We start from the raw sequence: 213,764 nt of genomic DNA on the forward strand, positions 1-213,764 counted from the left end.
TTATTCCATTTCTGCCAATAGATCCACCTAAATGTTACACACTACAAGGAAAGTTTGGTCAAAATTTCAACAAAGAGTTCACTAAGAGCTTCAATTACAGTTTTTACCTGAAAGGGTTCCTGTGTTCATCTGGCTTCAGTCTGTTGTTATGTTACTATCAGTGACAGCTGTGTATCACTGTATCTTTATGACGACTGTGCTTTAAGTCATTATGAAGAAATATGTTACAAGGCCGTACCATGTGTGTGTTTGCAAATTTTAGCGACTTAACTTCAACTTGTGTACAATTGACACTTTAGTTGACTACTTTTAAAAACACGTTATACAGTTTTTACTCCTTTCCAGCAGCCACTGGCTTCCATTCATTGCATCACAGTCAACATCAAGTCTATGTAAAGTTACGTGCAGATAGATTTCTTTTAAGTGTGTACTACATTACGTCATACCGTAATGTAGAGATGTCCTAATTGATGATCATATTGACTATGGGCGATTGAATAGATGAATGCCAGTTGCTGAGGCCCCTGAGCATTTATTTTTGGGAACCTGTATTCATAAATTGTATACAGAAATTTTCTAAAACACAGAAGCCTGATTTAAGTGTTTAGTTGTGATTCAAATTAAACAGAATTTGTTGCATATGTGCTAAAACTTGCAAAACCACTGCTGAGGTCAACGCCCCCTTTTATGTTTGCTTTGTGTATCAGATTATGTTTTTGTTTTTTATCTGAATGGCTGCTGATGTGACTGGGCCATTGACGGACAGGTATGAATGTTTGCTATGACAAGAAAATTGCTGTACTATATTTTTGTATTGATGATGAGCCTCTTCTGTAAATCTGGTCCAGTTGGACGACCAGCGGTGAGTGAATAGTGAACACCAACTTTGAACAAAGCCACCTAATCAACCTTTTTGTTTTCTAGACGAACCACTGCCATTTTTGTAAATAAAGCGAAGGGATGGTTTGAGGATCTGTGTGGGTTTGCAGCAGGCGGAGTCTGTCTGATAAACATGTGAGCGGATGCTCATTTAGCTCCTGATCATTACAGCTAGATCACCGTGCAAACAGTAAAGGGTTGAATAAACCGCCACCTCGCACGATACTCAAAGACTGCTGTCACTTTGATCATGTGATTCTCCACCACTTTGTCTGTACTCAACACTGTCTGTTTTCTCTGTGTGTGTATATGTATGATGTTGTTGTACATAAAAAATCCTGAAGGTACATGTTCCTATGTAATGTCAAATCAACTTTGTCGGTGTAATAAAGCTATACTATCAGAGTTAACTGCTTTTTTTTATTTTTTATTTTTTGTGATCAAATTGTATGGGTTTTAAAGATATGCATTGGAAATTATTACATGGCATTTCATAATATTTATTAAAAAAAAAAGATTTAAAATTTGAACAAAATGTACATAATTTAAAACTAAACATTAATTGAAAAAATATAATAATAATAATAATAATAATAATAATAATAATAACATTTAAAATATTATAATAATTCTAAAAGATTTAAAAAATATTAGATGATTAAAAAATAATAAATATACTAATATTTAAATAATTATTTTTTATTTTTTTAATTAGTAATCATAATTAAAATGATAATAACATTTAAAATATAATAGTAGTTTAATTATTTTTAACAAAAAATATATGATAAAAAAATAAATATAATAACATTTAAATTATTATTTATTTATTTAATAATCACAAATTATTATTGTTATTCATAATAATAATAATAATAATAATAATAATAGTACCCCCCACAGACCCCGCAACTGCTTCTTTTTTTAACGTTCGAGACAAACAGCTCTAACCTGTCCTTGAGGCAAACGTAAAGCACGGCTGTATAGAACTTTAATTACATGTACCAGTAGTGTAATTTACTATGTACTCACATAGTTTATTCCAACATCATACTTTCCATATGGTGGGTATTGTGAAATTGACGTGCAGCAGCCACTTAGTCCAAAATGCCTCCTTGTCGCAATGAACAATAAGATTAAATGCTGTAGATGAAATCACACGCTGATGTAGATTTTGGAAAACCTCAAAGTTTTAAAGGTCTAAAATAAAAACGGTCATCATTTAGACAAAGAGAGATGATTATTTGTCCTCACACCGGGTCAACACACTCCATGCTTGTGCAACATTTTGAGCACACAGTCCTTGCCCTTTGTTTCTGCCTTTTGTTAACAAAAAGTCACTCTTTTTTGTTCCCACTGGCTGGTGGTGACCTCTGACCCTTCACCTCTAGTTCCCCTCTCTTCTTGTGATCCCTATAAGTACTGCGGTCTAGACTTTCCCCCCTCCCTCTGTCGAACTGAGCCATGACCGTGGCTTTTTGGACAGGTTGTCCTTTCACAGTTGCTTGGCGACCCGGGAGTTTTGTAAAGTCGCACAATAAAGAAGTGAGAGAAGTCAGGCTTTTGGGTTATATTTGAATACATTTCTACTCTTGAAAGACTGAACTCTGAGGCCTCTCTGTGGCCACTGATCCTCCTAAACTGTTTTGAAAAAGAGATTTTAAAGGTGATCACTACAACATAAAGAGAAGGTTGGTCACCTAACTTTCGTACTTGAGTAACACCACCTCCAGAGTTATTTTAAGCCAAACTAAGTAGTTTTTTTTGCCTAAACCTAAGGAAGTTGTTTCCTGTGAAGACGGAAGTTTAATTTGAAAAGACTGTACACATGTAACGAGTGGAAATTGACATGTGTTGCTGGACATTTGTAGGAAAACGAACAAAAAAGGAGGAATAACTTTTTTGTAAGATATCATAAGAAACGTGGTATGAGAATACTTTGAATCAGTAGCCTTTACAATCCATTTTTGTGTGCCAGCAAGCTGTATAATTCCTTTATGGCACAAAGTCTAATGCTTTATGGCACAAATACAAATTCTATTGTTCCAGAAAAACATGATTAAAGGCTGAAAATGTTTGAATTGATTGGATATTGATGTTTTGAATATATGTTTTGATGCTTTTAGCTGAAGTTTGTATCTTAAAGAGCAATAATTGTGAGCCCCCGGGGCTTTCGAATCTTCCACTGTACACAATCAAAACTATGTGGGTATGACTAAGAGGATTTGAATTATTTTCTTAATTCCAGAGAAACATACTGTTTAAAGTACGTGGGTTTTACTGCCTGCAGCAATACACAGCAGAAGGTGTGGACTGCATTGTCTGCTTTGAGAGGTGAGTCAAGGAATCTACTGTAGTAATGTCTGTGATTCCCAAAAACAAAGAGACCAAAAACAGCTAAGAATCACCTCCTTTATGATCTTTAGTATGAATTTTATTTACAATCAACAGGCTGACTAAACCTGCTGAGGTGAAGCCTTCATCAGAGCGCATATAACAGCTGTCAGCTCTCTTTTTAAAGGACACCTCGTGTAATTACCAACCAACAGAAAGCAACTGCACCCACAGCGAGATGATCCTCCACTATACAAACTATGCCTCAATTTTTCTAAACACAGACCCTTTTTTTGTTTTATACCAGGCGGCGATCTCCAGGTCTGAAAAGTGAAGCCAACACTGAAGTGTCTTAAACCTGCATTCTTTCTAATAGCCAGCAGGGGGCGACTCCTCTGGTTGCAAAAAGAAGTCTGATGGGCGGCTGGTTAGCTCAGTCGGTAGAGCGAGCGCCCATGTATCGCCAAGGCTCTGTCCCTTGCAGCGGTGGACCCGGGTTCGAATCCGGCCTGTGGTCCTTTCCGCATGTCAATTCTCTCTCTCCCCCTTTCAACACTGTCCTATCAATAAAATGCTTAAAAAATGCCCCCAAAAAAATAACATTAAAAAAAAAAAAGAAGTCTGATTATATAGAAGTCTATGAGAAAATGAGATGGCGACGGCCAAAACGCAACAGCCAAAATTTGATACTTAAAGTCTGAATAAGGATTTTGTTGTTGTTAGTTGTCATTGTCTTATACTTGCCTTAATGTGATTCTAGGGGGAATTAAAACGTCCTGAAAACTTTTAAATTTGTTTCCTCACACCTGAAGGTCCTGTAAGTAGTTAGGTTGAGAGAAACAGACATACTGGTAAGAAGTCTGTGGTGGAATTTTCCAGGCCGTAAGGACAACACGGATGATCAGATGAAGTTATCTCCCACCTCGCTGATGTATCACTGCCCAGAGGCTTAAATCATCCCAGTGAAATCCATGTTAAGCCTCAGCTAACACGAGCATGAGGCATGTCTGTCTTTGCATCTCACTCTGAGCATCCATCTCGCTGCGACACCAGGCTTGTCTCGTCTTTCATCCCCCTTCACTCCCAGTCCTTCACTCACTAGAGCTACTGATCTCCTCTGATCGGAGTTTAATATTGTGTTTTGACACAGTAAAGCCTTATGTATGCATGTAACACAAAAGACATTTTACATTACTTAACAAAGTCACGAATGCAGTAACTTTAGTATATTGTGTTTCTACTGGGGCTGTCAAAGTTAACGCGATATGAAAAAAAAATGTTTCTGTGTTAAATACGCAAGTAAGAATGACTGACATTGTTTTAAATCACATGAGACCATTATGAAAAATGACTAATATTATTATAAATATGCATAAAGTTAATGCAATCTGAGTATTCATTAGATAATAACCTCTCCACTCCCTGTTTCTAGCCCCCTCTAAAGTCAACACCAGCAGCCTTTATGTTCTCTACCTGTGTCAGTTTGGGCATTTGTGTCTGTGTGTGTTTGCCTGTCTCCTGTTGTAAGTGATACATGCTAAAAACACAGCCACACGCGTGATCAAAGAGAGGACAGGTGCGGCCGTTGATAGGATCACAGTTAAAAGTTAAACGGGATGCAGGTTTTTGAACGGGAGTCATCGGTGATTCAGCAGCATTGGTATGTGTGTCAGTCAGAGGGACCGCTGAAACCAAACATACACACACACACACACACACACACACACACACACGTACACTCACATTACACACTTGCATGTACGCACACACACATATCTGCAAGCATGTACATGCACGTAAGGTGATAGTCCAACTAAAAATGTGTGTTTTTTAGTATCAAACACTGACCCCCTGAAGGTTTGAAAGGTGGCTAAACGTTTCCTCACTGATGGAGAACAGTTTGAATTCAGTCAGTTACTTTTAGTTAGTTTTTCTGCACTTTTATGTTTTTGTATAATTCTATTTATCATTAATCATTGTATGATTTTGAATGCAGGACCTTTACTTGTAATGAAGCAGTTTTACATTGTGGTATTGACACTTTTACTTAAAGGCACAATGAGTATGATTAAATATGTTTTCGGTTTGTAAACACAACATTCAATGTTGGCCCCTCCTCCCCGGCTCAAAAAAGAGACACTAATCGCCGTGCAGTCACTTGCTGTTAACGGGCCATTAATTAGTGACTCTCCCACACCGCCACACAACCCTGCGCTAATCGCTGCAACACCTGATTTGGTGTGAATGCAGCCTTAGGGTGCTCGCCAGCAGAAGAAAGCCAACCCCAGATTCACTCTTGTTTTAGAACGAGCTTTGTCCCTTTGCTATATTTTTGGCGCTGTTTCCACCATTTTTCGTAGCTTCCTCTTGGATGCGCTCTTACGATCTGGCACCTTGTAGCTACATTTTTATTAAGGTTGACGTCCAGAAACGTCCCGAGCACAGCAACATATCCAGGCAGAGGACATGTTCCATGTTCTCTGTGATGGAGGAAACTGCAAACTTCAATGTTTCAAGCCAACTGGGGGGATGATACCTGAAAGACCTTGAGTGAGTATCATCACACACACAACCTTATCATCTGATAAAACAACCAAAGCCTGTCGGTACCATTCTGACCTGCTGAGTCAACCCATACTCATTAAACTATTAATGAGTTTTGGCCAATGAGTAAGCAGGGAGGTAGATGACAGCGGGTGGTAAAGTATGCCCACCACCCCCCAAACACACAGACACACACACACACACACACGCACGCACGCACGCACGCACACACACACACACACACACACACACACACACACACCTCAGATACCTTGGCTGCCTCCATTAAGAATTCTCATCAGATAATTCATGATTTAGATACCATTGGGCTTTTTCTGGATTGTTGGCGCCCCCTATTGTTTCTGCACCTTTAATGGACGCATCATCCAGCATATTAGTGCTGGACAAAATAATGGGAACACCACATGAAAGAGAAGCACTTTAACTTTGAAGTATTGTTGCACTGCAGCTGCAGCAGTGAGTCATAGATTGGCTGCCAACTCGCGGAACTTATCAGTTATTAAAGATTACAATTAGTCCTTCAGTTGATATGTGAGTTCATAAAAAAACAATTATAGAGTTCCAAAGAAGCAAAACGTCAGTGCCCAGCATCTTCCAGATTTTGTTCATTTCAGGAGCACCTGCTTGTTTATTTTGCTCTCAGATCCGAGTACTGTTTGGCCAAAGGAAGTCTGAACTGCTGGTGCAGCGATCAAAATGTGAAAGTCTGAAAAAAGCCATATCTATATTCATATGAACTGCAAAATGATTAAATATACAAGAGGAAAATGCTTTAAATTAGGACACAACGAGCCACATAAACAGCATCAGTAAAAAGGAATATAAAAAACAAAGTAGTAATAAAAAAGTAGTTGTAAATCAAAGCTGACTGACAGGGATAGACAGCTAACAAGATCATTTCTAAATGCCACAGCAGCCTCAGTAATCATGATTCATGACAGAATTGAATCAGTTCCTTTGTGAACCATAAAAGCTCCATAAAAACGTGGCAACGTGAACTTCACAGAGCCTGAATTTATGGCAGCGCTGCCATTTGGAAACCACTTCTATCCAACTAAAACACACAGAAACACATAAACTGGTGTAAAGAGGACAAAATAACTGGAGCCTTGGAGAAAAGGAGTCTGATGATTCATCCTTCACCCATTTTATGAGCAGGTTTACACTGGGATAAAGCCAATGGATGCTCGCAGCCCATAACGTCTGTTGTCAACTCATTATGTTTCCATATTCCTGGCTGATATTACCCCTCATAAACACAATGGCTAAACCATTTAAGATTTGTTGCACTGACACTAGATGCTTTCAATTATCAGATCTGAACATCACTGACCTATTATGGAAAAAACAAGTGTAAATTCCAACCTACTGTATCCCCACAAAAACTGGAAACATTTTTGAAGATCTGTGCAGCACCCAAAGTGACACATTTTATAAATGGCATGATAACATTTGAGGAAAAATGTATGTTTTTCTTAAGGCTTAGTGTAGATATTTTCCTTTTTACATCCTTTGAGTGTAGAAAAAGAAAAAGAAGAGGGCCCAGCTGTGACCCTTGAACCTTTGACCCAGACATTTTTTTCCCACGTGATCTGGATGTCCTCTGGTACATGCACACATGGAGTTTTATTTCACAAATTTTGTTTAAAAATATCAAGTTTACGTTAATATTTCTAAAATAAGAAACATCAAGCTGATTTAAAAGTGCTAAATGTGGAGGCTTGTCTCATACACTGTTCGTAGCTATACCTACGAAAAGTAATGCAATCAATTTGTGTGTAATTAACGTGAACCAGGAATGCCACAGTCGGGGGGGACGTCGGGGTGGATGGGTGGGACGAAAAAATACCGGACTTTTGTCCAGGAGACCGGCGTTCGTACCCCGTGTGAAACCAGAAGTCAACGTTGGTTTATTTGTCACATAAGTTATGTACCTATGTAGTTTTATTGCTTAAACCTAAGGAAATTGTTTCCTGTGAAGACGGAAGTTTATTCTGAAAAGACTGTATGCATGTAACGAGCAGAAATTGACACATGTTGCTGGACATTCGTAGGAAAACGAATGAAAAAGGAGGAACAACTTTTTTGTAAGACATCATACGAATCGTTATATAAGAATACGTTGAAATGTGAGATTGGGAGCATTTCTATTGCCAGCGCACGGCTCTCAACATGGCGACGGCTGAGCCAGTGAATCGCAGCTAATGATGCTAACAGCGCTAACAGTGAAAACAAAGGCAACACTGCTGACAGAGCTAACAGTGTTAACTTGGGGGGAACCAGTCGCCAACCGCCATATGAAAGCAGTGCAGAGCGGCGGCCGTGAGCTAGCCAGTGGAGCATGCTCACAGGCATTAACATAAACTAAAAGCATGCACAGCCGGCCCTGCAAATCAACAAAGCACAGAGAAACTCAGATTACAACACACACAGAGGGAAAGAGACTTCATTCTCTGCTCAGGTAGACATTACTCCTCTATATCTTTACATAGACAATAGATGTTTGCTGCTTTATTAATGCTCTGAATAGGGAACCTTTAAGTGCTACAACCAAAAGCTAGAGTCTCCCATTCTGTTAAAACACAAGATGATTCCTGCATTTTCCTTCACAATGATTCATCACAATGTGTTCCAGTTCCAGTCTGAACATCTCACTTTGGCTCACATTTCTTCTTTCCTCGCTAGACACTATTTATCACACACCGACCTGTTTCTACTTTCAACAAATCAAATGTGAGCTATATTCTCACATGTTTCACCTTCAGCTGCAACATGTGTGTGTGTGTGAGTGAGGCCTAAATCCATAATTCAACATGGTACTTCATGGTGAGCACCTCTTAAATTCGGGCCTACGGGCTTGTTGGCTGAGGATGTTCATTCCAGCATCCAATCTCCTCCGAGGTCTGCAGGTCTTACTGTTTGACCCTGGAGACGAGTTGAGAAAAGTTTTCTTGGCTTTTTCAATGTCACATTCTTATAGGTGAGAGGAGAAACATGATACATACAGTGTTTAACGCGGGAGAAATTCAGCATCAAACAGTCATTTCATCGTCCCTTGCAAGTATCTGAGAGCTTAATCTAGAAATGTAAACTTGAATTCTCAAATTTCCCGTTGACTAACCAGTCTGGTGTGTAGCTTCCTCACCAGAATAACTCGGCAATCACTCAGACAAAAATGTAATCGCTGTGAAAGGAGCGATAATCAGGACTGGGAGTGCTGGCGTACCCAGGAATTCCAGGGGAGTGTGATCACAGCCAGACTGGCGTTGAAAGCCCATATCTGTGGCTTAGTGGGGCACCAAAGTCCCACAAGGCCATGTGGTTGGCTGGAGGTGGCCGTGGTATTTTTACTAAACCAGTGGGTCTTAACATTTTCAGCCAGAAGGAAGTTAAAATCCTTTTGTATCAACATATGACAGGTGATAACAGCATCATCAAATGCAAACCAATAACATGCAAAGAAATCAGCCCATAAGTTGTCATGATTCATCCTGAAGGGGGATGCAAGATGCTAAATGTCTGAACCAAATTTAATAGTAAGCCATACAATTATTGTCACGATTTCATTTCCAGCCACAAATTATTTCAACCTTGTGATGATGCTAGAGTGGCTTTGTCCAGGGGCCACTTATGCAAAAGGGTGGCCAGTGGTCAGTTAATAAACAAAACATTATACTATTTATCATATAAAATAAATAAACATTAGAAGGTCCATAACTCATCTCTTTGAGGACATTCGGGTCTTAGTCTGGACCTCTGTCAGTTGATCCTCTCCTGGCAATTAAAAAGTATACAATTTAAAAAAGCTCCATTAGTCTATTTGGATGCTTTTTAAGCACCCTGGCACCTTATTTATATTCAAAGTACAAAAAAATAATAAATAAATACATCTTATCAGGAACTCAGTATCCTTAGAAAATGTCTAATTATTTATTCTTGATATATTTCTTGGTGTATGTGTATATGTATATACAGTATATGGGTTTATGTGTCTGTATTTATATATATATATATATATATATATTTCTCTTCTTTGTTTTTTTCTCTGTTCTTTTTCATGTAGTTATTTGTTGTTGTTTTTATTGGATTGTTGTCTACTGATTGTTCAGTTTTTCAGTTTATTTTGTGTACTTTTTGTCGTATTTTTCTAACTTATGTAAGCTTAGTTTTCTTATGTTTTCGCTTTTTTTTGTTATTGTTTGGTTTTTTTCCTTATGTTGAGGGGAGGTCCGTTGTATAAGCCTGTGGTTGCTTGACCTCTCCTGACACATATCTTTTTTTTTGTTTTCATAATCTGGATTTTATGACGTTTTATGTGTGTGCAAAATAAATAAATAATCAATTTATTTTCATTATGAATTAGAAAGTGGTCGGCAGGCCACCTGCCGTTGTGGGCCAGATTTGCCCCAATTGAGTATCACTGTGCTCGAGGAAACGTCAGGGGACCACCAAAGTCAGTAGGATTCGTTGTCTGGGAACCATGAATGACAAACTTTGTGCCAATCCATTGAAGAAGTGAAGAATTTGATCCACTGTTGGATGAATGTCTGCACAAAACTCCATGACAAGTCTTTTTGTCTATTTGTTGAGATATTTTAGTCTGCACCAAAGTGGTGAACCAACTGACCGACTTGCCTACAGAGCAACACCTCTGGGCGTGGCTCAGCTTGTATATTCTCACCAACAACCACATCCTGACTTCACCCGGAGTTTGCTACCTGCAGGTTTACTCCCCGGCTTTGGCTCAGCTATACAAACCCTCATCCATCTGCATTGCTGCTGCCCACATTTCAACACGGCAGCTATTGAACTGGCACAAAGCAGATACACCAGATACTGTCAGGAGGTGTGGAAATACAGTCTCACTCGTCCCCGTGACGCTGCCTCCTTCCACTTTCATGCACTGCCAAGAAGACATTTCTCACACTGATACTCAGATGGCTGGAGAACGATCACTCAGCGTGGTGTAACCAAAATGATACTCACACACAAAAGTTGTGCTGCTTTTTTTTATCTTAACACTTCATCATTCTGAACTTTAATACCTCAACGTTTTAGTGTCTTTTGAGTCTGCCGGGTGATTATTGTCTAAGTGGGAACAGTGTAATGAGTATCCGAGGTGACTAACCAGGGGCTGGGGGTGAGTCATGGAGCGGCCTTCTTTTCAGATGCAGAGATACTTGGGAGTTCTCAATGGCCCCCTTTGGTCCCCAGAGGTGATGAGTGGCTCCAGTGTCGACACAATGGCCATTCAAGTTCTGGGCAGATTATAGGGCTTTTAAAATCCCTCCAGCATGCTTCGTCATCCCAAATCTGAAGCAGCGCAATTATTCAGCTACTTGTGCTGCTGGTGGTGGGGCCTCACTAGGGAGGGACATAAAGACTCAATGATATTTATGGGCTTCATCAATCATAATTTTAGTTTCTATGTGAAATGTACAAGATATGTTAAGCATACCAAAGTTCAAAAACCAGACAAGGCACTGAAGAGATTGGAAACGTGTCAGATCTGTAGTGATAGATAAAGTAATAATGACACATGGATTCAAAAGAAGGTGAAGGATGAACAGAGTCAGGCTTGTTGTAAGACATGGGTTACCGTTTCACTGCTGTCACCACTGTAGGAGTGGTATAATACCGTGGCAACATGAGTACTGAGGTGACCCCATCTAAACAAACACAGTGTTGGCATCACATGAAGACATAGTCTTTACAAAGGAGGTATAAATTACCGTCTTGGAGGGAGAGGGGAAATGGGCAGAGCATCGGGGAAGAACGTAGCCGTCAGGCAGCAGTTTAGGGTTCATTTTGCAGCTCAATGGGGGTTTAACCTAACATTACCTCACCAATCTACCTGTGAATAACAACCTTGCTATAAAAACAGAGAACAAAGGGTTGTTGTGATGACCTGGAGGCATTTTAGTAATGTTACAGTAGAGGCGGAGAGTCTGACATAGTCTTGTTTTTATCTTTTACAGTCTCTACTCCTAGAAAAGTGCATTACTCAATTTCTATATAAGATATTTCCATTTTATACGACTTCATAATTCTATTTCACTACATTACTCCTCCTCCTTTGAAACAAAGAAAACAAAGAGATCAAAAACAACCAAGAATCACCTCATATACTGATGTTTTCGGTGTATTTTATTTACAATCAACAGGCTGACTAAACCTGCTGAGGTGAAATCTTCATCAGAGTTTGTATGTCAGCTGTCAGCTCTCTTTTAAAAGGACACATCATGCGATTACCAACCAACAGAAAGCAACCGCACCCTGCGAGAAGATCCTCCATTATGCAAAATGTGCATCCGTTTTTGTAAACACAGCCTGTTTTTTTGTTTAATTTTTAATTTTTTTATTTAATCCATTTATACACATTTGTTTCAGAACATTTGCTACTTAAAGGTGCAGTGTGTAGGATTTAGGCGACATTTAGTGGTGAGGTTGCAGATTGCAACCAACGGAAACTTTTATCGTGTGCCAAGTGTGTTGGAGTACTTGACTCGTTTTGGTGTGACTACTTTTATCTTAGTATAGGATCTCAAAAGTTCCTTCACGGCTGAAGGCAACAAATACTGATGTAAACATTGGAACTGCACATGCAGACGTGTCATACTTCATGGATCAGGAAGATGCAATGAACAAGACTTCACTAACTAAAGGAATCCTCTCAGACTTCCTCCTCTTTAAACTGAATTCTTTGAACCTCCTAAAGCCAACAATCATCTCACCATCTGTGATAATATTTAACAAACCTCCCTCTGTCTCATTGTGGCTATAGCCCTTTTTTATTCAGTATTAAGTTACATGTTATCTTTTTTTGTTATTTGCTGGCAATGTGAAAGGGGATGAGTCAGACAGTGAAACTGATCTCATTCCTCTTCCAAGCAGAAAAGTTAAAGAAATATTTAAAGAAATAGTCTTAGATCGCCATCTAGTGGTGAACAACATGGCATACACAATATGACAGCACCTCTGGGTAATCACAGGGCTTCCCCAGACTTTGTGATGATGAAGAAGACATACTTATACCATAAGACATCACATTTTCTTCATGGAAGGAAGAGGAATGCTTTCTTTCGATTACTCTATTTCATCTAATGCCAAGGTGTCCTTGAGCAAGGCACTTGAGCTCAGGTGTAAATGTTAGGGACCACATTAACATAAAAAAAGATATTGGTGTGAAAGAACATGCTTAGTCAGATTGCATTTGACAAGCATAATACTGATATATTTAATACAAAATTAAAAGCACATAAATGTACTTATTTGTGCTGACAGATGATAACAGGTGCCATGTGTAGAAATAAGAAGACTTTTCTGACTTGACACACAATAACATTAAAGCCAATTTACCCCCGCTGAAGGACATCAATGATGAAATCATGAAAGAAAGCGACATGACAACTCACTAAATGCTGCAAATGAGAGAGAAACAGAATAAAAATGTTCCTTGTTTTATATCCAAAAGCTGCAAATAAAATTTGCCCTCAGGAGTAAATGAAACAATTCTTAAAATTAACCTCAGATTTGCTCACTGTATATTAAAGTTGTATTTATTTATTTACTTATTTATTTATTCATTTATTTATTTTATTTACTTTATTTTTTTATATGACCATTTGTACATCCCTTGGACAATATTTTGCACATCCCTGAACAAATCTGTGCATATCTTCATTTTTAATATTTGTATAATGTTTTTTTCCATATTTTTATTGTAATTTTTCTATTTTATTTATTTTTCTTAAGTGTTGCTGTACTTGCTTTTATCTGTTTATTTTCTCTCCTATTTTTATTGCTATGCACCAAAACACCAAACCAAATTCCTTGTATGTGAAGACTTTGCAATAAACATGACCTTGATTGGGATTTATAGGAACATTTTGAATTACAGCAGCATAAGGAAAGGAAGATAGATAAGAAACTTATCTACTAATAACTAAGTTGGGATGACCCCTCGACCCAGTGGAGGTGGTGGGAGAGAGGAGGATGATGGTTAAGCTGTCACCCATGATGGAGAATGACTCCCACCCCATGCAGGACACCATCTCAGCACTGGAGAGCTCCTTCAGCGACAGGCTGCTCCATCCAAAGTGTGTAAAGGAGCGCTATCAGCAGGTCCTTCCTTCCTGCAGCTGTCAGACTCCACAACCAGCAGTGCTCCCAGTAAACCACTTGGACACCAAAAACTGACAATAACCTGATATTTTCAGGTGGAATTTCATTAATTCATTCATTCTCACTGTGCAATATCATTTCCCACTTGTTAATAGTCTGTTTATTGTCAATACTGTATATACTGCTCCTATTTTTATACTTCCTTCTATTTAAATGGTTCATATTTTGTTACACTTTGTTAAGCTCTTTTTTGTTTACTGTGTTAGCTGATGCATCTTGTTTTTTGCACTATCCCCTTTGCTGCTGTATACTGCAAATTTCCCCACTGCGGGACTAATAAAGGAATATCTTATCTTATCTTATCTTAATGAATAAGTTAGACTAGCTGTATGGTACATTACCTTAGATCAGTGTGCATAAATCAAATGCATGTGCAAAAACCAATATTGCATTTATTCATTTTTCAATATACACATTATTGAATTAATTATTGAATAATGCAAATGCATGTAGCTTCTACCCAGAACTTCCACTACTACCACTGCTCCATAGACACAGACAGTGCAGACTGAGCATCAATCAAAACACTGAGCTTGAACCAAGAATTGTATACATGTATATATGTATGTTTTTATTTTTATTTTGTTATTTTGTTATTTTTTATTTGTTATTGAATTGACACTTTGGCAATATTGTTCACCTGACAGTCGTGCCAATAAGGCAAATTTAATTGAATTGACTGAGCATCAATCAAAACTTGTGTTGTTGTTTTTTTGTTTAGTACTTTGTTATTTGTCTTTCTCTGTATAATATATTGTGGCCTTTTTTTATATTATGTCCCTGCACATGTCTTCACTTGTTTACAGTACATTACCTTAGATCAGTGTGCATAAATCAAAAGCATGTGCAAAACCAATATTATTAATTTTTCAATACACACATTAATGAATTAATTATTGAATAATGCAAATGCATGTAGCTTCTACCCAGAACTTCTACTACTACCACTGCTCCACATAGACACAGACAGACAGTGACTGAGAGCATCAATCAAAACGCTGAGCTTGAATCAAGAATTGTATACATGTATATATGTATGTTTTTGTTTTTATTTTGTTATTTTTTTTATTTGTTTATTTATTATTGAATTGACGCTTTGGCAATATTGTTCACCTGACAGTCATGCCAATAAATCAAATTGAATTGAATTGAATTGACTGAGCATCAATCAAAACTTGTGTTGTTTTTGTTTTTGTTTTGTTTTGTTTTTGTACTTTTTTATTTGTCTTTCTCTGTATAATATATTGTGGCCTTTTTTTATATTATGTCCCTGCACATGTCTTCACTTGTTTACAGTACATTACCTTAGATCAGTGTGCATAAATCAAAAGCATGTGCAAAAACCAAAATTATTAATTTTTCAATACACACATTATTGAATTCATTATTGAATAATGCAAATGCATGTAGCTTCTACCCAGAACTCCCACTACTACCACTGCTCCACATAGACACACAGACAGACAGACAGTGACTGACTGAGAGCATCAATCAAGCTTGAACCCAAGAGCTGGGAATCCACCCATGCGATGACGTCACGGGGCTCTGACAAGCTGGTGGTGCCGGAAGAAAAGATGGCGGATCATGAGGAGCAGCTATCCGACGAGGAGAAGGTAAAGATGCCGATTTAATCACTAGATAAACTCAAGCTGGGGGGGATGTTTAACGCTCAAAACCTCGACTTGCATTCAGGCTCCGTGTCCAGGTGCATCCTTGTCGTGTAGCAGCTTTATTAAACGTGTATTTAAAGCCTGAACGGCCTCATCAGAACCAACCGCTGCTGCTGCTCTTTATTATTTTTAGCTCAACTTCCGGCTCATTTGGAGGCTCCTTGTACGGTCCTGACTCAAAAATAGGAGCCGTGTACATATTATAAATTCACCTGAGATTACCCCCCTACACCCTGCTCGTCCTGTGGACATGTTTGTATCCTCTCTGTGTCTCTAGTTGTGGATGTTATGGAAGTTTTCACTCACCTAACATCGCTAGCTTGTTAGTTTAGCATATAGCATGCTAACACACATAGCTAGACTTACACTAACACGCCCTTTTCTCTGTTTGATTACCGCTTTACTGTCTGTTACACAACAATTATAATGGAAGTGGTGGCTTGTCAGATTGTCAGGATTTCATTCACAGTGTGACAGCAACCCTAGGTTAGTGTACAAGCTTGCTTACAACTGTTATCTCTATTAAGTTGCATTTAAGATAGTTAAAAGATGTGGGAACTCTGAGCTCCAGTTGATCAGCGAGATGATGGAAACATCATCTGTATTCATATATGCTTTCATTTAAAAGTCTATATCTACAACTATAAAGGTCTCACACCAATTTATTCTTTTAAAAACTGTTTAACTGATAACTGTTATGCAAATTAGGTAGTGAAACTGGTACTGTTAGCAGGGTTTGTGCCCCATTACACCCCTGCTAGTTCATTTTCTCATTTCCTAAAAAGAGCACAGCCAATGCCCTGAGACAACATGAGTGTTCAACTGCATGTGTCTGAGCTGTCTGCACGAATCCTACTTGCATTTTTAAGATAGGATAAAATAATCCTAAAATGTACAGGATTACAGCAGCAAAGGGGCACAGTGCAAACAACAAGAGGCATTACTGTAGTAAAAAAAACAACAATAGGATCTAATAAACAAGCAAGTAAATAATAAATATATAGTAAGTAATCTGTAAAAATGTATTGATTGGTTGATTTTGTATTTTGCAACCTTAGCATCATTGCACATTGTAGTTTCTGTTAAGATTTGTTTGCCTTTTGGTTAGGCACATTGACAGTTAAAAGATGTGGGAACTATGAGCTCCGGTTGATCAGCGAGATGATGGAAACATGTAATGTTTAGAGTCCCATTTAAAGGTCTATATCTACAGCTATACAGGTCTCACACCAATTTATTCTTCTCAAAACTGTTTAACTGATAACTGTTATGCAAATTAGGTAGTGAAACTGGTACTGTTAGCAGGGTTTGTGCCCCATTACACCCCTGCTAGTTCATTTTCTCATTTCCTTAAAAGAGCACAGCCAATGCCCTGAGACAACATGAGTGTTCAACTGCATGTGTCTGAGCTGTCAGCACGAATCCTACTTGCATTTTAAGATAGGATAAGATAATGCTTTATTAGTCCCACAGTGGGGAAATTTACAGGATTACAGCAGCAAAGGGGGACAGTGCAAACAATAAAAGACATTACTGTAGTAAAAAACAACAACAAGATCTAATAAACAAGCAAGTAAATAATAAATATATAGTAAGTAATCAGTAAAAATTGATTGATTGGTTGATTTTGTATTTTGCAACCTAAGCATCATTGCACATTTTAGTTTCTGTTAAGCTTTGTTTGCCTTTCAAGATGTGGGAACTATGAGCTCCAGTTGATCAGCGAGATGATGGAAACATCATCTGTATTCATATATGCTTGCATTTAAAAGTCTATATCTACAACTATAAAGGTCTCACACCAATTTATTCTTTTAAAAACTGTGTAACTGATAACGCTTATGCAAATTAGGTAGTGAAACTGGTACTGTTAGCAGGGTTTGTGCCCCATTTCACCCCTGCTAGTTCATTTTCTCATTTCCTTAAAAGAGCACAGCCAATGCCCTGAGACAACATGAGTGTTCAACTGCATGTGTCTGAGCTGTCTGCACGAATCCTACTTGCATTTTAAGATAGGATAAGATAATGCTTTTTTTAGTCCCACAGTGGAGAAATTTACAGGATTACAGCAACAAAGGGGGACAGTGCAAACAATAAAAGACATTACTGTAGTAAAAACAACAAGATCTAATAAACAAGCAAGTAAATAATAAATATATAGTAAGTGATCAGTAAAAATGTATTGATTGGTTGATTTTATATTTTGCAACCTAAGCATCATTGCACATTTTAGTTTCTGTTAAGCTTTGTTTGCCTTTCAAGATGTGGGAACTATGAGCTCCAGTTGATCATGCGAGATGATGGAAACATGCAACGTTTAGAGTCCCATTTAAAAGTCTATATCTACAGCTATAAAGGTCTCACACCAATTTATGCTTTTAAAAACTGTGTAACCTATAACTGTTGTGCAAATTAGGTAGTGAAACTCGTACTGTTAAGCTTGGTTTGTGCCCCAATACACCCCTGTTAGTCTCATATTTTCTCATTTCCTTAAAAGAGCACACATACACACAGCCAATGCCCTGAGACAACATGAGTGTTCAACTGCATGTGTCTGAGCTGTCTGCACGAATCCTACTTGCATTTTAAGATAGGATAAGATAATGCTTTATTAGTCCCACAGTGGGGAAATTTACAGGATTACAGCAGCAAAGGGGGACAGTGCAAACAACAAGAGGCATTACTGTAGTAAAACGACAAAAAAGAATAAACAAGCAAGTAAATAATAAAGGTATAGTAGGTAATCAGTAAAAATTGGTTGATTTTGTATTTTGCAACCTAAGCATCATTGCACATTTTAATTTTTTGTTAAGCTTTGTTTGCCTTTTGGTTAGGCACATTGACAGCAGCTTCGAGAGAGGAATATCAATGTGATAACTGCTGATTGGAGCACTATTACTGAAACTATTTATCAATGAATTGACAATTGGATAATTGTTTCAGTCAGTTGGTTAAAACAAAATAGGGCTGTCATCGACTAAAGAAATACTTAGTCGACTAACACTCATAAGATTTTGTCGACTAATTCATGGGGATGCACCAATAAGACTTTTTCAGTCCTGATACCGGCCGATACCGAATACCGAGCCGATAGCCCTAAAAAATGCCAAGAATGTATTGGTTACAGTTGCTGTCATTGTAAATTTATTACTTGTTTTTTTCACTGTTGGTCAGACATCTACATGAGCTCTGATTGCTTGTGATGTGTATTTAACAAGTGAGTGGTGAAGCGAGAGAGAGAGCGGCAGCAAAGGGAGCGAGTAACGTTATCGACTCCGGCCCAAGCAGGAAAAGTTAAGTGTTTGGTTTGTCCGTTCTGGGCTACTGTAGAAATATGACGGTGCATTATGGTGGACTCTGTGAAGAAGACACGCTCCCTATGTAGCTATAAATGGCTCATTCTAAGCTAACGAAAACACAAACATTCTTATTATCAGGTCAAACGGCTGCAGCCTTTCTATCATTCTTAATGTGTGTCTATCCTGACCTTGCAGCCAAACTTCCTACTAAGCTTGTTAATAACGTAGTAAACTATTATGAGCTTTCTTCTTGATAAATGGTTGTGAACTCTTCAGTTGCCACTCTGCGGGTTATGTAATAGGCTACACCATTCAGAGTTAGAACAAGGCTCTGTTTTATGTCGTTCTGTTCCACATCAGCCTGATTCAGAAGTAATTCAGAATTCAGGCAGCTCATTGACCCGCGGGTGTGACCGCGTCATACATTTCATTACAGGGCGAGGGTGTGTGTGGTGTGGATGACTGTGGCCACCTTGTGATTGTGTAATATACTAGCTCCACCATATATGATTGTTTCAGGTTTGTGCTTATGGTGTGAAGCTGTGGTTAAACTATTAATAACTTAAGGTGTTGGAACTGTTAAGAGGGTGGGAGCTTTTATCACCTCTTAACCACATTGGTTTTCACTTTTTGACCAGACAGTCTGATTGTGTAGAGCTGAAACTAAGGCTACATCCACAGTAATACATTTTCGTTTAAAAGCGCATAACTTTTGCTGCATTTATGCCTAGTGTCCACACTACTCCGGCGTTTTCGAACCCCTAAAACGGATAAGTTTGAAAATGCTGCTGACCCCGTTTAAGTTCAGTTCAGTTTTAGACTGGACAGACAGAAACTGAGAATTTTGAAAACGATGACACTTCTTGATTAGGTGTTATCAGTCATGACGTGTCCTTCCCTGATTCGTAATACCGCATCACGTGAACCTTTTCCAGAAGACAACAAATGACATCAGCCTCGACCACCAGTGGTTAATTTCAACATGGACAACGAGTTACAAGTGTTTATTGACCTTGCTGTCTTTGCCAGTAGCTGTTATGCAGTTAAATTCTGCATTTTATAATGCAACTACTGTCTACATGCGCAGGAGGGAAGCTATTATTCGACATGCACACTTTATTATACTCACATGTTGTTTTAACCAAAAAAAATGCAGTTTTTTGCATGCAGTACAAATGTGGTGCTGTGTGTTATTTTTACCTATTCTAAAATTGTTTATTTCTGGTGTGTTCTTTATATAATGACAGTGTTCCTAAAATTAGGTTTAAAAAAAAAAAAGCGATATATATCGCCTTGCTTACAATATTGCAATATATTAAATTGTTACCCCTGTATCATGATATGTATCGTATCGCCAGATCCTTACCAATACACAGCCCTAATGCCCAGTGTCCGTGAATAGTCTTGTGATATGCGTTTTGTAGGCGTGGTGGTATGGACGCAGATTAATTCTGAAACAGCTTTAAAACGCTCATCTGGACGGAGATCATTTTGTTATAAAATGAAAACGTAATAGTGTTGATGTAGCCTAAGAGTGATGGGTGGCGACCCGCCAGGCTGACTGGTAGAGAAACGGGCGCTGCCAGTAGGCAGTATTTAGCTGGTGGAAGCTGTTTATTTCCGTCTCTGAATATGATTGGCGTGGGACCAAGTGGATTACATTATGCATCCATTCACTGTACTGTATGTTGTGCTGTTAAAAGCAGAGCATTTCCATGCAAACACTGCGGTTGCATTTTGTACTTTGAAGGCCGTCTCTCGGTGCATTAGCTCAGAGCAATCAGCCATCTGCTCTGGCCCCTCAGCTTCTTTTGAGCAGCTCAGAGGGAAAACTGCAAAGGGAAGACATTTATCATCTGCCTAACACTGTCAGCGGGTAATAGTTTCCAAATTTGAATAACTCTTTCACTGGCTTCGTAGAATAAAAAGAAAACTCCAAATGATGTTTGCTGTCGAGCCAGTGATGGTAGAGTGGATACAAACGATCGACAACAGCCAGAATCTGTTGGTACTTTCCCACATTGAATGACAAATCTACAAACTTGCTTTTGTGGGAATCCTTGTTATGATCTGACACATTACTGTGATAATCTATTTTGGAAGAAGCAGCTTGGAGACACTCTTTTGATAAGTAGCCTTAGAAAAGTTAACCCCGGTCATTTGTTTTTGGCTGCGACTTTGTCGAATACAATCAATAGCTTCGAGTTTGTCTCTGTGAACAACTTCCTGAATGGTTCCCATGAGAAATTTCAGTCATGTTGCTGTTGTGGCTGTCAGTGTCACTTTGCTCTTCCAGAAAAAAAAACCTGAAAACTCCCTGATGGGGAATTGCTAAAGAGTCTCCTTCATTTGTAAATGATTAAACAGTAAGAAGAGTCTCGTCTTTTTGAGTCATTCGGCCTGCCAGCTTCCTGATTACAGCAAAGAAACCACACAAGGGTATTACAGGAAACTGACATTACTCAATGTGTGTCAGTTCCTTTGTCTGTACTTAAGTGTCTGGGCAGGTACCAGAACCAGAAAATGAGCACTTTTTTATTATTTTACCTGTCAAATTAATTGTTTTTTACCTGTCAAATTAATTGTTTCTTACTGTAAGAAAACACCTGAAACAATGATCTAGTACAGGGCAAATTGATTGACACAATAGACAAACCAACAACCTAGATTTATAAGCAAGTGGCTGCTCCCCACCTTGTTTCGCTGTAGTTTACACTTCTACTTCCACTTCGTATTCTAATTTTTGTCTTTACACAAGAGGTACATTTTTAGCTAGACTTTTTGACGTTGCTATAAGTTCAAAGAAACACTAATGTGTCTGTGATGTGGTTCCTGTTTCAGAAAGGAGAAGACATTTCTGTCAGCAGAAAGTGGTTTGGTGAGAATCCATTGCTTACTTGGTTTTGACACTGTTGATCAGACTTTGTAATCATATTTTAGACATCTCTATGAGCTCTGATTGCTTGTGATGTGTATTTAACATTTTAAAAAATGTTTTGTAAATGAAATGATTCAATGATTAACTACAAAAATAGCCAGTAAATTAATAAATACTAAGAACAAGCCATGGTTGCAGCCAGTGGGCGACCTCCGGGTCTGAAAAGTGAAGCCCATGTGGAAGTGCCTTAAACTTGCATTCTTTCTAATAGCCGGCAGGGGGCGACTCCTCTGGTTGTCTGATTGTATAGAAGTCCTTGAGAAAATGAGCCTACTTCTCACTTGATTTATTCCCTCAGTAAACATTGTAAACATGAGTTTATGGTCTCAATCGCTAGTTTCAAGTCTTCTTCAATACAGCATGATGTTCATTTAGTAAATTATGGCCCCATTTAGAGTCAAATAGACCATAAAGCAGGTTATACTTTAGGGCGTGGCTACCTGATTGACAGGTTGCTACCTTTAACCCTTTCACATAGGATACACCGATCCGACTTTTTCAGTCACGATACCAATATTAATGCATCAACAAACTAGTCAAAACTTAAACAGGAATTCAAATTTCAGTATATGATTTGTATAGTATATAAAGATAGATTTGAATTGAATAAATCGGCCCCATTGTCACGATATCCGATCAGATATGCAAAAAAACAAGATGGCTACAGCCAAAATGCTGAACTCAAGGCTTCAAAACCGTAGTCCACAAACCAACGGGTGACGTCACGGTGACTACGTCCACTTCTCTTATACAGTCTACGGTACATTCGAGAGTGGAAGTAAGATGGTATATTTATTGCCTTAGTTCTTACTCCCAATCTTTATTGATGTGATGCTGCTGAGGCGAGTTAATGATATCCTTACATACTCATGCTGATGTGATCAATTGTAGATTGGTTAAATTCACAACAGAGGTATCAGCATGTTTCAGAGTTTGTTTGTAACTCTAGTTTGTTGGTAAAAGAGACATTGTGAGATGGTGCCTGGTGGAGTTTTCTAAAAGTGCTAGATTATTGACTAAGAATACGTAGTGATTTTTGTGCTGAAGTGGCAGTTGTCAGGAGAACAGAGCAAACATGGGTCTCTGTTGATGAGCAGAGATAAATGAGGAAGCTAAATAAATGTTACAGCTCCTCTTTAGGTCAATCACATTCCATGAAGAGATATAACACACAGCACTAGCTTTTGAGAAAATGTAATCAACAATGTCTGAGATAATGTGTGGTATTCAGCCCAAACCTCTCTTTACCTGAGTGTGTATAAGTATGTAGGGCTCCAGACTATAATAATTAAGTTCAATTTTTTAACCATTTTCTGAGAGAGAGCAACTAAAATGTTCAGTTAGTAATCACAAACACACCCTTGATTTATTAATGTCTTTGTTAGGAGATTGATTGATTGATTGATTGATTGATTGACATCAGACCTTTCTCACTTGTTGATCACCAGCACTGGGAGGGTGCAATAATTAGCTTGTACTGTTTGTGTGCATGTTGCTAAAGAGAGAGTAAAGACAACTCTTTGAAGTAAGCAGCACACAAATTCCATAAAGTATTTGAATGTGTGTTGCAAACATTTAAAGGGGCTAGATGTAAGAATCAATGATTGCTTGTTAACAGCGACACCTGAGGGTTGTTTGACCACCCTGGGCCACCATCCTTGCAAACGTCATCATCCAAAATGGCATGATAAATATTCACTTCGCCTCCAGCACTTTATGATAAAGAAATCTTGATTTGTACAAAGATCTGGATGTCTATGTCAAATATATCAACCTCTAGATATATAGCCTATTACCCTTTCTGCAAAATTGCAATACAAAGGGATTTACGTAGTACAATAAATAAAAAAAATAGCGATAAAATACGCTCTTGTGATGGGAGATAGGAAAACATATATTCTAGTATAGACCAACTTGCTTAATGACTCAGACGGTTACGCTTGAGACCACAGTACCTCTTTTTTTCCTCAAATGTCCCAGTTTGAAGGTTTTATTGCTGTCTGGGCAAGAAGGGTAATAAAGAAACCCTCAGACAAAGTATAATCCTTTTTAAAATTAAATAATGGTGAAATGAAATCATCTCTCATTTAAGTGGAGATCGCAAACTCCCAACAGCCCCCTATGTGTCCCTGAGCTTGGCTTGTGAACGGTTGTGTTGGACCATAGGGATATAGCCTAGTTGAATGCTGAAAACTCAGTGGCATCTCCCTTTAACTGAAGAATGCACAGACAGGGAAGCGCTGTCTGTACGTGCCTTCAGCAGTGAAAGAGAGATGAGGGAATAAATGAGCATGTTTTTCTGTCTAAACACTCGGGTCGAGTACCGTGCCAACCTGAGAAGAGTTAACAGCCTGGCTGACCCAGGAGTTCACTATAAAATGCTGAATGTTGATGTGTAAAGAGCAGTGGCTTTACACTGTGGTGTGTGTCCGCATACTGGAGGAGGTAATGCAAGCCAGTGATATTCCATGTATTGCAAAGCTGGCTGCTTCGGGTAATATGACACTACTTTTTCCAGCACAGTGTAAGGATAAGTCACAGGCTGAAGGTGACAGATGGTCTCATCTATGGTAGACAAGGCAGCATTATTCAGGTTCAGTATTTATGCAGCACAATGAGAGTCCGTCCAGTAACTGCAAGGTCACAAGTTTGATCCATGCTGAAATATACAGCATGTGTGTGTCATTTTCAACAGTTAAAGGGGCTCTGTACGACATTCAGAGCATTAATAGAGCAGCAAACTACTATTGTCTATGTAAAGATATACTGTAGAGGAGTAATGTCTACCTGAGCAGAGAATGAGGTCACTCTCCCTCTGTGTGTGTTGTAATCAGAGCTTCTCCTTGCTTTGTTGACATTGCCGGGCCGGCTGCACATGCTTTTAGTGCAGGTTCGTGCCATGTGAGCGTGCCCCACTGGCTAGCTTACGGCGGTTACAGCTGATAACGCTGTCCCAACCCACGACATCGTCGCGGAAGCGTAGCACCCACCCTCCGATTCCCCCCTCAGGTTAACACTGTTCTCTCAACCGGTAGCGGCATGGAGGGAAACTGGCGCCAGTCTGCATATGTGCCGCTGAGCCGGTTGAAGATCGGCAAAGTTTCACTTTGGGGGTATAAGACCAGGCGTTATCATTCCACTTGACGAGGGCGGCTTCAACCACAGGTGCTGTCCCTGTGTGCATTCGTTTTTTATTCAGAAAATGACTTTCTTTTTCCCGTTATGATATCAATGTATCAATGCCTCAGGTAACCAGTCAGAAAGCAGACAGTCCATGAGGCAAAGTATCAAGGGAGTTAAGTAAAAAATCAAAACAAAAAAATCAACAAATGTTAGTCTAACATAGATTTAAAATGTTTTTTCATATGTTGTCTTGTATGAAAAAGACCAAAAATGAACACTGTCAGCGGACTGCTTGATTACTATAAGCAAATTATTTAAACACCATTTGTATAGGAATGATTCTGTCCCAAGCTTTTTGATCACTATAAGTGGTTGATCACTGTAACCACGATCACCATAAGTCGTTTCCACTGTATTAATCATTTGCCATCAAGTGAGCAATTTTAAGACCTCCTTTTTTGGTGCTTATAATGTGCGATGGGCATCTGTCAATATGTTACATATAACAATATATTACATGTAGCAATATAGGCTAGGCCTATATTTATTTCCCTTTTCTCTATAATTTCACGGAAAACCATTCATTTTGCACTCAGGTTCTTAAAACGAGAAAAAACTCAGTACTTTTCATTTGTCAAATATTTAATTCACACAGGAGTATACAAAAATAGGCTTTACCATGTGATTATTTCATATAGACTATTTATTTATTTTTTAAAACATAACTGAAGAATGAAAACGCAGGCAACAAAGTGGTGCAGTTGAAGGCACCAGTCAAGAAAGTCTGCCACAGCTGCATTACCTCAAAACGTTCACCTACATTTGACAGGAAAATAAAGATTATAAAATGTTCACTATGACTAGTTACCGAGCAAGATTGAAGTCTAGATAAGTTAACATAAACGCTTGACTTGGCAGAACTGAAACTGGCGGCTGCCTGGAAGGAAGGAAATCAATCTGAAAACTTGCTCATAATGCTATTTATGGTTTGCAGTCTGCGTGATTTGTAGTTAGTGGGCTGAAACTTGCAAAAATCACTGGTATGATATGTGAACCCTCAGTAGAGCAGGTGGCGTTGTGTCAACCTGAGTGAATGTATGAAGCACGGTGCTGCTGCCGTAAAAAAGAACGAAGTGCCCCAGAAAGTCATTACTCTCTAACATGGTGTCACATTTATTAAAAAAGTCTTGATCTTTCCTGTTAGGAAACCCCCTCCAATAAAATGTCTGCTTCTGACTGTATTTATACCCAACATCACAGCCCTTATTTCATCAATTTAATCTGGAGCCGACCAGCCGCAAACCTCCTCATTTTGATTAGCAGAGGAACATTTCTAGTTAGCCTACGGCTGTCTGACGGTCCTCCTCCTCTCTCCGCCATCACGCTGTCGACTTATTATTCATGAATTATTGCATCCAGCCCATCACCCAATCCCCCAAATATTCACCCACATCAGACAGGTTTTCCTCTAAACTTGGCCCCGTCTCTGCTGTAGCATTTCAAGGCGTCTTTTTCTTTCTATCTAGGATATTGAAATGGAGGCCTGCCAGAGAAGGGGATCAAACTCTGGGAGATGATGCAGCTTAAAATGCCCGCGGGCCAAAATACTGCTTCAGTTTACTCCTGCTGTGTTTTTTGTAGTATTATTATTTCCATGGCTCTGGATTGGCGTGATAAGGCGATTTTGATGCCAGGATTAGTTTAAGTGTGGTTTCAGTGACAGTGGGTGTCGTTTGGGATTCAGAAAGGGTGCTCCGTAGGAGGGTAGGTCGTGAGGTTGGTGTTAGTGGGAGTGTCTGTTGCAAGGAAAGGAGGGGTTGCTGGGTAATATGAGGATGAATATACATTGAGCAAGTTGAAAGGAAAGAGACCAGCTGGTGTCTAGGCCAAGAGAGCACAAAGACACGAGGATCTCACACTACAGGGGGTGTTTATGTCCCATGGTCTTTGTGTGTGTCTGTTATCTCCAGTATTATTATTCCAGCTCACGACTGCGTGCCAGCTCCTCAGAGTCCACCCCCTATGAATCCTTAGAAAGATAAGGGGATTGACTATGGGAGATAAAAAAGCCTGTATTTGCAGCAAAAAGACTGTCCGAGATCATGATGACGATGACTGTGATCGAGTCATATTTAGATAACTCTCACTCACACTCAAAAACGCACACAGCAGCAATTGTCGGACTCTCTCTGTTCCTGTGAAATGACCGGATTACAGTCAGTCCTTCTGTTTCCATCAGCTGCACAAAGCTGTGTGGATGTTCACATGTGTTTATGCAAAGAGGTCTCAATTGTCGCATGGGATAACATACAATATATATATAATAACAAAACAAACAATATTTGTATCTAGCCTCACTGTAAAAATAGAGGGATAAAGTTTAATATGAAAATAACCTGCAAGAGAAGGTAGAAAAGTGAATGTATTTGTTTTTATTGACTGTTTCATTCCTCTATTTTATTTTATTTATACAAAGTGAATTTTTATTTATTTTTAAAATAATAAATCGTACACCAGTAACTTGGTTAAAAATCTTAAAAATTAACAGAATTTGTATTTATTATTAAAATAATAAATCGTACATCAGTAACTTGGTAAAAAATCCTCAAAATTAACAGAATTTATATTTATTATTAAAATAATAAATCATTCACAAGCAACTTGGTAAAAAATCTTAAAAATGAACAGAATTTGTATTTATTATTAAAATAATAAATCGTACATCAGTAACTTTGTAAAAAAAATCTTAAAAATTAACAGAATTTATATTTGTTATTAAAATAATAAATCATTCACGAGCAACTTGGTAAAAAATCTTCAAAATTAACAGAATTTGTATTTATTAATAAATCATTCATCAGCAACTTGGTAAAAAATCTTCAAAATTACAATTCAAGTGTTAACTTTTTTAATGCAGCAAAAACTTTGTCCAGGTGTAAACAGGAATTTAAATTCCAGCATATAATGTATATAGTATATAAACATAGAGTAGAATTGAATAGATCGGATACATTGCCACCGATACCCGATCCAGCTATTGGAGTCAGTATCAGATCGATATCCGATCCAGTATCGGTATCGCGGTGCATCCCTACTATTGCCATAGGAGGATGTAGGCTGTTGTTTAAGTGCAATAGTAGAACTGGTTTGAGGTACTTAGAGGAAGAGGAAGTATTACCCTGTTCTTAACTAGCTTTTAACAGTCAATGCCTTACTCATAATCCACTAATGGAGTGTCCATCTCCGCCTCCTCCTGTCAGTGATTCATTTTAAACCACATCACTCCCTTGGCCTTATCTCGTCTCCTCTCCATGCACCCTAAAACAGTGAGCTGTCAGATGGGATTGTAAAACCATCCCTGTCCATTCTTTACTGGTCTCTCCCTCGCTGTAGGCGCTACGCAATTAATTCTGCAAGCACGATTAAAATATCTGTGGTCAGCACTATCTAAACCAATGTATTCATTGACTTGAAATCTATTTTCAGGCCAAACACTCAAACTGGTTATAGGCATTCACTCAGCATGTTATTCACACCTTTATTCTTGTCAGGGTGGAAAAAAATATAACAGTGGCCTGCTCAGATTTCTACGATTAGGGCCACAGAAAAAAAGTCGTAATATTATGAGAATAAAGTCAGAAGTTTACGAGAAAATAAGTCGTAATATTATGAGAATAAAGTTAAGTTTAAGAGAAGAAGTCGTATTATTATGAGAATAAAGTCAAGTTTAAGAGAAGAAGTCGTATTATTATGAGAATGAAGTCATACTATTATAAAGTAGTAATTTTACGTGTTATTTAGGAGGGGAAGTAGAGCAGTGTGCCGCCTGTGTGAAAATGAGGAACGTGGAGCATCTTGTGAAGTTATACTTTAGTTTATGTTTCACAAATAACAAAATACTTCATATTTTGGCACATCAGCACCACATTATCATAAGTATGAGGACCTTGAAAAGATTGTGCAAGAAACTGCGTTTATTCCGAAGAAAGAACCACACGGACCTGGGGGAAATTGCCTCTGTTTTGTGGAGGAGGAAATTACTTTTTTTCTTGAAATAGTATGACTTTATTCTCATTAAATTACAACTTTCTTCTTTTATTATTATGACTTTATTCTCAAAATCTCAGATTTGTTCCTCCCTCAATGTGTGCCTAATACTCCGTCGTAGATTTCTGTCTGTCTTGATGCAGGTGAATTGGGAACTGAATTTCCTGTAGGTGTGACTGTATTTGTCATAATGTGTGTGTCAGCTTAGCTCCCTAATAGACCGGCTACCTGTAAAGTACCCTACGGGGTAAAACTCCAGCCCCCCGCCACCCTGAATAGAATAAGAGGTTCAGAAAATGGATTTATGGATATCATTATAATATTACGTTACATTGAAACAGCAAGACAACACACAGAAAAAACGTAGAGTAATGTTATTATTTCTGACTATGAGACTGTACACCCAAAGTCCAGCCGGAGTTACAGTGGTCCTGCTGACCTTAAACTCTATTAATAGACTTTATTGAAACCAGATCTGGGTATGCCAGATGATAGAGTTCAATTTTCTGTCAGATAGTTGAGCTGCTCTTAGTTTTAGTCTTGAGGAGTAAAGAAACCAGAAAATATTCACATTTATGAAGCTGGATACAGATACAAATAATCCAAGAGATAACATGTAAAATGTAAACACTTATTTCCAACAGCTATAGACAGGTTGATAGAGATCACGACGTATTTACTGTTCTGAATCAGTTCAGTTCAGATCATGAGGAAGCCGGGATTCCTACTGTGATGAAGACAAAACTAGACTTTACCTCAACAGTTGTATCTCTCTCTCTGCCCGCAGAGCAGCAGATGTGCAGCCTTCATTCTTCAGAGGCAGACTATTAAATTAGCTAAATGAAATGACAAACATCGCCACATTGCCCCCCAAAAAAAACAACCAGCAAACCGCAGATCGCCAACATATTCGTCCAATCGCCCAACCCTGTTGGTTGGACACATCTCACATACCTTAAGTTCACATGAGCTACAGATAGACAGTGGCGTTGTTTTTGTCATCGGGGCCTCTTCCAGGAAGCAGCTGAATAAAACCCAGAACAGGGACTGATGTAAACTGATCAGATAACCAATCTGGATAACTTTAGTTTGCCAAATAATACGTAAACTTGCTCCCTGTAACAGGCCCCTGGAGTGTCTGGGAGATGCTCTCTGCATACGGAAAGTCTGTTTACACTGCCGTCCAGTGTAATGAGGGAGACCCGATGCAAATTAGTCTTCCCCTCGGGGATGTCGAGTCACAAACAAACACACTTTTTTCCACCAGCTGTTTAACAAAGTGTGTACTGTGTTATATTACGCACACACCTCCATTGTGTTAAGATTTTTAAGATCGTTCAACATAAGTGGGTCATGATGATCTTATGACAGAGGATGCAAGATACACTTTGATCTCAACATCACACTCTCTCTCACACACACACGCTCCTGTTCCTCCCCGAGTGGCTTCCTTTCTCTCAGCATCGCTCATTAGCAAGAATCAATCTGCAGCTCTGCGCGAGTGCCACAGCACTTGTATACACACACTGCTAATAAGGGCCCGTGGGACACACACACACACACACACACAAACGCCCTGTCACACACACACACATACACATACATACGTATACAGTAAATGAACACCTTCCCTGTTACACCAGCTTGTGGTACTGGGGGGACCTGGCCGAGCCACGTTACCCTGCCAGTGATCGAGAGGGGTAGCGAGATATAGAGGTAGGGCGAGAGAAAATGTGTACTGGAGTCCTCAGCACATTTTTATGTCCTTATATGGCTGTAAACCATGCGGGGGAGGGAGGGGCCGTCGTCTCGCTGTCAGTTTGACATGTGACCTGGAAACAGGAAGTGTTGTGGTTCAGCAGAAGAGAAGTGAGGAAGGGGAAAAATGACTGCTGCTCAGATGAGCCGTAGACAGAACCGCCTCCAAAACCAGTGACTCAGTAACATCACACCCTCTGTTGGCCACAGGGCATACATATAGGCAGTGTTTACATTGTGAATTTTAGGCATTACATGAGTGGACTTGCATTCAGTGCAGCACCAGAGTGAGATAAAAGTTCAGGAGACTTTAAAAGCAGTCAGAACTTCATTTAATGACTAAAAACCTCTGTCTTTCTCAGTGGGAATTGTGGCAAATTGTCAAGAAATAAAAAAAAAAAAATACATAATAAACAAACAGTTTTAAATTAGGGCTGTTGATTAAAATAATCGCAATTAATCGCATGATTGTCCATAGTTAACTGCAAATTAATCACACATTTTTTATCTGTTCAAAATGTACCTTAAAGGGAGATTTGTCAAGAATTTAATACTCTTATCAACAAGGGAGTGGACAAATATGCTGCTTTATGCAAATGTATGTATATATTTATTATTGTAAATCAATTAACAACACAAAACAATGACGCATATTGTCCAGAAACCCTCACAGGTACTGCATTTAGCATAACAAATATGCTCAAATCATAACATTGCAAATTGCAGCCCAACAGGCAACAACAGCTGTCAGTGTGTCAGTGTGCTGACTTGACTATGACTTGCCCCAAACTGCATGTGATTATCATAAAGTGGGCATGTCTGTAAAGGGGAGACTCGTGTGTACCCATAGAACCCATTTTCATTCACATATCTTGAAGTCTTGTTTTGTGTCTGACCTGTATCTTGTTTTTTGTCTGCAGGTGCGCATAGCAGCTAACTTCGTCATCCACGCCCCACCAGGAGAGTTCAACGAAGTTTTCAATGGTGAGTACTCCGTTTCTCCTCCTCTATATAATGTGTTTTTGTTTTTTTTTGACACGTGAAAAATGACTGGCATGTCAAACATGATGTGATTTAGAGCTGCTTAGAACTAATTGCCAACTATTTTGATAATCTATTAATTGGTTTGAGTCATTTTTTAAGAAATCAATCAAAAATCTAAATTCTCTGATTCCAACTTCTTAAATGTGAATATTTTCTGGTTTCTGTACTCTTCTATGACAGTAAACTGAATATCTTTGAGTTGTGGACAAAACAAGACATTTGAGGACGTCATCTTGGGCTTTGGGGAACACTGATCGATATTTTTCTCCATTTTCTGACACTTTATAGACCAAACAACTAATTGATAAATCAAGAAAAAATTCTACAGATTAACCAACAATGAAAATAGTCATTAGTTGCAGCCCCAATGCATTGTGGGATATTTATGCTGCTATTGTGTCCACCATATATTATATATATATATATATTAAATATGATATTGTCTCATATCGATTGCAGGCCCCTGAATTTGATCGGATCTAAATTGTATCGTTGCAGACTTTGTGATATCAGCAAATATCGTATCGTTGTCCAAAGAATCAGTGAAATATTGTATCGTGATGAAACTGGTGATTTACACCACCAGTAGTAATTTTACATCCTACTGCAATATTACAACATGCATTGATCTTATTTGATACTGGTGCCAAAATTGAACATGTTCAAAGTGGTTTTAAGTAACAAGTATACATTTTTTCATCTTAAAATTGCGCGTTAGATGTTAGTTTATTGTTGTGAAACTGGGCCTATTTTCACAATGCTCTCTCTAAAATAATTTTTGTAGTTGCTAAACGGGAGCTGAAATTGAAAATCGCTTCTGTTCACGTGTTTTCTTATCATCCCACTGTGGCCACCAAGAAAGCAAACTGTGATGTTTTGGCCAAATCGCAGCTCACCCTGCAGCGTCAGTGTTGACACCACGCTGTCAAAGTAGAGCCCCTTTGAGAGTGTGTGTATGTGTTTTGGCATCGTTAAAACCTCGTCCGGCCTCGATAAATGTCGTCACCTCAGAGGAGCGCCGGCGGGCTGTCTGTCTGCCTCTTATCACAGCCTGACAGCCACACACACTCTAAAACACTTTGTCCTCTTTCATCTCTGTGTGATTTTACAGCCGTTTCCACTGAGCTAATTCACCACGTCGGCTTCACTCCGCCGGCAGACTGACTGCAGGCAGCTCTGTCTTTGTGTTGGTGTGTGTGTGTCACGGTGCTAATCTGCTGTACCTGTCTTCTTCCTATCCTCTCCATCTTCCTCTCCTCTACGTCTTCTTGTCCACTCCATCCTCCTCTCCTCTCCTCTCCTCTCCTCTCCTCTACGTCTTCCTCCCCTCTCCTTCTTCCTCCCCTCTTCTCTCCTTCTTCCTCTCCTCTACGTCTTCCTCCCCTCTCCTCTCCTTCTTCCTCTCCTCTACCTCTTCCTGTCTTCTCTGTCTTCCTCTACTCTACGTCTTCCTCCCCTCTCCTCTTCTTCCTCTCCTCTCCTCTCCTCTCCTGTCCTCTCCTCTTCTTCCTCTCCTCTCCTCTCCTCTCCTCTCCTCTCCTATCCATTCCTTTACTCTCCTCTCCTTTCCTCTCATCTTTTCTCCTCTCCTCTCTTTTCTCCTCCCCTCTCCGTCTTCCTCTCCTCTCCTTCTTCCTCTCCTCTCCTTCCTCTCCTCTTCTTCCTCTCATCTCCTCCTTCTTGTCCTCTACTCTCCTTCCTCTAATTCTTCCTCTCCTCTCTATCTTCCTCTCCTCTCCTCTCATCTCCTCTCCTTCTTCCTCTCCTCCTTCTTCTCCTCTACTCTCCTTCTTCCTCTCATCTCCTCCTTCTCCTTTACTCTCCTTCCTCTCATTCTTCCTCTCCTCTCTATCTTCCTCTCCTCTCCTTCTTCCTCTCCTCTCCTCCTTCTTCTCCTCTACTCTCCTTCTTCCTCTCATCTCCTCCTTCTCCTCTACTCTCCTTCTTCCTCTCATTCTTCCTCTCCTCTCTATCTTCCTCTCCTCTCCTTCTTCCTCTCCTCTCCTCCTTCTTCTCATCTACTCTCCTTCTTCCTCTCATTCTTCCTCTCCTCCCCTTCTTCCTCTCATCTCTTCCTTCTGCACCTCTACTCTCATTCTTCTTCTCTTCTCCTCTCCTTCCTCTCCTCTCCTCTACTTCTTCCTCTCATTCTTTCTCTCCTCTCATAATCTCACCATTTTTCTCCTCAGATGTGCGATTGCTGCTCAACAATGACAATCTTCTCAGGGAAGGTGCAGCGCAGTAAGTCTCCCCTCGTCAACTACTTCCAGGCCTTAAAAATGTTTTTTTGAATTTGTAAAAAGTCTTAAAAGTCTGAAGGGAAACACGAGTCACAGTTCAACAACCAGCAGTCCCACTGTTGCTCTCCATATTGTATTTTTTTTTTTTTTTTTTACAATGAATAGGGCAGTATTTCATCTCTCAACACAGCTGGTTGTCAGTTGGACTTTATGTTTGTGCAGCTTTCTTTACTTTTTTTAATTAAAGAGAAAATTACTTTTAGTTGTAGATTTATTTTGGCTTTAGTCTACATCCATATTGATTAAACACCGCATATGTCATATAGACAAACATCTTTAAATCCAGCCTAGAATAGTCAATGTACTGAGTTTGGGGTATATGAAATAACTTTTTCTTCTCTCTCTCTCTGCAGTGCATTTGCACAATACAACTTGGACCAGTTTACCCCGGTGAAAGTCGAGGGCTACGAAGAACAGGTGAGATTATGCTTCACTTTTGACCTAAAGAGACGGCGGCAGCTTAGAGGTTAAATACAATAGGATTACATAATGATCCGACTCTGATGACTGTTTAAAGGAATACTTCACCCACCAATGACCATTTGTGTATCAATTACTCACTGCGTCTTACTTTGAATTCTCGAAGAAAACTGTTTTTCTCGCTTGCCTCCACGGCGATCGGAGAATCCAAAAAGTCTTGATGAATTAAAGTGAATGGGGGGCGTGTTCAACAACAGCAAAACCACATCGAAACATCCTTTTACAAACTGTCACACAACTCGTGCAGTATAATCCTCTATAGTTTAATTTATCCAGTCTTAAGGTCTTTGCACACCAATTCCGTATTTTTCGTCCGAAATTGTCGCACATTTAAAAATAATTACGACCTCACGTTGTGTCAATCACGTTAACACACCAACTCTCAAACTATTTTCCGTCATTAAAGTTTTCGGAATGGGTTCGATTTCTGCGTTTTTTCGCATCCGTCAAAAGGCAAAAGATGAGGGTTTGACCACGCGGAGCCACCGTCCGTGCAAACGTCATTATCCAAGATGGCTTTTGATAAACATTCACTGTCTCCCAGCACAAAGCGCTTTACAATAGAGAAATACAAGAATACAGAGATGTAGAATTTAAAGATAGATTGCGGCAGGTGATTGCAGAGCAGCTTGGAATCAGGGAAGGTCACAAAACAAAGGATGTACAAGTATTAGACAGTAGTGATTGTCCTCTAGGCTGCTAAACGATCGCTTCCTGCTAATGTCATGTAAAGTCAAGATTGTAACACCATTGCAGCTAATCTGAAATTCAACAACAGATTTTTTTTATTTTTGTTATCCAGTGTATAACACATTTCATATAATAGTGCTTTACAAATGTTAAAACAGTGGGAAGAAGAGCCAATAACAGAAACAAGATAATCAGCATCCTAAACAGACAGGGAAAAAGCAACAAGCTTATTCAGTCTTAATTATTATTATTACTATTATTATCGCACTAATATTATGGTCTCATGTGCTGTAAAACAGTGAAGGGGGGGGGAGATTGGATTAAAGGACCAGTGTTCTCCTCTGCATCCGCAGGAAACCAGATCACAAACACGTCTTTATTTAAATGTCATTGCTGCCCGTGAGTGTCTGAAGGTTGAACATGCTGCTGAATGAGTGTGTCTGTGTGTTGGCTTCAGTAATGATTGCAGCGTCTTATGCAAAGATGTCATCATGTCCCTCTGTTCCCGCATCACGGGTTGAAATTCCCCCGTCTGATACCCAGCAGGCTGAGTGTTGAGGTGGAAGACAGTCAATGGAAAGTTCCTTTGTCTTCATCCCTCCTTATACTTTCCGCTAAATCTCCTGCGCTCTGCCATCTGGTCTTGTTGTTCCTGTCTTTTCCACTGCTCTTTTTCTGTTGTTCATCCGTGTCCTTGTCTATTTCTTCACTTTTTCCTTTCTGTCCGCTTTCTCCTGATACATCTCCTCTCGCTCTTTCACTCAATCTCCTTTTTTCTTTCTCTTTATTTCCCCCCAGGTCTTAATCACAGAGCATGGCGACCTGGGGAACGGCCGGGTCCTGGACCCCAAGAACAAGATCTCCTTCAAGTTCGACCACCTGAGGAAGGAGGCCAGCGACCCGCGGCCCCATGACGTCGACGGCTCCCTGGAGGGCTGGAGGAGCGCCGTGGACTCGGCCGTCAGGGCCTACGTCAAGGAGCACTATCCCAGTGGAGTCTGCACCGTACGTCCAAGCCTACCCCACAACCACACTGATGTACCCACAGTCACTTAAAAGGAGCAGTTCACTCCAAATGTGCCGACACCTCAACATACAAGTCCTCATTATTTCTATTTATTCATATAATGTGATTGTCACAGTGAGCAAAGACAACAAGAACAAGTAGTTTTTTCAACCCACCCAGTACAGTACAGTACATGATGTACAGTATTTTGAAATGGTTGCTTTATAAAGCTTCTGTTGTGCTTCTTCTTTATTAATGCAAAGTGAGCAGCACGGCTCTGCTGCTGACACGAACGAGCTGCACTGCGAATTAGTTGTGTGTGGTCTGCCAAATTGCGTCTGAACATGTATTACCGTCTCTCGGCTGCACGTCAGCATGAACTTTATTCTGTAACCACAAACCACATTCAATCGCTTCACATGTTGAACAGTAATGAGGAACTTCGAGGTGGTCGTTAGCTGTGAGAAGATAAGCTAGTGTGAAATCATAGAATATTTTTGTATTTCTTCTCAGATTTACGGGAAAACCATCGACGGACATCAAACCATCATCGTGTGCATCGAGTGCCATCAGTTTCAACCAAAAAACTTCTGGTATGTTTAAGACAGTTACTTAATATTCAATGTGACTTTTTTTTTTCAAAGAGAAACACATTATACACACAAAGCAGCACACTGTTTGATTCCAGAAGAGCCTCTCTTGGGCTTGTCCCAGCGATGGTTTCCAAATCAAACTTAGAAAAGCCTGAACTGTTGTTTGATATGTACAAGACGCTTCAAAGGCATTACTTTAATGGCCAGTTAACTCTGGAGACTGTTGGGCCTCATAAGCGTTGCTGATCTGTTTCTGATCGGGTTAATCTAATTGGATAAGAAGTGCACCAATCCTCTTTGCTGCTGGGTTTTACTGGGCTTACGGGTTGTTGGGTGTAATGATCCCACAGCTCCTGTATGTGACTGCCACCGTTTACCGCCATGTTCCTGTAATGAGGAACCTACGGGGCCAGATATGGGAGGAGATTAGGATATGAAACTGAAATTGACAGAGGCACCGTGTTTGATTCAAGGTCTATAATGTGGTCGTAAAAACAAGAATAAACAGCTGGAATTGTCTTTATGGTACTCGGATTCAACCATTTTATGTGATTAGATTTGGTTTCATATAATGACATTATCATAAAGAAAACAGCTTTTCTTGAAACCACATTAATACCTTATTATTGCTTTCAAAGAGCAGGGTTAATAAAATGGCTCTTTTATATCAGATGATGCAAACAGGCATTTAATAGCCTTGATGCTAATTTATTAGCATGTGTACAGGACAGGGATATCCTCAGTTATCTAAAGGTCTGAATTTATACTAACACTGCCTTTGTGCTACACTAATATTATTAGTATTATACTATTTGTAGAATAGTAGTTGTGGTTTCATAGAATTGTTTCTGATTTGTGTGATCAAAACAATTCCAATAACTCCAGCGCTTTGGAAAGTCCAAAAGTCTAAATGTATTAAAAAAAAGATGGATCTAATCCTTTCCAAAATTCACAAGATGTTTTTATTAGCGCTGTCAATCGATTAGTTTGATCCCTCGTTTCTTCTATGGATGCTTCTGCTTCTGTTGTTTTATTCAGGTGTTTCCTTTAATTTGTCAGCTGTCTGTATGTTAGAATAGCTATGTCTAAAAATCTAATCCTGAGTTAGCTTATTTACTGGTAGCTGATAATGTTGAATATATCATGATATATGATGTGACATAATGCAGCTCAAATGAGAACACACTGTTTCTTATCTCTCTTTGGCTCATTATAAAACTCAAGATAACGTCTATCGTCTAGAAGATCATCTCAACTGACAAAGTGTGGTGAATATTTCTGTTTCCTGAAGCAGACGTGTGTTTTTTTTTTTAGCAAGACATGCGGTCCACTTGCAGCTTCAGATGGGGGACATTATTGCCAACTCTTCTAATTTTTGTGTGACATTGTTGTAAGTTATGTTATGAAAAGTGTGATTCAAAGTCTGGTTTTCGTCTTCCTCTCTGCTCAGGAATGGACGCTGGAGGTCAGAATGGAAATTCACCGTCTCCCCCTCCACCACTCAAGTGGCAGGAATCATGAAAATCCAGGTAATTTGTTATATATTGTATCATATTTTTATTTTATTTATTTAACCAGGAAAAGCCTCTGTGAGATTAAAAATGTCTTTTTCAAGAGTGACCTAGCAAAGACAGCAGCAGCACATTGAACAAAGTTTCAGACGTACAACTAATAACAGTTACAGACAATAAAACTTCAGGTCACAGCATGAATATACAAAAATAAGACTCAGGTCACATAGGGGGGCAAATAGCTCAGCCAAAGCATCTACAAGCTGAGTTACCTTCTTACAACTGCTTCAATCTATTTTTAAAAACACATAAAGAGACCAGCTCCCCTAGACCCTAATCAGTCTGCAGTAAATACCAAGCAGCAGGAGCAGCATACCTGAAAGCCCTTTTTCTAATACATGCTTTAGTATCACGTGTTTTTAACACCTAGTCTCTACACAACTAGATGAATAAAATCTGTTTTGTCATCTTGATATTATTGCCTTATTATCCTTTAGAGTGTTTTTTTTAGACCCCACACAGCTTTTTATTGTTGCTTTTCTACATGTTTTATTGTTTTGAGTTGCAGAATGAATTTTATGTGCTCAATGTAGAGAAACGAAACCTTTCATTGTTCCAGGTTCATTACTATGAAGATGGAAACGTTCAGCTGGTGAGCCACAAAGAGGTGCAGGAGTCCATGTCAATTTCTGTGAGTATAACTGAACATGTTTTTTATGTGTACGCAGCAACAGATGAAAAAAAGTAATGTGCTGTGACCAGAGCTCAAACCACAAAGACATAGACCTCAAATATAGGCTACAGCAGTCAGCAAATTCCATTCAAGTCATCTCATATATGACTGTGACATCTCATATATTGAATACATTATTCTCACTATTAGTTTTATTTATTGATGGAAATTGTACCTCAATAATCCATCCCATTTCTGGTTTTACCTCAAAATGCTGTTTTGATTTGCCGAACAGCTCCCTGCCTGGGGATGTTTTTCCTAATTATTTGCAGTGTGGAGGAGTTATTAGCTTGTGTATTCTCTGAAGTCTTTTGTTTATGACACCTGTTCCCTTTACTCTTTTTAATAATGTGTGTGTTGTTGTCTTTCAGAATGAGGCTTCAACTGCAAAGGAGTTTGTTAAGATCATGGAGGCTGCAGAGAACGACTATCAGGTTTGTAAAAGTGTAAAACGGATATTCTGTGTTATGCAATATGCGGATAACAAGCTTTCATCTCAGCTTGTGGTTTTTAACCAACATGAACATGAAGAGGATTGTTGGTCCCACACTTTATTTTACTGATTAATTTACTGATGGTGTGAGATATGCAGTTGGCTAAAAATGAGACATCATGAAGAGCTCATGTTTTGCAGTTGTCAGGATGAAATGATGAAATCCTTCACTTTCACACTGCAAACCTCCATCACAGGATTTTCCTCATGATGTCAAGTTTTTAGGCTACGACAGAACGAAAGCTGAGTCATAGTGGGGAATTCATTTAAAGGAACTAAAGACTTTATTTGACTTCCCAGAACTGTCATACATAAACTGAAAATATTTTTGAATCTTAACTATTTAAACATATTATCTGAAAATCAAATCAAAGGGCAGGTCCATATGCGTTCTGTTCTGTTTTTTTCTAATGGAAAAGCAGTGACGTAGGTCATCAAAGTAAGCTAATCAAGAATGTTATGAATAATGTGAACGCCAGCACTAGCTGAGTCAACGTTAGCTGTGCTAGGTTTGGAAATAACTGAAAGGGTTAGTTCAGATTTTTTGAAGAGGGGTTGTATATATACTCCTAAATTCTGGGAGGCGAAATTACTGTTTTTGTGAATGGAGTCTGGTGGCTTTTAAGAGAACGATATAACGGCTTCAGTTCCCCGTTGTAAAGGGCTGTCTGACGGAGAGGTAAAGATGCCACCTAAAAAAAATCTATATCAGTTTAAGTGTATGTTATATTTAGAATATTTTCTCCACTTTACCTCGCCGTCAGACAGCCCTTACTGGTGGGGAACTGAAGCCGCTATATCACTCTCTTTAAAGCCACCAGACTCCATTGACAAAAACAGTAATTTTACCTCTCAGAACACAGGAGTTGCTGGTCTACCGCTGCATCGATCAGTTAGTTTGTTGGTGTTATTGTGTGACTTTATGATCTGAACTAATGTGGCGTCTACAGCAGTACGTTGCTTAGCTTCCTGCCGGTACTCCTGTCTGCTTTTCCAAACTGGGAGCACGCCGACCGCCATCTAAGTTACTGTATGAAACATTAATGCACTGACCATAAGGATGTTTATATACTGTACATGTAGCGGCGTCATCTTGCGGAAACCTACGTCAGATCACGTGGGAAAATAGCTTTTTGACGCTAAAACATACGTACTTTGACCAAAATTTGAATATTTGGATATGAATACATAATACGCTACAGAATGATATAAAAAAGTATAATTCTTGAAACAAACAAACAAAAAAGTTAATGATTTAGTTAATCATCGAAAAGGTTTCCATAATGATCACACAACACCCAGACCCATGCATTTAAATACATTTGACTTATTTATAATTCTCCACCTTCCTCTCTCCATCTTTCTCCTTCCAGACGGCCATCAACGAGAATTACCAGACCATGTCGGACACTACCTTCAAAGCCTTACGCCGCCAGCTTCCTGTGACACGCACCAAGATCGATTGGAACAAGATCCTGAGCTACAAGATAGGCAAGGAGATGCAGAACGCTTAAAAAAACGACGGAGAACATAACAGACAACTCCCCTCCACCCCCACCCCACCCGACCCCCACCTCCTCCCAAACAACGTTGCATGACTGGATAGTTGTATCGTCTTTGTACAGAAATTAGAGAAAACTGGGACAAAGAGAGGTTTTGGTCTCACAGCCAGATGTCACATTACACATTGGATGTCTACTTTTATTGATGTTATTTTGTTTTTATACAGACACTGTTAACTCCTCTGTATATTGAATCTATGAAGGTAAAGATAAGTGTATTTGGGGAAATATAACTTGAGGAAATAGTACAAGTCGACATAGGAAAGGGGGGGCGAACACTTGTATGCAAAATCATCCTTATAAAATACAATATCACGTGTGCAATATTTATTGTGTCAGTGAGACCACGCCTTATATTTGACCTGCTGAAAAAACGGTTTGAATTTGATGGTGAAACAAATCAATTTTGGGAGAATTGTTGCTCAAAGAATGACTCCCTTCACTTCAGCGAAAACAAAAAAATACCTTCTTTGTGTTCATTGAATGGTATCTTTGGCACAAGCAGTCACCACTGTCAGCCACTCAATGTTCTTGTTCCCTCATCTCGGTACTTCCCTCACCGTTCGTCCTGTATGTGAGATCTAAAGCTCGCGGCGCTCCCGGCTAAATTGCCTTTTTTGACTTGACACCGTCTGAACTCTCGCTCGGCGCGGGGGAGTTCTGTGACCACTTAACAAGCTTAATTAACAAGTCATCAGTCGCTAAGTAATGTGCATAATGTCCAATTTACAATAAAATCAAAACGTATCACATTCTCCTCCAGTGCTTATTTTTATTAAAAAAAAAAAAACAGAACCTGACTGTATTATATAACAAGGCACATTGTAATATATACCTGTATGAAACATCCTGTCTGTCAGTTTGGTGATTTATTTCCATGAGATTAATTGTAATTCAGTCACAATTATGTTGCATTAAATGACAAATTTTCTATTTACTGACTCACTCATAATTTGTGATGCTCTTTATTGTGTAAAAATAATAATCAAACTCAAGGTGTAATATGAAAAACTTTAAGCCAGGGTTGTTTGAGGTCCTAAACCTTCTCATACAAGCATCATTTGACTGCACTTTGTCCTAAAAAACAGATTCATTTTAGTTGGATATGACTGCACATACGTCTTTAGTTTACTCTACAATCTTTAGATGTTGTCTCTCATTGTGGTTTATATTGATAGATGGCATCATCAACAGTGAAATTGAAATATCTCCTTAATCGAGGAGACTCTGAAAGGACTTGAACCACACGTTTGGGAACAAATGGATGATTACATTTTACACTTACATTCATCCATAATTACGAAGTAGAACATGCTTAAAATACCTAAATAAGAAATGGTAGAAAACAAGACTTTCCCTGTGTGGTTTTATGTTTTCATTCATGGGCTGATTTTATGGAGTCAAAGGAGGATGAGAACAATGTTCATGTAAGTTGGTGCCTAGTTTTTGAAGGTATGAACATGAACTGCAGATTTGGGGTTTTATTAAAGTTTAAGGATTTTTTTTATATTATATCATAGTGCCATTGCTTTTAAATTAAGTGATGGCATTAGTGTTATTTCATGAATCCCAGGGATGGAAAAAAATTGTTATTTGACACTTACCTATGCATCAGATTTGAGGAGTAACTACTGCTTTACTAAACTGCTTGTATTATTTACTGCTTTTTAGGTCAGTCAGGCGATTTGACTGACTTAAACTCGTCCAGATAACCTTACAGTTCATTTTTTTAATCTATGAGGAGACATTTGATCATGACTGCAGAGGAAGAACCAGATAGACCAAAGTGTAATATAAATATATATCATTTTACATTAGTGAACCACTCTTCATGTGGCTGAGAAAAATCAGTGACCTCAAAGTGTTGCTGCCATTCATTTGCCTGTCTGGAAATAACTGTGGCATCATGACATGATATGACACGACATGGCAATCAAAAAAATAAGTTCTCCAAAGCCCTCTTTTTCTGCAACATCAAACATTTTTTACATTCACCATTGAGGTTTATATCAAATCTTCCACAAATCAAATCTTCCACCAGTGTTTCAAGACCTCAAGACAGTAAAAGTGGACGCAATGGAAACAATAACAGCAAAAATCCATGTAAAGACATGTTTTTAAACCAATGGGCTCCTGTAATTATTATATTATATAAGATATTACTTATTTTAGAATACCAATGTGATAAGGTGCGGTACTGATTTAATTGTGAATTTAGCCAAAACTAACATCAGTTTCTTTTAAGGCATTTTTATTTATTATTATTATTATTTATTTTTTATCTTTATTTTTGGAGACTCTTCTTGATGTGGATGCATATCATTTTTATATTTTTTTACGTTTGTTTGCCGAACTATGAATTTTTTATTATTATTATTATTTCCTGATAAAGCAGCTGTGTATAATCCAAATGTACATAGGTGTGAATAAGAAAAATATTTAAAGAAAAGAAAAAATGGAAATAATAACAGCGAAAATCGATGTAAAGACAGACATGTTTTTAAACCAATGGGCTCCTGTAATTATTATATTATATAAAATATTACTTATTTAAAATACCAATGTGATAAAGTGCTGTACTGATTTAATTGTGAATTTAGCCAAAACTAACATCTGTTTCTTTTAAGGCATTTTTATTTATTTATTTATTATTATTTATTTTGTATCTTTATTTATGGAGACTATCATTTTTATATTTTTTTATATTTGTTTGCCAAACTATGAATTGTTTTTATTATTATTATTATTATTATTATTATTATTATTATTATTATTATTATTATTTCCTGATAAAGCAGCTATGTATAATCCAAATGTACATAAGTGTGAATAAAAAAAAAAAAAAAAATATATATATATATATATATATAAAAAAGAAAAACATAAATCTTATATAGAAATTTTACAGGAAAAAGGTTATTGTCAGTTTTTGGTGTGTATGTGGTCTACTGGGAGCAGTGCTTTTTTTATTCTATTATTAATATTTCCTGATAAAGCAGCTGTGTATAATCCAAATATACATAAGTGTGAATAAATAAAAAATAAAATAAAAAAAAAGTATATTTATAAAAATATATACATAGAGAAAAACATAAATCTTATATAGAAATTTAGCAACATAAGCAGAAGTCCAGCAGATATTATTATGAAATTTAGTCTGTGCCTGAAAAAAACCGCGCATGCGCAGTAGGATGACATTTTGACAGTTAACTTCACATTTGACAGACAGTTAGCCGCTAACATGCTAACGCTCGTCTCATCGTGGGTTAATCTTAACCGGCGTATTTATATATCTTTCGTTTATTATATAGCTTAAAAAAAGATGATATTCTGTTATATGATCCGTGTTGAGTGTCTGCTGGTTGAACAGGTAGCGGTAGATCAGTGACAGCGACATCTTGAGGCGGTGGAGCTAACTAACTGTTACAGGTTAGCTAACTGGTGGCTAACTGTTAGCTAACTGTTAGCTATCCAGACACGTCTACACACACAGTCTGCTGCTGCTGCTGCTGCTGGATACCAGACACATGTTGACCTGCTGCTGCTGCTGGAAGACATGCTCGCTACGAATAATACGGATTTAACCGGCTTTCACACGCACACAACCTGAGGTAAGCTCCCACACACACACAGGCTGCCATTCACACTTTAATACAAAGTTATTAATACAAATGTTTTGGAGACTTTAGTTAGACAGCGCTTGTTAGCAGTGAGCTAGCAGCAGGATGAGTGGCTAACACAAGTTTAAATGGGAAATCCTCATGCTTTTGGAAAACGTGCGTCTCTAATGTTAAATGCATTAGTTGAGAAATCAATAAGATGTTCAGAGCCCAATATGTGATTATTGTTCCTTTCCATGCACCTTAAGAGTGTAAACTACCAGATAAGAGACATTGACTCATGATGGAGACCATTAAAAACACTCTTAAGGTGCTTGGAAAGGAACAATAATCACATGTTGGGCTCTGAAACATCGTATTGATTCTCAACTAATGCATTTAACATTAGAGACGCACGTTTTCCAAAAGCATGAGGATTTCCCATTTAAACTTGATATTACACCTTGAGTTTGTTATTATTTTTACACTGTAAACTACCAGATAAGAGACATTGACTCATGATGGAGACCATTAAAAACAGTGTAAAAATAATAACAAACTCAAGGTGTAATATCAAGTTTTAATGGGAAATCCTCATGCTTTTGGAAAACGTGCGTCTCTAATGTTAAATGCATTAGTTGAGAATCAATAAGATGTTCAGAGCCCAACATGTGATTATTGTTCCTTTCCATGCACCTTAAGAGTGTTTTTAATGGTCTCCATCATGAGTCTCTTATCTGGTAGTTTACAGTGTCAATAATAACAAACTCAAGGTGTAATATCAAGTTTTAATGGGAAATCCTCATGCTTTTGGAAAACGTGGGTCCCTAATGTTAAAATGCATTAGTTGAGAATCAATAAGATGTTCAGAGCCAATATGTGATTATTGTTCCTTTCCATGCACCTTAAAAGTGTTTTGAATGGTCTCCATCATGAGTCTCTTATCTGGTAGTTTACAGTGTCAATAATAATCAAACTCAAGGTGTAATATCAAGTTTAAATGGGAAATCCTCATGCTTTTGGAAAACGTGCGTCAGTAATGTTAAATGCATTAGTTGAGAATCAATAAGATGTTTCAGAGCCCAACATGTGATTATTGTTCCTTTCCATGCACCTTAAGAGTGTTTTTAATGGGCCATCATGAGTCTCTTATCTGGTAGTTTACTCTGTCAATAATAATCAAACTCAAGGTGTAATATGAAAAACTTTAAGCCAGGGTTGTTTGAGGTCCTAAACCTTCTTATACAAGCGTCATTTGACTGCACTTTGTCCTAAAAAACAGATTCATTTTAGTTGGATATGACTGCACATACGTCTTTAGTTTACTCTACAATCTTTAGATGTTGTCTCTCATTGTGGTTTATATTGATAGATGGCATCATCAACAGTGAAATTGAAATATCTCCTTAATCGAGGAGACTCTGAAAGGACTTGAACCACACGTTTGGGAACAAATGGATGATTACATTTTACACTTACATTCACCCATAATTACAAAGTAGAACATGCTTAAAATACCTAAATGAGGAATGGTAGAAAACAAGACTTTCTCTGTGTGGTTTTATGTTTTCATTCATGGACTGATTTTATGGAGTCAAAGGAGGATGAGAACACTGTTCATGTAAGTTGGTGCCTAGTTTTTGAAGGTATGAACATGAACTGCAGATTTGGGTTTTTATTAAAGATTAAGGATTTTTTAGTAAAGTAAAAGTACTGCTTTAATAAACTGCTTGTACTATTTACTGCTCTTTAGGTCAGTCAGGCTATTTGACTGACTTAAACTCGTCCAGATAGCCTTACAGTTCATTTTTTAATCTATGAGGACACATTTGGTCATTACTGCAGAAGAAGAACCAGATAGACCAAAGTAAAATAACATCTTTTTACAGTAGTCTCTTATCTGGTAGTTTACATTGTCAATCGTGGGTGACTTCATGCCGTCTGTTTGCCAAGTTTTCAGGTCTAACAGAGGGGTAACCCCCCTGTCAGGGATGCATTTTAAGCAAACTTTAACAGAAATGTAAACCCCTGACTTAGATCCCAAGTTTACCTCTGCTTGTTAGCCTTGTGGACCTCAAGTGTTTACCTCAGCTGGACATTCAATGTCGGCTCAGTGGTCTAGTTGGCATTATGTGTCGCCCTGCTCTCTCAGCAGCAAAGTGATGAGTCTCCTGTGACTGTGTGGCTGAGCAGCAGATGGAAGAATGTGCTCTTTCAGAAAGCCAGCTGGCTCCCACTAGAGAGGACAGGAGAGCCTTTAGGCAACACATAGGATGGTTGAGTGCATGTATGTATGTGTTGGGGAAACTGAGCAGTCATAACCAAAAAGCATGGGCGTTTTGAGGTTTATGTGTCAGGTTTAATGTGGCATTCGTGCTGCTGTCTCTCAACCTTGTCACGTCTTGCACAGGAAAGGTGTTAAAGTTCAGTGTGTACACTGCTGGTGATTTCTGAATCGGCAGTCTGACAAACAAAACCCCAGACTTCCTACATAAGTCTAGAAATGTCTTCAAAAGTTACTAGAAATTGCTCTAAACCAGGGGGTGGCCAAACTTTTTCCCTTGGAGGGCCAAAACCGTAGCTTAAACCTGCAGTAGGCAGAATGTTTTCAGCATCTTTGGGAAAAGAATCCGTAATAACCTTTCAGCATATTGTACTTTAAGTGTTCTGAGAGAAAACTAGACGTCTGCACCTCCTCATGGCTGTTTTCAGGCTTCATAGCCCGTGATGGGAGACTTTGGCCTTATCATTTTATGGATATAATATTTCACTAAGATATCAATCAAATTAATAATGTACATTTCATCTGCCAGTTTTTCCTCACCAAAATTACAAAGGTTGGAACGTTTTTGAGGCAGTTATATGTAAATGTCTTGATTTAAATATAGTCTTTCACAGTTTAATAGTGTCATCAAACCTTTCAAATACTTACTAAAATGATTTATTCTCCAGTGTGTGGTGAATTGCAAACTTCATCCAGTGTAGTAGTAAGTGTTAAATGAATAGAGAGGTATTTTAGCAGGTAGAAATGTCTCTTGATTTGACAAAATGTAAATTTGTGACACTATGTACAACAACAGCAGATTTTCATAATCAAATGAACCCTTTGGTACTGCAGATGACATGCCACATTTTGCACGTCTGAGCTGCGTGTGTAATGTGTATGCAAATTAGGTCGGATAAATACGCATTATTAGATGTACTTGGTTATTTCCATGCTGCCATGAGGTTAAAGCAAAATGGAGTTCTTGACCTTGGTTGTTAATAGTTTCAGCGTTTTCCTCTCTTACCGGATTTGACTAATAACATGCAGGTAATCGCTCTCTTCTGCAAATGTTATTACAGGTAACTTCATAGTGAGATGTTGGAGGGAACTGAAAGCCACAGCTGCTCTGTACCCTGACTGACCTTATATTACAGATCTTAAAAGTGAGAGTAACATGTAACATTCATAACATACTTTCTCTTCCTGTTCCTCATTAACACCAGTGAGACGTTTGTTTGTTTTCTTTGTTCCCCTTTTATAAAAATGATCGTTAACCTGCGGGATTCCCCCTCGAAACTTTATTAGTTTATTACATCAGCCACTTTCTCTCAACTTGACTCTTCTAATTTTAATTTAGCTAGTGGTTTCTTGCATTTCTCAGAATGACTTTTGGCATCCCCCTAGTGAACTTGCCTGGTCCTGTTGCAGGCATACACCTTAACACCTTAAGGTGGCAACAGCAGTAGCTTAACAGCAGGAGAGAGACAGATCCCCCTTAGGAAATAACGCAAGACGTGTCCTTTGCTTACTTACTTGTTATGTGGCGTCCTTGTGTCGATAAAATATTGAGGCTACCATTGATGGTTTTCCTCTTTCAATTGATATCGTTCTGTGTGGTTATTAACATTTTTATGAGCTTGCCTAGAAACTGAGGACAAAATGTGACATTTTTCATTGATGTTTTACTTGAGACCTTCAATGTGACTGCCAAAAAAGTTATAGTTATAATCTTCTGTTGATGATTAGTCAAGTGGGACACAGGAAATTTTTGTTCTTAGATGAGATGGAATAAATATAAAAGGTGAATATGATCTATTTATTGAGTTCGTTGCTTATTTTGGTAGACAGGATTGCCACAGTACCAGCAGCTCATAGGACACAGATGCCCTGTTCAGACCTGGCATTAACATGCATCCTGAGTGATATGATCACAAGTGGATGTCTCTAAGTACATCTGTTCACACCCGTCTTCACATGCGTCTCAAGTGACGACTTGTGATCGGATCTCACTTCCCCACTCTACATGCAAATTAGGGATGTCCATAATTAACTGTTTAACTGTTTAACCGTTAACCGACATTGAACATTTTAACCGATTAATGCTATCTGTTAAAACGGTTAAAAGAAATGTTAATAATTAACTCAAAAGCTGAGCGGCTCAGAGGAGCGGCTCGTCACTTTAAGGAGAAAAGCTGGTCCACCTTAACGGCCCACCTTAAGAGGCGGAGCCGGAGTTGCAGGATACAGGAAGTCGGCACGGGTCTCTCCAGCTCACTTGAGCGGAGCGGAGTTGTAGTTTCATAGCATTTATTCACAGACAAATAAACTGTACACACACACTGCTACACCTATATTCACAGCTATAACGCCACCAACAACCTCACACTCACGGCCAACACACACACACACGGTCTGTTGGAAAACTCGCTAAAGTTACGCAGACTACGTGTGCGGCGGCGAGCCTCCGGCAATGCTAGAGCTGCTAACGTAGCACAAATACACACTGTTTTTTGGCCACTCACTAAAGTTATGCTGGGCAGACACACAACTGACAACCTGCTTAACTAAACCAAATGTGTGGTGGAGACTTTTACTGGGAAAGTGGCTGCATGTCTGCGACACTGCACTCAGCATTGTGGCTGCTAAGTTAACGCTCCCGGACGGGTGACTCCCGTCAACGAATATCTGTTGTGCTCCTGCAGCTGGTACGAGGCACAAATCTTGTAGGTTAACGGTTAATAATCGGTTAACGAGGGTCGGTTATTGGTTAAGAACATTTTTCTAAATGAGCATCCCTAATGCAATTTAAACATGTAGTAAACACAGGGCTAATACAGCAGACGAAATATATGATGAATGTCAGTAGTAATATCCTACATATTCTAGAATTTGGGTACATTTTATCAACATCAAAATTAAAGTTTATTGTACCGGCGGTCCCCGGGGACCTCCATGCTGCAGACAGCGCTGCCTTTACCAGGAAACAGCGGGGTACCGAGCTTCAGAGAGCCGGGGATAAGAGCAAGCGGGCGGGTGTCAGCTCCGTGCAAAGCACCGGAACAAAAACACAGACACATCTCCGACAGTATGATAAGTAAGGGATAATGTACAGCAAGCCGATCATTGTTGTGAAAGAAACCCCGACAGGGCGATGTAAGGCATCATATTCCCCAGAGAATTAACTTATGCATCAGAAATAAAATCTCTTTTTTCCTACAGACTTTTTACTGGAAAAAGATTGACTACAACATTGCTAGTCTGGGATGGGTTCTGGAAACAAGGAATGGTCTTTGAAAATACAAAAATAAGCCTGGAAAAGACAAACATTTCCATACATCACACTGACCTAAGTGTTACAATCTGATCCAAAATCAAAATTCAGTACAAAAGTATAAAAATTACAGAATATAAAGAAACCCTCTGAGTTAGCTGAATGACGTGACACACTCAGACGCAGCACATATTCGCCCAAAGCCAGATCCGACTGGTTAGGAACCTTTATTTAGAACCTGTGCACTGCTTTCGTAACATGATCTCAGCCAGAAATGTTTGCCCTACCTTTGACGGGGCAGGCTGCCCTGCCCTGCCCTGCCCTGCCTCGGAAAAACTCCACAATCGGAGCCTGTTTTTCATCCACTCTCTGTCTGTGTTCAATCAGCTGTACCCAAGCCTGGATCACCCTTTAGACTTTTGCACCTTGAAGCACCCAAAGTGGTAATTCAAGGCAAACACTCCAAAGCCCTCACAGCTGGCTCTCTAATATCTGACCTGCCATGCCAGCGAGGGCTCTGGCCAAGTGAGGGAAAGGTCGCGGCTGCTACGTAGGCATGATGTCAAAGTCACTCTGCTAGTGAAGTACAGTGATGGGGTGAATCCAGGTAAAAGCATGTTTAAATGTATTCCCCTCACTAAATCTAAAGCAGTCGTGACGGATGGCAGCTAGATAAAGATAAGCTTCAAGAGAAACTTAAAAGGATTTTTTTAAAGCTTGGCCAAAGTTGAGATGTGAACTGTGCAAAAGGGGCTAAGTAAGAGGAAGATTTGTAATATTTTTTCCATTCCTGCCATCTGTGTTGTGTTTTTAGTAAATGGAAACAGACCAGCTAATTTGATTTCCATAAACAGGACCTATTATGCTTATTTTCAGGTCAGAAACCAATATAGCGACGGCCAAAATGCCGAACTTGAGGCTTCAAAATGGCAGTCTACAAACCAATGTATGACGTCACGGTTACTACGTCCACTTTTTATATACAGTCTATGGCTCCGCTCTAACTAGCTTTGTTTGAGGGCGTGCCAAACTGGCTGCTAAACAGGTTTTATGCAAATGTTTTACTTGGTGACATCACCACTTTAAGGAAGAAAAGGCAGGACTTCAAGTGAGGCGTTTCAGGCAGTTTAGGAGCAGTGTTTCTGTTGGCGTGGACTTTGGGCTTTGTAACTTTGCAGACCTTTTACATGCACTAAAACTATACAACACAAAAGAAAGGAAATGGAAAAAGCACAAACGCATATAAGGTCCTCTTTAAAATTGAATGCCTTGTGAAATACACCAACTCCTCAACCATGGCCATATTGCAGACGTGTTTCACAATGTTTGTGTGCAGTAGATTTTGGTCTTATCAGTAGTTGAAGAAACTAGCCTCTCTATCTGCACGACATAGTGGTTTTTGGAGCAGATAAGACTCAAAGGAGATGATGGCTTGCTACCAAATTGTGCAGCAACGTACATCTTATACTTATCGCTCACAGAAACATTTGTGGTTGTGGCAATTTCTTTTTCCATTTCTAAGTTATTATGGGACTTTTGACAAAGGAACCGGTGATCGGCTGGAGGAGGAGGACGATGAATGCAGTAAATAATGAAAGCATAACCTTCGTAGTCCCACCGCAGCAGAGCGCTGAGTTCAGGTGCTGGCCCCAGTAACAAATAGGAAAATAAACTCTGTTAAACACTGTTAAGTGGTTTGTTAAATACCAAAGAGATTAGTTAATCAGACAAGGTTAACAGCCACAGCCAGGTGGTTGTTATTTCACCACCCTCTGTTCCTCATCCTGACTCTCTACTTTGCATTCAGAGACAGTTTGATGAATGATCTGTGCAATGGCCTGTATTTATATGCACTGTAGATTCTCCAGATTTGACTGACAAAATGAACCTGCCTAATTCCAGACTCAGTCTGCCTGAAGCACTCCTCAGGTCTGTTCTGTTGCATTTATCTTAATTAGGACAGATTATGTTTTATAATAGCACTAGATTACATCTTTGACTTGAAGTTGTTTTTCCTGTGCGGTAGCTGGTGCTTTACATTCTTTGTTTGCTGCTGGTACTGTGTCAATCCTCTTTCAAATTTAGACTTGTAGTCACAATATGGGGAAAGCCTTTTCGTGTGTGAGATTTCATGTCCATCTGTAGGGAAATTTTACCACACTTCTAGTCCAGAGTGGTTGGCATTCTCTCAGGCTCTATGGATTTGGTCCAGAGTGCTGGATCAGTACATCTCAAGTCTGTTGGTTCAAAAGTGGTTGCTCTTAGTACAATACGTTGTTCATAGTGGGACAGAGGGAATATACAGAGTCAGAAAAATATAAAAAATAGAGAGTATTATGATATTATGTTTTGTGATATTGCATCGATTCAAAAACACTATCGATTTTTAATAATAGTTTACATGCAAAAATGAACTCAGTCAGTACTTTATTTCCTTTGCAAAGATATGTGCCCTCTCAAAGTAGTGCTATGATGTTGATGTTACAGGGACTGTGATAAATGCAAATGCAGATCCCGCAATTCTGATTGCATAAAAAAGAATTAAACTTTACTATATATTTTATGCATATGGTGGTGTGCTTTTTATACTATGAGAGTTTTCCTAAACATTGGATTTAAAGAATCGCAATATATTGAATTGTAACCTCTGTATCATGATACGTATCGTATCGCCAGATTCTTGCCAATGCGCAGCCCTAATATCAAAGTATCGCAGCGGGTAGAGAAAAGTCTTTTTGACTTCTTTATTTAATGTGTCATGTGTTGCACAGGGGAGAGTGTGTGTGCAAAGCATCAAACCCTAGTTGTGCAAGAGGAACTACTTGGTTGCAGCAGGGAAGTACTGGTTACTGGACACTCCCAGGTGTGAATGGGTGTGAGGACAGTTGTTACAAAATCAAATTTGACATGTTGTCAGAGGCTGTTGAATTTGGTGCAAATGTCCTTATGTGCACTGCTACTGGAGGCTGGACCTTCTCTACCATAAGGTGGAGTTTGGGCATTTGGGCGAAAGAACACAATACAAGCTCTGATTTACAGCTAATAAACCAGGAGGAAGAGGATTTATGAATGGAGAGATTACTCTTTCCCATCAACACATTCAGTGTAGATTTACTAGCATCGTAACTGTGTGAGTATGAAACGGGACACTGCTGGAAAAAGAGAATAAGTGCTTAGCAAATATATCCTGGAATCCATCCTTCCTGCATCATCCAGCCTGACTGAGCTCAGCTTCTCCGAACCTATTCACATTCGTGTCCATTGAAAGGAACTGCTGAAGAAGAAGTGACAGCCCACTGCCCCTGTCTCTTATCAAGCTGTGCATTCACTTCAGCGGGTTTCTGTCTTTGGAGCCATTTATTGATGGTCCAACATACAATAATGCAGTTCTATTGCCGTTGAAGCACGTCTTTTTATAAAGGAAATTTAGTCTTAATAGGTAAATTTGATCCAGTTTTGCTTTATTGTTTTAACATCCATGTTAAAATGTGTCTGTATCAGACCAGTAGACTGTAATTAATTTGATTTCATTGGTTGTCCATGCTTCAGTGGATTAGTAATAGCAGCTCTGGGTGGCTGGAGAGACACAGTTCCCCATTTTGACCAGTTGGTGTCAGCAGTGGCAGTCACAGCGTTCCTGACCCAGTTAGCTGAATGATGCCGCTGCGTTTAAATTGTGACCCAGTGGAGGTAATCAAAGCCTCGCCGACCTTCCTTTTGTGGTAGAGTCTGGTTCCTCTGACAGGCAAACAGAGGGGGTCATGATTGTCTGCTTATCAAAAAGACTGCCTGTTGCTGTCTGCTTGGTGGATGTGGTGGGCACAATCCATATTTTCTCACCAGCTGGCTTTGAGTGCTGTAAATTCATCCTCATCAGATCAGGAAATGACCGCCAGTTAGATGCTAAACTGACCACCAGCAAATATGCTTCTGGCTGGGTGGTTTGTCAACTCTAACAAGGGGAAACCAGCCATGATTTTGACATCCTGGCCTTTTCCTAAAATATATTAAAGCTGGGGAAATGTTGAAACAGGCTGGTGATATTTAGGAGGTGCAAGACACAATCGTCTAAGGGCAAAAGGGCTTTTCTTCCTTGATGCTTCCTTAGAACATGTTGGCATACACACCCAATTGTTATCTTTTCTAATTGTTAGCTTTTCTTTAGAACATCTGATGCTAAACAGTGTTTAGTCTTAAAGCAGCAGTAGGCAAGATTGGAGCAAATATGATTAAAAAAAGTCACTATATCCTGACAGTAGAGCTTGAGGCAGGTAATCTGAAAAATAAATCATGGTCCTCTGTGTCTTCCGGTGTCCTCCGGTGCTCCTAAAGGCCCTGACACACCAAGCCAACGGTCGGCCGTCAGACAATTTGGGGCCATCTGGAATGAATCTAAGTGGTGAGTGAGAGAGATGTGAAAATGGTCAACAAACGCCGCTTTTTTCATGTACGTCTCATAACAACGGCTTGTATATCCGCCGTCCTCGGCCTTGTGGTTTATCTTTTTTAATGACGAATACAGACTACCGCCGCCTGCTGGTGTGGAGAGTTATTTCATCTCACGCAGGCGCAGAACGTACGTGCTAACTGGCCGTCGGCTGTAGTCTTTGCGGTGTGTTCGGGTGCAACTTGTCGGCCAAAACAAAGGCGACGTGAGGCAGCTCGAGGCGGGCTTCGTCGCCGCTAGTTCTCTGATGTCGGATTGGTGTGTCCCCAGCTTAATGAATCAATGTTCTGTTCCTGTAATACCTATTTTTCTCCTCAAATGTTTTCAGAAACATCTTGTAGTGTACTGTTTAGCTGTAAAATGAGAAAGTTTGTGACCCGGTAGCCAACGTTGAGATCAGTTGAGGAAACCAAGCAACGCCCACCAGCCGGAGCAAACTCTAACTTTACAGCTAAACAGTACACTACAAGATGTTTCTGAGAACATTTTACGTTACAAATAGGCATTACAGTTACAGAATATGATTGCTATTTGATCAACGCTGCCTAGTTTGACCGTTTGATCGGAGTTTGCGAGTGATTGACAGCTGCCTCCGTTGAATGAACAGCCAATAGGAAAGCTCTCTCTCTCTCTCTCTGAAATGACCTGTGATTGGTCAAAGCCTCCTATCATGGGCTACATTTTTTAAAAAGCCATGAGGAGGTGCAGAATTGTAGTTTTCTCTCAGAACACTTGTATTACAATATGATGAAAGGTTATTTTGATATTATTATGATGCCAAAAACATTCTGCCTACTGCTACTTTAACATGAGTCAAGAACGGGATGAAATGTAGCTGATGACACACCGACCAGATAGCAAATGTGAATATTGAAGCGTTTGGTTCTTTCTGCTTTTATGGCTCGCACCTCTTCTCACCTCATTATCAACACACTTGTGCCAACATCAAGTCTTGCTTCTATAATAGACTCTCCTCCTCCTCCTCCTCCTTTTTTTCTCCTTCTCCTCATTTTTCCTCTTGCCGAAGGATGGCCACGCTCCCTCTCACGCTTATTTTCAGTTGCCTAGCAACCAGGAGGAGATGCTTTTTCGGGGGGGTACTTAGCGATGGAAGCGGGGGCGGGGTGAGGTGTGCATTGTTCAGGAATAAATGGCTCATGAATGCAGTTGCACTGAAGAGAGGAAGGTGAAGAGCGCTGTTTTAAGTAGAGCATTCATTGAACGACGGCGTTGTTCCATTACTCGGTGTCTGACTCAATTAGCACCCCCGTTCACCTGGGCTTCACCGCTGTTATGGCAATGGGTTTGCATCCTAATTATCAGCGTGGCGGTGAGAGCAGGGCCCGGTCCCAGGGTGTGTAACTATAGGTCATGTGTGACTCAAACACACTTTGAGCGAAGAGAAAGAGGCTGAAGGTGACAGCGAGGAGCTCCTCACTCTCAGTCACTCTTTGGCAAGATGCTCTCTCTTCCTTCAGTGGCATTTCATGACAGATCTCATTATAGTTTTATGGAACAAATATAATAAACATTTTGGATGACATTGATGCAGGATACTTGATTCCTCCTTCAAAAAGAACTGCCAAAAGTATGTGGTTGCCTCGCATGTGCTGAATTGGGAAGCACACTCTGTACTGCCAGATGTCCAATGAGTTTATTCAATTACTAAATTAGCTTAGATCAGAAAAAATACTTCTATCGAAATGTGCTGTGTGGGCGCTTGTTCAGGCTCCAAATTTCTGAATTAGATTAAGTAATTTGAACAGTTCTGAGCTGAGATTGTTACTGCACGTGTCTCCTCAGTGAAGCATGTGACGTTTTGGCAGAAGATGCATTGACAGGTAGTGTAGCGGCAGTATAAATAGAGAGTAACAAAGTTTGGTGACTTTTTCAGTGTATTTATCCAGTTGCTAGTAGTTAGAAAACTGGGTGGGCGCATAGCTGAATTTTGCAAACCATTGGGAGTAGAGATGGATCATATTAAGGTTGTCAAAATTGGCCAAAAATTACGTTTGAATATTCGTTCTAAAAAAACACATAGCCAGCCACCAGCGACGCAGCACTGCGCATGAACAGCTGATTCGTGAAGATGAAATGAGGAGTCGAGGATGTCGAGGGTTTGTGTGCTCTCTGCAAAGCGGTATCTGTTCTTTGCCATAGATTGTTTATTAGGTAGAAGAAGCTTCACTCTGTAACACCACACAACAGCGAGTAAACTGAGTGTTACGTCACAACAGAGTGATACGTCATTTAGGTATCATTTGGATCGGGTTTGGGGCCAAAATAAGTCTGACCGGGACATCAGTAATTGGGAGAAATGAATGCTGCTCCTGTGATTATCACCCTCCCTCCTGAGCTGTTGATCCTCATTCAGATCAGACCAATCAGGGGCAGAAATTGTGAAAAGCTGACGTGAGAGCAGATCACACTGAATGAGATTACAGATGGCAATGTGTCGCTCCGATCCCAGCCCACCTCCCAACGGAGTGTTTGAAGGAGCGAGAGAGAGAGCCCCCTTGTGTAATTAACATGACCTCAGGAGACGTCTTTAGGAAGGATGAAGGCAAAGCACGGTAAAGAACATCTCAACAAGTCTAAAAATCTTAAAAACTGCCAGCTAAATGAGATACCGTAAAACTTCAATTAAAAGCCGAGCCCCAGTTAGACGCCGAGTCCCTTTACCTCGCTGGGTGTGGCTACACGATTTGACAAATAAACGCAGGTCTCAATTAAACGCTGGGTAACTTTTGTCAATATGGACATGTTACACATCGTTAGATCAGTTAGATTCTCCACAATTCAATCGTCCTGTTTATTTTAGGGAATATTTTACCATAAAAGCACGCACTTGTCGTTAAGTGCGTGCCTCCCTTTGTATTGTTTTTGAAAGGATAAACGCCAACAAATATGAATTGAAGCAGAAAATACAGGTGTCCCCACCTTTCTGTTTAGTTTTCACCCCTTTTCCTTTTCGGTAGGCCGGCTCGTCGCCGACGGGCAGCTGGGTTTTAACAGGATAAAGAGGTATTGTGTCGGTATGCCGTGCCGTAAAACAAGCATCATTAACTGTCTCGGCGATAGCTTCATACTGTTTTAAATAATCAATTTGATAGTATTTCCAATATTTGCTGAGCATGATTTTTGTGCGAAAGGAATTAAAGGCCCGCCCCATATAGACGCCCTTCCCAAATATACGTTGTTTGTGTTCAGTGATTGAAGCAAATAAAAGCCCAGGCCATTAATTGCAGTTTTACGGTAGTTGCACTTGCTTCCAATTCAGTTTCACTTACAGAGCACTTTTTTTAGGCCTACTTTTAGCCGGCGCAGATCGTCACTCTCACCAGTTAAAATGACAAACGTCGCTGACGGCAGATCGTATCAGCTGTCACTAATTAATGTTAGGTAACTTGATGGCAGGTCAAAGTTAAACTTGTCTGTTGTATGGTTAAAGTGCTCTCCTAAGTTCTCCCCAAACATCATTTGTGAGGGAAGACCCTCCACTCTGTAACAACACTGTACAATCGTGAGTGTTTCTGTAGTTCCCACAACTCCAACAGAGTGATGCGTCTCCTCTCTATCTGATCCTGCCACGTCAATTTCAGGACTCGCACTCTCTCAGTTAATCTTTCATATCAATAATTTATAAATTTAAGATTTTTGAACCAGGACCTTCAGTATTTTGATCAAGTAACTCATGGAAAATATGTCAGATTAAGTAGGCCACAGCTTTTATTTCAATGTTTACAGTAAATACATATTTAATCAACATTTAAGTAAATATAAATACTGTCAGATAACCAGTATTAAAGGGCTCAGATCAGGGCCAAAAAAACTTGATGGGGACATCCCTAATTTATATATTTGAAATATTCTGCAAGACGAACATTTCTTGCAGTGTAGGAGTAGAGAAGGGGTCTCTTGCCTGTGCATTGAGGGACAAAGACGTGGAGAGGAGGAGGAGGAGGAGGAGGAGGGCGACTGGGTACGAGACACAAAAGAACAGAGGCCTCCGTCGGTACACGCTCCTCTATTCAGCAGCTGAGCTAATCCACATGCTAGCTAGCTTCACCCCATTCACAGTGGGGGCCACAAGGACGTCCGGCTGACCTCCCATCTATTTGGGTTAGCAGGCTGTTGGAAAGACTCACCACTGTACCCATTCACATGCTCAAATGTGCTGCACAGATACTGGGTTATGTGTGCACTCAACGGCATTGAAAGGCTCCATACTCCGGTCTTCATCAAAGTTTTACAGTATGCGTCAGGAATGAGACTTATCACTTGCAGCATGTTCACTACGTGCACATCAGGGTGCCCATGCATCCTGAAAGAGTCAGAAAAGGTTGAATCATTTAGATTTAGAGCTCTAAAAACAATTCAGATGTCTTAAATACTGCGACCATACAACATACTATGATTTGTTCATTCCCCGACAATGCTACAATGTGAACAACAAATCCATGGTGAAGTCGGCAGAAGGAGAGCTAGTACCGTTGGCTGTTAGCAGCCAGTGGGCAGCACAGTCCTCCTCGGCTAAATAGAAGGGGTCCCTTGACCTCTGACCTCAACATATGTGAATGAAAATGGGTTCTATGGGTACCCACGAGTCTCCCCTTTACAGACATGCCCACTTTATGATAATCACATGCAGTTTGGGGCAAGTCATAGTCAAGTCAGCACACTGACACACTGACAGCTGTTGTTGCCTGTTGGGCTGCAGTTTGCCATGTTATAATTTGAGCATATCGTTTTATGCTAAATGCAGTACCTGTGAGGGTTTCTGGACAATATTTGTCATTATTTTGTGTTGTTAACTGATTTCCAATGATAAATATATACGTACATTTGCATAAAGCAGCATATTTATCCACTCCCATGTTGATAAGAGTATTAAATACGTGACAAATCTCCCTTTAAGGTACATTTTGAACAGATAAAAATGTGTGATTAATTTTGTGAATAGTCTCGATTAAATATTTAAATCGATTGACAGCCCTAATATTTATTTGAAATTTCACATCTTACTTCCACACAACATGCAGTTTCTTTGTGTTTTCTCTGTTCCTACTTCAACGTTAATTAGCTGTGCTTGGTCAGAAATAGCTTTCTTCATTATTTTGGTTTAATATTTAGTTTTTTGGTGGAAAAGGGGTCATTGATATAAATGATGGAAAGAAGTCCTGAATTTTGCTCAGTCTGGAAGCTGCAGATACAAGAGCATCTAGATCCAGAAAGGAAATAGTCCCTTACTGTTTTAATTCTGTTATGCATCACGTGGATGGAAACATATTTACAAATAAACCACAGGACATGTGATGCATTTTGTTTTGGCATGTGATGTGGTATCAAAAAAATTTGAATGTTGCCATCTGGGACACATTTTTATTTATATATATATATATATCAATTCAGTCATTTTAAAACAATGATTTTTCAATTATATTTGCAATTGTTCTCTAATCTAATAAGTGCCTAGAGGTTATCTGTTGAACGAAATGACATATGTGATTTGATGTTATTCTATATTTTTCTAACAGGCTATACAGGTTATGTTTATGCAGGTTTGATTGATGATGTTGTGATTACAACAGTAGCTTGGCTCCCTGATGGCCAGGTGTGTATATATATGTGTGTGTGTGTGTGCGTGTTGTGTTAACAGCAGGTAAACACACAGCAGTCCCAGCGCTCTGCTTCATACTCTTTTCAATTTGTCGACCTGACAGACTCCCTGCAGCCCCCTGCCCCCCCTCGTTGCTCCCGTTGTATCTCGGTTGTCTTTTTTTTTTGCTCCGAAGTAGACAAACCATTTTGATTGGCCTGCTTCCCACTCTTTTTCTCCAGTGCCCCCATCAGCCCCAGCTGCCTTCTTCCTCCTCCCCCTCTGTATCTCTTTATCTGCCCCCCCCCTCTTCTCCATCTTGCCCTCCCTCTTTCTCTTTTTCATTCATTCCCTCACCTTTGCTTCCACATCCTTGTCCCTTACCTTACATCTCTCTTTCGTTCTCACATCTTCCACCTTTCTTGCCCTGCTTCCTTTATTTGCTGCTGCCCTTCCATCTCTCCTTCTCTACTCTTGCACCCTCCCGTTTTCTCCCTGTTTCTTTCCCCTTCTCCCTCCCCTCCTTCCCTCTCTCTCTCTCTCTCTCTCTCTCTCTCTCCATCTGGCAGCAGTAGTCAGTCAGTCTTTATACAGCTCTCTCTCTCCCCCTCTGTTCTGACGTCACTCTCTGTTTGCATAGCTATTGTCTTACAGCGGCTGCAGCAGCAGCGGCAGCAGCTCTTCACCAGATTTTTAGTTTTTCACCCCCTCCTTCTCTCTCCCTTCTCCCCGGGAAACCCTCTCTCTCCTCTCTCCTCTCCATTAGTAAATACTACGGTGGAATGAGAAGTGAGAGAGTGACGGAGAGGAGAGGATGAGAAGGAGGACATAGACTGCAGAAAGAGGAGGGATGCGATAGCTAGCCACGACCGCATCTCTGTGTCTGGATTGGACCACAGTTTGCCTTGGCTGTGAAGGATTTCTGCTTGTTTTTATTTTATATTTAGTGATTTAATTCTCCACAAGGCCTTTTTTTTTTTTTTTTTTGCGGCCGGACTAACTGAGCGTGTGTGGACTGGAGGAGGGCTTTTAAAGCCGCGGCGGATAGCGGTGCTGGGGCATCTGGCCGTCTGGGAGGCAGCGACGGCCGGCTGGCTGCATTGTGTTGCTTTGATGACCCCCGCTGTGTAGCTGCCTGCTCATCAACCTCCCCCCCCTCCCCTCTCTCTCTCTCTCTCGCTCTCTCCTTCTCTCTCACCCTCCCCTTGCTCTCTCCTCTCTTTCCTCCTTCTCCTCCTCCTCCTCCTCTCTCCATCACAGCTCCCGGCCCAGCCATGTTCGGCACAGAGTCCTCATGTAAGTACCACCAACATCCTCCCGCCTCATCTGTGTTTGTCCTTGTTTATGTGTCTTTTCATGTTTTATCAGAGGCAGAGGAGGAAAAGGAAATGGCTAGGTCCCCTCTATCCCTGCATCCCTCCTCTCCTCTCTTCTTCCTGTTTTGCCTCCATGGTTGCTGGTGGCAGATTGCATGGGGAGAAATCTGGGATCTACCATTTTAGCACGGAGGGTCGACACTACAAGCTAGCTGGTCACGCTGAGCTCAACGCCTGCCCTGCATTCTCTCACTCTTAGCCTTGCTGTGTGTCGGCGTGTGTATATGTGCAATCATCTCCTGTCCGTATGTATTTCAGTCCTCTCGAGTGTAATGGCGTGCCGGTTGAAAGTGTGTCTTTGTGCATGTTTGCGAGTGACCAGTGCCAGAAGATGGATGCTTTCACCGGAGTTGCATCGTTTTTCAGAAGCATCAGCCTCCTCTTGTCTTCTTTCTCCGGCTCAGTCAGATTGCTGTAAGGTGTAAGCGTAGCATTTCCAGCCACAGATGCTACCAAAGCTAACATAGCATACTGCTGTTGACTGTATCTGTGCACGTGTGTGTCTGTGGGCAATGTGCAGCTCCTAACCTCCCTCAGAAGAGTTGTAGTGTTGATCTCTAGGTGGGCCGACGTCTCCAGGCAAATCACTTCCCCCCCCCCCTCTACCCCACCCTCTCAAGAAAACCTTTCACTTTGATCAATACCACGATGCCTCGCTCCACTACCTGCTCAAAGCTTCAAGGAAGTCTGAGCTGAGCTAATTGATTCTGTCATGGCCGCACAGTCTGAGCCTAAAGTAACTTATTTCTTTGACGTCAGATCCAAGCTAGCATGCACACAGGACTGTGGTGCGTTAGCATCCTGGCTGTTCCAGTGATGGGAAGCTGTCATGCACCACTCCTCCTCTGAGCAGTAATCTTTGTTTATGAAACGTACAGCTGAGTGGATGACACCGTGGAGTATTCTGGAAGTACAGCCCTCCTGGTACTGCTCACATCTTTCATTTCACCAAAGCCTGGTTGGGGTTGTCCTTGTGGTCTGAGATTCTGAGTTCTTGCCAAAGTCTGAGGTCATTTGAGGGTCAAACGTAATGATTTCACTAAGTCAGTTTGTCCTCAGTGTTTTCAGCTTGCTGGATCTGTTTTTAGCTTCTGAAAGATTATCAAGCAGACATTTTAATGCCAACTTATGGAAAGATCCTTACTTTTGATGTTGTTTTATAATTGTAGGGATTATTTTATGTAATAATTAGGGCTATAATAACGCGTTAATGCAAGTTCGTTTTAGCGTCACTAATTTCTTTAACGCATTAAATACGCAACTTGCGATTATTAGGTTGTAGCGGACTGTAGAAAACCTGAGGAATCCATTGGTACCAACCATGTCATACTAGCTTTTTCGAAGCAGGTTATATAACGCTCCGAGTTTACGCTAAATTTTGGCGAGGAAAAACTGGCGTGGCGATTTTCAAAGGTGTCCCTTGACCTCTCACCTCAAGATATGTGAATGAAAATGGATTCTATGGGTACCCACGAGTCTCCCCTTTACAGACACTTTATGATAATCACATGCAGTTTGGGGCAAGTCATATTATGTTATGATGTTTGAGCATATATATTTTTTCAAATGATAGCAAATTAGATAGGAAGTGTGTAGTGTGAGCTCTCCCAGATGTCTGTTCATGCTTATATTTTAAAGTTTGCTTAGATGATCAAAACATCTGTTTTAGCCACACTTGCATCTGGGTTGCTCCTCTTAGTCGATTGTTTTGGTTTTAGTCCACTAAAGATTTTTTAGTCGATTAGTAATTTTTTTAATGTTTTTTTCATGCTGAATGACTTATTTCCAAGAAACTCATGAGCACATTTTTGGTAAACACAAGATTTGAAGTTTTGGTTTTGTGTGATTCTTCAGATCTGTCGATTAAATCAACTAATCGGTTTGTCGACAAAAGTGTATGAGTGTTAGACGACTGAGAATATCTTTGGTCGAGGACAGCCCTACTTGCATTTGATATTAAATATAGAAGAAGATGGAATGCCATCATAATAGATTTAATAGAAGATACAAATAAGTAGAAATTTACTTATAAATTCATGTCATTATGCTCCTGAAGCATTCAAAGACATCTAACATAAATAATTTAAGTGGGAGGGTAGAGTCCATTCTCTTTACGTTTCACCTACAAATTGAACAGTAATTTTTACTGATGTGTTCAGTATTTTTTTCAAAGATGTGAAGTTTATATACAGATGTATAGTTGTTAATGGTCACATCTGCTGTAGCAGCAGATGGAACCTGTTATTTGGCATTATGTAGCCTATAGGACAGTCTGCTGTTGTTAAAATCCTCTCCCATGTTGGCATAGGGCTGCAAGTTTCTCCATTTAGTCATGTGTGCAGTTTGATACAGGTATGCTAGAAAATCATAATTTAATACAAAACTAAATGGTAGTGGTGCTGTTCCGAGGCCACAGTGCATACAAAACATACAGAGAAGATGAATGAATGGGAACCACTGAGTAACAGGTCATAGCAATTGATTTGAAAGAGTGCACGTTTTTGTATTGCCTTTCATAATCCTACATTGAAGAAATAGAGAAAATGTAATTAACTGCTCAGGGAACATGATCACAAGCTATTATCAACTATTGACAACTAAGCTTGTCGCCATTATTAATCAGCTCCGTAGTAAACTTCCTTGCTGGTTGTGATGCTTTCAGTGTGACCACAACAATATACTCAACCACATGAATTAGAGTATGGTATATATACATTACACGTCACAGCTTCAGTACACTATTATGTGGAACTCGGGTTGTTTTCGTAATCGCATACTGTTATACTATTCATACTATTAAGTGTGACGTACATTTGAGTATGTAGTGCGTTCACACTGCAGAGTATGTGGTTTTTGTGTATGCGAGAAATGCAGGCCTATACTACATTAGCAGGAATTTCTATGAGACGTGAGCTTACTGCACCTACTCAACTGCCCCCAATGCATTGCTTCTTGGTGCCTTGACACTGAACATCAGTCTTGTGAGATTTTGAGCCAGGCTAAAAGCTGTTAATATGTCACCTTATTAAGTTTCAACAGATGTGATCTGAAGGTCGCGCTAATGCTTTCTAGGGATGTTAATAATTAATGGTTCAACCGTTAACCGACATTAAGCATTTTTTAACCGATTAACACTATCGGTTAAAATGGTTAAAAGAAATGTTAATAATTAATTAAAAAGCTGAGAAAATCTTGTCCCTTGAAGGAGAAAAGCTGGTCCACTTTAAGAGCCCACTTTAAGAGAGTCTGAGCCGGCGTTACAGATACAGGAAGTTGGCTCCCGTCTATAGCTCGCTTGAGCGGAGGAGTTGTAGCCGCGTAGCCGTCTGCTACAGCTACGTTTTGATTTACAGTATGATACGTTCAGGCTATTTCAGTCAAAACTAGTATTGAGCTAAGGTAAATTATATCATCATGATGTGTTCAAAACTATTCTTGTAAAATGTTGTTTTTGGTCAAGAAACTTGGAATAAATCCAGTTGTTTGAAGAAGATGTTTTCAAAGCAATACAAAAAATAGAAATTAGAGAGGGAATTACGACCTGTTTAACTTCCTAACACTAGCTCTAAGCTGCTGTCAGGGTGCTTTGAGACCAGCCCGGCCGTCGCCTGAGCACACTTCAGGAAAAATCCTACTTAATCGCTCATTTAGTAGGCAGTATGCAGAAAGTACTGATTGAGTATGTAGTGTGCAGTATGTTAGTATGCAATTTTGAACACAGCCATCAGTCAATCCCACAGTTGCTTGTTTCAGCTAGATCTCACCTAGTGTGTGCTGCCACTAGTGCTACCACCAACCAAGCGTGTTAATATATGCCTGTGAAATGTTGATTTTTCATGGGAAATTAGCAGTTTCTTGTTTCCACACAGCTTTGTGCAAATTTATTTATAGCATTTTGAGATTTCCCTGGCAATAGACACACAGACAGACTGGGGGCAAAAACACAAAGCCCATTCAACTCTGTAGGTTTAGGTAATAGACTCACCAGCATTTGTTGAAACACTCAGAGGTAAGTGGAGCCCCCTTTTATAGGCTATTTCATTGGAATTGCTTTGCTAGGAAACAGCTTGGGTCCAAGTTTATTTCCAAGCAGCAAACACTGCAACAGGAAATGAACTTGGACCCATTTAGGACTTTTTTTTTTATTTGAGACAGTGAAATTGTCTCGAAAAATGAAGCCCTTGTTAAAGATTCTTGAATGTGAAAATGTCTTTTGTATGAGCTGCTGATCTCCTGCAATCTTCTGACTTATACCATATCTGCTTTCTTTTCATGGTTTATGATACTTTTATCCGTTTGTGATGAACCTCTCTAGTCAGGTGGTCCACATTAAGATATTTTGCTGTTGTCACAATCACCTTGGTCAAGCTGGTCACCTGGCTTTGACAGAGCCTCTTGTAACTGGATTGTCACCTACCACAGCAGACTGTTTCACTGAGGAAGGCACTGCACCTGTACATCAGGGGTGTCAGCTTTGTGTATTTAATAAACCAACTCTGGTCTCAAGTACTGTATATGCAGATCGAGAGTAACAAAACCCTGGCAAGCGCTCACATCCTTGGCTGGAGTTCCCTTCTGCTCAGCCTCACTCTGCAGCGCTTTAGATAATAGAACCATCTAAACAGATGAAATTGTAAAAGCTTTTATGTATTTGCTTGTGTCATAGTGGCTTGAAATGAGCCTTAACCACATTAATTTTTGACATTAACGTAATTACTGTGAACGGTCAACTGCCAAACTGTTGCTGGAGAAAAAGAGCTGCCTCTATCAACCTCTGTGATGCATTTGACATTGAGGGTCAGTGTTCAATTTTGTGGGAAATGTGCCAAATTGCTCTCTGGAACCCAAACCGGCAGGACTCATTATGGCAGATGGCAGAGGCAGTGAAAAGCCAGAAAAAATCACTTCCAACTCAGGATGTCATGATACCAGAAATTTAGTAGTCGTTACCAATACCAGTGAAATTCCACCATTCTCGATACCCAATTCGATACCACGGCGAAAAACAAAAACAAAACATACACTCCTTTATTACCATTTGCATATTGTTTTTTGCAAATATATTATTAATCCCTGAAGATCCGCCTCAAGTGTCTTGCCAAAAACAAAATATTACAAGATTACTTTGAACACATCATGATAACGTGATGATTTACCTTTGCCCAATACTCATTTTTACTGAATAGAGCCTGAAAGCATCATGGCATCGCATAATGTAACTCAATGCAACCTCCGTACGTTAGCGGTTAGCTCTGTTATTTAGGCAAGCAGGACTGTGCTGCCCACCGGCTGCTAACGTTACTAGCTCTCCTCCTGCCGATTTCAACGCAGATTCGTTGTTCACAATGTAGCATTATCAGGGAAACTGTCTATTGTTCCTGGGACACCGGGACGCTGTTATTCTCGAGCCCTGATCCCCGGTACCTAAGGTACTGTAGAAAAACGAGTACCCTCACATTTTCAGAATTTTAGCAACAACTTGGTATTGAGTTGGGCCCTCGTCAGCCCAACAATCGCCGATTGCCGATATATTAGCGCAGGTGTGTGTGCGCGGCGTGCAGCCCCCCCTCCCCCGCCGCTGAAGTTTCTGGGAGATCAGCTGGGAGATCAGCTGTTCCAGCGGCAAAGCATCGTAAAACATACTTCATTCAAACTCAACAGAAACAAAATAAAACTTACCAATACCATCTTGGTTTGTCTTTCCCACAATCACCAGCTCTGGTTTGGTTGAAATAAACCCTTATTTCAAGTTTAAAGCTTCAGTAGGCAACGATTTTTTGCCATCATTGGGCAAAAATTCCATAACAACCTTTCAGCATATTGTAATACAACTGCTCGGCCAATCGCCTATGGCCGATATATTTGTCCAATCTCCCAACCCTAACTTGGTACCGCAGTATCGGTTCTCGTGACATCCCTACATCCAACGTGTTTATCCTCTTTAGTGCAGGGAATGCAAATCCTATTTGTTTCCTCTTATTATATCAAGTTATAGAAATGTATTCGAAAATACACATAGGAAAGTTAAACATACACTTCAGCTACAATTACCCTTACATATCTGCTGATTATCCTCATTCATCAGACTCCTCCTTGTGTTTTTTTGTACCATTTTAACAAATGAAACCTCACTTTAAAACAGTAGAACAAATGTAAAGAAATATGTGGTAAATTGCAGCAGAAGCCAAAAAAACGCATCTTACTAGCACCCAGTGTGAGCAGAAACATCATCCACTCCATACACTTCTGGGTAAATGCAATTACCTTGTCACGCACGCACACACACACACACACACACACACACACACACACACACACACACACACACACACACACACACACACACACACACACACACACACACAGACGGGGCTCATTTCTAGACATTTGACCTCATCAGCTGTCACCTCCCTGCCCCCATCTCTCTCTTCAACAAACCAATCCAACACAGGAGTGGGTAAGTGGAGACTGCATTCTATCCTGCTTTGTCTTCTTTGGCCCTGTGTGATAGAGGGTGTTACGAGGAAGAAATGTACGTTTCAGTAGCTGTACAATAAGTCTACACTTTATCAAAACGGAGGTCAGTACTTGCAATTTCCTGGGTGGCACAAGACTTTATTCCTGCCTGAAGCGGTATTGATTTTTTCTTTCAAAGTCATTTAAACTTCATCATTAGTACACAACGAACAGTGACAGAAAGTGAGCAAGAGTGGAAGTGAATAACTTATTATAAAAACTTCAGGTTGGATTCAAAACAGTGACTTGTAGTTAAATGAAATGCACCTCAGCCCATTCAATCAGCACTGCAGCCTCGGGGCTATTGATTATCTGATGTCAAATTGTCTTAGAGGAACTGAGATCTTATTATCATTGATGTGAACTGAAGGGACCACCAGTGACAAAGGACACTTTTGCTGGAGCATATTTACAGATTAGACCCTCAATAATCTGTAATATGCACTGTTACATGTGTGAAGCAGGCTTGGATGTCCCCAGCCAAAAATAGAGTGACACTTGTTGTCCACATACTCTGGTGGAAACCTGAACACTACACTAACAGCATACTGGGCTATTTCTGTGTAAGATTAATGTTAGATTGACAACAGTATGCCTGCTGATAAGGATGAACTCGGGGAAATGCAATTGGCAAATGGATGTACTTTTTTATTGTGGGAGGATTGCTTTAGGCCGTACCTTATATCACTTCTATCGCTCATATCTCTCCAACGTTGTATAAGTGCTATTTCATCAGTGGCCATTATGTTGTTTTTTTAAGACGGGTATTATTTTGTCTGTTGCCCGACAAGATCACATCATCTTTCAATGCAGGGATAAGCCACTAATGGGCTTTGAACTGTCTTGCTGAGGAAGCTCCAGGTTCTGTGTCGTATTTGTTTGTTGCACTGTCGGTGCCCATGAGCAGAATAAGGTGCTTACTAAAAATGGCCATTTGATGAATGCCAAACAGCAGTCTGACGGCAACCAGTTGTCTCTGTTGCTGTGGTAACCCCCGTAAGAATGGCAAAACGGCAGAGTGATCGGGTTTCTGTGGTAACTGCTGATTCTGCTATTTTTGTCTCCTGAGCTCATAGTGGCTGGAACTTATGCGAGCCAAAAAGGAGGCTTATTTTAGATAAAGGATCTTCAGTAAGGACTTAAGCTCATATCCCATGGAAGAGTCACTAATGCATTCTCATGGATTATGACCTCTGACCCTAAATCCTCACCCAACAGATGTACGATCTGGAAACATCTCTTTAATATAAACCCTTTACACTCTGTTAGGGCTCCAATATTGAATTTTAAGAGAGGAAACTTAAACCTGGTTGTGAGGCTGTTTTTGTTTACATGCAAGTTGTTCAGTCACCTCCACTGCTGGGATTACAGTTTCATTCTGATTGGAGACATCCATACCAAAGAACGTATATTGCCAAAAAGTGAAAGTCGATTGGTCGTTCCATTGCAACTTCAGCGCCCAGCAGCAAAGCTTCCACCATTTTGGACTGAAAGCAACTACCGGACGCCAGTAAAACGTCCGCCTACAAAGTGCCTTACAAAAGTAAACCAAAATTATTTCTATTCTATTGTCATATTCTACCAAAATGGCCTGTGTTAAACAATAAAATATTATAAATATAATAAACATTTTCAGTCCAAAATGGTGGCATCGGCTGTTGTCAAAAAACACCGGGGTATCGTCCCTTTGTTTCTTTACTTTTTGTCCATACTAGGGACTTAAAAGACTGTGCGTTGGTGCGTTTACTCACACAAATTGATTAAACGGACAAAGAACCAGATGAACCTGAACGAAAAACTAAAAGAAATTTGTGCAATCTACACAAAACCAAAAATTAAAATATACCGGAGTTATTATTACTTGAGTTGACCACCTGGTTTTCAGCTTTCGTTTGTCACTGTAAAAACAGTGGAACATAATAGAGCTTCATTTGTATTTTTTCATGAATTTACTTGTTTAAATTTTTTGTCAGTAAATTTTGATGGTCTGTTGCCTCGATCATTCATAGCTGTTCAGTGCTGTAATATTACGTAAACCACAGGGTGTTCAGACAAGATCTCAGCTATTCAACAGAAAAACGTTTTACATCATCGAAAGTCATTTTACTGGCACTCAAGATCTCCATATATGGATCTGAGGCTGGTTGAGAAACTATTCAGCAAACAGGACCAGCTCCCAGGCCATTTGCCGCTGCCATCCATAACTTCAGCGGTCCACAGCCCGTGCCAACAGAAACAGAGCTCAGACTCTTGAGGTTTAATGATCATAGACTTGGCCAGAACCAGGGGAGGTGAGGTCATTCTGCTGCTCTTGAATTCAAGCTCAGCACGCTCACCCCACTTCCTATGGATATTGTTAAATTACTTTGAGCGTATTAACCATTGGACAACCAATTCTGGGAATGCAGTAGGGTCGATTCCCACCAGGGCCACAAATACCAAACACTCGCTCATGTTCTGTGTGCCACTTTGGCTCAAACGTCATAATGTGCATCATCTTTAAAGTTCGGGATCCTTTTGAATAATACTGCCATCAAATGGAACTTGTGAGCTCGTGGTTACGACATGGGAAGTCGTGTACGTGATATGCTTGGGGTTCAAGTGTTTAGGATATGAGAACACTGCTGCCAGGCAACTTCAACTTGGATGCTGCGGTTGGCGTCTAGAATCCACCAAGGCTAACAATTTAGCAAGCTAGCGAATGGATAACATTATGCAGGAAATGCAAAGGCACTCAGACATTATAAAATTACACTGAATACAACAAGAGGGGGGCGTTCATAAGGACTGTTCTATCGAACATGGTAAACACTAGAAAATGTCGATACACATGAGTATCGTGATATTATGTTGTGTGATTCTCCAAAGCACTGTATCGATATTTAATTAACCTCTTAAAAATCCGACGGCCCACAGTCGGACCCGGACGCTATTCGATCTTTCGGAGGTTGTAGTGGGCGGAAGTTACTGGCATCCTAGAAAACTAGAAAACTATCTATAGGAATCTATTGATACCATGCATGTCATAGTAGCTTGTTGAGAAGGAGGCTAAGTAACGCTCCAAATTTACACTAAACTTTGGCGAGGAAAAATTGGCATGGCCATTTTCAAAGGGGTCCCTTGACCGCTGACCTCAAGATATGTGAATGAAAATGGGTTCTATGGGTACCCAAGAGTCTCACCTTTACAGACATGCCCACTTTATGATAATCACATGTAGTTTAAGGGCAAAAAACATTCACGTTTTTGGCATGCAGTATAAATGTGTTATTTTTGCCTATTCTAAAATGGTTAATTTCTGGCGTGTTCTTTATACTATGACAGTTTTCCTAAAATTACATTTTAAAAATTGCAAAATATCTTCTTGCTTACAGTATCGCAATATATTGAATCGTTACCCCTGTATCATGATGGGTTTCGTATCGCCAGATTCTTGCCAATACACAGCCCTAGTACACACGACCCCATTTGGAGACCATACGATATGTTCTTCCGTTCACCTTCTGTGCACTTGTTTGGTATAAAAATGTTCAAATTTAAGAATTTAAAACATTTGAAAATGTGAAAATTGTTTTTTGGCAGGATCAGAATATTGGCATTCAAAAGCACAGAGTACTTGAATATCTTATTGAGTTGAGGTTCATGCCTGGTAGCTGTAAAATCCCTGCTTCTCTGGATGATAATATTCCCTCATAACACAGTAAGTAAAAGGCCTGATGGTAGCATTGATAAAAGATTAGAGCGCTCGATGCCACCAACACCATAAACCAACAGAGTGCAGTGGACTGGTGTCAATTAGTCGGATAAGTTGGACCCTCTGCTGTGGATGGGCGAGGTGAGGAATGAAAACATCACTGTTCTTGGCATACTCCCTCAGCCATAATCATTATGTGTGCTTGGCTACTGATGAAAAGGGACTTTTTGGGTAGCTTGCAGAAGGAGCTTGAATATGATTAACACCCGGGGCTGCATGGTACGGACAGAATATTATTTGGCTGATACGGTTCTGTCTGCTTGGAGAGTATTTAACTGTGGATTTAAGGGGCAGGCCGCTGTGGTGGAGTTGCAACGAAAGGAAAGCTTGTGATGTGGAAACCTCTTCCTCCTTGACGAAACACAGAAAACGTCTCATTTGTCTGTTGCGTGATTGTATTCAAATTATAGGTCTTCTAGAAAAGGAGGAATAAATTATGGAGACCATAATTTGACAAGCCTTTACTGTTCTGTCATCATGTTGGTGTTTGCTCTCTCAAAGCACCACCGTTCAGCTGTTCACGTAGCAGCTGTGTGTTTGATTTCAAGTAGTTTTAAGTGTAAACACCTGGATTTCAACACACTTCAATGGCACATGCTGGGATAATCTCACATTTGACACCGTCACGACCAGCCCCTCTCTTATGTAGTATTTCTGAGCTCTGAGGTGATCCCAAAACATTTCATTCTCACTCCTTTGATTCCTGATTGTGCTGACAAATTTAGGTTAAAATTAGAATTTGCATCCTCTTCATTATCAGGGCTGCCTTGTAGAAAAGGGGCCGTTGGTGGAGACGGTCGCATGATAATTCTTCTCGGTGGATCTTCAAGGAAGCGTAGTGATAATTGAATCAGTTCAGTGGCATCTCGTAGAGGAAATCGCTGCATTTGTCATCATCATGTTCAAACGCTCACATGGAACTGCAGCTAACATTGTCAGCCATTTAATTTCACCGGGCTCTCTTCCATCCTTCGTCTCTAGCATCCCCGCAAGCTGAAGAAAGAAAGAAAGAAAGAAAGAAAGAGCCTCGTGACCAGAAGGTCACTGCCTCTAATCAATGGGTTGAGAGGGAAATCCTGTGTCTGGGTGAAAGCAAATGATAATGTTTCACCCTCCCCTAACAACTGCTGCTGAGGGGCTCTAGAGCAAGGCACTTAACCCCTACTTAACTACTCCATTAAAGCTGGTCAGTGGCCATCTGGAAGACTGGAGTGATACAGGGCTGATGCTTGGAGTAAATGTGTGTCAAACAAGCTGAAAAACCAAATGGATTCTTATGAAGGTCTCTGTAGATGAATAAAAATCCATATTTCAATTACAATAATCACAGGGTTGAACCTTGACTATCTGTAAATCTGCACAGAGGAAGCTCCTTCATCCATCGTGCTGTAGGGTCATTTAGGGGTTGTCATGGTTACCTCTGCAGGAGCAGGCTAAGGAGCACCTGCCCCGCCCCCCTTCATTAAAATCCATGTTATTGATTGGCTGGACTGCTATCTACAGACCCGCCCCACCCCCTTCCCGTATTTATTCTGCTGGGTTACTAGAGGGAAAGCAGGACAGAGCTGGCTTACAATTGCGTCGGGCTGCTGTCACTCACAGACGGCAGCCAATCAAGAACCACACCAGGGGCCCCCACTAATAAATGTGCTCTATGAAAGACGGCTAGCTGCTGCTTAGCGTGTTGTATGGATGTGGACAGCCAGTGGAGAAACACTCTCTTGATTTCTGGTGGAAGAAGGACACAGTCTCACTTTCACTGACTGTGTCTTAGCCTAAGTTTTATATTTATATTTAAAAGGAGAAAATGTCTTATTAGTGTGCTGGTGGCTCTAGTTTCAGAGGTTTCAGTGGAATGGAGGGTAAGTAATGTGGTGCTGCTTCTTTTGGTCTGCTGATGACACGCTGTGTGTAGTCAGGAACTGTACGGTAGCTGTGTCCCTGATCTTTTCCCTTGCAAATGGCCTTTGAATTGTGTACAGCAGGTGGCCCTGTACATTTTGTATTGATATTCATGAAGTGGACGGTTTGCTCAGCGCGTGGGCGAAGTCCTGCTGGCTGTGTGTGTGTGTGTGTGTGTGTGTGTGTGTGTGTGTGTGTGTGTGTGTGTGTGTGTGTGTGTGTGTGTGTGTGTGTGTGTGTGTGTGTGTGTGTGTGTGTGTGTGTGTGTGTGTGTGTGTGTGTGTGTGTGTGTGTTGCTGTGTTGCTGTGTTGCTTGCCTCCTTTATGTCTTAGTTGTATATCTGCGTGTGTGTGTGTGGAATACACTAGCTGAAGCAGATATCTGTGTTTACATAGCGGCTTGTTGAGCAGAGCTAGATTAAAAGCCCGCGGTAGGGAGAGGGAAAGCCATTCAATCTTTGTATTCACTTTCTGTTGATGTCCCATATGTTTGTTTTCTTTATTTACTTTTATTCTCTGCGGTTGTGGAAAATAATTAAGAATGAAAGGTTGTTTGACGGATTGTGTCAGCCTTTGCAGCCTCCCGCACAACATCCTAGTTGTTTGAAACTGCCTTACCCATCAGCCAGCAAGTAAAGCAAAGAAAAATAATAAATGAATCTCTCTCCCGTTCTCATTTTTCCAGTTGCTTTATTGACATAAAATTAAAATGATAATAATGCCAAAGCATTTCAGGGCTTGACAAAGCAATTTGCCTGTTGTATTTAGAGGTGTAACGGTAAACAAAAGTCACGATTTGGTTCAGGTAGGTGAGAGGAAAAAAAAAATACTGTGAAAATCTCTGATCCTGCTTTTGATTTTCCAACTTTTTTTTAATTTTTGATGGTCAAAATCGGTGGCTAATTTCGATCAATTTCCGATTTAGAATCTATATTCCCTTATATATTATAAGGGAAAAAGTACCAGTTCGGCACTACATCCGTTGTTTGGAAGTACTTCTACTGACATGAAACATCTACTGAAATGTTTTTGTTAGTAAATGGAAGAAATTGATGATTTATGACAGTGGAAAATGCTTATGGGCTAACTGATGTATACATTACAAGAAAAAAAGTTCTAAGTTAACATACACAGTACTTTTGGTTGCATGTACAAACAAAAACTCTAAAAACTAAAACTTTGATCTTGGCTTGGGTCTTGAGGAGTTGTAGCATTTATTCACCGACAAATAAACTGTGCACACACTGCACTGCTACGTTCAGCTAAAACGTTAACAACACATACCGTTACTGCTAACTTCATACTCACCATCACGCGCAAGCTCTCTCTACCTCTCTCTCTCGACCGCACACAGACTAACGTTATGGGCCGCCGGGCTTGCAATACACTGGCTGGCGGAAACTCATCTTGTTTCGTCACCCCAAAAATGTGAACTTTCCGGTAAACAAGCACAACGTGCGCCTCGTTTATGGACAAAATATTATGTAACCACGTTGTCATATTGCTTATTAATGCAATACAAGCTGGATTTAGCGCCATGAAGCGCAGATTGTCGGCAACTTCTTAATTTGCCAGAACGTGTCATGATGACAAATGCCGGTTCAGTCGCTTTGCATAAAATCAAACCAGTGAATGCTCTTACATCGGACCGGACCAGACTAGCAAACCCCGGGAAGCGACCCAACTGTATACACATGTGACACACAGAAGGACTAATACCAGCTACTGCTGCTGTGACAGATGCTGGCTACACTCCGCTTTGCTCAAAGGTCAAAGGAGGTAGTTGGACCCAGACAGGCTCTGCTAGCAGCCCCATCAGTCAGGGTCAGGCACACGAGCCAGGCTATGAGGCGCTCCCTAATCGGCCCTGCCAGCAAACATTTCAGGGATGAGCAGCCGAGCAGGAGTGACTTACAACTCAGGTTAGGATGCAGGCGGCCTGCAGAAGTCTTGTGTTACTCACACGTTGCTTCTTTCATTTCCCATAACAATCAAACGCTCATTTATCCATCTTAACATCTACTAAGCTGTTGAGAAACCATTCACATGCACTTAAAACAACATGATTAGTGAATAAATACATAGTTTACAGCATGACTCAGTTTTACAAGACAGCAGCGCCCTGTAGTGACACTTGGTAATGAAAAACTGAAGGACACACATTCGAGCTCCATATGTGAGCTGTAAAACTCACCACCGCATGCATCACTGTTTTCAAAGCAGGAATTCAAAATTAATTCAGTAAGTTGCTTGAACAGATGTAGTACAGCTGTTGATGGGCATGATGAGATGAGCTATTTTCAAGTCCTACCACTAATGCTGCAGGAGTGAGCTACTGCTACTGTAGTGTATTAACATTGATGCTCTTAAGCCATTTCTGCACATCTTTGGTTTTATGTTTTCAGACATTGTCTTTCACGGCACACTGAATGAGACGATCACTATTAAATGTTTCAGGGTGGTTGAGAGTGTTCACATCCAAAATGGATGAACAGTGTAGGACTCAAAGACTTTTAAAAGCCATCAAAACGAGCAAGAAGTGAAACTGCAGTACAGGCCTGTCAGAGCTTCACTATCAACTGCTGATGGCTGTGGGTTGGAGACTTCACACAGCCAGTGACTGCAAAGGATTTGTAAATATTAAAATTGAGTTACATTTCTGTGAAAAACAGTGGATGTAGGCAGTATATTTTTTGCATCATTTGGTAAAAATTCCATAATAACCTTTCAGCAAATTGTAATTCAAGTGTTCTGAGAGAAAACTAGACTTCTGCACCTCCTCATGGCTCTGTTTTCAGGCTTTAAGAAAATCTAGCCCGTTACGGGAGACTTTGGCCAATCACAGGTCATTTCAGAGAGAACATATTGAGCGTTCCTATTGGCTGTGCTCCGGCTGGTGGGCGGTGCTTGGTATTTCCTCAGCTGATCTCCACATGGCTGCCGGGTCACAAACTTTCTCATTTTACAACTAAACAGTACACTACAAGATGTTTCTGGAAACATTTGAGGAGAGAAATAGGCATTACAGTAACAGAATATTGATTCATATTTGATCAGCGCTGCCTAGTTTGAACGTTTGATCGGAGTTCTTGAGTGATTGACAGCTGCTCAGAGACGGTGTGGCTCCAGATCAGCTCTGATTCGTTGTTTTCCTCTGGTCTGTGAAATCTCATAGATGCCATTAGAAGCACCGGAGGACACCGAAGGACACAGAGGCACATGATTTTTTTCAGATTACCGGTCTCATGTACTATTGTCAGGAAATAGCGACCTTTTTAAAAAAAAAACATTTTTAATCATATTTGCTCCATTTCTACTTTAACTTTAACTGATCAGATGTATTCGTAGTTTCCCATAAAATTGGACATCTCTGTATAAAAATGGCCGCCGTTCCTTAAAGGTTCCTCTAATGTGGATGTAAACACTCTCAAATTAAGTCTGAATGTCAGCACCAGGATCTCATATTCAGTGTTTCATATTCAGCTTACAGGAGCAAACAAAATGCAAAACAAAATTCTTTGGGATTATAGAGTTGCCACCCCATTTTGTACCGCTCGTAACGTAACATAATGGTGTTATCATGAGCATACAATGTGGTGATGCGAAAGACCAAGACCTTGGCTTTCCGCTGCAAAAAGAATGAATGCTCTAGCTGTTATGATTTTTATTTTAGATTGATATAAACAGGATCATAAAAACAACTGTGGTACCTGTGGCATGTCTGTTTTTAAAGGGTTAAATACTTTTATTTCAACAATATTTTGGCCTCTATTGGAGATAAATGTTACTTTAAGTAATCTCTACCTACCAAAGGCTGTTGTAGGGCAGAAAATGTGTCGACCTTTTCAGATATATAGTGGTAGTAACATTAAAAGCACAAGAGGTCTTCATGAATACATAATGAAATCGACTTCTCATTTGTTCTCTTTTGTAGTTAAAGGACATAGATCTATGTGTATGTGTGTGTGTGACTGTGCATTTATGAGAGTAATTGTATGTTTGAATGTGTGCGGCTTCACGTGTGTCTCAGTGTGTGTCCTTTATCATTTCGGTCAGGCCAGCATGTCTGCCGACCGTCCCCCTCTTCAGTAAAGGTCACATCTCCTGTTGTCTCCGGTGACATTTAGTCCTCAGTCTGTCTGTTAGGATTTTGTCCCTTCAATTCATCACGTTATCCTCCCAACATGCTCGCTGGCTGCTTCCTCAATATAAACTCACAGGAGTTGTATTATGTGCCATAAACAGGGTCACCAGTTTGAATATGGGCCAAGCAATGAAAATTTGTGAATGAGAAATAGTTTCCTCCCGTTAGAAAATAAAAAAATGGTGTCGAACCAGGTAGCAACCTCTGGTTCTGAAAAGTGAAGCCAATGTGGAAGTGTTTTAAACTTACATTCTTTCTAATAGCCAGCAGGGGGCGACTCCTCTGGTTGCAAAAAGAAGTCTAATCGTATAGAAGTCTATGAGAAAATGAGCCTACTTCTCACTTGATTTATTACCTCAGTAAACATTGTAAACATGAGTTTATGGTCTCAATTGCTAGTTTCAAGTCTTCTTCAATACAGTATGATGTTCATTTAGTAAATTATGGTCCCATTTAGAATCAAATAGACCATAAAGCAGGGGATGCTTTAGGGCATTGCCTACCTTGTGATTCACAGAAACCCTGTCTGATCATTTTTGTAACTTTTTGCGACCGACTATCCAAAATTCACACCCACTTCACACTGTGATTGGCCAGCTGTACAGATGTGAGAAAGTGAGCTGTGTTTTAATTCCTCTTTTTCTCTTTATTTCTGTCACTTTTGGTGTGAATAACAAAGTGCAACACTATGAATGCCTTCCAGGAGAGAAGACTGGAAAATATGTGCCGTTATCCCCATATTTAAGTTATATCACATCTCCCCGTCTCTATGACAGCCAGCTCAGGTTATTCTTCTTCTTTGTTGTGCAGAACCAAATAGATGAAGGTTAAAAAGGAGTCGACTTGAGCCTGGCTAGCTGCAATCAGTGGGCTGATTTTGAAACACACAAAAAAAACACATTTGCTGCGAAATGTCAAGAGGAACAATTCCCTCTCCTCCCCTGTAGTTAAAGTGTTCAAAGGTGCATACATTTCCTGGTGGTTTTGAGTCTGTTTTTCTTTTCAGCGGCTCAGTTGACGATTGCTTCATTCGCTGCACACAAAGAGGGAACAGGACCGTGTCTCGGTGACCTTGTTATTTATATACACGGCAGAAGTACAGCAGAATCACTTAGTCTATGTAGTGTAAAGTGCATGACAGGTTTTGGGCAAAACAAACCATCACAACACCATATACATCAGTTGTTATTCCTTGTGTCCATTTACCTTTTCCAGCTATCTACATCCTGTAAAAACATTCTGCTTCACGGTCGTCTCTCTGATCCACGTCGCCATGAGACCTGAGCATCTTCTCATTCTGAGTCTAAAGTTAATTGTGTGACATTGAGGCTTGATTACATTTTAGTTTAATTTACTTTGAGACTCAGCTGATCTCCAAATGGGAAATTGGTGTTATAACTCCACCCGAGGATTATGTAATTAAATTACACAAGGAGGATAAATGATTTCTGTCTGTGGGGCTGCTTGATTCCAGGACATCCAGTCAAGAGAGGATCTCTTTTCTAATCAAGCAGCCATGCTAACGGCGTTTTGCCCAAAGACAAATCAAATAGGGCTGCAACTTACCATTGTTTTATTGTAAATTCACTAGGTGATATTTTTAATTGTTTAGTTTGTAAAATGTCTCCAGATGGGGGATATGCCCATCACATGTTTGCAGAGCTCAAGGTGATATTTTCAAATGGCTGTTTTTTGTTCTTTGTCCATAGGTTCAAATCCCTAAGGTATTCAATTTAAAATGATATAAAAGCAGGTACTAGGGATGTCACAAGAACTGATACTTGCCAATTTCTGAAAACGTGGCATATTCGTTTTTCTACTGTACTGTAGGTACTGTAGGTACGGGGGATCAGGGCTTGAGACTAACGTCCCAGGAATTATAGAAAATTTCCCTGATAATATTGCATTGTGAACAACAAATCCGTGCTGAAATCGGGCCATTGTAGGTAAAAAAAAATGTTGTTGCTCCTTTTGTTGTGTTATTCTGATAAAGATGGCCTCTGAGGGAGGCAAAGGTCCTGAAAGATACATATACGCGTTTCTTTCATGTTCTTTCTGTGTTCTTTTATGAACGTAATGCTGACATTGTGTATGTAATGTTCTTTATCCTCATGTTAGACCTGTTGTACGTTTTATTTCGCCAGTGGGTTATCAGATAAATCCTAAAGATTGCTGTTTGCGATGTCCTCTCTGACGGACGACCTCTGAGCGTGGCAAAAGGTCCTTAAAATTTATGACTTTATAATCTCGCAAATTGACTTATCGTTTCATCACTAAAAGCAACTAGCCTATTTGATGCAGATTTTTAAAGCTGTGATTGTTTTGGAAATTAAATCTGTGACTTTTGGATTATGTCCAGCCTGCTATATTGTATTATGTGAATAGGCCGTATGTCAATTATGGCTTTCGGCTTGATGAAGATGAGCGAGTCCTTTGCCAGTCAGACAGCAGCATCCTCTCATCAGGGCAGGCTGACGGCAGCTGTTAGCTGTTTGACCACAGGCCAATCTGAAAGACCCTTTTCTGCTCGGACGAGAGCCTCCACTTCACAGCAATGAATAGCTGTCCAGCTGCACTGCGTTCATGCATGTGTGTGCTGGGGTTCATCTGAGTAGGGTCTTTGTCCCACCATCCCTATCCTTATATATGACTCTGAGGGACAACCCAGGACCCCCACCCAGATGCAAAAGGTCTATCAGTCTAGCTTCATTTACTGGAGCTAGAATCTCTGAACTTTGAGCCAAATGTAGGAGGGGAAGGTAACCTGCAGCCACCAGCAGCAGAAATGATGGTGCGTTTTGGCAGGCCACCAAAAATCAATGGAATGTCACACTTTATTATTTATAGCTACACTTTATACACTTTCTTTTTTCTTTTTGGTTACTATTCCTGTCGGTTATGATAACTGTGCTAGAGAATGGCTACTCACAAAATGCAGGTCAACTATACAAGCCATTACACTGGCTTTAAACTGTTTAATCATATTATCTAAATAGCAAGCTGACAATAACAAGCTGAACTTTACTCCTCCAGGTTTGCTGCTCTGAGCTGCTAATCTCTCTAAACAGATCTTTACTTATATTAGGGCCGGGACGATAAACCCATTTCCCAATTCGATACTTTCACGATACTTGGGTGCTGATTCGATATGTATTGCGATTTTTAAGTATTGCGATTCTACAAGAATTGTGATTCGACATTACAATTTATTGTGATTTTTGTTAACTTTTTTAACACTAGACCACGGGCAAAAGTTGAATCATACACTTCTAGGGACTTTTACTTTTGGAAAATATCTAAATTAATACAGTAAAAAAAAAAAAATTCAGCATGTATGTAGTCAGAGATGTCCTGAAGTCAAATATATCAGTTATTGTCAGGAATTATTTATTACATTTCTGCCAGCAACCCAAAAATCAAAGAATAAAGACATTTCCCTCACAAATTAGTGGTATTTTCTTTTTAATTTATACGGGACATGTAATGTTTTTTACTTTTAATGTACGGTTAATATAATCCAATTATTCATATTTCCATATATGCATTTTGTATATACAGTTCCCTTTTTTAACACCTTATTTTGAAAACCAGACGTAGTCAAACGTGTCTACTTCCTCTAACTTCTCCAAGTCCGTCTCTAGCTCTCATGTCAGCTCCATTCTCTTTATACATCCATGGTCAGCTCCATCGGGGCCGTTTGAATGCAGAGAACATAAATGTCAGTATATGGGTGCTCTACAGTTGTAGCGTCGGCCCATTTGACCACGGAGATGATGCTCTGCTTTTCCTGACAATGTGTGAAACCCAAAATGTTTTCATACTTTACTGTATGTGTAGTGTTTACCACTTTGGATTTAACATGTGGTGGTGCACGTTTTATCCACGCCGACCGTCCGCCGTCGTATTTCTCGTTTCGGCTCGCTGCAGTTTGTTTTGGTTGACGGATACGGAGCGGATATGACGTCACGTTACTCAGACTACAACAATAAAAGCGGTAACTTCCTTTGACCTCTGCATAGACTCAAATGAAGCAAATACATTGATTCTGGTATTAAAAAAAACTATTTCAAAATCATAAAAAAGAAATTGCGATACATAAGTGAATCAATTTTTCCCCCACCCCTAACTAATGTACTGCCCCCTTTAGTCACGTAAGCCTGCTTTTTTTCCCCTTCAAGCTCAATTTGCTGCGGCTAATCAGTCTATCAAAGGAGGCACTGCCTTCTTATCTGCATCCATCTTAACATTAACCATTAATAAAGCATAAACGCAGAATCAAAATCATAAGACATAATTCCAGTCTGAACAATCACTCCAGTGTTGTATTTGAAACTAAAAACATTTCTCAGATAATGAATAGAAAGGTCACAGCTCCAAATATCATCTGCCGCTTTGTAATCAGTGATTTTTTTTTTTTTCTTTTCTCAAAGAGATGTTTGTGAAATTGAAAACAAATAAATTGAAAACAGATGGCAGAGGAGGACTCCATGACACTGTTTTGTTGCTTCATCCTTCAAGCATAATAATATCACAAGTATTAAAGCTAAAACAACTTAGTCACGCTCATTCCTTCCAACGCTGCAGGGCAGGAGACTAACTCGCGACATTAACTCTAGATGCAGTCCACAGAAGCGCATGAAAATCTCCAAATAATCTGTTACATAAAGTATGAATACATTACCTTCAAACACTGCTGGTAGAATAGAAATACAATCGGCCGAAATGTATCATAATTATGGTGGAGGCTGGTGTGTTTCAAGAGAGGAGCATAGATCAGCACCGTACTGTAAAACTTGACTGATACAGATCATTGACTCTGAGTTGTAATTTTCCAGTTCACATAACTGGATATAACTGGTACTAGGAAATAAATTGTATAGAAACCTGATTCAAATGTCAAGGGATTGAAGGTTGGTGAGAGCTGGTATGGCATTTGGAATGTAATGTTTTTGTTTTGTTAAGTTAAACCTACAATACTTCATTGTTTTTTTGTAGTACATTCTGATTGTACTTACTGATCTGTCCCATTTTATAGTCACTGATTGTACTAATGAGACTTGCTTGTACTGATGAGAGTTTAGTTTATTAGGATCCCCATTAGCTGATGCCACGACAGATCTGGGTAAATACTGAAAGTAACCATTACTGTGTGTAAAATTTGTTTTAATGCCACTAATTTCTTTAACGCAACTTGCAATATTTAGGTTGTAGCAGGCTCAGTTTTAAAGCTAGAATGAAGATACTGGCATCATATGAGACGAGACAAACCTAAAGAATCCGTTGGTACCAACCATGTCATACTAGCTTGTCATAACATGTAACGTCATAACATGGCAAACTGCAGCCCAACAGGCAACAACAGCTGTCAGTGTGTCAGTGTGCTGTCTTGACTATGACTTGCCCCAAACTGCATGTGATTATTATAAAGTGGGCATGTCTGTAAAGGGGAGACTCGTGGGTGGTTGTTACCAATGGATTCGTTAGGTTTTCTAGTTTCATATGACACCAGTATATCCACTCTAGCTTTAAAACTGAGCCCGCTACAATCTAAAAATCACAAGTTTCGTTAATGCGTTAAAGAAATTAGTGTCAAAACAAGTTAATTTCAGACCCTGGTTGATATGAATGTAACTGATTGTGTTGAATGGACATATGACATCATAGTATCATTGTAGTAGTAGTGGTGAATCTATAATTTCTCGCTCGCTGCAGCAGCCAGAGTTCAAGGCTGTTTTCAAAGCTAACGATGATAGCTAGACTCAGAAAATGAACTAGCTACACATTAAGTCAAATGCTGGTAAACTGACTTCTATTTCTACTCTTATCAGCCCCATTGCAGCCATTTAGACACCATCTAGAGGATGTTTTTCCACGCTAAAAGTCGCATTTCCATGGCAGCATTTTACAACTTGCTTGTGAATACTATGTTTTCGCTGCTAGTCAAGCTCAATTTCCTCCCTGGTTTTCTACCCACAGTGTGTCTGCTCTCTGTAGTAAGGCTTACCCCGGTCCCCTGGCGTTGTGTAATGTCACGTCTGAGCAGCAGGGCTCTCTGGGAAATGCCAAATGCACTGCATGCGGATGCCGTGTTTTAGCATGAAACGTTTTATGTCTTGAAATCACAAATGTCCTCGAATCTTTTTGATGTTTTTCCATGCAGTCGTTACTTGTCTTCTGTGTAGACGTTACCTAGTTTCATATGGACAGCATTTGATTTTTACAAATATCTTTTCTGAAATATTCTCTTTCGGTGTAGACGAGAGATTTTCTGGTATCTAATAGTCAGCTCTAACCCATCTGTCTTCTTTTCTTGTCTCTACAGTAAGCATGTTTCTCAACACCCTGACACCCAAGTTTTACGTGGCTCTGACGGGCACTTCCTCCCTCATATCAGGACTCATATTGGTAAGTTTTCTTGTCTTTATCTGATTTTATTAACAGTACTGATTTTAAAGTTTGGAGAAACAGACAGAAGTACCAGCACGGAAGCAAAGCAATGTACTGCTGTGGACAGGGGGCAGCTAAACAGATTTTAGACACCTGAAAAAGTCAATATCAGTTTAAATATACGCTATATTTAGAATATTTTAGCTAGTTTGCCTTGCCGTGAGACAGCTATACAGTCTATGTTTCCAACAGGGAACTGAAGCCGATATCTATGCTCTCGCCAAAGCAACCAGACTCTATAGAAAAAAATGTTTACCTCACAGAACACAGGAGTTGCTGGTCTACCGCTTAGTTTGTTTGTGTTATTGTGTGACTTTGGTTAGTTCGGATTCACCAAAGTAACAATAACACAAACAAACTTGTTACGGCCTCTCAAACAAACGAAGGCTCTGGAGAGACCGAAGCATGTGAAAGGACGCCGTGAGACCAGTTATGTGACAGTCGCTTTGTTGTCAGTCAGGAAAAAAAATAACGGTCAAAATGCAACTGAGCAAACAAAGTGTTGGAGATCCCGGTTAAATGAACAAAAGAAGGGGAAGTCGCTGGTCCACCCACCAAATGGGCTGTCGCATCCAGCTCAAACTCTAATAGATGGTAACTTAAACAAAAGCAGAAAAATTAAACTATCAGGGATCTCCAGCCCCAAAACAAAGTAACAAACTGAATGCTGAGAAAAACCATCTAAGATCGGAAAAAAATGAAATGACAGACACTAAAGTCTCCGAGTGTCAGTGACTGTGCACCTCAGCTCACTGTTCCTCCGCCCTTTTCATGCATCTTAATCAGTGTCCCATTTCAGGTACGCTCCTCCTGGAAAAAAAAGAAAGTCAGAAGGGAGGGGTTGACCCCAGAGAGAGAGAAACAACAAAACACACCCACAAAACCGTGTGCCCTGCGGTACATGCAGGCCCACACGTAACAAACTAACCAAGCAGTAGACCAGCAACTCCTGTGTTCTACGAGGTAAAAACTGTTTCTTTCAATGGAGTCTGGTGGCTTTTGCGAGAGCATAGATGGATACAACGGCTTCAGTTCCCCATCGGAAAGGGCTGTCTGATGGCAAGGGTAAAGCGGAGAAAATATTCGGAACATAGCGTACACTTAAACTGATATAGACGTTTAGCTGCTGCCCCCATCCACAGCAGTCCATTACTTTGCCTCCATGCGGTATCTCCTGTCTGTTCTCCAAACTGAGGGTGTGCCGACCGTCATCTATTGTTGGTAATACACTGACTTGATAAGTACCTCATTCAACCATACTTCAAAATACCTGAACTATCCCTTTAAGCCTGCTGCTGTTATACCCATCGCACATTGTTCTGGTGCATCAGCTTAATGTAAAAATCACACTTTAAGGTTGATGACTGTGCACTCTTACTTGACATTCTCATTCATAATGTTAAAAAGAGAAAATTAATTTTCAGACGTGGCTCCCTAGGTGACTTTATGAGCCCGGGATGTAATTTGTTAGGACTATAATCACAGGTTCAGAGGCCGCGAGGAGCTGAAGAGAGAGGAAATCTATACTCATTTGGTCCTTCCTAAGATGAGCTGCAAAAAAAAGTCAGTCTCTGGCACTGTCACTCTATATCCTCCTGGCGTATCGCACCATGCAACACCCTTTCTATGCTTTTAGTGCTGAGAAGAACACATGTTGGGGTGTTTCTGTGTGGGATGGTGGATGGAGATATTAATAAAGCTCTCCATCTCTGTGCATTAAACACTCAGTTAATTTGATTGCAGCACCAACTGGTGACTAGTGGTTCCAAGTTGTTGGCCTGCATGCTGAGCTGCCACTTATCCCTCAGCTGCTCTAGAGGAGGCAAATGGTGCAAAAAAATGTTTACGTCAGTATTCAAATATAAATAGAATAAAGATGTGACAAATGTCTTCAAAGCAGGGAAGCGATATAATGAAACTGTTGTCCAGGCTTTTCCTACTTATGCAGGTATTTTATCTCCCTTTCAAGTTCCTCACAGAGACAGCCAACTGTGCAACAGTGGTCGGTCTGTATTTTAAAATAGCTCCTCTCTTAATTAACTCACTCTCTCTCTCTCTCTTCCCTGCGGGCTATTGGCCAATATGCGTAGGCTGCTTAGAAAAGGTGTTGAGCTCTGCACATGCTCTGTGAGACGATTAAGAAAATGTGGAAGCCAATTGGTTTCGTAGGAGCGATACTGGTCATTTCTCTGTAATTGGAATAGATGTTTATGTCCCAATTAGTTAGGTTTCCACTGAAGAGTTCTAGATGAGCCCCATCAAATATCACTTCCTCCCTCAAGCAGAGGCTGACAGTGTAACAGCTCTGCCAGATGGCAGTCAGTAAAACACTGTAGCTCCCTTCAGTATTCTGGATGTTTTCACACATTCAGTCATTAAAACTGTTACCATGAATGGTTCTTAATATATTAGTACTTTTTCTTTTTTTCCCTTTACTCTTTATTTATAATCACAGTCTTTTGCTGTTTGCCACTAAACAGCTCCACCAGAGCAGCTGGGTGTGCCTCGCTAAAAGGCAACTTGATGGTAATTGTTAAGAAAAGTATTCGTTGATATTTGTGTTTCAGCTGGCCTGGAATCAAACCAGCAACCTTCACATATTGTTGAAGTGGTTGTATTTGCAGTAAAAGGGGATAGGGCGGATGTTGTTTGAAAGTAGTGTGAGAGTGATGCTCAAACCCAGTATGGGGGCAAGACATAAAGGGAAATGGACTGCACTTTCAGTATACAGTGCTTTTAAAAGGATAATTCAGATTTTTTTGAAGTGGGGTTGTTTGAGGTACTTATCCATAGTCAGTGTATTACCTACAGTAGATGATGGTCGGCGCGCCCCCAGTTTGGAGAAACAGACTGAAGTAGCGCCACGGAGAAAAGCAATGTACTGCTGTGGACGGGGGCAGCAGCAAAACTTATTTAGTAGGGCTGTCAATTGATTAAAATATTTAAGTAAATTAATAGCACATTTTTTATCTGTTCAGAATGTACCATAAAGTGAGATTTGTCATATTTGTATCAACATGGGAGTGGACAAATATGCTGCTTTATGCAAATGTATATATATATTTATTATTGTAAATCAGTTAACAACACAAAACAATGACAAATATTGTCCAGAAACCCTCACAGGTACTGCATTTAGCATAAGAAATATACTCAAATCATAACATGGCAAACTGCAGCCCAACAGGCAACAACAGCTATCAGTGTGTCAGTGTGCTGACTTGACTATGACTTGCCCCAAACTGCATGTGATTATCATAAAGTGGGCATGTCTGTAAAGGGGAGACTCGTGGGTACCCATAGCACCCATTTTCATTCACATATCTTGAGGTCAGAGGTAAAGGGACCCCTTTTGAAAATGGCCAAATAAAGTCTACATAATGGCCATGCCAGTCTTTCCTCACCAAAATTTAGCACAAGTTTGGAGCGTTAATATGACATGGTTGGTACCAATGGATTCCTTAGGTATTCTGGTTTCATATGATACCAGTATCTTCACTCTAGCTTTAAAAGTGAACCCAATACAACCTTAAAAAAACACAGGTTGCATTAATTCGGTAAAGAAATTAGTGGCATTATAATCGCGTTAACTTTGACAGCCTTAGTATTTAGACACCTAAAAAAGGCCAACCTAAAGAAAATCAGTTTAAGTGTACGCTCTATTTAGACTATTTTTCCTGCTTCACCTCGCTGTCAGACTGCCCTTTCCGACGTGTTCCCTTCAAAGCCACCAGACTCATTTTGAGAAAAACAGTAATTTTACCTCGCAGAACATGGAAATTACTCATCTACCGCTGCCTTGATCGGTTGTCTGTTGGCATGGTAACACAGTGAAAATATTCTAAATGTAGCGTACAATTAAACTGATATTGTTTTTTTAGGTGTCTATAATACATTTTGCTGCTGTCCCCGTCCACAGCAGTACATTGCTTTTCGTCTGTCATCTACTGTAGGTAATAAACTGACTATAGATAAGTAGCTCATACAACCCCACTTCAAAAAAATCCCAACTACCCCTTTAACATGTGAGCACAACAAGGCGTTTTGCTTCTCATTCATCCAAACGCACACATGCTGTTTATAGTGTCGTCTTGCTCAGGGACATTTTAACATGCAGATTAATGGACGACCCACTCGGCCATCTGAGTGGTTCTCAGCAATGTTTCCATCATGACCCAACAATCTGCAGACTTTCAGTCCAACCAAACAGCAGGTTTCACTGATTATTTCCTCTCCGCTCCTCTCTGGCTGAAGGTGGTAATTGATAAAACTCCGTAGAAGTACACTCTTGGGCCTTTTGTAGCACAAGGCTGAGACCCACTGATGCAGACAGTGTTAATTACAGGAGTAGTTTAGTCCACATTCTGATTAAAATCATAAAGATGGTGTTAGAAAGCAGATGGGGAATAGCCTCTAGCTGAGCACGGCTGAAGTTATTCAGCCGACAAGGTATTTTCTCAACTGTCTACTAGCCAGTACTTCTCTTTATATGTACCTCCTGTTTTATCTGGAACATCTGACTGACTCGATCTTGTAGATTTACTAGGGTTGTCAAAAACACAATAATAACGTGTTAATGCAAATGCGTTTTAGCGCCACTAATTCTTTTAACGCATTAAAGCAACTTGCGATTTTTTGGTTGTAGTGGGCTCACTTTTAAAGCTAGAGTGAAGATACTGGCATCACATGAAACTAGAAAACCTAAGGAATCGTGTCATACTAGCTTGTCGTGTAGGAGGGTAAATAACGCTCCACACGTAAGCTACATTCTGGCGAGGAAAAACTTGCATGACAATTTTCAAAGGGGTCCCTTGACCTCTGACCTCAAGATATGTGAATGAAAATGGGTATGGCAAGTCATAGTCAAGTCAGCACACTGATACACTGACAGCTGTTGTTGCCTATTGGGCTTCAGTTTGCAATGTTATGATTTGAGCATATATTTTATGCTAAATGCAGTACCTGTGAGGGTTTCTGGACAATATTTGTCATTGTTTTGTGTTATTAATTGATTCCCAATAATAAATATATACATTAATTTGCATAAAGCAGCATATTTATCCACTCCCATGTTGATAAGAGTATTAAATACTTGACAAATCTCCCTTTAAGGTACATTTTGAACAGATAAAAAAATGTGCGATTAATTTGCGATTAATATTTGAATTGACAGCCCTAAGATTTACTACTTCTATGTTTAGTGGACTTGAATTACTTTAGTGAAGAATGAGAGTAGATGCTTGTGTTTTTTATCTATAATACTCAAACAACCAACAATGTAGTCTTCATTGAATGAAAATCAAATGAACAGTTCAATTAAAGATTCTCTCTCTCTCTCTCTCTCTCTCTCTCTCTCTCTCTCTCTCTCTCTCTCTCTCTCTCTCCCCCTCTCTCTCTCAGATATTTGAGTGGTGGTATTTCAGGAAATATGGGACCTCCTTCATAGAGCAGGTGTCTGTGAGCCACCTGCGCCCCCTGCTGGGCGGAGTGGACAGCAGCTCCCCCAGCAACTCCAACACCAGTAATGGAGAGGCCGACTCCAATCGACAAAGTGTGTCCGGTAAGAGCTGATAGATTGGATATCCACTACAGACATATAAGATACGATAAGAGCACGTCATAGTGTTGTGTGCAGCATCAGCACAAAAAGAAAGACAGGATCTTTTAAGTTTAACTGCAGTATTTCTGGCAGTGCATTAGAGATACAGCTCTGTTTTATCATTTGACATCACAGTGAACATTTCCCATCACTCACACCAGGGTACCTTTTAAAAACATGTTAATATGCACCTACGTTTTCCTCACATTCTACCAGCAAGTGATCACAGAGTATGCCCCCTATGAAACCAAGAAAATGTGGAGAGAGTTTTGTACTATGAAAACTGTTTTGTTGCTTGACACAAACACAAGAACAACATGAACAGAAAAATGGATGCCTGAAATGTTTGGTGGTCATCGTCATCATATATTTATCTAACTGCTCCAAAGGGCTGGCCCGGAGTCCCTGCTCACTCTAGCTTCTCCTCTCCAGTTGCAGTAATACAGAGCCCTTCAGTTTGGTTCTGCTGTGTTAACTTCCAAAAGGAGAACTAAGCAGCCAAAATAGTGTAAAATGTCAGTGCAACAAACCCCACTGGCCTGCTGGAGGCAATGAAAGCATTGATTTTAATGTGTAGTTTTGGGAGAGGCTTGTTGTTGTTTTTTGCTGCTACATATATAGACATCTGGTAACATTGAATTATATATTATTATTATATTATATATATTATATATTTTCACATTTAAAAAGCTGAAATCAGAGACTTTTGACTCACACAAAACGATTAATCAGTTATCAAAAATAGTTGCCGATTGATTTAATAGTTGACAACTAATCGATTAATCGTTGCAGCCCTCCTATTTTCTGACATTTTATACAAACAACAAGACAAATCGATTAATCTAGAAAGTAGTCGGCATATTAATAATGAAATAATTGTTAGTTTCAGCCCTAGTTTGCCTCTAAAGTAAGAAAATGTGGAGGGAGTTTTTTTTTTCTTACTGATAACAACAAAAATGAGACAAACACAAGAACAACATGAACAGAAAAACAGATGCTTGAATTGTTATGGTGTTCATCATCATCATCTATTTATCTAACTGCTCCAAAGGGCTGGCCCGGAGTCACTTTAGCTTCTCCTTTCTAGTTGCAGTAAAACAGAGCCCTTCAGTTCGGTTCTGCTGTGTTAACTTCAAAAAGGAAAACTAAGCAGCCAAAATGTTGTAAAATGTCAAAGCAATTTTCCAGCTGCAGTGCAACAAACCCCACTGGCCTGCTGGAGGCAATGAAAGCATTGATTTTAATGTGGAGTTTTGGGAGGTGCTTTCACACTAGGTTTTTTTTTTTTTTACCTATTATTGTATTCTTAATAGAATTGCTATCAAAGTCATTTTGCTGCTGCAGATATAGACAGCTGTTAACACTGAAACACAATACCTGTCATCCTGCGACGCCTTTTTGGAGTTGATGCATCGACTTTTAATTAGAGACTGCCTGTCTGGGCTCATATTTGAGTTACTCCAGCCAGATATGTTTGAATGTGTTGCTTTCAACTGTGAGTCAGAAAATAGACCCGTATCTTAGTAATGGTTGCGTTAGAGCTGCTCGATTATGGCAAAAAATCATAGCCTAATCATGAATATCTTGGTCAATATTGAAATTGTGTTTATTTAACACGATAACTGATTGACTTTATACAACAACATCATGCATTTAGAATGAAAACTTTGTACATTTTAAAGTTAAATGCATCAATCTGGTGCACTTTGAGAGCAAAACTAAGAGGCTAGATCTATGAAAAAAATTGTGCTCTTGTAAAGAATTTAATAATAAACACATCGGTTGTAAAGATAAAAATGGGGATCACAGCCAAAAAGACAGACGCGCCGAGAGCAGGATGCCCCGTGCCTCTCCGCAGGGAGAGAGGGCACAGCGGTCAAAAATTCCATGACAACTATGTGATTAATCATTTTAATATCAAACCTGATGTTTTTTTTCCACCCACTAAAACAAAAGGAACGTAAAGACAAGTAAGATCAAGTAAAGAAACATGACGTAGGAAAACAGGATAAACTTTCTGGTTCTGTCTACAGTCGAGGAGATCTTAGAAGTTCAAGTCCGTCTAGCGACAGTCACTCAGAGTGAGCTCTGCTTAGCGACGTCTCGGCTTCCGTTCTACATCAGTGACGCTTTGATCGCGGTTAATCTGTTACATGTGAATTTCATATTCATTCATTTCAAAAGAGGAAGTGCTGAATAATTCCTTTGGTTGATAAGTCATTTATCCTACACATGTACCCATAATGCAGCATAAATTAAGTGGCTCAGTCTGCTTCTTCTTCTTCTTTTTTTTTTTTTTACAGCAATTTATGTAATAAAAAAGAAAAGTTGCAATGAAAGTTCAGATGTTAATATCGTCCTCTGATCGGTATAATCTCTACAGGTTTCCTCCGAAGGCTTCCTGTTGTCGAACTGTTTATGGAGGCGCGACGCAGCCTGCCTTTGTTTACAGCCAAACAACTTTGAATTAAATAGGATTACGTGTGCCGTGTTAAATCAGCAAGCCGTGATTGAGAGAAGAAAGGCAGTCTAATTATTTCGACTGTACTAATCCTACATTTTCTGGCTAATAATCTGCTCTGTGTAAATCCCTCCATTGAAATCAGAGTCGCACGGTGTAGCATGTTATCCTCCTTTGTTACAGCACAAGTCTGAGTCGGACAGTTTAAGTGAAGTCACTTGATTGATTAGCTATAGGTCTGCACTTGAAATGAGAGAATGTAGCATGAATTCAATAGGTGTGGGGGGACTGAAACCATGAAATCTTTCTTCATTTTTACTGATGGGCTTTAGTATTTCTCTTGAGAGTGAGTTTAGTGGCTTTTCTACTCTTTATAGGGTAAAAGAATTGTGTCTCCTTGGTGTGTTTTACGCAGGACGGTGGTTAGATTTAAAGAAAGTGGTTGATAAGTTGATCATTTAAAGTCATTTATCAAGGCAAAATACCAAATATCAACTGCCTCCAGCGTCTCAAATGTGAGGATTTGCTGCATTTCTCTGTTTCGTATCATTGTAAATAAAATATTTATGAGAAACAAGCAATATGAAGATGTCACCGAGGGCTCTTCATGGGCATTTTTCACTATTTTATGAGATTTTATAGATGAAACAATGAATAAATAGCCCTAAAGCAGCCCTAATAGTCACTATAAATGGTATCCATTAAGTTTGAGGACTTGCGATAGATAAATCCTAAAAACGAAAGATCAGAATCGATGTAGCAGAGCATATTCTGACCTTTAGTTCTTCCAAGTCAAGCTCAAAAAACGCTGGATCCTACAATTCCCATTAAGCATCTGTATAACTTCAAATCCTTCCTTCCCAGTAAACATTCTGGGGCCTCATTATAGACAAATATCCTGGTAGAATTGCCGCAGTTTTCCCGTCTGTTAGGAAGTCCAAAAGTATATTTTGGTATCAACATTTTAAAACCCCATATTTTGACATCCCGTATGCTACATTCATCTGTTCACTGCTGGCCCGTGACGGTTCTCTGACAGCAGTGAGAGTTTGTGTAGAAGCCTGTTTGGTCACTGAGGACTTTTCAGGCCTTTTGCCTGTCAGCTGTGCCTCTCACAGAGGGTCGATTGCCAGTCAGGCAGCAGCAGGCCGGATGGCAGAAAGCGCAGCGGAGCCCTTTTGAAGTGTGCCGAGGAGGCTCAGTGTCGACTTTACCCTTGACACTCATCACCAGTGTTGTTCTCTCTCTCTCTCTCCGTCTCCCTCCTGCAGAATGTAAAGTATGGAGAAATCCGCTGAATTTATTTCGTGGAGCCGAATATAATCGGTGAGTGACGGCAGCTGAGTTACCTGCATGTGAAAGCCCTCTGGAGCTCTGGCCTTTGCTGTCTTTCTTTTTTCCTCCCTCTCTCTGATCTGTTTGGCTCCTCTATTGCTTGTTCTCATATCATCAGTCTGTCTCGTGTTCCTGCCTTTGTTTTTGTTTTCCTAATCTGTCTTTGATATACTATTTCTTTTCCTTCGCCGTCATCAGTTTGCCGTTTTCGCCTCGGTTGCCGTAAATTTCTCTCACGCCTCTTTAATTTTTCTCTTTTGATCATCCTGTCTTTCATTCCGTATCAACTTCTCACTCCTCCTTTTTGTCATTGCAAATTAATCGCACGTTTTTTATCTGTTCAAAATGTACTTTAAAGGGAGATTTAGCAAGTATTTAATACTCTTATCAACATGGGAGTGGACAAATATGATGCTTTATGTAAATGAATGTATATATTTATTATTGTAAATCAATTAACAACACAACAATGACAAATATTGTCCAGAAACCCTCACAGGTATCTGTAGAGGGGAGACTCGTGGGTACCCATAGAACCCATTTTCATTCACATATCTTGAGGTCAGACGTCAAGGGAGCCCTTTTGAAAATGGACATGACAGTTTTTCCTCGCTTTAGCGTACTGTAACTTTGGAGCGTTATTTAACCTCCTTCCCGACAAGCTAGTATAACATGGATTCCTTAGGTTTTCTAGTTTCATATGATGCCTCTAGCTTTAATCTAGCTGTAATACTAACGCATTAAAGAAGTTAGTGGCGTTAAAACGAATTTGTGTTAACGTGTTATTATGACACCAGCCCTTAGTCTTTGTGCTTCCTCTATTCTTCTTCTCTCCCATTTCTTTTTCTTTTCACCCGTTTTGATTTGTTCTCATCAGTTTGGGTTCTCTGTCACTCTCCCTTTTATTCTCTCTCTGACGTGTCTGCCTCCCGTTCCTCCTGTTGAGTCATCCTCCACTTTTCTATTTCTCACGTTGTAATTATCTTGTCATTTTTCTCCACCTATCACCCCGCATGCTGAGCTCCAGCTCTTAACTTTGGTCCATCTCAGTCTCAGTACAATACCCATTAGGTCAGCACAGTCTGAGTCATTTACAGTCAAACTAAACAAACATCTAACATTAGCTCAGGTCTTTTATTCTCTCTCTCTTGATAATCACGAACGTGTCTCTGTGCTTGTCTTCAGATATACGTGGGTAACGGGTCGAGAGCCGCTGACATACTACGATATGAATCTGTCGGCACAAGACCATCAGACCTTCTTTACTTGTGACTCCGACCACCTCCGGCCTGCTGATGCCAGTAAGCAAACACATGCATATACAGTACTTGTATCTTTTGTATGATTTGTGTGCACACACACACACAGAGGTGATAATGTGACCGCTCTGACATCTTTAAATGTGTTTGTTTGGTGTCAGTTATGCAGAAGGCGTGGAGAGAGAGGAACCCACAAGCTCGCATCTCCGCAGCACATGAAGCTCTGGAGCTGGAAGAGTGAGTTCACTTCCTTTATCGTCCTCTCTTTGTCTCTCTAGTAGAACTGTCTGTTGTTTTACGACTCTCTCCTTTGAGACCAGCTGTTAGGGGTGTTGGTTGTCATCTAAATTAGTGAAGGTGTTAATGTAAGAAAGCAAAAGAACAATTAAAATGATTCTGTTTGTTAACCTTTATGCATCACTAGGGACATTTTTGGCTTTTTCATTTTTCGATAATTTTTGCAAGATTGCGATTTTTTTCCTAAAATTTTGGAAGTTCAACCTCCGCTATAATAAACTATGTAGCCAAATACACTCAGACCCTTGAGGACAAAGATGTCCCCATTAAAACTCAGAGAAAAGCCAGACAAGATAAACATTTCTTCGTCCTTTTAATTATTTGGTAACCTCTTAGATTTATGTTTGGACCTGTTTGGGGGGATTTTATCCCTAAATCCAAAATGATAATAAACACTGTTTCTTCTCGGTCAATAGACTTCAATGTGGTATAAATTGAAAGATTGGAAACTGCGGGTTGTGTCGGTGGGAGGGATGATGCATCTCCTCACAGATTGGCCCTCTGGGTGACCGCCTGCATCATTCATAGGGGGAAGACAACTTGTTTTCATGGCAGTGTAGGTTTATTTTTAGGAGCGTCTGCGACTACAAAGGCAGCGCAGAGGAATTGTGTCAGTGTTGTATGTTGCTTTCAGCTCATATCAAGGCCGTGACAGCAGGTTGACTCAGAGGAAAACTTCTTTGATCAGTGCGCTATCAGATGCTGCCTACAAATCGTAAAAAGCAGTTTTTATAGCACAGAGGACGCCGCGCTGTGTAGACAAAACTGACTCCATAAGGATGTGAGAATAAGTAAGTTTGTAATTTCCTGGTTAACAGATCCTGGTCCTCTCCTCCTCTCCTCTCCTCCTGTAGTTGCGCGACAGCGTACATCCTGCTGGCGGAGGAAGAAGCGACAACCATCATGGAGGCTGAACGTTTGTTTAAACAGGCTCTAAAAGCTGGAGAGGGCTGCTACCGCCGCAGCCAACAGCTCCAACATCACGGTACACAGTACGAAGCCCAGCACAGTGAGTATCAGCCCGGGTTAAAAAACTGATCCCATCATGCTCACAATTTTCTGTGTGTGTATGTATGTGTGTTACATCGTGTCTTTGTGTGCTTCCTCCACCAGGAAGAGACACCAACGTATTGGTGTACATAAAGAGAAGACTGGCCATGTGCTCCAGAAAGCTTGGTCGAACACGAGAAGCAGTTAAAATGATGAGAGATGTAAGTACATAAACACAGACACACACACAAACACACACACACACACACACACACACTAGGGCTGTCAATCGATTAAAATATTGAATCGCTTGTCCATAGTTAATCACAATTAATCACACATTTTTTATCTGTTCAAAATGCTCATTAAAGGGAGATTTGTCAACTATTTATTATTCTTATCAACATGGAAGTGGGCAAATATGCTGCTTTATGCAAATGTATGTAATTATTTATTATTGGAAAATCAATTAATAACACAAAACAATGACAAATATTGTCCAGAAACCCTCACAGGTACTGCATTTAGCATAAAAAAATATGTGTCAGTGTGCTGACTTGACTATGACTTGCCCAAAACGGCATGTGATTATCATAAAGTGGGCATGTCTGTAAAGGGGAGACTCGTGGGTACCCATAGAACCCATTTTCATTCACATATCTGGAGGTCGGAGGTCAAGGGACCCCTTTGAAAAGGACCACGCCAGTTTTTCCTCGCCAAAAATTTGTGTTAGTTTTAGAGCGTTATTTAGCCTCCTTCCCTCTAGATTTAAAACTGAGCCTGCGACAACCTAAAAATCACAAGTTGCGTTAATGTGTAAAAGAAATTAGTGGCGTTAAAACGAATTTGCATTAACGTGGGAACTTTGTCAGCCCTAACACACACACACACACACACACACATGTTATTCATTGATTCCTCTCTGTCAGGTGACAACACATGTACAACATTCACTCAGATACACTGATGGTACGTGTCCACAGGCTCCGTGCTTTCCACACCCCCCATTCATTGTCTATGTAAGCAGCCGCGCAATGCATTCTGGTAGCGTGGCGTCGCGATTTCAAGAGACTAGGCGTCACGACGCCCGCTCCTCATTTGCATAAAGTTGAGGGCTCGTCTACTTTATGCAAATCACAGGCGTCCGACGCGACTCGCCGCCTCTCGAAACTCCTGAGGATCTTTTAAAATAAACGTTGTTGATCCAAATTAAAGACAGATTCAGCAACTACATGGATTATTTCTCGCCTTAAATGTTTTCAGAAACACATTTCAGTGACCTATTTACGTGAAATAAGAGAAGAAAGTTTCTAAACGAGCCTCCATACTGGTTCCGGTTTGAAAGCTGGGAGCAGCAGCCAACGGCGGGAAAGCGTTCGTCCAATCAGGAGCCGAGTGCCTTGTTTCTAGGGACAGCACACCAAGCGTCCAATGTTGGGAAGCGTCGCGTCCCCTCGCGATAAAAAACGCCCCTGTGGACACGTACCATCAGACTTTAACTACAACAGTATTCTGTAACTGCATTAATGATGACCCAAAAGCTCTTTGTCTGCTGACTGTGCATGTGTCGCCCCCTGTCCGGTATTACATGTAACAACAGTTGTGTGTTTTCCAGTTAATGAAGGAGTTCCCTCTCCTCAGTATGTTCAACATCCACGAGAACCTGCTGGAGTCGCTACTAGAGCTCCAGAACTACGCCGACGTCCAGGCCGTTCTGGCCAAGTACGACGGTGAGGGACTCAAACACACACACACACACACACACACACACACACAGATATTCAGATTCACATAGAAATAAAAAAAAAAGTGATCATAGTGGAATATTAGTGTGCATGTAAACATAGTCGCTGGTCTTTCAGGGTTGCATTGTCATAAAACAGGTGTTGCAATATCTTTTATTCATCTGCTGCATAGAGTATCTCAGCTTTAGTGTTGGAGTCAGAGAGAAAAAAGGCAGATCACACTTAACTGTTGAATAAGTAAAAAATAAGATATAAGATAACAAAACACCCCCGGAGCTCTGAAACCTGAACTCATTATCCACATTCAGAACCCCCTCTGGGCAGCTGACCTTGCCTCTCTTAACTATCACCTGTAATTCCAACCTTTATGCTATGTTCACTAAACACCTCCCTCCCTCTCTGTCTGCTTTGTGTCTCCACAGATATTAGTTTACCCAAATCTGCAACAATATGTTACACAGCAGCATTGCTCAAAGCCAGGGCGGTATCGGACAAGTGAGTATCGCTTTTCATCGTCTACAATGCTCATACGGGGTTGTGGGGTGGGGTGGGGGGGGGAGGGGCTCTACATACCTGCTCTGCTATCTAAGAGTTGTAGAATAGAGCTGAACATGGCCCGGGGAGCTGCTCAGTGTGAATGGGAGAATAGAGCTTAGCTGAGCGCTTAGCGGTTACTCTGCTCTTTGGTTCAGGGCTGATCAGCGTTATTATGAGTGTTTGTGTCTCGCCAGAGCGCTCCGGTCACCCAGAGGCACAAGGTCATTTATGACTGTAAAACAGATAATGGTGGTGCACAGATAAAACCATAGAAACTGCCTTTTGTAAGGGATAACACCCACCCGACAAGGTGTCCATAATCAGGAATTAATATACGATGAGGCCAGAACCGTGCGTCCTCGGATGCGTGTTGGGTCGTTGCCTACGCAAAGTCCACTCATTCCTGATAATGGACACCTTGTCAGGCATATTACCGCCTATACCGTGGTCACCTGACAAAGAAAAAAGACCTTTAATTTATATTTTCACGCGTTTTAGTACCAAAATCTTAAGTATTTTGCAATGCATTCACTCCGTTTCCCTGGTAACCCTGAGGTTTTGCTAATACCTGGAACAATCATTATTATCCCATAAGGTTCTTATGCAATGGAAACATTGTTCACTGCTCCAGTAAATAGGACGGACCTAATTAATGGACACCCTGCAGCCAATCAGAATCATGTATTCACCCAGACCATGGTATAAATACATATGTACACACACGGAGTATTAATATTTGCTGTTTATCTTTTATGTTAATTCTAGTGTCAAAATTGCTCAAAATAAGCGTTAAATCTGTAATCTCACACCCTGAATGTACTATTGGTGATGCACTGGAGTATTCTCCTGCTCTGGTCCTCACATGTATGTTAATACAAGCGTACTCAAAACACTCAGTACATTTTTTTTTGAGAAACAGACGGTCTTTTACACGTCAGGGATCAATGTGATGTTCGTACACGGAGCAGCTAGTTAGTGACAAGCGAGCCGCCTGGATTTCAGCGTCTTTATTCGTCACCCTGGGAGTTATTTTCAGAATCACTTTGATCATATAGTGATGTGTAATCCCAAGTGAGATCACTGACAGGAGTGTGTGTGTTGTGTGTGTTGTGTGTGTGTGTGCAGATTCTCTCCAGAGGCAGCATCCAGGCGAGGGCTGAGCACAGCAGAGATGAACGCAGTAGAAGCCATCCACAGAGCGGTGGAGTTCAACCCTCACGTCCCCAAAGTGAGACTCATATACACACACACACACACACACACACGCACACACACACACACACACACCTGCTGAGGTCGTACTGTGATCATATTCTCGCCATGTAACAGAGGCTACCTGTCAGTGAAGGTGTTGAACTGTTGACATGAAACACATCAGATAATCAATCCTATTTAAGAAGAAGAAGAACTTTATTGTCATTATGCAAGCACAGGGAAGTTGCAGTTGCGTCAACCTCAAATGGTGCATTGTAGGTTGACACACTGCAATTTCGTTATGCTTTCATAACAGACAGAATAGACCTCTTTATTGTCCACTTCACAGAGACGCACATATCCATACATACACTTAAAAGCTTCCTTTGCCATCGGTTAAATTACAAGAGATTAGGGGGGGGGGGGGGAAAGCCTAAGTGAGCCAAACGGTTGGGATGAGAGTGCTAAAATATTAAGTTAATACATATCTTAAATAGACATCATAAAAGAAACAGCAGCCGTCTCTAATATCTCGTGAAATCATTTGTTAAGTAAAATGAGAGCGGATGGAATAAAAGATCTCTTGAAGAAGTTTCTCTTTGCTGTGGGTATCGTCGTCCCGAGGGGAGTTTTTTAAATTCATTAAATAGAGGATGTAAAGAGTCCTGAACTATTAATGTTGCAATAAAGTTCTTCTTCTTCTTCTTACAAAAAAAAGATAATTTTTTAAAAGATAACTACGATTATCAAGCAAATAGTTGGAAGCTTCATTCATACCGTTGACAATTTGAATTATAAATCAACATTCAAATGCTGCTCAGCTTTTTTTTTGCATATCTGAAAGTTCAAGCTACACTAATATTAATAATATAATATTATTTGTAGAATTAAATTCCAGTGGTGGCTGTGTAGAATTGTTTCAGACTTGTGTGATCCAAACATTTCCAATAACTCCAGAGCGTTGTGAAGTCCAAATTTATTGAAAAAAAAGAAAGATATAGTCATTTCCAAAATTCACGTTTTTAATCTAACAAAATATTCTGCTACAATTCATATTTGTTGGCGTTTTGTGAGTTATATTCATTAAAGAAAGTTGATTTGATAAAAAAAAAGACTAGGAATCACTTTATTCAAATTGAGGATTTTGTTTTATTTTTATTTTTAGGGTGATGACATCATAAAATATGATGACAGACATTCAAAGCTTTATTCGAAAACCTCAATAGAAGCTTCAAAAGTAAAAAAAAAAAATACTTTTGTTACAGCCCTAAAACCAAGATAGAGTATGTATACTGAACAGGCCATTTTATGTAACAGAGACAGTGTTTCTAAATAATCTCAAACAAACATTCCTTTATTGATATCTCTTGTTCATCCTGTTGATCATCTGCCTTTGTTCTCTTCTCCTCCTCCTCCTCCTCCTCCTCCTCCTCCTCCTCCTCAGTATCTGCTGGAGATGAAGAGTCTGATTCTTCCTCCAGAACACATCCTGAAGAGAGGAGACAGCGAGGCCATCGCCTACGCCTTCTTCCACCTGCAGCACTGGAAAAGGGTAGAGGGGGCGCTCAACCTGCTGCACTGCACCTGGGAGGGCAGTGAGTACACAAACGGTTACCAAACACACACTCCACTGGCCACATGGAAATTCACTGTTAATTATTAAAGAAGTGATCAGCCGTCTGCAACTAAAACTCTCTCTGTGTGTGTTTGTAGCGTTCAGAATGATCCCGTATCCTCTGGAGAAGGGTCACCTGTTCTATCCCTACCCCATCTGCACAGAGACGGCCGACAGAGAGCTGCTACCCAGTAAGAGACGCCCTGACACACATTTATACGTGCACACGATGTCTATTTACACAGTACAAGCACCAAAATATATGATCTTACATACTACTGGAAATCCGTCTGTTTTCTCTCTTTAAACGCTTTAAAGAAAAGTCAAAACAGCGAGGAATACTGTTTGGATTTTAGTCTTAAACAGTAGTAATAATAGTAATACTTGTAGTCGCAGCAGCATCATTCAAAAAGACAGCAGTGGAGAAAGTACTCAGATCTTTTACTTAAGTAAAAGTACTAACACACTGTAAGAATACTCTGTTACAAATAAAAGTCCTGCACTGAAAATGTTACTTAAAGTTACTGTAGGGAACTTTTAACTGGTTATGAAACCGTCTCAATTTAATATCGATGCCTCTATATGACCTACATAAGTAAACAAGACCATCAGCGAATGGACTGGAAATTTCGATATAGTTATTCTTAATGCTTGATGATGATGAGACAAATTCCTTAACAGAGCGCTGAGCGTCGTCGTGCTGTCTGCTCAGCAGCTCGTCTGTCTTCACACACAAACCTTCACTTGATTAAGTTGGCTTCCAGCCACCAGCAGCAACACACTGTGCTGTGGTTGTGTGTGTGTGTGTAGCAGGATGGATGGATATATACATATATTACATCACATTACTGCTGCTCACCAAAACACATTTTTAATTTTTTTATTTAACATAAAAGGTGAAGGGCAGAAAGTTTGATCGCGACAACTTACAATTACAACACTTAAATCTGTGGAGTGCTCCCGCCATGGTTTGGGATTGTTCCAGCTGTGTGTCGCACCTTTTTTTTATACTTCACGGGTGCCGGAAAGGATACACCGATGTATCTTCACTTATGTCACATTCACACCAAGAGCGAAATCAATATTTTGCCGCGCTTTACTCGCACTGAGTTGGGCCGCCAGTTTCATTTGTGTTAATTCGCGCTAGACGCACCGAAGAGAAGAAGGCGCTACTGTGGTATGAACCCAAAATAAACAGATTGTGCTGTAATTTAATTGCAATAAACAGATCAAAAGGATGCTGAAATAACAACACAATGATGCTGATTTGTAAAAAGTCGTAATTCATGTTTTGTCAGGTCTGTCCACAAGACGACAAACAAACAACTTTTAAAATGCTTGTTTTCTGAATGGAGTTTGGATCACTTAGTGCCAGGCTACGCAGCTGCTCCATCAACACTCAAGATAAATTCATATGGGCATAAATACTGGAGCAGCGTTGTTATTTCTACCATAGACAGTCTTAAATAATTGGTAAAAAAAACCCGAACTAACCTGAGGTATGTGATGTAAATGTCTAAACTAACATTGAATTTATGTGTGTTTGTGTTTGTGTTTGTGTGTGTGTTTGTCCCGCGTGGAAGCAGTGTTTCACGAGGTGTCAGTCTACCCTAAGAAGGAGCTGCCCTTCTTCATCCTCTTCACAGCCGGCCTCTGCTCCTTCACCGCCATGCTGGCTCTGCTCACACACCAGTTCCCCGAACTCATGGGAGTGTTTGCTAAAGCTGTGAGTACACACACGCACACACACACACACACACACACACACACACACACACAGTAACTTGTTCTCCGTTGTTTGGAAAGTTTTAAGCGAAGACAAAATACAGAACTTGGATTTTTGCTGCAGAAAAATCCATCAAAGCTAAACTGTTGCTGTGGATGTCTCTATGATTTCGCTGACCTTTTCTCCGGCACGAAACTCTCCTCTTAAGCTGCACTCCGGTTGACGACGAGCGATCTTAAAAAGTTAATAGCCTCATTTCCATAAAACGTGCCGGATGGAATAATATATCTAGTGACCGTCTGACCTTTCTTCATGTGCCACCTTCAGGTCAAAATGTCTTGTTTTGCACACAGTGTCATAACCTGAACAGCAGATTGCTATGAAATATGCTCCACGGAGATAACCTCGTTCAATTTCAATGTCGCTGTGACCTTTTTCTCCACCGCCACATTCAGGATAAACTTTTAGTTTTGAACCTCCCAGTGTCGGAGATCTACAGCTACAAAATCGTGTTCACGTGAGTGACGATGAAGAAACCTGGAGGGGTGATTGGGAGGAACCAGAGTGGTGCTTTGTTGTTGGACTTCTGTGCTCGTCATGGATTGGCCATAACAAACACCATGTCCGAGCATAGGGCGGTTCATAAGTGTACTTGGTACCAGAATACCAGAGGCCAAAGATCGATGATCAACCTTAAAGAGTCTTAACATCAGATCTGCAGCCACATGTCTTGGACACTCGCCTGCTGGTGAGTTAATGCCATCCTGGAAAGCCCGCTTTAATCCAGCTGTGCTGCAGCAAGCCGTGAACACATGCGTTTCCACTGCGGCCTCACACCAACGGATAACCGTGCTAGAGAGGGATGTTTATTAAAATTCAGAAGCTGTTAGATCAATAATTTCTACAGCACCTGCTGAGGTTAAAAGTCCTCTCCCAGCTCTCGGTACTAAACACAGAGCCACCTTCAGCCTTCCCTCCTGTATCATAGCAGCCAGTGGAGGGCGCTGCCTCCCCCGCCTCCCCTCCCTGCAGCCTTTAGCCTGCAGCGCCGTGCTGCTCACCTGGAATGCAGGTGAGCTCATCTCTCCCCCCTGATGTGACACTATCAGCAGATACCATCTACACTACCTGCTGAGAGCTGAAGTGCTACACACACACACAGGCCTGCTGCTCTCTAACTACATTCTGACTGTAGGTGTTAACTACAATGTATAACTTTAATATTTATTTAAATGCATTAAAAGCAAAGAAAGAGTTGCCAGTTTACGTAGCAAAGACCATAATATTTAATACGTAGCTGTTGTTTCGGTTGTCATCTAAACTAACTAAGTTGATCACAAGACAGACTCAGGTTTGAAAAAGACCCCACACATCCTCTGCACATATTGTTATTATTGACACATAGAGTTAGGTGACATAATGTCATGTATGAGGTAATCGGCGTGAAGAGGACGGAGCGGTCACAGACTGTGTGCGCGGCGCAGCGGTGCCAGGTAACGTTAGACCCCCTGAGGCCCCGCAGCGAAAGCTGGACCAGAGAGGACTGACACACAGTCATCCGACGGTAAAGATCAAATGAAGCGCTCTACACATATATTGAGTGTCATCTTTTCTTGTAAAATGTCCGGTGTAATCTGTAACACCGGTGTTGTCACAAGTTTATCAACCGGTGGGAAAATGTCCTCACCGTGACATCCCTAACGGCCAACACCCTGATCCACTTCATCGGGTGTATCGGAGGGTTGCGTCTCTACTTTTTGGATTACAGGACGCCGACCTCTCCTCCGCCGCCCAACCAGTTCAAACACACGGGACACACAAGCTTTACTCTGAAGTGCTCTTTGAAGCTGGAACAGAGATGTACGATACAGCGTTGTGTGAGGCCGACATCAGCGCCGGTCGCAGCTTTTCAAAGCACGCAAACCGCCGACTACCAGGCAGATACATGCAGGTGAAGAGGAGACTCTTCTTCACAAAAACCCTGTCGGGGCTTTTATCTGCCATCTGACAAAGTGGGAACCTCTATGACCCGCCGTTGCTCTGGTGGAGCCCCTATCACCCCCACCCCTCCCACCACCACCTCCTCTTCACTGGTTGTTGCCAAAACACCAACCGGAGGACGAGCTGACAGCCAGCTGCTCTGAACTCACAGAGTGGAAATGTAGATTTAAAACGCTGAAACGATTAGTTGATTAATCACTTATAGGATTGTTGCTTCAGGGTTCTACTAAGGACGGCTCCAGTGCGTCATCGAGCCAGGATTTCAGGCCCACCAAAAACAGTTTAACAGTCTAACTCCACAGTTCAGTACTACATAGTTCAGTCTTTTCATGTTTCCAGCGCTCATTTTCTAACATGTATAATGTGTTTAGAAACAAACCTCTGATTTGACTTTACCTGGACTTTAAAGTTTCGTGTGACTGTTCTTTGTCTCGCTGTAGTTCCTCAGCACGCTGTTCGCTCCTCTGAACTTCATCATGGAGAAGGTGGAGAGCATCCTGCCGTCCAGCCTCTGGCACCAACTCACCCGCATCTGACCCCGACCCACCGGACCGGACCAGAATCAGACCCCCCAGGACCAGGACCAGGAGCCGACCTCCATCCAGACAGAAACAGCTGAACTGAAACCCAGAACGCTGCGTTGGACCGGACTGACGCACCTTTGTGCCAAGATTATAGCGAGTTCAAACCAAACTGAGGACGACGGGAGGAGGCATGAAACAAAAAGGCAAAACAATGGAATCCAGAATTGGTTTTGACTTTATTTGATATGTTTGCATTTTTGGGGTTTTCAATCATTTAAAGCTGTTCTTTTGTTGTACAAAAAAAGAGGTGATCAATTGCCATCATTAAAAAAAAAAGTGAAAAGACAAAAAAATACAATAAAGGACTTTTTGTGTATTGCTGCAAGCCGGCTTCTTCCCACCATTTTCATTCACCCCTGTGTTTAACCGCCTCGACCGGTCTGAATACAGCCGGCATCATCTCACTCCACAAGCAGAAGACGAGTTTTACCAGCGTCCACCAGGTGCTTCCGTTTAAAGTGATGCTGAGGGAAGCAGTGATCTTAACTTTGATTTAAAACGTTCTGTCTGTATTTGAGACACAATCATGATATATTCTTAAAGGGATAGTTTGGGTGTTTTGAAGTGGGATTTTATGAGGTTCTTTATCCGTATTCATTGTATTACCTACCGTGGAGAAGCAGACAGGAGTACCAGCATGGGAGCAAAGCAATGTACTGCTGTTGACAGGGGGCAGCAGCTAAACGGGTTTTAGACACCTCAAAAAAATCAATCAATAAGTGTACGCTATATTTAGAATATTTTCGCAGCTTTATCTTGCTGTCAGACGACCCTTTCTGGGAACTGAAGCCATTGGATCCATCTATGCTCTCGCCAAAGCGACCAGACTCCATCGAGAAAAAAAACTAATTTTACCCCGCAGCGTTTGGTTAGTCCGGACTAATCAAAGCAGCAATAGACCAACAACTCCTGTGTTCTGTGAGGTTAAATTACTGTTTTTAATCAATGGAGTCTGGTGGCTTTGGTAAGAGCATACCTGTAGCTGGGTACGACGGCTTCACTTCCCCGTCGGAAACCTAGATTGTATAGCTGCCTGACAGCAAGGTAAACCGGCGAAAATATTCTGAATATAGCTTACACTTAGACAGATTTTTTAGGTGTCTAAGGACGATTTTAAAGCCATAGTCCGTTTGGTTAGTCCGAAACAGAGTGAAATTGATACAAATGTCTTTTTCGTCTCAACAGCTGTCACTTCTATGCAGGGAATCACAGACTTTGAAATATTGCTGTCAAAGTTTTGCCACCTTGACTCGGCACTGATCTACTGTGCTCAAGAATCCCTTCTCCTTCAGTTTATCTGGAATGACTTTATAAAAGACACTATTTTTGTGGACTTTATTTTGCGATGTCAAGCAAACATCAGACTTCTGCAGAAGGTCATTTACATGTGTTCATCTCAACAAATGCCGCACAGGCAGCCTGCGATTTGGTTCGCATGGAAAAAGCACAAGACCTCTCTCATGTGGTTTCGGACCAGTTGTTTTGGTCCGCACTAGAGTACGATTACTGCACCAGAGTTCGATTTGAACGGACTAAATGTTGGCTTGTGAAAGCGCCCTAAAATCTGTTTTGCTGCTGCCTCCGTCCACAGCATCCCGTGTCTGGTACTCCGGTCTGTTTCTCAAAACCGGGGACCGTCATCTACTGTAGGTAACACACTGATGATTATGGACCTCATACAACCCACTTCAAAACACCAAAACTATCCCTCTAAGGACCAGTGGTTTTAGATTTTTATCCCCATTTACTACACCACATGTATACTTTTCATAGCAGATGATAACTTTTGGAAAACAAGTTTTGTTTTAGAAACTTGAACATAGTTTTTCTAAAGTTACATTTCATTAAGACATGAAAACCTCTTGAAACTTGTTTGAAATGTGTAATCCATCACAGAGAACATACAGTCTGTGTTAATTTGTGTCAAAGGTATTCAATCAATTTGATCTTTAACTGCATTACCAGGGAATGATAATGTCATTTTGACAAATTAATGCAGACTAGATGTCCACTAAATACGATTACGCAACTCAAACATGTTTCAACGGCTTGCTAAGTGATTTTCATGACACACAGAAACTAATAGAAAACAGTGTGTAACATTTCATTGATCTATTAGCAGAAATGGAATATAATATTCATAATGATGTTGTCTTTAGTGTATAATCACCTGAAATCAAGAATTGTGTTTTCGTTAGCTTAGAATGAGACGTTTCTATCTACATAGGGAGCGGGTCTTCTTCACGTAGTCCGCCATGTTTCACCACCACGTTTCTACAGGCTCTAGAGAGACTTTCATGTTGCCTTAAGGCCATCGTAGTTCTCCGACACGCTTGTGAAACTGCGTTAACGTGAGCCGCAGAGTGTTAAACCGTGGTACCGCCAGCCGCCGTCTGACTTCTGTTGCTCCTAAAGTAGTTCATGTCCCGTGTCAAACTAAAAGTAACGTTGACTTATTTTGTCACGTGACTCGTTGGTATCAGTCCTGTGAGTCGCTAGTCAGTGAAGTTAACGTCAACCATGACTGTTTCCTAACCCTAATCAAGGAGGGTGGAAAGAGGAGATGTCGCGTGTCTCTCTCTAGAGCCAGTGTTTGGTTTCTCCATTCTGGGCTACTGTAGAAACATGAACCCGCTCCCTATGTAGATATAAACGGCTCATTACCAGGTAACGAAAAAACAACGATTCTTATTTTCAGTTGATTATACACTAATGAAAACATACTTATTAATATTATATTCCATTTGTGTTACACACTGTTCATTTGCAGCTTTTGAAAACGATCGGCAAACACGTTACAGCAAGTATACATGACTTGTAACTAAAGAGCTAAAACTTGCGCTTTTTACAGTAATAATATCTCCCCAGTTTATTTGCTGAGATCTGGGAACACGGCATCAACACAAAAAAATGTCAGTTTCTGTAATGTGGCCACGTTTCCTGTGTCCTGTGATTGGCTCGCACGGCCAGAGGAAGTGAAGTGTGTTATCTAGTTAAATGTGCTTATTGGTTACAGATAATGTTTCATACACTATACATCTGATTTTAATTTACACAACCACATATTTACATAAACAAACAAACAAACAAACAAACAAACAAACAAAGGCCGGACCGGTTTAACTGTGGGACGCACATTTTAGACACTAAAAGAGCGTTGGAACAAGCAGGAAGTCTGTTAAGCAAAACTAATGTAGAGCTTTTGTGTTTAAATGGGGAGTGCAGCTGTGCAGGTAACCAGTTAGTTACTGACTCTTGTGTCAGTAATCTTTTCAGGACTTGACAGATACTGGAGAGTTAATAAAACCAGTGAAATAAGAGAAGAAAGATGGATGTTTGCAGGTTGTGATGGTGACAAGCTGGTGTTTTACTGAATGTGTTTTCAGGCTGCAGTCTTCTTATCTATCTCAGGATTAACTAATGATTGTGTGCTGGATTTGGGAAGCTACAATTAACAGTGAGTGAGTGTTTTTACATGCACAGAATATTATCCTGCAGCATTTTTTTTTTTTATCAGACATGGAACTTGAAATGTAAGTACGACTTGAAATGCATCCTTAACTGTGTTCATTAATCTAGAGGCCTTTAACAGCAACAATGAAAAAATTTGAATGGATTAACGCCGAGGTCGAGACGATGTCATCCAGACTGCAGAGCCACGATTTCACCCACAGCTATGAAAGACCAGCCCGTTCTCAGTCCCAGGGCGTAAAGTACCTACACATTATCAAAAAAGCTTGAAACTCTCTGACTGCACAGGGAACAACGTAACTCTTCCTACAATAGATTATATAACTTAAGATATATTTTCAGTGTATTTTTTCTCAGTCCTCAGGGCGGTAGTTTACCTCCAAACCATTTAAAGAGTGGGTCCATTATTTTTGAGTTTTTGGAAGTTTTTATATCATTCTGTATCTTCCCAGTGCTGTTCCTTATGTATTCAAACATTAACATTTTGGTCAAAGTACGTATGTGTTGAAAATTCTATTTTCCCAAGTCCTCCTAAAAACTTTTTTCCCACGTGACCTGACGTAGGTTTCTGCATGATGACGCTGCTACATATACAGTATATATACATCCTTATAGTATTAACGTTACATACAGTAACTTAGATGGCGGTCGGCATGCTCCCAGTTTGGAGAAGCAGACAGGGGAGTACCGGCAGGAAGCTGAGCAACATACTGCTGCGGACGCCAACTTTATTCAGCTCCGAAAGTCACACAATAACACGAACAAACTAACCGATCGATGCAGCGGTAGACCAGAAACTCCTGTGTTCTGCGAAGTAAAATTACTGTTTTTGTGAATGTAGTCTGGTGGCTTTGAAGAGGGCAATATAATACGACAGCCGCTTTAACCTCGCTGTCAGACAGCCCTTTCCTGTTCCCCTATCGCTCTCTTCAAAGCCACCAGACTTCATTCACAAAAACAGTAATTTTAACTGGCAGAACACAGGAGTATACAATCAACCCCACTTCAAAAACATCCAAACTAACCCTTTCAGTTGTTTCAAACTTAGCACAGCTAACGTTGACTCAGCTAGTGCTAGCGTTCACATTGATCAGCTTAACCTACGTTTGAATCAAACAGAACAGAATGTGGATGGACCCTTGTTATGTTTGGAATAAACAGCATGAGCAGCAAAAAGACATCATGGAAGAGCGCCACCTACAGATACTCAAACCCAACTAGCTACGGTTTGATTGACGGGTGATCTCGGGGGGGGAATGAAGGCTGAGTGGCATTCATGGAGTCAGAATATCCTTTTTGATTGTCACTTACAGTTTGATGACAGCAGCCCAGTACAGAAGCAGTGGTTTTTACCACAGGTAGAACTGCTGGTTTAACACGGTCAGTAGTGTTCAGTCACGTCTGGCCCTTACAGGTGTGCACGTCTACCTGCTGGTGGCAGTCGCGGCAGTGCACGGCGCAGCACCAGTGGAACTTGCACTCGCACTTGGTGGTCCGGCTGACCCGCGACGTGTCGTAGCCTCGACCGCAGCACATCACCTCGCAGCCGTCCACGCCGCGAGACGTCCGGTTACAGACCCGCCCTCCCGTCCCCGTCGACCCTGCAGAGAGAGAGAGAGAGAGAGAGAGAGAAGGTCAGGGAGGATTTAAGGGTTTTATCTGTTCTGTCTTTATAATAATTTATCTATAATCATTGACCTGCTAAAAACCTCAAAATCAAATGTGTAGGGGCATCTCAAAAACTCAAACCCAATGTTATTTTCTTTTTATCTAATAGTGTCACCAGCGGCATCACGGTCTGGTTTGTGAACGCTACCCAGGCTGAGAGGAAATCGCTGCAGCGAGTCATAAAAATTGGAGAAAGAATCATTGGCTCTAATCTCCCCCTCCATGGACACGATATACACCCAGCGCTGCAGGAGGAGGGCACAGAGCATCCTGAGGGACAGACACCACCCAGCTCACCCTCTGTTCAGGTGGAGGGAATCAGGACACAACCTGAGGCACCACAGGCCAGAGAGCATCTCCACTCACAGAGCACCTCTGCTTTCACAACAGCTTCTTCCCAGCTACAATCAGACTGGTGGCAAAGGACGTTAAAGAGGGACACAAATACCCCACACCTCACCTCACCTCCATACCATTACTGACACACAGCACACCTGAACTGAATGGACTGTAATGCTGTGCAACATGCTGCCTTCCACTGTGGAATTATATATTAATTATTTCTTTTTTTAAATATTTTTGAGAGTGGTCATGGAGCATATATATATATACTGTATATTTGTATTCTGGGGTATCGTTCCTATGCAGAGGGTAGTTTAGTTTATTTATTGACTACACAGAGCGTTTTGTATTTTAATAATTTATTTATTTATTGTGTTGAGTTGAATGTGCTAATTATTTTGTACTATAATTACCTTGTGCCTTTTCTACCTTTTTTTTCCTTTCTTAAATTTGACTCGGTGTAAACTGCTCAGAGTTCCAATGTACTTAGGTGCAAATTGCAAATATAACTCTTGAATCTTGAATCTTGAGTGTTGAGTTGATTTCCAGTTTGAGGTGTTTAACGATGAGGCGGCTAATGTAGATCTTTACAGGTGCCACAGCAGCTGCTGGCGTGGATATAATTTAGGCACTGCCCCTAAAATTTGGCAAATTATTATAAATAAATGCTAGTTAATAAATTCAAACTTTGCCATACTGCTTTTTTTTTGTGTTTTTTTTAAAACAACTTATTTCATTCCAGAAGTCAAATAAAAGTCCTTATTTATCCAAAAGAAAAAGTCGTTAAACGGTCACGCACAAATCAATGGTAAAAAAATATATATGAATGCTCTGAAGATGGTATAGAGAACCATTAAACCTTTTCTTCCTAAACATGGTGCCCCCACTAAAGTTTGAGATCAGAGGAACTTAAATGCTTCTTGAATCATTTCCTGCAGCAGCAGCAGGATATTTAACTTCCCACTGAATGAACATCACATTTATTCACTAAATGCAAAAAACACATTTCAGAAGTTTCCTTCCAAAATGAGATTTACTGGTGGAGCCGTTCCGACACCCACACGGACAATTACTCCAGGCTGCAAAAGGTGAGAAGCATCCTGGGAAATTTACTCAGGATTTAAGACATAAGTTCGCTCCAACGTGGAATGAGGATGTGACTTGGGCGGTACGTAAAAACCACAACGTGGCCAATCGGAATATTTCTATTGGTTATCGGGAGCCAATGGGAGCGCAGCATAATGCTGGCGGTGCAGTAGAGATGAGACAGAGGAGGGGGAGAGGAAGATGAAGGAGAGATGAGAGATTGATGATAGGAGCCGTCAGCCTGCACTCCCACTCTTCATCAGCTGTTCATTTTACAGGAGACATCCAGCGCTGACACACACACACACACACACACACACACACACACACACACACTGATAGTGTTCACTGTCTCCTAAATCTCCAGCCGCCCACACACACACACACACACACTGTATCTACAGTATGTTTTCAGGTGTGTATCTGCGCTGAGCTACACCTTCAAGAGTCAATCATTTATTACCACATCAACCTCCTCAATACAGCAACAATACAATAAATACAGAAGTGCACCCAGATGGCTCATGTCCTTATAGTGACAAGTTAAAGTGCTTGTTGATGCAACCAGTGAAGCATTTAGGATGCAGATTACTTCAGCATAACAGGTGCTATTGTGGAAGCGAGATCTTAAAAGGTAACTTTGGTATTTTTCAATCTGGACCTGATTTCGTGTGACTAATGGGGACAACACTTTTTTGAAATCAGTCCAGTATTGAAGGAGAGTGCTGCAGACGCCAGCCGCTTAACGGGCTGAAAATAGGATCCAGGTTGAAAAATGCAGCAGTTATCCTTTAATACTGCAGAGTAGTGATGTGTGGATCGGCTCCGACGTTATCCGAATCTGCGTGTACGCATAAATCCTCCGCCAGAATGAGTTATTTACTCCAATTTAGAGACCCGCACCCCGCAAAGACATTTCACTCCCCCTCTACCAGTCCCTGTAGGCTTTTTAAATGATGTACAGTATTGATGTATGAGTGTTTTCTTTAATGATTATAGAGGCTGCTTTCAGTAACAGTAAATTGTAGTAATGTCACTGCAGTAAATATCGTGGGATATTTAAGCAGCAAAACTAAAAACTAAGGCCTCAACTATTAATAACGATTAATCTGCCGACTGTTTTCTAGATTAATGGATTAATCATTTTGTCTATAAAATATATCAGGAAATAGTGAAAGATGTCCATCCCAGTTTCTCAAAGTCCAAGGTGATGTCTTTAAATGTCTTGATTTGTTGGTCCAAAACCCAAAGATATTCAGTTTAATGTTATATAAAAACAGAAATGCTATTTTTGCATGTGAAATTACTTTAACGATTAAACAACTATCAAAATAGTTGGCGATTATTTTTCAATCGATCAACTAATCGATTAGTCGTTGCAGGTCTACTGAAAACTGGAGTTGCAAACAGAAATAAACTTTTAGCTTCTGAAATAATCATGAATCTCTTAATGAGGACGCACGCCTGACCAACTAGAATTAGCTAATAGTTTAGTTCTGTTTATGACGTTTCAAGATATTAAATACGAGCAACATCGCGGCAAGCTGAGAACGTCTGCTGATAATCTTTAGATCATAACAACATCAGAATCTCATGTTTTTTATCTAAAGATCATGACAAGACAGTTTTGGTTATCATGTCCAGATAATTATTCTTTTATCACAAGAAATCAAAGCTTGTTATGTCGAGTTAAACTACAATAAAACACCTTTCAGACAAATAGTGACTCTTTATATTATATCATAAACAACACTGACATGATCCTGGAGGCCAGAGGCCGCCCTTATCTCTGTGTGATTATAATTATGACGTGTCATTGTTTTGATGAGCGACCCCCGGGCTGGCAAAAAGCCAATTTATTAAAAGCCGAGAAAAAAGTAAATAAGATAAATAGTTTGGATTCTACAGAGCCCGGCGTGTGCCGCTGCGGAGAAGAAAAACTCATTACTGCTGTTGAATTATTAAACTGTGTTGTCACATTAATAATTCATGGGCACAAATTATCAGAACGCAACATTAAACAATAACATTTGTTTAGGGGGCGTCGAGGATAACAACATTTTTCAACAGGCAAAATGTGATCGTTAAGATGATTATTTGACGCCCGTAAACATGTGTTCATATTGTTTAGTTATTTGAGAACATTAGTTATTCAACTGTGCACACTCATGTTGTTTTGTTTTTTCCCTCTTTTACTGTAGGATTCAATTATTATCGTGAATATTACAGTGAACGTATCGATTTCCATTGCATTGATTCAGATGCATTGATTGCTGATTTCTGTGGTGTTTTAGATGACAGCTGTTCGGTACGACGGAGTATAAGGGCCACATTGAGGAAAAATAAATAAATCTGAGATTTTGAGAATAAAGTCATAACATTACGAGAATAAAGTCATAGGTTTACGAGGGAAAAAGTCGTAATATTATGAGAATAAAGTCAGAATATTATAATGTTTACGTGTTATTTTAGAGGGGAAATAGAGCAGCGTGTGTGAAAATGAGGAACGTGGAGCATCTTGGGAAGTTATACTTTAGTTTAGGTTTCACAAATAACAAAATACTTCATCTTTTGGCACATCAGCACCACATTATCATAAGTATCAGGACCATGAAATGATTGTGCAAGAAACTGCGTTTGTTCCGAAGAAAGAATCACACAGACCTGATGGGGAAATTGCCTCTTTAGTGGAGGAGGAAATTACTTTTTTTTCTCGTAAAGTTATGACTTCATTCTCATAATATTACAACTTTTTTTCTGGTAAAGATTTTTTAATATGTCCGAAACCTTAGTATGGAACCAATAGTGCGCGAATTGCATACTATTTCAGGTGAAATATTACAGTATGGAAACACTGGACGCCGGCATCGACACAAAGGTGTACCGCTCTGTAACGTGGATAACGCTTCAATTTAAGTGTGAGATTTAACTTTGCTATAGGCGTAATATATTTTTAAAATTAGTTCAGACTTCATGATTCTCACAAATCATTTGTTTGGTCACATGAGGCTGGTAAGGGTTACCGTGGTTACGCGTCTGCAACCGGCAAGGAGGCTCTCAGGAAGTGACGTGGTAATTACAGTTCAGTGCGTCACAAAAAGATCCATACTACTGTTTACTCACACAAAAGTATGTTCTAAAAACGTGATTAAACGTCTGAGCCGTTGAGCCAGCGGAGGACTGTTACTATCTGTTACTGTCTGACTGTGAAGCAGCAGCAGCAGAAGTGTGACTGAAGAAGAACATGTGTGTGTTCAGCTGACTCCTCCTGTATAAATAAAGGTTTAGAAAAAATGATGCGCTGGCTTCAAGTACCATCTCGAACATTGTTCTGGAATTTGCTCATGTTTACATTCTGCTTTGCTCTCTCTCTCTCTCTCTCTCTGTGTGTGTCTCTGCACCATTCCCTCGCCAGGTAATATGTCTGGGCATGACTTGAAGCACCCCCCCCCCAACCCCTCTCCACCCCCGCCCGTCATCCGCCGGTATGCCGCCCTGCGAGGGATGACATCATGGCCGTAGTCTTCCTCATAGCCTTCGCTCACTCTCCCTGCGTCTGCTTATTGAATTAAGATGAGGGGGCGCCGAGAGATGAGTTTAGCACCTGAGCCTCGCCGGGGCCGAGGGAAATTGATTTCACACTTTAAGGAGGCACAGAGGGGCCGTCTCGCTATCTCTGTGTGTGTGTGTGTGTGTGTGTGTGTGTGTGTGTGTGTGTATATATATATGTGTGTGTGTGTGTGTGTGTGTGTGTGTTATTCAGAATGATTGAGGGTGAGTTTGCATGTCTTTGAGAGGTTTTTCAGTGTGTGTGACGGGAGAGAGACGTGAATAACTCAAAGTGTATGTTTCAAAAAATGATTGCGCTTCATGTTTGGGTGTCTAAAAGAGAGAGAGAGGCTGTTTCAGTGTACAGTACAGTGAGTTTACATGCCTGTCTCTCTCTCTGTGTGTCCCAGAGGACTCGGTCTTTAGAGAGGCAGCGAGTTAAGTTCTCATGAGAGGCCCATGGCGAACACTGTGTGTGTGTGTGTGTGTGTGTGTGTGTTACCTCACCCTGCTTACATGTACACACCACAGAAAGCCTTCATGTCTGCTGTGAAGCCTCTACTCGTCCTCTAAAGGGGGCCCTGAGACCTCCAGGGGTCCATCAGGAGGTTAACACGATTTCAGTAGGATTTAGAGATTCAGACTGTCAGTAGAGAGGATGAAGCTAATGATCGCAAATTATTTTGTCAGTTAAATGATTAATTGCTCGGTCTATAAAATTCCCGAAAATAGAAAACGAATGCCCATCTAAAACAGCTTAAGGCAAGTTAGACTTAAGACTTTTTTAATGCCACTAAAGACCAACTTTACAATAACCAAAACTGAAGAAAAAAGTGACGTCAATTACTTTGGGTTAGGGACAATTTTGCTTAATGTTGCATAAACTTAGTATTGACTTGTCTTAGATTGTCAGGTTAGACTAATCAAATTAAGCCTGCTCTGTTGCATAAATATTAAGACTGATTTCATTTTAGGCAGGAAAGCTAGCTAACTATTTCAAGTGTTTATCCATTACGTATAGCTAACTTTAAAACTGGGCATACACTGTACGGTTTTAGCTTGTTTCTGGCCTGAATTTGGAGCCGAACGACTCACTTTAGAGTCGGACCGAATGTCAGCTTCGTCGGGCGTCGTTTGACGTGCAGTGTACGGGGGGGACCGAGGACCCATTAACTCCTACCAACCGGCCATCAGAAATTTTGGTTGGCCGTCCACGAGGCTCTCGCACAGTTGAAGCAGAGCCACGAGCCGATTCCCCAACATCAGTCAATCAGGGCGTAGCTATCAAGATATCAAAGTATAATAGATATAGTAGAACGTGTCTAGCTTACCTCCAAGTCTCTCTGCAAAATGGACAAGACATACTGTCCACGTCTTCCTAGCCACCTGCCAGTCCATATACACTAGCGCCTCTTTGTTTTTTAGACGTATCAACTAGGGATGCTAATTTTGAAAAGAAAAATGTAACCGATAACCAACCCTCGTTAACTGATTATCCACCGTTAACCGACAAGATTAGAGGGTCGCATGCAGCGGTGCGCCAGCTGCAGTGTAGGAGCACAACAGACAACCGAGTCCCCAGTTCACCCGTCCAAGAGGGTTATTGTAGCAGCCACTGTGCTGCGTGTGGTGTCGCTTCAGAATTTAAGTTGATTGAAACTACTAAATAACGCACTTTTTTTCTGCATTGTATTCCTCCAGCAGACAGGTTGTATCAGCGGGTGTAAAGTGTCTTGATCTTCCGTCGCTATGTGTCGCTGTTGCATCCGCTATTATTCTCTTATGTGAAGTAAAGTACGACTTTAACGAAAATAAATTATGAAAATAGTTACAGATTAATTTTCTGTCTATCTACTAATCGACTGTTTCAACTCACGAGTTTATCAATGTCTTACATTAAAGTAAAACATTCCACAAATTGAATTATTCTTCAGCTAATAGACCCGGCGTAGGTAACTTCAGCGGGCGTCCTGGTGGTCTAATGGTTATATATCTATCCAGCTAGGGATCTTTGCTGCATGTTGTAACCCTCTCCCTCTCTCTCCATATTTCCTGTCTGTACCTAAACTGTCACAACCCAAAAGATACACATAACTAAAATATATAGAAATAAAACACCTGAGCAGCCGAAAGCTCCCAAAGATCAAGAATTAACTTCCAGACTCAAAGACTAGAAAACGCTCTCGTAGCTTTTATCTCCAGACATGAAACATGAAACAGTTCTGCGCTCTAAATTAAAACCATGCGTCAGGTTAAACAGCAGGTTAAAGTTAAGACTCTTTTAAGGTCATAAAACTCTCTCAGCACCTAAAAAAACCATGACGGTGCCTGATAACTTATACTGCACACACGGAGTACATGACACCGTCCCATGACAGACAAATCCCAGGTTTGATTCGCTGCAACATCCAACATTTCCTTTGACTCCTAAGTGTCCTTGAGCAAGAAAAATAACGCTACGTGCAGCAAAGTGCAAGACAAAGTGTTTAACCATCACTTCAACTTCAAAAACACCCCGTTTTGTTTCAGGTTGCACCATGAAATCAAAGAAAATAGGACATTGTTTAAGCATTTAATGCAGACTTTCTCTCATCAACCTGCACTTTCAACTGCATTTCCAAGCAGACTTTGAAAAGAAAACATAAAAAAATAAAAGCATAAATATTTTTTGAGTGAGGGTAATCTACTCTCTTTGGTGAGCTGCCCAAATTTAATATAGTTTCTGTGGTTCAACGTCACCAGAGTTGACGGAAATTCATGCCGTCTCCTTTTTTTTTTCCGGTAACGATATATTAGAGCTAAAAGAAAACTGAAATTAAATTAGATTTTCAGTTTAGTTTTTCTTAAAAGGGACTGTATGTAAGTTTTTACATGTATAAATGTTTTCTAATCGTGTGAACAGGTTGTAACCTAACCTAAAAAATGATACCTTCCGCGACTTTCTGGGTTTCCTCTATCAGCCTGTAGACTGCTTTTAATGGGAAGAATGTGGGTCGTTTTTTCCGGGAAAATCTAACGGATGTGAAGTCATGCGCGCTCGTGAGTGCCTTTATTTTTAGCTCCTCTACAGGGCTAACAGTGTGCAATGATAGCTAATGTTTGGTTAGAAATGGAGTCCGCTAACGCCAACAAATGACCAGCCCCCACCACAACTCAGATTCCACACAAACTCCACGGTAGAACAAAAAAAACAACAAAGTAAAAATCTAGTGAAGCCCGTCTTGCAAAACAGGAATGTGATGTCGGGGGGAAAACTAGGATCAACATCGGCCGGGCCGTCGATTCATGGTGGGACCTTTGTTTGGTAAGCTAAAATTACTGCCAAGCATGTGAAATATATAGTAATATTGTGGTTTTAGCTGTCAATCACGTTTAGTCTCGTGTCTGTTGCCTCACTGTTTTGACCAATGCTCGCTCGCATCTATGTAGTGCGAGCACAAGCGCGAGCAACAGGACGCTGACTGTCGTTGACTTAACGGCCACAGGTGTCGCTGTTAACAAGCAATTTCTGATTCCTATATATAGCCCCTTTTAAAGGATATTGTTTTTATTTAGTTTCAGTTTACTAACAATATTTTTCACTGCTTATTTTTGTTTTAGTTTACGATAATAACCCTGGGAAGGAGAAGTCTTCGACACTTTGACACACTGTAAACTAGGGCTGCCCCCTCTTAGTCGATTAGTTGAAAATAAGATTTCTTTTGTCGCTTCAGTAGTTTTTTATGCTTTTTTCTTGTTGGATGACTTATTTCGAAGAAACTTTCTGAGCATATCTCTGGTAAACAAAGATTTAAAGCGGTGCTTTTGTGCGATTCTTTGTGGAGAATCGCAGTTTTACAGAATAAAACGAATCGATTAGTCATATATTAATCGTATGAGGGCTAGACGACTAAGAATTTCTTTGGTCGAGGACAGCGCTACTGTAAACTATTGTATTGTGTTGTGTGATCCAACCTGCCCCTGAAATATGCCTCTCTCTGCTGTCCAATCGTGCCCTCAGGCGTGTGTGTGTGTGTGTGTGTGTGTTTCCAGGTGATTTATAGTGATCTGTGGTGCTCTAAGGTTTCAGCCCACAGAAGTGTGTAATGGGTCTTAAACTGGCCGACACCCGATCGCCACGGATCATCTGCTGCCTGACAGGCATCCACCTCGTCTGAAACACACACACACACACACTTCTCTTACTCTCACACAGTTTTCAAACACAAACATTTTCCTTCTCACACTCACCGTCCTGTTCACACTCAAACACACTCAGTCAGATATATTTAACTGCTTATCTGTGTTGACACGGCAGCATCTGGGCTCCGATATTTGACTTTCTTCTGGCCTTACAAATGAAACCTCAGGTTGGGTTTCCTGTTTCATTTAATCAGTCAACAGAAAAAATAACCCTACTGAATTATCCTCAGAGAGATCACAATCTGATGTTTAATTCTTAGCAAGAACGTGCAGCCCTCAAGCTGTAACGATTCTGTCACTCCTGATGAGAGACTGTAAGACAGCGTGAAGGGCAGGCTGACACTGGAGCTGCAGAGTCACGTCAAGATCGACTTTCTCTACTCAGGAGTTTAATCACTTTCAAATACAGGAAGCTATCAAAAACATCAGGAAGAACCAGACGATTACGATCCAGTTGTTGAACAGCTGCTGGAATTTTGATTGACACAAACACAGCTCAACCAAAAAAGGATAATATTTTCACAGTAGCTTCCTAAACTCTGCAGAACACAGAAAGCCCAGACTGTAGCAGGAATGCTGTCAATACAAGCTGAACCCACTGCCTCCGTGATTACTATGCAAAACATATTCATCATTTAGAGAAATCTGCTGATATGAATCCCTGTTTACACACTAGAAACATGACAGCACGCCATTCAATGTGAACTGAACCTAAAAAGACATGCTGGCACCGACCAGAAATGTTCAATTTTATGCAAACATGCTCTGACGTACAGGAGTAACAACCAATTACTTCAAGTCCCCTCGAATTATGAATAACTGGCCAACCTGTGCTGAGTATGTAAAACACCAGCTACACTCTGAACTACCAACTTCAGGCTCCCACTGAACCGATATGGTACAAGACAAACACTGGAAGATGATTAAAAAAAACATATTGGAACCAGTTCTGTTACTGAAAGCAAGAGTAGACATTTGACAGGTTTGAGACGCCGACAACATTTAACCTGCTGGAGATTTTGTTAGTGCATTCGTGATCAAGCATAACCCTCACACCCCTCCTCTCCTTTAAAGGGATAGTTCGGGGTGTTTTGTAGTGGGGTTGTATGAGGTACTTATCCATAATCAAAGTATTACCTACAGTAGACGACGGTCAGGATTACCAGCACGGAAGCAAAGCAACGTACTGCTGTGGGTAGGGGGTAGCAGCTAAACGTATTTTAGACACCTAAAAAAACAGTTTAAGTGTACGCTATATTTTGAATATTTTCAAAGCTTTACCTCGCCGTCAGACAGCCCTCAAGGCACCGGTAGACCAGCAACTCCTGTGTTCTGTTAGGTAAAATTACTGTTTTTTTCAACGGAGTCTGGTGGCTTTGAAGAGAGCATAGACAACGGCTTCAGTTCCCTGTCGGAAAGGGCTGTGAAAATACTCTAAATATAGCGTATTCTTAAACTGATTTTGTTTTTTTTAGGTGGCTAGATTACGTTTTGCTGCTGCCCCCCGTCCACAGCAGTACATTGCTTTGCTCCCGTGCTGGTACTCCTGACCGTCGTCTACTGTAGGATGGATAAGTAGCTCATAACACCTTTACAAAGAGAACAAAAGCCACTTAAGATCTCAGAAGTTAAAACGAGATAAATTTGAATGGAAATTGAAAAAAAATTGTATGGGGCTTGGTTACGTAAAAGCATTTGAAGAGCATTTAAATTATAAATATTTCAACATGTAGTTTGGACCTACTTAAAATAACTTTTCAACCAAATGTTGCCTGACTAGCTTACTGTAAAGTTGAGTGCATCTAAAGTTACAACTGTACTCAGTGACTGTCTCTGTTCTGTGAAGGTCGGGGGGAGTGTCTGACCTGACTCGTGGTCCCGTATGCAGTAGTCCGGCGAGTCCTCGAAGTACACCAGGTCATTCTTGCTGGGTCGTTTGAAGTGTGCGTGCGCGGCGGTGAACCCAGTGCCGTACTGGTTGACGGCCACCTGAACGGCGCCGTTGTACCTCTTGCGAAGGTGGTCGCCGGTGCGTCTGAAGTCGGCCATGGCGAGCCAGCAGGTGCGGACGCTGCATGACCCGCTGACGCCGTGACATTTACACTCCAGAGTCATGAAGCGCCTCACCGCCTGGCGAGGAGAGAACAGGAGGTAAGTTTCAGATAAGATTGTTATTATATTATACATTATACAGTATATATTAAACTGTAGTGAGGAACTGTAACATAAAATAGACCAAAAGGAACAACAGCAGTCACTCATGCTGACTATATAATGAAAATTAGGGCCGTTATTAACGATTATTTTCATTGTCGATAAATCTGTTGATTATTTTCTGGATTGATTTATTAGTTGTTTGGTCTATAAAATGTCAGAAAATGGTGAAAAAATGACGATCAGTGTTTCTCAAAGCCCAAGATGACGTCCTCAAATGTCTTGTTTTGTCCACAACTCAAAAATATTCAGTTTACTGTCATAGAGGAGGAAAGAAACCAGAAAATATTCACATTTAAGAAGCTGGAATCAGAGAATTTTGACTTTTGCCCGACTAACAAAATCGTTGACGAAAAATGAAAAATGTAATATAGTGGCTTAGTTTTTTGTATAAAGATTGGTTTATAAGGGTGATACCAATACTTAATATTTAAATCTGACCTTTTTATTACCAAATTTCCAGTGTTTCTCCCAGAATCCAATCAGGATGTACATCTTTAAATCTGTCATCTCCCAGCCTGGTTAAGAGTTGAATTATGTTAGGTGAGAAGACGTAATATTTAACATTTTTATTATTCTGTAATAACAACACATCTGCAAAGAATGTGTTGTTTAGAAATAAAGACTGCAGATTAATTTTTTATTTGTGCTCTAAAGAGTGAATATTTTGGGTTCTAACAGCTCTTGAACTGCACACGTACGTACAGTATGTATACGGATTGGAGAGAGTTTTAAATTAATATTAATGTAAATGAGACTAAAGGATTTCTCTTTTTTCCCTCCCAATATGCAGATTTAAAGATACATTTGACGATGACATCTGAAGATCATCTGCAGGTAAGAATACATTTTGAATACAGAAAAAGCAACTGATTGTTTCAAGGGTTTTCATACTTTTGTTTTCTACTTTTGTGTCTGTTTTAGGTTCTAGCAAAAATCCTACAGTCGTTAAACTATTGGAAAACATACTGCCGTACTTTTAACCTTTTTTTTCCCTGTGAACATTCTTGTACAACTCAGGATTTTAACAGTTAATAATCAGCAATAAAAGCAATAAAATCTCCAAAACAAATTTGGTCGATTGAATCCTTTAAAGGTGCAGTGTGTAGGATCTGGCAGCATCTAGCTGTGAGGTTGCAGATTGCCACCAAGTGAAACTTCTGCCGTGTGCCAAGCGTGTAGGAAAACTACGGTGGCCGACGCAAAAATGTGAATGTCCCTCTCTAGAGCTGGTGTTTGGTTTGTACGTTCTGGGCTACTGTAGAAACATGGCGGCCAGCTCCATGAAGAGGACCCGCTCCCTATGTAGATATAAACGGCTCATTCTAAGGTAGCGAAAACACAACGATTCTTATTTTCAAACATACTTATTAATATTATATCCCCCTCAACGTTACACACTGTTCCTTTAAGTAATTCCTACAGATGATCAGTGCCTCCTCACCTTCCTGCCGGCTCGGTTGTTGTGCAAGTTCATGAGCGCCCGGGCGTCCCTCTCCTTCCTCTCCTTGGCGTCCACAAAGCCCTGGCTGAAGCGCATGGCGTGCTCCACGTGGTCACTGCAGCCGCCCCAGTCAAAAGAGCCCTTGGCGTCCTGCGACGAGCCCTTCTTTGTGGGATCGCAGGAGCAGGAGTCCAGCTCGCCTTGGCTGCAGGCGCGCGCCAACGTGTAGACCACGCCGGCCGAGGAGATGGCGTACATGAAGGCGACCTCGCGGCTGCCTGGAGGGGGAGAGGATGAAACGTCTTAAAGAAGGAAGCACACATCTGGTACAAAAGGCAAGTCTACTCTAGATTTTCATGTCATGTGTCGTTTCATGCTAATTTAATCTAGTCCAAGTCAGAGCTCGAGTCTTGAGTTTTGGCAGAAGACAAACTCTAGTCCAAGTCTCAAGTGTAAAAACACAGATCGGCACCAGAGCCATGCTGCTAGCGTGGCTAAAAAATACAGAGCTACACACAATATTCTTTGTCCAAATACTGAAAGTTCAGGATAAAATCAAAGATACGCTTCTCTACATCATTGAACTCCACTGATGTGAGATGCAAATCAAACACAAGAGTTTGATCTTTTTTTTTTATCTGTTATAGATCTGGCATTTCCCAATACAGGCTGGCTGACAACAGCAACATTAATCTGTGATGACAAACAGAGAGAACCTTCAACATGTTTGGCCACCGCCACTGCTGCTACCTGTATGACCCGTGTTTGTTGTTGCCTGCTGGAAGCTTTTATTTCCTGTGAGGCATGACATAAAAACGCTTCATCTACCTCCAAGATGGATAAACAGCGAACGTTTACCAGCAATACCCTGACGGGGAAATCTTATCTCCCTTCACATGTAACTGATGAGAGATCTGAGAGAGATCAAAGGCTGAGGCAGAGAAAGTGTGTCTAACCTCTGCTACAACATCATGACATGCAAGTGGATTTATGATGATGTTTAGAGCTGCAACTAATGATTATTGATTTTCATTGGCGATAAAGGGATCTTTCTTTAATTCATAAATTGTTTTAGCTATACAAAAAAAAAGATGTTGAAACTCAAGGTATCGTATCAGCACTAGTATTAAAAAAAACACAACACACACATATACAGTGATCTCAGTGTCCAGTCCAGCAACTAAGTTGAGCGTGTCTAACGAGGTTAATGAGGAGAACGCTGAGAGAACACGACACCACAGAGGAAAAAACTCCTGTGTAATTGTTTGAAATTAGCCCACTGACATTGACAATAAGGAGCTTCTGACGGGGCCTCGATGTGCCGTGATAATGCTGTGTGACACGGCCGGGGCCCGGCTGGGAGGTCCGAATACCACACGGCTGATTAGAGGCCCCCGGACATGAAACGGACTAAGTCGAAGGATCCGCCTCGCGGGTTAAATCTCAGGGCATGGGAGAGGAACATCAGACCGCCGCGTCCTGATGATCCTCCACCGGCAATAAAAAAAAGATTATGACTTGTTATAACACGTCCTCACAGGAGATACAGACCGACTCTCTCGCTGCTGAGACGCACAGTGACGCGTCTGATTTGATGGGATGCTTCTGTCCAGATCTGTCACAGGCTTAATACTCGTTAATCATTTTAAATCCTTGACGCTACTAACTCATTACTGCCTGGGAGGAGTCATTTGTCACACTCTTCATAACATTTATTTTCCACTACACCCTGTGTCTTCTCCTGACTTTGAAAAAAACCTAAATAAATCAAGTGTCTTCTTCTGCAAGTGATCAGAGAAGATAAACAGTGCTAATGACCCAACGTGGATCTTGAAAGTGGTGGGATTACTGTTATTTGGAAAAAAGTCTAAATGTCCACCATTTCTCATCTGAACGAGCTGAGTGGAGAGTGATCAGCTAACTGAGACGGTAGCTGAAGTGGATCTAACGTAAACATCATTATGATGAATCTGAATCAGACTGATACGAATATAAACTTTTTTTAAATTAGTTATTGATGCCACTGACACTGAAATAATCAAGTGTGTAAACCTGCAACTAATTATTGTCATTATCTAAAAAAATATGTGGATTATTTTTTTTTCATTTATAAAATAATGAAAAATGACCCTGACAGTTTCCCAAAGTGCGACCAACAATCCAAAACCTAAAAGACATTAAATACAAATAAAGAAACATTCAAGGAGTTGGAACCGGCAAGTGTTTTTAATGGTATTTCAGCTCACCGAATTGCGTATGAATGACACGGTAATTTGTAAGTAATTTTGCGTGCAATAATAACGCCTTCGTTGCTTTCGGCGTGTCATGTGTACGCCATGTAGTCTACTGACTGCAATGCAAACGCATCCGTGTGTATATGCTACGCTCAGAGCTAGTGACGTAGAATAAATCGTGGTGGGATGGGAGGTGGATAGGTCCAACAAACACAGGACTTTTAACCAGGAGACCGATGTGTTATTATGTTGACGTGATGTTTGTGACGTGTTTTCCGTACTTATGTTACATTGTTTTATGTATGTATTTTACTTAGTTTAAGTACTTATTTTAAGCTCAACCATGTTTTTTACTAAACCTAACTGAGTGGTTTTGTTGCCTAAACCTAACTGCGACTGTCTCACGGTAACAACCTGGCATTAAATGACACGCAAAGAGACTAAAATGCGTTATCATGTCCTTAAAATGTTGTGCTATTTAAACATCTTCCAAGAGATCATGTTGGGTATTTATAGTTTTGCTTGATAAATGTCTTGCTTGCACGATAAATCAATTATCAAAACTGTTGCAGATTCTGATAAATCAGGTAAATAATAATTAAAAAAAATTAAAGAAAGAAATGATATAGTACTTTATATAGTAAAATATATATAGTACAAGCTTTGATAGTTCGACTGCAACTGCAAATCTGTTTCCTTTGTTTCAGATGAGCGCTCTTCAACTGCAGCTGCTATTAAATCTGACAATATCCCATCTGTAATATCTATAATCTATAATATCTGACAAGTCAGTTTAGCATTTAATAAAAATGAATCCAGTATTTCACTGGACGTTTAACCAAATAGAGAAATACTGTATGTTTTGCTTGATGTACTATTATGAGATACAAATACTTCAAAAGTGTTGCACTCGGTGGCTATTCTGCTCAAAATTAGTAACATAAGTCACAATTGTGGAACATAACTAAGAAGAACAAAAGATAAAAAAGGATTCTTCCATTGGTAAATCTTTTCTGCATTCCAGAAGTCATAATATTACTACAACACTAAGTACTGAGTCGCATGTTAGCCCCCAACACAAGAACAGACTGACGGAGAAACCAGTCGGCTGCACTGACGACGTGATAAATGTACAATTGTAAAGTGAGACGAGTGCTGGAATGCGATCCAACCTCTGTGGAGAAAAAAAAAAGAAGAACATATCTGCAAGGGAACTATCAGTTTCCCAGAAAGCCTCAGTGTTGCTGTAAATCAATACTTTGAAAAACCAACCGATTGTTTAGATTTGTCAGTGTTAAGTTTAAAAGGCAACAAGTTTGTTACTGCAAACAGATCGGTGGGCTGTAACACGCATGGTCACGCAGGGATTCAATTCCAAAAAGGTGCCAGCAGCCCACAATGACCTGGAAACACAAACCAGCAGATACTGTTGCAGGAAATCCAGTCACTGACTTTCTACTCTTAGTCGTGCAGCGTTTAAGGCACCTGACGGCCCCTGAAGTCATCAGATCAGGAATATGATGCTTTATGTACGTACTGAAGGGGTGCAGGAGTGAGCATAATAAAGCTAAAATTATACTGATAGATACTGATTATACTGATGCGATAATCACATGTTAAGAATAGAGCTGTCCTCAACCAAAGAAAGTCTTAAGGCTGGCCCGCACTAAACGATTTTTCAAATCTTAACAGATGTTGAAGATGTGAGAGACGCCACACATAACGACATGTTATGTTCAATTTAACAGTTTTGTTCCTATAGTGTGTGGAGAGCAATTATTTGGCCAAAACAGCACATCATACACTAACAGATTCATTCATGAACAACAAGAGGCCCGACTCAGAAATATCGCAAAAACTCAAACATGACAGTAGAGTAAACAAACATGGCAGACGACGGGCAGGAAGAATTAGCGATGAGAGTCTTTACTTTGTACTGAAATTCACAAAGGATGAATGGATAAAGTCATGGAGACACAGTAAATAAACACTTGTGTTGTTGCCACAAATCAACAAGTTGCTCCTCCATTTCGGAGCTCCATCTTACTACTACTTTATGCTTCACGTTTAGCATTAGCTCATGCATTAGCCACGGCCGCCATGACGGCAGTGGTTGTCCTTCCTTCTTCAGTCAGCTTGGTTCTCAGTTTGTTATCGTTCTTTCCCACGTGACTGAGTCATCGGCTGTCCTCGGGGTTCACCACACACAACAGGATATCCAACCGTAAATATTGAACATGTTTAATATTTACGCAGCCAGGATGGACTTCCGAGCGATTCTCGTGTAGTGTGTACCCAGCGTTAGTCGACTAATCGATTAGTTGATTTAATCAACAGATCTGTAAACTGAGTTTTTCCACGAAGAATCTCACAAAAGCACCACTTTAAATCTTGTGTTTACCAGAATTGCACTCATAAGTTTCTTGGAAATAAGTCATTCAGCATGAAAAAAGCATAACAAATTACAAATCAACTAAAGAAATCAAAATGGGCGATTAGTCGACTAATCGACTAGGAAGTGGCAGCCCTAGTTAAGAAGTTATGCTCATGACACTGAGCCAAATGATTGTTAGTGTTTTCCTACAACAACATCTTATAATCTTCAAATAAAGCTTCAGTTTTGACAAAATTTTATCATACATTTAGAGATGAATTTTCCAACAATAAGACTAGATGAGCGACAAGAACGGATCATTTTATAGACTTAATTTACTGTAACTTTCATCTGATGTCTTCAGACGTAATTCATGGATACATGAGGCAGGTATTTAAGATGGACATGAAGTAAACTATAACAGCTTACAGGAAAAATAAATCTTGGATGATGTGAATCCCTATTTAAATCCCTCCAACCTGTTTAAACGTTTATTTCTCTCTAGCCTGTCCCACTGAGGCTCAGTGATTTGCTCAAGGACACTTCAGCAGGCAGGACATGGAGGTTCAATTTCAGATCCTCTAGATTAACAACACAACAGTCTCTCCCTGCAGCCCAAAATTTTCCATAATAATTATTTTTTTTAATTTGACTTTTTTAGGCTAAAGTAATTTAAGTGTCGTCCTCCACTCACTGCGTAGCAGCAGGCGTCCAAACAGGTTGTGGTCCCTGGCTGTGGTGTTGCAGTTCCAGCGGTGGTTGCGGAATTGGTGCTGGCACTCGGAGATCCAGTCCTTCATCCCGGCCCCGATGGCCTGCATCACTTTGGGGTGCTGGCGGCACAGCTGGCGCTGCTTGTTCACCAGACCGGGGATGTTGTCGCACATCACCTGGGAGCCCAGGGTGCCCATGTACCTGCACAGCAGAGGAGCAGACAGATGAGAGAGCCAGAACAGTACATTGTGGAAGGGAAAGGTGTAAAATGAAAAAAAAAAATTGTGCAAAAACATCTGGACAGAGGGATGAAAGACTAGTAAAAAAAAATGTGGACACTGAGTTCTCTCAATTATCTAAAAGACAGTTGAACCTTTTCCATCAACACAAGTGCAAATAACTCTATATGTGTGCACATCCAGGTATAGCTGCAGGATAGAAGAGACATTAATTAAAGCTTTGTAGGGAAGTCAGACAGTTTATTTCTGCAGAAATAGAAAAGGAGAGAACAAGATAATGAAATAAAGCAAGTGTCTTTCTTGAGCAACTTGTGTTGAAATCACTCCCGAACAAGTCCACACTCCCATGTACCTGCAGAACAAGGTGATGAAAGACGTGCAGGGAATTTGAACACTTGCAGGCTGCATGCAGGGATTTCCCCTCAACCATTAAAGAAAAGAGACCAGAACAGCAAGAGGAAAATGAAATTAAGGGAAAATTATCTGTCAAAACAGCCTCTCAGTATCACCGACGGTGTCAAGTTTGGACTTTTGGAAACAGAACCTTTGCCAGAAAGCGAAAGACAGCAAATAAAGAGAAATTAAATTATATCAAATCACTTTATCCTGTAAACTTATCTGTCAAAATATTCAGTCTTCAACTTCAGTATTTGAAAAAAAAAAAAATGTTATGAAAACCATTTTAGTAACTCAATCTCTCACTCAATTAAGACATTTAGACCTACATATTTAAAAAAGATATATATAATCAAACAGAGGAGGGAAACAATTATGGAGATGATTACACACAAATCACAAATTTACTGAAGACAGATTCATTAGTTAAAACGTGCACAGTAAAACAAGTTTGCTTTTGCAATTGCATTTAAATGAAGATGTAAAAACACAATGCTCTGTACGTACCACCAGGATGCATCGACCTCGGCCGTCAGCCAGCAGATTGCTACAGATAAATAAAAACATATTCCACTTGGCAATAAGTTCATATTAACCAAACTTCGGTCCTTTATGGATCTGGACGGAGCATTTCCTCAGGTGAAAGAAAAACTATTAAGAGAACTTGTTGAATCTCAAAAAAAATCAAGCTTGGATTAAAGAATATATCATCACAGGACAGTCGGAGGAGGAGGACGGAGACGGAGACGCAGGTTTGCGCGTAAAAGCCATGACCGGCTCGGGTTGTGCGCGGTGGCCAAAGAGCTTCTGAGGAGGAGGGAAAAAAAAAAAAAAAAAAGTAAAGAGCGACTGTCTGATAGTCCAGCAAATATTTTCAGTGGCGATGATGAGCTATCAGGTTTAAATTGCTTTACACAAAGGGGTGGGCAGAGTCCCGTCTCAGGAATGAGGTGAAGAAATGAGATGTCTGAGAGTATCTGTTCAGGCTGGTTTGACACCAGACAGGTTTGGCCCGCGTCCAGACCTGGAGCTCTGCAGCTCGGAGATGAGATGTGGTCCACCAGGCTGATGGGCTCTTCACTCAGACTGCACCGACGCGTTCAGGGACGGAGAGGAGGGGTGGTGGTGGTGGTGGGAGGGGGGGGGGGGGAGGATTCATCCAGCACACTCAGACAATGTCAGTCAGCAGAAAAGCGCACAAACCAGCTTAGATGGTGACAGAATGGAGCAGATAATAGAGATAGATCGGGGGTTTTTGTGGTGCATGGAAATCCGGGAAAAATGACTTTTACGCATGAATTATGTCCTGGGTTCCATATATTTTGCGCACAAGACTTTTAAAGGGACTGTTTGTAACTTTCAGAAATGCTTGTTAACAGCGACACCTTTGGCCGTTAAAGGGACTGTTTGTAACTTTTTACACGTATAAATCTACCGGGTCGGGATCCCATGCGCTCGCGTGTGGCTGGAGTCTGTTCTCCGCTGCCTGCTTGCCTTCACTCACACACCGCGCGCGTTCTCGCTGTCTCGCTCCACCTCTACACGTGCATGCGCGCACACTACACACTGCAGAAGACTTCGTAGCTCTGAGAATATCTAGTGAATGCACAGTGGAAGTTTGTGCAGAAATAACTGCTCCAGACCAACAGAGGTTTTCCGTGTCTGGTGAAGTGACGGGGCTCCGCAGCGAGTAACGAGTCGTGCGCGAAAATGCGAGCGGTGTCTGAGTGAAGGCAAGCAGGCAGCGGAGCAGAGTACAGCAGAGACTCCGGTCCTGGAGACCAAAGCTACGGTCTCCCTTGTGTCTTCTGGCCGTGGTCGGGGGGCTGGAGCAGGAAGCGTTGACACTGTTTTGCAAGACAAGCTTCACTAGATATAACTTTGTGGTTTTGGTGCTTCCGTGTAGTTTGTGTTGGAATGGTCTGAACAGCGTAGCCAGCGTAGCCAGCGTAGCGCATGGGAAACCGACCCGGTAGATTTATACGTGTAAAAAGTTACAAACAGTCCCTTTAATTTTCAGGAGTTATGGTGGTATTTTATTTCGTGATATGATGAATAATTAGACATCAAACTATACACCCGCGTTACATAACGACCCAAATACAGTTTGTGTGCATTCATTTATCCTATTTCTTATATATTCGGTCACTTTTCTGCTCATTAAGGCCTAAAAAGAAACTCCCCATTGCCATGCACAACTGACGCACATGTGCCAAATATTTCTGATCCCCAAAACATGACGCATAGTTATTTTACAGCCTTATACAAACCATCACTCAGTTCAACTAATAACTCAGGAATGATGGTTTGAAAAAAGAAAAAAAGAAAAAAGGGAGAAGAGAAATTACGCACCGATTCTCCCAAAGCAGCACCTAAAGGTGATGTGTCCATTTCAATTGGATTATCTATCACAGTCTTTTTGAAGTCTCTTGGGGAAATCTGTACCACTGTCACACGGTATTTCCTCCATCTTTGATCTGGCCCGGGTGGATCTGGAGAGTCCAGGAGACCCTGACCAGATGAGATTAATGGCCAAATTGGATTTTTTCCCCCCATGATCCCCGTGGAAGAAAACCATAAAACAACAAGGAGATTTAGAGCACGCTCTCTCTCTCTGCTCTTCTCAGCCCGTTGAACTTTGTTGTTGCAGCAGCGTTAGCTGTAATAAGTCTGTAATAGGAATCAAACTTAATTGGAGTAATTTGATCTGCACCAAATCGTATTATGGCTGGTCACTGGTTTCATGAAGAGAAAGACAATTTAACATCACCAATAGCCTGAAGAGACAAACTCTAATTTACCTGGATAAAGTTTGTGAAAGATGCAAAATAAAGTATGAAACACCTGAGCTAAATCCACTCAAAGGGTTGAGCTGACAACTCACAAATAAGACTAACAATTATCTGAGTTTCTATTTCTGGATTTAAAAACGTTCCCCCAACTGAATTTGAACTTTTTTGGGTGGTAGCTAAAATGATTATTGGTAGGGGTCACAGCACTCAGATTTCAAAATTTGGATTAAAAAGGAGGAAAAAACAATTCAGTTCAACATTTTTGGAAATACACTTATTGGATTCCTTTTCCAGAGTTAGATGAGCAGATCGATGTCACTCTTATGGAGGACGGAACCTGCCAAAATAAAAAATAAATAAATAAATTGCTCAATAAATAAATGTCATTAAATGTAGCAAGAATGAAGAAATAAAAAAATACAAAAACAAATAAAAAAAAGTAAAATACAATAATAAATCAATACATTAAAAATAAATAAAAAAGGGAAAATTAAACAGACGTACTAATTAAATAAATAAGGGAAGAGAAAGAAGCAAATTAAAACAGAAATATAAATTTGTGTCATATTTTATAAATTAGTTAAGGCCTACATTTATTTATTTATCGAGTTAATTATTTATTCATTCATTCATTTTATGATTTATTTTTTTTAATTTTGGCAGGTTCCATCCTCCATACACTCTCATGTCTGTGACTTTGAAGGGACAGTGTGTAGGATTTAGTGGCATCTAGTTGTGAGGTTGCAGATTGCAACCAACTGAATACTCCTCCGCTCACCCTCCCTTTCCACAACTAGGCGATCAAATGTGATTAATGAAAACATGTGGTCTCTCTCTCAAAGACAGTTGTCCACATGAAACTAACATGACATGAGATATGAATTCCCCCCTTCCCTCTGACAGACTTCGTAGCTCTCTTACAGTCCAACAGCTTGCTAGGTAGCTAGCCCTACCACATTTACTGGCATCAAAACAGGAAGGAAGTGGTAAAGTAGTAAAGCTGTGCTAACAGTGAAAACAACGGCAAAAGTGCTGACAAAGATAACGGTGTTAACACTGGGGGGAACTGAAGGGTGGGTGCTACGCTTCCGCGAAGGTGCCATCGGTCGGGACGGCATTCTCAGCTGTAAACGCCGTATGAGAGCAGTGCAGAGTGGCGGCTGTGAGCTAGCCAGTGGGGCAAGCTCACATTCACGAACATGCACTAGACTTCATTCTCTGCTCAGGTAGACATTACTCCTCTATATCTTTACATAGACAATAGTAGTTTGCTGCTACATTAATAACAAATGTATTTTTAAAATGCTTCATAATTAGATCAGGATCAGAGTTTACATTTTAGTTCTTTTTTCTTTTTTTCAGGCACTGAAAACAAAAACAACATCCTGATTTTGATCTTAATTTATGCAAGAAATTGTTCCTCATAAGAAACTTTAATTTTCACTGAAACGCTTAAAACATAAAAGAATTCAGAACTAAACTCAACGACAAGACAGAACAAAGTGTAAAACAAAAAGTGTTCTAGCAGCAAAAATAAAAAAAAGTCTTGTCAAACACTGTCCTAAAACATATCAATCCTTCTATAATCCAATTTATCACCTACCGTCATCAAAAAAACAAAATATTCTGATGAGCTCATTAACTAACTGATTAACACAACTGTTGTTTAACACACATCCCTGTTCATCTGCAGGGAAACCTTCCCACTGGCAGCTTTGTAGAGGAGCAAGAGGAAGGTGGCTCCGAGCGTGCAACTCAGTGCAACTCTGGTCAGGAACCGCATCCTCCGGTTACCGTGGGAACCAGGTTGAGGAAGCTGACAGCAATCTCCGGCCTCGTCCATCTGGAGGGATGAGGAGGAGAGGTTTGCATGAGAAACCCACCAAATTCTGTGGTTAGAGCAACGTGACCTCATGCAGGAAGTAGCAGGGTCATTTAACCTAATCCAGTCTGGATTATGACAAGTTTACTGGTCAGTTAAACCTCGACTGGGTGGGAAATATCAGCACAGTGAATACTAGACGGGAATCAAACAGAGAGACCAACTCATTTTGAGGGTGAGGGCATGTCTGGCCCCATCGCACCACCACCACCACCACAGCGTGACTCGCAAAACCTGACTCACCAAAACTTCCTGTGCCAAATCCTCAAGGATTCATCAACCAAGTGGAGAGGTCAGGTCTTGGTCACGGTCAAGTCACGGAGGAATAATGCTGTTCATAAACTCCCAAGTCAGCGGGTAACACAGTGTCGCACCGAGTCTCTGTCATGTGAGAAAGTTTGAAGATAAAACAAAAACGTTCAGCTTTCTTCCAGTAAATAGGAAATGGGTACTCGCGGTTTGGCAATCAACCCAGATTTCTATCACCGATCACCAACAAGGATATTCTTGTAGTAAATGCTGGGAACGTGTTATTCCCACACGACATGAATGAAAAAAAATGCATGCACTAAACATTCAAAGCACCCAAACATTTATCGTACCGATGATCGGCTCATCTGTGTGATGCTGTCAAATGTGCATTAGCATGTTGGATGTGTTTCCATTCACATATTCTACAGTGGTGGGGCAACACCGACACACCGTCCTCGTCTTATACACAACTTTCTCTCTGTTACTGTTGTGGCTTACCGGGAACCCGCAGCAGTGGTTGCGTTAGACTTTCTCATTGTAAAAATTCTGTCATAACCTATTATTGCCCTATTATTTGCTTTGGTCCCTCAGCGAAAACTCAACCAGAGAGGCCAGACACACAGCGATCGACCGTTAAAGATCAAAGTAAGCGCTCTACAGATATTGACCGTCATCTTTTCTTGTAATCGGTAACGCCGGCGTGATCACAAGTTTATTAACCGATGGGAAAATTCCCTCACCGTGACATCCCTACTCGGTATCACTCATTTATCAAAATCAACACTAGATGGCAGTAACAAGCAGCATCCCCATTCACACGACTGGTTCTGGTTTAGATGTCACTCGTTAACTTGTTTCTCTTTAGTGCAAGAAGAAATAGTCTTCACAGCGGTACCAAAATCCACCACAGTGAGTGTCACAGCTTATGTAGTGAGAGCTCCAGTGAGTGTGCGTGTGTGTGTGTGTGTGTGTGTGTGTGTGTGTGTGTGTGTGTGTGTGTGTGTGTTCCATAGATAAGATTGGATTGTGTGTGTGTTTATGGTCCCGGGCTGTGAGCCAGTGTGTCCAAATGGGCTCCACTGGCCGTCAGATTCTTGTCTGACACAACCGAGGAACCCCCCCCCTCCCCAACTAACGCTATCACCACACACACACACACACACACACACACACACACACACACACAAATATCTACCTACACTATCAACACACTCACACACCTCCATCTGCTGCTAACCCACCTCCTTTGCTCACCCAGTACGTACCCCCGCCTCTCCGTTTCTCCCCTCTTAAACTCCCTCACCCCGCCAACCTGCGTCCTCTCCTCGCTTCCCTCCGCCCCCCCCCCCCCCCCCCCCACCCTCGCCTTCCCATCGGCCCCCTCATCCCTCCGCCTCATCGTCTGTGTGCTGACAGGTCGATGTCACAGCGGTGCTGACTTATGGGCTGTGAGGATTCTGCCCTGTCAGGAACGACTCTCTCCTCTTGGAATACAAATGCAAACACACACTGACACACACACACACACACACACACACACACACACACACACACAGACACACACACACACACACACACTGACACACACACACACACACACACACACACACACACACACACACACACACACACACACACAGTCAGGTGCACACATGCAAGCACTCCCGCACATACCTGTTGGAGCTCGCCAGAATTCATATAGAGCAACATCTAACACACACACTATGTTCTGTTCCTGTTGCTTTTAATCCTCAGTCGTAAGAGGAAAGCTGTCAGACTAACCGAGTGAGAAAAGAATTTAGATTGACTCGCATTAAGTATGAATGAATTTGAGCCCGAATTATATTATCAGCAGGGAAAATACGATCAGTTTATCACAGATATATCAGTATCAATGTTGACAGATTAGGGCTGAACGAAAAAATATAATTGCGATTATTTTGACTGATATTGCTATAGCGATATGATTTGTGATATTAGAGGGAATTATTTTTTACATAATTATTCTCATTTTCATTGAAAAACAAAAACATGTTTTCTTAAGTCTGTAGAATATGATGTGTAGGCCAGGACGTCTCTGCAGCACCACAATATTTAATTTAAAATGGTATTTTGATACATTTGGCCTTTAACAAATATTGCGACTCCTGAGATTTGTAAATTGCAGTAGACCATATGGTGATTTCGATAACATTTCGATTAGTTGTGCAGCCCTATAACAGATGCAAAAATGTGCTAGCAATATAAATATTTTACAAGCTGTATTGTATTGTACAGAACGAGCGGTGTTGCTGCTTGCAGCTTTCTCGAGAACCCCTCATCCAAACAAACTTCACACTCAACAGCACTGTGCCCTCATTGGGTACTTAGCGACACACCTGCCATGACATAGTCACATCCCCTAGCAATGCTAGAGTATATGCGTCATTTGTTATCAGATAGCTATTTGGGACCAGGCTATTTCCAGGAACGAAAGCGTTAATTCCAAAAGTTAAATCGCTAATGTTTGAGTTTGCTTCAATGTAACATCTCCGATCTAGTTTAGAATATTTTCACCACTTCATCTTGCCGTCAGACAGCCCTTTTCTTCTCCTTTCCGACAGGGAACTGAACTTAAAGTGAAACTTATCTATGCTCTCTCCAAAGCCATCAGACTTTGTTGACAATAATTGATAGATAAGTTTCACTTTCAGTTCTGTCACCTGTTGGAAAATATTCTAAATATAGCGTACACTTGAACTGAAATTGATTTTTTTTAGGTGGCTAGAATACGTTTAGCTGCTAACTCCGTTCACAGCAGTACATTGCTTTCCTCCCGTGCTGGTACTCCTGTCTGTTTCTCTAAACTGGGGGCGTGCCGACCGTCATCTACTGTAGGTAATACACTGACTATGGATAGGTACCTCATACAACCCCACTTTAAAACACCCAAACTATCCCTTTAAGTACAATAAAATTACAGATATTAGTTTAAAAATTAAGAAAAGTAGCATTAGTATGAGCTCAGCAATGTATGTACAGTATATGTGTGTGTGTGTGTGTATGTGTGTGTGTGTGTTGACCTGGCATAGCAGATTGCGAAGGCAGGTGACTTCCTTCTGCAGGTCTTTGGTCTGGACCACCAGCTGGTTGCAGACGGCCTGGGCCTCCCTCTTCGGGTCCAGTGAGAAGACCAGCTACATGGAGGACCAGAGAGACGGAGACCGAGTACTAGTTTATAAATATAGCTGGATGGCAGGCGACATAGATGGAGGAAGTAACAAAGACACCAGCTGACAGATGATGCACTCATATATAAGGCACCTGGCCTCATCCCACTCAGGTGACAGGAAGGGACACTGGACAGCCTTAAATGAGCAGAAAATATGCAATTGAATATGGTTTATTTTAGATTATCAGTTATGGTTTTTATTCCTACTTTACACATTACGTGCCCCCTGAAACAGTATAGCTGTATTACATCGACATGCCTTCATTGTAAGCTCCTTAATTCAAGATTTTATATAAAGTAACACATATTTCTTCTTTTCTTTCTTTTGCCAAAATGTCAGCAAGCCAGCACGAACTGGCAGCCAGTGCGTCGACACCTGACTGGAAACCCCTAAACGAGTGCACCACTACAGACAGACGACACGTACCTGAGAGGCTTGGCGGGGAAAACGGCCGATGACGTCCTGAATCGTCTCCGTCAGGTAACAGCACTGCTGCCTCACACTTAACAGGAAGTTATGCAGATCCTCACTCCTGCAAAACATCAGCAACTTAGAGAAGGTCCGATTAAAACATACAAGAACAAATTAAATACATTTATATATATATATATATGTTTTTAAGAAAATATTTGCACGCCTACAATTTTCCTGTATCATCATATACTCTATGTAAATGTGCATTTATGTAGTGCTGACGATTAATCGCTTAGCTGCTCAACAGAAAATGAATCAACCAGTTTGATAATTGATTAATCATTTAAGGCATTTTAAGGGGGAAAAAAAGCCAAACCTTTTCTTGGTACAGCTTTTCAAATGAAAAGATTTGCAGCTTTTTATGATTTATATCACTGTAAACAGAGCATCTCTGGGTTTTAAGACTGATGGTTTGGGCAAAACAATTCATTTGAAGGTGTCACCTTGGGCTCTGAGGACTAGTGGTGGGTATTTTTCACAATTTCCTGACATCTTAATACTAAACCACTGACAGATTAATCATAAAAGACACAGATTAAATGACAATGGATATCATCATTAGTTGCAGCACAAAATGTCTGTTAAAGGACCAGTGTGTAACATCTGGCGGCATCTAGCGGTGAAGTTGCAGATTGCGAGTGCCAAGCATGTAGAACAATTACGGTGGCCAACGTGAAAACGCAAATGGCCCTCTCCAGAGCTGTTGTAAGAGTAGCGTAGGTCATTCGGAGAATAGAAGTGCCAGTGTGTAGAGTGAGTGTGTATGTGGGAAGTGAGTGGTGACGCAAGAGAGAGAGAGAGAGCGGTGGCAAATGTGTGATGTGAGCGAACAAGTGAGCAGAAGACCGAGTTAGTTTAATTTTGAGAATATCAAGTGGACAGTTGCTGCAGCTCCTCAAGACCAACAGAGGTCTCCTGTGTCTTTGTTTCCCGGCGGCTGATTGGAGTGACGAGGGTTAACTCCGCGAGTAACGTTATCGACTCTGGCCCAAGCAGGCGAGCCCGTTCTGGACTACTATAGAAAAATGGCAGCCAGCTCTGTGAGGAGGACCCGCTTCCTATGTAGATATAAACGGCTCATTCTAAAGTAACAAAAACAAAAACGATTCTTATTTTCAGGCGATTATACACAAAAAAAAACATAAACTAAACTAAACTTAAACTTTCTCATGAATGCTTGAATGCAACTGCAATTCAGTAATTAGTTTTTCAAATTATGCTTCAAATGCCCAATCTCAGTCTGCTGAATACACTGTAATTTACTTAACTGACTAAAGGTGACGAGGCACATGAATGCGATGCATTGCTCATCACAAGTCAGATAAGCTGTTTCAGGCATACAGATAATACTGTTGTTAAAGCTGAGGTCAGTAGGTTTACCCTCTTTTAGTTAGCGCTAAGAAGATGTCCACATACAAAAACAAGGCAAGGCCTGCTGAAGATGCCCAACAATGACAGGGCAGACAGATTGATAGTTTGGACCAAACTTGATGTTAACATTCTCCATGCATTTTCCTAGAGACCACCTCACCAAACTATAGAAAGCTGAGCAGGTGGCCAAGCCCTCTCCCCACCTCCTCCCCATGCTGTCATCCCTCCCTGAAAACATCCACCCTAAATGATAGTTATTTATATTCATCAACCTCTCTTCCCATCCCCTGGTCCTGTGGGATATTGATAGCTCTTATCTTAATGGTACATTTCCCTTGGTGAAGGGACTGGGCAGCCAGCCGTCCCGGCCCTCCTCACACTCTGTCAGAGGGGCGAGTAAACACTGTCAGTCAGCCTGAGCTGCACCCTCACCTCCCTTCTCCCTGCTGTTAGTTTATCTAGGCAGCAGAGAGTGATGATGGGCCCCTGGTGGGAAGATTGTTGAAGGGATTGTAGATGCAAAGGACGTTATGTTATATGTGAGAATGCTGATAGAAGATGTGCCACTTTTATCCAGAGAAATACCTGCTCTTTCCCAGCAGCAAGTGCCTTGCTCAATGGTAGCTGCTGAGAGGAGAGTGATGCACATTTACTTTCACTGCACACATTTTCTCTGGCAGATTCAGACCAGCGATATTTCAGTCATGTCACTTCTCCAACTTCCTTTGGAGGTGGCAGTGTGTGGTATGTTCTAGCGCTAGGCCTATCTCAGCCTATCTTGTCTCAGTCAGAATAACTCCATGGCCTTGGAGGTGCCGACTCATCCAAATCGCTTCACACTCCGCTACAAGGCCCCATATTACGTACACGTATGCTCGAAGTCACAGTCCAATGAAGTCAGAAGAGCAACATTACAGAAACAAAGCAAACTGCCTTGAGATTTTGTCAATGAGAGATGGGCAAAGCATCCTCTGAGCCTCTGACTACTGGCTCTGCCACATGTAGCCTGTCAGTTGGATTCAGGTGCCCCTAATTGTGCTCCTTCCACTGCCCACAATACCCCCAGTCAAGGCACTGTCTCCCTTTCCTGACTTCTCTGATGGTTTGCCAGAATGTTTTTTAGATCAACCAGCAGTCATTCTTCATGACCAAACTCCCCAAACTCTTCCAGCACCCAGGTTTCTGCTTTTGCAACCCTGCAAAGCTGCAATCCATTTGTCTGTTGATTCAGAAGTCCCCTTGGATAACCAACCCGCAAAGTCTTTCGCTTTAGCTTCACCAGCAGGCTCTTGGGTTTCTGCCCTGACAAGCAGCTGCCTGTGCAATGGAGCCTTTGGCCATGGCACGTTAGAATTACCAACCGACCTGCCCAGAGATTCAGAAAAAATGCTGCGTTGAATTGCTGCAAAGTGGCATTTTAACTATGAATGGACAGATGCCTATTTTTTTCCACAGGTCCCTGACATGTCAAGAAAATGTTTCTAAGACTAATTTTTCTACTGTTTTCCATGTTTAAATGTGAAATACGGATCCTGAAGGAGTTCTTGAGGAGGTCCTGATGACGCCATCCATCCCTCTCATTAACCTTCCGCTCTCTCTATTGGACTGTCTCTCATCCGGCAGGCGAGGGCGGGTGCAGCTAGCGAGCCCAGCTCTGCTGAGGATTCATTAAGTGATGGGGTGTGGTGCGATGGCTTTGTTTGGTCCCTGCCACTGGCTCTCCTTTGCTCATTGCAACCTCCCATCGCCTCTCACCTTACAAATCATTACAGCTTCGCTTAAACCATTAGGGCCCGGATCGGGGCTCGGCTACAGAGATGGGGGGAGGGGGCTACGGAGCTGGGACAGTGAGATGCTCATGGGTTCTGATGGACGACTTCCAGTGGAGGAGGACAGACGGAGCATTACGGGGAGATGGAGGAGGGCTAGATGTGGGGGAGGGTTTAAAGTGTGTGGCTGACAAGTGTTTAAATTTTTGCTACTATAGTCAACTTTGTTTTTGAGTGTTTGTGGAATACTTTTCTTTCGCAACCGACAGCTTATCAGACATTTCTAGCAGACTGAAACAGAGATTTTCAAATACTGTAAAGACTCTCAAACACCCTTTGACAAATTGTCTGTGAGACACCACAATCTACAATGATTTTTTGTGATGTTTGGACTGTACTGTAGATAGTGCAACGAATGAAGCCTCCGATAAGATTAGTATTAGTCATTAGTCATTCTAATCTCATAATACTGCCTTACTGAAAAAGTAAAGTAATGCTCAAACTAACATTAATGCTCTGAGAGCCTTCTGAAGGTCTTTAGTCCTTAAAGGGCGGGTCCATCTGCGTTCTTTTCCGTTTTTTTTCAATGGAAACTCTCACTCAGCTGTTAGCAAACAGGAGTGACAGGTTACCAAAGTAACGTTAATCTAATCATGAAGCATATAATAAGGTTATGAATAATCTGAACACTAGCACTAGCTGAGTCAAAGTTAGCTTTGGAAATAACTGAAAGGGTTAGTATGGATTTTCTGAAGCGGAGTAGTATGTATACTCCTGTGTTCTCTGAGGTGAAATTACCGTTTTTGTGAATGGAGTCTGGTGACTTTGAAGAGAGCAATATAACATCTTCACTTCCCCGTCGGAAAGGGCTGTCTAATGGCGAGGTAAAGCGGCTGTGGACAGGAGCAGCAGAAAAACGTTTTTTTAGCCACCTAAAAAGAAAATCAGTTTAAGTGTACGCTATATTTAGATTATTTTTACCGATTTACTTTGCCATCAGACAGCCCTTTCCGACGTGGAACTGAAGCCGTTAAATTGCTCTCTTCGAAGCGACCAGACTACATTCACAAACACAGTAATTTTACCTCGCAGAACACGGGAGTTGCTGGTCTACCGCTGCGTCGATCGGTTAGATTGTTTGTCTTATTGTGTTACTTTCAGATCTGAACTACCGTGGCGTCCACACAGCAGTACATTGCTTAGCTGTGCCGGTACTCTCCTGTCTGCTTCTCCAAACTGGGAGAACGCCGACCGCTGTCGTTACTGTATGTAACGTTAATACACTAACTATATACTGTACATGTAGCAGCATCATCATGCAGAAACCTACGTCAGGTCATGTGGGAAAATGTTTTTTGAAGGACTTGGGAAAATAGCATTTTGAAGCTAAAACATACGTACGTTGACCAAAATTTGAAAGTACGGAACTGAATACATAAGCAACATCGCTGGGAAGCTAAAGAATGATACAAAATCCGCCCTCTAATTTGGGATATTCTTCTGTTGAGTGCCACAGGCCTGCTGGGCATTAAGATGTGGTACCGTACCCACTGTCTGCAGGTCCCGGAAGGCTGAGTGTGTCCAAGTCCACTTTGTCCAGGTGCATCTGCTGCACGGCACTCAGCACCTTCTTCTGGACCCCCGGGTCTGTAATACCAACCTGACAAATGGAAAAAAAAAGATATTTGTCTTTTCTCTTGATTCAAACCTCTTCTCTTGTTATACATTCAGAAAAATCAGCACACTGTATGATTATGATATAAATACCTGTATTCTTCAGCTGCTTGCTCCAGGAAGCTACAGTATATCATACTTTATTGAGTTTGAGATTAAACCCAACACATTTTTGTCACTGCACCACTATATCAAAAGAAAATTTCTTCATGTAGATATATAATTTTGTTGACAAACTTGACTGCACTGGAATTTAACATTAAGCTCTGTCAGTCTTTATAAATGGATCATGCCTTTGTAATATTGACCCAGGGCTCCAGAGTTTTACCAAATATCTGTCGAGCGCGACTAAACATTTTTATTGGTCACACTGGAGCGCCTGACATTTAGCCGGTCTGTCTCTGTGTGTGTATGTGTGAACTACGTGCCCTGTACTCCTCGTGGAGCAACATCACAACCATAAAACATACGAGTAATTCAAAATTAAAAGAACTATTGTTTTGGTTTTTTTTGGCAAGAAAAATGCTGCGGTGCCCGTTACACCTGCCGAACGGTCCAGCTTAGACCGACATCATCGGCGGACCACTGCTCAACCGACTGTCTCCCCGGTCCCAGGTAAAATGCCTAATCCTGAACACAAGCGCCGGATTCATTTCAGAAGTAGAGAGGGCCAAAAGTGTGTGTGTGTGTTTGACACCGTGCATTTAATAACACAAGACAACTTTACTGCTAATTTCTTCTCCGCTGATCTGCCCTGAGCCCATCCACCGTCACTCTCTTGCCATGCACGCATTAAGCTTCTCTTAAGGCCTTTACAAACCAGGGACGTTTTTTTGTGTGTGATTAATTCGCACGTCAATATCTTTTTTCGAACTGTTGTTTTTTGGCATGAATACTTTCACATAAAAACGTGAATATTATGCAGTGAAAAAGCGACGTTGATTTTTCTGAGCCTTTGCACCTGCGTCAACAAATTTTGCCTATATTTATGAAATAACAACACTGAGGCGCCGTAGTCCGAACCAAGACATCAAACTTTATTACTCCTTTCAACCTTGACACGCAGACCAGATCCACTCCTTCCGTTCTTACCTTTCATAATAAAAGCCCTGAACATATAATATTCACAGGCGAGTATTTATCATTTTCATGTGTTTATTCGTCACGCCCCCGGTCTGTAAAGGCCTTAATACCATGTGGATTGCACTTAAACCCGGCCATGGCCATTTTCACAAGGTAGTACTGCGAGCATCACAGCTTGCGCGTGGCATTTTACAAGTTGTTTTCTTCATATACTCTCGTTGGCAAAGCAGGACAGGGGTTTAAAGTGTGTGTTTGGGGGGGGGTGCAATTTTGGGTGCACCTAAATGAAAAGGTTCAGGGCACCAGTGTAACCAACGTAAATAGTTAGTTTGGAGCCCTGCAATAACCCAAATGCGGATCACCAGACGCACACATTTTACATTTATTTAAAGCTTTAGACAGATTTGAGGTCAATCCAAGTTTACAGAAATCGAAAGAATGACCCTAGACTACACTGCAAACGACACAGCGTATCAGTTTAATCTCTCACCACCTTCCTTCTTCTGAACTCATCAGCGGCTAACCTCGTCTCTTTCTGGGTCACCCTGAAGGCTGGCAGTGAGCAACAGAGCTGACAGACAAACAGATGTTACAGTCATCCTCTACCTTCTCCAGGTCCTCCTTCTCCATGGTCAACAGGTAGCTCCAGGTGATGTCATTCTCCTGTGCATGTGTGTGTATGTGAGTAAGAAAGAGAGAAAACTTCACTCAGCATTTACCGAATCAAAACTTCTGCAGCTGAAACAGATGCACCTGCATGAGGCAACAATCTACCTGCACCCATCAGACCCAGTCCTCATATATCAGATAGGGCCGAAAACTTGAGCCAAGCCAGTCCGGCACACTAGATCCATTATGAAGCACCCAGTAAAATATGTAAACTACTCATCTCATGACATGTTCCAAAGCATGTAAATGTCATTCTGCCAATAATGCAGCTGTGCTCAACACATGTGGGATCGCTGTATCTCACCCATAGATATAATACTGTATTGTACTGAGTGTGACAGCAGTGTGTTATCTCTGCTCACCATCTATGCATCAGTGAGATGAGAGAACAGAAATCTCTCACATTGGGAAAAAGAAAAAGAAAAAATGTCTACACAAATATACATATTTGATAAAAAAAAAAAAATACATCAAAATTTTATTCCAGCATGCATACGGTACTTACAGTCATGATGTCAGTGAGGTAGCCAAGATCGAGGCCGTGTAGGAGAAGCTCAAGGTCATCAAGCTTGGTTACACTGAAGGGCAGAGAGTTCAACTTGGACAAAAGGAAACATCTCTTTCTCCTTTTGGGATCAAGTGGGTGCAACCAAAGTGCCATTGAGTTCAGACACATCAGAGCAACCGCAGTGTACGCGCAGCTCCAGTTGACATGACGAGTTTTACGTACGAGCCTCTCTTCTCCTACGTCGTATATGAGAGAAAGCGCTAAAATGCTTACAGGCTGTGATTCCTGGTGCCAGACGTGCTCGACTACAATGCTGTTGGCTGATGATAATTGCCCCGCTGTGCCTGAACGGACTAAACACTCATGCAGGAGGTTTATTGTTGTTTATGTCTGGTTGAACAGTGGTTCAACAACACCTGCTGCACAGGCGCTGGTTCACAGAAAATCCAACAGGGGGCGACAAACACACACAGACTGCAGTGACTGGTGGGATGACAACAGAGGAGCAGATGTGGTGTAGAGCAGAAGGGATGCTTTACAATTTACTCTCAAGATAATCTTCATAAAGAAATGTGATCTGTATTTATGCAGAAGATCCACACTTGAGCTCTTTCCTCTCTGAAGCCCAATTCGCACGAGACTAGTATTACCAGGGGATGTCATGTGATTTCGAAATTACTCCCCCCATGTCTGTTTGGTAGGCCACATTCGCACAGGATAAGCAAAGTCTGTATTTTACTCAAAATTACTGACGATATCTCCCAGATATGATGTCAAGGCTCTTGATGGCAAGACATTTCTCTGTCCTCGGCTGAGATGGACGGCATAACACGTATCTTTCGGTTTAATTAAAGGCAATCATTTTTAGGGATTCTGTTATTCTACAGTAGGCGTTGTTTGTATTATTATTATTTTTTAAAAATGTTTGGTATGTTTTGTGCATGTAATCCCGAGGGGTTGAAAAAAAGAAGAAGAAAAAAGACCTACACAACGAGCGAATAATCGAATAGTTGAATATTCGGGTCCCGCCCTAATAAAACCTAAAAGAAGAATTAAAAATAGTAGTGTGAGATAGTATTGAGCGAGTTCTATGTCAAACATGGAGCCCTGAAGACGCTGAATGTAAGTCTCAGGTCGTCTTACCTTTCCTTGGAAGGTGGTAGCTCAGAGTTGGTCTTGAAGAACTTTGAGAGGGTCTCCTCCATGGAGCTGAAGGCCTGGACAGTTGAGGTGTGGGACGAAGAGGCCAGAATCCTACCTATCTGTGAACAGACACTTTCGTTACATGATTTAGCAGTGGAAATGTAAAACCAGGACAGCACAACTATTTAAAGTAAAAGACTCATTGATCATTACTCGAGCTTTATTATTATTTCCATGTGATAACCAGACATTAACAAGATTATAATTCACTTTTTATTGAATAAATGTAATGGAAAATACCAAATTGCAGATATCTAGTATCTGAAATGCCTAATAAAAGAACTTCATGTACCTGTGGGTGTTTGAAGATCACAGCCAGGTCGGCAGGGGTCTTCCCAACCTTGTTCTTTAATGTTTTGTCCGCTCCCAGCTGGAGGAGCTTCAGCACCGCCTCCTCTTTGCCATACTGCACCGCTACAGACAAAGCCTGACAGAAAGTATTAGTATGACTTATCATACAAAGTATAAAAAAGTGTTTTTGTAATGAAATGGATCTGACAAATTATTTCTTTTTCACTTCAGAGCTACACTGTGATCTGAAGAGACCTGCTAAGGCAATAAAAACTGTGACGCACCGTGTATCCATTTCCATCCTTGACATTGATGTCCGCTCCATGTGAGACCAGCAGGTTGATGACCTTACTGTAGCCGTCCCTGGCTGTCAGCATCAGGCAGGTCATTTGAGACCTGAAAAGGAGAAGGGACAAGAAAGCAAAGAGAGGCAATGAAGATAAAAGACAACGAAGGAAATGAGGAAAAAGACAAAGAAAATGGAGACATGACTGAACAGGAGTGATGATGAAGTTACAGAGAAACCAGCAGGGGGCAGCACAAACCACATTATAGGCAAGTAACAACTCACTTTAATTCACTGCTTCAACTCTAACAACCACAATATATAGAATCACAACTTCAAGGAATAATCACAAAAATAAATTAAATTTTGAGTATCTAAAAACATCTATCAGCTTGAAATGTTGCTCTAAAAGGTTCAAGAGGAGCTTAAACAATTCCTTGATTAATCAAGTAGTTGATTGAGGAAAAAGTAATCGACTATTTTGATAATTTAATGATTATTTAAGTAATTTTTTAAGCTAAATGACAATCATTCTGGAGCTGCAATGATTAATCGATTAGTTGTCAACTATTAAATTAATTGGCAACTATTTTGATAATCGATTATTCGGTTTAAGTAATTTTTTAAGAAAAGAAAAAGTACAAATTCTCTGATTCCAGCTTCTTAAATGTGAATATTTTCTGGTTTCTTTATTCCTCTATGACAGTAAAAAGGATATCTTTTAGTTGTAGACAAAACAAGACATTTGAGGACATCATCTTGGGCTTTGGGAAACACTGATCGACATACTGTCATTTTATAGACCAAACAACTAATCAAGGAAATAATCGACAGATTAATCGACAATGAAACTAATCGTTAGTTGCAGCCCTAAATCATCCTCTGTTTTTAGCTTGTCCAGTTGTTGCTTTTCTTTGTCTTATCTCATAGTAAACTGAATATCTTTGGGTTTTGGACTGTTGGTTGGACAAAACAAGCAGTGTGATGACATCAATTTGAGCTTCAGGGAATTGTGAAATTAGGCATTTTTATCCATTTTCTGATCACTATATCCAATTATAAAATAGTTAGTTCCTAGCTCTATTATTTGCACAAGACTAGTATTAACAGGGGACTGTGTTTCATGTTTTATGAGCGAATTCTGTATTTTACTCAAATTTACTGACATTATCCCCGGATATGAAAAAAAACTAAAAACGTTTTCTACTGGTGTGTTCTTTATACTATGACAGTTTTCCTAAGATTATATAATATATCGCCTTTCTTACAGTATCACAATGTATCGCAAAATATTGTATCATGATGCATATCGTATCGCCAGATTCTTGCCAATACACAACCCTAGTCTCCGTGCTGTGTAGCGAGATGAGCCTCCTGAATTTGCACCCAAAATGCTGTTAAACCTTTCATTTATTGCCAACACAGTCTCCATAATTCTCGACCAGGAAAGATGCAGAAAGAGGGGAGAAAACTAAAAATCTAGGGGAAAAAAAGAAAGAAATACAACCCCAAATTACAGAGATGCCGATCTGCACGGGACTAATATTTAAAGCTGTCCTGAATACCATTTTTTTTTTGGGCTTCGAAGCTTCAGTGAGAAAGATATTCGAAACTTTGCGGCTGACATGTTGTTCTGTCTGTCTGTATCCATCTCCCCTGTTTCAGTGCCGCTGCCGCACTACTGAACACACGAACACACCTCTACACACAACCAACAGCCATATTCGTCTGAGAATAACTAATAATAATTAATGTTGAATATGAATATTGTTGTGGACTTATTCCTTCTTTCCTGGGCTATTTTGGGATTTATACATTATTAATGCACACTATATATATATATATATATATATATATATATATATATATAAAATAAAACACCGACATATTTGAATGCTGAATTTAGCTATTTATTCGCAAAGCGACAATTGTTTGGAACATACTGAAGAGGTGGGATTATGCTGCAGGACTACTTTGAAAAGTTTCTATTGCCATTTTAATTGTTTTTTTCTGCCTTGACTCTGGATCTCTGCTGTCATCTGGGAAAGAGCAAGCTACAAACTTCAAGGCCATGTTTCAAGTCTATAGAGGCAGAACATTTTATAAATAGATGTTCATTGGACTATTCCTTCAAGCACAACAATAAAGACATAGGCAGGGTAATCTAATGTAGTGGGTACAAACACACACAAATGTTTAACACGTCCTTCAACAGCCAACAACTGTTAAAGACCCGGCTTTAACAACTTTGACCTTCCTTACCAATAGTCATTCCTCTGTTGCCTTCATGTGTTTGCTTCCATCTGAACAAGGGCCGTATATAAATAAGCTCTGCTACAGTTCTTCTGTATCTTATCACCTCTGACTCAAACACAGCGGGTGAGAAAAATACACTTGTCTACTGTAGAGAGGGGTGGGAAAGTCCGGGGGCAATTCATCACCTCACTTAATGCTTTAACAGGAAACTGTTTATGTGTGTGAGAGAGCAACACAGTATGAGGGAAGAGGAGGCATATAAAGGGACAATCCATAATTCACACGTTTCTTTTGCTTTGTCACTCTGAGTTGAGATGTATTGGTACGTCTGTGTTAATGTGTTGGCAACAGAAGTGTTGACTTTTGTACCAATAAATTATCTTGAACTGAAAATGCTCCTAGACAGAGGTGATGTTTGTCAAACAGGTGTGAATCTGTGCAGAACGTCAGAGTGATCGGAACACCATCTACGAACAGCTACATCATCCTTTAATAAATTACAAGACATCCAAGGTTAATGTTTTACGTGAACTCAAACAAACGGACCAATGGTTATGACGTGTATGACAATTTCTTTATTCACGTTCGACTGCGTCCACTAATGAGTCAGTTCCTCTTTGACCCAGGAGAATGGGATAGGTGTCATTTATGCTTTCACGTCCTGCACTACTGCATTTTCCCAACGGTGGTGTTCTGCTGTACCAAGGTGACTCACATACTGTTTCATTGTGTCTGTGTGTGTCCTTCAGATGGTGAGATATGGCCAGTTCCCAAACAGACTGATAGCTGATCGATAGGCAGACAATTCAGAGTAAACACCATTCATGGCGTCAGGACAGCGAGAGGAACGACTTCCAGAAACACCAGACTCACAGTGACAAGGCAAACACACTACAGTGGAAATCGCTTATAGTGATCGTGGTTACAGTGATCAACCGCTTATATGGATCAAAAAGCTTTGGACCGAATCATTCCTATACAAATGCCGTTCAAATAATTTGCTTGTAGTAATCAAGTAGTCTGCTTACAGTTTTGATTTTGGGTCTTTTCATACATGACAACATATGGAAAAACATTTAAAAACTATGTTAGACTAACGTTAATTGAATTTTTGTTTGATTTTTACTTTACTCCCTTGATACTTTGCCTCGCGGACCGTCTGCTTTCCGGCTGGATACCTGAGAACGAAGAGCCTTGGCAAAGCGGCGCCACTCATCTGCAGGCATGCTTGCGCTGCAGAGCCCGACAAAAATGGCAGAAGAATTGGCAGCGAGCGAGCAAAAAACAGTCCATTTCATTACTTTGTATTCATGTAATAAATATACAAATGTCTATTAGATTGTAATCTGCATGAGAAATGATGCACAACAACAAAACTTTGGTTAAAATAATCATACACTTATAGTGAACAAATTGACCCAGACAGACGTGATCACTAAAAGCGCTTTCCACTGTACATCTAAAAATGGCTTCCACAAAGTGAATCCTAAGAAACTCACAATGACTACATTTATGTGCAGGCTTGAAAGGATTATCTTGAGTGACAAAATAATAATAATGAGCATAGTATGCATGGACAGCATGTTACCGGCTTGTTTCATGCTGGTGATGATCTTGTTTTTTTCTTGTGCAGTGACAACTTTTCTACAACTACTAACTAATGTCCAATAAATTATAATCTACCTGAACATTGTAGACTAATGAATAGCACAGTGGCTATTTTGCACATGGATTCTGTTGCCAAAATTAGTAGAACTATAGACCCTTTTACAGCCGACGTCATCAAAAATATGCGCGTGCATGTTGGCAACTGAAGTGGCATTTAGCCCCAGCCATCCAGATGAGCTTGCTAGTTCTAAATATTAAATTATAACTGTTACCAACGTCCGAATGTCTGGTTCTTGCGTGTTCTGTTGTCATAATTGATATTCCGACAGCAGACTCAAGTTCTTAAAAATTCCGACAGGATCACGACCATTTCAGAGCAACCGGTGTATCGGTTTAACGAGTGACCGTGTTAACTGGTGACTTTCAGCCGAATGCGTCCGTTTGCTTGTCATTACTTACTTAATGGTTGGCGTAGATAAAAACACAGATGAGTATTTTTTTTAAATTGATTGGAGGCTTTTACGAGCACACCTACATGTCCTGTTCGTGTTTTCAACAGCTGTTGTCACTACGAGCAACCACAACACATTCGTCTGAGAGTCACGTGCCGTGTTTCAACCAACCACCATAGTCAGGGCCTCATCCCAACCGGAAACATTTTACATTTTGCTGAGAGACATAGAAATGCACAGCTGCTGTAACAGCTGTATCGATGGTTATTGATAGCCTTATTATCAAAAGGGTAGGGCCTTTTCCAGCAGCGAAGGGTAATATGAGTAACCATAGGTCGCAGAGATTCATCCAACTCCTGTTGGAAGTCAACTTTGAAGCTGAGAGGAAAAGTAATGTAAATGTATTCTGTACAAAAGCCACGCAAACGTCTTGGAACAACCCCGCGCACATTCATCTACTGTATGCGCACAATGCAACTATGGTCGACACACATCAGTTCAGTGAAGGTGAAAAACATGGGACACATGGAGGCAATGGACCCCACATCGTGCTCCTGCAGGACTTTGAGAGATGACAGAGAATGCCTGTTTACACTACAACGGTGGGATGAGCAGCTGGTGTTGATCACTGGTTTGATATTCAGACGTAAGAGGGGATGAGGAGGAGGCGGAGGTTTATCCTCTGCACCCACATGAACCTCATATTCTTCTTTTTCTCTGGATGTTTAGGGGCTGTTGGCCCCTCCTCCTCACCACCTCCCCTCATCTGCATCCTCCTGCATCTTGTTACCTTGCTTCAAATATTTTGTCTGGGAAGGAACCAATCAATTTCCCAACGCTACAGCGTGTCCATGTGTGTCATTTCAGGCCGTGTGGCGTGCATGTAATGGCATACTGGCAGTGACAGAATGGCAGGGGATTAGGGGAAGCTAAACAAGAAAGCCACTGGGGGGCTGCATCCTCCCTTTGATACGGCAAAAATCCACAGATGGTAACAGTAAAAGTGCTTCAAGAATGACCTCCTTTCATTCTTTTCACGAGATGGAATTTTTCATGTTCCTCATCGGAACAGGGAAACAGATTTTATAAAATCGCTGGCTGCAATGGCTCATGGATCCCAAACTCGCAAGTCCCTATTTATATAGTCAAATGATATTCGACCTCTAGCTTAGGTAACCTAACTATAGCGATGCCACGGTGAGGAAATTTTCCCATCGGTTAAAGGTGCAGTGTGTAGGATCTGGCGGCATCTAGCGTTGAGGTTGCAGATTGCAACCAACTGAAACTTCTCCTGTGTGCGAAGCGTGTAGGAGAACTACAGTGATCGACGTGAAAATGTGAAAGTCCCTCTCTAGAGCCAGTGTTTGGTATGCTCAAATCATAACATGGCAAACTGCAGCCCAACAGGCAACAACAGCTGTCATTGTGTCAGTGTGCTGACTTGACTATGACTTGCCCCAAAACTGCTTGTGATTATCATAAAGTGGGCATGTCTGTAAAGGGGAGACTCGTGGGTACCCATAGAACCCATTTACATTTACATATCTTGAGGTCAGAGGTCGATGGACAGTTTGGAGCGTAATTTAGCCTCCTCCTCCACGACAAGCTAGTATGACAAACAACAACAAACAATGTTCGTGTATAGTAGTAGGACATGGTTGGCCAATGGATTCCTTAGGTTTTCTAGTTTCATATGACACCAGTATCTTCACTCTAGCTTTAAAACTGAGCCGGCTACAATCTAAAAATCGTAAATTGCGTTAATGCATTAAAGAAATTAGTGGCGTTAAAACAAATTTACGTGTTGACTTTGATAGCCCTGATGTATGCCTAAGAAATTTGAACAAAATTTTGCCTGGCTCTGTAACCTCGACACCTGGGTCACTTTTGACCTACAAATTACCAAAACCATGCTTATTGGATTGCATCCAAGCTTGTACAAAAACAATCCTGCTGCCCGCCCGCCCCCCCGTGTTTGTTTGTCTGCCTGTCTGATACCCGTCTGTACATGCACATGCCATAACAGGACATTCCAAACAAAACACCCAAATATACACACTGTATGGAGCGCTGCGGTGCATAATGCTACCACATGGCAGCTAAACATAACGAGAACCATCAAAGGAAATTTGATCCAGTGGCTCTGTTCTTTTTTCTCCACTGTTCTGTTATTTGGCCTACATCAATAGGGGTGTGATAGTGCGCACTGTGCTGAAAATCCTATAAACATTTTGACGTGAAACATATCTGTAACCCCCCACCCCCTCACCTGTCCACCATGTTGGGATCAGCATTTCTGGATAGCAGGATCTCCACACAGCGAGCAATTTTGTCTTCACTGGCAGATGCTGTGCAGCTGGCCATGAGCACCGTCCAATGATCTGTGGACAAGAACGCATTAGTGTGGAAATGCATCATCACAATTTTAAGATTCAATTTTATTTAAACAAACATTTAGCTTAGCACCGATTATAAAAGAAAATCCATTTAAAAATACGTCACGAAAAAAGCTAACAAGCCAGCACCAACTCAAGATGCTATGAAGAGTTTTAAAGAAAGAAGAACAGTTTGGCCTTTGGACAGGAATAACTACAGACACAGACATTGAGGCTGCCATCCAAATCCACCTGTAAGTGAAGTTACGTTATTGTTTATTCAGGCTGACGCATCCTCATCCTTTTGATGGTGCAGTTACGTACAGTATATGTCCGGTTATGGCGAAGAGGGCAGCTATTTTTGTAGCTGGTAAGAATCTATAAGAATCTTTATGAAGAGTCAGACAATGTGAGGTTGAAAAAGGATGTTTTTATGTTTGAATGTAGCTTGTACGTCTTTGTAGCGGCCATGTAGCAGAGGCAGTATGTGACTACAGGTTACAGTACAAGATACATTTTTAAGAGTTTGATGTCAAAAAGTAGTAGCCACTCTTATCTTGAAGGTTTGTGTTCAGTCTTACTGACTTGGGTCACGATTTTATGAGCTGTTTTTAAAGCTAAAATGTTTAGCCCTACTGTTTAGCATATCCTTAATGGGAGGAAAGAGGAGTACTTTTTTTTTCATCACAATGAAGTCATACATCATGCTGTAATAAGGAAAAGACGATGGCGATGGGCGATGACCCGGTGATGGAGATGGATAGCGGTTTATCTGGCATCAGGAAGTGTGGCGTCCTTTATGGGACCGGGTGACTTCAGGAGTTGTTTCCTTATCTTATCCTGATAAAGCCGGTCTGAGACCCATGGCAATGCACTCAATTCCTGTTTTGTTCCGCCGAGTCGCCAACCTGTGTGTATCACAGTATCTAAGTGTGTTTTCCTGTATGTGTGTCATTGTGCATGCATACCTGGTGCCTCTACATCTGTATGTGGGTTCCTGTGTCTTTGTGGCTGTGCATGTTTGGCTCTATGTGCAAGTGTGTTTGTGTGTTTATACTGTGTGTGTGTGTGTGTGTGTGTGTGTGTGTGTGTGTGTGTGTGTGTGGTTGTAAACCAGACTGCCTGGTTTGCGTCTACAGAGAACTGGAGTAAATAAATCTGAGGCCTGAGAATTGGTGGGGGGTTATGACAGCAGCACGGTGACCGTTATCAATCACTCGTGCATTCCTCCGCTCGGCCTCGCTGCTTAGACAGACGCCATCAGGATGTGACCGCACGTCATCCCTCTGTTTAATTATTTCCTTCACCTGCCTCAAGCAGCAGATGCCGAGACCATGTGAAATCAGTCACACGCAGTTTAACGACATTCTGTACTGAGAATTAATTGACATCAGATATCAACAGCATGACCGGTGCTGTGGTTCCAAACTTGGGTCTGGGGACGTCCAGGGGCTACAGGAGGCTTTTTCTGGTGGATCCCCAGGGAAATTAAAAATGCAGCGGTTTCAAATAACGTTTTGTAACTACGGCAGGAACAGTGACAGGAATGCAGATAAAAAGACTTAATTGATCAGAAGTTTACTTTCACCACTGTTATCTAAACTTTACTAAACTAAAACTTATATTAGACAAGTTAAGAGTCTTCACTTCACTTTCAGTTTGTAGCGTCCGTCATCCGACTATCTATTAATAAAACGGCGCTGATGCGCAAAAATAAACTAAATGGGTTTTATTCCTGTAAAAAAAAAGCAAGACAACGGTGGGGGCGGTGGGTACGTAATGTAATCGGTGTGTGCCCGACTACCGTTTAAGAGCGGTAACACCGACTACCGCAGCAAGCCTTCTGCCCAACAATCTCCGGTTATAGAATCAGTGACATTACTTCTCCAGACTACCAGCCATTTAATCTCTTGTTGTCACTGCTGATTTGAATAGACAGTAACTGTAACAGTAGAATGAGCTTCAATTGCAATATTAACATCAGGATTAGAAAAAATCTGAATTACAGTTTTCTGACAATATTCCTTTGAATGTAGAGTGACCATTGATCAGATTAAACTTGTTCTTGTTGTCGGCCCTCTACAGATTAAACGTTGTGCATTACTGAACGAACTCTTATCCAACGACAAAACATTCAAAGTTTCCGGGGATCTGCAACTGTATTTTCCCTACAGAATTTGTGGTTTTATGTGTATATAACCTCAGACTTCTTAACATGGAAGAGTTCTTCCCCCATGCTTATTTTACCCGGTCTGACCTCGATCCAACAGATGCCTTCAATTTCTCTTGCTTTGGGATGACGGTGCAGTGTGCATGAACTGAAAACAACTCAAAGGATCAGCCGTGTGTTTCTGCAAGAGTTCCTCTTTGGCGTCATCGCCATTAAGTAATGTCAGATGAAGCGTATTGGTGCAAAGGCCCGATTGGTCCCCTGATCTTTGGCTGTAGCAGGTGAGGAAATTGAAAAAAGGTGCCGCAGGGAAGGATAGCTCAACACCAACGCAACAGGGACCGTCAGGAGAATTAAGTATGGCTGTTTGACATCCAGACCTGGAGGGCAGCAATGTAATGCTGTTGCCTAATCAAACTATCTGCACTGAAAAGTGGTGGGTGAGGGATTACAGAGAGATCAGTGAAGTCTACACATATATCATGATATCAACCAACAATCCAAAATAAAATGAGTTTGAGTCACTTCTGTGCAGTCTATTTACTTTTGTAGTGATATATGGTGCCTTTCCTGTGAGCTAAGTTGAGTTACACATGCAGCTATTAAGACAGCCTTACAGATTTACTGTAAACACTGTATTTTCACAGCCAATAAATTATAATATGGAGAAGCATTGTTCAAGTATCAAATGTACAAGTAATACAAGAATTTCCTTAAATGCTTTAAAGACATTGTGTTTGAGGAAAGTACCAAGAAAAGCCTGGAAGTAGTGTGGGAAGCCATTAAACTACAAAGTAAGCCAACAAATAAAAGCAATGGAGATCTTGTCTTTACTTAAACAAAAGTCAACCGTTTCTGGAGGAAGTCATTTTTAATCTCAGGATTTCCAGGTGTCATTTTCCACATTTTTAGACAAGATTTTTCTCCATGAGCTTAGTGAGAATGAGGTCTGGTTAGAGAAGATAACTCCCCTCCCCGTCAAACACAGTGATCCGTATTGGTCTGACCTTTGCTGAAGTTGGCACTGGCCCCTCTGTCCAGCAGCAGTTTAGCCAGGTCGTAATTAGCCACACTGACGGCACACATTAGAGGAGTCCATTCAAAGCCAAGCCTGGTCTCCACGTCCATGCCTGTCCACACCAAACGGATCAGATTAAGTGAGGCAATGAAATGAAAAAAATATATATCTGTGCCTAATGCCCTCCAGCACACACACATGCATACACAAAATAAGATACTGTTTTTTTAACTTCCTTGCTTGAATTTTCGTTTTTCCTTTCCCACTTGATTTCTGCAAATCACTTTCTGGCAAAACTGTTAACGTTGGGGTGAGAAATTACCACCAGCCGCTTGACAAATGTTGGTAAATTTCAAGTGTGGCTAGAAAGTCTGTCCCCTCCACCAGTTCAACTATCCAGACATCTATGGCGTTACTTTTGTTTCTTTACTATACAATCAAACAGAATACTGTAGGTTTGAGAACAAAACTTTACACAATGCAATCAAGAGAAAGTAAGACAGTGTGTGACCACTTGTACAGTACATGCCAGAAAAGAACAAATCTGTTTGTGAGAGTGGTTCTTGCATGAGTCACAATATATTTTGATTGCTATTTAAAGCTTAATATGATGGATAAAGCGATAAAAACACTGATCAGACGTGAATACATTCCCATACATTCTTAAAAAATTAAGTGGTAAAGTGTCACACAGAAAATGAAGAGAGTACTTGCCATTGTCCAACAGCTGTTGAACAGTCCCAGTGTCTCCTTTACTGATAGCTCTTTTCAACAGCGACACATCGTCTTGTGTATGTGGTACAACAGCATCCTGATCCTGTGACAGTGGGGAAGGATGAAAATTAAGTCACAAAAAACAAATAACTTCTAGAGAGAAAAGACAGAGAGAAAATAATAAAGAAATAAAATAACTCCAAAATAAGATATCTAAATATTATAGTAAGGAGCAAAATTTTCCCATAATAGATAGGGCTGTATATCGGCAAGAATCTGGCGATATGATTTGTATTATAATAAAGGAGTTACAATTCAATAATATATTGCAATTTATTATAATATTGTAAGCAATGCGATATATATTGCCTATTTTGTCATCTAATTTTAGGAAGAAATATCATAGTATAAAAAACACATCACCATATGCATAAAATGTGATTTTCAATTAATGTATTGTAGTTCAGGGCTGCAACTAACAATCATTTTCAGTTTTACTTAATCTGTTGATTATTTTCTTAATTAATCCATTAATAATTTATTGTATAAAAATGCAAGAAAATAGTGAAATATGTTGTTTATACTTTTGCAGAACTCAATGTCATGTCTTCAAATTGCTTGTTTTGCCCAATAAAACCTTCCAAAACCCAGAGATATTGACTTTACAACCATATATGACAAAAGAAAAGCTGCAAATAGGCTATTCACATCTGAGAAGCTGAAAGCAGAGAATTTAGGGTATCACTGATCATGACTAATGGTTTATCAAATTAGTTGTAGCTTGTTTCTGTCAATCAAATAATAATACATATACATTTTTTATTTGGTAGCGCCTTTCAGGACGCCCAAGGACACTTTACAAAGATTAAATAAATACTTGAACAGATAAAAACACTACGAAAACACCAGCAGAGCAAAACATAACAAGAGACATTTAGGCAGACACCCATGAGGGGAATAAAACAATAACAATGTTAAGGGAAGGACACAGAATAAATAATAAATAAATAATCAATTAATCGTTTCTAAAAGTTACTTTAGTAGTGGAAGTTTAAAAAGGAATCCATGGATACCAATTAAACTGCATATGCTTTTCTAAAGGTACTTTATTTTTTTGTTTTCCAAGATCTTCCTGAGGCTGTCTCATCACTTGCACATCACAGTTTTAATTATTTCCAGCTGTGAAGCTGTGATGATCAGCTCCTCTATTTCTGTTGTGCATTGCTTTCTGCAACAATGGTTGGTGCCTCCATACACTTATTGACTTACAATTAGTATGTAGAATGAAATAAGGACATTAGACTTAGAAAATAAGTCACATAAGCATGGAAATAAATGTCAATGCCCACATGAGTAGACGACCTTGAAGGGTGAGAAATAGCAGCAGAGTATAATGTTAGCACAAAATCTACCTTTCTCACCATTTACACTACACATGTATGTATATAAATTACACTACTTGATCATAACTAATCTGACTCTTTCTCCCATTTTTGTTTAATGTAGTTTGTAGAGTGCTTCTTAGAGTCTTGTATACTTCCATACAGTTTTGAAAACAACTTTTTATTTCTGTCTTTTGTATATACATCAGAGAATATAGTAATCAAATTGTAATCGTTTGTTTTTATGCTTATCACTTGCAGTTTTAATTATTTCCAGCTGTGAAGTTGATCAGCTCCTCCATTTCTAAAATAGGAGCAGTATATACAGCATTGACAATAAACAGACTATTAACAAAATTGCTCAAGTAGAAAATGATATTGCACAGTGAGAATGAATGAATGAATGAATGAAATTCCACCTGAAAACATCAGGTTATTGTCCGTGTTTTGGTGTGTGAGTGGTCTACTAGCTTAGCTTATGTTAGCTACTAGCTAGCTAGCAATACTGTTGCTGTTAGCTTCTAGTAGCAGTTAGAAAAAGATGAAGGTGAAGTCACCTTGTTGTTGTGAGGAGACTTTTTATCCAAACAACAGCCGATATCCCACTCGTCATTGCTGGCGTCGCTTTCATCCCCAGCTGGGAAGGCGTTATCCATGAAGCTACCCATAACTGATATGTAGCAACTAGCTAACTGCTAACGGAGCGTTAGAGAACAGAACAGACCCCGCCCGCCGCTACAGGTGCATCAAGGGGTGGTTCAAGATGCACCCCGCTACAGCCCGGCGGGTGGGCGGAGTTTGACATCCCGCCACGACAACCAAACTACGGCTGTATTCGAAACCGCATACTATACTAGTAGTACGTACTACAGTATGCCAAAAATACCCGGATGACGTACTGATTTGGAAAAATTCTCCAGTATGCATTAGACCAGTCTATCTCGCCTACTATATCCCACAATGCAAAGCGCCGGAACAGCACAGGCTAAAGGTAAAAAAACAGCAGCCAAAAGCTGCTCGCTTTTTACGTTTTTTGTAGCCATTTCATCACTAAATTCACTTCTGAAAGTTTTTGAGGCGAGAAATCAACTGTGTAGATTATTAATATCGACAGTTTTACGAAGTTAGATGGCGAATCGAACATTTGTTCCACCGTTGTCGGGAGTTTAGAAGCTCCACAATCGCCCGCGGGCGTAGCTCGCTGGAGAGCCGGCCAGTGACGCTCACAGAGCGGATACAGAGCAGCAGAGTGGCGAGGGAAAGAGCAGCTTCTGACGGGGCAGAGAGATTCCTGCTGAGACAACATGACACTTTTTTAACATTTCTCTAATATCTGGAGGGAGATCAGTCCTTTTGCTGTACCTGAAAAAGCAGTTTGAGTAAATGTTGTGGATGAATGTTTTATATTTCGTCTCTCCTCGTTGATGATCCTGTTTGTCGGACTTCTTTATGAGCTGTCAGAATAAATAGTTTAAACCTGCAGTATCTTATAAAGTAAACAAGCATAACATAAACAACAAAATCAAAGTTGTATTTTTTGATAATATTGTAATAGTGGTACAAGTTAGTTTTTTTTGTCCTGTGCTTCAAGAGCTGGTTTGAAGGCTTAAGCCTCGTCTAGCTTACTGCTAAATACATCACTTTAACTGTCACATATGTACTGCATACTGCATACTGCATACTGCGCTCCTGAGTAGTATGCAGTATGTACTGCATACTGCATACTGCATACTGCGCTCCTGAGTAGTATGCAGTATGCGGTTTCGAATACAGCCGACCAAACCTCCAAAACACAGGAAGCTGGTATGCTGAAGTTCACACTACGCGGTAAGTGTTCACTGTGCTTGATTGACGTCACATGTCCCTCTCTGCGGTGTTAGTTTTGCTGAAGATTGTTCCTTATTGTTCATGGGGTTTGGTGCCAGCATAGCCCTGCCCAACTTTAAACTGAGCTGGGCTGCAGACCAATATTTTGTTTTTGCTCAGGAAGGTTCCTAATGGAGTGAAATGACCCGGAAGTATGTAAGTGGCAACCTAAGTTCCAAACTCTTAATTCCTCAAATGCATTTGAACTTTTTTTACTCATGTGCTGTGCTCAAGAGCTGTTTGAATTCTCTAAATGCTAAGGAAAGGTGCTTCAATGCTTCCTTTCTTATCTCCTTTGGCATAGGATACACTGGAGCATCCTTTACCAAAGGAAAAGGAGATAATGCAGTTCCACAATTCCTTGCGGCTGCAACATTTAAAGCGAGGCACCATTCTGCCATTCTTGCATATTATTTTCATACAATCATATACTAATTGGATTCATGTTGATAAATATGAGTAGACAGTGAAAACCATTTCGTTTTGCTTTATTTTTATTTATTTATTTTGCACATGTAACAAATAAGTAAAAAAAACTAAACAGTAAACATATAGCAAACTGCCAATAAACAAATAATCAACATAAATAAATATTACATGTCCGAAAAGGAGTAGGAAAAACATTTGGTCCAACCCCTTCTCTATAACTCAAACATTTGACTCAATATTTATCATATATTCCTTTTTTTATTTCAATTTCAACCTTGGTAATGAAGTAATGTTTTTCTCCGGTTGTCCATATTAGGTTAGATAATCCTTTATCATATGTTGATAAAGCGTTCCAGCAGCAGAAGGACCTGTGGTATCTCTCTTTCACACACCGTGGAAGAAGCAGTCTGTCACTGAAGAGCGTGCACCTTTTGTAGTCCATCTTCAGAACAATGTAGTTTCACCACGGCAGACTGACGTCACTAACATCAGCCACCGTCTCATCATAATTACAGAGCCTAGTTTTAAGTGCAGTCAGATTCTCCTCACACCACGGTTGTCTTTTTCTAAGTCCTTCTGAATTCTCCTTCTCATCTCTCCTTGACCTCATGATGTTTTCCATCGAGGTTGAGGAAAAGTGGTTAGGAAAAGACATTATGACGTCATTTCTTTTTAACTTTTCGAACGCTCCCTGGTCTCTAATCATCCAGAAAGAGTGAAAACACACCTGTGAGGATGTGCAGGTGCATACTTGGCAGGCTGTCATTATACAGCAAATATCTAATGTAACTGATGACTCAATTGTCTCAATCATTGAGTTTGTTTTTTACTGAGGCTCAAAATAGAAGGTACTTTGATTATAAACCACCATTATCTATAATTGTATATGCATAACTGTCAGATTTTCCTGCCTACAACGGACAGTAAATGTCCAGCAGAGGTCACTCTTTCCTCTAGGCAAAGGCAAGCTACCTTTGTGTCCCTCAGCAATAATAACTCTTTCAGCATTGCAAGCAACCAACAGTCTGATTTCATGTGATTCTCCTCATCTCTCAAAAAAAAAAGCTCAGACTCAGCTTTATCCTGTCTCACACACACACAGATAATCACAAGGTCCAAATAACCTTTTTAAGAAAAGACACAATTCTCTGCTAAATTCATGCAATCCCTCACTGACCCAGCCTCTTATTAGATCTGAGAACAGGAGAACATGTCCCATTCAGTGTTAGGATAGAGAAGAATCGTCCCTGTTCATTATATTGACTCAATTGGATATTCTGTATAATCAGATTTTTTTTTTATTAGGTACTGTTAAGTGTTATTGAAGCACAGTCTGCTGGTTGGTTTTGTATCACACACACATGTCAGAGCCTTCTTTCTACACATTTAACAACAACTTTTACTGCTTTCAAATGCATTTCAACAACAAATTGGACTTTCACATTTAATATTCTGTTTTATGTTTGCTCTAAAGATCAGTTGAGCAATAGTGTGTGCATTTTGGAGTTGCAGTTAGGGAAGTTCAATGTCACACAGTGTAGTAGTGTCACTTTCTGTACAGAGTTTGATCACGTGTCCACCTGAAACTTGAAATGAAACCTGCACTCTTGGCCTGTGCTGTACTAAACTGGGGATGCACGATCCAACTTTTTCAGTCCCGATACCGATACTGATACCTGGGCTTTGGATATCGGCCGATACCGAGTACCGATCCGATACCAGTGTTTGATTAATAAGCTGTGTGCCTCACTGTGTGGGAATGACTGGGATCATTCTTTTATATGTAAGACAACATCAGGCTTGACTTAAACATTGCTTTCCTAACTTTGTAAAACAAAATGTAAAAAATAAATACATAGAAATAAATTTACTGAATTGATATTTATTGTTTATAATAATAAAAAAATAATTAATAATAAATCACACACCAGCAACTTGGTAAAAAAAATATTAAAAATTTACAAGAATTACAATTCAAGTGTAAACCTTTTCAATGCAGCAACAAATTAGTCAAAACTTAAACAGGAATTAAAATGCCACTATAAAATGTATATGGTATACAAACATAGAATTGAATTGAATAGATGGGCCCCAATTGTCACTGATATCCGATCAACCTATTTGAGTCAGTATCGGCCCGATATCCTATCCGGTATCGGTGCTTCTCTACTAAAAACCCATTGACTTCCAGACGTGGGAACCGGAAGTGCTAAAATGCTAACTCATTTCTGGGTTTTATGACTCATTCCTGTTGAACTCTATTATGTCATGATTATTCATCAAACAAAAACCTGATTTGGATTATTACGTTAGCTGTCAGCAGTATATTTATCTTGTCGTATCTTGGGTACAAGAGACAGCAAGAGAGAGAGAGAGTCAATCCCATGATGACTGTGGAACTACAGCAAGAAAGGCTGCTCTGCTGCTTCACAGTCAAACAGTAATGGGGATCAATATGAGCTTAATATTTATTTCTCACAGCCGATTTACCCAGCCCGTGTCTCACTCTAGAAGTAACTATACAGCTGAAGTGCTGACAGTTTGTGGGCTTAACCGCATCTTCACGTGTTATCTCTGTTCCCTTATGGAATGTCTGGAGGTTTTGATCCTCCCTCTCCTGAAACTGTGCGTAACCTGCAACTGATAACAACAGTAAAGTTTCAAGTTCGTTTTAGAAGTCCCGGAACTGTTTCTGCTATTTTGTGAATGATAGTGAAGCGGCTAAGTGGACTGAAATAACAAAAACCACAGCCCGGCAGTCACCAGAAGTTCAGTGGACCCGCAGCAGCTTCTGGGATGAGTGTCAACTGTAAAGCTTTTAGGTTGCGTCACGTTTATCTGGTTATTTATACTGATATAAGAAGCTAGAGGACACTTCACACGCTGTACGGGAGACATAGAAACATTGCACTGATTTGGGCTGTATTTGCTTTCTTATTCATCCATGTTGGGATTTGTTTTAATCATGTATATAAGTCATATAAATGATAGTCCATGATTATTTATCTCCTTGTTTGGGAACACTTAGCCGTTGTTTTTAGCCAGATATTAAGGTTTTTTAAAGGCCCAGTGTGGGAAATGTTAGTTTTTTACCCGTAGTGGTGATTGGAGGGGTTGTAATGTGAGATAAACTTGGTTTGGAAATATTCTTTAGGCAGGACATATTTATCATGTAGCACAATTGGTTTCAAAGAGCTTTGCATAAATTTAAGGCTGCAACTAACGATTATTTTCATTGTTGATTAATCTGTCGATTATTTTCTCGATTAATTCAATGGTTGACAACTAAGCAATTAATCGTTGCAGCTCTTCTGTCTTGTAAATGAAAGATCATTTCATGTTTCACTTTACAAATAAGGCTCATGATTATTTTCATCTTTGTTTGGGACCACTTGGCAGTTGTTTTAGACATATATTAAGGTTTTTTCAAATGCCACGGACCCCTAAAAGCTCCATAGACCCTCACCCAGTGTGAGTAGTAGCGGTGATTTAAAAAAATGTAGTCGATACATGAAGGGGTTGTAATGTGAGATAAACCTATGAAAATGGTTAGGAAATATTCTTTAGGCAAGACATATTTATCGTATAGCACAATTAGTTTCAAAGAGCTTTACATACATGGACCGTAACTAAAGATTATTTTCATTGTCGATTTTTATTTAACTATTTTTTATTTAAAAATTACTCAAACCGATTAATCGATTATCAAATTAATTGGTGATTGATTTAATAGCTGACAACTAATCGATTAATCGTTGCAGCTATCGTGTTTCTCTTTACAAATAAGGCTCATGATTACTTTACTCTTTGTTTGGGACCACTTGGCAGTTGTTTTAGTCATATATTAAGATTTTTTAAATGCCACTGACAGATCATCTCCCAGTGATTTAAAATTTGTGTGGTTGTAATGTGAGATAAACTAATGAAAAGTTTTAGGAAACATTCTGTAGTCAAGACATATTTATCATATAGCACAATTAGTTTCAAAGAGTTTTAAGTACATTTTTACAAAGACAATCCTACAAAAAGAGAGTTACAGAAACTGGATTTCCTTTGAATTAACGTGGAAGAAATATTCCTTATTGACCTCTGGGACCTCCATTGTTCCCTTGCTCTGTGTATGGATCAATATCTGCCTGCTGAAGTGGCCTCATTTGGATCAGCTGGGCTGCACCTCTGCTTGTTGCCACAATATGCGACCCGAGGCGTGGAAGTGACGCGCGTCTCCAGGAGGTTTTTTGGCGAGTCCATAAAGGATGGACTGTCCTCTCACTGTCTGTCACACTGAAGGAGACGCACAGAGGAGAGAGATCACCAGAGGAGGAAGATAACTAAACCGTGACATCATATTTATCGGTGGACAAACTGTACTTCTGGGAATTGAGCCACTCAGGAGAAACACAGATGTGAGCGACGCGCACAGGACAGACTCAGGTGCAGAGAAACCAAAACTGGCGGCGCACTTAGGATGCAGAAGTCACCAGTGGAAGATGCAAACTTCCTCTCCAAATACTTCTTCTGGTAAGACACGTTTTCGTCCTTTTTTTTTATTATCTGAAGGTTTTTCTCTGGAAGGCAAGGTGCAGCTGCTCATTTGGCGACTCGAGTGAGAAATTAAACAGGGAATCAGTTAATAGTGTCAGTAATTTAGAAATGCTTCACTTGCTCCAGTTGGAAATCATTCTGTCTGAGCGCGTTTTGGAGGTTTGATGGTGATTTAATAGTGGACATAACTTGGTGAATGTTTCAAAAGTCGCTTAAAGGGTCATTTAATTGAATTGCGGTCTTGTAATTGCTTTTCCCAATTTTGTCCATGTATCTGTTTTTATGTTTTTTAATTTTTCCCTCAAACAATGTTGTTTGGTTGTGATTTCCCAGAAGTCTTTATAGATATTTAAATCAATATCCTCCTCACAAACACTAACCATACACTGTTTTCCAGTAAAATAACAGTAAAGAACTGGCAGCAGGGTTGCCTTTATGTTACTTTAAAATTAACATTATTATACTGTCGCTGAAATTTACATGAAAAATACAGTTTGAACTTTATTCATTTCACAGTATTTTACAGCTAATTTACTGTTTAAAGATACATTATATAGCTGTTTTTCACCTTTCTTTTACATTACCTTACAAGGAGATTACAACAATATATGTCACTTAAAAAGTACCAGCGAGAGAGAGAGATTGTTCGCACGAGTAACGCGAGTTATGCTCTTGATGTGGTATGTTCTAGAAAACGCTGTGAGGTGTGGGTAGACGCTCCTGGATGTTTTCTAAGTCCTCGATATTTGTGTGGCGTTAAGTAAAACATTATTATTATTATTAACGATAGTAACATTACATTTGGGATTTAAAAAAAGTGAGACTATGTCAACCTTTAATGACTTTTGAGTGACGTTTTTATTATTTTTTCTAAGAATATTCACCACTTTATCTGAATGTCTATGGTTCAATCATTTTATGAGTGGTGGAAGAAGTATTCAGATCCTAAAAGGTGAAAATACTAATACCACACTGTGAAAATACTCCACTATAGAAGTAAAATCCCTGCATTCAAACATTACTTAATTAAAAGTATGTATCAGCAAAATGTACTCAAAATAGCAAAGTAAAAGTACTGATTGTGCTGTAAAATGTTCCCTGTCAGTGTTTTACTATAATATTCGATGTCTCTAGATTAATATTACTGCTGCATTACTGTGTATGTTGCATTATAACTCCTTTATATACTGTTGGCTAGTTTAATCCAGTGGTGGAAGAAGTACTCAGATATTTTACTTGAGTAAAAGTACTAATACTACAGTGTAGAAATATCAGTTACAAGTAAAATCCCTTTATTCAAAACCTTACTTAAGTAAAAAGTATGTAAATATTATCAGCAAAATGTACTCAAAGTATCAAAGTAAGTACTGATTGTGCTGTAAAATGTTCCCTGTCAGTGTTTTACTATAATATCTGATGTTTCTGGATTAATATTACTGCTGCATTACTGTGTATGTTGCATTTTAACTCCTTTATATACTGTTGGCTAGTTTAATCCAGTTGTGGAAGAAGTACTCAGATCTTTTACTTGAGTAAAAATACTAATACTACAGTGTAGAAATACTCTGGTGCATTCAAAATCTTACTTGAGTAAAAGTACAAAAGCATTAGCATCAAAATATACTTAAAGTAAAAGTACTTGTTGGGCAGAATTGTCCCTTTCAGAGAGTTCATATTATTATATATCAGATTATTGGAATATTATTATTGATTCTTTCACACGTTTAAATGTGACAGCTACTTTATCTACTGTCAGATAGTTAAATCTGTAGCGTAGTAGCATATTTAAACTGATTACATGTTTTTTCTGTCAAGTAATTAGTAACTAAATCTGTCATATAAATGCGGTGGTATAAAAAGTACAATATTTCCCTCTTGAGATGTAGTGGAGTAGAAATATAAAGTAGCATTAAATGGAAATACTCAAATAAAGTAAAGTACCTCAAAATTGTACTTGACTACAGTACTTGAGTAAATGTACTTAGTTACTTTCCACCATGGTTAGCAATGCGTCATGGTCTATAAGATCATCATATGTTTGTTGCGTCGCTGTCCTGTGAGAACCACGTATCTCTAAAAAGTCAGAAAAACAGCCTATTTTCAGCTTTGTGACGATGCATTTTCCAGCTGATCCAAGAGGCTTTTTAAAGAATTTATTTAGTTTAAGAAGAATTTTCTCAACACATAAAGGAACACTTCATCCCTCAGTTGATCACAAACATTCAACACATCTGGAGATACGTGTTTTTCACTGGACAGGAAGGAGATGAAAATCTGTAATCTGAAAAGTAACTAAAGCTGTCAGACAAATGTAGTGGAGTAAAAAGTAAAGTAAAGCATTTTACAGCTAAACAGTACACTACAAGATGTTTCTGAAAACATTTGAAGTGAGAAATAGGCATTACAGGAACAGAATAGTGATTCATATTTGATCAGTGCTGCCTAGTTTGACCGTCTGGTTGGAATTTGTGAGTGATCGACAGCTGCCTCCGTTAAATGAACAGCCAATAAGAATGTTCTTTCTCTCTCTGAAATGACCTGTGATTGGTCAAAGTCTCCCGTCATGGGCTAAATTTTTTAAAGCCTGAAAACAGAGCCATGAGGAGGTGCAGAATAAACACTTGAATTACAATATGCTCAAAGGTTATTACGGAATTTTTGCCCGATGATGCTGAAAACAGTCTGCATAGCCTCGCTTTAAGTACAGTACTTAGTTACATTCCTCCACTGATTATAATACACTACGAGTTCTGTTTAAGGATGCACTGATGTGTCCTTTGTCCTCACACTAATGAAAGGTTCCAAAGAAAGAAGCAGGCTTAAAAAGTCAGATGATGCAAACTTCACTATGTCACCTGGCTGGGAGGATTTAGTCATACTGGGGACGAGTAGCAAACATCTGACTTTATCTCCCTTCTCTGTCATTAGTCTGACTGTGAAACCTCAGGGATTACTTCTATTACAACTGACACCAGTTTACATTAAAGATTCCAGACACTCCAAAAGGGTTATCCTCTAACCACACACAAACAAATACATTCAATATAATCTTTCAAATAGAGTGCTGCAGGGATGACGTCTTTTTGTAGGCCAACCCGAACGTTAGCATCACTCTGATTCCCTCGATAAAAAGCCAATAGGATTTTTTCCATTGACTTTTGGATTATTGCAGGAAATAAACTCTGTGTCAAATAAACATTTACTATACTTGCACGTTTTGTTCATCAAGATAATCTCCACAAATGACCACCAGTTTTATCAATTTTGAAGCGTAAATGCTATCGGCAGATGCTAACGTTAGACTATGAATGAACTACACCATGGTCACATGACTTCACATCGCCACCACTGAGCTAAATGCAGACTAGTGTTTAGAGTGATGATGTTTAGTAGTCACATTTAGCCACTTGTTAGCAACCGCCTTTTTTAAGACACATAAAGCTTCAAAATTCTGTGGGATATTTACTGACATATTTTATATCCTAGAGCAAAATGTTAAATTCTCATTAGGTTGTGATAACCACAGACATATTTCAGACATCTAACCAAAAACCCATTAAAAAAAAACCATTGACTTCCAGACGAAGGATCCGGCAGTGCAGAAATGCTAACTCATTTCCGTGTTTTAGGAGTCATTCCTGCAGCACTCTATATCTTCACCTAATTATAAAAAGTATTGTACATGTGTTTGATATACTATACGTACACAGTGTCTTTCAGCAGTGAATAGTAAGATAATGCATCCATAAGTGTTCCAGTGGATTTGAATACAAATACAATTTATAGTAATTTTTTCTACATATTGAGACTATATCTGTTAGCATACTGTATACATAAAGTTTAGCCATAGGCATCTTAGCTTCAAACAGCTAATACCAACGATCTGTCTAACCTGTGGTTTTCCTGCAGGTGGACGACACCGCTGCTGAGGAAGGGCTTCAGGAAGAAGTTGGAGCTGACCGACGTTTATAAGGCTCCGTCTTTTGATCTGGCAGACAACCTCTCTGAGAGACTCGAAAGGTTTGTGCAGTTAAAGTTTGTTTACCCGACCCGTGTTCTCAGTGTTTACATCCCAGCACGCTGACTGAGAATTGTCATGCTGTAGCTCATAAAGACATCTGTGTTATTGGAGAATAGATCAGAAGTAGTCTTCTCCCATACGTCCACCCAAGGCCCCCCCAAGGGAAGAAAGTTTGGGCACCCCTAATCTTATTGATATGTAAATCAAATTCAGCCCTAATATCAGAACTGACTCTGACATAAACATGAGACTGTCTCCTGTTTGCTAGTTGGAGATAATGTTAAAGTGAAGAGTTTAAATGCAGTTCGTGTCATTTGGGGGAACAATATACGTACCCTAAAGTTACTAAAGTGATCAATTTAAAGGGGAAAAAATCCATCCTTCCTCAACACGTTAAATAACCATTTATGGGTCCATTTTATTGTTTGGTGTGCCACTTTTCACATTGAGTGCTGCGATGTCCAAACATATTTTTTGCATTTTCAATGGAGAAACATCAATAGTAAACATAAAATTTTGGCGTGTGTCCCTCAGAATAATAGATCAAAGGCTTCTTTGGAGAGCTGCCATTTCGCACCAATGTTCTCACACATGGCAGAAGTTTGCCTTCAGGGCTTTCTACTGGAAAGGGTTTGTTTTAACCCAAACCATGATCTTTTCCTAAACCTAACCAAGTAGATTTGTTGCCTAAACCTGCGGAGATTTATGCCAGAAAGCCCTGAAGGCATGCTTTATCGCACACAGGGGCAGAAAACAGACCAAAATGCAACACGGCAACAAGTCGGCTCACCCTGTAAACCCTTTTCATAGCAGACATTTTGACTCAATGCAGCTCAATGTAGTAATTTCAAGCCCATTTTGAGAGCTGGTTGTAAGGCATTCTGGGCATCTGAAAATTATGAAAACATGCACAGAAATAGTCTAGGTATGTAACTATTCACTGTATCAACTACACCCATCCATAAACCCAGATGTAGGCAGCATGTTCCCTGCACTATGCGTATCTGATTACCAGCTTTTACTTGAAGTAAAATCTTGAAATCTTTTTTTCGAGGATGATTTCGTAGAAAAATGACAACCTAGAAGTGTGCACCCTTGATGCTTTTTCATACGTGCCCTTTACTGTGCATGTGTTTACAGTAGCCATCCTGTCCTCAGAGTCAATTGAAAATACGGGCTGGCATTTAAATGGAGCTAGACATAAACCAAACCTGTGTGTGCCAAACAAACAACCAGGCAGCAGATGATGGACAAGGTTAACTCTTCTCTCTTTCTGCTTTCGATTTGTATTTCTCCCTTGGTTCATCTGTCTCTCTTGTTATTCACCCTTTCCCACCATGCTGCTCTTTTTTTCCTCTCACTGCCTCTCTTCCTCTCCTTCACTCTCTTTTCTCAAATTAAATGAACCTTAATTGCTTTACTTTTTTCTCTCTTTCTCATCTCAGTGACTGTCAAGTCTTTTTTCTCTCTGCCACCTTAACCACTAGGCCACTGTACGCCCCCTTTCCCTCTCATTAAATCATTGGCTGGTCATTCAAAATCTTGAAATAAGTCATGTAAATTTAAGGCTTTAAAATAATGTTGTTTCTTAAAGGTATAATATGTAACATAGGGATGTCACGAGAAGTGGTACCAAGCCGATGCCAAAATTTCTTAAAACGTGACGGTACTCGTTTTTCTACAGTACCGTGAGTACTGAAATTTGTCGTCTGTGAGATAGATTTTTAATAGTTAAATTTTTCGCAATGGTGGTTGTTTAACAATGAAGACAAAAACTCCCATGATCCCACGCTACTTTACGACGTCATCAAAATCCGTCTTTTGTTATTGTTTTTATTGAAAGACCCCTAGCAGCAGAAATTGAATACTGTACATTAAAACCCAGTCATGGCTGTGCAATGACATAATACGTGCGCATAATTTCATAGTTTTGTTAAACACAAGTAATTATAATGTATTAGTGTTTTTTTCTACCCCTTTTCTCTCTCTACCTACTTCAAATAGCACATTTAAAATTCTAAATATTTCTTCTTGGTCATCTTTTTTTCCATCATTATGTTGTTCTCTTCCATTTATCCCTTTCTCTGCTTTCTCCTCTCAATCCTTTCTTTTACTGTTCTTATAGCACTGAGCAAATGCCACATCTTAGACACATTTGTATTTTCTAAGATTAAATACTCATGTCTTCTTTCTTTCTTTTCTTTCATTTTTACATTGCCTAACAAAGTAAACAGCAGTGTCCCGCGCTGGCCTTGCCTCTTGGTTACCCAGGGCGCTGCGTCACGCTGAATGGTGCCAACAAGCCGGTTAATGTACACGGGTGTTAAAAAGTCGACCTTTAAGAAAGGGCCCGGTGCCCACCGGGTGATGAATGAGCAGCGGTGGGTGATTTTGCTTTCATTATTCCGATCAGGCAAACAGTGAAGGCTTCTGGGAATGTGAACTTTACCGTCCATTAAAGCATGCTGTGTACCGTCAGCCCCTTCATCACCCCCTTAGTTCAGTTCAGTTCAATGAGCATGGAGAGGATTTCATTACGCTGCAAAAAGCTGATATTGTATAGACCTAGAGCTATAAATAAATATAAGTAAAGAAATTGTGTTTTAAATTTAAATGCAACCATGTAAAAAAAAGGATATAACCTACAAATGTAGTGAAGTGCTACATTGCCATCAGTCCAAGATCGTGTGCGGAAATTATTTACAAATAAAGTTACAAGTATGTGAAAAACAACTTGCATTTTTTAGGTAGCGGGCTCAGTTTTAAAGCTAGTGAAGATACCGGCATCATATGAAACTATAAAAACCTAAGGAATCCATTAGTACCAACCATGCCATACTAGCTTGTTGTGAAGGAGGCTAAATAACGCTCCAAACGTACGCTAAATGTTGGCAAGGAAAAACTGTCATGGCCATTTTCAAAGGGGTCTCTTGACCTCTGACCTCCAGATATGTGAATGTAAATGGGTTCTATGGGTACCCACGAGTCTCCCCTTTACAGACATGCCCACTTTATGATAATCACATGCAGTTTGGGACAAGTCATAGTCAAGTCAGCACACTGACACACTGACAGCTGTTGTTGCCTGTTGGGGCTTCAGTTTGTCATGTTATGATTTGTGCATATTTTTTATGCTAAATGCAGTACCTGTGAGGGTTTCTGGACAATATTTGTTATTGTTTTGTGTTGTTAATTGATTTCCAATAATAAATATATACATATATTTGTATAAAGCAAGCATATTTGCCCACTTCCATGTTGATAAGAGTATTAAATACTTGACAAATCTCCCTTTTAGGTACATTTTGAGCAGATAAAAAATGTGATTAATTTGGGATTAATCACAATTAACTATGAACAATCATGCGATTAATCATGATTAAATATTTCAATTGATTGACAACCCTAGAATAAACAAGAGCATGAACAAGATTAAATAATCGCCACAGCATGGTTCTGAAAACTGAGTTGGCAGCCGGCCATCACTAAGTATAACAGAAAATGGAAACACTGAATTGTAATGGCATTGTTGAAGAAACTGTATTTAATGTGGATTCATGATCACTTGATAGGGTCCGTATCGGTGCTGATATCGATTTGGTGGATCAAATCAGTGCATTCTTACCTTGGTTAGTCTACAAATTAAGATAAATATACTCTACAAAGCTGGCAGCAGTATTTGTTTACATCTCAGTCAGCCTCAGTTTTTAGGGCTTGGTAGAGTCCATTGTTATTTCACTTCAGGATATCAATACCTGCGATAGGGAAACACTTACGACTTTGTCCTCTTACTCTGTTTTTATCACTCTGGTCTCCTTCTTCTCTCATCACTCACCGCTGAACTGTTGAGCCAAATCACCCCGGTTATAAATGACCCTCAGAGAACAATGCTGCTACTTACCGCCGCTGTAACTGCCTGCCAGGGCAGTTTGTGGGAAGTTAATCCAACTGTGTTGTAACAAGGGAAACAAACGTAAAGCTACAATAGGCTCAAATATTTTCAGAAAAATCTTTAAAAAGTGTGAAATGCACATCACAAAGTATAAATTATAATAATAAAAATAATAATACTGATAAAAATTAAAATTAGTTGAGAAATAAACAAGTCATTAGACATTTTACTCCTATATTTTTGTGCATTTGTTTCCAGATGACTCTCCCATTAATGGCCAAAGGATTTCTAACAAGGTGAAAAAATAGTTAATAAATGCACTACTAGCTTCTTGTTCTGAATCACCAGCCAAAGTTAAGAAAGGACAGCTGGTTTGTTGCCAGAGTAGTAGTGGACTAATAGAACAGCCAAACTTTGCTGGCATTTGGCTGGTGAATGTGGTCTTCTCTTCACCCTGCCTGCACTGCTGTTTAACTGTGTTGTAACTCTGTCCTCCCTGCAGAGAATGGGACAGAGAGGTGGTGTCAGCCAAGAACAACAAGCCCAAGCTGATGAGAGCGCTGGCCCGATGCTTCATCGGCCCTTTCGCCTTCTTTGGTGTCCTCCTCTACCTCGGGGTGAGTCTGTCCTGTCGGTCTGTTGTCTTTGGACGAAGCAGATCTGACTTAAGGAAGTAATTAACGCTGCCATAATGGATCACACCAATGAGTTAGAGATATAAACTCCTCATTCTTATGCTCTGTTCAAAATTATGTCAGGTTTATTCTGATAAAATCAATCTCTTAAGCCCGACGGACCCGGTACCTGGTTGAAACAGGTCATACCCTGTGGCGTAGTTACAAAAAAGTTGCGATGTAAGATGATCTATTTATAGAAGATATGCATGCCATAAAGTTTTGAAAACCTGGTATTCAGCTTTCAAAATCTGTAACCAACTGTATGTTGTCCAAACTCTGTCTTATTACGAAGTATTTTAACAATATAGTCGTACAGAAATAAACTTAGTAAATATAAGAACAAGTTGTGATAAAAATAATATAAGATCATTTTCTCATATGTCTACAATATCATGCTTGGTATCGTTGGAAACTACACATTCTGAGCGTTCCAATGCACCTAAAACGCCTAGTCAATATAGTCAATATAGTCTATATTGTGCTCCTCCCTGTGAAGTGGGAAATGGAGAAGGTTTTAGTAAGTAAAATGTAACTGATATTTAGAATCATCATTACCTCCTAGAGCCTAAATTGTTGTCTTCATATTGCTTACTAGACCAACAGTAAAAACACAAAAGCATTCAATGTATAGTAAACAAGAAAAGTCAATAAATCATCCAATTTGTAAACAGAAAATGTTTGGTATTTTACTTTTACACAGGTTTTTCCCACCTATTATTGATTAGAAAGTTTAATATCCCACTGTATAAATGCTGCCTGAGACAGGTATCCATCCTGCTAACAATAAGTAAGGGATAGCCGGTCAAGAAACCCCGACAGGGCGATGCCTTCTCGTATCACCCTGAAGGGGTTTCTATCACAACAATGACCCGCTAGCTGCACATTATCCCGCTTATTACACGGCTACTTACTTAAGAAATCAATAATTTGACACAATAACGGTCCTCCAGAGTCCGACATCAGAACCGCGCCCATAGCAACAGTCTGTTATACATAGCAACGGTCTGCTATAAAGAAATAACAGAACGCCGTGATTAACCAATCAGAATCAAGTATTCAAGAATGCCAGGTTATAAGATTATATAAAATATTGTAATCACAGAATAACTAGTTTCTTCACATTAAAAAATGCTCAAATATAATGATAGTTGATGTGTTAGTTTTAAAAATTCCCACAGTTACCACCAGTCCTCGTCACACACGCTGTTGTTTCACTGCCAGCTCCACCTGTATGTGTGAGTGTGTGTTAACAGTGTTAACAGTGTTGGGGTGGTGAGGGCCTATAGAGCCACAGTGCCATGATGACGCACACAAATCACAAGCATGTCGCACCATAGTGTCGCAAACCCATCTCACTGTCCCGGACTCATGGGGAAGGAGGTGGCGACAGCAGCCGGTGCGTCAGTTAATACAGTTGGTTAGGTGGTTGTCATGACGACAAGAATGCCTGTTAGATGTTAAAGAGGTTGTGTGGGAAAAAACAGAAAAGCTCTGAGGAAGTTTTCTCAGTAGAAGCCGAAGGAGTTTCTTAGAACAGTATATTAGGGCCATTTAATATTCAGAGAAAAAAACTCAAATCAGTATGTTGTTTTCTTCTGAATAGGCCCAATTCACAACAATGTCTCTTCAAATTCCGGATGATTATGATAATATGGTGATTCCGAGCTAAAATCAGAGTTTTTCCTTATTTCTGAAGCTGATTGCAAAGTATGATTTGGTCAGATCATCCATTGCATGTACACGGCATAATACAGAGCAAGCAGCGGCGTCTGTTGTGTGATGAGGTTGATCCAACTTTGCAAAGTGAAGCGATGCGGTTCCTTGACAAAAAACAAAAAAATCTCATAAATTTATGACATTAATCTCAGAGTTTCTACATTTTTCTCGCAAATTTATGAGTTTATAATCTCAAAAATTCAGTATTTTTCTCTGAATATTACCCCCTCCCCCAGCTCCGTAATTACTTTTTTTTTTTCAACATACAGTGTACCTAATATACTGTCGTAGTTTCTGATTGTTTTTATGTTCTAACATATTTAGTAGAATCTCAGTTATGTTACGGTTAAATTATAAATTGTGATATTGACTTATGTCAAATCAATCATCATCATCTCTTGTCTTCTTGTCCTATCTCTTGGTTGTAGGAGGCTTCCAAGACTGTGCAGCCTCAGCTTCTGGGTCGGATCATCGCCTCCTTCGACCCGTTCCACGCTCCGGAGCGGAACCAGGGATATTTCCTGGCCCTGGGCCTCTGCCTCCTCTTCACCGCCCGCTTCCTCCTGCTGCAACCTGCCATCTTTGGCCTGCATCACCTGGGCATGCAGATCCGCATCGCCCTTTTCAGTCTTATATACAAGAAGGTAAGGGGTGGACAGAGTTGTTTCTGTAAAATATATTCACGGGTTGAGACAATTTTGCAACCTCAGTTCCTTTTGTCAGCTTTATGTCTTAAGTTATGCCGAAAATGTATTGTCGCCTAGCAAAAATAAGGTGTTTTTCATTGATTCTAGATTCAGAGATTACGACAACAGTGATATTTAATAATCATATTTCATTAAATCTTATTTGCAACATAATAATGAGTGTAAACAGTAGAATATTTGCCTCTGAAATGTTGTGGAGTGTAAAGTCTACCAAACCTTGTAGCCAGAGACACTGTGGGCCTTTTTCTCCGACACAGCGGCTATAAGTCACTGCTGTAACAAGCATTTGTTGGAACAAAACAAAACAACCCAGCTGTAAGACACTTGTGTGTGTGTGAGCATTTGTCAGCTTTTTTTCATGCTATTGTTTTTAAGATCAGACTGAATGCGTCCAGCTTGTTCAGCATGCCTGACTGAACGTTCCCAGAAAGCTCCTCACATTTGGAAGTCCAGCGGTGGCGATCCACAGGCAGCTGTGAGGCGGCGAGGCAGGCTGGTGTCAAAACGTGGCCACTTGTCAGCGGCTTTCTCTCGACCAATTCACGTTCTACCTTCTGTGCTTCAACTAACTGCTGACCTTTGACCTTTTCAGACACTGAAGCTGTCCAGCCGAGTCTTGGATAAGATCAGCACTGGTCAGCTGGTCAGTCTGATGTCCGCCCACCTCAACAAGCTGGATGAGGTGAGAAAAAAACATTTTTATTATCTGATATATATAATGAAGCAGGTTTTGCTTTTGAATTTTACTGTCCCACAAATTGCTAATCTCATCTCTGGCAATTAACCCTCTGAACCCCAAGCAGTTTTTGTTCCTGTCAGATTTTACTCACTGTGGCCTCGTTTTTCACTTCAATATAAAAGTCCTGCCCCTCTATAGAAACTGCACAATCATGGCTGGAAATAGAGAGAACACAAGTGTTACCAATATTGGGAAAAAATGGGGGCTCCACATACTATACATTTTTAACTATTTACATTTTTACAACTTCTCTTGTCCTCTCCTCTGTTCTGCAGTTCAGTCAAAGTTTCAGAGTTTTTGTCTTGTGACTGTTGGTCTCAGCCGAGTTATTCACAGCTTCCCAGGAGCGCAGAATTTTATGTTTTTTAGATGAGACATGTAGAAAAAAGGGATTTTGATCAGCCGGTTAGACTGTTATCAGGTCATTAAATGGGCGATATCAGTGGTTGGAGCCGTCATAGATGTGGGTCAGAAGGGTCCCGCTGCACCCATTAATAGGTTTTTATTATTGACTTACGTGGACGATCACCGAAATAAGGAATAAAAGAAGATGTCAGTGACCCCTAGTGACCGTAGTAATTATGACAGGAGCAAAAGCAGAAGTCAGGTGCCGTAGTGTAGACGGTGTGAAACTCTATATGGTTTGGAAGTTGGGGTCGATGGATGGGAAAGAAGACAGGGTTTTCACCCAGGAGGCCGGGGTTTGCATCCCGTTTGTAACCGACTAATTGAGTATCAGCCATAACATTTGAGTCCAGGTAAGGGATCTATGAAGGCTCCCCAAAACCTCTTCCTTCTTCCTTACTCTGTAGAGGATCTTCTCTAGAGTACAATACGATGTTAATTTATTGATGTGAGGGAGTTCACAGTTCCAGTTTAAGTCACTTTTTTTTAAGTTTGAAGAAACAATACAGTTGTTTTCCACTCATAAATTGGTGGGGGGAATGTTTTTGTCTCCACAGGCGGGATCAGGGGGAAATTAAGATCAACAGTTCACACCTTCACTGACTTCAGTGAATCTGTTTGATTACCCAACACAGAGCCATGTGTTCTTCATACTGAGGGACAATTAGAGCACAATAGATGTGTAACAATACACACACGTTTACAAACAAACACCCAGTGAGGTGTGGACATTTAGGCAAAGTATTCTGTGAAATAGTCAGAGGGTATATAAACGTGTGTGTGTGTGTAGACTGAACTCAGTGTTGCCTCGGGTCTCACTGAGGCGTTGAATGTGGAAACACTGTGACACCTGCTTTGAGACAATTATCACCTGGCTCGGATGTGACTTGGCCGATGCACCACTCTCTCCTTATAATGCCTGGTGGGGGTTACCTCGTCTGGTTCTCTGTGTGTGGGTGTGGGTGCGTGTGTGTGTGTGTGAGTTGATTATCTTTATAGGTGAGTGGATGAAAGGGAGCTTATTGAGGTTGAGACCTGAGAGTTTCTCACCTTACAGTACAGCTGAGGCTCATCAGCTCAGTGCTGACTGGATGAAAGTGGTTTCCTCGAAACAGAATTCAATTTCTTCTTTTCTTTTCTCTCTTTCTAGCCTTTTGTGATTGCATAAGTTTTGTTCTGTCTTGCTTTCATTGTAATCATTGTAATTCAGTCTGCACAATTAATCAAAATTTTATCAAAATCGCCATATGGTCTATTGTAATTTTCAAATCGCAGGAGGTGCAATATTTGATAAAGGCGCAATGTGTGTCAAAACAGAAGTGTCAGAAAATGTTGAATGTCGATCAGTGTTTCCCAAAGCCCAAGATGACGTCATTAAATGTCTTGTTTTGTCCATAGCTCAAAGATATTCAGTTTACTGTGATAGAGGAGTAAAGAAACCAGAAAATATTCACATTTAAGAAGCTGGAATCAGAGAATTCAGACTTTTTCCTTTTTGAAAAATTACTCAAACCGATTAATTGATTGATTAATCAGCTGCTGTCCTCTGCTAACTTTTCAGAGCCACCTTTCAAGCCTACATGTAGTGCGTTATGATACAGAAAACAAAGGACCTGACCTTTGACCTCTGTGGTCAGGAGAGCAAAAGAACATTTCCTTGCTGGAAAGTGTCACAGTATTCCTCCTGTAATAAAAGTCATATTCCAGTTATGCTCACTGATGTGATCTCTGTGTACCGTCTATGTTTATTCCAGAGCTTGGGTCTGGCCCACTTTGTATGGATCACCCCCCTGCAGTGTATTCTGTGTGTGGGTCTGATCTGGGAGCTGATCGAGGTGAACGGCTTTTGTGCGCTGGCAGCTCTGACTCTGCTGGGCATCATCCAGGCCTGGCTCTCCCAGAAGATGGGACCGCACCGGTGGGGAAACACTTCCACACATCCACTCATATTAAAGAACATATACAGTATATAAGTATATTCGAACGAGGGCTGTCCTCGACCAAAGAAATTCTTAGTCGACTAACACTCGTACAATTTTGTTGACTAATTGATTAGTTGATTTCATCAACAGATCTCTGAAACTGAGTTTCTCCGCAAAGAATCACACAAAAGCACCACTTTAAATCTGGTGTTTACCAGAGATGAGCTCATGAGTTTCTTGGAAAATAAGTCATTCAGCATGAAAAAAGCATAAAAAATTAAATCCCCGAAATAAATTTTAGTTGACTAAGACTAAAACCACCGATTAGTCGACTAAGAGGGGGCAACCCTAGTTACAACCATACATACATTTCTCCTGATAACTTTGCACCTTGTTGTCTAACAAGTTGCTACATACTGTACATACATTTTTATGCTGTTGCTTTCATATTTTATTTATACAGAAATGTGAATGTGAGCATGTTTGTGCACGTGCAGCTGCGTGTTGTGATATGCGTGTTCATGCTTGAATGTATGCAGGGCTCGACAGTAACGGTAACAACCATTGGCAACCTTTTTTAGAAATTGGCAACCAATTCTTGGCTTTTGAACATATATATATAAAAAAAGAAACGACAAAACGTGTACCCCAAAATACACATTTTATTAAATATATATTATAAAATATATATATATATATTTTTTTTTTTAAAGACATTTTTTTAAAATATTTATTGGTGGGATTCAGCACAAAGATCCAGAAAACAAAAATTTCAAAGGGACAGAACGTATTAACATGCAACCAGTGACTTGATTTATTTTTAAGGGACCTGTGAAGAACATGACAACAGCTGCACTACTGGTATTTTGTATAGCAGGAATTAGGGATGGACACGTTAACTGATAACACTTAAGATTCAAATTGTGTAATTTATCATATAAAACACATAATACAAAGCTTTTAGTCTTTTATGTCACATTGTCATTATTAAGCTGACGTATAACTACATAGTATCTTAATTACTCATAATACAAGGTGACTAAAAATGGCAACCATATTTTCAGTTTCGGCAGCAAAAGCATGCCCGTACACTTGTGAGGATACAGAAATCTGCTTCTATGCATGTATGATAGTGCCGTAAGTAAAACTGTGTCCCGTAAACAGGGCTGAGCGAGCAGGGATGATCAGCCGCCGCCTGGCTCTCACCTCGGAGATCGTGGAGAACATCCACTCTGTGAAGGCGTACGGTTGGGAGGATGTGATGGAGACCATCATCAAGAACATCAGGCAGTAAGACACCAAAACACACAACAACTGTACCACAAAAGGACCATCTCCTACAGCTATTATCTATTCTTTTTAATACCCAAGTTGTTTTAACAATGTATCTGCTGGTCATTTAAACTTATGAAAAAGTCTGTAGATAACAGAAAGCTGTTAAAGCATCCAGTATCTTATATATTTACCATATGTACATTGATGATGTCATAGATATACTGTAATAAATGAGCAGGAAAAAGAAACAGGAGAAAGAGAGTCTGCCGACGGCCCTCTCAAAAGCCTTCGACTGTGCAGTGGAAACGGAATCAAGCTGGTGCTAAAATTGAGAGAGAGATGTTAAAACATGTGGTTAACCAACAGAACCACGCTGGCGTCACTGGTGCCAGAATCAGGATCACTGTAATTGGCAAGTACAATAAACGTACGGAGAGGAGTTTTGGTGTCATGATGCAGAAATATTTTTGATAAACTATCAGAGCTAACACAGAGCCACCAAGACTTCACATTGACCTGATAATCGCATCATGAAAAATGAACATGCCGTTAACCAAAATGCCTTTTTGGAAGTTGGTTGCTCCTTGAAAACACAAGACAGGTCTTGTAATTGCACCAGCAATAAAGCTTTATTGTATTAGTATTATTTTATGTATTTACTATGGCTGTCAAAGTTAATGCGATAACTAATTTCTTCATATAAAACTAGAAAATCTAAGGAATCAATTAGTTCCAACCATGTCATACTAGCTTGAAGGAGGTTAAATAACGCTCCAAACTTGCGCTACATTTTGACGAGGAAAAACTGTCATGGCCATTTTCAAAGGGGTCCCCTGACCTCTGACCTCCAGATATGTGAATAAAAATGGGTTCTATGGATACCCACGAGTCTCCCCTTTACAGACATGCCTGCTTTATGATAATCACATGCAGTTTGGGGCAAGTTATACTCAAGTCAGCACACTGACACACTGACTGTTGTTGGGCTTGAGTTTGCCATGTTATGATTTGAGCATATTGTTTCTGCTAAATGCAGATTTCTGGCCAATATTTGTCATTGTTTTGTGTTGTTAATTAATTTCCAATAATAAATATATACATATATTTGCATAAAGCAGCATATTTGCCCACTCCCATGTTAGTATTAAATACCTTACTTCCTTTAAGGTACATCCTGAACAGATTAAAAGGTGATTCATTTGCTTTTAATCGATTGACAGTCCTCGTTTTTACATATGAAATTTGAAAGTCATTCAAAGAATAATCTTTTACTTTCCTCTGTCCCACTTCCCCTCCCTCCTCAGGGACGAGATGACGCTTACGAGGAAGATTGGCTCTCTGCGTTACTTCTACAGCGCCTCGTACTTCTTCTCCGCCATCTTGGTCATCGTGTCTGCCATCGTTCCGCACGCGCTCAGTAAAGGCATCATCCTGCGCCGTATCTTCACCACGGCCTCCTACTGCATGGTGCTGAGGATGACGCTGACCCGCCAGCTGCCGGGATCCATCCAGATGTGGTACGACACACTGGCTCTGGTCAAGAAGATCGAGGTGGGTTCACAGAAGGGGGACATAATAATAATAAGAAATTCAATCTGTAAAAAGTATACTGTATATGATATACTGATCATTGTTTTGTTTTCTCCAGGATTTTTTGACGAAGGAAGAATACAGAGTGCTGGAATACAACCTGACCACCACTGAGCTGGAGATGGTCAACGTTTCTGCATCCTGGGACGAGGTTTGTTCATCTGTCTGTTTGTCACTGAACATTTATACCAAGTACTGTAGGTTTAGAGTTTGTGTCAAACAAAACTCACAATATGAAACAGTATTTCTGGATAACTTTCAGACTTTTCTGGATGACATAACATGCAGGGCACTTAAAACAAATATCCCACTCTTGTATCAAAAAGGGGTTGTAGCCCACAAATCAAGAAGAAAATATAGGCTGCTTGGATCTTTTGACAACAGACTAAAGTCTCACTGGTTTTTAGTGCCATGCCAACTCTAATGAAGATCACTCACGATGCAGCACTGTGCCGAAATCGACTGAAAACCTGCTGAAAACACATATGGAACTGATCCCCCTGGGTTATGCAAATACTAAGACAACTTAGCTCAAAGTGAGCTACAGGAATAAATAGAAACAGGGCGTCTGACAGCTTAGAATTGCGTCGCTTGTGGCCAGTTAGGACACAAAAAGAGATATTCAAATAGTACGAATCTATGTTGTTTTTTTTTAGAACGAATGTTCGAAGGTCATTTTTGGCCAATTTTGGCAGCCCTAATCGAGACAGATATGTAAAACTGAGTTTCTCCACAAAGAATAACACAAAAGCACCACTTTAAATCTTATCTTTACCAGAAATGTGCTTATAAGTTTCTTGGAAATAAGTTATTCTGCACGAAAAAGCATAAAAAACGACTAATCGACTAAAGAAATCAATGACTAACCGACTGAGAGGGGGCAGCCCTACTTGAGAGTACCAACAAGTATCAAATATGTTTATGTAATATGTTATATGATAAATTGTTATCTGACTCTCATGTCAATATTGGTATATAATATTGGCCACAGAATTCCAGCATCGGTCAGGTTATAGGAGAGAAGTGAGAGCTCCCTAACCTAATCCACTGAGCATTACAGGTATAGTAGTTAAATCGGTGGGACTGATCTATAGGCAGAGGCTGTTAACGTCCTCTAACAGGTGTGATTCGTTGACCACCCAATACCGTGAGAACACTAACGTCCAGCTGAGTCTTTTTCCGTCACTTTGCATAATTAATTATTGCGATGTCGTCACCAAACTTTGCCTTTGCTGGGAACACTCTGAATCTCCCTTTGAGATTCAGAGTTGTGTTCATCACCTAATTCCCAGATTCTCCTCTTGCCTTCTCCTCTTCCTGGAATGTGCCATTCTCCGATGAATGGAGGGGGGGTGTTGCCTTTCTTTACTGCTGACAGTGTGGACGTCAGCTCATTAGAATGAGAATCGCACATGCAAACCTATACAAACCGCAGCAAGTTGCGGCGTTAGAGGAACGGTGACCCATAAAATGTCACACTGGTCAATGATTAAACCGACGAGTCAAGCAGAGTTCCCCTTTTTCCATGATGAGTCATCAGTGATGTGTCATCCATGAATCTTTACAGAGCCGGTGAGAGATGAGGTGAAATAAGGCCATTGTGAGACTTGTCGTGTCTTTGGAGAATCTCTTGTTTCTCACAGCAGTTTGGCCTGCTGTCACTGTCTGAAAGCACTCAGCCCTGAAGTTGGCAGCTATTTAAACAAAAGGAAAAAACACAAATCAAGTACATGCCATACACATAGAATGATAAGCGTAGTGTGGTACAGTGTTGTAAAAGTAAACTGTAGCCCGAAAGCATGGGGCACTGTACCCTAATATAGCATATTGCAGTACATTGTAGTCTAGTTTTATGCATACTTATGTACTTTATGTTTCAATCTACCTACACATTTTGAATTTGTGCATAAAAAAAACTAAATAAAAACTCAAATTTCACACTAATTTATTTAACGCGTTAATGCAACTTGTGATTTTTTAGGTTGTAGCGGGCTCAGTTTTAAAGCTAGAATGAAGATTCTGGTATCGTATAAGACTAGTTTGACATTTTTTAGCTTCCTTCACGGGAATATAACATGACATGGTTGGTACCGATGGATTCCTTAGGTTTTCTAGTTTCATATGATGCCAGTATCTTCACTCTACTGAGCCTGCTGCAACCGAAAAAAATCACAAGTTCCATTAACGCATTACGGAAATTTGTGGCGTTAAATCGAATTTGCGTTAAATATGACAACCCTATTTTCTTCTTTATCCCTTATTTTTTATTGCAGCCATTATTGTAACACCAACACATTACAGACAAAACAACAGGTTGCCGATTACATTTTGAACATTTCACCCAGTTAACCCTCAACCCCCATCCCTATCCCACTAACCCCTCACTCCACCCCTCCACCAGCCGACAGGATAGTGATATCCACACAGACCGAGCATCCTTATTTAGACAGAAGATCTTTCAAGTTAGATATCAAGTTTGTCCACATTAAAATTGTGTTTGGTCGTACATCATTGATTCTTGCTGATGATAGTTCCAGGTAAAAAATGTCCAAAAAGCTCTGAAGCCAGTGAATACTTGAAATATGGATCACAATCTTCTTAGCTGCAGCCAGGCCTGCAGGACTTTGCGCATTTTATCCATAAGGGAAAGGCGCGAATTATCATTTAGAAGATATTCGATATCTTTATAACCATCTTTGGTGTTCGTTCAGTCCATTCTAAAACAGTGAAGACTGATTGTGTACTCTTCTGCAGGGCATTGGTGAGCTGTTTGAGAAGATCAAGCAGGAGAACAAAGCAAACGGACACCTGAACGGTGACGCCGGCCTCTTCTTCACCAACCTCTACGTCACGCCTGTCCTGAAAAACATCAGCCTGTACCTGGAGAAGGGCCAGATGCTGGCGGTGGCTGGATCCACAGGCTCCGGGAAGGTAGGTCAAACAAGCCATCTCATACAAGTAGTGTTTATAGTGCTACTCAATCCATCTAACACACTGAAACCCTACATGCTGACTCATTGCAGGCTGCTCTTTGTGAGAGAGACATCTTAATGCCTCAAGACTAATAAAGTGTGACCACATTTTCCTCCAGAGTTCCCTGCTCATGATGATCCTGGGAGAGTTGGTGCCATCGGAGGGTAAAGTCAGACACAGCGGTCGCATCTCCTTCTCACCACAGACTTCCTGGATCATGCCGGGGACGATTCGAGACAACATCCTGTTTGGCTTGACCTACGACGAGTACCGCTACAACTCTGTCATCAAGGCCTGCCAGCTGGAGGAGGTACCTTCACTTTATATCATGTTGTTCATTCTTTTTTTCTTCTTTTACATCTTCTGGTCTGCAGATGAAGTGGATGCAGACTACACAGATCTGTTTATTCCAAACTCACCCAAAAACATTAAATATAAGCACTTCTGTTATAGCAGAGGATTGTTTGCCAAGATTTTCCACCTGGTAAATCGGTGCAGTCTGTTAATGTTTTCACCCAGACAGCAATTTTGCACTCTTGCAGCATAATCTATCAAACAATCTAGTCAATATGGTCAGGGAGCTCATATTTTCCACAAAATATAACTATTAATACTCATATATATTGGAGCATACTGAACAGACAGATGGACCACATGAGTGTTCAACACACACACAAACAAAATATGACTAAATACAGGTCCAATGTTGGCACAAACTCAACAAGCATGAGTCTTTGGAACATCCTAAGTGCACTTTCACAAGCCGTAGTCCGTTTGGCTAGTCTGAATCAGAGTGAAACTGATACTTTTGGTTCGGTTTCACATTTCACATTTCACAAAATAAAGCAGACCAAATAGAATAATTAATTTGCTGAGGGGCGTAAGAACGAAATTGAAAGTTTTTTTACTTTCACTCTGCACTGATCTTCTGTACGCACAAATTCCTTCCCCTCCAGATTATCTGGAATGACTTTATAAACGTCACTATTGTGGACTTTATCATATTCTGTGTGTTTCCTTTGGCCCAGATGTCTATGACTAAGATTTCTTTAGTCGATTAGTAATTTTTTAATGCTTCCTTCCTGCTGAATGACTTATTTCCAAGAAACGTATGAGCACATCTCTGGTAATCACAAGATTTAAAGTGATGCTTTTGTGTAATTCTTTGTGGAGAAACTCAGTTTTACAGATCTGTCGATTAAATCGACTAATCGATTAGTCGACAATCATATGTGTGTTTGTCCACTAAGAATTTCTTTGGTGCGGGACGGCCCTACATAGCCGTTTTTCTGTAGTAAATTCATCTTTGACAACCACCTCCTCCTCAAGTCTTTTCTCTTTCATCGGACTGATGCTCTCTGCTCAGTTGTCTGTCTGGAGCCTCTGCAAGGCTTCAAGAAGGTTCAGGTTTCCCCCAGTCCACATTCACACCCATTATGTCCCTCACACACACACAAAGACACACACACATTCGCGCTCTCATAAGCCTCAGTGTTGAGTGACAGGCCTCTCAGCACAATAATGTCTCCTCTGTTGCTATGGAAATCTCACGTTATGTCACTGGGATGGAATATGAGCTGGTTGGTTCCCAGTTAACAACACAGACGAGCTGTATGGACAAACCATCAGATCTGTGGACCTATATATATATATATATATATGTATATGTATGTATATCACAAACTGTATGTTTTACATTCTTACATGTTGCATAAATGAAAGTAAAGTAGGTGTTTATATATTTTGTATATACTGCACATACTGTATATACGTATGCATAATTATTAAAAAAAATATATGCACTGTGTAAACAGACACAAGAAACTCTTAAAACTCTCTCTAAGAATTAGATTTTGGCCCGGTTTCAGAAATACTGACGTCTAAAATACATATATGTATTATAAAAATACACCGTGTTAGTATTATTTATACTGAAATCAATGCAGCAGCTCATTTAGACGGTGATATTTGTTTACTACCATGCCCTGTCTGCACTGACAGTATGTCCCTTAGTGGTTTTGACAAAAACACAACATGTTGTCACAGCAAACAAAGCTGGCGTGCACTATTGACATCTCAATGTACTTTAAAAAAACAAAACAGCCTCCATTTTGTCTTTGAGGAGAGGTGTCAGAGATATAACAAAAGCACTGTGGAGAGGAGTCACACCATCACTTCTGCTGTGTACTGTATGGAAATGACAAGACTGACAGGAAGTCTTCCTGTGTGCTTTGATTGTGAGTGTTGAGGCTGAAAATCAGAGAGAGACAATTCCTCTGAAGGTCTGTTGAAAGAGCCTCTAAAAAGCTTTTCACCTTCAAACGGTGTTGGAGCTGATGTGTTGTTTGAAGCAGTCAGTTGTGGTAACTTGTAGCCAAGTAATGTGCTATTTGTGTCATGTCTGGTATTAGAGTAGGTACATATTTAAGTTATAGTATTCTCTAGTTAGCACAATTCTGCAGTTTAAAGTGCTTCACAGATAACTGGTCAGCTGAAAATAAGACAGAACAATAAAAAATCAGAAAATGTAAAAATAGATTTAAAAGCTTTGATAACAGAAATGGTAGTAAAACAGCGTGAAATAAAAACTAGATTAATAAATTAAAAATACAATAGAATAAAATTTGACAGCTTGAATACAAGAAAGTTATTGATAAAATAAAAATAAAATAGAATCAAATTTTACAGCAGAAATACAATAAAGTGATTAATAACATAAAAATCAAATCAAATCAAATTTTCCATCTTCAATACAATTAAAATAAGTGATTAATAAAATAACAATAAGGTAGAATAACATTTTACAGCTTAAAAACAATAAAGTAAGCGAATAATAAATTAGAATAAAATCTTACATCTTAAATATAGTAAAGTATGTGATTAAATAAATTAAAAAATAGAATAACATTTTACAGCTTGAATACAATAAAGTATGTGGTTAATGAAATAATAAAATAGAATCATATTTTACAGCTTAAACACAATAAATGATGTGATTAATACAATAACAATAAAATAGTATAACATTTAACAGCTTAAATACAATAAAGTAAGTGAATAATATAGTAACAATAAAATAGAATAAAATCTTACAGCTTAAATACAGTAAAGTATGTGATTAATAAAATAACGATAAAATAGAATAAAATGTTACAGATTAACAAGATCAAAAGCTTGGCTGAATAAGTAGGTTTTAAGTTTACGTTTAAAGATTTCAAAAATTCCAGCAGCTCTCAGATCCTCAGAGTGTTTCAGTGGCTGGGAAGATAGTCGATAAAAGCTGCCTCACCAAAGGTATTAATCCTGCACTTTGGAACAACTAACAGACTCTGTACAAGACCATGAAGTGCTTTAAAAACAAGTAAAACAACTGAACGAAAACTGACAGGCAACCAATGTAGAGACTTGCAAACAAGGGTAATGTAAATGAAAAGTGAATTCTCAATGGAACATAGATAATAAGATGCTAGGCAGCACAAGCTCTGTAGTAATTTCTCCAAATAATTCATCACCAATAACTTTTAAAAGTACCAATATCAGTCACTTCAAGAGGCTAGACATGACTTAAAAAAGACAGAGTAGACACAGGAAGAATCCCCAAGGCAACCCTGACAGACAAGAGTGACGACTAGAGCAGATCTCTCCAGACAGAGACGAGGCGTTTAGTGGCCTTGTGACTGTAATTCCTCACTTTTGTTGCTCCCTGAAGCACCAGGCAGACTGCTGTGGGTGGTCTTCCCACTGTAAACTCATCTTTTGCCTCCAGCTTCTAGCTCGCTGGCCCGGCAGGTGCTTTTTGTTCACAGTCAGACACACAACATGTCTTTTTTACTATGCTGCCTTATTTTACAAGCTGTTAAACAACCTGTTAACTTGATCCCCTATGCGCTCCCGTCAGGACGGCGGAAGCTGCCGTTAAACAGGTAGGAAGTTTTAACGATGATCACTCTTGTGCTGTCACTTCATGGTGTGGGAGTCTATTTTCATGATCAATTACCACCGGTTGACTTGTGACATACTTCATGTGCCTGTCCCATCTGTGGTTTGTGCTTTTTGTGTGGTTTCAACTGTGACATAAATCTCTGATTATATGAACATGAATTACTTCAATTAGCAGGTATAAGTCGTATATAGGACTGTGTCTTGGTGCTGTTGTGTTTAGGCATACTGAGATACCTTACCATGAAAAGAAATGAACCGTAATTAGTTATTTTATTGGTGCAGTTTCATTAAAGGGGGAGTATCATGAAAAACTCACTTTTTCAATGCTTGTGCACATACATTTGGGTATCTGGAGTGTCTACCAACTGTGGGTGTAAGAAAATATCAATATATACGAGTCTGGATATTATGTTTTGCGATACTCTATTGATTCTTTTAATTTTTTAATTAACTTCTTAAAGGAGGCTAAATTACACTCCAAAGTTACGCTAAATTTTGGTGGCCATTTTCAAAGGGGTCCCTTGACCTCTGACCTCAAGATATGTGAATGTAAATGGGTTCTATGGGTACCCACGAGTCTCCCCTTTACAGACATGCCCACTTTATGATAATCACATGCAGTGCACCTCACACCCTGCTTATTCATACTTTAGGCATTAAGCTGACAGTGCAGTGTAAAGGGATGAGATTAAATTCCTTGGTCACCATGTAGAATAGATTTGAAGAAATAAGAACGGCAAGGAATCAGTTTATTTTGACACACAAGTGTAGTAAAGCAGGTAGAGGGAAGAGGTGGACGTGGGATGTTTCCTAAAGAGATGGTTTGACTTTCCTCTCAGTGCTCTCTGACATCTCACAGCTCCTCTTGCTGTTGTATAAAAGGTGACATGGTGCATGCACGCGTTTGACCCACTGACTCACCCCGTGTTTTTCTCTCTAGGACTTTGCTTTGCTGCCTGAGAAAGACAAGACGCTCCTCATCGAAGGAGGAGTGACCCTCAGCGGCGGTCAAAGGGCTCGACTCGGCCTGGCCAGGTACTTCCTGTCGCACCTGATTATCTGTCAGCACGCCTCATTCACCCCCTGTATCCGTCAGCTACTGTAGAGCTGCTTGATTACAGCAAAAAAAAATCAGAATCACGATTATTTTTGCTCAATATTGAGATCACGATTATTTAACACGATAACTCATTGACCTTGGAAAGATCATGTATTTATTCAACTTTTTATGTCTTTTTAGCAGTGGATTTTCTGTAAATTTAAACAAACTGAACTGAAAAAAATATATAAATATGATAAATAAATAGTATATATATATATATATAATTATTGTAATAATAATATATATATATAATTATTATAATAATAATTAATACAAATTAATTAGAACAAAATAAATAAGATAAACTATGTTGTAATGTTAGTGCTCTTCCATAAACTACTGAAATCTACTAAACATAAATAGTCAATATATAATAATAATATATAAAAATAAATTTGATCAAAATAAGTTGGATCAATGTGTCGTCGTGCAAATCCTGCAGAGAAATTCAACATTTCGGTAAACTATATTCAACATATTCCAGTCAGTAACTCAGCAAAAAACAGGCGGGGTGCACTGGATTTATAAAGCAAGACAAAACGAGAGCATCATTGCAAAACGGAATACGGCACAATAATCATCTTCTCGATTATCTTGTTTTCATAATCGCTGGAAGCCAAAATCGTAATTAAAAATAAAATTTGATTAATCACCCAGCCCTGCTGATTAGTTATAATAACAGTCTTTGTTTTGCCCAACTTTTTATGTGTTGTTGTTTTACAATGGACAAAAAAAAAACATGATTTAGGATTTGAGTCATACTTGTAATGGATGAAGAGCTCTGAAGAGATAAAAATAGCAAGTACTGAATTGGTTTGTGGCTTTTTAAAAGATATCATACATTTGTTTACCAGAATCTGTGGTATGTTATGGTTCAGTGAGGAATGGGAATTAAATTCCCTTTTGAGGGGGAGGGTCAAAATATCAGTGGCTCCACAGTAAATGGATCAAACACACCAAACATCTTTTTCCCCCTTTTAAAAACCAACACACGTCTCACCTCTGCAACCTTCAAGCTAGAGGACTGCATACAAACTGTAGTCAATGTCAAGGCCATAAACTAATCACCGTTATCAATATCATCATTACTACTGTAGCACTTCCAGAGTAAGAGGATCCATTCCTTGTAAGTCAATAAAAACATCTACTACATGATATTTACAAGTGTCTAGGATTTGATGTCTTTGTCAATGCTTCACCTTACAGTATTTGTTCCCATAATCATAACCTGCCAAAGCTGATAACCATCATCAGTCATTCTTATCTGTCTGCCTTCAGTAACTATTGTGTTTTATGATCTCTTGTTTTAATGAGGAGTGCTTTCTACGGCCCTCAGGAGAGCTTTATTACTCCATTAAATCTGTGTGTAGGTTACAGCAGTCAGACACTCTCATATTCCCATGCATTATTTATCGGTTTAGTGTCCTGGCATCAATTTAGCAGCCACTCATTGGTTTTTGGCTTCTGCCATCACTGTAAACATTCACAGGAATTGATTTATTCCCATGGGGAACCGACTTCCTCATTTACACTATTTTGACATCAAGTTTTCCTCTCTTTCTGTATCTTGCTTTCTGTTTTCCTTATATTCTGTTTCTCTGACCGTAAAGGGATAGTTCAGGTGTTTTGAAGTGGGTTTTTATGAGGTACTTATCCATAGTCAGTGTATTACCTACAGTAGATGACGGTTGAAACGCCCCCAGTTTTGAGAAACAGACCAGCATGGGAGCAAAGCAATGTACTGCTGTGGACGGAGGCAGCAGAAAAAACACATTTTAGACACCTAAAAGTTTAAGTGTACGCTATATTTAGAATATTTGCTTTACCTTGCCGTCAGGCAGCCCTTTCTGACGGGTAACTGAAGCTGTTGCTCTCTTCAGAGCCACCAGACTCCATTGACAAAAAACAGTAATTTTACCTTGTAGAACACAGGAGTTGCAGGTCTACCGCTGCTTTGATAGGTTAGTTTGTTTGTGTTATTGTGTGACTTTGGGGAATCCGAACTAACCCTTTAAAACACCAAAGTCACACAATAACACAAACAAACCAGCTGATCGAGGCAGCGGTAGTTTTCTGCAAGGAGAAATTACTGTTTTTGTCAATGGAGTCTGGTGGCTCTGAAGAGATTATACAGTAGATGATATAAGATCTAGATAGATATAATGCAATGATATAAAGCGGTGAAAATAATCTTAATATAGTGTACACTTTTAACTTTATGGTGGCTAAAATGTTTTGCTGCTGCGCCCGTCTACAGCAGTACATTGCTTTGCTGCCGTGCAGGTACTCCTGTATGTTTCTCCAAACTGGAGGCGTGCCGACCGTCTAGTAGGTAATACACTGACTATGGATACAAACCTCATACAACCCCACCTCAAAGCATCCGAACGATCCCTTAGACATTTTTTCTCAGTACAGACTCACTTATGTGTGTGTTTTGTCCCTCAGGGCTGTGTATAAAGATGCCGACCTCTACCTGCTGGATGCACCTTTCACCCACCTGGACATCGTAACAGAGAAAGAGATCTTTGAGAAGTGTGTATCACCAACAGAGAGTCTTTCATGTGGAGGAGGTGGGGGTGGTTGAGCTGAAAGTTTTTAAGTTCAAGGTCAAGGTTATCTCTTGTTGTCTCAGACACACACAGTCGGGCTCACTGTGGTGAGTCACAGCCGCTTATTCAAACTGACATTCTCAGGAAATAGGAGTCGAGCAACAAGGGAATTATCCTTTGATGAAATATGGACTTTGGTAATCTTTCAGAGGGCAGCTTGTTAATTTCTAGTGCTGGTTATTCTTTGAATTGTTGGCACTTCATCCGGTCTTTTCCCTCCTTTGTTTGACAAGCTTGGTTTTTAAAGAAAAAAACAAAACCAAGAAATATGTAAAAGTAGACGCATGAATTGATCTCCGTTTTCTGTCTCTGCACAGATGCGTCTGTAAACTTATGGCTTCCAAGACGCGCATTGTGGTCACCAGCAAGTTGGAGCATCTCAAACGAGCCGACAAAATCCTTCTGCTGCACAACGGAGACTGCTACTTCTACGGCACCTTCTCAGAGCTGCAGGCCAAGCGCCCTGACTTCAGCTCCCTCCTCCTCGGCATGGAAGCTTATGACAACATCAACGCAGAGCGACGCAGCTCCATCCTCACAGAAACGTTCCGCAGGGTCTCCATCGATGAAACCGCTGGCTTCCGAGGCCCAGAGACAATTCGCCAGTCATTCCGCCAGCAACCGCCTCCGATAATCGTCTCTGGACCCCAAGGCCATCCTGGAGGTGATGGCTACCCAGAAAAACGCAAACAGTCCCTCATCCTCAGCCCCCTGGCAGCTGCTCGCAAGTTCTCCTTCATCGCAAACTCCCAACAGACTGCGAATACTCCCCAGTCCACGACGATAGAGGACGGGGTTCGTGAACTTTCTGAGAGGAAATTCTCCGTAGTGCCCGAGGATGATCAGGTAGAGGAGGTGCTCCCCAGGGGGAACTTGTACCATCATGGGTTGCAGCACCTCAACGGGCAGCGCCGCCAGTCTGTCCTGGCGTTCATCACCAACTCTCAGGGCCAGGAGCGGCGAGAGCAGATGCAGTCGTCCTTCAGAAAAAAGCTGTCCATCACTCCACACTGCGACCTGGCGTCTGAGATGGACATTTACGCCCGCCGCCTGTCCAAGGACAGCGTTTATGACATAAGTGAAGATGTGGATGAAGAAGACATGGAGGTAGAGCTTTGTTAGATGCTTTTTCAAGGCATACTAGAGTACATGAGTTGACAGGTTTTATTAGGGACCGCCAAAATCAACACTAAATGAAAGTTCCTCCTAGTAGCTTTAAAGTTTGTCTGGATATAAGATATAACAGCAACTTTGTTTCTTCACAGCAATGCTTCGCAGATGAACGTGAGAACATCTTTGAAACTACCTCATGGAGCTCATACCTACGCTACATCACCTCCAACAGGAGCTTAGTATATGTCCTCATTTTCATCCTCTTAGTCTTCTTCATTGAGGTAAAAATCACCATCTTTAAGTTATTGTTTTTTTTTACTTTTGTAAATTTAACTAACAATAAATATGTTTCTCTTTCAACTAGGTTGGTGGTTCAGTCATTGGCATTTTCCTCATTACTGAGTAAGTGTCATGTTTCATGTTCACTGAGACTAAAATAGACATTAGTGCCTGTGTTGTTCCTGTCTGCACTGAAATCCGGCACCCCACAGAAATACTAAATATTTTCATGTATTTTCTTTTTTGACAAAAAATATTCATTAGTTAAAGAAGTTTTTAACAAAGATATTGAAGATGTTTAATGAGAATATTTTTTTCTTTTGTAAGACTATGATTTTGTAGTAATTTTTAATTTGTTTTCTCTATGTTTAAATATATGAATAAAGGATGCACCGATATCAGATATCGGGCTGATTCTGACTCAAATAGCTGGGCTGAATATCAATATGACAATGGGAACGATCTATTCAATTTAATTCTATATGTATTTACTACTATATATACATTATATTATTTAATTCCTGTTTAAATTTTGACAAAGTTGTTGCTGCATTAAAAAGGTTTACAATTGAATTGTAATTCCTGTTAGTTGTGAAGATTTTATTTTTACCAAGTTGCTGGTGTACGATTTATCAGGATAATAATGAATAACAATTCAGTAAAATTATATCTATGTATTTACTATTTACATTTTGTTAGGAAAGCAATGTTAAAGTCCAGCCCGATGTTGCCTTGGACTAAAGTTTAGTCCGTGTTTCATTCTCAACCCCTTTGCTCTGTTCTACCAGTGAGATCTGGAGGGACGGCGCCAACCCTGCATCACCAAACTTCATCGACGAGCAGCACCAGAACGCCTCGTCGCCCCCCACCCACCTGGCGGTCATCGTCACACCGACCAGCGCTTACTACATCATCTACATCTACGTGGCCACGTCGGAGAGCGTGCTGGCCTTGGGGTTCTTCAGGGGTCTCCCGTTAGTGCACACGTTACTCACTGTGTCCAAAAGACTGCACGAACAGATGCTCAGCGCCGTGCTACGAGCCCCCATGGCGGTGCTCAACACTATGAAGACAGGTGACTTTCTCAGTTTACTTTCTTTATCTTTTTTCAGGGATATTCTGTGTGGTTTAAATAAAAACAATGTCATGACAGTCAACATGTATTCTCTTGTTTTGTCAAGAACCACATCTGTTTAGCCATGTCAAATACCATACTAATGTAGTCATTCACTTCAGTGAGTTTTTCCTGACCTTCTTTCTTGTTTGTCCTCTTCCAGGCCGCATCATGAACAGATTCACCAAGGACATGGCCACCATAGATGACATGCTGCCTCTGGTGCTGTTTGACCTCATTCAGGTATTTAACCAACACTGGATGATGCAACATGTAACAGTGTTTTCAAGTATCAAGGTTATATTTGTCACATTTTCAACATCTCTACATTATGCAGTGAAATACATGTTTGCCTCCTGCAGTACTGTACTTGAAATATCAATAATAGAGCTGTCAAAGTTAACGCTATGATAACACGTTAACGTTTTAACGCCGCTTATTTCTTCAACACATTAACGCAACTTGCAGGGTTGTAGGGGGCTCAGTTTTAAAGCTAGAGTGAAGATGCTGGTATCAAATGAAACTTTAAGAACCTAAGGAATCAAGTGGTACCAACCATGTCATACCAGCATGTTGCGAAGGAGGCTAAATAACGCTTCAAACTTGCATGTATCGTTGGTAGTACTATATTATTTCTGCTCATTCTTCTCTTTTTTCCCCCCTCTCCCACCAGCTCACATTGATTGTTACGGGTGCCATCTTCACCGTGTCCATCATGCGGCCTTACATCTTCATCGCTGCCATCCCGTTGGCCGTCGTCTTTGTTATCCTCAGAAAGTACTTCTTACGAACTGGACAGCAACTCAAGCTACTGGAGGCTGAAGGTGAGAGTGGGGCGGGACATGTGTGTGTGTGTGTGACATTGTGCTATTATAGGAATAGTGCAATGACTCCTTTTGGTCAAAACGCGATGAAAAGGCTGCGTCTCATCACAGCATTGTGTGGAAAGTAGAGTATTAAGGTAAAGAGATTGAACTTCTCATACAAAAGAAATGTAAATCTAAAAATCTGCAATCACATGATTAATACATTTAATTAAATGTAGTAAATGCTTAATTTCAAATGTGGAACTTAAAAATACATTCTGAATGCATTTAGATGTATTTAAAGCTTAATATATTTATAATATTCTTTAAAGTCTATTTAAGGTTAGTTCTACAGAATATATCCAAATGTTTTCTTACTGTGCTATGCATTAGAAATCTATTTAAAATGCATTGTGGATAAAACATAACAGTAAGCTTGCTGATGTGTATGAAGACATATCCTTGAGTAACAGGCTGAATTGCTGCCAGCCTCAGGGGTGTTGTTCTTTAGCGCTAGCTCTAAGAGAATTTACTCCTGAATATAATTTAAGTTTTACATTTTTATTTCTCTTTTACTTGACAACATAATGAAAGTGAAGAGTTAAGAAGGAGGGCAACAGTCAGAGACGAGATCTGCAAGAATGCAGTGATGAAATGGCAAATATTCAGGAAGAATAAAAGTGAGAACATGACAGGAAAACCAATAGAGTGAACAGAGGAAGAGGAGGGGGGGGGTTCAGACGCCAGAGTCATCATAACTGCCAGCAGGGCTGGCGGATGGCCCGGGTCCAAGGGGGCAAAGGTCCTGTTGAAGAACAAAAACATGACAGAGGAAGAGTTGAAGGAGAGGATGGATGGGCTGCCTCAGAGGGGCGGGAACCGTTAGAGGAAGTGAGGCAGGGCGAATAAAATGACCATTATCCTCCAATCAACAAAGAGACTGGTATCCCTGTGAAAAGATGGAAACTATTCCTAAAAGCTTTTACACATTAGACAGTTGATCATGGGGTTTGTGGGGGTTTAACCTTTGGGTGTACTTTTGCAGGACAATCTCTTTAACTACTAGAACTTCTCCCCAAGTGAGAGTATCATAATAAATGGTGTGTTGCAGAGATGGTCAGTCTGCTTACAGTGTTTTGGTAATGATGAGAAAGGTGGCGTAGTAGAGTAGTGGTCAATTTGGCTTACAAACAGCACTCAGTAGTAGTCAATATTAAATACTACAATTTCCTCTTGTTTTTGTTGGTAGCCACGATTTGTTTTTATTTTGTTAGTAGCCATTTATTTCTGGGCCAACATTTTCTTATTTTTGCTCTTCTCTTAAGTAAGAGAACATTTCACGAGTGGTTGTGGTACCCAGTGGTACTCAGTCCACACATTTTGTCCAACGAGAGGAAAAATTAAAAAAAAAAACGCATGAATATCTTATAATCACATTTAGATTATTATATGTTTTAAATTAATTATAATGATTGGATTATTAAAGAAATACTATTGGTCAATTTATCCATAAAATCCTTTGGATGGTATTTTGTTTGTTCAGCTTGTGAATGGCTCACATACTGCTCCTCGAATCTTTTTGATCTTCCTGTAACCCCAGTACTGACACTCTGGAATTTAACAGTACCTTAATTTCACTTCTGCTGAAGTTCTTCTTCTTACGCAAACTATCAAACGGTCAAACTAGGCAGCCGACCTTCAGCCTGGTGTGTAAAGGCCTTGAAGGGATAGTTTGGGTGTTTTGAAGTGGGGTTGTATGAGGTTCTGATCCACAGTCAGTGTATTACCTACAGTAGATGACGGTCCACAGTTTGAAGAGACAGACGGGAGTTAACCGCATGGAAGCAAAGCAATGTACTGCTGTGGACGGGGGCAGCAGCAAAATGTATTTTAGACACCTAAAAGAAAGGCTCACCTAAAAAAATTGATGTCCATTTAAGTGTATGTATATTTAGAATATTTTTCGATGGAGAACCGAACTGAAAGTGAAATTTATATATATTATTTTTTTTAATCTGAGCCTGCTTGCTTTAGAGAGAGCATAGATAAGTTTTACTTTCAGTTCAGTTCCCCGTCGTTAAGGAGAATGAAAGGGCTGTCTGATGGCAAGATAAAGCGGTGAAAATATTCTAGATATAGCGTACACTTAAACTGATATTTATTTGTTTAGGTGGCTAAAATACATTTTGCTGCAGTACATTGCTTTGCTCCCATGCTGCTACTTCTGTCTGTTACTATGGATAAGTACCTCATACAACCCCTCTTCAAAACACCCGAACTATCCCTTTTAAGCAAGGAATCTGTGTGTGTGTTTGTTCTTTGCTTATCTCGAGAACCGTTCATCCGATCTACTTCACACTTGGCGAGTGTATTACAGGGGAACCAAGAACTTGCGTTGCCAAAGTTGGTGCAATTTGAAAACGTGACACCTTCAATATTAATAAACTTTGAGCAAGCAATAGCGCGCCGTGCAGCGGGGCTTCAGGGCTCTGCAGACTGAGAGTGATTCTGAGAAACAATTTCATAGATTAGAGCACTGCACATTTATCTAAAAGTTGAGAAGTCCTAGTGTGGCAGCCAGCAGGACGGTGCAGCTCTGTACAGCCAGAGGAGGATGAGAAAACAGGTCACCGGACTGCTGACGAACATGCCACATGTGTTTTTTGGACTTCTCTGCTCTGCTCTCACTTCTGTTACTGAATGTGCTTTTCGGTGATGACGGCGAGGTCTTTCCGGAGCTGCTGAGAGCACATCGGGGTCAGAGAGACGAGCCGAGCTGGGATTTCCTCCAACCCCATCCTGGTGTCGCTCTCTCTGGCGTCACAAGAAGCATGTCTGACAAAATACTGTGGACATTTTATGTGTATTAGTCACTCAAATGTTTATTAGAATGTTTTCGCTTTTTGGCAGCATTGTTTTATTTATATTACTCAAAGATACCCCAGATGCATCCCCCAAAAGTCCAACTAAAGAGGAATATTGAAAGCAGAGAGAGATAAGTGGCTTCAACTGTGCTGTACCACAGAGCCAAATCTGGTTAGAAGTTAGAAGTGAAAGAAGCTGCAGTTGAAGCTATATAGATCAACTGAACAAATATTTGTAAAGCAGCTTATAAAATATTAAACTGTACGTACTTGAACCATGTGTGTTTCTCCTCCTCTCCTGCAGCTCGTAGCCCCATCTTCTCCCACCTCATCATCTCGCTGAAGGGTTTATGGACAATTCGGGCGTTTGGGCGTCAGACCTACTTCGAGACGCTCTTCCACAAGGCGCTGAACACTCACACAGCCACCTGGTTCCACTACTTGTGCACGCTGCGCTGGTTCCTCTTCCGCTGCGACATGATCTTCGTCCTGTTCTTCACCGCCGCTGCCTTCATCGCCGTGGGAACCAACCGTGAGTGACGGGATGACTGTGGGTGGACAAATGATGTGGTGCATGCATAAAAAATATGCTCAACTCATAACATGGCAAACTGCAGCCCAACAGGCAACAACAGCTGTCAGTGTGCTGACTTGACTATGACTTGCCCCAAACTGCATGTGATTATCATAAAGTGTGCATGTCTGTAAAGGGGAGACTCGTGGGTACCCATAGAACCCATTTTCATTCAGATATCTTGAGGTCAGAGGTCAAGGGACCCCTTTGAAAATGACGATGCCAGTTTTTCCTCGCCAAAATTTAGTGCAAGTTTGGGACGTTATTTAGCCTCCTTCTCGACAAGCTAGTATGACATGGTTGGTGTCAATGGCTCATTAGGTTGTATAATTTCATATGATACCGGTGTCTTCACTTCACTAGCTTTAAAACTAAGCCCGCTACAACTTTAAAAATCACAAGTTGCGTTAATGCATTAAAGAAATGAGTGGCATTAAAACGTTAACTTTGACAGCCCTGCAAAAAACTCAAAGAAAAACGTCCCTGGGTATCCCCCAGTGGTGTCTAGCCATTTAATAGATTTTGGCCACTAAATCTGTCACCAAGCAAACACAAAGTGCTGCTGAAATACTTTCTTCCAAAGAAATAGTCCAAAAGAAAACTAGTTTGGGAATTATTCCCAGTAACTGAGGTGCTGCTCTTGGTAAAACAATGCTTTTCAACACATTTTCATTAGCATTCATATTGAAGGAAATGCCGAAGTTTCAGAGGTGAATATCTCAAAAGCTGAGCTCATAAAAGTGAAACTATCTGCATGGCTACAAACCAGTGATAAGAAAATGTTTTTGGGGGAATCTGACCTTTTTAACACAAATACTATAAAAAACACGTTTGCATGGTTTTCATACAACAACAGTTGCCCCAAATTTGCTGAAACTGAGAAAACAGCATTGTGGCAAACCTCAGTCAACAGGGCACTGTCATCTTGTTAGGGAAGCCTTTAAGGAAACCAGAGCAGCAGTTTGTTCACATGAATCCCAGGAAGGAGGGAACATCTTGAAATTCCAGTAAGTTGGTTAACATCTTATTATTTCCACTGTGCCTATTGAGTGAAGAAGCCTCGGTCTTATCTGGGTGTTACAGTGTGGAGAGTCAGATATCAGGATCATAACAGACAGTTTGTCTGTTGATCAAAAGTGTCGGAATGCCACCGGATAAAATGTCATGTACAAAAGGAAGTGTGTTTGTCAAATTAAATGAATGGGAAACACAAGTGCACGCACACACGTATAAAAAACACGTGTTGCTGCGTCATTCCCTGTGTTTATGTTGAGAGCAGTTTAAAGGGTCATTTCACAGCTCATTATTTCCAATAGAGCACGAAGCAGAGCTGCAATACCTGACCGCTGCTCTGACATCAGAGAGCAGCTTTGATTGGACAATAGTGATGATTGTGTGTGTGTGTGTGTGTGTCTGTGTGTGTGTCTATGTGTGTGTGTGTGTTTTCTACAGAGGACAAACCCGGGGAGATTGGCATCATCGTGGCCCTGGCTATGCTCATCCTGGGGACTTTCCAGTGGGCTGTCATCACCAGCATCACTGTAGACGGACTGGTATGTGGTTCACAGTAAGACCTGACCTGCATTAAAATACCACACAACCAATGGCCAGTTAAGAGTGTGTCAAGCGTTACAAACACACACATCAGAGGAGGTTTTGCTGAACGTGTATGAGTTCGTTTTTTAACACCTGTGTCTGCAACCAGGTCCTGTTCCTGTGACACTGAATATGCTTTTACAGTTTGTTTGTGGAAGGATACACTTCCAATTATTGATGACATCTAGTTATTGTTTATATGGAGTTTGAATGCACTTATTAGACAAAAGCATCTGCCATCTTTTTTCTTCTTGATCTGTGTAACAGCAGTAGCCGCTGCCATATTCAGATCTGTATTGTAGAGGGTAGAAGGAAGAACAGGGTGAACTGCACTCACCTCAGCAGTCAGTGCTGTTTATAATTACTGTATGAGGCTCTTTTAACCATCTAGTGGTTATTTTCTCCTCATATTTCGGTCATTGGAGCTGCCGGAGCTTATCACTGTGCAGGACGTTTTGTTCAGTACACACACACACTTATAGGGGTGGTGGTGTGTTTGGGGGAGCTGGCAGAGTTCTTCACAGAGTGACTGATATTCTAATGTGAGAAATGAACTCATTACTGTCAATAACTTTTTCAGTGATAGTAAGAGTACAGTAGCTACTAAAATATCCCTCTCAAGCACAAGAATGTTTAGTCTGATTTTGCTGAATCATTGCTTGAGTAAGAAAATCACATACCCCTTTGACTTTAACTTTGATGACAGGCTAAAGTATTAGTAAGTACAAGTTTTTCTCTCATTGTTAAGTACAATATTTCAGTCAAAATCAGATAAATATGAATGCGTTTTTTACACGAAGCTGTTGACTACTCTATTCTGATTGGTCAATCACAGCGTTCTACGGTCTGTTATTTCTTTATATCAGACCGTTGCTATGTATAACAGACCGTTGCTATGGGCGCAGTTCTGATGTCAGACTCTGGCGGACCGTTTTTGTGTTAAAGTATTGATTTCTTAGTAAGTAGCCATGTAATAAGAGGGATAATGTACAGATAACGGGTCATTGTTGTTAAATGTGTTTTAACACATTGCCATATCGCCCTGTCAGGGTTTATTTCAAAACAATGACCGGCTCGCTGTACATTATCCCTTACTTACTTACTTCAAAACATGTACAGCAGGAAACAAACAAGGTACTGAATAGTAAAAAGCCTAGAAACTCACTGGAGAACAGTAGTAAACTGTATTTATCCTGGGTAACTCCCAGTGACCCACAGCTCCTCTCACCCTCTCTTCTCTCTCAGATGCGTTCAGTGGATCGTGTGTTCAAGTTCATCGACCTGCCATCAGAGGAGCCGCTGCCGGGCAAATCCGGCGGCAAAGGAAGCCCCGACCTCGTCATCGACAACCCGCACGCCCGGGACTGCTGGCCCAACCGCGGCCAGATGGACGTCAAGGGCCTCACTGTCAAATACACAGAGGCTGGACGCGCCGTCCTCAGCGACATCTCCTTCTCCGTGGATGGAGGGCAGAGCGTAAGTCCTGACTGATGGGTAGAGAGCGTGTGTGACTGGATTTTAATGAAAGTCGGCAGAGTGATGCATGTTCGCTCTGCCTTATTGGATTTTAAAACATCAAAGCTCTGATTGGCCCGAGAGGGGCGCTGCAGTAATTAAAGGATCATAGGAAGGTTATAGGAAGGTGACATACCAGCCAGCAGGAAGGCTGTGTTACATGTGTGGTGACATGTTTACTGCTTGCTTTAATCAATATGTTTCTATTAACACTGGATCAATCAACTATGTGTATGTGAAAGGGGTCAACATCCCAGATAATTATCACCACCTCTGCAGCTCTCTTTAGCTCTACTGAGTGATTCAGAGACTTTCAGCTTGTTGCTTTGGATTTCTGGCTGCAACTTTCCTGTTTTGTTACAGTCTAAAGGGTCGTCCACACCAAAAACAATAACTATATCATTTATATTAATTTAACCGATTTTTAAGGTTGTCAGTTTTAAAACTAGAGTAAAGATACTGGCATCATATGAACTAAAAAACCTAAGGAATCCATTGGTACCAACCATGTCATACTGGCTTGTTGTGACGGAGGTTAAATAACGCTCCAAACTCGCACTAAATTTTGGCGAGGAAAAACTGCCATGGTCATTTTCAAAGGGGTCCCTTGACCTCTGACCTCAAGATATGTGAATGAAAATGGGTACTCTGGGTACCCACAAGTCTTCCCTTTACAGACACGCCCACTTTATGATAATCACATGCAGTTTGGGGCAGGTCATAGTCAAGTCAGCACACTGACACACTGACAGCTGTTGTTGCTTGTTGGGCTGCAGTTTGCCATGTTATGACTTGAGCATATTTGTTATGCTAAATGCAGTACCTGTGAGGGTTTCTGGACAATAGTTATCATTGTTTTGTGTTAATTGATTTCCAATAATAAATATAAACATACATTTGCATAAAGCAGCATGTTTGCCCACTCCCATGTTGATAAGAGTACTAAATACTTGAAAAATCTCCCTTTAAGGTACATTTTGAACAGATAAAAAATGTGTGATTAATCACGATTAAATATTTTAATCGATTGACAGCCCTAATCAACATATATATCATCATATAAATACAAAAATTGTTCTTAATCGGGGTGACTGCTCCTCACCAGGTCACTTCCCTCATGTCACCGTCACACCAGCTGCTTGTTCCAACACAACCCTTATTACTAAAGTGTAAACAGAAACACGTGCGCAGACCCACATCCAACATACAGGGACAGAATTTAATCTCTTATCACTTCATAAGAGGTTAAAGTAGGCTGATCAAGTTTCATAAGCTTCTACAAACACTTGAGCATTGAAATGTTGATGAAACCTGAAAACAGAGACTCAAATATCAGCACAAAATCCAAAAGCCGACCAGGAATGATAGCTACCCCAGTAAATATGGCAACTGTTTGATAACAAGTTGCCATATTGTGATAAGTACTCATAAGTTGATAACGTCAGTGTTGTGTTTCCCCCAAGTGGACAAAATAAATCAGTTAAAGCAGTTTTTAAGTTACACATTAGAAGAATTTGGGCAGGGAAGCAAGTTTTTTGTTCATATTTATCAACATTCAAATTAACAAAATGTTCCTGTCTGTGGCGAAAATGCAGACAATTAAGCAAGACCCTGAGGGAGCTGTGCAGTACTGTGCAGTATGAGTTAAAACAGCAACAATAGTATTGGTGACAAATGCTTTTTAGAAAACACTTTTTCCTTTTTTTTCATACATAGACTACACTCACCGCAGTAAATGTCTCCCTACTATCTGGATTTCAAATGTCTTTGCTGTTTAATTAGGGCAGAGGAGGAAGGCGGTACTGTAGTGGCCAAATAGCTTTCAGTGGAAAATAGAGAAAACATATAATATTTGACCGCGCTCTCTCTCTCTCTCTCTCTCTATCTCTCTGCTCCTGGCAGTAATTAAAGTCAGTATGAGCTCCTCATAATGAATCCTGGAGGACAGCCGAGCTCAGTGAGTGTCAGCACTTTAGCCTCGTCCCATTAGCTCCTCTATGGCCTCCTATAAATGGGCTAATTGTTGCTGCAAGGCTGCAGAAGAAAGGACGGAGAGCTTTTAGACTCCTAAACATCTCGAGGCAGGAGGAGTCCATTTCACAATGTCATGATTATACTCCACTTGTATCCATATGTACTGTACAGTATGTGTCCATGCAGTATACTTATAGAACTAACTGAAATGGTGTTAATTAAGCTTTTTAATCAACTGAAAAGCTAGTAGTGAGTGAGTATATTTAGCAGAGTAAAATGTTTCTGTTCTGGTTGTGTGTGTGTGTAGATGGGTCTGCTGGGTCGAACCGGTTCAGGGAAGAGCACCCTGCTCTCCGCTCTGCTGCGTCTGGCCTCCACTGACGGAGAAATCTCCATCGACGGCGTCTCCTGGAGCTCCGTCTCGCTGCAAACGTGGAGGAAGGCCTTTGGGGTGTTGCCGCAGGTACGTCTATGACATACATGGTTTACAAGAGGTCGCTGGTTCAAATTCACATACTGTTGACGCTCATATCAGTAGTTTGGCAATATGGAAGTGCAGAAAGGTGATTTAAAAGTTAAATCAATTGTTCAGAATTCACCTTTTAGAGAGTTACATCTGAAACAATCAAGAGCTTTTCAAACATTGAAAGCTTTTCTTTATCTTGCACGGCAGCTGGATTTTCTCAATGTCACGAGATCACATATCGCACGAAAATCCTTCTCGTCAGGCTTCAAGTAATGCGTTTGTGTTTCGAACCACAGTGGTTCGGACCAATCGGCGTCCTGTGAGGAGCTACTGGCAGCTACGGGCGTGGTTTAGGTGTGTGAGACGACACGGAGAGAGGCGACTGTTCGTTCTAAACAACAATGGATGGATTGTTATTATGAGGGCAGCACTTCTCATTCCAAGACAACCTTTCTAATCCAGTTCCTTAACTATGATTTAAATGTTTTGAACAGAGAGTTTTTATTCTGACCGGCTCTTTCCGGATGAACCTGGACCCACACGGACGTTACAGCGATGAGGAGCTGTGGAGGGTCGCCGAGGAGGTGAGGTTCCGATTCCTCTTTTCATCTGCTGTGTTTATAATTCTGGCCATTATTGGTAAACCAGTCTAGTCTACTACACAGTTTAATTAATCAATTAGAGGTCATTTGGAGGAACTTTAGATTTTCTTTTTCTTAGTTGTAACATTTTCCAGCCTGTTGTTCTTGTTGTTGTGATTGTTCTTCTCACACCACTAGAACAGAGGTCAAAAAGGAAATGTCAAAACACAAACGCCCTCCGTGATGGACAGTGGAGTGAATTCTAGAGTATGATGTGTTTTGTGTGTCGTCAGGTGGGTTTGAAGTCGGTGATCGAGCAGTTTCCAGACAAGCTGGACTTCCGGCTGGAGGACGGAGGCAACGTGTTGAGCAACGGACACAAACAGCTGATGTGTCTCGCCCGCTCCATCCTCAGCAAGGCCCGCATCCTGCTGCTGGACGAACCCTCTTCCTACCTCGACCCCATGTCAGTATCAACGCCAGGACACTAATCTGTGTGTGTGTGTGCGTGCGTGCGTGTGTGAGTGGGTGTGTGTGGGTGTGTGGGTGTGTGGGTGTGTGGGTGTGTGGGTGGGTGTGTGTGTGTGTGTGGGTGGGTGTGTGTGTGCAACATAGTGTCTATAGTGTAAGATTGTCCACCTTTTTAGTGTGATGCAGTTTCCAAACTTTATTTTGAGTTCAGAGTTTATTTTAATAATTTGAAACTGAGCATCAGGAAAAAAACCACATAAAAGCATACTTACTTACTTTTACTTTACCATTTAATGCTACTTTATTGTTCTACTTTACTACATTTCAGTACACAGTGTAGTAATACTCTGTTACTAGTAAAAGCCCTGCATTTAAAATCTTTCTAAAAGCATTAATGTGTATAAGTAAGTAACGAATATACCGGTTCAGAATCTGGCATGTGAATTTATTTTATTCATTTATGTATTTTTATTTCTTTACAATCTGCAACCAACAAATCCTACTCATTGTGCCTTTAAGTGTTTTCTTTTTTTTACTCATGCTTTTTATTGTTTCCGTAAGAAAAATGACTACGACAACCTAAACCATGACAAATTATATATATATTAACATATAGTAATTAGATAGTAATTGTAAATTGAAAAGCAAAGTATTCAAAAACGAGGGAAGAGAAAAAATGGTAATAATAATAATAAATTAAATAGAGAAATGAAAATTATAAAATAAAATAAAAATTATAACAAACATTAGTTTTAAATTAAAATAATAATAATAATAATAATAATAAAGAAATACAAATAAATACATGAATAAAATAAATTCACACTCCAAATTCCCAACACCTAAAGTACTTACATCCCTGTGGTCCCGCCCCCACGTTGATTCTTTTGGTAAGATTTTGAATGCAGGACTTTTACTAGTAACAGAGTATTACAACACTCTGCTACTGCTACCTATATTTAAGTAAAGGATCTGAGTGCTTCTTCCACCACTGCATACTGGATTCAAAATTCAAAATGCATCTCTATGTCACTATCAGATAGATTTAGCACATATTAATAAGAGCAATCTGCCTGCATTACTGCTGTCTCTTTGATATTTGTCTTTTTTTTTTTGCTTTTATGGGCACTTGAGAAGCTTTGATAAACATGTTTTTGCAAGAAAGGTGCCTCCTACTGTGCACTTAAACACAGCTGATACCTGAAAGTGATCAAGGGTTGTGTGTTTGTAGCAGCTCAAGTCACCCAAATCCAACATGTGTGGTGCTCCTGTCACTGCATATGGTGACAATCTAGAGTGCTTAGGCTAATTCTGACCTACTGTATGAGTGTGTATGTGTATGTGTATGTGTGAGTGTGTGTGAGACCATATGTGCAGAGGGGAGTTCATAATGGTAAATGAAGCCTATAATGAGCAATCTAGTTTAACCTGAGGCCAACGCTGCCTGCTCTTTCATGTTGGCCTCAATGGGAGCATAACGCTAAGCTGATGATGATGATGATGATGATGATGATGATGATGACGGTGTGTGTGTTTGTGTTTGTGTGTGAGCAGAACGTTACAGGTCCTGAGGAAGACGCTGAAGCACGTGTTCTCCGGCTGTACCGTCATCCTATCAGAACACAGAGTGGAGCCGCTGCTGGAGTGTCAATCATTCCTGGTAGGTTTTGGGATTTTCTGCTTGTTATTTGAGTCTGTTTTCAGAGTTTCACCTACCAAAGCTTGTCCTGTCTCTACTGTCAACTCTGTAAGGCAAAAAATAAATACCATACCTTAAAAAAAAAGTATGTTTTGCTTCATATTGCCTGAACTGAACCCGACACTAAACTCCCAGTTTGTCATCCAACAGACAGTTTCATTATACTGTTGACACAATTTAGGACAACACATCCTGCACCACATACACTCGCTGTGGTTGTAGAGTGTACCTAATGAAGCTTTGACAGATTAAGTAAATATTTAATGTATTTTTTAGGACATGATGTAACTTTTTCCACAAATTTTAAAGCAATCAATCCCACTGTTGAACTAAAATTGTTTCCTGCAACATTTCCACCTCCAATGAGCTTTTATTTTTAGATCTTAGAAACATCATATTTAGCAATAAAACACATTTATAAACCCACTTAACCGACGTCTCCTCCCTCCCGTCTATGCAGATGATCGAGGGCAGCTCCATTAAAAGCTACGACTCCATCCAGAAGCTGCTGAACGAGACGAGTCACCTGAAACAGGCCATGAGCCAGGCCGACCGGCTCCGCCTCTTCCCGACGCTCCACCGCCTCAACTCCAGCAAGAGGGCGCCGCCGCAGGCCGCCAAGATCTCGTCCCTGCCGGAGGAAGCTGAGGACGAAGTCCATGACACTCGCCTCTAACCAACAAGGCAACAAACACACACACACACGCCTAACTGTAACAGACAAAAACAAGGGGTTTGATCCAGTGTTTTGATACTGATCATTTTGAGGATAAGTGGCCAATAATTAGCAGTGAAACAGCATCTCACTCACTATGGGACACTAAAAATTAAATATAAAAAATACTTTTCAATTACTATTCAATAGTAGAAGACCTCAATTTACACTGAATCATAATTGGCTAAAATCAAAAATGAAATGCTTGAAGAAAATAAAAATTCCAAGTTTTCCATCATATCATTTTCCAGCACAATGTGGAGGCGGAGATTACAGAAACAGAAACTTCATATTAGAAGTGTGCAAAACTTAAGAGCAACACCACATATTGACCAACACAGTACAACATGTCTGCAAGTTTAGAAAAGATATTATGTAGGTGGATTGGAATTAAAAGATGCAAGATGCTGTTAATCTGTTACTAAATTAGAAAAAGAATAATAATCCAGAGTGTGTATGTGCTGCAGGGAGAGATCTGATTAGGAGGATCTGACTTCCAGGAGCAGAGCTAGAAGTAATATGCACATAATAACATGTCCCAAATGCTATGGGTGAGTCTGAGTAACTGGACACTTATTTGTTGGACCATCTCAAGTGCCTTTGCAGATTTCAGTCAGTCAGGGTTTTTTTGGGGGGGTCTGATCAAGCTGTGTGAGGGTTCCTTCGGTTCAGATAATCCTCAGTTTTTTTCTCTGACACCAACATATTTTTTGCTTTGAAAAAGCATAAATTGCATTATAGTTTTTTCGATAATTGTTTTAAAAAAAAAAACTTTCATTGGTTTGAATTAAGGGACTTTTACTTGCTAAGAAAAAAAGTTTTGTTCTGAACAGCCAGCTGCTTTTCACTGGAGCCTTCAATCTCTTTATTTTGTTTTAACTCGGACTGAACACTAAAATAGCAGCCACTGTAGAAGTCTGACTTATTCTACGGTATCCTGCACGATCGGATTTATCTCCTGTCCAATTATGAAGTTTGACTTCTTATTTGCATTTTGATGTATTGCATTAGAAAAGCCGTATAAGAAACGGCGATATAAAACTTTCTCATTTGCGGAAAAAGTTTTTACGCCTTTGTCGAAAAGGAGTTGATGCGCTAAACGGATTATGGAAATGACTTTGTTGAATAAATTCTGACGTAGCGAACATTTAACTCACATGACTTTCCAGCTGTTTCCACTGTTGCCATCTTCCAGGTTATATATTTATATCGTCTTCATCTCCAGACGGCATGAAACATGGTTTTCAGAAAGGCTGCCCAGTTGGAATAAATCTGAAAACGCTTTTCTCACATTTGTGTCTGTGGACGAGGAAAACAAAGCTTCTCCAAAACGTTAAGGTTAACAAAAGAACTTTTTCGATTTTAAAATCTGTAAATCCGACAGGAAGAAAAGAGATCAGAGCCTTGTGAAACAGTGAATTAAGGCAAACTAGAGAAAGAGTAAGACTTCTACAGTGGCTTCATGTGTGTTGCGTTGAAGTATCTTCTGAATATTTGCTTTTGTATCTTCGGTTAGTCGGTCAAACCCTGCACAGTAACATCACTGCCGTCAACACACGCATCAACAGGAACAGTGAAACAGTGACGCTATCGGCTGACGCTAACGAGTGATTACTCAGAAACTCTTATTTTTCTATCTGTATGCACTTTAGAGACACCCTGAGGTACTCATCAGCTTTCACAGCAAGGAAACAGTCAAATGATTAAATGCTGTGCAACAGTGTTTTTTTTTCAAAGTCTTTGTCAACAAATTACGCTTTTTACTTTCATTTTTCAGCCTCTGTTATTATTATAGAGAGATGGTTTTAATTCATCAAAAAACTAAATTTTCTATTTGAAATAAAGTATATTTTTTCAGAGCTGTTGCTGTACAAACGCAAAACAAACTTTAAGCATTTCTTTATCATTTTCCAAGTTATATCTGTACTTCCCTTGGAAACTGGAAACCATTTTGACTCTTCTAACATCACTTTATTTTCTTTGGTTGAGGGAAGAGTGTGTTGCTCCTTTCATACTGTATAATAGTTTTGTAAAGCAGCGATGATGAAAATTAAGGTACCATGGAGAAATGCCTTGATATGTAAACTGTGACGACAGATTTTTTTTACAGAGTAAATTAAGAACAAAGCTGTTTCTTACTCATAGGAAAGGGACACAGATGTCCAAAAAATGTATAAATGTATTTGTTCAATCAACTATATTTCCAGTAAAACTAAAGATTTGAGAATGTCATTGTGGTTGTGTCATTTGTGTTAAAAGCCGGTTACCGTCGGTTATGTTAAAGGAAATTCTGGTTAAATATTTGGGTCTTGTTCTTGAGGTGTTTGTGGCTTAAATCAATAATTATACTGTAGAGGGTGCAATTTCTACTATAAGACAGTCACAACACAGATTTTATACTGTAAAGTGAGGTGTATGGAGGACGCAACCTGCCAAAATTAAAATGCAGCAAAAATAATTTTAAAAATAAAAGTAGCCATTAATTAATTGATCAAATGTGACAAATTTATATTTTTGTTTTAATTATATTTTTCTTTTTTATTTATCTTTGTATTAATTCCTTTATTTATTTATTTATTTACTCCTGTTTAATTTTAATTTTTATACATTTTTTAATTAATACATTTTTTTTGCATTTATTTTATATTTATTTTTAAATGTGTGTATTTATTTATTTTTGCATGACTTTTTCTTTGCATTTCACCTCTTATTTGGGTGGGGAGAGAGGCGGAGGGACCGTTAGACCCAGCGCTGCCACCAGCCCACTGTTGGGCTCATTTTCTGTAACCAGTGTAGCATTAATGTTTGGCAGAATTAGCAAACTACTTAACTAGCCAGCTGTCTGCTAGTTATCCAGATAGCTAGTTAGCTAATTCCACCATGTTTTAAGACGGGGAGCTGATATTTGGTTCGAGGGCCTGAACGTTGGACACTGCTCTGGACGGCTGCCTGGCTGGACTGACGGACGACAGCCTACACACAAATACAGAGTTTGGTGAGTTTGAGCCATTTTTCCTCCTCACAGTCAAGAAGAAATATTCATCTAATTTATTAAACTCAGTGTTGAAGCTTCCAAACTAACACGTCTTTTCTCTTGTTTAAAGGTGCAGTGTGTAGGATCTGGCCGAGGCGAAAACATGAAAAAGCAAATGTCCCTCTCTAGAGCCAGTGTCTGGTTTGTCAGTTCTGGGCTACTGTAGAAACATGGCGGCCGGCTCCGAGAAGAGGACCCCATCCGTATGAAGATGTAAACGACTCATTCTAAGGTAACGAAAACACGATTCTTATTTTCAGGTGATTATACACTAAAGCAGCGGTTCCCAACCTGGGGTCCGGGCCCCCCTTAGGGGTGCGCCAATTCAATTCAATTCAATTTATTTTTATATAGCGTCAAATATATTATATAGCGCCAGGATTTGTCTGTTCTGAGGTTGTTAAAATTAGATTTGCACATGTACTGTACTAAAATCATAATAAAACACTTATTGGATAATTTATACAAAAGTATTATTTTTAGTTAGTTGGCCATATTCTGTTTAAGGCTGGTATTTCCGCACAGTTGCAGATAAAGATCAGGCTACGCTAGTATTAGTATTATACTATTTTTAAAGTTAGATTCCAGTGTTGGCTACGAAGGATTGTTTCAGACTCTTGTGATCCAAACATTTCCAATAACTCCAGAGCGTTGTAAAGTCCAAAAGTCAACACTTATTGCAAAACAGATAGATGGTATCATTTCCAAGTTTCACAACATATTTTTATCTAATGAAATATTCTGCTTAAATCTGTATGTAAGATAGTTAGCTAGCTAACTAGCGGACAGCTGACTGGATAAGTAGCTCGTTTTAGTCGTTACTGCTAAACCTCACCTGAGTGAGTCTGCAACTTGCCGTAAATCGGTTTAGTTTATAGGAAGAAGTTAGGAAGACCGCTATAACGGTCACAATGGCAACGGTACACATAAAAATGCTGCTACATTGATTTGAATGGGAATGTCCGTTCTTCTCCTATTCTATTTCTATGTACAAGGCACTCGGGAGTGCACATAAACGTCACATCCTTTGGATTTTCCACACAAAACCATCCGGAGTCCTTTACATAGAAATCAGTTCACAGGTTGTTACAGGCAACTGAGAAAGGGAAGGTCCGGGAAGATCTCATTTTTTTTAAGTTACATTATAATCCGTTAACACATTGGCAATACAAAGTGATTAATGCATGTAAATTGTTATATAAATCACGTCACCACTGTTGCCTGCCGCTCTTTCCACCTATAGTAACAGTAAAACTCATAACCGAATGCAAAAAATCCATATCCCTTCTCTGCAAGTTCATGAAAAGCATTCTGGGAAATGTT

The 213,764-nt window shown here is 40.3% G+C and overlaps 5 protein-coding genes across 19 annotated transcripts; 3 read left to right on the forward strand and 2 right to left on the reverse strand.

The window, feature by feature from the left end:
• The first annotated feature begins 15,424 nt into the window (after positions 1-15,424).
• On the forward strand, positions 15,425-42,142 carry LOC119486849 (F-actin-capping protein subunit alpha-2). Its single transcript, XM_037767310.1, has 10 exons — positions 15,425-15,575; positions 31,718-31,781; positions 34,031-34,082; positions 34,495-34,558; positions 36,110-36,316; positions 36,831-36,910; positions 38,361-38,439; positions 39,041-39,112; positions 39,526-39,588; positions 41,021-42,142. The coding sequence occupies exons 1-10, from the start codon at positions 15,492-15,494 to the stop codon at positions 41,159-41,161; spliced, it is 906 nt and encodes a 301-aa protein (XP_037623238.1). The 5' UTR covers positions 15,425-15,491; the 3' UTR covers positions 41,162-42,142.
• Positions 42,143-44,435: 2,293 nt separating this feature from the next.
• On the forward strand, positions 44,436-106,198 carry LOC119486776 (suppressor of tumorigenicity 7 protein homolog). 14 transcript variants are annotated; one of them, XM_037767137.1, is made up of 16 exons: positions 44,436-44,820; positions 61,652-61,687; positions 84,406-84,488; positions 89,931-90,090; positions 93,862-93,916; positions 95,111-95,226; positions 95,346-95,421; positions 96,300-96,490; positions 96,595-96,692; positions 98,072-98,201; positions 98,639-98,711; positions 99,879-99,981; positions 101,392-101,557; positions 101,661-101,753; positions 103,149-103,288; positions 105,730-106,198. In XM_037767137.1, the coding sequence occupies exons 2-16, from the start codon at positions 61,666-61,668 to the stop codon at positions 105,823-105,825; spliced, it is 1,602 nt and encodes a 533-aa protein (XP_037623065.1). In that variant the 5' UTR covers positions 44,436-44,820; positions 61,652-61,665; the 3' UTR covers positions 105,826-106,198. The 14 variants fall into 14 exon arrangements, with proteins under 14 accessions (XP_037623065.1, XP_037623064.1, XP_037623070.1 ...); XM_037767136.1 differs by having other exon boundaries at positions 44,437-44,820; positions 103,146-103,288; XM_037767141.1 differs by having other exon boundaries at positions 44,438-44,820; positions 101,392-101,542.
• Positions 106,199-109,291: 3,093 nt separating this feature from the next.
• wnt2 (wingless-type MMTV integration site family member 2) lies at positions 109,292-130,830 on the reverse strand. The gene is made up of 5 exons (XM_037767151.1): positions 130,294-130,830; positions 129,132-129,352; positions 123,830-124,107; positions 122,037-122,301; positions 109,292-110,945 (listed from the first exon to the last, which is right to left on the reverse strand). The coding sequence occupies exons 1-5, from the start codon at positions 130,374-130,376 to the stop codon at positions 110,740-110,742; spliced, it is 1,053 nt and encodes a 350-aa protein (XP_037623079.1). The 5' UTR covers positions 130,377-130,830; the 3' UTR covers positions 109,292-110,739.
• A 3,015-nt stretch (positions 130,831-133,845) lies between these two features.
• On the reverse strand, positions 133,846-160,028 carry asz1 (ankyrin repeat, SAM and basic leucine zipper domain containing 1). Of its 2 annotated transcripts, XR_005206687.1 has the most exons (14): positions 159,785-160,028; positions 157,846-157,948; positions 157,121-157,243; positions 153,838-153,949; positions 147,251-147,362; positions 146,968-147,102; positions 146,616-146,734; positions 145,470-145,542; positions 144,902-144,958; positions 143,086-143,198; positions 138,351-138,456; positions 137,775-137,888; positions 134,704-134,841; positions 134,281-134,421 (listed from the first exon to the last, which is right to left on the reverse strand). XR_005206687.1 is itself a non-coding variant. In XM_037768111.1 (13 exons), the coding sequence occupies exons 1-13, from the start codon at positions 159,893-159,895 to the stop codon at positions 134,245-134,247; spliced, it is 1,455 nt and encodes a 484-aa protein (XP_037624039.1). In that variant the 5' UTR covers positions 159,896-160,025; the 3' UTR covers positions 133,846-134,244. The 2 variants fall into 2 exon arrangements, 1 of the variants encoding a protein (XP_037624039.1); XM_037768111.1 differs by lacking the exon at positions 134,704-134,841 and having other exon boundaries at positions 133,846-134,421; positions 159,785-160,025.
• A 5,745-nt stretch (positions 160,029-165,773) lies between these two features.
• cftr (CF transmembrane conductance regulator) lies at positions 165,774-211,639 on the forward strand. The gene is made up of 27 exons (XM_037768110.1): positions 165,774-166,043; positions 169,977-170,087; positions 174,483-174,597; positions 176,802-177,017; positions 177,673-177,762; positions 179,979-180,142; positions 181,311-181,436; positions 182,726-182,972; positions 183,070-183,162; positions 185,766-185,942; positions 186,103-186,294; positions 190,867-190,961; positions 193,477-193,563; positions 193,958-194,747; positions 194,906-195,034; positions 195,118-195,155; positions 195,821-196,107; positions 196,310-196,389; positions 196,820-196,970; positions 200,121-200,348; positions 201,843-201,943; positions 203,232-203,462; positions 205,783-205,938; positions 206,436-206,525; positions 206,816-206,988; positions 208,548-208,653; positions 209,153-211,639. The coding sequence occupies exons 1-27, from the start codon at positions 165,991-165,993 to the stop codon at positions 209,366-209,368; spliced, it is 4,542 nt and encodes a 1,513-aa protein (XP_037624038.1). The 5' UTR covers positions 165,774-165,990; the 3' UTR covers positions 209,369-211,639.
• Positions 211,640-213,764: the final 2,125 nt, after the last annotated feature.

Source organism: Sebastes umbrosus, chromosome 4, assembly GCF_015220745.1.
Source record: "Sebastes umbrosus isolate fSebUmb1 chromosome 4, fSebUmb1.pri, whole genome shotgun sequence".
Lineage (NCBI taxonomy): Eukaryota > Metazoa > Chordata > Actinopteri > Perciformes > Sebastidae > Sebastes > Sebastes umbrosus.

Excerpts from the sequence above, each read along its gene's own strand:
- LOC119486849 (XM_037767310.1), top strand. The coding sequence starts at position 15,492 with ATGACGTCACGGGGCTCTGACAAGCTGGTGGTGCCGGAAGAAAAGATG. Across the intron at positions 36,911-38,360 it reads TTTCAACCAAAAAACTTCTG|GAATGGACGCTGGAGGTCAG; the intron begins GTATGTTTAAGA and ends CTCTCTGCTCAG. Across the intron at positions 39,113-39,525 it reads AGGAGTCCATGTCAATTTCT|AATGAGGCTTCAACTGCAAA; the intron begins GTGAGTATAACT and ends GTTGTCTTTCAG.
- LOC119486776 (XM_037767136.1), top strand. The coding sequence starts at position 61,666 with ATGTTCGGCACAGAGTCCTCAT. Across the intron at positions 61,688-84,405 it reads GTTCGGCACAGAGTCCTCAT|TAAGCATGTTTCTCAACACC; the intron begins GTAAGTACCACC and ends TTGTCTCTACAG. Across the intron at positions 101,558-101,660 it reads GGGCAGTGAGTACACAAACG|CGTTCAGAATGATCCCGTAT; the intron begins GTTACCAAACAC and ends GTGTGTTTGTAG.
- wnt2 (XM_037767151.1), bottom strand. The coding sequence starts at position 130,376 with ATGAACTTATTGCCAAGTGGAATATGTTTTTATTTATCTGTAGCAATC. Across the intron at positions 129,353-130,293 it reads GAGGTCGATGCATCCTGGTG|GTACATGGGCACCCTGGGCT; the intron begins GTACGTACAGAG and ends TCTGCTGTGCAG. Across the intron at positions 110,946-122,036 it reads CATACGGGACCACGAGTCAG|GGTCGACGGGGACGGGAGGG; the intron begins GTCAGACACTCC and ends CTCTCTCTGCAG.
- asz1 (XM_037768111.1), bottom strand. The coding sequence starts at position 159,895 with ATGGGTAGCTTCATGGATAACGCCTTCCCAGCTGGGGATGAAAGCGAC. Across the intron at positions 145,543-146,615 it reads CTACCACCTTCCAAGGAAAG|TGTAACCAAGCTTGATGACC; the intron begins GTAAGACGACCT and ends TCTGCCCTTCAG. Across the intron at positions 138,457-143,085 it reads CCGGGACCTGCAGACAGTGG|GAGTGAGGATCTGCATAACT; the intron begins GTACGGTACCAC and ends GATGTTTTGCAG.
- cftr (XM_037768110.1), top strand. The coding sequence starts at position 165,991 with ATGCAGAAGTCACCAGTGGAAGATGCAAACTTCCTCTCCAAATACTTC. Across the intron at positions 185,943-186,102 it reads GATCCACAGGCTCCGGGAAG|AGTTCCCTGCTCATGATGAT; the intron begins GTAGGTCAAACA and ends ATTTTCCTCCAG. Across the intron at positions 196,971-200,120 it reads CAAGCTACTGGAGGCTGAAG|CTCGTAGCCCCATCTTCTCC; the intron begins GTGAGAGTGGGG and ends CCTCTCCTGCAG.